Source organism: Haliotis rufescens, unplaced genomic scaffold, assembly GCF_023055435.1.
Source record: "Haliotis rufescens isolate VD_foot unplaced genomic scaffold, xgHalRufe1.0.p SCAF_1, whole genome shotgun sequence".
In the NCBI taxonomy this organism is placed as follows: Eukaryota; Metazoa; Mollusca; class Gastropoda; order Lepetellida; family Haliotidae; genus Haliotis; species Haliotis rufescens.
The window spans coordinates 87,958,367-88,215,455 of record NW_025963779.1 but is presented as its reverse complement, the minus strand read 5'-3'; the positions used below and the strand labels follow the sequence as shown (position 1 = coordinate 88,215,455).

The window sequence follows — 257,089 nt, the reverse complement described above, 5'->3', positions numbered from 1 at the left end:
TGAACATGCCAATATGTCAATTTACAAATCAATAGGGTGTGTGTCCACCTTTGGTTGCGATACAAGCAACATATCTTCGTCTCATGGAATGGACCAGGCGTCGCACAAAGTCTTGTGGGATATCTGTCCATATCTGCTGGAGCATGTTTCGTAGTTCCTGGAGTGTCTGTGGAACACGTGGTTGACGTCGAAGGCGCCGATCCATCTCATCCCACATGTGCTCGATTGGTGAGAGATCAGGGGAACAAGCCGGCCAGGGGATGACATTCACGCTGTTTTGTTGAAGAGAATCCTGAACAAGTCGAGCAATATGAGGCCGGGCGTTGTCATGTTGAAAGGTAATGCCTGGGCTATGACGACGTAAAAACGGTAGAACAACAGGGCTGTCGCGGTAGCGCTGTCCATTGAGATTTCCCTCTACCACTATCAAACGGGTCCTCTGTCTTGCTGTAATCCCACCCCATACCATAACGCTGGCGCCCCCAAACCGTTCTTCTTCCATGACACAATGATTGACGTAACGTTCACCTCGACGTCGGTACACACGAATCCGTCCATCGCTGTGGCTGAGGTGAAAACGAGACTCGTCAGTGAGTAGAACTTGTCCCCACTGCATGGCCGTCCAGCGTAGACGCCGTCTGTACACTGTAGACGTGCTTGACGGTGGTTTCCTGTCAAAATGGGACGTCTGGCCGGTCTTCTGGTGACAATCCCTGCACATCTGAGGCGACGACGTACGGTTTGTGAAGATATTCGTCGAAGGCCAGGGATGTTTCCTGCAGTCACTGTTGCTGGCTGGAATTGATATCGTGGGTGTGTTGTTCGAATCCAGTTGTCTTGTCGATTATTGGTTACGCGTGGCCTGCCACTCCGAGGATGGTCTCTGACTGCATTCGTCTGTTGCCAACGTTGCCATAAACACCAAATGGTGTTTCTGTGGACGTTAAATTGTCTTGCAACATCAGGACCGCCTCCGTGGTCTTGTGGTAGAGCGTCCGCCCGGAGAGCGGAAGGTCCAGGGTTCGATCCCGGGCCGCGTCATACAAAAAGACGTTAAAAGATTGTACTTGTTGTTACCCTGTCTGGCGCTCGGCATTAAGGGGCTAAAACAAGGACTGGTCGGCTCGGAGTCAGTATACTGTGTCTGAGTGGGGTATTCATGTTAAACTGCGGCATGGTATCTCAGTGAGCTAGCACTATAAATCGGCATCAGTCCGGACTAGTACAAGCAGCCACACACACACATACACGTGCATGCACGTCGCTATATAAGTGCAATAATCTTGGACGCGACGTTAAACCCAATTTCACCTCACCTCACCTTGCAACATCACGTTGACTCTATCCTGCTTCAAGCATACCAATGGCTCGCAGACGCTCATTTTCGGACAGGCGTGGCATTTCGGAATGTTGAATAATTGCGTAATGTTGTTGTTTTTCTGAGTGGTTGTTGTCAGCACGATGCTAAACAGTGCATATGGAATCCCGTTAACGCACATGTTTTTATACCCATTCTCGGGTAGTGAAATGCATGGGGCTTGCATAAAAGTCAACTTTTGCATGGAATGCATGCTTTTCTGTAGCAGTTTCGTTTTTGTGACTTGACTCCATACATGTACTACAATATTGAAAACCAAACTTTACTTGTTTGAAATATACTCTAAAATATTGGTGTCACAGGAACTTCTGTTGTTGAGTATACTTAAAGGTGACCGTAATTAAATCACGGGGAATAATGAGGTAAGGTTGGAACAATGAAACGTACATGGAAACAAGCGTAACATGCAGTAAATCTGGAACACAACATGTGACCAAATGTCAGTATCTGGTGTGTCCCGCATGCCTCGGGGAAGATAGCCTCGTGACACTGCGTGATGCAATCTGGATTCGGTTACGAATGACATCCAGCGTTACAACGAACCAGGAACACCTAGTATAGTCTGTCTCACAGTCTGAACCATATTTTCTCTCCCATCCAGTCCTTTCTGTAATGTAAAAGCTCTAAATGAAGCAAGTCTAGATTTTCCTCAGGTTCTGAATCTCCCATCTGACTGGTGCCCCTTTTCACTTTAGATGGAATATTTTTTTTCTGTCAAAAATATATGTCTTCAGAGACAAAGCGTTAGTCTACAACAATGGGCCGAATGTCTGGACTCGGGTAAAGGGAGGACCGTGACGTTGTTTCCGATAGAGCGTCTGCCCTCGGGTAAAGGGAGGACCGTGACGTTGTGTCCGATAGAGCGTCTGCCCTCGGGTAAAGGGAGGACCGTGACGTTGTGTCCGATAGAGCGTCTGCCCTCGGGTAAAGCGAGGACCCTGACGTTGTGTCCGATAGAGCGTCTGCCCTCGGGTAAAGGGAGGACCGTGACGTTGTGTCCGATAGAGCGTCTGCCCTCGGGTAAAGGGAGGACCGTGACGTTGCGTCCGATAGAGCGTCTGCCCTCGGGTAAAGGGAGGACCGTGACGTTGCGTCCGATAGAGCGTCTGCCCGAAGCAGAATGGTTCGATCCCCATGTCGCTTCATACTAAAACACGTTGAAAGAAATAGATATTTCAGTTAGCTACAACTATAGATATGTCTTCAGAGACAAAGCGTTAGTCTACAACAATGGGCCGAATGTCTGGACTCGGGTAAAGGGAGGACCGTGACGTTGTTTCCGATAGAGCGTCTGCCCTCGGGTAAAGGGAGGACCGTGACGCTGTGTCCGATAGAGCGTCTGCCCTCGGGTAAAGGGAGGACCGTGACGCTGTGTCCGATAGAGCGTCTGCCCTCGGGTAAAGGGAGGACCGTGACGTTGTGTCCGATAGAGCGTCTGCCCTCGGGTAAAGGGAGGACCGTGACGTTGTGTCCGATAGAGCGTCTGCCCGAAGCAGAATGGTTCGATCCCCATGTCGCTTCATACTAAAACACGTTGAAAGAAATAGATATTTCAGTTAGCTACAACTATAGATCGGCATAAGTCCGGACTAGTGCAAGCAGCCACACACATGCACGTCGCTATATAAGTGCAATAATTTTGAACGCGATGTTGAACCCCAATCTCTCCTCGCCATCTAAAGGGTGGACCATTTGATTTCTTGGGGGTGGTGGTTGAATAATTCTCATAATTTTGGGTAAATAAGAAACTCAGTCTCCATCTGCTTGAAAAAAATAACTCAGGCCTCAATAAAAAGTCCCGACCACAATATGGCCATCCTCATCAATACAGAATATTTCGTGAGCAAAGCCATTATCATTGACAGGGAGACATGAACATGAGAGACAGTATTCCTGAAACCCTTATTTATTAAAAATCATCCATTCAAGAGGTCGTAACAGTTGTTGAATGTGATGGGAAATAATGACCATTAAGCATCATATACCTTTACTTGGAAAAATATACAATATAAACATATTTATTAATAAAAATAGTTTATGGCAATAACCTAAACTGACGAGCAAAATGAATGTTCCCAATCAACTTTCTTTGTTTCTAAAAGCAGAACAAGAAGATACTTTTATGGCCAAAAGACATGAAATAACAACATCATTACAAGCCAAGTTAGGTTATGAGAATTAAGTTGGTCTAAAATGTACCCTATTGCAGTTTGAGATGCATCATTTGTGAGAATGAAGAGTTTGTTTTGGTCAGGATATGCAAGGATGGTTGCTGTTGAAAAGGCTTGTTTCAGCTTTTCGAATGCCTGTTGGCATTTGTTGGACCATTCGAAAGACGCATCTTTTTCGGAAGATTATATTCAGAGGAGGTGATGCCAGAAAGGTTTGCTATAAATTTGCGATAATACGAGGCCAAACTTAGAAATGACACATGTCATTGACAATTTAATGGGGTTGGATCTGTGTGACTGAATCTATTTTCAAAGGATCGACACGGATGCCATCTGGGCTTGTTTTGTCGCAAATTTCCAGTTGCTTGGAGCCTGGCGTCACCTGTTTCTATTGTGTGATGATGTAAGTGAGTATGTCCTAATCCTTACCTATCTGAGGAAAAAACCTATCTTTGTGTTTGGAGAAATGCATTTTCCTGTTAATTTGTACTTTAAATATTGTCACTATTTTTGAAACGCTTTTGAGGACAATAGCTCCATGACGTTCAAGGGTATTGTTATAGTGTAAACCAGTTAAAGAGGTTTCTTTAAAACTTCAATTATCCAAAATACCTAGTTGTTTTAATGTTTCCAAAGTTCACTGAAATTCTATCTTCTTTTTCTGTTTATGTACACAGCAAACATTCAGTATCCCCTCTAATCATAAGCCTCTCCGAGTGGGACCCTTAATCCCCAGCGTTATATTTAATGTCAATTAACACCTTACGTCCCTGGATCTTACGTACGGTCTTTTATTACATACAAATGCTTTATTATACTGCTATTTCATTGATCTGTTTAAAAATCACCTACATATGTACACTTATTATGTTTTAGTGAACAGTAAGAAACGTTTAACATTCTTTCCATAGGTTGAATTTAAAATTCGCCGTAAAAAAACAGTCTCAGCTCTCTTTTCAGTAGAAAAAACAAATAATCTCAGCCCCTAAAAATGAAAAAAAGCATGACTCTACCCCCCCAAAAAACCCAACAAAAACAACAACCAAACAACAAACAAAACAAAAACAAAACAACAACAACAACCAAACAACCCCCCCCCCCCCCCCCCCCCCCCCCCTAAATATCAAATGGCCCGACCCTTATCATGGTAAATTAGTTTGTTGGTTTGTTTGTTGTTTAACGCCGCACTCAGCAATATTCCAGCTATATGACGGCGGTCTGTAAATAATCGAGTCTGGACCAGACAATCCATTGATTGACATCATGAGCATCGATCCACGTAATTGGGATACGATGACATGCATCAACCAAGTCAGCGAGCCTGATCACCCAATCCCGTTAGTCGCCTCTTACGACAAGCATAGTCACCTTTTTCGGCAAGCATGGGTAGCTTAAGACCTATTCTACCCGGATCTTCACGTGTTGGTAAAATAGTGAATACCTGTCAGTCGACCATCTGTACGGAGAGTTTGAAGCTGCGTTCTGCGAACGTTTATATCCCTCCTCAGACCATTACTGACCCACCACCATACGGCCATGCTGCCAAACAGAACATGGATAAAGTCGTTCCTGAAGTCTCCACATACGGTTTCAATCATCTGCAAAGTCGAGCATGATGGGGCCTTTCCTATGCCACCGATGTCGTTACTGCCGTCCACCATGACGTCTAGCAAATGCCAGTCGTAACTCTCGCGTTATCTTTAGTGAACAAACCATTGATCGGCGTGAGTTTGTAACTTTTAACTATGCCTTATTATTCGGCCTCTGACTCGCAAACCAGTACCAGCAGCCATGCAGTCACGGTTTGTTATGTATGAGGACTTATATCGGCCCTGAACTTCAATAAGCTGGTGATGCCGGGCATGCCTGCCCTGTTTCAGGATGCCCGCCATGAGCAGGCCACATCTCCTGTCTCCTGTCTCTCGATGCAGGTTCACCAATCTCATTAAAACCGCTCAACAAAGATCTGAGAACATCCCATTACGGGTACACGTCTCGCGAACTTTGACTGATAAATGAAATGACTGACAAGAAATCGACATTAGCCAATCAGAAGGCAGCTTTCTCGAGCTTTACGATACTAGTTTCAAACTGGCGACTACGCTTCGAAACATATTTTGTCGTATTCTCGGTTTAAAAAAAATAAAACTGATAAAAAGAACATTCTGGAATGGCTTCCAGATGGTCTAGATTGTATGGATATAATCATAAAACCCGTAACTGTCGTTCGGAATACCCCGTTTTAAATATTTCGAGGTTGCATGATTAGAAAACACATTCCGTCTGTCACTTTCATGATCTGGTAAGCGACGGTCTGATTGGTTGGATGAAAGGTCGTTCTGACGTGACCCTTAATGGGATGTCCCCAGATCTTTGTTTAGTGATAGCGAGAACTAAGATCTGATTTTAATGATATTGCAGGTTCACACTCGAGAAACCGCACTTTCTGTCTCCAGCTGGCAGATTGACATCTCACACTTTATCTATCCAATTGCTTTCCATTTTCGTCCAAACTTCATGTCCAGCCTTGGCATTGCACTGGTATGTGTAGTATTTTGTTCTCTCACGGTTTCCGTAAAATTGTTCAAAGAGAAAATTCGCCTCATAGTACTTTCATCGGTGTACGATACAAAGTGGAGAAATGTGTTTGTTTTTTTGTCGCATAATAAAATCTCGGGGGCACTTAGCGTCTTTACACCAGTTTAATATTTGCAGACTAGTTTACATCATCAATTAGGAAATTGTTGTGGGATGAGGTGAAATGGGGTCCCCAGGTTCAGCCACGTGTTCCAGGTTGTAACTTAATTGTCAGGACACAAGCAACAGTTCAGAGGCTCCAAATGACCCGGATGCCCGCACACACGTGATGTAAATCACATCAACGTCACCATCAGGAGTATTAGTCTATCCCCTCAACTCGTACGCTACAACGACAGCATTACACCTCGACAACGCCAATCAACGGGACAACATTTATCCACGCATATATCACATTTGGATAACACTTATCAACGCATACATCACACTAGGGAAACACTTGTCCACGCATAGATAACATCTGACAACACATTTCCACACATGTATCACATCTGACAACACCTATCCACGCATATATCACATCTGACAACACCTATCCACGCATATATCACATCTGACAACATCTATCCACGCATATATCACATCTGACAACACCTATCCACGCATACATCACCTATCCACGCATACATCACATCTGACAACACCTATCCACGCATACATCACCTATCCACGCATACATCACATCTGACAACACCTATCCACGCATGTATCACATCTGGGAAAGACCTATCCACGTATACGTCATATCTGACAACTATCCACGCATATATCACATCTGGTAAAAAAACCTATCCACGCATATATCCATCTGACAACACCTATCCACGCATGTATCACATCTGACAACATCTATCCACGCATATATCACATCTGACAACACCTATCCACGCATACATCACCTATCCACGCATACATCACATCTGACAACACCTATCCACGCATACATCACCTATCCACGCATACATCTCATCTGACAACACCTATCCACGCATGTATCACATCTGGGAAAGACCTATCCACGTATACGTCATATCTGACAACAACTTTTCACGCATATATCACATCTGGTAAAAAAACCTAACCACGCATATATCACATCTGACAACACCTATCCACGCATGTATCACATCTGGAAACACCTAGCCACGTATACGTAATATCTGACAACACCTATCCACGCATATATCACATCTGACAACATCTATCCACGCATATATCACATCTGACAACACCTATCCACGCATACATCACCTATCCACGCATACATCACATCTGACAACACCTATCCACGCATACATCACATCTGACAACACCTATCCACGCATGTATCACATCTGGGAAAGACCTATCCACGTATACGTCATATCTGACAACAACTATCCACGCATATATCACATCTGAGAAAGACCTATCCACGTATACGTCATATCTGACAACAACTATCCACGCATATATCACATCTGAGAAAGACCTATCCACGCATACATCACATCTGAGAAACACGACACATGAACAACACTCATGCACCAGCATCTATATCGTACATGAACAACGCTGATGCATTAGCGTTTATATGGCACAAGAACAAAATCCATGCACCAGCGTTTATATAGTACATGAACAACACCCATTCATCAGCGTTTATATCAAACAAGAACAACACCCATTCATCAGCGTTTATAGCACACAAGAACAACACCCATTCATCAGCGTTTATATCGTACACGAACAACACCCATGCATTAGCGTTTATATCGCACGAGAACATCACCCATGCATCAACATTTATATCGCACAAGAACAACATCCATGCATCAGCGTTTATATCGTACATGAACAACACCCATGCATCAGCGTTTATATTGTACATGAACAACACTCATGCATCAGCGTTTATATCGCTCAAGAGCAACATCCATGCATCAACATTTATATCGCACAAGAACAACACCCATGCATCAGCGTTTATATCGTACATGAACAACACCCATGCATCAGCGTTTATATCGCTTAAGAACAACAACCATGCATCAACATTTATATCGCACATGAACAACACCCATGCATCAGCGTTTATATCGTACATGAACAACACCCATGCATCAGCGTTTATATCCCACAAGAGCAACACTCATGCATCAACATTTATATAGCACAAGAACAACACTCATGCTTCAACATTTATATAGCACAAGAACAACACTCATGCTTCAACATTTATAGTGCACGAGAACAACACCCATGCATCAACATTAATATCGCACAAGAACAACACCCATGCATGAGCGTTTATATCGCTCAAGAGCAACACCCATGCATCAACATTTATATCGTACATAAACAACACCCATGCATCAACATTTATATCGCACAAGAACAACACCCATGCATCAGCGTTTATATCCCACAAGAGCAACACTCATGCATCAACATTTATATCCCACAAGAGCAACACTCATGCATCAACATTTATATCGCACAAGAACAACGCTGATGCATCAGCGTTTATATCCCAAAAGAACAACACTCATGCATCAGCGTTTATATTGCACGAGAAGAACACCCATGCATCTGCGTTTATATCGCACAAGAACAACACTCATGCATCAGCGTTTATATCCCACAAGAGCAACACTCATGCATCAACATTTATATCGCACAAGAACAACACCCATGCATCAACATTTATATCGCACAAGAACAACACCCATGCATCAGCGTTTATATCCCACAAGAACAACACCCATGCATCAACATTTATATCGCACAAGAACAACACCCATGCATCAGCGTTTATATTGTACATGAACAACACCCATGCATCAGCGTTTATATCGTACATGAACAACACCCATGCATCAGCGTTTATATTGTACATGAACAACACTCATGCATCAGCGTTTATATTGCACGAGAACAACACCCTTGCATCTGCGTTTGTATCGCACAAGAACAACACCCATGCATCAGCGTTTATATTCCACAAGAGCAACACTCATGCATCAACATTTATATCGCACAAGAACAACACCAATGCATCAACATTTATATCGTACGAGAACAACACCCATGCATCAACATTTATATCGCACAAGAACAACGCTCATGCATCAGCGTTTATATCCCAAAAGAACAACACTAGTAGTAACTAGCATCGGTCCAGGACCGCTCGGGATTCTGGGACCGCTCCAGATTCTGGGACCAAGATGGCGGCACATCCGTTTCCGGTCACGTGACCTGCGCAGTGCATGATGGGATACCTGCGCGCGCATCCAAGATGGCGTCGCATCCGTGTCCGGTGGCGCACGCATGCAAGATGGCGGAACATCCGTGTCCGGGGAGGAGGGGGAAAACCCGGAGAAGCGCACGTACGAGGGGGAACAAGATCGACAGGGTTGTTGTTGTGGTGTGGTTCTAAAAATAGAAATAGGCGTGGGGGTGGTGGTGGGGGTGGTGAAGGGAGGGAGGGAGGGAGGGGGAGGGGAGAAGGGGTGGGAGGGTCGTCAAAGCAAAGGAGGAAAAGCTGTCTTTCGGGAGAGATGGGTGGCCCTGAAAAGGGCCGTTGGAAAACAAACTGGAAACTGGAAACTGGAAACGGCAGGAACACTGGAACACTGGAAAAACTGCAAACGATGGGAAACGGGTAAAAACAGTGGGGCAGCATGACCCATGCGTTAGTCACTTTGTTCAGAGGATCTCACTTCTCCATCCTCTACTTCCATCTCATCCTCGGACGGAAGGTGTCGTCGGCGCTTTGAAACGTGTTTTCGTGAGGGGGACCTGTTCCGTTTTCTTTTCTCTAGACGAGGTGTGATGCCTACCCGGAGTTGTGTGAGACATTCTTTTAGGTCGAGGACATCGGAATGCATGTCTTCGATGAGATGAAGCACTTGTGCCACGGGTGTCACGGGTGTCACGGGGGCCACGGGGGCCACGGGGGCCACGGGGGTCACGGTTGCCACGGATGCCACGGGTGTCGACGTGGACGGTGTTGCTAACGTTTTCTTTCGACTGGGTTCTGGGCAATCTGCAGCGAAATGACCCAGGGCTCCACAGTTGTAACAGCGGTCCAGGCGATGGGGAGTCTTCTTTCGACGGGGTTCTGGACAATCTGCAGCGAAATGACCCAGGGCTTCACAGTTGTAACAGGGGCCCTGGTACTGCTTCTCCTGCTTCTCTTGACTGTTCAGCTTCGGACAGACATAGTGACGGTGACCTTGAGTGTGGCACTCGGTACATGTCACTTCAGGGCAGTACAGGTAACTGTGACTGTCGGTCTGGCACATCCTACATCTGTATCGAGCTGACATGATGGGTTTCATAGAATGCAGTGTGTGTGAGTGGCTTCGCTCTTGTTTTGTTTTTATAGGAGAGACACTGACACCCTACTTCCTGATTGGTTCCCCAGGCAGCGCCCCCGATTGGTTCGTTCCGGGGCCTGGCCCGCACCTCGGTTTTCCAAAACGGACCGACCCCTGTGTTTCTTTTCCATAGGAAATGGATTTTACCATGGGAGAGAAAGCACAACCCCGGTTCGGCCAATCAGAGCCCCGCCTGGTCCGAGCGCCGCTTCTGATTGGTCGACCACCCAGGCTTCGGATTGGTCCGATTTCGATCCGGTTTTTTATCGGGATGTGCATTTCGATCCTGTTTTGTTTTTTCTTCATCCTACAGACAACATAACACGACTATGCGTTTTTAACAAAAAATTTAATCCCCCTGATCACATGAACCAACACCACAAAACAAAAGTCACAGGATGAGGGGGGACATCCCTGTGATTTTTGTGAACACGAGGGATGGGGTGACCGCGAGGGTAGGAACGTCTGACCACTTTGAAAAAAACAACAAAACGTTGTCACTTGGGGTGAACAAGACACTCGACTCTTCGTTTCCGTGCTTCTTGGGACACCAAACGTCTGTATTTTTCGTTCACTTCTCCATCAGGACAAAACACACACAAGTATTCGCAGGGGACTTTGGCATGCTTCAGATGTTCTTTCCAGGGTTGGTCTGTGGCTTCCCATTGGCGGAGTGCCACACCGCAGCAATAACAGGTCACACAGTCCCCTCGTCCTGGATAGAAATAGCCAGCCATGACCATGTCATAAGGGGTCTGGGTCATCTGTTGAGGCCACGTTTTAAAAGACCTCAGACGTTCTTGAAATGAATCATAGTGGGGATGAGAAGGTTGACACAAGGTGTAAGAAGGAAAAGGTCTCTCCAGAACGTCACCGAGTCGACACCTGTCGTCCATCAAGAGTGTGTCGTCCATCAAGAGTGAACGTTTTCTCGCTTCTTGTTCTCTCGCCTTTTCAGACACCCACTCGGAATCGGTGACGACATCTCGGGAGGATGACATGGCATTCATAGAACGTCTTTGCTCCATGATGACGGTGACTTCACTGAAAGAAGGTCTGAGGGTTCGCCTGCTTTTATGAAACTCTCCACCCTACACCCTTCAACGGAAGGTCATGACTTTAGCTTTTATGAAACTCTCCACCCTACACCCTTCAACGGAAGGTCATAGCTTTTATGAAACTCTCCATCTCCTCCACCTCATCACGTGACGTCATCCTGTGTTTGGGTTGACGGACACACGGCATGATCCATGACATGATCCATGACATGACATGGCACACGGGGAGGGGTGTAGGGATCGATGTGTCCTGGAATGACTGACACCAGGCAGCTGATCTTTCAAGCATGGCCTTTCTCTTTTATCTATTTTTAATTTTATTTCTTCACTTTGTTGTGCACTGACATGACAGAGGCACAGACAGACAGACGGACAGACAGACGACGTCAACGACATCTCAACTCAACCTCTACCCTCGGTTCGGCACTCTATTGGAGTTGAGATCAATCAAGACACAAAGAGCCAGTTCAATCAATCACTGTTTAATCATGAAAAAACCAATCACAACCCGATACAATGGAAATACGAAAAGTCAATGGAGGAGGGAGTGCTTTGCATGTCCCTACAACCACCGCCACAACAACAACAACAACAATAACGCGACCACGTTTTCCTCTTCCATCTTCAAGCTCTTCCATCTTCAAGTCCCTAAGAGGGGGTCCTCCCTCAAACCTGTGAGAGGCCCAACCGTTCAACACGTACAGTCTATGGCCTCCCTGAAACAGACATGACACATTACTTGATCACGGTTGCAGCTGCCGTGTTGACAAAGTTCTTCGAGTGAAGAGGAGGATCACCATAAGATGTGATCCTCAGATGCGATAGGCATGTCATCATGTGTCACTATGCTGTCATAGGTCAACATACTACAAGTACAGTCTATGAGCTCCAGCTCACAGGCATGACACATCACTTGCCCGCTGTTGCAACTGATGTATCTTAACATGTTGTTGTGTCGGCAAACACGACATTCGCGTTGTAGGGGAGTGAGTTGAGCTTCTCCATAAGGATCCAGGTCAACGTTGTCATCATCATCATCATCGTCGCAAACCATGGGCGTACCTGAGGAGTAGACATGAACCTCTTCCGGGGATGCTGGTGACCAAGAAGCCTCGAGCAGGGGGAGCGTATCCAGATCCATGGAAGGGAGAGTGGCCATCTTGAGCGCTTCATGATCATCGAGGTCACCCGTCGCCATCGTCACAGGGGCATTCGGTGAATAGGTGGGCTCCCGAGGGGTTTGTTCCCACCACTGTTCTAGCACGGACTGGGCTGAACTGACATCAGGGGTCCTGTCAATCATAAGGACAGAGTCCATTTAGGATAGGCATAGGTCATGCATATGAATCACATCAAGAATGACTGAGACAAAGAAGAGCAGGGTACTTACAGTTGTTCTTGAGGAGAGATCTTCAGAGATAATTTCTTCCGTGATCGTCTTTTTGCAGGCGTTGCAGGTGTGGTGGCAGGTTTCAAAAAGGATGTCCCCCTCGTGTCGATGTCTGTTGTCGCCGCAGTCGTGGTTGCTGTGGCTGCTGTGGCTGCTGTGGCTGCTGTGGTGGTGGTGGTGGTGGTGGGGACTGGCGCTGTGGGGGTGGGGGTGGGGGTGGGGGTGGGGGTGGGGGGTGTTGCCATTGCTGTGGGGGTCACCACGGCTGTGGGTTTGCGTGTCTTTTTCTTCTGGATCTTCTTGATCGTCTTCTTCGATGTGACTTTCTCGGGTTCAGTCAGCTTCCTCATCTTTGAACGTATCTGGTCGCACATCAGGTTGTCGCCCTTCGCACGTAACTTGGCGTACGCGTCGTCGGTCTTCATCTTTAAACACAGCAAGTCGTACACTTCACCCCACAGTTCAGCAGTCATGTTACCGTTCCCCTCTCCACTGCTTCCTTGGCCACTCATGTCGCTTCGTGTCTTGTCATTCAACCGTCTCGACATGTTGTTCGACATGATGTTGTCCGGATGTTCTGTTCGTTGTTGTTGTTGTTTCTTTCCAAGTCTTCACGGAGGTACGTCAACACTTGATGGTACTCTCTCCAAACACGCGTTTCTTCCAGATAAAACGCCAACAACCAACACAACGTGAGGAACATCAATCAGAGGGGACGATGTTGTTGCTTGGTCCGTTCAGTGAAAAGTGATGACCGGAGAGCGTCGGTCGTATTAAAAGCCACGGAGGTCCTGCTTTCTGATTGGACCGTTCCGGGGCCTGACTTTCACCTTGGTTTTCCAAACTGGACCGACCCTTGTGTTTCTTTTCCATAGGGTTAGGCTTGTAGCGTGAGAGAGAAAGCACAACCTCGGTTCGACCAATCAGAGGCCACCCTGGCCCGAGCGCGGCCTCTGATTGGTCGATCATCCAGGCTTCGGATTGGGCCGATTTCGATCCGTTTTTTTCTGTAGGGGTCCATGTCGATTCAGTTTCGATACGCTGTCATGAAAAATTTTAGTGAAAGTCGTCTCTGTACCCAAAGGGGAGCGTGTCTACAGGTAGCCCTGTGATGTCGTCGTAGACGATGCGTCGCTTGTCGTACACGGTACGATAGTCTTTTCGGGTGGGTCGGGTCACGAGTGCGTTTTCGTGCCGAGGGCCTTTTCGAATGATCTGATGAGGGTAATCCAAACTGATTTTCTCCTCCTCTTTCCCAGGCCGTTGTCCCAGTATCAGTCCTTTCATGGTGTCAAAGTTGAGATGGCGTTGGTTTCGGTAATTCAAAGTGAACCCTCGCACTTTGCAGGTCGTGCGCGTTCCATCGGGTCTGGGGTTCATTAACTCGTAGCCATAGTTTTTGGGGCCTCCCGACACAAACGTCTTGATGGTGTTTCCGTCCAGTTCATCCGTAAACTCACCCAACGAATGACCCAGCTCTGGATTCGCGTCGTGGGGTCGATGAATGTAAATGACGCTGTCCGTGTCAAAGTAGAACACCCTGCGGTCCACCAGGGCAAGGGTCTCGTACAGCTTGAGACGTGCTTGGGCGGTGACCCAAGCAGCGATGGCAACGTTGAAATGAGAATGAGGGGTTTGGAATTCTTTCTGCTGGGTGTAGGTCACTTCCACCATGTGTTCGTTGACAACGACCACATCCTCGATGGTATTGCGTTCATCCCTCCACAAGGCAAAGTACTGTACAGGATCGTTCATATACACGTTCTGACTGTAGTCTACCCGTTGCCCAAACTTGCCCCAGAGCGAATTCAGTTGCATCTTGGCAATCGTGCGACGTCCTGGATTTTTTTCGATGCGGTCCTTGTCCAACCCAATGCCTTCTTTGTCGTAGATCTCCTGGATGTACGCGTCGTGATCCGTACATCCTTCGGGGTATCCGCTGGCTTCGAGCTTCTCCTTGAAATGTCGACCGATGTAAGTGTCAAAGAGTCCCACTTGCTGGGTGTCGGGGTCATGCTGTGCAAAGGTGTCAAAATGCCAAACGTCGTAGATCTGAAGCACCCGGTAGTCATACTTCTTCACGGCTTCCTGTAGTTCTACGGTGGCGTACGTCCCCACCCATGACCTCTCTTCGTCCGTGTGCTCGCAGGGGGAGTCTGACCGGGTGTCGGCACACGTGCGGCACAAAGGACAGAGCAGTTTGCCACCCGATCTGTAAGGCAGTAGCGGATGGTAAAGTCGTTTCGGGGGTAAGACACGGCATTGGATCAGACCTTTCAGTTCAAACAACGTGTCCACAGGGGGTTGATGGAGAAGGGTCGGGTGTCCCGTGGGAAACGCTCCGGTCTTACAAATGTAGGGGTAAAGGGAACAAATATCGATGTACTTGATGGTTTCACCTTCTTGGGCTTCGTAGCATAATCGCGTCGCATTGGTGCGTCCTCCATAGAAGGCGTCGCGAGGGTTGAGCGGCCCGGGGACGTGGATACAGCGGGGTCCCTGCAAGAAAGCACGCAGTGCGGAGTCCTCCCGTTGCATTTTCGTAAACTCGTGCTCCCACAGGGTGACGATCCGTTTCACCTCAGGGTGTTGACTCAAGAGACTCAAGCGGTAGTGGGTGTCGGTGTAACGGGCTCCCAACGACGAGCCCAGGACGGGATGCGGTTCTCCACGTCGGGTCTTGTGACAGGCCTGGCACCCATGCCAGAAACAGCCCAGGAATTCGTAGACGGTGCCTGTCGCTGGATCGTAGCCATCCACGGTGTACCGATGTTGACCCTCTCCACACGTGAACTCTTTTTCACCGCCATTCCTGGCGTGCTGGAGGTGCAGATGGGGGTCTGTTTCCATCAGATAGTGGAGCCAGTGCATACAGGCCTGGGAATAGTTTCTCTTGGGTTGGTAACCTTGAGGGGGGAGAATGGCGATGGTATTGGGTTTCAGGTCGTGTTTTCGGAAGGATTTGATGGTGAACGCTGCAGCTGTCATCACTTCCACAAAGGGATCCATGCCCACCGAGTGAATGGCGTTCTGTCGGAAGTCGGCGCATCCCCGTCTCAAAATGTCCACATCGCTTTGGCAGTAGGTTAAAAGTTCTCCTTGTAAGTCGAACAAGGCTCCTTCTTGCACTTTTTGGGTATGCCACTGGAGGAAGGCTGTGCGTTCTGTGGGAGACATGCCATCGGGATCGTACGTGACGGCTGGTGGATAGGGACCTCTGTAGGTCTGGTTGACTCTCGTATTGAAAAAATGTGGAAAGTACCCTTTCTTCATTTCTTTCAGCCCAAAGCTCTTGGGAAAGGCTTTCAGGGGGTAAGGGATGAAATTTAAGCTGTCTTCGAAACATAACCGTCCCAGGGTCATCTGCAAAATTTGTTGGCCATGCCGGATCTTGGTGGGGAGTGTCACCAGGAGGGGGGACAGACCCTTCAGGACTAAGTGTAAATCATAGGATCGTGCATTATGGGCCATCACATAAATGCGATCCTCCTTCGGGACTGTATGACAGGAGGTGTTCTTGTTCTTTGGCTTCTTTGTTTTCTCCACTTCCATGGCCTCTTCCCCCTCTTCCATCTCCTCCCCCTCTTCCCCCAACTCCTCCCCCTCCTGCTGGGGTGATGCCTGTCGTTTGGAAGCGTGCTTTCTTGAGGGGGTGTCATCCCGTTTTCTTTTTTTCCCCAGGTGAGCTGTCGTCCCCTTGCGTGTGCTGCCCTCCTCTTCCTCTGGGTGGGGCTTCTTCTTGGGTATTTCAGACAACGTGGTCAACCACACACACACATCATGTCGCGTGGTGGGGCCTCGAAACACGATCTCACGGCTGGGACCATACCCTTCTTCTCTCCATGGACAGTGTTCGCACAAGTTCTTGCTCACTTCACTGATGCATCGTCCACATCCTAGTTGCACCACGCACAAATTTGGAATGTGTTCCCCCGTGTCTTGCATGCATTCAAAATCGTAGAAGGCGTATTGAACATGGTCTCGTAGGGGATGTTGTTCCTCTTCCCCCTCCTCCTCCTTCTCCGCTTCCTCCCCCTCCCCCTCCTCCTCCTCCTCGTTTCCTTCACGGAGAGGCGTCATGTAACAGCGATGATCTGGGGTCATGGGTTCTCGGCACACCAAGCAGGGATGGTCTTCATCGAAGCACTTGTGGTGAGCCATGGGGGTCTCCAAGACGCGGACCAGCTGAAAACAGTTCGGGCACCTGTGAATCGATTGACAGGCACTGGGTTTTCCCTCTGACGGTGACTGGAGATGTCGGGTGTAACACGTTGGATTGGGGAACCAACCTTGACATGTCAAGCAAGGGATCCCGTGCTCTTCCTGGGGTCCGCAATAACTAGAGTAGAAGCAGCGGGGACAGCGTATTCCTTGGTGCAGGGATGTTTTTCGGGATGGTCGTAACGTTTGTCACAGCGTTCGCAATAATGGTTAGAGCCATAAAAAGCGGGCATGGAAGTGATGACATCGTAGTGCTGATCATGATGGTAGAGATGCAGCACGGTGGCGTGGGGTGGAGTCTCATCACACTTGTACAACAGTCTCTGACCCACCTCTTGACTGTAGACTTTCAGTTGATAATGCAGACGGGTCAAGGCGCGTCCCACGCGTGCGAGGTCATCCAGACCCCGACAGGGGCCTTCGGGCAGGCCAAGGCTTCGAAACAAGGCCAGTGCCCGTATGCCTTGAACGTCGACGCGATCCGTTCTCGTCAGTCTCTTTCGCTGGGCGGTCCATGCTGGGGTCAGAGGGTGAGGCTTGTGGGCATAATGCTATGCCACCACCAGGGCCCGTGCCAAACAGGATTGATCTTCGTTCTTGATCCGTACGATGCACTGTTTGCGTGTTAAAAAAGCTTCGAGTCCAATCACGTTTTTCAGCCGGAGATGGCCACTGCCCGATCCTAGCCTGTTGGGATCTGCGACGTGTACTAAAGTCACATCCATGGTGGCATCGATGTTCAGGTCTTTGTTGGACTGTTGGACTTTTTCCACGGCTTGCAAAATAGTTAGCCCATGGAGATCTTCAAAACGTCGAAAGGGAATCCGTATGGGAGTGTTCAAAGCGGGATGATCGATACCTAGACCAATACGATCTCCCTTCTGACCTGATATCTGTTCATAAAAGTCATCGATCACCCTGTCAAATAAAGCTGGCAGTTCCATGGGGACGCGTTCCGGTGGTACGGTGTCCAAGTAGTCTGGGTTGAAAGTCAAACGATAGGTATGATTAGCAGTTCTTAACCGTCTGGAGCGGGTGATATCTTTCCTCTCCAAACGATAGGGCGTACTTTGGTTGCTCGTCATGATAGCGATGTGTATCTGATGAACGTCTGTACTCTAAGAGGTGCTGAACGTCTGAGGGATGGACAACCCTTCCCCAAAACAGGATCGAAATCGGACCAATCCGAAGCCTGGATGGCCGACCAATCAGAAGACAGCAACAACCAATCAGAAGACAGCACCCGAACCGAGTTGTGCTTTCTCTCCCATGGTAAAATCCATTTCCTATGGAAAAGAAACACAGGGGTCGGGTCGTTTTAGAAAACCGAGGTGCGGACCAGGCCCCGGAACGAACCAATCGGTGCGCTGCGTTTTGGACCAACCAGAAAGCAGTGAGTTTCGATCCGGTTCTTCCCCTATAAAACAAGCGTGGATTCGAGTGGGTCAGTGTATGTTACATAAAATCATCTAGAATGGCTGAAACAAAGAAGAGTGGTACGACGACGACGACAACGCGTGGCGAAGATGCGGTGATGGATAGTGCAGAACCTCATGGATACTGGAGTAAGAGTCATGCCGAGGAGGCGGTGTCACTGCTCAGTCAAACACCATCGCACTATTATCTACGCTTTGAAAGAAGGCTCGCTTCGTTTGAGACGTGGCCCACGCAAATGTATCAGACTGCTGAAGAGATGGCCCATGCAGGCTTTGTCTACACTCAGGGTGCCGATGGGGTGTGCTGTTTCCAATGTGGGGTGCGGCTGAGACAATAGGCACCCCACGACGATCCTTGGGCGGCACATCACAAGTGGTCCCCAGACTGCGACTACCTCAAGCTAACCGGGCTGGTGAAACACCAGAAGAAGCTACAACTGCACTATCTCTGCGAAGAGAAACAGAGGTACACGAATGACGTAGCACGGCCGGCTGCCTAGGAGGACGTTTCCCGTGTCCTGCGTTCCCGTTCAAGTTCCCGTTCAAGTTCCCGTTCAAATGTTTTTCTTTTCTTGGTTGGAACCCCCAAGTGGACAGCAGCAGCAGAAAAGTGTTTCTTCCCCAAAACGGCCCTTTTCAGGGCCACCCATCTCACCCAAAAGACAACTTTCCTCCTTTGCTTTGCTAAACCCCAACCCTCCAAAACAAAGAACCCACATCCTCCCCCTAGACCTCTTGGAGGCACACGTCTAAAATACAATACATAGATATAAATAGATATAAATAGAGTTAGATCCATAGATCCATAGAGACACGTAGTACACCGCGTCAAACATCACGTGTGCATGAACACACGCGTCACAGTACGCCTGTCGACCTACACGAGTGCCAACACCTCGGTATCCTTAAATAATAATAATAATAATTTGAAAACACGTACAGGGTACGACGTTTGCATGACAACACACAAAGTACAACCATGACGTTCACATCGCGACACGAAGTTCATGACGCGTGCAAACGTCACGCAGGTGTATCGATTTTTCTCTATTCATCTCACTACGACACGACTCGATACACACACAGGACACCACATTTTGACTGACCACACGCTATTCTATGCATCAACGTCAACGTCTGTTTGAAGACATACACACACACACACACACACACATACATGACATTCCGATTGGCATGGGAGTGACACCACGTACATCGCGTAGGCATTCCAACGTTCATGTCTACTTATGAAGGTTCACCTTCCTTTAGCATTCAGACGACCGTCTACCTCAAAAAATACCAAGGCTACCCAAGAAGAAAAAAAAACCGGATCGAAATCGGACCAATCCGAAGCCTGGATGATCGGCCAATCAGAAGCGGCGCTCGGACCAGGCGGGGCTCTGATTGGTCGAACCGGGGTTGTGCTTTCTCTCCCATGGTAAAATCCATTTCCTATGGAAAAGAAACACAGGGGTCGGTCCGTTTTGGAAAACCGAGGTGCGGACCAGGCCCCGGAACGAACCAATCGGTGCTGCGGCCTGGCGAACCAACCGGGAGGCAGGGTGTCAGTGCCTCTCCTATAAAACAAGCGTGGATTCGAGTGGGTCAGTGTCACTTGTAAAATTGATGTGATAAAATCAAGAATGTCTGAAAACTGGGATCTGGAACTCGCCTCAGTGGTGCACCCTTTGCCACTGTGCAAAGGGTGTCGCTCGGAGTTGGAGAAGAAAGAAGAAGTACCACCATTGCCATCGCTACCTCCATGGCAATGCGGTAAATGCCAAGGGTGCTTACCTGTGTACGCCCTTGGCACAAGGGCATGGGATGGAACTTTCGAATGTGTGTACTGTAAGACCATCCTCAAGGACACCTACGTGCGGCGGTTAACGCACACCAGTAGGTGTCCTGTGAGGAGACAGATGAAAGTCCACCCGTGCCTTTGCACCGTGGGATGTACAACCATGTAAACATCAAAACGGTCCTTTTCAGGACCACCCATCTCTCCCGAAAGACAGCTTTTCCTCCTTTGCTTTGACGACCCTCCCACCCCTTCTCCCCTCCCCCTCCCTCCCTCCCTCCCTCCCTTCACCACCCCCACCACCACCCCCACGCCTATTTCTATTTTTAGAACCACACCACAACAACAACCCTGTCGATCTTGTTCCCCCTCGTACGTGCGCTTCTCCGGGTTTTCCCCCTCCTCCCCGGACACGGATGTTCCGCCATCTTGCATGCGTGCGCCACCGGACACGGATGCGACGCCATCTTGCAGGCGCGCGCCACCAGAAACGGAAGTGACGCCATCTTGGATGCGCGCGCAGGTATCCCATCATGCACTGCGCAGGTCACGTGACCGGAAACGGATGTGCCGCCATCTTGGTCCCAGAATCTGGAGCGGTCCCAGAATCCCGAGCGGTCCTGGACCGATGCTAGTTACTACTAACACTCATGCATCAGTATTTATATCGCACATGACCAACGCCTATCAGCGTTTTATTCAAGGGTGGTCAACCGTACAATGGTGTTCAGTGACACCGGTCAGCAAACCGAGGTGTGCAGTTTGTCCAAGGGACTGGTCAATCAGGTCAGTTTGACCGATTGAGATCCCTCGCCATCGCAAGGAGTCATTGACCTGGTATAGGTCATATATGTCCTGCTGTACTCGCACCCTGTCTTTCCTTTCAGCGCGACGTCAGAAAGAAAGCTAATCGGAGGAAGCCATTGCGCAGGTATGGAATACTGTAAGGGACATTCTCACGATCTCGCATTCTCGCGATCTCGACCTTTGGAGACGAGGTAAATATGCCCAAAACACGAGAATGCGAGATCGCGAGAACGCGAGAATGCGACATTTCATTTTCTCACGATCTCGCGTCCCGTGTTCTCGCGTTTTAGGCGCTGTCCGTGCGCATGCGTAATATCATAAGGTCAAGCGGATGCGCACGTTAGTAGTCCTTTGGTCATGCTTCTTCCATGCTCTTCATTCTCCATGTAGCATTTAGCAAACTTATGACTTGAGCTTGAAAATGCTTTGTAATTTACAAACTCAAAGTCTGAGTCATCTCCCGTTATTACAGTTTCCTATGTACTTTATAATAAAACCCTCAACATGCTCAATATAATTTAACAAAAGAAATTGTGTATATGAATGTCCAATGTAGGTGAAAACATTAATGTTTCCGAAAGCTGGAAACAAAACTATTACCGTCAGTGAGTGAGTGAGTAATATTGCTTAAAGCCGCATCAGCAGTATTGCAGCTAGTCGCGGCTACACTGTCAGTTACAGAAATAATCACAAGCCAGTGAGTTTCTCAATGAGGCAATTTTATACACGGCTAGAATATTCATTAAAATAAAATTCTCACAGACCAATTTGTAGCAATCGGATAAAATGATATTGTCCGATGTTTTTTTGTCTTTTTATACGATACCATATTCGCTACTTTATTTAATAGATTTTCATCCGCTCCCGCCTGACAACAAAACATCCTGCCTTACATTATTCTAATGCCCTCTAATTCCTAGAAATAGAAGTATCGTTAATATGAGTGTTTCTACTTTCTTTACCTGATAAAATACTCCGTACACGTAGCCCTACTGAACACACATGATGCATGCGAATCGCATCCGTCGACAGCAATTGTACACATATGCCTAAAGTAGGTCGATAAGAGCAAAATAAAAACGTTAAAAATAAAATGCCTCCTGTCTCCCATGTTTTTAAAAAATCAATCAAACTGTAACTATTAATTTATTGCGGCCTTAACATCCAAATGACAGGCATGCTTATATTGGAAAAGTACCCCCAATATCCAGCCTCGGGGACAAGCATGGCTCTGAATAAGTGAGTGAGTTTGGCTTAACACTGCTTTGAACAGTATTTATATTTTGGTTATATCCCGGCTTGTCGGTTTAAAGGGGCACTAATCTTCTTCTCGGCTGTCTAACACTGCCAGCTGGGGCTCACCATCTGCCGATTTGCTCGCTGACGCAACTGAGCGTGACAAGAGACTGGACTACCGTGTTCAAGAACACTGATTGGTTACCTGTAATCTCTGAATCTCAGACAAAGGGCGCATGTTAATTAATTTCTTCAGCCTAAACAAACGGACAAAAAGAACGATGGAAGCTCATCGGATGTCGTTTTTTGGAAATACCCCAGATGGTTATAAACTGAGGGCCAAAAGAAACGTTACCAACATTAACTGATTTGCCACTTTGAAACAAAGATGCCAACCTGTTCAAAAACAGTAAAGAACACATTTCACGAATACAGCCTTCATGTTCTCTGTCGTTCTTTGCACGTGCTTTGCGCATTTTGGGAAATATTTGTGTTTTTCAGCAATTATTTAAAACATTCTTTCCCAAATTATCGTGCAATTTCCGGGTATAAATTACGCAGGGATCTGTTCCCTATCAATGGTTGCGATGATTAACACCAAAGAACATGCCAAGACTGACCGCTGTCCAGAGGGAGAGAGCCCTGCTGCAGATGGGAGCGACACAGAGAGCGGTTGCCATTAACATGAACTGCTCCAAGATGACCATTACCAGACTGGTCGCACGTCTCCGACAGACTGGCAGAACCGCAGACAGACCACGGAGTGGCAGACCAAAGGTCACGACCCCGCAGGATGACCGCTTTTTACGGGTACTTCATCTGAGGAACAGATTTCTTACTGTGACGTCATCAGCTGCCAACAGCTTAGGCCATCCGGTCAGCAGACAAACAGTGACCAGACGACTACGACATTATGGTCTCCGGGCTTAGCGCCCTTTCAAGGGCATGACCTTCACCCGTCAACATCGACGTGCCAGATTGACGCGGTGCAGGCAAACTCAGCGATGGCAACAAAGGGAAAGGCGGCGAGTGCTGTTTAGTGACGAGAGCAGGTTCCAACTCTTCAAACCTGATGGGCGGACGCGAGTTTATCAACGACGTGGTGAACGTACGGCTCCTTGTTGTGTCCAGGAGGTGGAACCTTACGGGGACGGAAGTGTGATGGTCTGGGGCGACATTTGCGGGAACGAGAAGACGGAACTTGTCATCATCGAAGGCAATCTGACAGCACAACGCTACATTGACAATATCTTACGGCCAGTGGTTCTTCCTTTCATCCAGCGTCAACAACGGACGGTGTTCCAACAAGAAAACGCCACACCCCATAAAGCCCGTATTACTAGAGACTTCCTCAACGCTAACAACGTGACTGTCCTGCCGTGGCCAGCTCGATCACCAGATCTGTCACCCACAGAACATCTCTGGGACCAGCTGGGGCGTCGTCTTCGGAAACGTCAACATCCTCCCTTCACGAGACAAGCGTTGATCGTTGCCCTCCCTGAGGAATAGAATCGGATACCTGCAGTCGATGTGAGGACGCTTGTCTACTCAGTGCGACGCCGCATTCGAAGATGCATTGCCGCTCATTGAGGTCATATCCCGTATTGAACGGTCTGGGCCGTCGTCACCTTAAAGTTGTAACCAATGTTGTTGATCGGATACTGGACGAATGACCCCTTGTCAAGAAATGTCTCTGTTGGAGCTCAAGGACTTTATTGTTGAATTAGTTAATTCGCATTTTACTGTTCTGAATGATGAATTTCTACAATACAATTGTTATTGCTGCTTCAATTTGTGTTGGTCATATTTTATCCTAGAAATATCGTTGGTAACGTTTCTTTTGGCTGTCAGTTTATTTTTATAGTATCCCAGCAGTGAAAGCATTTTCGGATTTTGGATTGCGCGGATAATACGATTGCTATCTCTTGTTGTCATCCACGTTTTTTGGCATAACCCTACACCAGTGTCTTTGTTGCCATTCACCAGAAGCTCAGTTAATGAACATATTACAGGTACAGTTAGTGGTAGCACTACTCAGATTACCTGACAACGGTTCCCATTTTGCATGATTTGTGTCTGGGGTAATTATTTCATTGGAATCCAGGTTTGAAGTGAGGTGAAATGTATGTTATGTAATATTCACGTCGCAGCCCAGCTAGAGGAGTGATCAGTTCATTTACTTTTTGTAAACGGATCATTCCTCGCCATCAAAGTTCCACAGAAAATACGTTCATTGATAAATCACTGTTATCTTGCACAGTGGATTTGTAAGTGTTTACATGTGTAGGTTTACTAAAGCAGACGGAATACACTCATATCATGGCGTGAAGTGCCGATGTAAAAGCAACATACTTGGTTCAAAGGATTAGCCGATACTTCGTTTATTGATTGTTCATTGCTTTCTAACTCCATGGATATTTTTAAAGCACCATGGACATCACGAACATAATTGTCACACGTGCTGACCGATGAGACTTGACACCTTTGTGAAACATCTGAAACAAACTTAGTGATCAGTTGAGAAACGAACACGGGTTATAATATCCAGAAACGCTATATGTATATATTTTAACATTTGAATGTAACAGAGCCATGTGACGTCGAATAAGTTTATTTGTACAGCTGCAGACGTATGGGATATTGTTCCTATATGTGAATATTCACGGATACATTCCTCGAACAAGGAAGCTGCCCAGATGTATACATAAAACTTCGGTGGGTCGTAATTATGATATTTGCATTTTGTTTTCATTCATTTGCTGTTGCATTGGATAGAATCAGTTTTGTTCCTCTTGTACCTGTAGGCGTGTATACATGAATATTACACTCAATGTGTAAAAAGTGATTCACTCAGGCAATTTATAAAATGTCTAAATATTTCAGTAATTTAGAAATTGACTGAATCCAAGTCCAGATTGACTAACAATTTTTAGGAGGTTCAAAAGGGCTTAAAAATAGACTATTTATCCTAGTATTAGAGTGAGTGAGAGTGTTTGTTTTTACCCCGCTTTTAGCACTATTTCAGCAATAACCACTAGGCTACCCGACCACCCGCTAGTATTAGAAGCCAAAACTATAGAAACGTACTTTGAATTTTGTTTTCTTTTAATCCTATCATTTTCAGTCACTGGGTGATGAAATTTAAACATAAAAATGTTTGGAATTCGTAAAAACAATAACAAAAATTGACCGATTTTCAGTCAATTTGTAAAATAACTGAATATTTAGGCGTTGCAAAAATTGCCTTCGTGAAACTTTATACATTTTGGCTAAACAATATACCCACAATAAAATACAAACAATAAAAGCGATACATGCGCTTACGAATGGCGCAGCACAGGTCGCGAACTAGTCTTGATATCTGCTATATCATCCGGATACCCACGGGGGGAAACAATAACTAAGGCAACAACCAGTCTCGGGGCATTGCTGTAGATCAGTGCCCCTTTAAAATGGGAGGAAACCTACCATTGTAGGTTTCTGGCACATCCAAGGGACGCAACTCTACACAACGAATTGCGACAACTCAGACGACTGAGCCACAAGATGACTGTATAGGCAATCAGCACAAAAATACGAGAACGCGAGATCGCAACACTTGACCAATGTCGCAATCTCGCGTTCTCGTGTTTTTGAAAATAGTTACATATAACTGTATAGGCAATAAGCACAAAAACGCGAGAACGCGAGAACGCGAAATTGCGACATTTATCGAGTGTCGCGATCTCGCGTTCTCGTGTTTTTGAAAATAGTTACATATAACTGTATCGGCAATCAGCACAAAAACACGAGAACGCGAGATCGCGACACTTGACCAATGTCGCAATCTCGCGTTCTCGCGTTCTCGTGTTTTTGAAAAAAGTTACATATAACTGTATAGGCAATTAGCACATAAACGCGAGAACGCGAGAACGCGAGATTGCGACATTGGTCAAGTGTCGCGTTCTCGTGTTTTTAAATAAAGTACATATTACTGTATAGGAAAATTAGCACAAAAACACGAGAACGCGAGATCGCGACACTTGACCAATGTCGCAATCTCGCGTTCTCGCGTTCTCGTGTTTTTGAAAATAGTTACATATAACTGTATGGGCAATTAGCACAAAAACACGAGAACGCGAGAACGCGACACTTGACCAATGTCGCAATCTCGCGTTCTCGTGTTTTTGAAAATAGTTACATATAACTGTATAGGCAATTAGCACAAAAACGCGAGAACGCGAGATTGCGACATTGGTCAAGTGTCGTGATCTCGCGTTCTCGCATTCTCGTGTTTTTTGAAAATAGTACATATAACTGTATAGGCAATTAGCACAAAAACGCGAGAACGCGAGAACGCGAGATTGCGACATTGGTCAAGTGTCGCGTTCTCGTGTTTTTAAATAAAGTACATATTACTGTATAGGAAAATTAGCACAAAAACACGAGAACGCGAGATCGCGACACTTGACCAATGTCGCAATCTCGCGTTCTCGCATTCTCGTGTTTTTTGAAAATAGTACATATAACTGTATAGGCAATTAGCACAAAAACACGAGAACGCGAGAACGCGACACTTGACCAATGTCGCAATCTCGCGTTCTCGTGTTTTTGAAAATAGTTACATATAACTGTATAGGCAATTAGCACAAAAACGCGAGAACGCGAGATTGCGACATTGGTCAAGTGTCGTGATCTCGCGTTCTCGCATTCTCGTGTTTTTTGAAAATAGTACATATAACTGTATAGGCAATTAGCACAAAAACACGAGAACGCGAGATCGCGACACTTGACCAATGTCGCAATCTCGCGTTCTCGTGTTTTTGAAAATAGTTACATACAGTCAAGTCTCGTTAATCCGACAATCGGCTTTATCCGACACTAATGATGGGAACCGATTAAATCAGTGCTATTTAGTCCCGTTAATCCGACAATCTCGCACTCCGACTCCGACACACCTAATTTGCAACAAATTACCGAAATCACTCATTAATCAGTCTCGTTAATCCGACACAGTGATCAGCGTACTCCGTGGTCATCTGCCCGCGAGTACACAGCCCGTGTTTTGATGCGAGACGAATCGGCTGGTATCTGCATATTACAACGGCTGCAGAGATAAACTTGCTTAACAATCAACAATTACTGCTTTAAATAAAGAAAACAGGATAATTCACATGCTTAGATTACCTCAATCTTATTCAAATCAGATACAAGTTCTCGCTCTCGACGAGGACATCCCATTACAGGTCACGTCAGAACAACCTTTCGCGAACTATGACCTACCAATGAAATGACCAACAGGAAGTCGACGTTAGCCACTTAGAAAGCAGCTTTCTTAAGCTTTGGGTACCAGTTTCAAAGTTGCGACTTCCATTCCAGACTATGCTTTTTAAAGTATTTTGAATTGGTCATACTGTCCGTAACCGTTGTTTTGTGTTAAACTTTAGAGGTTGCATGATTAGAAAACATATTCCGCTAACAATGTAACATAACAATATGAATATTTATTTTATATTTTTTATTACGTGTTTGAATCCTTATCTATCGTGTAGTTGTCCAATTTTCGATCACGAACGTTGATACTACTAAATTTCGTTTATCCGACATACTCGTTAATCCGACATAATCATATGCAACCATCGATGTCGGATTAACGGGACTTGACTGTATAACTGTATAGGCAATTAACACAAAAACACGAGAACGCGAGATTGCGACATTGGTCAAGTGTCGCGATCTCGCGTTCTCGTGTTTTTGTGCTAATTGCCTATACAGTTATATGTAACTATTTTGTAAGGTAATTCGTCACGGTAAACACGCGTGCAACGACGTGAACTGAGGTGCGCACGAACCATTGTATCCAACATCTTTAAGACACTACACTTTCATTTAGATATAAACGTTTATTTAAACGGCAAATTGAAAACTGAATCTAAAGACAGTATGTATACACAATGCACATATGTTGTCCTAACGTCCGAAAAAGACACGTATAAATGCATCAAAGAAAGCATGTTCATTACATGTTTTAGTGCACATGCATATAAATATATGTACATATATGTAAATATACACACGTGAGTATTCTGGCATACGAATACGTTTACTCGTGTATATTTACACCAGGGGCAAATTTGTCTGGAGCAGGTGGAAATGTAAATGTACGCAAGTACAAATTTACACTGTATGAATTCGTTTCATGTGAGCGTTGATGCTTACTCCGGGGGATGATCTAATTAATATATCTGTTGATTTACAAACACCAAACAAATTGGCAACAGTTCTGTATTCTGATTTGGTTTGGTTTGGTTTGTTGTTTAACGCCGCACCCAGCCATATTCCATCTATATGACGGCGGTCTGTAAATAGTCGAGTCTGGACCAGACAATCAAGTGATTAATATCATGAGCATCGATCCACGCAATTGGGATTGATGACATGCATCAACCAAGTCAGCGAGCCTGACCACCCGATCCCGTTAGTCGCCTTGTACGACTGTATTCTAAAGTTATTCTAAGGTATTCAGTATACAGCAATACCAACTTTTATGCGGACATCCATAGCTGGGCGGATTTCTTTGGGTTTCTGGGAGTCAGAAGGTTGTGTTCAGTTTAAATTATGTTGGTTCATGCGAAGAATTTGTATGCAAACTCTGTTCTCGTTCGACTTTCATTAGAAAACAACCCTTTTCACGTTGAAAGTCGGGAACACATTTATGAAGGTGAGCCTGACACCATTTACATACTTTACTTACACACCTCAGTTAATTTCAGGTGAACGCATAGTGAGGTTACATATACATACATATGTATAGTTACACATTTGCAAAAGTACTTACTTGAGTAGATGTTGTACAAGTGAACGGGATATTAGATAAAAAAAGTGACTTCGTTATACACGTCTCCTTGGGCAATGGGATGTGTCTAGGGGGGTAGGGCGAGAAGGGGAGTAGGAGAGAGTGAGTGTGTGTAAAGTCGCTGACGCATGGCGGTATATTGCCTGCGACGCTGCAATGTCATGCTGTCTCAGGACCTTTGATATAGGAGAGATAGCGTATTTGTTCATCTCGCTGATAACACTGTAGGTGTGTCATGTGTTACCAATCACAGGACAAACTGTCGCTGTAATTCACATGTGGGCTTGCAGTCACTACGAAGAACGTCTTTAGATTTATTTCGAGTGCACGCGAAAGTCTGGTAAGTTGTTGTGGTATGTCTCTAAACACACTTGCTTGATAAAGGTACAGCACCTGTATCGAAACGTCGCAATCTGCATCTCATATTTTAAACTCTCTCCTCATTGATACTACGCCTTTTGAAGGCCACTTTAGATAAAGCGTGATATGTATAAACAACGACTTTACATTTGCCGCGCCGGTACATGTGGGACAGCTGTGTTATATACATCCTTCAGAAGGATATATAAGAAACTATTGTCCCACATAAAAATGTTCGACAACTTCAATAACGAATGTGATTTTGAAGTATATCTATCTATCTATCTATCTATCTATCTATCTATCAAGAGAGAGAGAGAGAGAGAGAGAGAGAGAGAGGGGGGGATGTACACTGTGTATTAAATGGCAATATTTTGCTAAACCTACAGCCTACATGGCGATTCAGGGCCAAAGATCATTAAAGCGATCTTAGTGCTGGGGCGTTCTTAACTGCCTTTCTCTAACATAGGCTTACGATCATTGTAGTTGTAAGATCGTTTTGTGGGGCCGTCCACAAGTGGGCTGAAACGGGGGACCCTAGGTCCTAGCATAGGTCATGATTGTCATAAGAACCGCATAAAATACACATGATGGTCAATGCTTGATTAATTATACCTCGACGGCCATTGCTCGTGTCAATGATATATATATTATATATGCGTCTTATCTAGATTCTGATTGTGTAATCAGGATTGCCTTGAACTGATAGATTGATTGAGATAATCAAATTTGAAGCTGTGTTTTAAATGGTAAATGGAACTAGTTATAGGACGGTTAATTGCATATGTTTTCTTTAAGTGAATGAATTTTACCTCCGGTTATACACAACACAAAAATGTTTGCTAGATGTCCTGAAAGAAACTGTGTTGTGGGTCACAAACGATATATTATGTGGCTCCTCTTCTCATAGAGAAATAAATTCCTGCATTGAATGTCAGCCAGGGTGGGGTATAAAGTAATTTCCCAATGAAACTACGTCTGTAGCTTCCACACATTTAATGTTCTTCTTTTGTCGTACCTCATCCTGAAACGCTTTCGGTGGTATTTTCACGTGCACAATTACCTTTTGTTTGTTTGTTGTTTATCGCCTCACTCACCAATATTCCAACTATATGACGGCGGTCTGTAAATAATCGAGTCTGGACCAGACAATCCAGTGAGTGACATCATGAGCATCGATCCACGCATTTGGGATACGATGGCATGGATCAACCAAGACAGCGATTCTGAACACCCAATCCCGTTAGTCGCCTCTTATAACAAGGACAGCCGCCTTTTACCGCAAGTATGGGTTGCTGAAGACCTATGCTACCCCGGATCTTCACGGGTCCACAACTACCCGACTTGCACATACCCAGCTAACACGTAGATGTTATATAAACATCCCTAAAGCATTTTACGAAACGTTCAGGAAATGTTGTCCTCGCGTTATTATGTATGGTTTCAGAAACATTTTCTGTGAACATTTGATTATAACGTTTCTGAAATATTTCTGTAAAATATTCCAGAAATGCTTTTATTCACGTGAATTTGTATGGTCCCGGAAACGTTTAAGGAACGGCATATACTGCAGAAAACACAATACCAATGACCGACATGGTAATCCATGCCAATGACCGACATGGTAATCCATGCCAAGGACCGACATGGTAATCCATGCCATGACTTCAACATCCAGTCAACAAAGAACTTCAAGACTCAGTTCTAGGGAGATTTTGATATTTTGATATACAGGCTGACATGCGCTATGAATACTAAAGTGCCCGCTTGCAAACATCCTTCGTGAATGTTTGAAGGTCTTCATTGAGGAAATGAATTTAATTACGAGTTACCGGTCGTCGTATGATCTCATTCTCTTCTTTAGTCCCGTCACATCAATCTTTAACTGTTGTGCGTGTGGGTGACAGGTGCAGTTGGTAAGACATAAGAAATGTCTGTAAAGAATTCAAATATCAAGTGTTGTGCGAGTCCATGCGCAGCTGCATGTATTTATATTGTGCAGCTGAAGAATACAACGGAAATTTTAATGTGATATGTGAAGAATAGAAATTTATTTACTTAACGAATTCAAACTTTTGACCAAAATTGCTTGTCGCAACGCTTTTTAAAATGTTAAGAGACGACAGTCGTCTCCCTATATATATATCCTTTCTTTTTCTTTCGTTGTTGAATCGAGGAGATTGTTATTGTTTCATGTGAGTCTCCCGATTTCGTAGCTAAATTTCCCACCTCTCACATTATATAAATTATGTATATTTTGTTTATATTGTATATAGTGTCTCATAAGCCAATGTCTGGCTGGACGAACTCCATACATCTTTTGTCTTACGTGCATCGATTTAATATTGTACATGTTGTGCGTGTTTTACATTTTACTACTACTGTATTTTCAAAGTTGTTTACACCTTTATGCTTTGTGAACTTCATTTCAATGCCACATTTAATAATGCGACTATTACTAACAATGAGTTGCAACGACAGAAAAGGTTTTAAAAGAACTTGGTACCAAACAAACCGTCACATTAACATTATGAGGCCGTGAGAAACATCTTGTTGTATTAGCCAACTTAAGTACAACAGTGTCCCTCTGTATTTCTACACGATATGATATGCCACAAGCTGACCTCTGGAATACGCTATAGACACAAATTACACATTAAAGTTTTCGCCTCGATCACTACGTTTTGTGTAGGCTGGTGACTGGTGCAGTTATTAGGCTTTCAGGAATATTATTGCCTACCCCCATCAGCCACCGAGGCTCCCACAAAAATGAAAATCCGACAACTGGTAGTATAGGGGCGCGTTGCAAGCCACGAATCGCTTAAGAAAGCAAATTTATCGCCGAAAGCTATGACTACTCAATGCCGGGTCAACTGCAGTACTTGGGTCCCCACTTCGGGGGATTCCGTAAGGAAATCGCTGCCTTCAGCAAGCGGATACTGCTTTTGAAAATGAGCTTACCCCCTAAGAAATCAGAGTTCGACGATCCAGCTCTTGCTGCACAATGTCACTTGGATGTAGAGTAAACTTGAACTGATGATGGCGGGTGCAAGATATGACCTAATAGTGTGGCGTCATTCCGACGTCATTTCACGAAATGTTCGTGTGATATCAGTTTTTACAAACGTTTCAAGAACATGTTAAAAACATTTAGTTTTGTGATAAATTTTCAAAAACGTTTTAAGACGTTTTAATAACTAGTCATGAAAAGTAATTAAATGTGAGAGAATGAGTCGATCTTTTACCAGAGAGATATATATATATATATATATATATATATATATATATATATATATATATATATATATATATATTCACTTCTCAACGGTCTCTCTCACGTCCCCGCAAAATATGCACGACTAAATGTAACTGACTGTGACACTATCTGTGATCAGCAACAAACAAATCATGTGAAGTTTTGTCTTACTCGTATCTGCTATACTTTCTTTAGACTTTTAGTCTACAGATTAAACTGTAAATGTTGTGGAAATGTTCTATTACTGCATTACCAATCCACAACATTATGAAAACGGAGTGTCCTAGCTGGTGAACTCGTAGTCGTAATCGGTACTCACTTTAATACATGGCGATAACATTTCATGAAAATATGTTCTAGCAATAACATTTTGAATAGTTGTAAAACCTTTCTATATCGTTAATAAAATGTTTTGACGAAAATGTTTTGAAAAACTACAATGAAACCTTTTGAAAATATTATGTGTTAGCTATGTAGTGAGTGTGTGATTAGGCATATTATTAATTAATTAAGTTTCAGCTCTCAAAATTGTTGGGTAGATAGACTGATGTAGGCCCACAAAGGTAACTAACTGTGTATTGGTTGGAGTTCGAGACGCATGGCACACTTTGTCTTACATGCATATACCTGTAACAATGTACGTAGCTAAATGATCAACACGTGCAGTGAAAATATTCGTAGAAGAGATACTGACTGGTTTGAAACCCTTGAGCTGGTGAACCGTTATTTGTTTCATATCAAATACTTTAGCCTACAAATATATTTCTGTTATCACCATATGTCTGTTGGTTATCTCGGTAAATGAAACCTGGTTTTCACGGGAAGACAGAAGTCAGCATGACAGATATGCTTTGTTGACGTTTGGGCTTTATCACGTGACAAGTCACATGACCTGGTCATATGACTTTGTTGTTAGAGTCCGCCCCGTGACTGATGACTGTCACTTGAGAAGAACACAGCTTTCCACGTGACAGGTACACATGGCCGAGGTATTTGACAGGGATAGGATTATAACAACAGCTAGCTACCCTCAGTATGTGAATCCTTATTTCACGTAAGTACGAGCATGGCTATAGACTCTTTATGCGTAACATCTTGTTAGTCTGACAGGTCTGTTTCTCAGGCATCAGTAGTATTTGTTTACATCCACCGTATATTGAGTTGATTTAAAGTAAGGGACTGGTCAGTTATTATGGGGTGTGATTGGGGTCATTTATTATTGGGGGGTGATTGGGTGGGGTGGCAGTGAGATTGGTCTTAGGACTGTATCGTATTTTGTGGACACTCCCACACCCCCACCCCCATTTTATGTAACCTATTATTTTCATGCACCACCACTTGGGTCGTGTAATAGTGGGGTAGGTACCCGGGTAGTAGCCCCAGACTCCAGCTAAGGTTAGGACTAGTCAGTCCAGTGACATAATGTGCAATGCCCAGAATACCGCCCAAGAAAAACTTATATCCTGTATTATTGAACAAACTGTATCCTGTCCGCATCAGTCGGAGAGCGCACGTTATATCTCCAAAGTAAGTAAGTAACAAACTGTAAATACCAACTTCCTGAACTTCTTTAAGTTGCATTTAGAAGTTTGAATGATTAAAGATGGAGATAGTTCGATGGACATACAACTTCTTTATTACAATGAATATGACGTTTCAGTGTAGATATTAACACCGTTATCAAGCAAGTGATGTGATAACATAATTGCTTGATAACAGTGTTAGTATCTACACTGAAACGTAGCATTCATTGTAATAGAGAACTTGTATGTCCACAGAAGTACATGTATCTCCCTTGTCTACCAACTTCTTGGTTCTTGGTATCTTTGTAATCAGGTACATCATAGGATACTATATATAGGCTTAATCCACACCATGTGCTAAAAGTGCTTAAATATACATAATTACTTTGCTAATCTAAAATATCTACTATGTAAAGATTCTAAAAGATTTCTGACATTAAGGTCTGTGTGGGGTATAATATACTGTTAATGTGGTATACAGATTTGTTACTTGTGTGATTTGTATATGATAATATTTATATAGAGTTGGGACTTTTGACATATTTTGTTATATCCATAAGTACATTATGTTTATGTTTGTTTATGACATGTTCTACTGTAGTTGCATGTATACTTACACATAATCGGCCAGGTGTATCAACAGCGATTGAAATTACCCATAAAAGTCAAGGGGTCCTTGTCATAACCCTAATGTAAAAGGGGGGCACGGGTGGCCCAGTTGTCTAAGGCGCAGCAGTTCGCTTGCGTCCCTTGGGCACGACAGAAACCTATGATTGTGGGTTCGAATCCTGGTAACCCTGATTATGTTTGTAGGTTTGTCAGCACCATACCAGTGCTCGTTGGTTTCACCGAAGTGGTTAATGTCTGAGACCTGCATCACTTCAGGCTTTCCTCCCACATTAAGCTGACATGCAGCGGTATAACTGGAATTCTGTTAAAAGTGGCGTTAAACCCAACTCACTCACTCACCTAATGTAAAGTGCTAGAGACTAAGGGGACCCTTGATATAAATACACTAGGAACAAACCTTCATTGCAAATACTGATCATAGAATAACAGAAAGATCCCTATCAAAAGTTGTGTAGTTTTGATAGACTAAAGACAGGGTACTATTCGGTGACAAGGAAAGTTGTGATTTATTTTATCAAGGGGAAGTTTTGTAGATTTAAGCAGTCGTTGGTATTGATAGATACTGATACTAATGTTGTATGTCATGTGCCTTTGATAACACAGCTGTACCGACCTGGTCTATGTGTAGTGTCTTCCTAGTGTGTCTACAGTCCCATTGTGCCTTGAATAAAATCATGAAATGCATGAGTGAACATGACTGACCTGTTTTACCGGTAACCTCCCAAAACCCCTACATCCCATTTCCCCTACAGCTTAAGACAACAAAGTTCACGGTCCATGGCACTGCTAATCCATAGTCTGTTACCTATTTCATACAATGGAACAACCCAAGAAACACAAAAAGATTGAGATAAATATTTAATTACGATTACGATATTATTCAAAATTCATTATACATTATAATAATATGTTCATTTTTCCAAATTTATAATACATTATAATAATATGTTCATTTTTCAAAATTCATAATACATTATAACAAAATGTTCATAATATATTATAATAAATTTCAGTCTTCCTCTACATGTGGACTTGACACACTTCCAGTGTACGCAAGTCAGTCTCTCGATGTTCTTAGTGAGAAGATAACCATCAAATATGACTTAGGGCTTTCCTCTCTGTGACATAACAAACTCAACATTGCGGAAGTTAGTTACTTACTTACTTACTTTGGAGATTTAACGTGCGCTTTTCGATTGATGCGTATTTCGCACACGGATAATGTTAGTCTTACTGATATAGAAGTTTTAACGTGCGCTTTCCAACTGTAGCATATTTCGCACATGTTAGTTACTTACTTTGGAGATTTAACGTGCGCTTTCCGACTGATGCGTATTTCGCACACGGGCCTGGCCAGGCCATTTAATGTGTTTCCGAAAGGGTTGATAGTGGTGTGTGCAACCCAAGAGGGGGCTTTAGGGGTTGCTTATATAGAATTTGGGAATTTTGAGATTTGGAATAGATGCCGATGGGGTTGGGGAGTAGAACTAAGGGAGCTGGGTATGGTGGATGTTTGTTTGTTTGTTTATGTGAGTTTATGGACTCCGAAACCTGTGTGTTTGGAGGTCGGATCTGAAGATCCGTCCGTGTAAATGTGACACCAATTTGGCCAATTTTCGTGTATGTATGCTAGTGTGGTAGTTTTAGCTATGTTTGGGTCGGTTTGTTTATTTATTTGGCTAGCTAGTGTTGTGTCTATTTTGGGTATTTTAAGTTTAGGGGTGAAGATATTTGATTGTTTGCAGTTTTGTTTAAGATTTTTAGTTTGGTGTTCATTTAGGTAGTTTGTTATTCACATGTTAGTCAGTTTCAAGTATCAATATACTAAACCTAGCCATCTCTACTGTAAATCGTCTCATCTCAGTTTAAAAATTGTCTTCTCATCATACAGGCATCTTTCATTACACTTACATTAATTATTTTTTTTTTTTTAAACTTTCCTTTTAGTCCCCTAATCCCCTAAAGCTCTACCCCTTTCATTTCTACTACCTCAACTCCAGACCTTAATCTCTCCTTTAGGTGAGTTCATAATGCCAGACAGGTAAATGCCACGTGTTGTTTTAACTAATTGTAGGGGAACTGGGTTGTAGGGGAAATGGGATGTTTTACCTATGAGATAAACTTGTCCATACTGTGTCATCACCCTGGTGGCCGTGTGGGGTGGTGTGGTGGTGGTAGGATGGAGTGACATTGCCCCATGCTTGTCACCCTGTTAATGAAAAATTTGAAATGCTGTTCCATTTAAAATATATATTTGTGTGGTATGTGTTTGTATTCTTTTTAGCTTTTTTAGCATGCAGAAAAGGAAAGTCAAATAAAGTGATTTGGCCTTAAGTTACAAATCTAAAAAATGTGTTTGATCATATAGTTCATCTGCACCCAGTACTTTTATAAGTCAAACTAAGTTTGCAACATGAATGCAATTTAGGACAGAAATCAGAAAGTGAAATCCTACTTTAACAACTTGGTTGAACAGAAGCAGCATAAGTGATGTCTGTGTTTCCACATTATGACCCAGCTTGGTCTTGTCCCACTTCTTGACTGTCCGGTTTGTGATGTGTGTGTCTGTGATGTATAACTGCAGACTATTATTGGCCAACAAGCACACGACACCCATCAGCAGATTCACGTCTACTTTAGTCAGAAATAGGTTTTGTGAAATGTATTACTAAGACAACTTCAAATGTACTTTGATAATTTTTCAATTAACCTGACAAATTTATCTTTTATGGTAGGAATTTAAACTTTGTATTCAGTGGTGAGAGGCTGTTAAAAAAATAATGATGTATTACGAAACTTGCTCCAGTGAGAGTCACTTGACGACACTTTAAGTGTCCTTTACCAAGATAATTAGTACATATTTCATTCCCACTTCAGGGTGTTATTACTGGTATGGATATAACGGAAGGACATTGAAATATTCAGAAGCTTACCATATTTCCTCAATTATGCCCGGTAGTATTAATGCACAGATTTCTCCCTATTACAATCTTTTCATTTAACTGTTGGCGATAGAGAGTATCTGAAAGGAAAAAACACTTGGGTGTTTAATCGAGGAAATGGCTATCCTGCAAAAACAACTTTCAAATAGTAGTTAGAATTTTGAATTCACTCCTTGTGAATACCTGACACTTTTGTATGATAACAACTTCTTTATTCTTTGTACGACGTTTCAGAGCTACTTCTTGCTCCTTCATCAGGTGAATGCTTAGTAAGTGCAAAGAGGACTATATATATATATAAGTCATTATGTTTACACAACACAAGGTGGATGAATGTACAAAGATAACAACATAAAGACAAAGACATAGGATGAATGTACAATGATAACACATAATGACAATGACATAGGATTCATGTACAAAGATAACAACATAATGACAATGACATAGGATTCATGTACAAAGATAACAACATAATGACAATGACATAGGATTAATGAACAAAGATAACAACATAATGACAATGACATAGGATTCATGTACAAAGATAACAACATAATGAAAATGACATAGGATTCATGTACAAATATAACAACATTATGACAATGACATAGGATTAATGAACAAAGATAACAACATAATGACAATGACAGGATTCATGTACAAAGATAACATAATGACAATGACATAGGATTAATGAACAAAGATAACAACATAATGACAATGACAGGATTCATGTACAAAGATAACAACATAATGTCAATGACATAGGATTCATGTACAAAAAAAACATAATGACAATGACATAGGATTAATGAACAAAGATAAAAACATAATGACAATGACATAGGATGAATGTACAAAGTTACATAATGACAATGACATGGGATTAATGTACAAAGATAACAACATAATGACAATGACATAGGATTAATGAACAAAGATAACACCATAATGACAATGACATAGGATTAATGTACAAAGATAACAACATAATGACAATGACATAGGATTAATGTACAAAGATAACAACATAATGTCAATGACATAGGATGAATGTACAAAGATAACAACATAATGACAATGACATAGGATTAATGAACAAAGATAACATAATGACAATGACATAGGATGAATGTACAAAGATAACAACATAATGACAATGACATAGGATTAATGAACAAAGATAACAACATAATGTCAATGACATAGGATTCATGTACAAAGATAAAAACATAATGACAATGACATAGGATGAATGTACAAAGATAACAACATAATGACAATGACATAGGATAAATGAACAAAGATAACATAATGACAATGACATAGGATTAATGTACAAAGATAACAACATAATGACAATGACATAGGATTAATGAACAAAGATAACAACATAATGACAATGACATAGGATTAATGTACAAAGATAACATAATGACAATGACATAGGATTAATGTACAAAGATAACAACATAATGACAATGACATAGGATTAATGTACAAAGATAACAACATAATGACAATGACATAGGATTAATGAACAAAGATAACACCATAATGACAATGACATAGGATTAATGTACAAAGATAACATTATGACAATGACATAGGATTCATGTACAAAGATAACAACATAATGACAATGACATAGGATTAATGTACAAAGATAACAACATAATGACAATGACATAGGATTAATGAACAAAGATAACACCATAATGACAATGACATAGGATTAATGTACAAAGATAACATAATGACAATGACATAGGATTAATGTACAAAGATAACACATAATGACAATGACATAGGATTAATGAAGAAAGATAACATTATGACAATGACATAGGATTAATGTACAAAGATAACAACATAATGACAATGACATAGGATTAATGTACAAAGATAACAACATAATGACAATGACATAGGATTAATAAACAAAGATAACATAATAATAACAATGACAGGATTCATGTACAAAGATAACAACATAATGTCAATGACATAGGATTAATGTACAAAGATAACATAATAATGAGAAAGCCAATGACATAGGATTCATGAACAAAGATAACAACATAATGTCAATGACATAGGATTCATGTACAAAGATAAAAACATAATGACAATGACATAGGATGAATGTACAAAGATAACAACATAATGACAATGACATAGGATAAATGAACAAAGATAACATAATGACAATGACATAGGATTAATGTACAAAGATAACAACATAATGACAATGACATAGGATTAATGAACAAAGATAACACCATAATGACAATGACATAGGATTAATGTACAAAGATAACATAATGACAATGACATAGGATTAATGTACAAAGATAACATAATGACAATGACATAGGATTAATGTACAAAGATAACAACATAATGACAATGACATAGGATTAATGTACAAAGATAACAACATAATGTCAATGACATAGGATTAATGTACAAAGATAACATAATAATGACAAAGCCAATGACATAGGATTCATGTACAAAGATAACATAATAATGACAATGACATAGGATTCATGTACAAAGATAACAACATAATGTCAATGACATAGGATTCATGTACAAAGATAAAAACATAATGACAATGACATAGGATGAATGTACAAAGATAACAACATAATGACAATGACATAGGATTAATGAACAAAGATAACATAATGACAATGACATAGGATTAATGTACAAAGATAACAACATAATGACAATGACATAGGATTAATGTACAAAGATAACAACATAATGACAAAGCCAATGACATAGGATTAATGTACAAAGATAACAACATAATGACAATGACATAGGATTAATGTACAAAGATAACAACATAATGACAATGACATAGGATTAATGTACAAAGATAACATAATAATGACAAAGCCAATGACATAGGAGTAATGTACAAAGATAACAATTTTGTTTTCTTTTGTACCAGTTGTCAGACAGTTGTTGACGACAGGACTAGTCTATTAGGAATTAAGGTGATATATCACACACAAGATGTGCCCTTAACCATAAAAGTTTTTGTTTTAAGCTGTCTGACAAATGGGTTGGCTGACAGATGGGCGATGACCGTTTCAACACTTGCTTTGTTGGGTGCTATAGTAACAGATTCCATTATACAATGAATCATAATATCTCAAAGTGCGAGACAGGCCGACTACTTGTTGATGTTTGCAAGGCCGACTACTTGTTGATGTTTGCAAGGCCGACTACTTGTTGATGTTTGCAAGGCCGACTACTTGTTGATGTTTGCAAGGCCGACTACTTGTTGATGTTTGCAAGGCCGACTACTTGTTGATGTTTGCAAGGCCGACTACTTGTTGATGTTTGCACGGCCGACTTCTTGTTGATGTTTGCAAGGCCGACTACTTGTTGATGTTTGCAAGGCCGACTACTTGTTGATGTTTGCAAGGCCGACTACTTGTTGATGTTTGCAAGGCCGACTACTTGTTGATGTTTGCAAGGCCGACTACTTGTTGATGTTTGCAAGGCCGACTACTTGTTGATGTTTGCACGGCCGACTTCTTGTTGATGTTTGCAAGGCCGACTACTTGTTGATATTTGCAAGGCCGACTACTTGTTGATGTTTGCAAGTCAACTGAATTTGTTCTTGTTCCAGATTATGCTTTGTGGTTAAAAAATAAATCCCGATAATTTAGTGTTTACAGTACTAACAGTCTGTGTGGCGAGTCGCATGCGAAGATTATGTTCTTATATAGCAGTTGCTTATTTAGTCTATATCAATCTACAACATAAATAATAAGTACTGGACATTATGACTTAGTTAGATGAACTACTGTGTAGATAGTAGATAAGTACCTAACATATGATTTATAAGCAGGATTACGGTACGATATTAAGATAACAAATACTTTTCAGATTAAAAATTACAAAACCTGACATCAATTAATATTTTGAAAAAATGACTGCCCTACAATAGATCTATGACTCCCTGTAGTCCAGCTATGGAGTCATGACGACCACAGTTTTTTAGAGGCTTGGGCAAACTCTTCACATCTGTCATCCAGAACATTGTCTCAAGTTATTTGTGGTGGATTGTAGGGTCTGCAAATATCCTTGTATAACATAGGTATGGATTTATGGATTTCGAGGGTTAATTGAGAGGGTTGTCTAATATCTCATGTCGGCCAGTTTGTCCTTAGGCAGATCCAGAGTGGGGTCCTCCTTTTTGAAAACTAAATGTAGTACGAGTGTTGTATTTTGGAGCCCTCTCTTTTAAAAATGCTTTATCCGCCCTTGTTGTCAGCACCATACCTGTGCGTATGGGTTTCACAAATGTGGTCCCCACCTGAGACTTGAGTCACTTAGGGTATCCCTACCACGTGAAGCTGACACGCCATGACACTTAAAAAACTGGTCAAAGCAGTGTTAAACCTAACTCACCGTTGTTGGCCATGATGTACAGTCATCACAAATGTGACAGACTTTTGTTTTGAAGATGAATTAAATTTCAGTGCATTATTTTTCAGAGGGAATATTCCCAGGCCAAAGAAGAAATAGAAGTTTACAGCAAAAGGACCTTCAATCTCCTTTTTGTGCAGTGTGCCAAAAGTCAAGATGGATGACAAAGAGGCGCCCAAGATGTCCTTCATGTCCCGCCTTTCGTATGGCGTGGGTCATGTGCTGAATGACTTGACAGCCTCAATGTGGTTCAGCTACCTACTAATCTACCTCCACCAAGTGAAGAACTTCAACAATAAGCTGGCAGGAGACCTGATGCTGATAGGTCAGGTCAGCGATGCCATGGCGACGCCATTCATAGGCTATGAATCTGATAGAACAAATGGGATCTGCAAAATGGGGAAGAGGAAATCCTGGCACTTCATTGGTGATTGTTTTATTTTATACTTGCTATTTTCAGTGTAGGCACACACTCTGAAAGTGTGGAAATACTTGTGACTAATTTGTCTACCGCTAAGGTCAGACATTTTAAACACTTGGTTTATGAATCCACCGACTCCCAAAACTTTACTTGTAAACAAAACTAAAAAAAAATAAAAAGCAGTATTTTTTTATGGTGCCAACCAGAAATATAAAATGTTAAAAAACTCTCTTTTACTGTCGCTATAAAAATACATAAATTGTTTAAAATACTATGATTAAGACCTGTTGAAATTTAATCTTACAATTTTCAAAACACGACAAATATGACAAAGAGGAAATCTAAAGAAATAGATTTGAAATTTTATTTTTTAATATTTCCTTTTTTATCTACTGACTTGAATTTAAGTGCCACCTCCCCTCAGCCTCCCCTTAAGTTTCAATTTTCCTATGTATCTATGACAAGACAGGCAACCCTTTGTATTTTCATCAATATTCCAACTGTATGGAGGTGGCCTGTAATTAATCAAGTCTGGACCAGACAATCCAGTGATTTGATATTATGAGCAATGACCATGTCTATGGATAAAGTGACGTGCAGTGAGGCTTGTTACATTGCCTGATCCCCGGGTCTCATAACCTCTAGCCTGCTGAATTGTTTGCTCACCTCTTAGCCCCACCTGCTGAATATATATTTTAGCTTAAGGCGCTGTAAGGGGGGTGGGTAGTTTCAAACTTATTTTTTTTATTTCTCTCAACCAGCTTGAATAGAATGTGGAATGATTTCAAAAATAATATATCCGATGTCATAAATTTAACTAAAGTTTAATTCCTTTATAGGACAAACATAGAGAAGCAAAATATAACATACATAACAGCAGAATTAATGTTTTTGCATCCAGTTGATTCTAAACTCTTGGCAAAACCCTTGAAATATTAATTACCTTCCTAACAATATGTACTATAAAGTTCATGAAAAATATGATTTGACAGTAATATATTATTAAAGTGAGCCAATGACTACGCTCTGTCTGGTCTCAGATTAGAGTTCACCGTGCTTTCTGCTAAGTCAAGCCCTGTGCGATAGTTGTTTTGAAAATCCTTATTATTATTTACTTGTTAAGCCAAGTGATTACAGTTCATTGCGGAACGTTGAGCAGTTCAGCCAGGTGAGACACTCACTCACTCACTCACTCACTCACTCACTCACTCGCAGAGGAGGATACTGGTAGTATACATGGTTTATGATGAGAATACTGCTATGCTAATATAATACCAACATATTCTACCGAGACATGTAGAAATATAGTATACTAGTACTATTACTAGACAAATAAAACATGTACTAATCACAATCAATGAATATGACTTTTTATTTTTTGTGTGATAAATGTTATTTTTTTATTACTTTTGTTATTGTTATCATCAGTAGGGTTATTAAACTGATACATATATTATCCCACTTCTCTCTCACTGATACATATATTATCCCACTTCTCTCTCACTGATACATATATGGTCCCACTTGATAGATTGATTGTCTTCAAATGGAATAGGGGCGGTCCGGTAGCCTACTGGTTAAAGCGTTCACATGTCATGTGAAGCCCATTTCTGGTGTCCCCAGTAATGATATTGCTGGAATATTGCTAAAAGCAGCGTAAAACCATACTCACTCACTCACTCAATAATAGTTTGACTAGTCCTCTGTTTCCCTGCAGGTACGCTGTGTGTGATTGCCAGTTTCCCCTTCCTGTTCATCGGCTGTATCACCTGTGACCACGCACCGGACTGGGCCCAGTTTGTTTATTTCATTCCCTTTGTGGTCATCTTCCAGTTCGGATGGGCGTCGACACAGATCTCTCATCTATCTCTCATTCCTGATCTAACACCCAATGAACACGAAAGAGTGGGTCTTAATGGCCTACGGTAAGTATCTCCCAGTGACTGAGGCCGAAAAAATTTGGTCTGAAATGGAAAGAAAAAATTCTCAAACATTCGCAAAGTGAAGATTATTGAAACCCTCCTATCAGAGTTCCCCTCTGGACCGCCATGTCAACTCTTCTTTTCGTAAGAAATGTTACCAATAGAAATAAAAAATATGTAATAATCAATTTACCGGGGTATACAAGTATATTCCCCACTTACCACTGTGTGGCAATGAGCACAACACCAGGTTCGCAGTCAATTTCAAGGATAAAGGTCACAAAGTTGAAATAAGACCTTGACAATACTGATAATGGCCATATACAATATTTGAAATGCAAAATCACACAAACTAACCTGGATAATGAAATCCTCAAAACACAAACACTGAGCTCCAAGAATATACACAATATTTCAATGTAACTTACCTCAAACAAGTGTTAGACCGCCAACAAGATGCACCTGACAGAAACCTGAATACACAATAGATAGTAAGCTGAAGTTAAAAGCTGAAATTAAACATATAAAATATCATCCTAATATATACAAATACTTAAAACTTGACTAGGCCACACTCTGCACCTCTGAAACACCGTACTCCTGTGTGCATCTCTAACCCCATGTTAATGAAAGAATGAACCTCTGGTACTTCTGTGTGCATCTCTAACCCCATGTTAATGAAAGACTGAACCTCTGGTACTTCTGTGTGCATCTCTAACCCCATGTTAATGAAAGACTGAACCTCTGGTACTTCTGTGTGCATCTCTAACCCCATGTTAATGAAAGACTGAACCTCTGGTACTTCTGTGTGCATCTCTAACCTCTGGTACTTCTGTGTGCATCTCTAACCCCATGTTAATGAAAAACTGAACCTCTGGTACCGTATTTTCTTGAGTATAGTGCGCACCCATGTATAATGCGCACCCCCCTTTAGCGGATTCAATATTTTGAAGAAAAAAAAAATTCGAATACCAAGCGCAGAAAAAAAATTACACCGTACCCCTTTAGCGAAGTCCGGCAAACGAACGGGTTATGAGAAACTTGGTCAGTACTAATTCGTAATTTGAGATAAAAAATCACACGACATGTTGATTTACCGTTTAAATTGTATTTTTTGTCCGCGAGAATTACATGTTGACATAGAATCGTCCAACAAAAACAAATATGACTTTAAACGAGTCACAGTATGGCATATATGATATATGTATCCATTCTCTGTCAACTTAAGTTCGTTTCAAAGCGTCAATAGCGGTAATCTGACCGTGGTTGCTGTTAATAACGGTGAGTTGTGCGATCTTCCGATCGCTTCACACACGATTTCGCCGAAATTAATTAAAACAATATTAAAAGGGATTTTGAATAAAATTAATAAACTTAGTTACAAACATAAGTCCAGATATACAAAGAACACTTTTTATAGCCAGACAGTGTAATTACATGACTAATTTGCGTACTTCAGTATGGATTTGTTAACATGGTATTTCAGGTGTTACGTGCTCGCGGTAATGTCTTTCCATGGGGGGAAAAACATTAGAACTCGTTAATTTGTGTATAGTGCGCACCCCCTTCTACACAGCTGTGTTTTTTAAAAAAAAGTGCGCACTATACTCAAGAAAATACGGTACTTCTGTGTGCATCACTAACCTCTGATACTTCTGTGTGCATCTCTAACCACTGGTACTTCTGTGTGCATCTCTAACCCCATGTTAATGAAAGACTCTGGCTCCATTCCTTGTTTCCAGGTATGGCTTCACCGTCTTGTCCAACCTGACTGTGTTCGGCATCGCGTGGCTGCTCCTGGCTCTCGGCTCGGATTCAGACACAACCAATCTATCCGCAGAGGATGCACCCAAATTTAGGGTAAGGTCTAGAACCTTTTACAATGCAATATTCTAGTGAGTGAGTGAGTGAGTGAGTGAGCTGGATTCAATAATTACGCTTTGAACAGTATTCCAATTATATCACAGCGAGACTTGACATGGAAGGAACACCTGACATGATGCATGACTCAGACGTTTACCACTTTGGTGAAACTGACAAGTAGGGATATGGTCCTGACAAACCTAGAAACATAATCTGGGTGAACCAGGATTTGAATAGCGATATAGATGACCAAGGGACACAACTCTGCACAGCGACTTGCGGCACCTTAGACCACTAGATGCAGGCATATATATATGTTATACATCAACTAGATGGCCCATATTGGTTCTGAATTTCAGTCATTATGTTCCAGGTTGCATGTGATCTTCAAGACCATGTTAAGGTTCAAAAGCAGAAAGTTATAAGGGACTGGTCATTTATTATTAGGGAAGGGTGGGGTGAGATTAAGAAATGAAAAAAGACAGTGAAAGGAGATGGTCGCGACAGTCACAATTATGTTGGGGTGGGGGCATGAAGAGATGTTACATAAAATTGGAGGGGTGTGTGTGACAGCAAAATACACATCAGTCCTTAGACCAATCTCCTGGACACGTATAAAGCCCATTATAAACACACATCATTATTTTACACATCATGATAAACTTTTCTGTTACAGTTAAAAAAAAAAGTACATACAATTATTTTTTAAAAATGTGCATATTTCCAGTTGAAAACTAACATTACTAAATCCCTTCATTACAGGCTCAGTAGCGTAGCGAGACTGCCTCCGTGGTCTAGTGGTAGAGCGTCCGCCTGGAGAGCGGAAGGCCCGGGGTTCGATCCCCGGCCACGTCATACCAAAAGACGTTAAAAGATGATACTTGTTGTTACCCTGTCTGGCGCTCGGCATTAAGGGGCTAAAGCAAGGACTGGTCGGCTCGGAGTCAGTATACTGTGTCTGAGTGGGGTATTCATGTTAAACTGCGGCATGGTATCTCAGTGAGCTAGCACTATAAATCGGCATCAGTCCGGACTAGTACAAGCAGCCACACAAACACATGCACGTACATGCACGTCGCTATATAAGTGCAATAATCTTGGACGCGACGTTAAACCTAATATCACCTCACCTCACCTCAGTAGTGTAGCTTGATGGAGGAGAAAACACCAAATAATGCAGATCTTAGATGTTTACCAGTTTGGTGAAACCCACAACATGATCTTGCAAACCTGGGATTTGAACCTACAAGCATAGGTTTCTTGCACACCTAAGTAGTAGAACTCTGCCAGGAAGAATTGGGAAACTTTCGACCACAGGCTTACCCATGAAACTTGTAATGGTTATCCCTGTTTTGTATTTTCAGAATCTGGTGTTTATTGTGATTGGTATTGGAGTGGTGTTCAGCTTTATTTTCCACATTGGGACCAAGGAAAACCGTGTGAACACAGTAGGCTTGGACCCGGAATTCTCACAAGGCCGAGATGCCCTTGATTCTGGCAGCTCCAAATACGCCGGATCCCTACAGAGGTCGTCAAAATCTAACAAGATGAAGACCACAGACTGGTTGAAAGAACCACAGTTTTTTCAGGTGTGTGTTGAATTTGTTAATGGCAGTGTTCTGTCGAGTAGTAGGATCTAAATTTAGTAACAGAGAAGTTATGTCCATTATCATGCTTTTGACTAAAATGTTTTTTTTTGTATTTATTGTAACAACCCATGATGTAGGGGTACCATTACATACAATCAACCAAGACCTTGACCCCTACCACCTGGTCCATAAGGCTGTGTTGTATGAGAAACAGGTTGCTGAGGACACGTTGAATGGCTTTGAAGGCACTGAGGATAAGGATGAACTAATGTAGTTTGTTAACTGCACTTACTGTCTGTAAGATGTTTCGAGTATGTGAGTGAGTGAGTTGGGTTTGAATCTCCCTTTTAACAGCATTCCAGTTATATCACAGCATGTCAGATTAATGTGGGAAGAAAGCCCCAAGTGATGCAGGTCTCAGACGTTTACCCCATTGGTTTAAACCCATGTGCACGGGTATGGTGTTGACAAAACTAGAAACATAATCGGGGGTACCGGGATTCAAACTAATAATACGTTTTTGGCATGCCCAAGGGACGCAACTCTGCACAGTGAATTGCCCACGCCTTATACAACGTGGCCAGCCATGCACAAGCAAGGTTTCTTGATTAGCAGAAATAATTAACTTGATCATATTTACAGTGTATGGAAATATGTGGTAGGTTCTTCAAGTGATGGTTTTGTTCATATTGATGTATTGTTTTTCAGGTTGGGGTGTTATACATGTGTACCAGACTGTATGTGAACCTGTCACAGGTCTATCTGCCTATGTATCTAGTGGAGACACTGCATCTCAACAAGGTATGTTGGTTGTATACATGGGTACCAGACTGTATGTGAACCTGTCACAGGTCTATCTACCTATGTATGTATGTAGTGGAGACACTGCAACTCAACAAGGTATGTTGGTTGTATACATGGGTACCAGACTGTATGTGAACCTGTCACAGGTCTATCTGCCTATGTATCTAGTGGAGACACTGCAACTCAACAAGGTATGTTGGTTGTATACATGGGTACCAGACTGTATGTGAACCTGTCACAGGTCTATCTACCTATGTATGTATGTAGTGGAGACACTGCAACTCAACAAGGTATGTTGGTTGTATACATGGGTACCAGACTGTATGTGAACCTGTCACAGGTCTATCTGCCTATGTATCTAGTGGAGACACTGCAACTCAACAAGGTATGTTGGTTGTATACATGTGTACCAGACTGTATGTGAACCTGTCACAGGTCTATCTACCTATGTATCTAGTGGAGACACTGCATCTCAACAAGGTATGTTGGTTGTATACATGTGTACCAGACTGTATGTGAACCTGTCACAGGTCTATCTACCTATGTATGTATCTAGTGGAGACACTGCATCTCAACAAGGTATGTTGGTTGTATACATGGGTACCAGACTGTATGTGAACCTGTCACAGGTCTATCTACCTATGTATGTATCTAGTGGAGACACTGCATCTCAACAAGGTATGTTGGTTGTATACATGTGTACCAGACTGTATGTGAACCTGTCACAGGTCTATCTACCTATGTATGTATCTAGTGGAGACACTGCATCTCAACAAGGTATGTTGGTTGTATACATGTGTACCAGACTGTATGTGAACCTGTCACAGGTCTATCTACCTATGTATGTATCTAGTGGAGACACTGCATCTCAACAAGGTATGTTGGTTGTATACATGGGTACCAGACTGTATGTGAACCTGTCACAGGTCTATCTACCTATGTATCTAGTGGAGACACTGCATCTCAACAAGGTATGTTGGTTGTATACATGTGTACCAGACTGTATGTGAACCTGTCACAGGTCTTTCTGCCTATGTATCTAGTGGAGAGACTGCAACTCAACAAGGTATGTTGGTTGTATACATGGGTACCAGACTGTATGTGAACCTGTCACAGGTCTATCTACCTATGTATCTAGTGGAGACACTGCATCTCAACAAGGTATGTTGGTTGTATACATGTGTACCAGACTGTATGTGAACCTGTCACAGGTCTTTCTGCCTATGTATCTAGTGGAGAGACTGCAACTCAACAAGGTATGTTGGTTGTATACATGGGTACCAGACTGTATGTGAACCTGTCACAGGTCTATCTACCTATGTATCTAGTGGAGACACTGCATCTCAACAAGGTATGTTGGTTGTATACATGTGTACCAGACTGTATGTGAACCTGTCACAGGTCTATCTACCTATGTATGTATCTAGTGGAGACACTGCATCTCAACAAGGTATGTTGGTTGTATACATGGGTACCAGACTGTATGTGAACCTGTCACAGGTCTATCTACCTATGTATCTAGTGGAGACACTGCATCTCAACAAGGTATGTTGGTTGTATACATGTGTACCAGACTGTATGTGAACCTGTCACAGGTCTTTCTGCCTATGTATCTAGTGGAGAGACTGCAACTCAACAAGGTATGTTGGTTGTATACATGGGTACCAGACTGTATGTGAACCTGTCACAGGTCTATCTACCTATGTATCTAGTGGAGACACTGCATCTCAACAAGGTATGTTGGTTGTATACATGTGTACCAGACTGTATGTGAACCTGTCACAGGTCTATCTACCTATGTATGTATCTAGTGGAGACACTGCATCTCAACAAGGTATGTTGGTTGTATACATGGGTACCAGACTGTATGTGAACCTGTCACAGGTCTATCTACCTATGTATCTAGTGGAGACACTGCATCTCAACAAGGTATGTTGGTTGTATACATGTGTACCAGACTGTATGTGAACCTGTCACAGGTCTTTCTGCCTATGTATCTAGTGGAGAGACTGCAACTCAACAAGGTATGTTGGTTGTATACATGTGTACCAGACTGTATGTGAACCTGTCACAGGTCTATCTACCTATGTATGTATCTAGTGGAGACACTGCATCTCAACAAGGTATGTTGGTTGTATACATGTGTACCAGACTGTATGTGAACCTGTCACAGGTCTATCTACCTATGTATGTATGTAGTGGAGACACTGCGTCTCAACAAGGTATGTTGGTTGTATACATGGGTACCAGACTGTATGTGAACCTGTCACAGGTCTATCTACCTATGTATCTAGTGGAGACACTGCATCTCAACAAGGTATGTTGGTTGTATACATGTGTACCAGACTGTATGTGAACCTGTCACAGGTCTATCTACCTATGTATCTAGTGGAGACACTGCAACTCAACAAGGTATGTGGGTTGTATACATGGGTACCAGAGAGTATGTGAACCTGTCACAGGTCTCTCTACCTATGTATGTATCTAGTGGAGACACTGCCTTTAGACAAGGTATGTTGGTTGTATACATGGGTACCAGAGGGTATGTGAACCTGTCACAGGTCTCTCTACCTATGTATGTATCTAGTGGAGACACTGCCTTTAGACAAGGTATGTTGGTTGTATACATGGGTACCAGATAGTATGTGAACCTGTCACAGGTCTATCTACCTATGTATGTATCTAGTGGAGACACTGCCTTTAGACAAGGTATGTTGGTTGTATACATGGGTACCAGATAGTATGTGAACCTGTCACAGGTCTTTCTACCACTCCAGTATATAATCAGGACTGCAAGAATTTTGTTTCTGCCTAAATTTATGATACAGTGATAGATGAATGCTTTTACGTCTTCACACATTTGCAACATGTTCTGCTTTATGTACAAATCATTCTTGTATGATTAGACATTGACGGATATTTGATATTTGTTTACCTTTCTTCAGACCAACATTGCCATTGTGCCTCTGATCGTGTATGTGTGTGGGTTCTTCACCTCACTCGTCATGAAGCCAGTCAACAAGCTGTTCGGGAGGAAGGTGAGTGCGGGCACAGCATACAGGATTGCAAGGCAATAGGTTACCATAGGTGAAACTGCAAGGCAATAGGTTACCATAGGTGAAACTGCAAGGCAATAGGTTACCATAGGTGAAACTGCAAGGCAATAGGTTACCATAGGTGCAACTGCAAGGCAATAGGTAACAAAAGGGTAAACTGCAAGACAATAGGTAACAAAAGGTTAAACAGCAAGACAATAGGCTACAAAAGGTTAAACAGCAAGACAATAGGTTACAAAAGGTGAAACTGTAAGACAATAGGTAACAAAAGGTGAAACAGCAAGACAATAGGTTACAAAAGGTGAAACAGCAAGGCAATAGGTAACAAAAGGTTAAACAGCAAGACAATAGGTAACAAAAGGTGAAACAGCAAGACAATAGGTTACAATAGGTGAAACTGTAAGACAATAGGTTACAATAGGTGAAACAGCAAGGCAGTAGGTTACAATAGGTGAAACAGCAAGACAATAGGTTACAAAAGGTGAAACAGCAAGGTAATAGGTTACAAAAGGTTAAACAGCAAGACAATAGGTTACAAAAGGTTAAACAGCAAGACAATAGGTTACAATAGGTGAAACTGTAAGACAAAAGGTTACAAAAGGTGAAACTGCAAGACAATAGGTTACAAAAGGTGAAACAGCAAGACAATAGGTTACAAAAGGTTAAACAGCAAGACAATAGGCTATAACAGGTGAAACTTTAAGACAATAGGTTACAGAAGGTTAAACAGCAAGACAATAGGCTATAACAGGTGAAACTGCAAGACAATAGGCTATAACAGGTGAAACTTTAAGACAATAGGTCACAATAGGTGAAACAGCAAGACAATAGGTTACAAAAGGTTAAACAGCAAGACAATAGGCTATAACGGGTGAAACTGTAAGACAATAGGCTATAACAGGTGAAACTGTAAGACAATAGGTTACAAAAGGTTAAACAGTAAGACAATAGGCTATAACAGGTGAAACTGTAAGACATTAGGCTATAACAGGTAAAACTGTAAGACAATAGGTTGCAATAGGTTAAACAGCAAGACAATAGGCTATAACAGGTGAAACTGTAAGACAATAGGCTATAACAGGTGAAACTGTAAGACAATAGGCTATAACAGGTGAAACTGTAAGACAATAGGTTGCAATAGGTTAAACTGCAAGACAATAGGTTACAAAAGGTTAAACTGCAAGACAATAGGTTACAAAAGGTTAAACAGCAAGACAATAGGCTATAACAGGTGAAACTGTAAGACAATAGGTTGCAATAGGTGAAACAGCAAGACAATAGGTTACAATAGGTTAAACTGTAAGACAGTAGGTTACCATAGGTTAAACTGCATGACAATAGGTTGCAATAGGTGAAACTGCAAAAGGTTAAACTGTAAGACAATAGGTTGCAATAGGTGAAACAGCAAGACAATTGGTTACAATAGGTTAAACTGTAAGACAATAGGTTACAATAGGTTAAACTGCATGACAATAGGTTGCAATAGGTGAAACTGCAATAGGTGAAACAGCAAGACAATAGGTTACAAAAGTTGAAACTGCAAGGCAGTAGGTTGCAATAGGTGAAACAGCAAGACAATAGGTTACAAAAGGTGAAACTGCAAGGCAATAGGTTACAATAGGTGAAACTGCAAGACAATAGGTGACAATAGGTTAAAAAGCAAGACAATAGGTTACCATAGGTGAAACTGCAAGACAATAGGCTATAACAGGTGAAACAGCAAGACAATAGGTTACAATAGGCGAAACAGCAAGACAATAGGTTACAAAAGGTGAAACTGCAAAACAATAGGTTACAAAAGGTTAAACTGCAAGGCAGTAGGTTACAATAGGTGAAACTTCAAGACAATAGGTTACAATAGGTGAAACTGCAAGGCAATAGGTTACAAAAGGTGAAACTGCAAGACAATAGGTTACAAAAGGTTAAACTGCAAGGCAATAGGTTACAATAGGTGAAACTTCAAGACAATAGGTTACAATAGGTGAAACTGCAAGGCAATAGGTTACAAAAGGTGAAACTGCAGGCAATAGGTTATGTGTATGTTAAAGCATGTCTGAAGGTTTTTGTAATGTCTGAAACCCACATCCACAGGAAAAACCTGAGAGGAAGTCTTTTATCTAACTTATGAAATGAAAAAAGATACTTAAGACAGTCTAAAGCAATGCCCACAACCGCGTGCGACATACGCTTGCAGTCGGAAAGCGCACGTTAAATCTCCAATATAAGTAAGTAAGTAAGTAACGCCTGCAAAATATATCCGGCCAGATTGTTCCCTTGCTGGGTTTGATGCTGACGAACCTAGCAACATAATCTGGGTGAACTGGGATTTGTACCCAGGATCACAGGTTGCTGGCTTGATTATAGGATAAAACTCCATCAAATTGTGCTGCCTTAGACCACTGGGTTACCCATGTCATCTAGTGGCTTCTGCTCTGACCTTCATTGTCATGAAGTGACTGTGGTTATGCCATGAAGTGACTTCATCCCTTTTCTGTGCAGGTGACTTACATCATCGGGGTCGTGTTTGCTGTGGGGTCATGTGTGTGGATCCACTTCATCACCAGCACCAGCACCATGCAGGTGTTTGGAGCCGCTGTCCTCATGGGAATTGGAGGCACAACTATGCTGATTACCTCCCTTGCAATGACCGCTGACCTCATTGGAGACAACACTGTAAGATTTACCAACACTTGCCTTAAACAGAGATTTCAGATTTCTTATGTTATGGAAAGGGTTTCTTGCTTTTCATTTAACTTGTAATATATTACGTAATCATACATTGACATTTTTCTATAGTATTGGTTGAATTAAGTATTGATTAAAATATTAATTGAAATATAACTGAGACACTTGAAGTATCAAAACTTGACTTCTGGTTTCACGTTGAGTATCATGCATATATTAAAGGATTCATTAAAGTCATACAGAAAGAATTCAGTGGGTCAAAGGTCAACTGAACTAGCTAAGACTCACAGAACTCGGTGAATACCAGTGAATGGATTTGAACGAAAATATTTTGAAGGAAACCCATTGTTAGATGCAGGTCAAGTTCAAGGTCATTGGTCAATATTGGGGTGGTCAAAAATGATTACTTGATAGGTGTTTGTGCCACAGGAAGAATGTAAAGATCTGTAAAACCGGTTCATTTGTTTGTCCAGCTATGTTTGGTAGCCCGATCACATAATTTTGCTTCCTTATACAGTTAGTTATGTGACACACATTTCAAGATCATGACAGCGATATATGTCTAGGATTTATGCAGACTTCACTGAAGTAGAGTTTGTATGTGTGATACCTGCATTAGGCCAGTAAATAGGGATCTGTAAAGAAAAAAAGGTACGGAAGCTGAAAAAGCTATATGGGGTAGTTTTGCATAGTGATGTTATTCTATCAGGATTTTGAAATGTTTCATGCATATTTGTCCGAAACCAACTCAAAATCAATTAGGTTATGGTGATTTATTTGGGGTATTTTATACAGATATTCAGCCGATCCTGAACACTGGGCTTTGTAAATAGTTGTTTTGCTGTTTGTCCTGCAGCATGTTTACAAACACGTCGTGTTGACGTGAGAGTATTGTAACAACTGACTGGTATCATGGGTAAAGTTCTACGTCGAACAATCTCCAGAATGATTTGGGTAAAGTAATAGCTGTGATGTTGTCATGTTTACAGGAGAGTGGAGCGTTCGTGTACGGTGCTATGAGTTTTACTGACAAGTTGTCCAATGGGGTTGCCGTGGAGATTATACAGCTGTTGCATCCTTGTGTGTAAGTACTTCATAAAGGATTACAGCATGTACACACTTATACAATGTGTGTAGATTGTAGTGACCCTGTTTGTGTTTTGCTGTCCTTTTTTGGAAGAGTGTGGCCTTGTTATATTGTAATGTAAAGCCTACAGACTTTAGCTCACCGGGGAAATGTCCACGTAAGCTTGTCTCCTGGGTTTATGTGTGTCCATCCACGGGTCTGGTAGCACTCATCTTCTCAACTGTTTTAAGTCTCCTGTTCACGCAGCATGCTATACAAATCACTGGTGATTTTTTTAAAAGAAATTCAAAATTGCTAACAAAACAGTGAGTTTTAGTTAAAAATACAAATTTCATGACCTCTTACACTCCCTAATAAATGGACATTCATTGTGAGAAGATGTAGACAAGACACATTTCTACATCAAGGCTGGATTTATATTCAAAGATCTTGACAATTATGAACATACCGTTAGGTTAAGTGATAAAGCTCGTGGGGGATTCTGGGTGAGCATCGTATGCTGGTTCTAAGAGGCAACTTCTGGATTACGTGGGCAGGTTCAGTGACTTTGCTGGAAGCGTTCACTGTACTTTCACGATGTGCAGCATTGATAATGATAGCAACCACTGGATTGTCTCGTCCATACTTGTTTATTTACAGACCATAAACATATAGCTGGAATATCGCTGAGTGTGGCATCAAACAAACAAACAAACCAACAAACAATCCAACATAATGATGAAGTTGTCTTTGCATTCTTTAGTTTCCATGCACCATGTATGCTAAAATTGTAAGTATGTCTCTGGATGGTGGCAATTTTAAGCCTTTGTATAGTATGTGGAACGGTACTCTATATCATAGGAGTGTTGCCTGTACAAGCATCTTGCTATCTTTCCCTGCTTCACATTCATGAAACTCTTATTCTCCTATTTGAATAGCCTGTTTTAACTCTCTATCATTTTAAGTGTCTCGAAAACAGTTAAATGATTTAGGGTACTGTACAGGATTACCTATAGAATTCCTGAAAGTATAAATGTTAAAAGTATTTTGAAGTGGGTGTGCGCACCATCGCATCGATGGATCTGCCACATATTACCATGCAAAGATGTGTCTCTGCATCTGGCCTCAAGGGATGGCTGCATCAAGAGAGAAGTACCCACATTGAACGTCATGTCAGTGCTGCTGGCTTTGCACTGTTTCAACAAGTGTTTTGTTAGCATTGAATTCAGAAATATACTGGTTACAAACAATATTCGGGGCGGTCTGGTAGCCTAGTGGTTAAAGCGTTTGCTTGTCACGCCGAAGACCCGGGTTCGATTCCCCACATGGGTACAATGTGTGAAGCCTGTTTGTGGTGTCCCCCGCCGTGATATTGCTGGAATATTGCTAAAAGCGGCGTGAAACCATACTTACTCACTTACAAACAATATTCAAGAAAAAGATATCGAGTTGAAATATTTTCCATCAGAATACCTGCAAAAGTAAGATGTATGCTGTGCCTTCCTATCTCCCACCTCAGAAACTTCGTCTTATTGATGAGATCACTCCGATACAGCTATGTTTTCTTTCATGAACTTACGGAGATGATTATTCCATATATGATACATGTTCAGCTCAAATATAATAAAAATCTTTGGGGAAACTTTTGTCTATCACTCTGAATGCTGTACATCGCCGTGAATAGCTGGAAAATTGCTGATGCGGCGTAAAACAATATTCATTCATTCATCCATTCATTGAATGCTGTACTAATGGTTCGCTCTGTTGTCTGGCCACTTGAATATCCGTCTTCTGCATTGGTTCTTGTCAAAGCTTTCTCTTTTCTCTTGCTTTCTGCTTATTATCACAATCTGGTATTGGTTTCTTCTTTTAATCGCAATCACATTTTATCTAAATTTGTATAGAAAAACCTAGAGTTCCCCAAACAATGATTTAGGGTTACACTTCCCACACACATATTGCTTGTTTGCCCCATTGGGTAGGAAGGCTAGGTATTGTGGGGTGAGGTGGTGTAGTGATTAGGGTGAGGTAGGGCAGTGATGGGGTGCGGTGGTGTAGTGATTAGGGTGAGGTGGTGTAGTGATTGGGTTGAGGTGAGGTAGTTGTAGGGGTGAGGTGGGGCAGTGACTTGGGTGAGGTGATGTAGTGATTGGGGTGAGGTGGTGCTGTGATGGGGTGCTGTGATGGGGTGAGATCGGGCAGTGACTGGGGTGAGATGGGGCAGTGATAGGGTGCGGTGGTGTAGTGATTGGGGTGAGGTGGTGTAGTGATTAGGGTGAGGTAGGGCAGTGATGGGGTGAGGTGGGGCAGTGACTGGGGTGAGGTGGTGTAGTGACTGGGGTGAGGTGGTGCTGTGATGGGGTGCTGTGATGGGGTGAGATCGGGCAGTGACTGGGGTGAGATGGGGCAGTGATAGGGTGCGGTGGTGTAGTGATTGGGGTGAGGTGGTGTAGTGATTGGGTTGAGGTGAGGTAGTTGTTTGGGTGAGGTGGGGCAGTGACTTGGGTGAGGTGATGTAGTGATTGGGGTGAGGTGGGGCAGTGACTTGGGTGAGGTGATGTAGTGATTGGGGTGAGGAGGGGTAGTGACTATGATGAGATGGTGCAGTGATGGGGTGAGGTGGTGTAGTGTTTTTGGTGAGGTGAGGCAGTGATTAGGGTGAGGTGGGGTAGTGACTCTGATGAGGTGGTGCTGTGATGGGGTGAGATCGGGCAGTGACTGGGGTGAGATGGGGCAGTGATAGGGTGCGGTGGTGTAGTGATTGGGGTGAGGTGGTGTAGTGATTGGGTTGAGGTGAGGTAGTTGTTGGGGTGAGGTGGGGCAGTGACTTGGGTGAGGTGTTGTAGTGATTGGGGTGAGGTGGGGTAGTGACTATGATGAGATGGTGCAGTGATGGGGTGAGGTGGTGTAGTGTTTTTGGTGAGGTGAGGTAGTGATTAGGGTGAGGTGGGGTAGTGACTCTGATGAGGTGGTGCAGTGATGGGGTGAGGTGGTGTAGTGATTGGGGTGAGATGGGGCAGTGACTGGGATGAGGTGAGGCAGTGTCTGGGGTGAGGTGGTGCAGTGACTGGGGTGAGGTGGTGTAGTGATTGGGGTAAGGTGGGGCAGTGACTGGGATGAGGTGAGGCAGTGTCTGGGGTGAGGTGGTGCAGTGATTGGGGTGAGGTGGGGCAGTGACTTTGATGAGGTGAGGCAGTGTCTGGGGTGAAGTCATGCAGTGATTGGGGTGAGGTGGGGCAGTGACTTTGATGAGGTGGTGTAGTGTCTGGGGTGAGGTGGTGTTGTAATTGGTTGAGGTGGGGCAGTGATGATGGGGTGAGGTGGCGTAGTGATTGGGGTGAGGTGGTGAATTGATGGGTTAAGGTGGTGTAGTGTCTGGGGTTAGATGGGGCAGTGACTGGGGTGAGGTGAGGCAGTGTCTGGGGTGAGGTGATGTAGTGATTGGGGTAAGGTGGGGCAGTGACTGGGATGAGGTGAGGCAGTGTCTGGGTTGAGGTGATGTAGTGATTGGGGTAAGGTGGGGCAGTGACTGGGATGAGGTGAGGCAGTGTCTGGGGTGAGGTGGTGCAGTGATTGGGTTGAGGTGGGGCAGTGACTTTGATGAGGTGAGGCAGTGTCTGGGGTGAAGTCATGCAGTGATTGGGGTGAGGTGGGGCAGTGACTTTGATGAGGTGGTGTAGTGTCTGGGGTGAGGTGGTGTAGTAATTGGTTGAGGTGGGGCAGTGATGATGGGGTGAGGTGGCGTAGTGATTGGGGTGAGGTGGTGAATTGATGGGTTGAGGTGGTGTAGTGATTGGGGTTAGGTGGGGCAGTGATCGGGTAAGGTGGTGCAGTGATTTGGGTGAGGTGGTATAGTGATTGGGGTGAGGTGGTGTAGTGATTGGGTTGAGGTGAGGTAGTTGTTGGGGTGAGGTGGGGCAGTGACTTGGGTGAGGTGATGTAGTGATTGGGGTGAGATGGGGTAGTGACTATGATGAGATGGTGCAGTGATGGGGTGAGGTGGTGTAGTGTTTTTGGTGAGGTGAGGCGGTGATTTGGGTGAGGTGGGGTATTGATGGGGTGAGGTGGTGTAGTGATTGGGGTTAGGTGGGGCAGTGATGGGGTGAGATGGGGCAGTGACTGGGGTGAGGTGGTGTAGTAATGAGTTGAGGTGGGGCAGTGTCTGGGGTGAGGTGGTGTAGTGATTGGGGTGAGGTGGTGTATTGATTGGGTGAGGTGGTGTAGTGATTGGGGTTAGGTGGGGCAGTGATGGGGTAAGGTGGTGCAGTGATTTGGGTGAGGTGGTGTAGTGATTGCGGTGAGGTGGTGTAGTGATTGGGGAGAGGTGGTGTAGTGATTCGGGTGAGGTGGTGCTGTGATTGGGTTGAGGTGAGGTAGTTGTTGGGGTGAGGTGGGGCAGTGACTAGGGTGAGGTGATGTAGTGATTGGGGTGAGGTGGGGTAGTGACTATGATGAGATGGTGCAGTGATGGGGTGAGGTGATGTAGTGTTTTTGGTGAGGTGAGGCATTGATTGGGGTGAGGTGGGGTAGTGACTCTGATGAGGTGGTGCAGTGATGGGGTGAGGTGGTGTAGTGATTGGGGTTTTGGTGAGGTAGTTGTTGGGATGAGGTGGGGCAGTGACTGGGATGAGGTGAGGCAGTGTCTGGGGTGAGGTGGTGCAATGTCTGGGGTGAGATGGGGCAGTGACTGGGAAGAGGTGAGGCAGTGTCTGGGGTGAGGTGGTGCAGTGATTGGGGTGAGGTGGGGCAGTGACTTTGATGAGGTGGTGTAGTGTCTGGGGTGAGATGGGGCAGTGACTTTGATGAGATGGTGTAGTGTCTGGGGTGAGGTGGTGTAGTGATGGGGTGAGGTGGTGTAGTAATGGGTTGAGGTGGGGCAGTGATGGGGTAAGGTTGTGTAGTGATTGGGGTGAGGTGGTGTAGTGATGGGATGAGGTGGTGTAGTGATTGGGGTGAGGTGGTGAATTGAGGGGGTCAGGTGGTGTAGTGATTGGGGTTAGGTGGTGCAGTGATGGGGTAAGGTGGGGCAGTGATTTGGGTGAGGTGGTGTAGTGATTTGGGTGAGGTGGTGTAGTGATTGGGGAGAGGTGGTGTAGTGATTTGGGTGAGGTGGTGTAGTGATTGGGTTGAGGTGAGGTAGTTGTCGGGGTGAGGTGGGGCAGTGACTTGGGTGAGGTGGTGTAGTGATTGGGGTGAGGTGGGGTAGTGACTATGAAGAGATGGTGCAGTGATGGGGTGAGTAGGTGTAGTGTTTTTGGTGATGTGAGGCAGTGATTGGGGTGAGGTGGGGTAGTGACTCTGATGAGGTGGTGTAGTGATGGGGTGAGGTGGTGTAGTGATTGGGGTTTTGGTGAGGTAGTTGTTTGGATGAGGTGGGGCAGTGACTGGGGTAAGGTGATGTTGTGATTGGGGTAAGGTGGGGCAGTGACTGGGATGAGGTGAGGCAGTGTCTGGGGTGAGGTGATGTTGTGATTGGGGTAAGGTGGGGCAGTGACTGGGATGAGGTGAGGCAGTGTCTGGGGTGAGGTGATGTAGTGATTGGGGTAAGGTGGGGCAGTGACTGGGATGAGGTGGGGCAGTGACTGGGATGAGGTGGTGTAGTGTCTGGGGTGAGATGGGGCAGTGACTGGGGTGAGATGGGGCAGTGATTGGGGTAAGGTGGGGCAGTGTCTGGGGTGAGGTGATGTTTTGATTGGGGTAAGGTGGGGCAGTGGCTGGGATGAGGTGAGGCAGTGTCTGGGGTGAGGTGGTGCAGTGATTGAGGTGAGGTGGGGCAGTGACTTTGATGAGGTGGTGTAGTGTCTGGGGTGAGGTGGGGCAGTGACTGGGGTGAGATGGGGCAGTGTCTGGGGTGAGGTGATGTAGTGATTGGGGTAAGGTGGGGCAGTGACTGGGGTAAGGTGGGGCAGTGACTGGGATGAGGTGAGGCAGTGTCTGGGGTGAGGTGGGGCAGTGACTTTGATGAGGTGGTGTAGTGTCTGGGGTGAGATGGGGCAGTGACTGGGGTGAGATGGGGCAGTGATTGGGGTAAGGTGGGGCAGTGACTGGGGTAAGGTGGGGCAGTGACTGGGATGAGGTGAGGCAGTGTCTGGGGTGAGGTGGGGCAGTGACTTTGATGAGGTGGTGTAGTGTCTGGGGTGAGGTGGGGCAGTGACTGGCGGGGAACGAATGTGTTTGATGGGACACGATTGGATAGAGAGTGACGGAAAAGGAAAAATGGTCAAACTTGTAAAAAGAGCAACCCCAATAGTACTTTAAGTAGAGTCATATATATACTCTTAATAAAAGTGGGGGATACTCCACAAAAAGTAACTTAAAATTTTCAAAATTGTAAGAGATATTAGTTTCTAGTTATAGTTGTATGATAATAATGAATGAATTGGAAATACAATACAACCCATAGTGCAGTATGACCTTAGATGACGATCTTGAAGGACGATAGGGGTTAAAGATAGGAACTTTCAAGGTTGACGTTTGTTGTGATGGGAAGCACTTGGCATGTAGCCAGACTACATCCTGAATAGGATGCTTGTCAAATCTCATGCATGATAAAGGTGTATTAACTTGACTGCTCCACATATGGTTATCTCTTTAGGTCACCGGGATCAATAGTCTGTGTGACGCCGCATCATCTTATCATACACGTTGTTTGTTGTTACTTATAGTTTCCACAATATGTCTGTCGCTAAAGGACGTGGTGACTCGGCATGATTGACATCTGTAAATGTGTCATGAAAACGTCCTCAGATATCAATTTTTTTGTTTGATATTCTAAATACCGGTATTATGTGTAAAGATGTTATGAGTTAAGCATATGATGATGATGATGATGATGATGATGATGATGATTTATTATGATAGGTGACTCCACACCATGAAGGTGTTTGCTCAAGTCACTGAAAGTACCCCAAGGTCAGGAATCAAACCAGGGTCTTCAGCGTGACGAGTGAATGCTTTAACCACTAGGCTACTGAATCTGTTATTAGGTTGATAGTATTATACATGTATGCAATACCATCAGGCCAGCTATTGGTCACTTTACATGTCAGCAGTGAATAATGAATTAAACAGTCCTAGTACAATGTTAATTTGGTTCATTATCCTGCAATGAACATGCAATGAACCTTTTCTCAGTTGAATCATTATGCCCTTTCAAATCTACCCTCAATAAACAGGATTTTACATTGGTCTAAGATCCAAGCAAATGTTCACATGTAGTGTCCTAATTGGATCTCATATAAAACAATATTGAAAATCTCGCCTTTGCTCATTGCTCAGTCCTGTTGAATGTCAGGTTGTGTAAGTGTTGACCTATGTATCATTGTGTGAGTGAGTGAGTGAGTGAGTTGGGTTTTACGCCGCTTTTAACAGTATTCCAGTTATATCACGGCGTGTCAGCTTAATGTGGGAGGAAAGCCCGAAGTGATGCAGGTCTCAGACGTTTACCACTTCGGTGAAACCCACGAGCACGGGTATGGTGCTGACAAACCTAGAAACATAATCGGGGTGAACCGGGATTCGAACCCACAATCATAGGTTTCTGGCGTGCCCAAGGGACGCAACTCTGCACAGCGAATCGCGGTGCCTTAGACGACTGGGCCACCCGTGCCCCCTATCATTGTGTGAATAAAGACAAGTGTCTCTGCTTATATGTTACAATGGTTTTAGTTGTCACCATGTGTAACAATGTGTTTGACTGTCAACATATGTTACAATGGTTTTAGATGTTACAATGGTTTTAGTTGTCACCATGTGTAACAATGTGTTTGACTGTCAACATATGTTACAATGGTTTTAGATGTTACAATGGTTTTAGTTGTCACCATGTGTAACAATGTGTTTGACTGTCAACATATGTTACAATGGTTTTAGATGTTACAATGGTTTTAGTTGTCACCATGTGTAACAATGTGTTTGACTGTCAACATATGTTACAATGGTTTTAGTAGTCACCATGTGTAACAATGTGTTTGACTGTCAACATATGTTACAATGGTTTTAGTTGTCAGCGTGTAACAATGTGTTTGACTGTCAAGACATCTTACAATGTTTTTAATTGTCAACATGTGTAACAATGTGTTTGATTATCAACATAGTTATTATGTTGCAGTGTGTTTCACTGCCAACATGTGTGATAAAGAGACTGCACAAGACATGTTGTTGATCCTTGCAGAGACTGCTGCCCACTGTGTGTACCTTTCTACCGCCTGGTCCAGTCCATCGTGCCAGGCGGCTTCGCCATACTAGGATTTGTGACTTTATTGACGCTCCTACCCCAAACACTTGGCTCTCGGTGGAGAGATAAAGGTATGAGGCATTCTAACCTTGAATCTATTGCAGGAACCCTGTATACACCTACTGTAACCCTATTCCTTGGCCAGTCCGAAGCGCCTACCCATAGGCCCGTGGCAGGTAGATCTCTTGTCGGGTCCATAGTTTCAAATTTCTACAGGTCCTTTTGGCCTGCAGTTTTCGTGTTTGTATGAATAAGCTGCAGTTTTTTTAAAATGAGGTCCCAAAGAGTTAAGTAAGAGCCTGCATCTTCTAAAATCTTCGGGTCCTGATGACAGCCTGGCAGTTTTTTATTTCTGAATAAAACACTGGGCTGGTGAGAGTCTCCTAGGCCAGTCACAGAGGCTGATGAGATCTAGGAATCCGATGGGCAGATATATTTACCTTGTATAGAGCTCTTATGTCATGTTCCTCTGTACATGAAAGGTTTTTGTCTTGTAATATTCACTTATTGAATCCATATGTTTCTGATTTTTACTGAAGTGATTACTTATTTTATTACTAATGTAGTACATATACTACTAAAAAGAAATTAAGGACCACCCCATTCTTTCATATTACTATAGCCTATCTGTCTGTCATGACAGATTAGCTATACTAATATGAAAGATCCTTAACTTCTTTTGAGTAGTATATATGTAGCGTAAGCTGATGTGCAGGAATCGTTTCATAGATGATTGAATGCTTATATGTATATATTTATCCAACCTTTTTTCCAGTGGACATAACGGTATCCTCAGGTTTGCAAAATGGAACAATTCCTGCTTCTTATGATGATGACGATGAAAAGTCCCCCCTTCTCAGGAAGAGCATCAATCCACCGTCAGGAGTTACAGGGAGACCTACGTCCAACTCACCCCACACAACTGCCGCACTTCACACGTCCATGAACTCGCCGCCGGTAGACGTGGATCCCATTTGGTAGATTTCTTTCTTCTAGCTCAGACACTGCTGTGACAACATATGTCTCAGGTGTAGGCTTACATGACTACAGTCAGTGGTAGGCTTCAAACAACATCACATTACCTTGTTCATCCTTGCCCACGTGGTATCTAGTTATTTTGATGTTCCACAACATCCCATCACTGTATGTAAGGGGAACAACTCTTTGTGATTCAAGTGAACCTGTGACTTCCTGAAGGGGAAACAACTCTTGTTTCCCATACAAGTAAACCTGTGGCTTCCTGTTGGGGGAACAACTCTTGTTAAACATACAAGTGAACCTGTGACTTCCTGAAGGGGAAACAACTCTTGTTTCCCATACAAGTAAACCTGTGACTTCCTGTTGGGGGAACAACTCTTGTTTTACATACAAGTGAACCTATGACTTCTTGTAGGGGGAAAAACTCTTGTTTTACTTACAACTGAACCTGTGACTTTCTATAGGGGTGAACATCTCTTGTTTTACATACAAGTGAACCTATGACTTCTTGTAGGGGGAAAAACTCTTGTTTTACATACAACTGAACCTGTGACTTTCTATAGGGGTGAACATCTCTTGTTTTACATACAAGTGAACCTGTGACTTCCTGTAGGGGAAACAACTCTTGTTTTACATACAAGTGAACCTGTGACTTCTTGTAGGGGAAACAACTCTTGTTTAACATACAAGTGAACCTGTGACTTCCTGTAAGGGGAACAACTCTTGTTTTACATACAAGTGAACCTATGGCTTCCTGTAGGGGAAACAACTCAGGCTACTTATATCATAAATGTGAAATGCATTTCATTATTATGTGAAACATTTGAAGCAACTTTTACATGTACATATTGAAGGAGTTTGATGTGAGTTAGCCACGTTGGTCTGCTGTACTTCTGATAGTGCCAATAGTCTCCTGCATGTATAGCTGGTCTGAACAATGCAATTATATACTGGTGATAAGTGGAACACAAACTACAAACAGGGGTTGACACGTCAACACAACTTGGTACTTAAACTATTTGTGTGTGAATTATGAATATGAATTGACTTTGATGTTTATAAAACGTTAATTGTTATGCTTACTGTTTAACAGAGCTTGCGGTGCATTTTGCTCATGTCAGGAAGTGTTGTTCAAAAGATTTATCCCTTTTGTCAAGTTTTCCTAAAATAAGAATCGAGACTCAAGTAATGTACAAGAACATATATGCATGTATTGATTTCAATGTATGCCCCTATATGCTTCATTTGTTAAGTATGATTATAACCAAGGGCCTGTCTTGGACTAGATTGACGGCCTCAAAAATGGTGAACATATCAACAATTTACTGGCGAGTCTTCCAGGGTTTAGCTCATCAGACTGAAACCAAAGTGAGTTTATGTTGTGGCTTGTTGTCACTTTTCAGTCCGTCCGGTTCTTCATTTGGTTAACCGTGGTTAATTTTTTAATTTTGACCACTCCTCTGAAACTACAAGGCCTTAGTGGGCTGATTCTCATGTAATTGATCCAAGCTATGGTGTCTCCAAAACCTGCACACATAATTCTAATCAGATTTTAAATATCAGATTCTAATGTAATTTCGGGCCATAACTCGGAATAACTCTGGTTTTCGGAATAACATAAGATATCTTTTGGGGCATTTTTCTATTTATTATCCAGCTATGATCCAGCTGCAACCCTACGCTTCTGCCTCTGGCTTCTGTTACTGCATCTCACTATTAATCTGACATCGCTTTTTTTCAAATTGTAAATGACATTTGGCCCAGGTGTGGTTAGTTGTGGGGCCAACATGTTTGTTCCATTATTGGCAATGTTATGAACTTTGACCTTGATTATAAACTTTGCAGCACAGTGAAATTTCTGTCATGGGCAACAAACATCAAATAGGTGCAAAACTGGAAAACCATCCCTTCAGACCGAACTGCACACTTGCCTACTACCATGTTTTATGAAACCAGCTTCATACATTGTCAGTTACCTCTTGGCTGGTCAAGACCGTCTCCGTTTTATGCATCCGTTTACTACATCTATGTACCCCAATAAAGGTCCAGGTTAGAATTGCCGATAACAGGAGAGGCGGCTAACAGGATCGGGTGATCAGACTTGCTGACATGGTTGATGCAGGTCATCATATCCAAGTCACTTGGTTGTGTCTGGTCTGGACTCGAATATTTACAGGCTGCCGTAGACCTGGAATATTGCTTATTATGGCATTAAACAGGTTTGCTTGTAACACATTTGCCTGCAGAATCTTACAGTTACCCCCTGTGTTTGACTGTTATTAAGATATATCGCATTTATTAGTGCTGTAACAATTCACTGATACCTACGATATCATTGATACTTAGGTTCACACGATACTTGAATCCTCAGTTTGTGATGTCATGATATGCTATGAATAGAACAGGAACTAATAGAGTTACCACCCATAATGGCAGAAGTAGCATAGCACCACCTTTAAACATGGCAGATCACAAGGACAAGGTAGCTGAGGACACGCCCACTAACTGTTACATTTAATAACAATCCCTTCATTTAAATCTGTTTTGTTCTTGTGGTTTTCTTTGTTAAAGTTTTTGAGATAACAATAATTGAATGTATGAAGAAAGAGGTTTTAGAGCTGTATTTCAGTGATTTCATCATTCTTATATTTGATGTGGTGTATTGTGATACCAGTAGTATCATCAGTCTGTATCGTGATACGAATCGTATTGAAGATACCAGGCAATACTCAGTTCTAGCATTCATACATCATGGTGATCATAGAGCCCCGTGTTCATAGAACTGCACATTTGATTAGGTTCCCATGTATATTCATTCCTTTTGTTATCCCCCGCCCAACGAAGTTGGCGGGGGATATAGAAATGGGCTCCGTCCGTCCGTCCGTCACATTTCGTTTCCGGAGCAATATTCTGAAACCGTTCAATATTTTTTCATGAAACTTTGCAGGTCTGTTGAGTACATGCTGAACTGGTGCCTTTTGCTATTTAGAAATTTTAGAAATTTATATTTTTTATGTTTTGATGGCAACAAGATGGATGTAGGTTCTGTGAGGGTAGGGTTGGTTTCCGGAGCATAACTCATAAAACGTTCAATATTTTTTCATGAAACTTTGCAGGTAAGTCAGGTACATGCTGAACTGGTGCCTTTCGCTATTTAAAATTTTTGGAATTTTAATTTTTTTATTTTTCCATTGCAACAAGTTGAACTTTTAGAAATTTATCAATTCTTTTTTTAGATGCTAAAAACTCAATCAGTATAGGATTGTTATCACTGGGGACTTCAATATGACCCAGTCTGTCCGTGACAACAATGGAGTAGTTTACATTCACCCAGTATATGAGCAAACCAACCCGCACCCTTGGGGGTACACTAGACTTGATCTTCTGTAATGAGCCCATCTCAACTAGAGTCTTTCCAGTTCCATACACTGACCATCATCTTGTGTGGGGTGTGACGGAATAGGTGCAGTATATGGAAGTGACTATCATTATTTCTTTGCATGTTATTCAATGTGGTAATGAACTGAACTTTTTTAATCTTAATATTTTGCATTTAATCTACTATGTCCAAAGAAACATCTTGGGTTTGACCATAGTCACATATCACAAACTAATACCACTTATGTTTCTTAACAAATATTCCATGTAGATATTATTATGAGTCAAAATGTGACTTGTAATGTTTTTTCTTTCTCCCACCCTCATGAATTCAGTAGTAAATGCAGTAACTGGTTTTGTCAGTTTGTACTTCCATCATGTTTTTGTGGAGAAGTTTCATTTGTTTCTTGAACTTCATAGAAATTGTGTTTTGCAGCATTATGTTTTGTTTCTTCAGGTTATTTTGCATTTACATCAAGTAGATGCTCCCCTTCTGCCTTTAAATCCTTACAAAATTTGAATATTTTCAAATGTATGTATTTGTGTGATCAAATTTCACTGTTGTTGACATGATATATACACTTCATTTGCTGGGCAGGAGACTTGGCCACGATAGTGGCAAACTCTTCTTTTTTTTACAATTTCCATGACAAGTTCCACCTCGGTTAAAAAAGGTTAGGGTTTGTTTAGATTTAATTATGTCATAAATTCTGCAATAGGGGTGGGGATATAGCCACTTAGTGGCAAAATCTTGTTATAAATGAAGCCCTTTTTATTGCATGAGACCCACATACAGCCGAAGCAGCAGCAGGCTGAGTGATGCATGAGTATCTCAATGTTCATTTCAGACAAATGAAAACTGTAAGTGATTCATCATATACAGGACTATTGCAAATAATTTATGTGGATCCATTGTTTGTACTCTCAGCCAATTGGAGAATGTTTGCTGTAAAAGGCGACTATGCTTGTCGTAAGAGGCCACTATCGGGATCGGGTGGTCGGCTCGCTGACTTGGTTGAGGCATGTCATTGTATCCCAATTGCGAGGATCGATGCTCATGATGTCAATTACTGGATTGTCTGGTCCAGACTCCATTATTTACAGACCGCGGTCATATAGTTGGAATATTGCTAAGTGCGGCGTTAAACAACAAACCAAACCAAACCAATTGAAGCAACAATAAAAGAAATGAATGTATTTTTCTGAACATTTCGTTGCTTGCTAGTGTCAGCATACCTGGAAACTACAGTAACATAGGGTTAGGAACATGTCAACTCCTTTATCATGAGGAACACAACGTGTCCGAGTATATTCTTACTCCTTCATCAGGTGAGAAAATGCTATGAAGCAGGGAACATAAATATTAAATATGTGTAGAAAAAACCTCATTTAGATATAAAATACTCAATGACAACCTTAGCAATTCTACCTTACTTTATTGAGCAGATTTACTTTGTCCACAGCAGTGTTGAATGTTTTATGTAATCTTGTTGTTGTGAAAATTCTTGATCATATCAGTCAGTATTTCTGTGATACATCTGACTTGGTGATATTTATTATAGTGATATCAGCCTTTAACTGTGATCGACCACACTATGTATACCACTCAAAACAAGTTAAAGAACGCACACAATTGGAGTGAGTGAGTGAGTGAGTATGGTTTTATGCCGCTTTTAGCAATATTCCAGCAATATCATGGCGGGGGACACCAGAAATGGGCTTCACACATTGTACCAATGTGGGGAATCGAACCCGGGTCTTTGGCATGACGAGCGGAAGCTTTAACCACTGGGCTGCCCAACCACGCGCCCCCCCCCCCCCCCCCCCCCACACACACACACACACAATTTGAAGTCTGTGTTGCAATACCTGTCAGCCATGACAGATTAACTAAAGTCATATGAAACAAATCAGTTGTTCTTTAACTTCTTTTGAGTAGTATTTATATGTGCTTTGGCCATGAAACAAATATCTTCATGTTTATTTATTGTTACAATGTTACAATGTCATTTTAGAATTTGTTCTTTTAAAATACATTAAATTTGAATATGTTGATTTGTTGCTCAATCTAAGATTGTGTATTCAAGTTTCAACTATTATATGACAACAGGTGAGGTTGGATACATACCACTTGATGATACACAGTGCAATATCATATCGCCTTCAGGCCACAATATAAGAATTATTAGTATTTCAGGCAATTAGAACAATTAGAGGAATTAAATTAGTTGTACAGTTTTATTTTTGTATTTATTTTCTTTAAATGAACTCTTAAGGCATTTCTACATGTACATTAACTTCTGATGGATGTGCTTCACCTGCAGCCGGAGTGTTTGGTTGGACTGTATATGCTGTTGTGAGTTCTGTCTCATGACCAATCCATGGCTCCCCTGTGGTTGTTGTGGTGCTGTTTGACTGAAGGGTTATTTCCTCCCGTGAAGATCCGGGTTAGAACTGGTCTTCACCAACCCATGCCTCGTAAGAGGCAACGAATGGGGTCAGGTGGTCAGGCTCGCTGACTTGGTTGATGCATGTCATTGTATCCCAATTGAGTAGATCGATGCTCATGATGTCAATTACTGGATTGTCTGGTCCAGACTTGATTATATACAAACCGCCATCACAAAGCTGAGATATTGCTGAGTGCGGCATTAAACAAGAAACAAACAACAACCATCAGTCAACACTGACAACATATTCTTCATCTCAAGAGTACCATTTATAAGGGTCATTGGAAGGTCAGGTGTATTTTTCCATGTAATTTCATTACATTACGCACAATTTTTCCTTGATGTATCAGGATACCTGAGTTTCACATTGCACATTGTATTGTATCTTCTACTGTGTATTAAGTTTTAAACCGTTAAAATTGTTGATCTGGTTTTGTCAATCAACCTGAAGGGTTACATGTACCTTTTAATGAGACAGTGACTGAATATCTTTTTGGTCCCACTATACGGTACCGAGTACTTAAAAGGATACTTTTAGCAGCTGATGAAAAGCATGCAATGTACTGTCATCTACTACTATGTCCTGGGGTTGGCTACACGTGGCTCAGTCGACTAGGGGCTGCAATTTGCTGTGGAGTTGTGTACCTTAGGCATGCCAGAATCCTATGACTATGATACCAGATTTGTGCTGATAAAGTTTCTGGTTATGTCAGCACCATACCCATGCTCGTGGGTTTCACCACTTTTCTCCCACATGATAACATACCATGATGAAACTGAAATACTGTTCAAAGGTAACATTAAATCAAACTCACTCACTCACTCACTCACTCACTCACCCACAACAACGATGTCGTCACATATTCTTCAGAACAGTTGAAGACCTGTCTTTAGCAACCCATGCTTGTCGTAACAGGCGACTAACGAGTTCGAGTGGTCAGACTCGCTGACTTGGTTGACACATGTCATCATATCCAAATTGTTTGGATCGATGCTCATGATATCAATCACTGGATTGTCTGGTCGAGATTTGATTATTTACAGACCGCCGTCATATAGCTGGGAAATTGCTGAGTGTGGCATTAAAACAACAAAAACAAACAAACAAACCAGTGAACCCAGCGAAAACATATTCTTCTAAAAGATATATGCCTTGTCCTTGTCATGTGAGAAGCTGACGAGAGAGAGGGTACACAGAAGGATGGTCGGGTGGTGCCAGGTGTGGTGTTTGTTTGGGGCCAGGTGTGGTGTTTGTTTGGTAACCAGTTACTAAAGGGGAGGAAAAAGGGACAGGACTACGGGAATTGGGGTTGTCAAAAATGAACGTGTGCAGATTAAAGGTGATGTGGAAGGCTGAAGAGTTTCAGGCAATAGATGACTTGGTGCCTGCTGGTCGGTGATGGAGTGTCGTGTATTCGGGTACAATACGGATGTCAACTCAAGAATGCTTGTTTTTTTTAATGTCATAAATTCCGTTTGTATTTAAGGGTCCAAAGGAGCTGATCTTGCTATATATAAACTGCTTATGTGTCTAACATATGCTCTCTTATCACTGATGTTAATTTCTTCTGATATCTTTATTGGTGCATTTCAATATGTGTTATATTGTATATAAAGAACTGTTTGCCGAACTGAATAAAATCATATATTTTTATGTTGATTTTAATAGTTTTGTATGTGTGGATCAAGGATGTTCTTATAGGTTTGGTTTGTTTGTTGTTTAACGCTGCACCCAGCAACATTCCAGCTACCGTATTTTCTTGAGTATAGTGCGCACTTTTTATGAGTTTGGATGTTTTTTCCCCCATGGAAAGACATTACTGTGAGCACCGGAAATACCATGTCAACAAATCCATACTGAAGTTCGCAAATTATTATATGACGGAGGTTCGTAAATAATTGAGTCAGGACCAAGAATGTGATTAATGTCATGAGCGACGATCCACGCAATTGGGATACAATGACATGCATCAACCAAGTCAGCGAGCCTGACCACCCTATTCCGTTAGTCGCCTCTTATAACAAGCATAGTCGCCTCTTATAACAAGCATGGGTTGCTGAAGACCTATTCTCTATCCGGATCTTCACAGGGCTCTTATAGGTGCACACACTGACATCTGTTGACAGAAATGTAAAGTAATCATAAAAAGCAGCCTCTACATATGGATTTAGGCAAAAGGCATTTGTGTGCCATAAAGGCATGTTGTCTCGCTTAAAGGCAAGTTGTCTCGCTTAAAGGCATATTGTCTCGCTTAAAGGCATGTTGTCTCGCTTAAAGGCATATTGTCTCGCTTAAAGGCATGTTGTCTCGCTTAAAGGCATATTGTCTCGCTTAAAGGCATGTTGTCTCGCTTAAAGGCATGTTGTCTCGCTTAAAGGCAAGTTGTCTCGCTTAAAGGCATATTGTCTCGCTTAAAGGCATGTTGTCTCGCTTAAAGGCATATTGTCTCGCTTAAAGACATGTTGTCTCGCTTAAAGGCATATTGTCTCGCTTAAAGGCATGTTGTCTCGCTTAAAGGCATATTGTCTCGCTTAAAGGCATGTTGTCTCGCTTAAAGGCATATTGTCTCGCTTAAAGGCATATTGTCTCGCTTAAAGGCATATTGTCTCGCTTAAAGGCATATTGTCTCGCTTAAAGGCATGTTGTCTCGCTTAAAGGCATGTTGTCTCGCTTAAAGGCATATTGTCTCGCTTAAAGGCATATTGTCTCGCTTAAAGGCATGTTGTCTCGCTTAAAGGCATGTTGTCTCGCTTAAAGGCATATTGTCTCGCTTAAAGGCATATTGTCTCGCTTAAAGGCATGTTGTCTCGCTTAAAGGCATATTGTCTCGCTTAAAGGCATATTGTCTCGCTAAAAGGCATATTGTCTCGCTTAAAGGCATGTTGTCTCGCTTAAAGACATATTGTCTCGCTTAAAGGCATGTTGTCTCGCTTAAAGGCATATTGTCTCGCTTAAAGGCATGTTGTCTCGCTTAAAGGCATATTGTCTCACTTAAAGGCATATTGTCTCGCTTAAAGGCATATTGTCTCGCTTAAAGGCATGTTGTCTCGCTTAAAGGCATGTTGTCTCGCTTAAAGGCATATTGTCTCGCTTAAAGGCATGTTGTCTCGCTTGAAGGCATGTTGTCTCGCTTAAAGGCATGTTGTCTCGCTTAAAGGCATATTGTCTCGCTTAAAGGCATATTGTCTCGCTTAAAGGCATGTTGTCTCGCTTAAAGGCATATTGTCTCGCTTAAAGGCATATTGTCTCGCTTAAAGGCATGTTGTCTCGCTTAAAGGCATGTTGTCTCGCTTAAAGGCATATTGTCTCGCTTAAAGGCATGTTGTCTCGCTTGAAGGCATGTTGTCTCGCTTAAAGGCATGTTGTCTCGCTTAAAGGCATATTGTCTCGCTTAAAGGCATATTGTCTCGCTTAAAGGCATATTGTCTCGCTTAAAGGCATATTGTCTCGCTTAAAGGCATACTGTGTCACGTAAAGGCATATCATCTCCAACAAAGGCATATTGTCTCGCATAATGGCATATTGTCTCCCACAAAGGCATATAATTGTCTCGCATAAAGGCATACGGAAAAACAAAATCAAGAGTGAAAAAAATGAAACCTATTCCTAAGAGAAATAAGCACAACGTCTTTTTGAACAAAAACAACAAAAAGAATATTACATCCATATAATTTCATTGTATTTATTTACAATTTGATCTAACATTTACATGAGCAGGATCTATAGCTTCACAGGTATACTAATATACCAGGTGTTGTGTGCCGAGGGGTTCACGTGGGGACTTATTTACAGGTATCTATGGCACCGTGCCAGGTGATGCATAGAAGTAGGCCAGTCTCCTCTCAGAAGCCATATTTGGCCTGTGTCTGTCGCTTGGTCATCCGACTCTGGGCCCACGAGTTCTTCAGCTCCAACTCTCTCTCTTTGGCCTGAAAAAGGAAGAAATGTGGTCAAATCATTATCATTGGTTCTTTGTAAGGGATATCTACATGTAGCAACATACCAAGCCAGGGATATCTACGTGTAGCAACATACCCAGCCAGGGATATCAACATGTAGCAACATACCCAGCCAGGGATATCTACATGTAGCAACATACCCAGCCAGGGATATCAACATGTAGCAACATACCCAGCCAGGGATATCAACATGGAGCAACATACCCAGCCAGAGATATCAACATGTAGCAACATACCCAGCCAGGGATATAAACATGTAGCAACATACCCAGCCAGAGATATCAACCTGTAGCAACATACCCAGCCAGAGATATCAACATGTAGCAACATACCCAGCCAGGGATATCAACATGTAGCAACATACCCAGCCAGGGATATCAACATGCAGCAACATACCCAGCCAGGGATATCAACATGTAGCAACATACCCAGCCAGGGATATAAACATGTAGCAACATACCCAGCCAGAGATATCAACATGTAGCAACATACCCAGCCAGAGATATCAACATGCAGCAACATACCCAGCCAGGGATATCAACATAGAGCAACATACCCAGCCAGAGATATCAACATGTAGCAACATACCCAGCCAGAGATATCAACATGCAGCAACATACCCAGCCAGGGATATCAACATAGAGCAACATACCCAGCCAGAGATATCAACATGTAGCAACATACCCAGCCAGAGATATCTACGTGTAGCAACATACCCAGCCAGGGATATCAACATGTAGCAACATACCCAGCCAGGGATATCTACATGTAGCAACATACCCAGCCAGGGATATCAACATGTAGCAACATACCCAGCCAGGGATATCAACATGGAGCAACATACCCAGCCAGAGATATCAACATGTAGCAACATACCCAGCCAGAGATATAAACCTGTAGCAACATACCCAGCCAGGGATATAAACATGTAGCAACATACCCAGCCAGAGATATCAACCTGTAGCAACATACCCAGCCAGAGATATCAACATGTAGCAACATACCCAGCCAGGGATATCAACATGTAGCAACATACCCAGCCAGGGATATCAACATGCAGCAACATACCCAGCCAGGGATATCAACATGTAGCAACATACCCAGCCAGGGATATAAACATGTAGCAACATACCCAGCCAGGGATATAAACATGTAGCAACATACCCAGCCAGGGATATAAACATGTAGCAACATACCCAGCCAGGGATATCAACATGTAGCAACATACCCATTAAGAGATATCAACATGCAGCAACATACCCAGCCAGGGATATCAACCTGTAGCAACATACCCAGCCAGGGATATCAACATGCAGCAACATACCCAGCCAGGGATATCAACATGCAGCAACATACCCAGCCAGAGATATCTACATGTAGCAACATACCCAGCCAGCAACATACCCATGTAGCAACATACCCAGCCAGAGATATCTACATGTAGCAACATACCCAGCCAGGGATATCAACATGCAGGAACATACCCAGCCAGAGATATCAACATGTAGCAACATACCCAGCCAGGGATATCTACATGTAGCAACATACCCAGCCAGGGATATCAACCTGTATCCACATACCCAGCCAGGGATATCAACATGCAGGAACATACCCAGCCAGAGATATCAACATGTAGCAACATACCCAGCCAGGGATATCTACATGTAGCAACATACCCAGCCAGAGATATCTACATGTAGCAACATACCCAGCCAGGGATATCAACATGCAGGAACATACCCAGCCAGGGATATCAACATGTAGCAACATACCCAGCCAGAGATATCAACATGTAGCAACATACCCAGCCAGGGATATCAACATAGAGCAACATACCCAGCCAGAGATATCAACATGTAGCAACATACCAAGCCAGAGATATCTACGTGTAGCAACATACCCAGCCAGGGATATCAACATGTAGCAACATACCCAGCCAGGGATATCTACATGTAGCAACATACCCAGCCAGGGATATCAACATGTAGCAACATACCCAGCCAGGGATATCAACATGGAGCAACATACCCAGCCAGAGATATAAACCTGTAGCAACATACCCAGCCAGGGATATAAACATGTAGCAACATACCCAGCCAGAGATATCAACCTGTAGCAACATACCCAGCCAGAGATATCAACATGTAGCAACATACCCAGCCAGGGATATCAACATGCAGCAACATACCCATTAAGAGATATCAACATGCAGCAACATACCCAGCCAGGGATATCAACCTGTAGCAACATACCCAGCCAGGGATATCAACATGCAGCAACATACCCAGCCAGGGATATCAACATGCAGCAACATACCCAGCCAGAGATATCTACGTGTAGCAACATACCCAGCCAGCAACATACCCAGCCAGCAACATACCCATGTAGCAACATACCCAGCCAGAGATATCTACATGTAGCAACATACCCAGCCAGGGATATCAACATGCAGGAACATACCCAGCCAGAGATATCAACATGTAGCAACATACCCAGCCAGGGATATCTACATGTAGCAACATACCCAGCCAGGGATATCAACCTGTATCCACATACCCAGCCAGGGATATCAACATGCAGCAACATACCCAGCCAGAGATATCAACATGCAGCAACATACCCAGCCAGAGATATCAACATGTAGCAACATACCCAGCCAGGGATATCAACCTGTAACAACATACCCAGCCAGGGATATCAACATGTAGCAACATACCCAGCCAGAGATATCAACATGTAGCAACATACCCAGCCAGGGATATCAACATAGAGCAACATACCCAGCCAGAGATATCAACATGTAGCAACATACCCAGCCAGAGATATCAACATGTAGCAACATACCCAGCCAGAGATATCAACATGTAGCAACATACCCAGCCAGGGATATCAACATGCAGCAACATACCCAGCCAGGGATATCAACATGTAGCAACATACCCAGACAGGGATATCAACATACCCAGCCAGGGATATCAACATGCAGCAACATACCCAGCCAGAGATATCAACCTGTAGCAACATACCCAGCCAGAGATATCAACATGTAGCAACATACCCAGCAAGAGATATCAACATGTAGCAACATACCCAGCCAGGGATATCAACATGTAGCAACATACCCAGCCAGAGATATCAACATGTAGCAACATACCCAGCCAGAGATATCAACATGTAGCAACATACCCAGCCAGAAATATCAACATGTAGCAACATACCTAGGCAGAGATATCTACATGTAGCAACATACCAAGCCAGAGATATCAACATGTAGCAACATACCCAGCCAGGGATATCAACATGTAGCAACATACCCAGCCAGGGATATCTACGTGTAGCAACATACCCAGCCAGGGATATCAACATGGAGCAACATACCCAGCCAGGGATATCAACATACCCAGCCAGAGAAATCAACATGCAGCAACATACCCAGCCAGAGATGTCAACTCCAGCAACATACCCAGCCAGAGATATCAACCTGTAGCAACATACCCAGCCAGAGATATCAACCTGTAGCAACATACCCAGCCAGAGATATCAACCTGTAGCAACATACCCAGCCAGGGATGTAGCAACATACCCAGCCAGAGATATCAACATGGAGCAACATACCCAGCCAGGGATATCAACATGTAGCAACATACCCAGCCAGAGATATCAACATGTAGCAACATACCCAGCCAGGGATATAAACATGTAGCAACATACCCAGCCAGAGATATCAACATGTAGCAACATACCAAGCCAGAGATATCAACATGTAGCAACATACCCAGCCAGAGATATCAACATGTAGCAACATACCCAGCCAGGGATATAAACATGTAGCAACATACCCAGCCAGAGATATCAACATGTAGCAACATACCCAGCCAGAGATATCAACATGTAGCAACATACCCAGCCAGGGATATAAACATGTAGCAACATACCCAGCCAGAGATATCAACATGTAGCAACATACCCAGCCAGAGATATCAACATGTAGCAACATACCCAGCCAGAGATATCAACATGTAGCAACATACCCAGCCAGGGATATAAACATGTAGCAACATACCCAGCCAGGGATATAAACATGTAGCAACATACCCAGCCAGAGATATCAACATGTAGCAACATACCCAGCCAGAGATATTAACATGTAGCAACATACCCAGCCAGAGATATCAACATGTAGCAACATACCCAGCCAGGGATATAAACATGTAGCAACATACCCAGCCAGGGATATCAACATGTAGCAACATACCCAGCCAGAGATATCTACATGTAGCATTATACCCAGCCAGGGATATCAACATATAGCAACATACCCAGCCAGAGATATCTACATGCAGCAACATACCCAGCCAGGGATATCAACATGTAGCAACATACCCAGCCAGAGATATCTACATTATTACATACCTGGAAGGCCAGGTAGGTGATCTGCTTCTTGCGGCGCTGTTGCTGGGTGGGGTTGTTGTCCTTCTTGTGCGACTGATACGAAGACTCTTCCGTCAGGTTCTTGGCAACATCAACAGAGCTGACGAAGTCATCCATGTTGGCATCGATGATGTTAATCTCCTCCTTCCCACGATGCTTCTTGCCTTGGAGTCGGAGGAACTGCAACACAACACGACATGATAACCTTTGAGTGAGTGAGTGAATGATGGAAAGTCCACTTCACCCACAGAGGGGGCTTACTGCATGATATTATTTGCGATATTATTTGCTTGATCCCTTTCGTTCAAAAGAAACGTTGACCTTGGCACGTTCTTGTGCTGGAGACACACAAAAACAGTGGACATAGTGCACCCTAATGAATAACATTTTTGGACCACATAATCATGTGATTAACAGCATGAGCAACAATTTAGTGTCAGGTACAGTGTCAATGTACTAACCTGATTCATACATCAGTGAGGTCTTAATGGGGACCTCATGTCTACAAGGGCCAGTATCAGGGCTGAGTACATGTGACTGCCTAGGATGCCCTATCTGCCATTATCCAGATCCATTCTATTATGCCTATGATAGCCTGTACCCATTTTCTACTATAACTTCTTTCTTAACAAGATGTTAAAAACAGCCATCCACTCAAATTACACTGTGTATGAGGGCAATTCTGTGCTAAGTTATTGACAAGCGAAATAGACATGGTGAAACCACTTCTGAAATGGAGTTGGGTAACTAATGGGTCCAGGGTATTTATTGTGATAGAATGGCAATATAATCCCCTGGATACAGGAGGATGAGGAGGATACCCGAGTAGACTGACCTGCTCATCTTGCATGTACTGGCTGAAGTCCTCCTGCTGGGGTGCCATGTCTTCCCCCTCGTATTGCCCTGCAGGTTCCAAGTACTGAAACGAACAAGCACAGGTTATCTCCCTTGTCAAACATATGGACATGCCAAACAAAAGGGACAAAGCATGATCAGTGGACTACGCAAACAACTTAAACATCAGTCATATCCTGAACAAATTGGCCTAACACTTACTGATTCAACCACTGACCTGTATGTGTAGGGTATGACTAAGATTCAACCACTGACCTGTATGTGTAGGGTATGACTGGAAGATTCAACCACTGACCTGTATGTGTAGGGTACCGTATATCGCTGTGTATAAGGCGAGTTTTTCGTACCTAAAATGAGGGGGTTAAGCAGGGGGTTCTCTTATACACGGAGTCGAAGATCTCACATTTTTTACCACTGGCGATGCAACCGCCGTCCGATAGCCAGCCCAGCATTTGACAATAAAACTTCGCATTTTGTCCTAAATAACTGTTCCAATAACTATTTCCATACATAAACATGATTTGTATCTCTTTTCCTTGAATAAAGTTTAATAATTTCTGCAAATAAAGTTGGAATGACCCTCGCCTCGATGCAGATTGTCAAACCAGCTGATACAGTAAAACAACCAACATCCGTGAGTAGAGAGCCGGAAGTACCGGTAAGCATTTGCATATTGCACATGTGACCTAAAATGTGATAACCGGTGAAGCTGAAATCAATTCCCGCTGTTTTTACAGTTGTATTAACAACTGTTGGAGACAGTGTGTATAAGTGATTGTGGAATAAACACGCTGAATGTGTAGCAAACATAAGCATGGTTAGTTACAACATAGTTAATTGGCGATTAAATTACTCACCATGGTCTCTTATATGTTATTACTTCATATATGAATTTTATTTTACGGGCACCAATTTGGTGTCGTACCGTGTAAACACAAAATGGAAACGTGCTGAGGTTACACACGCAACCAATCATCGTAGAAAAAACAACGCAAGATAAACATATTTTTATTGCATATATAAGGTTTGTGTGCGCACTTGTGATGTGCTTCATTCCAGGTCGCCTTATACACGGAGTATAGGATTTTGGGTTGATTTTGAAGGCATGTACAGGGGGGTCGTCTTATACGTGGAATCGCCTTATACACAGCGATATACGGTATGACTGTAAGATTCAACCACTGACATGTGGGTGTAGGGTATGACAGTAAGATTCAACCACTGACCTGTGGGTGTAGGGTATGACAGTAAGATTCAACCACTGACCTGTGGGTGTAGGGTATGACTGTAAGATTCAACCACTGACCTGTGGGTGTAGGGTATGACTGTAAGATTCAACCACTGACATGTGGGTGTAGGGTATGACTGTAAGATTCAACCACTGACCTGTGTGTAGGGTATGACTGTTTGATTCAACCACTGACCTGTGTGTAGGGTATGACTGTTTGATTCAACCACTGACCTGTGTGTAGGGTATGACTGTTAGATTCAACCACTGACATGTGTGTAGGGTATGACTGTAAGATTCAACCACTGACCTGTGTGTGTAGGGTATGACTGTTAGATTCAACCACTGACCTGTGTGTGTAGGGTATGACTGTTAGATTCAACCACTGACCTGTGTGTGTAGGGTATGACTGTTAGATTCAACCACTGACCTGTGTGTGTAGGGTATGACTGTTAGATTCAACCACTGACCTGTGGGTGTAGGGTATGACTGTAAGATTCAACCACTGACCTGTGTGTGTAGGGTATGACTGTAAGATTCAACCACTGACCTGTGTGTGTAGGGTATGACTGTTAGATTCAACCACTGACCTGTGTGTGTAGGGTATGACTGTTAGATTCAACCACTGACCTGTGTGTGTAGGGAATAACTGTTAGATTCAACCACTGACATGTGGGTGTAGGGTATGACTGTAAGATTCAACCCCTGACCTGTGTGTAGGGTATGACTGTAAGATTCAACCACTGACCTGTGTGTAGGGTATGACTGTAAGATTCAACCACTGACCTGAGGGTATGAAGAGTATGCAGGGTATGACTGCTGCTCCTGTGGTGCAGTCCCGGCGGTATGCATGTACTGGTAGCGAGTCCCCATGGATGCAGCAGAGAGAAGATTCTGTTGAGGCACAGTCGGCCTGAACGCCAAGGGAGCATCCTGATCTACAGACTGACCTACAGCGTCCGATGACACACTGTCACTACCTGTCTCTGTTTGAGGGATATGACTCACCACTACTGGTAGCACTGACTCATCCACTGCCTTCACAGTTACTGTTCTTGAGGAACTCTCCTGTTTAGGAGACACCTTCACGACACTGTCACTCAAAAGTGGTTTGGGATTTGAAACAGGTTCCTCAATGTCTGGATTTGCTATCACTTCTGAAGAATTCTGTTTAACAGTTTCAGAATCTAATGAGAAGAAGTTTGATTTCACTGTTGTTTCATCATCACTGTCAGAATCATAGCCCGTTAAACCACTGAAGGCAGTATACCGCTTTGAGAAACCCGATTCATCAGCCTCCTGCTCCACCTTGGGTTTGGGTTTTGCAGGTGGGGGCTTTGGCGATGGTTTCTGCGGCCTCTTGGTGAGGGTGTGGGGGATGAGGATTCGGTTGGATTCTTTCTTGGCCACATGAACTGGAGCAGGCAGCAAGGCAAACAGACCAACTTTTCCCTGGCAAGAGGATATGAACATTAAGCTTTGCATGTGACACAGATAGAGCCACAAGGCTTGGAGCTTACCTGACTTTCTGGGCTATTTGCTACATGAAAGTGTAAGGGCATGACAAAACAGTGACAGGAATAAGCAAACACAAACAAGTGCAGCTGATGCTTTACTGCACTGCCAGAAGGCCCCATAAACAAGTATTCGGACATCACATGTTTTCAGACAGCTATGTTTATTGCGATTACTCACGCTATAACAAGGAGTGTGGCGTCATGTAGACATTGTAAATACTCAGATGATGGCCTGTCTTTAAGATAAAGTCGTTTTTGATAAGTGAGTGAGATTTTTACATTGTTCTAGTGATTAACGAGAAAATTACTAATGTTTCTTAAGAGTCTGAAAACCCATAACATAGGGATACATATCACCGTGCACTTCCAGTCCAATACCAAGCTTACTCCAACCCCAGTCTAAAGTACCCTGCCTTTAGCTCTAACCAACATAAGGAGGAACCCAAAGTCCTGTCTGGTCTCATCAAGATATTACCATGATGACTTGTGGTCTGAGAAAGCACATGGCCTAAAAGCCAAACAGCATCTTTGTTACATTGATAAGAAAGTTATGGGCACTTCCTGTTTCATATGTGCTACTCATTTAAGTACATCAATGGACCTACTTCTGTTATCATAAGATAACACAAGTATTCAGATTCCTCACCATTTAAGGGAAGAGAGTATGTCATGGTCAGAGCCCAGAGCAGTCTAAAAGTCCAAATATGGTCCACCCCAAAACCCTTTCATATTTTATTCTGCATACCATATACTTAGTGCATGTGAACATTCATAATACATACAGTAATGACTAGAGAAATACAGAAGATAAGCTATTCATATTTAACTTCAGTGTGAAAGACTGAATTTTCTGAAGTTTGAAAAAATAATATTTTCATTGCAGTGAATATTACACTTGATATTTCACTGCAGTGAACACTTTGATGGATCTACTGTCGTACCAGAGTTACCTCCCCATTAATTACCTCCCCTTACCGTAAGTGTCTAGCCTGTAAACTGTTGAGTGAGTGAGTGAGTATGGTTTTACGCCGCTTTTAGCAATATTCCAGCAATATCACGGCGGGGGACACCAGAAATGGGCTTCACACATTGTACCCATGTCGGGAATCGAACCAGGGTCTTCAGCGTGACGAGCGAATGCTTTAACCACTAGGCTACCCGAACGCCCCCATAAACTGTTCACTTCCTTTTAATATTAGTTTGAAATTGACAAGGCAAATAATCACAGATGGTCATTTCTGGAGATAAGATCGCTTCTGGCAATTTGTTATTTTCTTGAAAATGTTTTGGTATAAACTGTAAATTTCTCATTTAACTCGTCAATCAAGACGGTTTGTTTCACAAAGCACCATTCTGTTGCTTGTCCACTGTATATTCTTTCGCTTCCAACAGAGGTATCGTAGATGTCAAGAATATATTTTGTTGAAGTTTTATTTTGTATATAATCATATCAAATTGTATGATAAAGAATTGTATTGACCTCTGAAGTTTTTTGTTACTTTTGTTAACATTTTTTAAGATTTAGCAAACACAGAACAACAATTACAAGGGGTGGTGAAACAAATGCTATATTCTTTGTGTCAAGTGAAATATCATGTTTCTCGAGACAGGGGAAAGGAGATATTTTCACGAGTGGCGCAATCCTCTATATATTTCTGTAAATGATCTCGTAAGATGGACACCACCTCTAGACATCCTCCTTACCTTTGTGTCAGTGGTTTTTGCTTTCTTTGAAACCGGTTCCTCTTCATCCGAATCCTGAAAATATGAAACATTCCAGTGAGTTAGTTGGGTATAATACTGCCCAGCATATTACTTCAGTTATATCATGGCATATCAGCTTAATGTAGTTTTAGTCATTTACCAGCTTGGTGAAATCCAAGAGCATGGACATAGTGCCGACAAACCAAGAATCACATTCAAGACAAAACTTTGGATTCAAACCCATGGTCAGCGGATCCTTGCACAACTAAGGGATGGAACTCTGAACACTTGCTCAGTTGTATGCTTTCACACGTTGTAGTGACCACTACACAGTGCATTGCATTACACAACATGATACAGTTTACATTGTACAGTCCCTGTAAAAATGAGCATCACCTGTTTCTAGTGCTGAGTTTGAGAGCATGTGATAGACGAGCAGTAACCATGGAAAGAGCTTCTAATTAGGAGATAACCATTGTTTTCGGATTTCCAGGTTAAGTGAGTATTTGTCACCAATAAACATTATTTGGAATGAGATAAAAAATTATTTTTTTACATGAACCAAGGCTAAGTAACCATGGTTACGGTGTAACAGTAACTCTGTACATGCTGGACTCACATTATCAAGTTTAGGAATGCTGATTTTGACAGGCATCTTGGCTTTCTTTGGAGGTTTGGGGGCATCAGATATCTGGGTACTTTTGGGTTTGACCTCTTCCTCCAGCTCATCTTCTTGGACACCATCCTCTCCCCCAACCTTCGGTGCAGGCAAACCTGTATATCAGTAAGCTGATTGTAACTGTAGATCGCCTTCAGGGACATGGAATAATGTAGAACTGATTTTTGTTTGTTTGTTTGTTGCTTAACACCACACTCAGCAATATTCCAGCTATATGACAGTTATCTGTAAATAACCGAGTCTGGACCAGACAATCCAGTGATTGACATCATGAGCATTGAACTATACAATTGGGATACGACGACATGTAACAACCAAGTTGGCGAGTCTGACCACCCGATCCCGTTAGTCGCCTCTTACAACAAGCATGGGTTGCTGAAGACCTATTCTACCCCATGTAGAGAATGAGGAAAAGTAGGGAAGTAACATTCACTGAGAAATACAAATTGTGCTTTAAGTCACTTGCCCAAATTCACTCCTATAATTTGTTTGTTTTGAAATTAACCTTAGCAGTTAACTTAAAGTTGGGACATACTGTTGAAATTGTCCATTGTATATGCTGACAGGATTAGCATTCCCTGGGGAGGGGGTCCTCCAAGAATCCATTGAATCTACAGCATATGTTTATTGTGTTACACAAAGATTTCTCCTAGGCAGACAATCAAAGTACTTGAAATTACATAGAATTTATTCTTTAAGACTATAATATTGTTGATGACAATAGGGCTGGGATGAGTCCAAATTTACTACCTGGTTACCCAACCCCCTAATTCCCTATCTGGGTACCCATTGTAGTTCTCAAGAGACGGGTACAAAATGTCCGATTGGGATTAGTTTGACCGTAGCCCTGGCAATATGTATTTAGATACACGTATGACACGATCTGGTCATGAGTGAGTAAATGTTGCTTTAAGCCGCATCAGCAATATTCCAGCTATTCGCGGCTACGATCTGGTCATGCATACACTGAAGTAAACTGAAGCTTTATCTTTACTCAAATATATGAAAGTTAGAAGGAATGCGTGGATAGTCAGAAAGAATTTCGAACATTAGTGACTTGTTGTGTAACCGTGGAGTTCTAGATAATTTTGGTCATTAAACAATATATTATGTTGCTAACCACAGGTCCGGGTAGTCCTGTGGGTACCCGGGTGATACTCAGTACCCACCCGAGTACCAGAGTTACCTGTCCCTGCCCTATAAGGCAAAGGAAGAAAATACTTATTTCATTTTGTACCCAGAGAACATTTTGTTACATCTACAGGAACCAAATAAGCTGCTTATCTCACCTATAAAAAATGGGCCTACCTTTTGAATACAGTACCACAACCTTTTTAAACACGTGACAATACCCTATAACATAATTTGTAGTATTTTGTTGCCAGTCACACCGGCGAAGCAATACCCTGTGACGTCAGGGGTCTTCGAGTGTGCATAAGCTCCTCCCAGTGATCTATCACCCCTACACGCAATGTCAATGAAAACGCCCAGCGGTGTTGAGAGTTTGAATATTTGTTATCTAAATATAGACTGCGGCGGCGCATTTTAGAGGAAGTGCTAGTTTTTGTAATTCAAGTGGCTAAAATGGTTATAAATGGGAACTAATATACATATATTATTTTTTAGGTTCATTACTTTTCATTATTATGCACACCCCCGTGAAGATTCCGGGGTAGAATAGGTCTTCAGCAACCCATGCTTGCCATAAAAGGTGACTATGCTTGTCATAAAAGGCGACTAACGGGATCGGGTGGTCAGGCTCGCTGACTTGGTTGATGCATGTCATTGATCCCAATTGCGTGGATCGATGCTCATGATATTAATCACTGGATTGTCTAGTCCAGACTCCATTATTTACAGACCGCCTTTATATAGTTGGAATATTGCTGAGTGCGGTGTTAAACAACAAACCAAACCAAACCAAACCAAACCACAAGAATGCAGTTTATTAGGGATATTATTTTGGTGCTGAACACATCCAAATGTCGCCAGTGTCTCTACCCTTAGCCCTCGGATCCCCTTTACGATCAATCACCCCTTTACGATTAGGGTTTGGTACCTGTTTAGTGGCTATTATAGCTTTCTATAGCGGCTCCTAATATTCTTCACACAAAAAATGTCACGTAAAAAGGATGACATGGTTTTGTGTCGAATATTTTGGCTATGGGAAACAGTCCTGGAACATTCACACAAGCCACTTTCACCGGTTACACTTTTTCAGTACTGATTTGAAAGCGAAGTCACCGTTGTGTCGTCACTAGCCACGCCCATGCCTCCCTCGTTCCTTACTGTTATCCACATCATCCTTACAGTGTTCCCTACCACACTTTTCTGTCACAAAAATCACCCAACAAATGATTAAATACCATATCATTCAAGTGTACTCGCGAGTTCGACGTGGACGCCTGGAGCTGTTTTCAGTTTGCGCCATATCGGCTCATTCCTCACCACTCGGTATCTTGTAGATTACAGAATGGGATGAGTGCACCAAATGGCATCGGGATCATTTGTAAGTGTCCGTAGACTCAAGTCACGAGACACCATGCCTGCCCGTAACTTTCGTAAGTGTCCGTCACCTATTTGACCCTTTTCGTTCAGTTCCGTAACGTCATAGGGATGATTAGGTAAATTTGCACTTTGTTTCACAGTGTGGACGTAGCTCAGTCGGTTAGCTCTCGGGCTAACAATCCAAAGGTCGCGAGTTCATGTCCGTCGGATTCTCACCAAATCTGGTTGCTTGTCTTTGAGACATGTGACCTACGGCAGAGAATGTTCTCACGGGAAGTTATGGTACTGTATTCTAAGGTGCTCCAAAAAATGTACTACAACCTTTTCTTTTGTGGCCATGTAGAACTTTCATGCAGTCATGCTTTGCTGAAACCTGCATGGATTTAATTTGATGAAAATTTAAAAAAATATATAAAAAAGGAATCTTTGGTAGGCATTTAGAAGTTGGAAGTTGGCAATAAGGGCAAACATGCTTATAGGCTATATCAAAATGTACCCTGTTCAAAAACAATACGCAGCCCATAAACAGGTCGAGCATGACCACAGTCAAGACAGCAACTCGACATATATCGCTGCAAGACAATCTAACGTCTAACTCTTACTTACTTAAGTGATTAGGTTTGCACTTACTAATAATATCTTAGCTTTTGGACATCGTCTAAATGGGCCCGTCTAAATCCCTACAATATCAGGTGGTCAGGTTAGAGTTGCTCGAGTTGTTTTAGCGTTAGGTAGATCATGGACATAGAAACAAATGCATTAAGTGTCACTGCCCGCATCTCTACCATCATCACAAACAGGTACCTTTCAGTAAGCTGGTAACAGTGTCGTCAATGTCCACTGTCCCAGCTGTTGCAGGTGCTTGGCCTGTTGTACTCGCTGGGACGTAGTCTTCCTCGTCGCTAATATTGTCATCTGTTGGTGCGACAGACTTATCATTTTTGACATTGTTCATTTGAACATCATCTTCTGCATCGCTGCCACCACTTTCGTCACTGGAATTGTACGCAACAAGCGACATTTTCGTGATAATTTGTCACGACAATGTCAAACCTCTTTTCAAAGGGACGCAACTCTAATACCAGTATTGTCTTTTCTTCCTCACAAAAGAAGAGTTTGTTTGCGAATGGAAGTAGTTGAAGCTGCGGTAAAATATCTATTGGAAACTCATTAATAGCTTTGAACAGAATGTTAACGGCGTGTCAGACGGAAAGTCTAAAGCGATACAGGACGTCTACCGCACTGGTGAATCACTGGCAGGGTGCTGACCAAGGAACATAAACAGAATTGATTATAGATACGGTCTTCCTTCTTATTGGTCAATAACGACAAGCGGATCCTTCAACAGGTAAGGTGCGCAACTCTGCACAGAGAATAACGGCGACTACAAAAAGGGACCTACCTGTGCCCCCACGTTATAAATGAAAGGACGATGTTTGAGTTAGGCCACAGTTAGCAAACTAATATTTGCAATATAGATTGGGAAAATTATAAAAGCTATACAAAATTATTGCCTGTCGCGTAAAACACTTATGATTATACTTGGCGATTTCCCAATATATATCGTTATAAAGCTACCTATGTTTGTCGTATTTACAGGTCGCCTTCATATAGCTGGACTATTACTGAGTGCGGCGTAAAACACCAAACACAAACACATTGTAGTTATACTTACCTATATATTGATAATATAATAATGATAATTTCGCCTCCAAAATAACTCCCCACTATAAACATTGTATTCCGTGAATGAATTATTGCTGTTATGTGAAATACAGAGACTTAAATATGTTTCATTGAAAATACAAGAGGATATCAATCCATATACAGTAGTCTAACAAGACCGTATTTTGATCCATCAGTGATATTTATCTACTATTTTGCTTTATAGGTTTTTACTTACTGTATAATATGCTCCCGTGGCTGTATGGCCATATATAGGTCAGATATTGACGAGTTTGACTCACAACACTGATCTTCAATACATGTTGGAAGTAACGTTGTCACGAACTTGCGTCATCGGGGAAAATTGGTTGCACTGGTTCAGTATACAATGCGACAACTCCACATGATGGTAAATGGAGATTAACCAGACCCGCCCGCCCCCATGCGTTGATGTCCGCAAGCTTACACCTACACTGATATATCTAATTTCCCTACAATATTACGTCGGTCGAAATCTAAAGAATATTTGGTTTTTGAAAATATCTAAACTATACGGTTCGAGTATGCGAGAACGAGTCTTGTTTTTAGTTCATGTATCTTTTTTATGTCGGATTCCCAATCAACGTCGTAAAGTCAGGCCACAAATGAACCAAATCGCCGCAGTTTTCCGGTAGTCCCAACAAAGAACGATAACTCTTTGTGGCCTATCGAACAAGAAAGTCGCTATTATCCACACACAACTGACACGCGAATGAAAAATTGTCGAACATACAAATATGATGACCCAGCTGATCTTTTGTAAATTAACAAACTTGGATGTGGTGAGTCAAAATGACCCGTTAATGGATAAGTATGCTGTAGCTACTTTGAGACGTCGATTTAAATTCCAGGTGTGTGTAGAAAGACGGGGATGTTGTGCTGGGCGGAGTGAGGTTGCTGTCACTGGGAACTGGTTTGGACGAGTGATCCTATGCAGGCCGCGTCAATAGTTTTGCAGGTAAATGCAGTTTGAGATTCAGTTGTGAGACAATATCAAATATTTACGGAACCGACCATTTGGTATTTGAAGGGGTGGACAAAAATAATCTATTCAAGAAAAAAAAGGTCCTTATGTTTTACACACTTTCTCCTCATTCACCCCTCCCTCCACACACGCCCCTCCTTCTCTCCACGCCCCTCCCTCCACACTCGCTCCTCCCTCCACACACGCTCCTCCCTCCCTCCACACACGCCCCTCCTTCTCGCCACGCCCCTCCCTCCACACTCGCTCCTCCCTCCATCCCTCCCTCCACACACGCCCCTCCCTCCACACTCGCTCCTCCCTCCCTCCCTCCACACACGCCCCTCCCTCCACACTCGCTCCTCCCTCCCTCCCTCCACACACGCTCCTCCCTCCCTCCACCCTCCCTCCACACACGCTCCTCCCTCCCTCCACACATGCTCCTCCCCCCCCCCTCCACACACGCTCCTCCCTCCCTCCACACACGCTCCTCCCTCCATCCCTCCACACACGCCCCCGCCCCCCCCCCCCCCCCCCCCTCTCCACACACGCTCCTCCCTCCCTCCACATACGTCCTGTACAAAAGAAAATTAATTGTTCGGCTCCCCTTTCACAAACTTGCATGTTTTAAAGCAGTGACGGAATAAAATATCCTGTCTCTGACAGTCTAACAATGAAGCTGTCAGTTGTCTTTTACAACGGTCATCAACAGAACTGCCAACTGTACAATACACGAACGGAACTCTCAGTTGTCTTAGAATGGCATAATACGTCCATCTAGGTAACTGTACATTAGTCATGATCAGCCGATCACCGGAACTGTCAACTGTTCTTTAAACAATCATCAGCGGAACTTTCAGCAAGACTTTACAGCGCTAGATTCGAATCTATATTAATGCGTTGATAGTTGAAATATGTCAGTCGGGAACCAAGAAAATACTGGAATCTATATTAATGCGTTGATAGTTGAGGTATTTGAGACGGGAATCAAGAAATTACTTAAAGCATTGCACTCTATATCAACTACGATATGATCCCAGGCAGTGCGTCGAAGGTGCGACACGACTGTTCTACAGATTAAGGCAGTCATCGAACACTCTTTCCAAGATCTGTTAATCCAAGAACGAGATCATGCTAGTTTAAGCGCCTCGGAGTTTTCTACTCAAAAGCCGGTTAATTATACCACAGTGTCAGGCACAGACGGGAAATTCCAATAGGTCATATAAAGACATGTATAAATTTAGGACTCCCAGTCTAAGGGTTTGCTCGATTGCTTCAGTCAAACATTTACACAATTATGTACAGTTTGGTCTTTTCAGACTTCCTTGTCAGGTCCTCTTGTAAGTGCACATGAGTGTGTACCACAGACTAGCCGTAACATCGCAACCAGGACATAGTATCCGTATTGGTCCGTAAACTTTTAACCTAGATTATTAGAGTCCGTGGTCCGCCGCCATGGCCTAGTGGATAGAGCGTCGGCCCGGGGAGCAGAAGGTCCGGGTTCGATTCCCTGGCCGGTCATACCAAAAGACGTTAAAACATTATACTTGTTGTTACCCTACCTGACGTTCGGCATTAATGGGATAAAACAAGGACTGTCTGAATAGGGTATCCATCCATGTTAGCTGCGGAATGGTATCTCAGTGGGCCAGTACTATAAAACCGTCTTTACACACACACGTACGCACGTACGCACGCACGCACGCACGCACGCACGCACGCAATAATTCTTAACGCGACGTTAAAACCTAATTTACCACGCCTCACCTGTTGGCGCCCACTCGCTTGTTTTCAACTAACCAATGACACTCGGTTTGTGTCAATACTAGGGCTGGGGCGATACTATGGCAAGCCTTTTTCACATTTATTACTGGGCGGTCGGGTAGCCCAGTGGTTAAAGCGTTCGCTCGTCACGCTGAAGACCCGTGTTCGATTCCCGACATGGGTATAATGTGTAAAGCCCATTTCTGGTGCCCCCCGCCGTGATATTGCTGGAATATTGCTAAAAGCGGCGTAAAACCATACACACACACAGAGTCTGCAGGTATGAAACTGTATCTTAATGTGCATGTATCGTTCCATTCCTACGACATTTAGTGTTGGTGCTGTGTGTGGGGGGAATTGCATCTGCATCTGGCCTCAAGGGATGGCTGGCATCAAGAGAGAAGTACCCACATTGAACGTCATGTCAGTGCTGCTGGCTTTGCACTGTTTCAACAAGTGTTTTGTTAGCATTGAATTCAGAAATATACTGGTTACAAACAATATTCGGGGCGGTCTGGTAGCCTAGTGGTTAAAGCGTTTGCTTGTCACGCCGAAGACCCGGGTTCGATTCCCCACATGGGTACAATGTGTGAAGCCTGTTTGTGGTGTCCCCCGCCGTGATATTGCTAGAATATTGCTAAAAGCGGCATAAAACCAAACTCACTCACTCACTCACTGACATTTATTACGGAATTATTGATATCTTCAATTGTTTTAAAGATATCGGTATTTTATTTAAAGATATCAATAATGTTTTCAAGATATCAAAACTAATTAAAGATATCTTAAATTCATTTCCGATATCCATAATACAATTACTGATATCTTAAAATGTTACGGTGATATCAACAAAGTAGTTTGTGATATATCTAAATGTTTTTAAGATATCATTAAACATTTACCATCCTACTGTACATATAAATATATTAGAAATAAATTCAAGATATCTTAAATTCAATTCAAGATCTCTATAAACAATTGAACATATCTGTAATTCCGTAATAAACGTGAAAACGGCTTTGCCATACATCAACTGTGCGATCCGATATTCGTGCTCGTATCTGTAGTGCGTAACCCATATTTTTCATAGACAGGATATTCAAATACCTGGCACGCTGATGATTTACAGTTGGCAGTGTCAAGTATGGCGCAATGGATGAAACTATTTACTTTTTCACCACTAATTTTCACTACTCATTAGTGTTTGGTGTAACATGTATTATCGAATCCTTTTAAGGTAAGAATCGATACTTTTTACTTAGTGTGCAACTGTGATCGATACTTGTATCGGGAAGTAAAATATCGCGATCCACCGATGCATCGGTGTATCGTCCCACCACTAGTCTATACCTAGCATCTTGTGACTGGACACCTCATTCTTAATGAATAACATCAGTCTGACAGTGTACTGTATTAACTGATAGTTGCCGATTGCACTGACAGTGCGAGATTCCAAACTTATAGATACAGTACGGCATGACTATTGATAGTGACAGTCCACAATATGTCAGGCCGAAAAGTCCAACCAAATTATTACATACACGCCATAACGCCCCCACACAACCCCTGCTGCCACATAGCAGGAATTCCTGGTGTTTTACTGCAATGTGTATTTATAAATGTTGTTCCTTATTTAAACGAATGTGTCCTCGTTCACAGCCACGACTGTGAAGTGACCCAGGGGAAACATTCCCACGACAGCTGGGTAGGGGCAATCATCTTGAAAATTACTTTCACGATCTTTCAACGTATCGAAAATTAAGTAGTGGTTAAAAGACTAGCCTCTGAAAGGGAGCAGTCGCATTCTTTACCAAATCCAATTTTTCTGCCTGATTAGACATTTCGATTTAGATCCCTACACGTACGGAGTTATTTTGTGAAAGAGGGGATTTACGATGTCAGTGGCAGCATAATTACCCACACTTGAGGACAAGGTTGAACACGCTTTCTAGAAATCCAATTAACATCTGCTCTAGGTCACAATTTGTTTATCATATGTCGCTTTAGTTGTTTCTTCATAAGGGCTTATGTTCTATGTATAAATACTCGCTCAACACAGTTTAAATTTCGTACCCGTTAGCGTCAAAAATAGGATAATTTCCGCTAAATATATTTAAATGGCATTTGAAAACAAGGCATGGAAAGGACGTGACGTTACCATGGAGATGTTCAACTTTTGTTTTAATGCATTGCACGTTACTACATGTAGTTATCAGTCTAAGGATAAAATTCCATTGGCTGATATCATCTTGACAGCTAACATACACACCGGTTATTGATAAACCGCCTTAAACCCTCAACGCAAGTAATTATGTAATAGATAGCAACGCAGGTTCTACAAGTTCTGTTACTTGATATCTTTCAAAATTTATCTCCCAATCCCTGAAACGTTTCTCGACACTTCGTCTATTTTATTGCCATCAACAACTTTAATTTATCGCATTGAAGTTGTAAAACCAGAGTTAGTCATATTCCCCCCTGTGTCGACTGATTGTCGTAAAACTCCACTAAACGAGGGATCGGAGAGTCTGAATGCGTGATTAATCAGGACTCATATATAACGACCATTTGATATTCTGGGGGTGGGTAGTGGGAGTGGAGTGGGGTTTGGGTGGTGGATCCTGGAGGGGACAATGTCGCGTTGTCGCCCTTACTTTAACAAGCCCAAAGTGCCAACATTAACCAAAATGCCACAATGCAAGAAAGCGACATTTTAGCAATTATCTCACAGTCGCTCTGTACATTAAAAGTTAGTCTTTAGTTAATTTGGATACTTTTTATTGCTTTTTGTCAGGGCGACAAGGTGACACTAATGCGACATCGTGACAATGTCCCTTATAGGATTCCATACTTATGTGGAAACACTGGGTTTTGATCATTCATAGATGTTTACATAGTGGTAACATTCACTGAAATGTGTGAGGGTATGGGAAGAGTGAGTGAGTGAGTGAGTAAGTGAGTGAGTTTTACGCCGCTTTTAGCAACAGTCCAGCAATATCACGGCGGGGAACACCAGAAATTGGCCCATGTGGGGAATTCAACCTGGGTCCTCGGTGTGACGAGCGAACACTTTAACCACAAGGCTACCCCACCGCCCCTGGGTATTGGAAGAATGAATGGAATCATTAACACCACCTAACTTAATTAACATTGTAGTTTAACGATGCAGTTTTTTTTCTAAAACTACCTTAACATAGACTTGCAACATACGTCAGTGCTGTATCCGGCGTGATTGATCTCAGATAGTGCAGACTACAATGTATATATGACATATCTCACGAAAACAAGGGAAACAGGGAACGCCAACGCATACAAACAGTGGCCTTATTCAGTACACACGATTCGCCAATACGAACGTGTTAATGTGGACGATGTCATCGGGAAGCGGGGGAACGGGTGGTGAATAGGGTATCCATCCATGTTAGCTGCGGAATGGTATCTCAGTGGGCCAGTACTATAAAACCGTCTTTACACACACACGCACGCACGTACGCACGCACGCACGCACGCACGCTAGACGCGCGCAATAATACTTAACGCGACGTTAAAACCTAATTTACCACGCCCCACCTGTTGGCGCCCACTCGCTTGTTTTCAACTAACCAATGACACTCGGTTTGTGTCAATACTAGGGCTGGGACGATACTATGGCAAGCCTTTTTCACATTTATTAGTATACGGGGCGGTCGGGTAGCCCAGTGGTTAAAGCGTTCGCTCGTCACGCTGAAGACCCGTGTTCGATTCCCGACATGGGTACAATGTGTGAAGCCCATTTCTGGTGTGCCCCGACGTGATATTGCTGGAATATTGCTAAAAGCGGCATAAAACCAAACTCACTCACTCACTCACTGACATTTATTGATATCTTCAATTGTTTTAAAGATATCGGTATTTTATTTAAAGATATCAATAATGTTTTTAAGATATCAAAAATAATTAAAGATATCTTAAATTCATTTCCGATATCCATAATACAATTAATGATATCTTAAAATGTTACGGTGATATCAACAAATTAGTTTGTGATATATCTAAATGTTTTTAAGATATCATTAAACATTTACCATCCTACTGTACATATAAATATATTAGAAATAAATTCAAGATATCTTAAATTCAATTCAAGATATCTATAAACAATTGAACATATCTGTAATTCCGTAATAAACGTGAAAACGGCTTTGCCATACATCAACTGTGCGATCCGACATTCGTGCTCGTATCTGTAGTGCGTAACCCATATTTTTCATAGACAGGATATTCAAATACCTGGCACGCTGATGATTTACAGTTGGCAGTTTTACGATGCAGTTTTTTTTCTAAAACTACCTTAACATAGACTTGCAACATACGTCAGTGCAGTATCCGGCGTGATTGATCTCAGATAGTGCAGACTACAATGTATATATGACATATCTCACGAAAACAAGGGAAACAGGGAACGCCAACGCATACAAACAGTGGCCTTATTCAGTACACACGATTCGCCAATACGAACATGTGTTAATGTGGACGATGTCATCGGGAAGCGGGGGAACGGGTGGCCCAGTCGTCTAAGGCGCCGCTGTTCGCTGTGCAGAGTTGTGTCCCTTGGTCACGCCAGAAACCCTCGATTGTTGGTTCGAATCCCGTTTCGCCCCGATTATGTTTCTAGGTTTGTTAGTGGTTTCACCGAAGTGGTAAACGTCTCAGACCTGCATCACTTCGGGCTTTCGTCCCACATTAAACTGACACGCCGCGATATAACTGTTCAAAGTGGCATCAAACTCAACTCACTCTCTCACTCACTCATCGGGAAGAGTGACTTTCACTCTATATCGTGGGGTAAAATGTTTTTGCGAAAGGTTAGAGAGGTAAAGGTAAAACAGCGCACACAGCTCTAGCCTAAAGATGATATATAGCTACATGGCGATATTACCTACATCCATATATCAAACTTGACACTTCTACTACACACGCTGTAGAATAGCCTAAGTAAGTACAACAGAGAGGAGATAATCGGTTGATATGTGATTAATAGTTTCTGGAGAGACAACGTGTGTATGGAGGATCACTCTCTTATTTGCGTGGTCTTAAAGGCGGAGTGTCAGTTATACATCTGACAGTGGTGAGCACAGCACCCGACAGCTTCTACCAGGCATTGCTGAATAAATCGTGGCAATCATTGATGAGTGAATCATTCGCGTGTATGTTTGACCCGATTTAGGTAATACGACTGAATGTCATCTCAGATCTGAGTACAGTCAGATTGCCGTTATATTCGGAAGTTTTACCAAACCCCAGTCCGTGCGTCTAGGGCTCTGTTTCTGCCTTAGTGTTGTTGACCCAATTACAGTCCGTTCAAGTCTAGGCATCGGTATCTGCCTTAGTGTTGTTGACCCAATTACAGTCCGTTCAAGTCTAGGCATCGGTTTCTGCCTTAGTGTTGTTGACCCAATTACAGTCCGTTCAAGTCTAGGCATCGGTTTCTGCCTTAGTGTTGTTGACCCAATTACAGTCTGTGAAAGTCTAGGCATCGGTTTCTGCCTTAGTGTTGTTGACCCAATTACAGTCTGTGAAAGTCTAGGCATCGGTTTCTGCCTTAGTGTTGTTGACCCAATTACAGTCTGTGAAAGTCTAGGCATCGGTTTCTGCCTTAGTGTTGTCTAATGTAGAAACTAAAACATTTGCTATCTTAGTTAAATCACGCCGACTGATTTGTATGTAAAACGCATGTACCTTCTTATCAGTGTAATAAGGTATCTGTTGAAGGATGACTGGGAGTGAAGTACGAACTCCCGACCAGTTTATTTACTACTGTGTAATCAGAAGCGTGCCATGGCAATGCTAGACTGTGAGTTGATCTGGTGGTTAAAGCGTTGTTTCATCACGCCGAGGAGCCTCATGTGTACAGCGTGTGACGCCCATGTGCTGTGGCCCTGACCCTTCTACTCTTCATGCTCCACATGTACATCCTGTCCAAAACATTACTTCCAGACCGCGACCTCAATCAATACAACGTCTTAACATCCACCAAATACCCGAGTCTCAGGACTGTACAAGTAAAACTGCAACAGTAACTGACAATGAATAATACAACAATGGTTCACAATAACCTCAGAGATGACCTTGACCTTGACACTATTAGTGGTGGTAGAAAACTGTTGTACATTTATTAATAGTAATTGTCAGCGGCAGAAAATATTGAACAACTGGTAAAAAATATCAATTGCCGTCGTGGCCTGACTTGGATCGCAGTCGACAGCAGCAAGTGGACCTTCTAGAAAGGTTTTGTACTATAACTAGAGTTATCCGCCCTTGTTGTACGCATGAATATCGAAAGCTTAATCCTTCGAGAGGCATCGGGAAGAGACAGTTTCTAGAAGGCTGGCTGTACCTATTTAAGACCTGGGCCTCGTTCCTCAAAGCGATCTTAGCGCTTCAATTATCGTATATCTATGTTAAAGTATTGGACTTAGATCACCTTAGCGCTAAGATTGCTTTGAGGAACGGGGCCCTCACTTGTTTCTAGTCAAGTGCGGCTTGGATACCTAACTAGAAACATCGGATTCCTGCCAGATCCCAACACGAAGGAAGACCACTTTCAAGACTTACAACAGTGACAATATTCTAGACATTCTTGAGTGCTCTAACACTAATTATGAGTTTCTTCTAATTGCTGTCGCCACTTATTAAACCCTCTGTATTGCCTCCTTCATTGTGAACCTAAAACCGCGTGTTTAAAAATGATCTATTCATTAGTCATTGAATCTTGTCATTATGTCATTCACTGATTTCACAATTCAGCTGTGAGCGTACAGATTCCTGGGTTAACCTCTGTTTTAGCTTTGGAACTCACCTCGTAACAGAAATAGAGGGTTCGCCTGGGAGTTGTTTCATTATTAAATGTGCCAGTGTTCATTCTACCCTCATTATTGTACAATCAATATCGGTAATATGGAGTTTATGGTCGAGTCACTTGTTTCATTTGTTTTGTAGACATCCGATGTGAGCTTTAGCTAAGAAGCCTTCAATCACAAAAAAGTGATATTTTGAGGAGGAAAGTTTGACTGATTCGGCTTTGGCTTTGCTTAGTGAAGAAAAAAAAAGATCCTGTGCAAACCTTTTCCTGGGTTAACCCCAGGCGTTTCAATTTGGAATTCCCCCCACACACAGCACCAACACTAAATGTCGTAGGAATGGAACGATACATGCACATTAAGATACAGTTTCATACCTGCAGACTCTGTGTGTGTGTATGGTTTTACGCCGCTTTTAGCAATATTCCAGCAATATCACGGCGGGGGGCACCAGAAATGGGCTTTACACATTATACCCATGTCGGGAATCGAACCCGGGTCTTGGGCGTGACGAGCGAACGCTTTAACCACTAGGCTACCCGACCGCCCCTCATACCTGCAGAGAGTTACCTCTGCCTCAGAAACCGACAATGGCCTAATGATGTCAATTTGTCAAAAATGAAAGCAACTGACATCTGACGTTTACTGAGAACACAATATGTGAAATGCTGGACTTCCTCCTTGATAACACTATGTAACATGAGGGGGTGAGACATTTAGGCAAGAAGTAGGCATCCCCTTGGGCATCAATAGGGCCCCCCTTCTTGCTGATATGTTTCTTTATGCATATGAATCGGAGTTTCAGCTCGGATTGTTAAAGTCCAAACAAGGGAATTTAACTTAAGAAGTTTAACTTAAGCTTCAGTTATATCGATGATCTGATATCGTTCAATTGCCATCAAATAGCCAATTCCCTTCCAGCGATGTACCCACCTGAATTAGAAATAAAGGAGACCAGTCAGACCACCTCATCGGTTTCATATTTAGATCTATGCATAAAAATACGGAGTGACAAAACACTCTCCACAAGACAGTGTGACAAAAGGGAAGACTTCAACTTTCCACAAGTCAACTTTCCCTTTATGTCGAGCAATGTTCCTGCAGCTCCAGGGAGGCAACACTCACCCAGCATGCACCTGTAGGCCGAGCTCCGTCTGGGATGTGACACCACGCCCTGTTAGTAACAAAGCCATCAGCAACCTTGTCTCGTGCAGTTATGTAAACGTGTAAGTGTCATGTATTTATATTAGAAAGTTATAGGAGACGCACATGTAAGAATTAGAACTGTGCAGACCCATTAAGAACAGAGGTAAATGATGCGTATATGCGAATTAGGGTTGTGCAGTTGTGGGGGCATGAAGAAAACACCTTGATCAAATTACCGAAGAAACCAATAAATGTCCATTTGATATATCACAAAAGAAAGACGACCAATACACAAATTAAAAGTATTCTGACATCCAGTGGTTTACCTGGGGTGAAATTCCCCGGCTTCAACGCGAGGGCAGGCATTGTGGGACCCAAATTTTTGGTGTGAATTGTTGAAAGTATGCAGCAACTCACTCACTACAAATCACAAGCACGGGTATTGTGCTGACAAACCTAGAAACATAATCAGCCATGGCGAATATGAGATTTCAACCCACAATCATAGCTTATTGCCACTCCTAATGAACGTACAGTAAACTACGGTTATAACGAACACGCTTATAACGAACTTACGGATATAACGAAGTTACTTTTTTGGTCCCGACTATTTGCTGTAGTTATGCTGTATATATGCTTATAACGAACTACAGTTATAACGAACTAAAATTAGTAGTCCCTTTGAGTTCGTTATAACCGTACTTTACTGTAACTCTGCACAGCGGCGCATTATAGACATCTGGGTCACCCGTGCCCCTCTTTAAATAAAAGCAATTGCGACGTGGTTTATACGTTGGTGAACCTATATTAAGCGTGGTATGACGTGAAGCCTTTAGGTAAGCCCCGCGTCTTGTAAATGTTACAGTCAAACTGTGAAATCGGTAATTTCATGAAATGACTAAATCTTTCAGCTGAGCGCTGATTGGTCGGCGCTGCTTTTCCCCTAGACCAGGCCTCTGTATGATTCGTTGGTTAGAAATGGCGACTGCACAGTAAAGCGCCCTCTATATTCACGGGTGATGGAGCGATGACGTGTACCCATGACGTACTTACGATGGGGAAAAAAGATAACACAAATCGAACTAAATGAAAATTATTATTTATTCCAGGGGAATATTGTTGACATAAATTAAAAGCTGTGCCTTTTTACAATTTGGTTTATCAAATTCTAAATTGTTCAGTATCACAAAACAAATTGTAACATACAATCCATCTACTGTACACTAGACACATTCTGCTTGTCTACGTCTACTGACTACTCTCTGTTCCGGGACAACATGGATGTGGACACAATGTTGTACAGAGGCCAAATGAACGTAGTACAGAGAATATATTGTTAGAAACAGAAAGATGATCTGTCGACATACTTTATTTCGTCAGGTGTTGCAGCTTATTTCATAAATAAATATAAAAAAGACAGCGGCCGTTTCAAAGTAAACACAAATCAAGCTTAAATAACCAGTCTCAAATAAGGTCTAAAACAAACAAATATAAAAAAATGATTTATCTCTGAAAACATTAAATGATAAAATGTAAAAGAACCGAGGAAAACATTTTGCAATATATGCATAAATTGACATGAGAGTAACATTATGACGACAAAAGACCTGACTCTAGTGATTGATCGCCAGACTTGTCAGTGAGGGAGGTGTTTTCTCTCTAGTCATGATGAGACGACTGGAACCTGAATGAACCACTTTGACAGAAAGCAGATTACAACATCTGATATATAAAGCTAGTTAAACGGAATATGAAAGATAAAATTACACGACATGATAAGATAAAATACTCCCGAACGCTACACGAACACTCACACCTGAACGCAATTACAATATGAGTTAGAAAACATTGAAATACTATCTATGCGATATCTATTAAAGTCTTGTGGTGGTAATAAATAAACAAAAGGGCCAAAACATTTTAAAGAAGATCAACATCCAAGTTAAAATTCCGACACTAATCCCGACAATAATCTTTTGACCGTACTCTATACGAAGTCGTTCCAGAATAATGTTGTTGTATCGTGTGTTTAAACCAATTACACATAATACTAATACACAAGAGGTAGTGGGTTGGTTTATTATAATATCAAAGGTGATAAAATAACTTAAAAAAACTCTAGTTGAATTATGTCAGATTCTAGTAGAGTACCTTGACGTTACACAATACAGCACAACACCTGGTGCTCTATACCTTGACGTTACACGATACAGCACGACACCTGATGCTCAATATCTTGACGTTGCACGATACAGCACGACACCTGGTGCTCTATACCTTGACGTTACACGATACAGCACGACACCTGGTGCTCAATATCTTGACGTTACACGATACAGCACAACGCCTGTGCTCAATATCTTGACGTTGCACGATACAGCACGACACCTGGTGCTCTATACCTTGACGTTACACGATACAGCACGACACCTGGTGCTCAATATCTTGACGTTACACGATACAGCACAACGCCTGTGCTCAATATCTTGACGTTGCACGATACAGCACAGCACCTGGTGCTGAATAAACCTTGACGCTAGACGATACAGCACAACACCTTGTGCTGAATAAACCTTGACGTTAGACGATACAGCACAACACCTGGTGCTGAATAAACCTTGACGTTACACGATACAGCACAACACCTGGTGCTCAATATACGGTTACTGATTGCCAGTAAACACCTATATCAGTTTTAACGTGACATCCTTCAATACTAAAACTATTCTCAACATAACTGAAGCTTTAGTCCATACACATGTGTCAATCTGAACGGCTCACAAGACTAAATGCAAGGCTGGAAACGATTTGTCAAATACATCTTTGACAACTAGCATATTGATAGTATAATGCTGTACCCGGCATCTCAGTGCACAATGGTATAAACGTATACTCCACCAGTTTTCATGTTAGCGTCATAATCCTCCATTGTTTACCTCTGGTGCACGCACGTTTTCCAGTCGGTAAATAGTCTCCAGAAACGAACCCAATTAATTACGATTAATAACTAAAAGTGAGAAACATGTCTGGCATAAAGTCTTCTAGTTTTTTTCATTTCTGTGCCAGACTTGGACTATTATTATCTCCATCTATTTTAGTCTTAATGCACCGAGACCTGAGAGCAATTGAACGAGTATTTCAAGATAATTAGTTCGTCTGTGTTCGTGTGTTTCGATACAGAGTCATACGTTCGCCACCCTGAAGAGTCACAGCAGACCAGGTCTAGCCATAGTGACGTTTTGGCGTTGTCCAGGTCATCCCGTGGTCACATCTTACATTAACTGACCATGGATATCTCTTTAAACGCTGACCAGATCAGGTATATGTTAAATGACAGTCCATTCTGACACCACTGTCAAGAAGACTTGACCATTCACGTGTGAGCACGAACAGTCTGTGATTATCTAAATATGAGCATTATTTTAATATCGGATTCAAGCTGACCAGTGTTATCACCAAGTTATTTTACCAGGCGATGTTGATCCCTTATCAAACGTAAAAAAGGTTATTCGATGTCATTAGGAAAGGTGCAGGCAATGACAACCAAGCTGTAAGGTCATATCAACCGTGCAGCTTTATTTTGATGCAACAGAAGGGCTACCAGACCGAGTGTCGGATCAAATGTGACCACGTGTTGTCATTCTACTGTCACATTGTGACATTGTATTCCTGCGCACTCTTCCAAAATGGCGGCGCGACTTGCGTCTGGTGCCTCGCCCAAACGAAGAACGTAATCGATGAGGCTCGGTGACGTGCCGATGAATTTATGACTATTGATGACTACTTTTATAATGTGGAGCAGTGAGGAATTTCTTGTTCCGCTGTCAAACTCAAATTTCATTAAGCCGCCATTTGGGTTTGTACATCGCGATTGGCTGTTTGCAACGCACCCCTGTTATGACAGTCAAGACAGTCTAGTGCAGTGGAGCCCACAGGAATCATGTCTCACTCTGGTCGGCTGTTCGTTGATCCCAGCAAAACACACACACACACACACACACACACACACACACACACACACACACACACACACACACACACACACACACAATAATATCTATATGATAAACTACATAACGATACACGTGAACGGTTTGAACTACATCAAACCACCATTAAACATACCAATATCATTGTCACCACCAGTGACGATAGAAAACATTCGCTCACAACACACATAAAGAATATACATAATAATGAATAACTTACAGTATACGGAGTTTGACGTCATAGTGGCATCAATGACGTCATAACGTGCTGGTGTTTGGTATTTGCGTATGTTCTCAAGGTACTCATCTTAGCACCTATAATTGTATATACAACGCCGTACCAACAGATATTTCTTACAGTCGATGTCAGACATGTTGAATATAGTGCAGTAATCTGCACTAACTGTTGTCAGCCAATACACAGTGACATAACAAAGAGAGAGTACATAGTAAATGGATGTTCGTGACATGGCACAGAAACCACAAGGTTGGTCTCACTGTCAACAAGGACATTAAGTACGTGACCAAAAACAAGGACAACGAACACATGTGTGCACAAAAACCCCAATGAAATGTAAAATGAGGTAATATACGGAAAAGGTATTATCATTTAACATGGAAATTACTATGCATCTCAGACTGTATAACCCCAAGTGTCAGGTATGGCGGAGGGAAGATATGGACTGCACTCGCTGTTGTACCCATGTTAATTAACCTGTCTCCTCTAATGGTGGTTCCTGTGATGTTTGGATCATCAACGTTGTACAAGATAATCATGATTTTGCATTCGTGCCGTTGTCATGGAAACACGGATCTTCTGCGACAATGGCTTCTGCTACTTCCATCTCACGAAGGTTCATGTCCTGTTGAACCCACACGTTTACTTGTTAGTAACGCCGCCCATCGTCAAATCTCGCGAGATTAAACCATCTTAGGTCACGTAGTCCCCACGTCGAACTACTTCCGTTATGTCATGATGTCATTTCATCTTTGCAGCTTGCACAGCACTTTTGTCTAAAGTTTATAAAGCGGCATAACCTCATCAGCTTTACGATACTACAGTAGTCTGACTCGTCATTACAGCCTGAAAGAGAAAAAAACATCAACATTACTATAACTGTATGCCTTATTCCGCGATCCACGCCATTTGTGTTCGGACGTAGAGTTTTGGCCTGACTAAAAGGTCCCTTGTTCTGTACAGGTCTAGACGTTTTAAATAGTGTCTCGGTGTGTGTAGTAAGGGTATCCCTACCATGTCAGACTACCATACACCATAAGACAAGAGGACAGATCTGAATCAGACTGACTGGAACTGGTAATGAGTCGCGTCCAGTTCCCATCAAGTTCCGTGCTCTCGGTGCGGTTTTTAGTTCTGCTTGTGCTAAAACAGTACCGCATTAATTCGTCAACAATTAAGCTGATGAATCGTTCGCCTTTTGTAAAATCAATTTTTTTCACACGTTGCTCTGACATTACGGATCTCACTCTCAGAACGACACAAATCTACACAATCATATTTGTTGAGTGTCTGCAACTTGTTGCAACAAATAATACAAGTTATGTCTTTACACTCGACAGCAACTAGTTGCATGCGATGGAAAATCATTACGAAAAGAGTGTAGAGGTTGCAACTAGCTTTCATGCCACGCGCTGTTACCACAAATTGCACTGGAGAACGCACCAGTAGTTCAGAGCTATCTGAGCTGAGGTCAACACCAGTAAGTGTTGGTACAGAGCCTTTGTTTCCTCGTGGCGTTCAGTCTCCCTCAGCCTGTCAGGAATGCCTGCTATTACTACAGTGCACATACATCACGAGATGATCCGTGTAAAGGGACGTAATATGACACGAGCTATGTACAGCTGTACAAGAGAAACAACTGTAGCGAGCCTTTCTGGTAGCTGTCGAGGATTCTTCGTGTAAAAGAAGGTAACAATACAATTAGACTAACTTTGTCCCAGATCAAACAGTTTTCATGGTTGAAGATATATATCGTCAAAATAAAAACTTTTTAAAAGTAAAATCAAAATGGAGCGTGAACTGGGGAGCAAATAATTCCCCTCCTGACGTGATTCCTGTTCTAATGTATTCTCTAGTGTCCCGGTGACCTTGCTCCAAGGCTGTACTGAAAGAAAAGTCCTTCGTTGTGTAGTTATTCTATGCTCCTAATAGGCAAGTCTAGATATGTGGACAGTACACCTAAGGACTCCAGTCTCTTATAGGGACAACTTGTTCTTGTTATTTACATAATCTAGAATTTATGATTTAAACTAATAACTATTGCCTAATAGATTTGCGCAAGTCTAGTTCCCGGAGACATATTATGATACAATGTGAGTTTTAATATATTAAATGTTTGTTAACAACGTAAAATCGTGTTTTATGACACAACTTTTCATGATATTCATTCCCATGCGTTCTGTTGGTAGATTGAGTTAACACGGTAATTCTTGTAGTTGTCGTAATCAAGCGTGTTGCTACATGTATTGTTATGACAATCAGTACAATCTGTTTATACAACTGCACCACAGGTAAATCAGCGGCTACAACCACGCTAGGATCCACGGTGGAATAAGTCTCAGTCCTCTACACCCGTGATTCAGCTCGGATGTCGATGACGCGGCGCAAAACATCACTCACTCAAACACCAACTGGACAACTCCACACGACGTCCTACAAATGTCACTGGAGACTGGTTGGTCGTTGTAGCGAATTGGTGGTTGAAATACGCTGTGCAGGCCCTTAGAGGTACCAGGATCCTCTGATCTTGGGTTCGAATCCCAGTTTCCCTGATTATGGCATTAAGTGTATGAGCATCATACCCATGCTCGTGTGTTTCACTGAAGTGATAAATGTCTACGATTTGAAATTTCTCCTTCCCTCTCACATTAAGCTGCCACACAAACTGTTCAAAGCAGCGTTTATAAATCCAGCTTACTCTGTTAATCACAACAACACCAGTACGAGTATCACGGTAATACTCCACATGTGTTGATGCCAAGAGCTCAGCTTGATGTATAAAACCCACCCTTATAGCAAGTTTGTTTGTTGTTTAACACCACACTCAGCAATATTCCAGCTATATGACTGTGTTCTGAAAGTAATCGAATCTGGACAGTCCAGTGATTGACATCATCAGCATCGATTCACGTAATTGGGACATGAAATTCAGAGAACCTGACTCCGTTAGTCGCCTCTTACGACAAGCATAGTCGCCTCTTTACGGCAAGCATGGGTTGCTGAAGACCTATTCTAACCCAGATCTTCACGGGTCCTTAAAGCGTGTACTTACTGTCGGAACATGCTCTGGCATTGCAGGTCTGTGTGACTATTGGCCGCTTGAGTCGCTCACAGCTCCGTCCCGCTGGTCGTCCCGTGAAGTCCCAGATACACGTGAGACTGCGGCTCTGGAAACCTGTCTCGCCACACTCAGCCAGGCACTGCAACATGCACGACAGACAACCACATCATCAGTCATAGCAAGGATGAACATTTCTCTTAGGAGGATTTAAACTTGTTACAGCACACACACGTGCAAACATATACATGTGGAAGGAAGAGAAGTGTGCTTAAACGAGCAAACGCTACACGTAAAGAGTTGCGTCCCTTAGTTGTGCCAGGAACGTATGATCGTTCAAATCCATATGTGATAACAACAGTATTTTGTCATATGCAAACTATTGTGTGTACTAGGTATGGATAACGAATTCTGATATATGTACACTACATTTTGTACAGAGTTGCGATAACCTGGTTCCATCGTAAAAGGGGGCGGTCGGGTAGCCTAGAGGTTAAAGCGTTCGCTCGTCACGCCGAAGACCCGGGTTTGATTCCCGACATGGGTACAATGTGTGAAGCCCATTTCTGGTGTCCCCCGCCGTGATATTGCTGGAATATTGCTAAAAGCGGCGTAAAACCATACTCACTCACTCACTCACTCCATCGTAAAAGAGGGATATCATTGATTAACTGGATTATGTATCGAAAGGAGTGTCGAGCCAGGTGCATCATACTTACACATAGGACATAAAGTTCAAACAGTAATGCAAGTGGACTACTTGCAATGTCATTAGTGTATCACCCTTAAAGTTAACCCATATATGAAGTGACCGTTAAATGTGATCCTAGTTCTGTTCTACTCCATTAGATACAGTAATAGTCAATACATTCTTGATGAAGAGATGTCGACTTATGTCTTCTAGGTATTCTGTTGAATATCTCACAGTCTACAGAGAACGTCACTAGACGTTGCGCAAACATTCCTGTAACGTCATCATGGCGCCAGAAGGATTTCACAAGGGCAGAGCAAATGTTTCAGGTAGTTGTTATTGTATTCTCTGGATGGCCTGGTCGTATCAGTTGGATGGTCGGATGTTATCAGTTTGAAGGTCTGTTGGTATTGGGATGGTTAGATGTCGGTAGGCGTCGTTGCATGATACGGCCCCAGATGTCTAGACCAGATCACATGCAGCATGTGAGTGTAGCACTCTCTTCCACGCATGGTGTTCCTGGTATTGAATGTACCATCTCATATATAGACAAACCAGTACTCTCGATGTAAACCAGTACTTTCAGTACGATTAAGTATGAACCAGCTAGAACCAGGAGTATCACTCACAACCAGTAGTGAGTGAGTGAGTGAGTGAGTATGGTTTTATGCCGCTTTCAGCAATATTCCAGCAATGTCGCGTCGAGGGACACCGGAGTTAGAGCCAATACTCTAGGTATGAACCAGTACTGTCAGTACGGGCAAGTTTTTTAGTATTTTGAGCATGAGGTGCTACTCACGTGGGACCACTCGGAGACATTCCACATGGACTTGCAGTGTATGTTGGGGCACTCGCTGAGGGCGAGGGGCTTCAGGGTGACGTTACAGTACCGCTCCTCCACCGCCGAGCTGTTGTCCAGGCGGACACACTTCACCCGCCGTCGGTGGATGGCGTAACTCTCCCGAACACAGCTGTCTATGCCGCACTGAAACATGTAGCATACGTCAGTCTATACCGCACTGAAACATGGAGACATACAGTTGTCTTAACCGCACTGAAACATGTAGCATACGTCAGTCTATACCGCACTGAAACATGGAGACATACAGTTGTCTTTACCGCACTGAAACATGGAGACATACAGTTGTCTTTACCGCACTGAAACATGGAGGCATATGTCAGTCTATGCCCAACTGAAACATGGAAACATAAAGCTGTTCATACCGCACTGAAACATGGAAACATACGTCAATCTATGCCGCCCTGAAACATGTAACATACGTTAGTCTATACCGTACTGAAATTTGGAAACATTCGTATGTCTATACCGCACTGAAAGATGTCAATACTGTACTGAAACATAAAGGCACACACGTATTGATACCCCCTGAAACTTGGAGACACACACCTATCTATACTCAACTTTAAGACATGGGTACACCATTTCACTGAAACTCATTTCCGGTACACAACTAAAACCACGTGATACTGTTGAACTTACGTCTGACCAGTTGCCCGATGTCCATGTCACGCAGGGATCAACGTTGCACTCCTCCTTGCCCGGAGGCACGTGCAGGGTGGCGCCCCGGCACACCTTGAGGGGGAACTCCTCGAAATAGTCATTGGTGATGATCTCACAGCTGACGTTACGTTCCCTTATTCCGCCATTGCACCTGGCGGAACACCGTGTCCATTCGCTCACTACGATCTGCAAAGCCTTCTGCTTCCTATCAAAAGGGTCTTTATATAATGCTGAATTAACGGCCTGGGAGCCATCTGACAGGTATCCGAGAAGATACTTCTCTCTAACTACCGTCTGTCTTAAAAGGTCAAGGACGTTGCTAAACACTATTGTCAGGTTAGAGATGGCGTGGTTTGCTCTGCACGTGTAAACACCAGCATCCCTTTCTGGACGACCTTTACGAATTCTAAGATTTCCTTTTTTGGAAACGTTCACCCGTCGGCCATTTCGAATGCGTCGCCCGTTTCTATACCACTCCAACTTACGCTTGTTGAAGCCTTTCACTGGGCACTTGGCTATAACAGACGTTCCAGGCAAGATGGCGGCATTTGATCCGATGAGAAGACGCACCTTCTTCATTTTATTAAGCTGAAAGAATCTGAGCTGTTGCTCCTTGATTCTTATTTCAGGACAGACGCTCAGGTTGCAGGGTTTCTCGGAGTGAGGCCGGTCACTGGGCCGACATTCCATGTAGGTGACGAGGGTGGTCCTCTCTTCGGCCGACTTCCGCTGACACGTCACCTTCCGGCTGATGATGCCCGCGCCGCACGTCACTGAACACTGCAGGAGGAGATGCATCATACAAATTATCGTCAGCGCATTGATGATTTGTTTGTTTGTTGTTTAGCAATATTCCAGCTATATTCCAGTATGTACATAATCGAGTCTGGGCCAGACGATCCAGTGATTTACATCATGAGCATCGATCTACTCAATTGGGATACCATGACATGCACCAACCGAGCCTGACCACCCGATCCCGTTAGTCGCCTCTTATGGCAAGAATGGGTTGCTGAAGACCTATTCTACCCCGGATCTTTACGGGTCAATATCGTTTAGATACATCAGGTGTGGACACTCCAAGGAGGCACTTAAAAACCTGTTTTCTACGTCACATATATTTACGGACAGGTTCAACGAACTGGTTTAACTTGTAAATATTTATGCCATTATTTTCCGTACCCAAATCCGAAAAGCCCACTCAACAACCAGTATATCGAACGTTTTTTTCCTATATGTTACTATGTTTCAATGACTAGTCCTAGTCTATATAATGACATTATTAACACCCTCGTGACATCGAGCTATTTAACAACTGTAACTATGTGTTGCGAGAGAGATGTTCAAACATCATAAAGTGCTCACTGTCGTGGGAAAACCCAGCCCAACAATAACGCATTGTCAGCCCCAGTCTCGCAGTTTGGGCGAGGTCTGACATAAGAAGTGTCCTTTATAATACAAAACCATCCCAAACCGTATTGACATCGTGAATACAAAGGAGTCCGACGTTCTCATTCAAATACTTAAGGTATATACTTGAGTATTGTTGTGCGGCGCCAGGCAACAAACAAACACGTACTTTTTTATGCAAATTATGTGAGTGGTGGGTGCTAAATTATGTAGGTGGTAGAACAGGACATGCTTACCCTTCTCGTGAACACCGGGTGTCATCACTCATTTTCAGTGATCCATTCATATCAATTTCATCGTTATTTTGCCTTTTACTCTCAATGGAATCTGTTTCAGCAGATAAATCAAGACTGATTTCAATCTGGCGCTGACGTTTTGCCCTTTGACTACCAAACGCCCAAAGTTCATTATTTGATCAGAATTCAATAGTGTCTGTAACATCAGGTGTGATTGGTTCTACAGAGAGCGGGCGACGGGATAGCCTAGTGGTTAAAGCGTTCGCTCGTCACGCCGAAGACCCGGGTTCGATTCCCCACATGGGTACAATGTATGAAGCCCATTTTTGGTGTCCCTCGCCGTGATATTTCTGGAATATAGCGGCGAAAAACTATACTCACTCACTCACTAATCTACAGAGAGCTGCCTGTGTACCCACCCTCTCCCAGTCTCCCACGACCCAGTCGGCGGGACAGTCCTGGTTGTTACACCCCCGCTCTCTCTCCGGGACAGGCTGCTGACACATGACGTCAGGGAGGCGGAGGACCTTCTCCGGCCCCAGGGCGACCACCTGTATACACGTGACACTCCGGTTCATGACCCCGCCGCCGCACGTGCTGGAACACATGCTGAAGTCGCCGATGCGCCACCTGTCAACAGAATAAGTTGAGTTGAAGACTGTACCAAATGAACTGAATAAAAAAAAAATGAGATGAAGAGTGGGAAGAGACCCAAACGTGAAGCATATTGCAACCAGGGCCGGTGGGGTAGCCTAGTGGTTAAAGTGATCGCTCGTCACGCCGAAGACCCGGGTTCGATTCCCCACATGGGTTGAATGTGTGAAGCCCATTTCTGGTGTTTCCCGCCGTGATATTGCTAGAATATTGCTTGAAGCGGCGTAAAAAATAATCACTCATATTGCAGCCAATAACTATTTAGGTGAAAGTCACTCGGTAGCGACTGGATGCCATGGGTCGCAATCAGGGGGAACAGTAGCGGATCCTGGCACGGATAAGTAACGCAACTCACAGATCTCTGGACAACACTGACACCACAATAATTTCAATTGTACGCTGCTTTAAAACCATTCCAGAAATACCACGGTATACTATGAATGAGCTTACCATTTCACCATTTTGGGGATTCGAACAGAACTTCGGCGTCATAAACAAACGTGTTAACCAGTAGACTACCTAACGCCATATCTAAGACGGAGATGAATAGAGGTTATTCCTTTAGTGGGCGCGACGGTGGTGACAGATGGGTCTGGGTTAGAAGATGGGTGGCCCCGACAGGTGGGAATCCGTGTTAATGGGGGACAGGGTTAAGTGTCGGGACTATAAGAGGCGATCTATTATCAGTTGATTATCTTTCACAATGAAAGTTTCATTATCTACGAGACCACAATCCCCGAGACGACCCACGTAAGCCGTGTAGTTATTACTCATATTACAGATGGCTGAAACAGATAACCCCTGTCTCCTCCCACTGCAGCATAGATGGGTCACTGTCGAGGCCGGTCATGGCCAGGAGCTATATGAGACCCAGTGTGCCTGTCATGTGGAAATATGGTGTTGAACAAAATGCCAAAATGGAATGTCATAAACTGGTGAGTTGAAACATTCCATATCGGGGAATATGAATGTCAAAATTATTTTTTTCAACAATGTATATACTTTATGATAAGTATGAAAAGTGATTGATGCATAGCCAGCGTGCAGTTTGTCAACATACGGACCCATTGTCCACTTAACGAACGTGAGGGTAATTCTATGGAATTCTAGAAGGGACATTGTCGCGTTGTCGCCCTTGCAAAACCAAGCAAAAAGTAACTAAGTATTAACCAAAACGCGACAATGCGACAATTTTGACAATTTGAGTGATATTTTTGGTTTTTATCAAAGGGCGACAATGCGTTATTTTTCAAGGTCTGTCGCGTTGTCGCATCATCTAACTTATGTATAGACGGCGTGATCGGCCTTTCATAAGTAAGGTAGCGGTCGGGTAGCCTAGTGATTAAAGCGTTTGCTCGTCACGCCGAAGACCCGGGTTCGATTCCCGACATGGGTACAATGTGTGAAGCCCCTTCTGGTGTCCCCCGCCGTGATATTGCTGGAAAAATACTATAAGCGGCGTAAAATCATACTCACTCACTTCATAAGTAAGAATAGTCCATTGGATATATCTATGTTTCCATTTCTGACACGCGCACGTCAGAGACAGACTATGCCCAAATCACAAAGTAAACATAAACAAAATAACAATAACAATAATAATAATAAATCATTTTTATGATTGAATTTACTCTCCCTTTTGACACCAATGTGATTGACAAGATTCAGGAAAACCATGGCAAAAATGCGGACCACGCTTGCATCCCAAGTATCAAATTCTTCGACTCCCCATTGTTTTCGGTGCCTTAGGTTTGGTACCTCCCAATCTGTTGACTGACATTGGGAGAGTACCCGGGTTTGCTGCCAGAAGTACAGTACAGCCCTTCCGACACTCTGTGTAATGCAGAAGGCTGCAGTATTGGGTAGTCGTCACATTCTCCGAAAAGTTCTGGGTGGGTTTGACTAGAGAGCGCTTCCTGGGAGAAGTCACACTCGTTGTCTGGGCTGCGTGTAGAGGGGGCAAGGGCCTTGAGCTGAAGATGAGCCTAACCAGCCTGACTGTGCCAAGATCCCCCAAACCCTCTGCTGTAAATGCCATGTATGATCAAATATGTCTTGAATCTGGATCGGGACAAACGGTGTGCCACCACATTTTTTTATTGGTTCCATCCGGCTCCATTGCTAAGTTTAGAGCATGAATGGCGCCTCGCCGTGGCCTACAATGAACCGTGGGAGTGCTGATTGGGACCAGTGTACCAACATCCATCAGTCATTGTGTTTTATACTAAATGCACCTCATACATTATATATACACCCATATGTTAAATATCCATGATAATTTCTATTATTTGCCGCGGCTATTAACACGGAGGTAAGATCTACCTATAGGAAAGACCGAGATTTAAGCCACAATACAAAACACAACAGATGCTCGTTTCCATTAACACAACGCGGTGTAGACCGATTTTCCCAGAACAATAAAACAAATACCTTTGCAGGGCAATAATTGACACTTTTCACGACATTTATTTCAAAAATATATTTAACAATAGCCGTGGTATTTGGAAGACGCGCACCGTGGTCGCACGTGTGTTTTTAATTCCCCTTGTCAACATTGAAGCGAGGTGCGGTAATGACTTCCATGGTAAGGGTCTGAGGCTGGATTCTTCTCAACGGCTAACACGTGGGCTCTGATGTTAGAGACTTGAAAGTGAGGGAACGGCATCATAGCACAGATGGAAGGAGTTTCTTGTCATACCAAACACTGCTGAGAACCAATTGTCCTTTCTACTTGGGATCACGCTCGCGGTTTTAACATCATTAGACGACTGTACTGGGTGATACACAGCAGTTTAACAGTGCGATACACTGATGTTACAGTTACACCTTCACAGCCCACCTGTAGCTGTTGATGCAAGAAAACAAAGACTACACCAATATCAATCTCATTAAAATCAGATCTTAATGCTCGCTACCGCTTCACATAGATCTGAGGACATTCCCATTCCGTCAGAAAACCCTTCGCGATCTTTCACATATTAATAAAATGACATAAGCCAAAGCAGCTTTCTGGTACTCTACGGAAACTGTTTAAAACTGACGATTTCCATTCTAGATTAGCTTTGAAAAAAGATTCAAAATATGAAATTGAAAAAAAGAAAATTCTGGAATGTCTGGATTGTGTACTTCTCACATGCTGTGGAACGTCTCTTTGCGTTTCAAATGTTGATCCCATTGAAGCGAGCGATAGACGATGTTTTTGACGGACTCAGTCGTAGAGTCCACTACTTTCGTTCGGAATACCCCTTGTTAGCCTTTTCGAGGTTGCATGATTAGAAAACACACTCCGACTGTCACTTTTCTGATCTGGTAAGCGACGTCCTGATTGATCGGGTGAAAGGTCGTTATGACGTGAACGTAGATATATCCTCAAAACTTTGTTTAGCGGTAGCGAGAACTAAGATCTGATTTTAATGAGCTTGCACCAACATCAATCCTGAGGAGAGCAGTTTCAGTATCTGGGAGAGATGATATATGCCTTCTAGATTACCCTGGCCAAAATATATAGCCAGATATATCCCCCAACATCTGCCCCACTACATGCTATGAGACTTACGCTGCCTATCGGACATGGGGGGCATATGCCTCAATGTTTTCTGATGTCTTCATGAGTGGACATTGGTCGCCTCATGATTTCCATCCGTAAGGGGGTTGGTGAGGTTACCTAGTAGTTACAAGCGTTGGTTCGTTACGTAGGGGACCGGGTTCGACTCCCACAAGGGTACACTGAATGAAGGCCTGAGCTCCGTTTCACAAAACGATCTTAGCTCTACTACAGTGGAAGGTCCATAATAGAGTAGAGGAGGTGAGTGAGTGAGTGAGTGAATATTGTTTTACGCCGCTTTTAGCAATATTTCACTAATATCACGGCGGGGGACACCAAAAATGGGCTTCACACATTGTACCCATGTCGGGAATCGAACCCGGGTCTTCGGCGTGACGAGCGAACGCTTTAACCACTAGGCTACCCGACCGCCCCAGTAGAGGAGGTAGGTCGTCCTAGCGCTAAGATCGCTTTGTGGAACGTACCTCTTGTGTCCATATGCCATCATATGTCTTGGATATTACCAAAAGAGGCGTAACCTCACTCACTCATTCCGGAAGGGCCAACAATGTGCTGGACGTCGTCTTCGCTAGGCAAGGGAATTAACTGGCTATAAAAGTCAGTTTCCACCCTTGCCGAACTTGACTGGAATTATAGAGTCATATAATTGGCTGGACTAACGAGTCTATGCCTAGCCCAATTAAAATCGCGTAATGACATCGACATCCGGATTGAAAACTGCTGTGCGTATTTCGGCCGATTACAGAATTTGCCAAGCATGTGTACCGCCAACTCGGCGTCGACAGATATTTTCCAAATCTTTTCATGTTTTTAATTAAGGTGCTCACGTGAGTGGATGCACTTCACGAAGTGAGACCCTTTATGTTACAAAAAACCGAGTGGATCGTCTTAATTGGGCGCCGCCATTATGTTTGATGCAAATGCAATGATATGAGAGGTGGAATCTGGTTGGTCAATTGGAGGGACCTCGAAGGCACATAACTCGTAATAACCACTGGTGGTGCTACAATCGAGCCCATAAATTCCAACCACGTTCGGCAAGGGTGGAAACCGGACTTTTACAGTCAGTTATTGGCAAGGGTGGAAACTGGACTTTTACAGTCAGTTAATGGCAAGGGTGGAAACCGGACTTTTACAGTCAGTTATTGGCAAGGATGGAAACTGGACTTTTACAGTCAGTTTATGGCAAGGATGGAAACTTGACTTTTACAGTCAGTTAACTCTCTTGCCTCTGGACGATGGGGCAACGTACGTCATTGCATACTTTCCCTCGTGTGCCTGTTATTTATTACTTGACATTCTGCTACTATTGAGTCCTCCTTACCTTTGAGGGCACGGCACATCATTACACACTCTCCGTGTGATGGGGACCTGGGCGGCCCTCTCGCAGTACTCCTGTCCTACAACACTGCCGTTCTCCTTGTGGATACACTGCAGCATCGTCTCTTGGGTACCTGCAGCAGATCAGGGTCACGTGGTCCTACAGAGGGGTCAACTAGGGGACTACACCAGTCCCATAATACATCGTGAGTGAGTGAAAGCTGAATTATGCTGCAGTCAGCAATATTTCAGCTATGTCCCATTGGTCACTGAACAATCGAGTGTGGGCTTGGCAAAACGGTTGTTGATAGAATGAGAAATGACCCACGTTGGGACACGATGACTCACAACCAGACAGGTCACACACTGAACCCGTTCGAACCTCATTGGTCTCCTGTTATGACTTTTATAGAGTACCGCGGACACTGCTCGAGCATCGCCACTGGGATATGAAACACCGCGTATGTATATAATATCATTTGTGAAAACATACATTTGCCTCATCACGGCATAACAGTAACAGAATACGTGAAGTGTTCCAAAAGTGGACTGTAACCTGCGTCAGGATGATTTATTTGTTTGTTTGTTTGCTGTTTAACGCCACACTCTAATATTCCAGCTATATGACGGCAGTCTGTAAATAATCATTTCTGGACCAGACAATCCAGTGATTGATATCCTGAGCATCGATCCACGCAATTGGGATACGAAAATCAGCGAGTCTGACCACCCGATCCCGTTAGTCGCCTCTTACGACAAGCATAGCCGTCAGTATGAGATACTGCATGCTACAGAGTACTGTACCTCCCAGACAGCTCCTGCTACAGAGTACTGTACCTCCCAGACAGCTCATACTACAGAGTACTGTACCTCCCAGACAGCTCCTGCTACAGAGTACTGTACCTCCCAGGCAGCTCAGACTACAGAGTACTGTACCTCCCAGACAGCTCCTGCTACAGAGTACTGTACCTCCCAGGCAGCTCAGACTACAGAGTACTGTACCTCCCAGACAGCTCCTGCTACAGAGTACTGTACCTCCCAGGCAGCTCATACTACAGAGTACTGTACCTCCCAGACAGCTCCTGCTACAGAGTACTGTACCTCCCAGGCAGCTCAGACTACAGTGTACTGTACCTCCCAGACAGCTCCTGCTACAGAGTACTGTACCTCCCAGGCAGCTCAGACTACAGAGTACTGTACCTCCCAGACAGCTCCTGCTACAGAGTACTGTACCTCCCAGGCAGCTCATGCTACAGAGTACTGTACCTCCCAGACAGCTCCTGCTACAGAGTACTGTACCTCCCAGGCAGCTCATACTACAGAGTACTGTACCTCCCAGACAGCTCCTGCTACAGAGTACTGTACCTCCCAGGCAGCTCATACTACAGAGTACTGTACCTCCCAGACAGCTCCTGCTACAGAGTACTGTACCTCCCAGGCAGCTCATACAACAGGGTACTGTACCTCCCAGACAGCTCCTGCTACACGTGGTTAGCCCTACTGCTCTCAGCTCGTAGTTGTCATAGCACGGCTCCAGCATGCATGGCTCCTCGGCTGGCGGCTTGGGATCTGGAAACAAAGGACAACATCTTAAAACGCAGCAAACAATGGAGCCAAAAGACCAACGCCCATCAACTGATATTCAAAGTCTCTGTATCTTTAAAATGGCATCGTGCTTAAACGCGGAATTACCAGATGCCCTGATCCCAGACATTGGCTCTTCGACTGACGCAACTCGTTCACATACGACTTGTCTCGCTTCGTGAGCGTCATACGACGCTTGCTCAAAAGGTGTTTGATCAGGGTTAATTACATCATTCAAGGGAGTAAAACTTCCAAAAACATTTTATGGTAGACGCCATGTTTACCATGTGGAGGACGTTTTCAAATATGACCCATCAGTGACCATAATATTTCCGTGTTTTTTTCGGTGAAAACTTGCCTTGCATGTGTTTGTAACGGTAACGTGTGCCACCGGTGGGTCAGGATATGCTGATCTTTTCCCCAATATCTGGTATCATCACTATTTGATAGTGATTCATAACACATTTCTTATAATACAGTAGAATCGGATAGGACTGCGGTAGAGATTCCTGATGATAATTTATGACAACGAATTAACCGTTACAACACCTAGTTTTGTAAATAACCCATATGAAAAAAATAAGAAAATAAATATATTTAGGAGCCAGTAGCAAAAAATAATAAAAAAGTAAATATATTTATTTATAGATAGTACTACAGAAGCATAATGACCAATTTTCGTCATCCAGGCAGCATAAGTGTTACTTTTCTATTAGATACCACGACACATTTTAGAGCGTAGGGTAGAACGTGAACGGAAGGCAGCGTGCATGAACGCAGGGGATTCGTCTAGTCGTCTGGTGTTAATGTTTGAAATATTATTTTCTAATCTAGAAGCCCATATTTGGTCAATACGAGACACTGGAGGTAATGAGTCATGTTTAATGCTGCTTTGAACAGTAGGCCAGTTAAATCACGACGTGGCAGAAAAGTGTTTAGGGAAGTCGGAAGTGACGTAGACGTTTACCCCTATGGCGAGGGGGCTGATATACCAAGGGCAACTCTAGATCATATAATCCTGGCATGACTAAGGGACGCAACTCTGTATCGCGGCGCAAAGAACCACTGGGGTGCCCTGTGCTTCCGACACAATACCTATGGCATGTAACGATGCAGCATAGCCAGCGAACGTGACACGTGTCCCTCACTCACTCGTCTACAAGGTATCTATATTTTCTAAGGCATGTATGACAGTGAGACTGCACGTGAGCAATCCCGCTGCCAGCGTGAGATGGCGAGATCTATGCAGCATCTGACCTATATATGCTCGACATTCAACAATGAGAAACCTGATACGTACAACAGATGCCTGTCAAGAATGTTGTGATCTCCACAGACATTGCAGTGGAGTCGGACAGCTTCGTCCCAGAAAGGCGTGTGACCGTGGCCGCGAGTCTTTGTGAGACGTACCTCACGCGGAAAATCTCCCCTGACATCACATAGAGAGTTCACGATTTAACTTGAATTCTTAGCTTCAAATCGAGGTGACAGAGAAAATTCCCAGAAGTTTATTAAATTACACTTAATCAGCCATACTCGGAGTTATGTGGAAGAAAAACATGACCTTGGTAATCCGACACCTTCTCTTATGTGGTCTGATTGACTCAAGTTTGGTATTTCCAGCCTATACAAGACACGAGCTGATCGCCGCGGGAGAGTCTTGTATGGCTTGGGGTTCGGCATGTGGAAAATTTACCTGCCTTGGGTTTAAAATCACATTCAGTGGTAATGATAGGATTTCGTTGGTTGGTTTGTTGTTTAACGCCGCACTCAGCAATATTCCAGCTATATGACGGCAGTCTGTAAATAATCGAGTCTGGACCAGACAATCCAGTGATTAATATCATGAGCATCGATCCACGCAATTGGAATCGATGACATGCATCAACCAAGTCAGCGAGCCTGACCACCCGATCCCGTTAGTCGCCTTTTACGACAAGCATAGTCACCTTTTACGGCAAGCATGGGTTGCTGAAGACCTATTCTACCCCGGAATCTTCACGGGTCGGTAATGATAGGAAACGAATCAGACATGAAATATGTTGATGCGATTTTAAATAAGAGTCATTAGGAGATGACATATCCCCCGATCTGGTGCATTTCAGTTTGGCTACTTGCATCCCACATTTCGTTCATTGCCATTGGATACCTTTAGTTCAGTAAAGAAAAATATAAAAGTGTTCATTATTTTTCAATATTCCAAATTATCAAAAGATACCAGTTCACCGTCAGACTGATCTGTTTAGCAAGTTTCATCAAGAAATAGTCAACGGTTTTGGAGTTCTGCACCGGAAACGAGTACTACCCTCTTTTTCAGTGAGGTCCAATTCTCGTTATGGAAGAAAAACAACCCAAATCATCAAAAGGTACCATTTCACGACTAGACTGATCTGTACGGCAAGTTTCAACAAGAAATATTTAACGGTTTAGGAGTTATGGAAACGGAAAACAGACGGACGGACATGTTGATCGCTATAATCCCCGTTTTTCAAAATGGGGAAAAAATGATTATACTTATGATGTATTTAGTGTTGAAATACTGCAATACTATATTTGAATTATTTCACATTTTCGTAATGATAAACACTAATGAGTCGCAGTAATATGTAGACAAACCTTATCTGGAGGTGCCACATGTAGTCATCACATTTGTTTGGAGATAGACATAATTAATATACTCTCACAAATTTCATACTAACCCTTTTTGTTGACAAACATCTACTTGACAATCCCGATTTACCGTAAACATCGCAGTGCAGATGTATTAATGACTTTTTATTAGATATTCGCAATTTTTAAAACGTTAAATAAATAAATAAATAAATATATAAATAAATGTTATTAACAGATATTCGCAATTTCTGAAACGTTAATTAAATAAATAATTAAATTAATTTTAGTAACATATACTCGCAATTCTTAAAACGATAATTAAATATATGATCAGATTAGTTTAAGTAACAGTTTACAAAACGTCTTCTTTACATAACTGCAATAATTATACATTTACGTTAAAATACTATGAAAAGTAATAACAGTAAAATTATTTTTTACATAGATCTAGCAATCAAGGTCACAGTCTACAGAGTCGATCTCCTTGTGTTAAACGGTTGCCTCTGAATCACAAGGGATACAGACTACACTATTTGACCCGCCTCTGTGGGTGGTGTACATTTCTGTCCATACTATCAGTATTTTATTCATATCATTGTCTGAATAAACCAAGAAAACATAAGCTTCCCCGTCCCATCATCGCAAGCAGCCGATACCTGTAATCATAGCCGGCTGGGTCATTTAACGTGGCCATTCTCACGTTTCGATGTTTATGTTACCCCTACAAACCGAGTATCCCCGAGCATCGTTTAAAACATGATAGAGCCATAGGAAAATAGTTAGTGGGTAAATGCTCACTGGTCACATTGTATAGACCCCTGCTCCCCTGGGCTGGGTCTCGTATGACGGGTTAGAGAGTCAGCTCTCAGCGAGAAGGGCACGGTATGTTTAGGTAACCCTTCATACCGCCATGGCTCGTAATCGTTTAGTTTTTTTGGCCGGAGGTGTGTACTAACAAGTCTGACATTGCCCAACTTCAGAGAGGAACTCATCCTGTGTTGCTTGAGGACAAAGGCAAAGGTGGTAATTGTGTTGTGTAAACGCGCCAAGGAAATCTGAAAATATTTAGGGATGAAACAGCAAGGAGCCAAAACAGATTCTGAACAGCTTTCATGACACTGGTTTGACGAGTCATTGAACGAACGACTTCGATGGGCGAAATGGTATTTGCTTCACTGGAACGCTCTGTCATGCCATTAGTTCAAACACGTGAATACTTTGATGGAACTCTGGGTATGCAGAGGGAATTCCCTCCTATATTTGGCAAGGCTGTGTTATGTGCTGGTTCATATCACATAACTCTCTTCCGTGTCTACCTTGTACCCTTGGAACACAGGCATATTAGAGTCAGATTCTGAGACATCGAGATTTAGGCGATGCCAAAGAAAGGTGAAGTATGCCTACTTTTCTGGTTCGATGATAGTGTGATTGTCAAAGAACTCTAATAACACGGGAATCCGACAGCTGAACTTGAACCAAAGCTGTTCGAGTCGTAGTAGTACACCTCATTATTTGACCTACAGTTAGGGGTGTGCTTTAGTAGATTTATTTCTGACTCGCTGAATGGAGTGGAACAGTGTGTGGAACTGTCTCAGTGTGCCCTCCCAGCACCGCCCACAAGCAATGGCCCACACAAAAACGTACCATAATCTTGTGTAGGTCCTTGTTGGTTGACCAACATCCGTACCCTAACCATCTTCCCGAGGCAAGCGAGTTAACTGACTTTAAAAGTCCAGTTTCCACCCTTGCCGAATAAGGCAGGAATTCCTGGGCTAGATCGTAGCGCCACCGGTGGCTGTGACGAGTTATGTCCCTTCTATGCCTCTCCTATGGACCAATTAGATTCCACCTCTCGTATCACTTGCATTTGCTTCAAACAAAATGGCGGCGCCCAGTCAAGACGATCTGATCGACAATCAAGATCTATGTTGTCATAAAACGGCTCTTACATCGCGAAGTGCATCAAATCACGTGAGCACCTTGATTAAAAACTTGAAACGATTTGGACAATATCTGTTGACATATCCTGTAATCGACCGAACTCTGCATGACAGTTTACGAACCGGTGCGGGATTTTGATTGGACTATGCATAGATTCGTTAGTCCAGCTAAAATCTTACTCCATAATACCAGTCTTGTTCGGCAAAGGGGGAAACTGGACTTTCATAGTCAATTAACTCTCCTGCCTCGGGAAGATGACCCTAAACGTGCGATACAGGGATCTAGTTAATGGTCAAGTCACAAACAAAGGCTGGTCAGATCTGCGACTACTTTTTACAAACAGTGTGTGGTTTTAACAGATATTAACCCTTGCACATGGAGTGGGGATCTGGTAAGATCTCTTAGTATCGTGTTTCTTGCTACATCTATGACCATCCTTGACCAATAGGGCGTGGTTATAACCGGATCTATGGCTACCCGCTGACACACGGGGCGTGGTTCTAGCAAGACCTGTGACTATCCCTGACCCATAGAGCGTGGTTCTACCCAGATCTATGACTGTCCTTGACCAATAGGGCGTGGTTATAACTGAATCTATGGCTACCCCCTGACACATGGGGCGTGGTTCTAGCCAGACCTGTGACTATCCCTGACCCATAGAGCGTGGTTCTACCCAGATCTATGACTGTCCTTGACCAATAGGGCGTGGCTCTAACCCGACCTATAGCTGCCCCCTGACACACGGGCGTAGTTCTAGCCAGATCTGTGACTATCCCTGACCCATAGAGCGTGGTTCTACCCAGATCTATAACTGTCCTTGACCAATAGGGCGTGGTTCTAACCAGATCTATGGCTGCCCCCTGACAGAGGGGCGGGGTTCTAGCCAGACCTGTGACTTTCTCCGACACACGGGGCGTGGTTCTACCCAGATCTATAACTGTCCTTGACCAATAGGGCTTGGTTCTAACCAGATCTATGGCTGCCCCCTGACACAGGGGCGTGGTTCTAGCCAGATCTGTGACTATCCCCGACACATGGGGCGTGGTTCAACCCAGATCTATGACTGTCCTTGACCAATAGGGCGTAGTTCTAGCCAGATCTGTGACTATCCCTGACCCATAGACGTGGTTCTAGCCAAATCCATGACTATCCGCGACACATAGGGCGTGGTTCTAGCCAGATCTGTGACTATCCCTGTAACTTTGCGCCTACCTAGGTATGCCACATACACACATGGCCGTAGAGCTCTAATCATCTACAGTAGGTGAGCGGTGTCAGGGTCCGGCATTGTGGCCACCAGTGTGGGGGGGTTGGTGGAACACACAGATGCGATGCCACGGTCCACACACGACTCCCCCTCTCTATTGTTGGCCGACTGACAGCCGATACCTGCCACAAACAGGGACAGATTCTTCTGCTTCCCGGGAATAACGCCCCTGCTTTGGGAGATGATCGACAGCATTACAAAAATGACACAGCAGAATCCTCTTCAATTGGTAGGATCATAGCATTTCCATCACAACACAGTCTTAATAGCTACGCGCTTGAACTAAAACACCGTCTGTATAATATATATTTCAAAATCGGTTTTGTTATAATACCTGGATATGATTTACTAGGGCGCGTGTGGGGCTGTTGGCGTCCTCTTTCACAGAGACATATTATTACACTCGTTATTCAATTTAAATCTTCAGTCTGAGGAGGGTTGTTGCATTATGAAGTTTAATCTTCAGCATGGGTGTGGGCGTGGTTGTGGTGCCACTTCACACTATACACGAGTAATTCAATAACAAAAACTCATTGTCAATGGGGGTCAACATGCCACTTCCCATACCTTTGAGGGGGTCGAATCCCATGCCCTGCCCCCCTCAACCTCTGCCGCTTTAAACACATATCAACGACAGCGGTTTTTTTATGTTGCTTTCCTTATGATTTACCCTTACTTCAAATAATAACTTAAATACTTCGGCAACCATTATGACCTAAGCCCAAAACGATCATGCTGTCCGACTCTAAACGCCCTTATAACGCTCATTAGGACGTCTCCAAACTCGATTACTTCGGTCACTAAAAACACTTGCTTGTCATTCACAAAGTGCTCTCAAGGCACAGGACAGGCTCAGTTCCAACAAGGATTTTGTCGGTAATACATTTCATGATTGTATTTCATTTTACATTTGTAGACAATCGTTGCCGTCAAAGTACTGATTTTACAAAATTGACGTACATGTTTAAAGCGAACTGAACCCCCGCACGATACAACTCCAGTCAATCTCTAGTTCGGTCTGGTAAAGGTCTAGAATTTAGTCACTATATGTTCACACAAAGATAGCAAGGTTAATATAAAGTGGCAAGGAATCTCGTGTCATGGAATTTCCATGGCTCGTATTTTAAATATTTCACAATTTGGGATACGCTCGTGTCAGACGCGTCAAGACACATAAATCTCGCGGTTAGAGGAGTCGTGTTTTCCTTCTCGTGATGCACGTGCAGGCATGTGACACGTGATGCCATGATTGTTGATTTATCGTGTATATCTTTGCCAAACTGAAGTTCTCACATACATAACTTGCCACTTTGTTTTAAAAATGAAATGCAAGTGCTCTGAAGCTGATAGCGTGTGAAGTATTTCACGTAAAGGAAAAGGTGCCATTAATTATTGAACAGTTAGCTATGGATCATTTATAATTGTGGCGTGGTTCTGGAGGGGGGAGCGGGTGATGTATCACATTTTTGTGACCCCCAGTTTTATATATATATATATATATATATATATATATATATATATATATATATATATATATATACATATATATATATATATATATATATATAACTCCTGGAATTTATTTTATCCGCCGTCCAATGTGCGCATTTATTCTCTTTTGAGCGAGTGAGTGGGTGAGTGAGTGAGCGAGCGAGCGAGTGAGTGAGTGGGTGAGTGAGTGAGTGAGCAACTTATCGGCTGTATCATAGCGACCTTGATAATCAAGACAACAAGTGGAAAGGGGGGTGGGGGCACTGCATCTTGATTCCAAACTTTACCAAGACACGGATTTAAAAGATGTATCTTCATCAGTATGAAAGGTTAATGTTATTTCTTAGACAAACATAAAGTCCCGGAAATTTAATAACGTAGAAGGTTTAAATATAAATAATTGTATAAAGGATGGCTAAAGTATTTAGGAACATGAAGTCTCTCATTTTCTAGATCTCCAAGAGTCGAAATTAGGGTAGACTGATGGAGCTGAGAAGGGGATGAGTGAGTGAGGATGTGGATGAATCAGAATGAATAATAGAGATGAGCTACCTCCATTGGTTACAACAACTAATATAGTGATATTCCATGACCAGTGGCCAACTTTCATCTAGATTGGCTCTCCCTGGCCATTGCGCCAGAGCTTTAGTTATGATCTCACACACCTTGATAACCCAGTCCAAATTGTCCAAAACACACGCCTTCACTGATAAAACAGTTCCCCGTGCCACACCTGGCACTAATACATGGGTCTAGACAGACATTGTGAGAAGTAGCCAGACCATGGAGAAGACATCTAAATACAGAAACTTACAACATTAAACTCACTTGGACAGTTGCTTGCCAAATTTACCACACGCCTCTAATGTTTTCGTGTTCTTTGTTTCATGTTTGGCAAGAGAAGGAATAGTGTGAATATTTCATAATGTCATGACGTTTCTGTTCGTTTGAAGTAATTTTTCACGAAACTAGAAGAAAATGGCAACAGAAATATTACATACAACAATGCATATCCAGTCTGATAACATCACCTAATGATCGGGGACTGCGTGCTTACTACAACCTCAAAACAAATAAAGTACTTGCCTCTAACTAACATATAGATAAGGTTTTAAACTTTAATGGGCGAGTGTTGATAAATCGTTATTATGAATAAAAGTTGTCCAAGCTTTTCAGTTTGTAAACAGGCATAAAGAGTGACTCGGAGTGTAAAAAGAATAGCTTCAGTGGCAAAGAGATTAGTGATGACATTTAACCGATGGTCCGTAAATCAATGATGTTTGTTGTTTAACGCCGCGCTCAGCAATATTCTAGCTAAAAGACGGCGGTCTGTAAAAAATCGAGTCTGGACCAGACAATCCAGTGATTGACATCATGAACATCGATCCACGCAATTGAGATACGATGACATGCATCAACCAGGTCAGCGAGTCTGACTACCCGATCCCGTTTGTCACCTTTTACGACAAGCATGCGTTGCTGAAGACCTATTCTACCCCTGATCTTCACGGGTCTGTAAAGCAACGCGCTGTAAGGTCATGGTAGTGTTATCGTCTTGGAGATACCGCTTGAACTTACCATGCGATTTTTCCCGTGGAAGCCAGTCTTAGAAGGAAAAATAAACAATCTGAATGCATTTCCGGTTTGATGACATACTTGTGGTCCGCGAAAACACAGGACCTGGAACCTGAGCTACCCCCATACGAACAGTTTTCGCGCTACCGACACTTCCAGCCAAATGCCATCATTCGGTTTGTGCAAACACATGCACATGAACACACAAGGAAATCCCATGCATCCTGCTACCTGAGCGATATATGCACTTCCGGTTTAATTATTGATCGATTGACATACAAATAAAAAGTGCCTGTCGATATTTTCTTTCACCTTGTTTCAATTTTAAGATAAAATATCAACATGATTTCAAATTTCAACTTTTTTAAAGGCGATTGATGCTCCAAAATGAAATTGGATAATAAATATTGTGTCTTTGATATCAATAATACTGTTACCAAGACTCTGATACGTTAATCAAATCGTATTGTTATATTTGATTCACTGTACCCCCAGGTGGAAAATGGACTCGTCCAGTGCCTACCTTCACATTCGCTGTCGGCCAGGTCTGTGATGTCCTGGAGGTACACCAGGTAGACCTGACACCGCACGTACCTCCTCCTTGTCCCGGGGCCACAGGTGCTGCTGCAGGGCCCCCAGCTCGACACCACGAACCTGGCGATACAAAACAGAGTGAGTGAGGTACAACACAGTGATCCCGTTAGACACCACGAACCTGGCGATACAACACAGTCATCCCCTTAACTTCAAGTCCCACCAGCAAAACTAAACGTGAGGTACGTAACAAGCGGGTGGGTGGGGTGGGTGAGTTCGGTTTTACGCAGCTTTTAGCAATATTCTAGCAATATCACGGCGGGGGACACCAGGAATGGGCTTCACACATTGTACCCATGTCGGGAATCGAACCCGGGTCTTCGGCGTGACGAGCTAACGCTTTAACCACTAGGCTACCCGACCGCCCCCGAAACAAGCGGAGTGCTCTGTACTAGAGTGAGTGAGGTACAACACAGTAATCCCCGTTATTATTATTCAGGTCCTTTGGACCATCGAACATAAAATCCGTTGGACGAAACAAGCGGGGTACTTTGGATTAGTGTGAGTGAGTGAGTGAATGAGTGAGGTGGGTTTTTATGCATCTTTTAGCAATATTTAAGGTATATCACGGCGTTTTAGCTTGGAAAGCCCAACAGGGAAGGAAAGCCTTAGTGTTGCTGGTCGTAGATGTTTACCACTATGGTAAAAACCACGGGCACAGAAGATTCTGGGATTCGAACCCACTATTATCTGTTTCATCCAAGGAGGGACAATCCACACAGCGTTCAGCAAATTGATCTACTAGACCATACTGCCCCTAGTTGGGTCCGCATAGGCTCAACTACCTCGTGCTTGTGGTAAAACACTTAATTCGGGTGGTCTGGTCCTGTGTCTTGGTTTATTGGGTGTCATCGTATCCCTTGCCCAGGGCGCTGTCCGTGTTAACTGTTCTCTAGTGTATTGTACAGGTCCTGTTCTCCAGTGTAGTGTAGAGGTCCTGTTCTCCAGTGTATTGTACAGGTTCTGTTCTCCAGTGTATTGTACAGGTCCTGTTCTCCAGTGTAGTGTAGAGGTTCTGTTCTCCAGTGTATTGTACAGGTTCTGTTCTCCAGTGTATTGTACAGGTCCTGTTCTCCAGTGTAGTGTAGAGGTTCTGTTCTCCAGTGTATTGTACAGGTTCTGTTCTCCAGTGTATTGTAGAGGTTCTGTTCTCCAGTGTATTGTACAGGTCCTGTTCTCCAGTGTAGTGTAGAGGTTCTGTTCTCCAGTGTAGTGTAGAGGTTCTGTTCTCCAGTGTATTGTACAGGTTCTGTTCTCCAGTGTAGTGTAGAGGTTCTGTTCTCCAGTGTATTGTAGAGGTTCTGTTCTCCAGTGTATTGTACAGGTTCTGTTCTCCAGTGTATTGTACAGGTCCTGTTCTTCAGTGTATTGTACAGGTTCTGTTCTCCAGTGTATTGTACAGGTTCTGTTCTCCAGTGTATTGTAGAGGTTCTGATCTCCAGTGTATTGTAGAGGTTCTGATCTCCAGTGTATTGTAGAGGTTCTGTTCTCCAGTGTATTGTACAGCTTCTGTTCTCCAGTGTATTGTAGAGGTTCTGTTCGCCAGTGTATTGTACAGGTTCTGTTCTCCAGTGTATTGTACAGGTCCTGTTCTCCAGTGTATTGTACAGGTTCTGTTCTCCAGTGTATTGTACAGGTTCTGTTCTCCAGTGTATTGTACAGGTTCTGTTCTCCAGTGTATTGTACAGGTCCTGTTCTCCAGTGTATTGTAGAGGTCCTGTTCTCCAGTGTATTGTAGAGGTTCTGTTCTCCAGTGTATTGTACAGGTTCTGTTCTCCAGTGTATTGTACAGGTTCTGTTCTCCAGTGTATTGTACAGGTTCTGTTCTCCAGTGTATTGTACAGGTCCTGTTCTCCAGTGTATTGTACAGGTCCTGTTCTCCAGTGTATTGTACAGGTCCTGTTCTCCAGTGTATTGAACAGGTCCTGTTCTCCAGTGTATTGTAGAGGTTCTGTTCTCCAGTGTATTTTACAGGTCCTGTTCTAATAGCCACATGTTCGACTGTCTCAGACTCGATTATCCAGCCGTAGTATTGCTGGAATATTGCCGATGGATAAAACATGAAGACCACAGTGCCTGCTGGAATCCTCCCAGAACATAATGTTACGTCTTCCCAGCGATCTGTCGAGATTACCGAGTCGGAGTCTTCATAGTACATGGAAGCTGTGTGTGGCTTTGTTGATGGCGTGACTGCCATTCCGGCAAGATCCAGGCTCTGAGTTTCCTTTCTCTTCATTCCACGAAATATGTCTCATCTTGAGTAGCATTTATTGTCAGTTTGCTTGTTTTTTAACGGCTCACTCAGCAATATATTCAATCCATATGACGGTGGTCTACATAATGGTGTCTGGACCAAATAATCAACCGTTGATGGGAAGACACGCAATCACCAAGCAAGAGTCGCCTTACGACAAGCATGGAGACCCAACGAGGTTTTCGTTTGCGAAAAATTAACTTGGTAGATGACGGACATGTAGTTTTCAGACTATACCTAAAATGACTCTGGATGCAAATAAAACGCTTTTGGTGTCCACGTTTCACAACTTTTGAGGTACGATGGAGCGTGCTATTTCTACGCTTTTCAAAGAGCGCTGCACGAATCTTGCTCAATGGTTGTTCGATCAGGGTTTTAATATTCAAGGCCTTAGTAAAGCTTTCATTAATGGTAGATCGGTGAGGCATATTTCCAAACTTAACACATCAGTGACAAAAATGTTTGATGCAATTCCTTATTTTGATGTGTGTTCCATGGTGAACACTAATCTAACCTTTTAATGTGTTTGTGACTGGTGTCCCGTATGGGCAGGATACACTGACGAACACCTATCATCACTATTTGGCCGTACAATAAAGACAGGCTTATGATTCAATCTGGATTCTGCCTTTAGCAGAGTGAGTGAGTGAGTATGGTTTTACGCCGCTTTTAGCAATATTCCAGCAATATCACGGCGGGGGACACCAGAAATGGGCTTCACACATTGTACCCATGTCGGGAATCGAACCCGGGTCTTCGGCGTGACGAGCGAACGCTTAAATCACCAGGCTACCCGACCGCCCCCTTTAGCAGAGACTTGTTATGATTATGTTGTTTGTTTGTTTGTTGTTTAACGCCGCACTCAACAATATTCCGGCTATATGAAGGCGGTCTGTAAATAATCGAGTCTGGACCAGACATCCAGTGATTGACAACATGAGCATCGATCCAAGCAATAGGAATACGATGACATGCATCAACCAAGTCAGCGAACCTGACCACCTGATCCCGTTAGTCGCCTCTTACGATAAGCATTGTCGCTTTTCACAGCATGCACGGGTTGCCGAAGACCTATGATACCCCGGATCTTCACGGGTGTGTCATGATCATGGAATTTCCATTTTCTTACTGCCTTTCATTCCAGAACAAACAACCCCAGATGGTAATGTTTAGTCCTGCACCATGACTGTGGAATACATGTATAGTATAAACAAACCAATCTAGATATATGTAAAACAAGTCCAGCCAGCTCTATGAAATCAGCATCAGGACTTCAAATATATTTAAATTTTTAGATGAAATAAATGTTTTGTGTAATATAAGAGTTCAAAGAGTATATGCTAGTCTTGGTAATATTCTCCAACAACTGTACACCGAAATGTTCTAATATCGTCTCCTTCATATACAAAGCAGATCACAACCCTAAGAAGTCTGCCGCACCGTGTCAACAGAATATTTCCATCGCTGGTCAACAAAATAATGTGTATTTTTTCCAAGACGTAATTGAGATGGAAGTCTACCCCTGAACTATCAAATCAACACAAGAAAACGACCCCAAGAAGCGAAAAGCTCCATCAATCAAGTCAGGGAGAACAGCTTCTTCCGGCAACAAGTTTTCGGTCCAAGCAGCGTTTTTCATCTCAGGTACGTCGTCACCTGCCAGGTGTGATAACGGCCAGACTACACGTGACTGCAGCGAGCAACGCCGTTATCTGACGGGGCAACTACAGATTCTTCTCAGGTAAGAAACAGATGATTTAAAGGCTTAAGTGGACCTTGTGAAAAAACGGTTTGAATATCGTGTGAGATGAAACCTCTGACAAGTTACACGCAACAAAGACATAAACTAGCATCATCTGCTGTGTCTGTGTGTTAATCATTGATGATAGTCAACAGAGCGCACATGTTTATTTATATCGACCAATAACACCACTTAACCCCCAATTACAGCAGTAAATTGTCTTGATAAACAGAATAAGCTCATCTGTTTTAAGTGATATGTTTGAAAACAGAACGTATCATAACTTCATGGGGTGATTTTCGACAGATATGTTCATTATTCTGTATCATAAAGCATTCTGGAATTGGACCTAATGTGGAAATCTCAGGAAAGTATTTGAAACAGGAGACGGAAGGAACGGGAGGAATTCACAGCAGCATGTTAACAGATCCTCGTACCATCAGACAAACTACACTGTTATTCATGTAATTACCTACATCGTGTAGGAATGCCGGTCTAAAGGGGTAATTAGGTTGATCAGGAGAGGCAGAGTGTTGTCCCTACCTCAGGACGCCATCACGGCATCCTTGCAATGAGTACAAAGCTATAGGAAACACCCCAACAGGTTCAACAACACTGACAGGATTGCTGACATTATGAAAACAGGTACCTTCAAACTATCCTCAAGTCAAAGATAATTATTGCATTGAAGGCATCCGGCCCATATACCAATGCGTTGCATTTAATTAGTTTTACATATTTTGATATTTACTGATGTTTAACAATTCGTTTCTGGGGAAATTACATTTTTAACATATAAAGCCTGTTTTAATATGACAGTATCATCTTTTGAAAAGAGAAGAGAAATAAAAGCAGGTACAGGATAATTTGACAGACAGCGTTCTGGCATAAATTTGTTTCCTAGATCACATTATAATAAGGGCATACAAAAGTAAAATGAATTTCATTTTCTATTGCAGAATGCCATAATAGGCATAACCTCTTCGCCTTTTCAGTGGATATGTTTCTTCCTTTATCAATCATGAGATCTAACAATCCAAGCATGAACTGAATTAATGGACGTCAAAGGGTCTTTGGTGTTAATGTAAAAAAGTATTTTTCTAATTGAATAAGACTCTTAAAAGTTGTATACAAGTCATACCTTGGACTGTTTTCTAGAATGGAATGCCATTCTTGGTAAAACATATTTATAGATCTTTCACGAAATTGTTTCAAAACGAGTTTAACATCACCAACTGTTTGGTTTAACCATACAAAGCCGTGGCCATGAGAAAACAAATGGTTTCTAATATGTGATGCCCATGTTACTTTGCCCATGTTGGCTTTATGTACAAGCATGTTAAAAGAAATCCTTTGACATTCACATTTGCAGGGCGTACAAAAGGTGAAAGTTAACTTGTGGTACAGTACATTTACGTGAATATATATCCAGGTGACCTTGACATTGTAAGTCGCTTACCTTGGTGAACTCATATCATGGTCCTTGACCTCATCTTCATGTATGACCATGAACTCTGCATCCGGGTTCCTATCCTTGGTCTTGGCCTGTCTGAGCTCTCCAAGCGACGACTCCTGCACCCCGCCTACAACACACACGACCAGCAGCCTCACTACGACGACCATACAGACTATACACGACATCACTGTACGGCAACAACTGCCCAGGTTTAGATACTAGTAGTCACACAGTACAACGCTTGTAAACTATTCGGTTCAACACAGATCCAACACAGTGGCCATGTTTAAAAGTAACAATGCGAACTTCCGCAAATATGTCCGTCCTGTGTGCAGCAGAAATAGCCAGCGTACAGCATGCTTTAAACCGTATCCACTGTATAAAGAGATATGTTGACTGTCAAGGTAAATACAACGACAATGGCCTGCATCTGATGTCTCGCCTGAGGATGAGGCAGTTTGTGGAACCAGGGCGCATGTTCCTCTCTGAACGCATAGCAACCATTACACCATGACAGATGACCGGTCTAGTCCAACAGTGAACATATGAGGGTCATTGTACTCTTCATGACTGAACGCTTGGGGACAATGCGTAAACAATATGCGCAATGCAACATGATCTGTTTGGCTGAAGGATGCGGACAGAAGTTTTCTCGGATACAAGCCACAGACAACAAACTCGGTCTGAATCCACCACCTTGCATCAGAATACTTGGTCCCGAATGATAAAATCCAAGATGGATGCACCAATGAAACTTGCATACGCAACTGGTTGAAAGCAAGGTTGTTTTCGGCAGCTGAATGCCGTCTAACTTTGTTTGATAGACTTACTGTTTATTATTATGCATTAACAATTTATAACTGCCTGACGTTTTTGTACAATAATTCCTCATCACATTCCGTGCCGTAACGTCGTGACCGGGAGCTAATGTAAACAGGTTACACGTGGAGATGTTAGATACTGAAGATGTTGCCTTAATAAATAACAGCCCATTTAGCGTTTATCAAGCATACGGGAGTGTTTGTTAGAGGGGTGAGTCCCCCCGCTGTCACCAACCCTTGTCGTCAATGCTAGCAAATGGAAATTCCTGTACCTTGTTTTATTACAACACCGTCTAAGCAAACATGCGATTTTAATATATTGCATGACACTCGTGTGCACGTTATTGACACGAGGAGAACACTGTTGTATGTCATTCTCAACACGTTTGTTTAGCCTTGTCATAAATCATACGCTATTTATACGTGTAGGGATATTTAGTTTGTACTGTGTATCTCTGTTGGTTTGACAAAAAATATAGGACTTGTAGCCAACATACCGTGTTCATCATGCTCTGCAACATAGTGGCGATCTGAAATGTAAAAATAGACAGTTGTACCAACATGAAACGACAGTCGATGTTTTAGAAATCTTTGACTGACTGATTGACTGAGTATGGTTTTACGCCGCTGTTAGCAATATTCCAGCAATATCACGGCGGGGGACACCAGAAATTGGCTTCACACATTGTACCCATGTCGGGAATCGAACCCGGGTCTTCGGCGTGACGAGCGAACGCTTTAACCACTAGGCTACCCGACCGCCCCTATAAATCTTTGAACAGCCGCCAGCTCTATATATTCAACCCGAGTACTGAGAGAATTGTTTCTGTTGTCAGTGGAGGAAGGTTGCTTTTTGATAACAGAAATCCCCGAAAAATATCCCCCTTCCACAAAATCCATCTTAATTCGTCCTATCTTTTCCTTCCACAAATTCATCTCCCACACTCACAGCACCCACAACTATCGTCTCCAGCAACCTTCCCTCCCTACCGACCGATCTGCCCTCACCCACAAATATCGTCTCCAAATAACGTTCCCTCCCCACCGCACGATCTACCCTCACCCACAATTATCGTCTCCAAATAACGTTCCCTACCCACTCACGACCGACCTGCCCTCACCCACAACTAATGTCTCCAAATAACGTTTCCTCCCCACTCATGACCTCACCCACAACTTACCACTTGAATCGAAGCATGGGAAGTTGGTTGTGCAGTTTTTCCTTGTGAGTGGTCTGTTGGAATGGTTGCAGAAGGTGTCCCCCTCGTGACGGCAGACCACCTCCCTGTACTGGTAGCCCCACCCACACGTCACACTGCACTGCAACAGACACCAGGACATACATTAGTCTCTAGCCGGGCTGGGTCGGTTACATGACGTCATGACGACGTCAACAGTCAATGCTAGTATCGCCAACATCATTTCATATAAAACAGTGTTAGGTTGAATGTCACAGCAAGTCTGCGAGAGATCTCTTTACAGTACACGTACATGTATAGTCAGTATACTACGTTGTTCGCTGACCTAAGCCTGTGAGAGATCCCCATAGAGGATATATACAAGTATATCAGGTGTGTGGTGACGTGAGCCTGTGAGAGATCCCCATAGAGGATATATACATCAAGTATATCAGGTGTGTGGTGATGTTAGCCTGTGAGAGATCCCCATAGAGGATATATACAAGTATATCAGGTGTGTGGTGACGTTAACCTGTGAGAGGTCCCCATAGAGGATATATACATCAAGTATATCAGGTGTGTGGTGACGTTAACCTGTGAGAGGTCCCCATAGAGGATATATACATCAAGTATATCAGGTGTGTGGTGACGTTAACCTGCGAGAGATCCCCCATAGAGGATATATACAAGTATATCAGTTGTGTGGTGACCTGAGCCCGCGAGAGATCCCCATAGAGGATATATACAAGTATACTCAGTAGTGTGGTGACGTTAACCTGCGAGAGATCCCCATAGAGGATATATACAAGTATACTCAGTAGTGTGGGGACGTTAGCCTGCGAGAGATCCCCATAGAGGATATATACAAGTATATCAGATGTGTGGTGACATAAGCCTGCGAGAGATCCCCATAGAGGATATATACAAGTATATCAGTTGTGTGGTGAACTGAGCCTGTGAGAGATTCCCAAAGAGGACACATACAAGTATATCAGGTGTGTGGTGACATAAGCCTGCGAGAGATCCCCATAGAGGATATATACAAGTATATCAGTAGTGTGGTGACCTGAGCCTGCGAGAGATCCCCATAGAGGATATATACAAGTATATCAGGTGTGTGGTGACGTTAACCTGCGAGAGATCCCCATAGAGGATATATACAAGTATATCAGGTGTGTGGTGACGTTAACCTGCGAGAGATCCCCATAGAGGATATATACAAGTATATCAGGTGTGTGTTGACGTTAACCTGTGAGAGATCCCCATAGAGGATATATACAAGTATATCAGTTGTGTGGTGACGTTAACCTGCGAGAGATCCCCATAGAGGATATATACAAGTATATCAGTTGTGTGGTGACCTGAGCCTGTGAGAGATTCCAATAGAGGATATATACAAGTAAATCAGGTGTGTGGTGACGTTAGCCTGTGAGAGATCCCCATAGAGGATATATACAAGTATATCGGTTGCGGGGAGCTACCTACCGGAGACCACTCACCCGCATACCACTTGGGGCAGATGAAGGTATTGCAAGGCTTGGACGTGGATGGCTTGGGTCCAGGACAGAAGCGGTCCTCAACGCGCTCCAGCTGACCACTGGTCATCATGTCCATGCACCGGACATCTCGGAACTCAAACCCGCCTCCGCACGTGTGACTGCACGTGCTCCAAGGGGGAATCTTCCACCTGGAAAGGGCAGAAAATATGCTATATACACTTAACTGAGAGAGGTCGGTTTTACGCCGCTCTTAAGGGCCCGTCTCACCTAGCCGATTTGGGTCGCCGGATCCATACCGAAGCACAAATTTGGCGATTTTCGGGGATCTGTACTAGTACGGCAGCGCAACTGTATCTCATCGCTAAGAACGGTAGTACATCGTCAGGACATCGTCCAAACATCGGCGAAAACTTTGGCAACGGCAGGCGACGGTAGAAGTTTTTTTAACATGCTCACAAATTTCCGCCGTTGCGCTGCCGGAGCGAGCAACCGGACTACAACGGCAGTACAACGGCAGTACAACGGCAGTACAACAGCAGTACTCCGGTAAGGCTTCGTTAATGTCGGTAGAGCATCGGTAGCGCCCCGTAATGGATCGGCGGCTCCCCGGTGGCCTCAATGTGTACCGTACTGGTACCGATGTGTTACCGTAGTACTACCGAATACCACCGAAGTAGTACTGATGCGCCGCCGATGTGATACCGGAGCTCCACCGTCACATCGGCAGCGCAACGGTATTACTCCGCTACAGCTCCGGTCAACGGTGGTACATCTGTATAACATCGGCGGGGCATCGATAACTCCAAGGTGACAGAAAAGTGGTATTCGTTAGCACATCAGCTCTTACATCGGAAGGACAACGGCTGAACAACGGTATCACAATGGGAACGCCGGTACTACATCGGTATTGCAGCGGTCAATTTTGATTTTTCAAGTGCTTTCTCGCCGGAGCTCCGCCGATTTTCTCGCTGTTGTTAAGTTTTTGCTCCGGTTTAGTCCCGGCGAGGTACATCGGTAGGGTGTGAAGGCCCTTCAGCAATAGTTCAGCAGTGTCACGACAGGGGACAGCAGAAATGGGCTTCACGACTCCCTCCACCCTACATTTATATACCCGTAATAGGTGAAAATGGAATTTTGGTGAATGAGATACTTTTTAGCTACGTCTTACATTTACTCAACCCATTACATTCGGGCATCAGCTTAAGACCCGGTTTTGCTCTTCAAAATATAACTTGACCTGTACTCCGTAAGTTCAAAAACAAATATATTTCCATGTGCTTCGTTATTTCGAAAACAAATTAGTTTAGCGTGTGATTTCGGAAACATGTTACGGACAATCTGTTTCTACGAAGTAACATCATTGAATGCAAAATGTTTACCCAAAGTGACACCTACGAATGAAAACTGTTTACCCAAAGTAACATCTACGAATGTAAACTGTTTCCACGAAGTAACATCTACGAATGTAAACTGTTTACCCGAAGTAACATCTACGAATGTAAACTGTTTACTCGAAGTAACATCTACGAACGTAAACTGTTTCCACGAAGTAACATATACGAATGTAAACTGTTTACCCGAAGTAACACCTACGAATGTAAACTGTTAACTCGAAGTAACATCAACGAATGCAAACTGTTTACTCGAAGTAACATCTACGAATGTAAACTGTTTCCACGAAGTAACATCTACGAATGCAAACTGTTTACCCGAAGTAACACCTACGAATGTTAACTTTTTAGTCGAAGTTACATCTACGAATATAAACTTTACCCGAAGTAACACCTACGAATGTAAACTGTTTCCACGAAGTAACACCTACGAATGTAAACTGTTTACCCGAAGTAACATCTACGAGTGTAAACTGTCAACTCGAAGTAACATCAACGAATGCAAACTGTTTACTCGAAGTAACATCTACGAATGTCAACTGTTTCCACGAAGTAACATCTACGAATGCAAACTGTTTACCCGAAGTAACACCTTCGAATGTAAACTGTTTCCACGAAGTAACACCTACGAATGTAAACTGTTTCCACGAAGTAACATCTACGAATGCAAACTGTTTACCCGAAGTAACACCTACAAATGTAAACTTTTTAGTCGAAGTTACATCTACGAATATAAACTTTACCCGAAGTAACACCTACGAATGTAAACTGTTTACCCGAAGTAACACCTACGAATGTAAACTGTTTACCCGAAGTAACACCTACGAATGTAAACTGTTTACCCGAAGTAACATCTACGAATGTAAACTGTTTACCCGAAGTAACACCTACTAATGTAAACTGTTTACTCGAAATAACACCTACTAATGTAAACTGTTTACACGAAGTAACATCTACGGATGTAAACTGTTTACCCGAAGTAACAACTACGAATGTAACATCTACGAATGTAAACTGTTTACCCGAAGTAACATCTACGAATGTAAACTGTTTACCCGAAGTAACATCTACGAATGTAACATCTACGAATGTAAACTGTTTACCCGAAGTAACATCTACGAATGTAAACTGTTTACCCGAAGTAACACCTACTAATGTTAACTGTTTACCCGAAGTAACATCTACGAATGTAAACTGTTTACCCGAAGTAACATCTACGAATGTAAACTGTTTACTCGAAGTAACATCTACGAATGTAACATCAACGAATGTAAACTGTTTACCCGAAGTAACACCTACTAATGTAAACTGTTTACCCGAAGTAACATCTACAAATGTAAACTGTTTACCCGAAGTAACATCTACGAATGTAAACTGTTTACTCGAAGTAACATCTACGAATGTAACATCTACGAGTGTAAACTGTTAACCCGAAGTAACAACTACGAATGCAAACTGTTTACCCGAAGTAACAACTACGAATGCAAACTGTTTACTCGAAGTAACAACTACGAATGTAAACTGTTTCCACGAAGTAACATCCACGAATGTAACATCTACGAATGTAAACTGTTTCACGCACTATAACGCACTAACTTACGATGGGGGACATTTTCTGATAAAGCACTGCTTCATCCTTCCAGCGGGCTTGTTTCTGTGGAGGCACTTGTAATCCTTGACGTTCTTATGCGTGTTTCGATCCCGGCACTTGAACACAGAGCTCACGATACCTGCACAAACACACAACATACAATCAGTCACCGAACGAAACCAGTTAAATAGTTTGTTTGTTGTGTAACGCCACACTCCATATTTCAAGCTATATGACGATTGATATTGTGAGCAACGAACCACGCCGTCGGGGTACGGTGACACCCAATCAATCGCGTCACCGAACCTGCCCACCCGATTGATTAAGTCAGGTGAGGTGAAATGGGGTTTAACGTCGCTTCCAAGATTATTGCACTTATGTAGCGACGTAGGTGCACATCTGTGCGTGTGTGCGGCTGCTTGTACTAGTCCGGACTGATGCCGATTTATAGTGCTAGCCAACTGAGATACCATGAGATAACATGAATAACCCACCAAGGCACAGTATACTGACACTGAGCCGACCAGTCCTTGTTTTACCCTTAATGCCAAATGCCAGACAGGGTAACAACAAGTACCATCTTTTAACGTCTTTTGGTATGACGCGATCGGGGATCGAACCCCGGACCTTCCGCTCTCCGGGCAGACGCCCTACCACTAGACCACGGAGGCGGTCAGATTCATTAAGTCGCCTCTTAGGACCAGCATAGGTTGGTGGGACCAACTCTAACGAGGAATCCGCGGGTTTAAAACATAATATAGGCTGAAGAGTGTGCAACAACTGGACCCGCTCCACAAAGCGATCGTAGCGCTAAGTGATCATAACTCCCATATTTTATTATAGACTAAGACAGACTAAGCCCCACGATCGCTTTGGGGAACGGGGCCAGGTGTTGTCTAGGGTTGTTTGAAGCTACAACCCATTTTATGTAGAAAATGTAAACATTCCAGTTCGTAATACAGATCGGTAGTCCTCACACACAGGATCAAGGTGGATGAGCTCAAGGCGTGTGCCTGATGTCACTCATGTTTATTAATCACACGAAGTCGTGCATCTCAAACGACAGCGCTGTGTGATGCTGTGTGACGGGAAAGGGGAAGTACACCTACATATCTACAGTAGAGAGGGTTTGCGGAGAGCCTGGCATGGTGCTGCAGAAACAGGGCAACGAGTGTAACAGGTCTCTGGATAAACATATGCTTTGTTCGTATGATTTCTTCAGGTGGGGTGAATATTGGAGACTGTGAAGCACCCAGTGGAGTTCTGTGTCCCCGAGTGAGCGAATAATGTACCCTAGCGTAATTCCCGAGTTTCAACAGACTATTCTAATTATTACACAGCGTCATAGAAGGAAGAAAATTAAGATAAATGAAGAAAAACAACAGTCGATTTTTTTTCTCATTACGTGACATCATTTTGCTTTAACTGAGCAATCAGTTTTTCAACCCTTTTATTGGTAAAATAATGATATTCCTGGTGATGTAATGTTCTGTTAAAGCTAGAAAGATTGTTCAGCATATTGTATTCGTATACATGTTTAACCCCATTTTGGATTACCGTGTACATTCAAAACAGATTATTAAAACCCCGCCCCAGTTTATATACCACTCAAAATAAGTTAAGGACCATCCGATGTTTTCGTATTACATGACATGACAGGCTAACTATGGAATTATAAAAGAATCGGATGGTCCTTAACCTATTATGAGAGGTATACATCCACAACAGCTGCTTCCGATGGTGATTCGGTGCCAACGACATTAACACCATTAGTAATTCAGAGAAACTAAAGTAAAAGGATACTCTAGATGGCTATGTAGGTTAATTAGGGTTAAAGTCATCACTCGTCACAATTAACCTGCTAAGCCTCCGGCGAATATATCTACCATACTCAAAACAGACACGGCATATCCAGGTTGAAAATAAGCAGGCATTGATTAGTTGTGCAGATAATATCACCACAAACCATGGTCCGTAAGATCAATTCAACAGACCATTGGCTCTCGAACATATGAGACTTACATTGATAATATCTTCCTACTGACATTCTCAAGAGCTTCAATGGGGTGGTGGACGCCCTAATGATATCTGAACCGCAACAAAACGATTGATCTTGTGTGGGATTGAGGCAACAGCACAGGAACTGACTTTGATTTATCAGAGGTGCATACTTATATCACGAGTGTTTAAACCGTTATGCCCTATCCAATAAAAACAAAACAAAAACAAACAAGTAACGAAATAAACAAACAAATAAATAAATAAATGTTGGACTTAGATATTAAATATATACTTCCTTCCGCTTTAGGACATTTAAACAACGATGTTTTATTTACACTGCATTCGACTGTAACCAGTGGCGGACAGTAAGAACAACCATTGACATAATCAAGGGAATCTGGGTGTGCTGGGACCAGAAGGATGTGTGTGTGTGTGTGTGTGTGTGTGTGTGTGTGTGTGTGTGTGTGTGTGTGTGAGTGAGTGTGCGTGCGCGAGTGAGTTCGTGTGTGTGTGTGTGTGCGTGCGTTGTTGTGTGTGTTTGGGTGTGCGCGTGCAGTGCATAAACGTATGGGTTGATGGATGGGTGGATGGGTGGATGGGTGGATGAAAGAATGTCACTAGTATGTGAGACTTGTAGTCTTTTCAGCCTTCCAGTGACTATTTGCTTCTCGGTTAGTCGTAATAACACAGTTGTGACTTCATAAGCCCTTCATAGCCTTGTATCATGGATGTGAACGGTGCACCCCACATCAATCTTCCTGTACACATGCAGTTTCAGTTTAAACATAACCAGATAGGCAGAGATAATTCCTGGTTGACGTGGTCACAGAAATAGAATGCTACATGTCGCAGCCTTGAGGCCGCAAGAAAAGAAATATTTGTTTTTCCAAAGTCATTATACAATGGACGAAAAGGTAATTTTTGAAATAAGCTTTTCTCGTTTTCAAAGACTCACATATATTCATATTTGTTCTTGAATTTGCTTAACTGCGAGTTTGATACATGTTTGTGTTCAAGTACCAGTTCATGGTAAGGGTGATTATGCGAAGATTCACTCCGCTCTCAACATTTAACCTATATGGGGATGTCGGGTTGGGGGATGTAAATCACCACAGGAAACCACAATCATATATTGTTATTGGTTAAAAATAAAGGAGGATGAGTACCGAAAAACAAATAATTCGTTATGTCCCGAGACAGCTGTTTCTGTGGCTGAAGTGCTTGAAATTCAGAGATCAGTGTTAATTAACCAGGTAGAATTCCAACCAGGTATAAAAGTTTGTACAACTTTTGAACTCGGATTTCTACTTAATTTACCTACACGTAAACTTCACTGCGAACATATTTATTACATTTGCGTGCACATGTTAAAAACAAGAATAGCGTCCTCTCAATACACGCCAAGACGGAAAGCTACAAACTTTACGTATACCTGTAAAGACGGCGGTCTGCAGTGCGGAGCCCCGTGTTTGCATATGCGCTGTGGAACACCGGTGGTATGCACTAAATGCAATTAAGGTCAAAGGTCGTGTGAACGCCTTCACAAGAGCGCACATTCATCATCCAAGTACAAAGATTGTGACACGGCTGTCGACAGTGTTAACACCTTGAGCTGCAGCAGGTGAACATATTCCTCACTATTACAGTAATGTATATTGAATAAAAAGGTTTATAGTACCCTCGATGTAAGAATATAATGATTGCAAAGCACACATATCGCGCCGTAAAGTACCGAGATATCACATAAGGTCTTGATACTTCAAGCATAAGCAAATATTGCCGACAACGAAGCATTCAGTCGCTAAACCCTTAAGGCTCCTAAACTGTACCTATAATTCTGATTTAATGGGCTGTAAACACGCATCATAAACTCGTGTTTTGGTCCAGTCTATACATAAAACATTTCGCCAAAAGTCCCTGACCCCGGTTTTCTATTCTGATCTACATGCCTGCATATCCCATACTTATAGCCAGGCTCTCTCGACAACTTAACACTGATCTCAATACTTCAACCCAGGTTTGCACTGAGCTTATGGGCAATCTATGCCAGATGTAGCCGTCTTTAAAGGGGTTAAACATTATCTTTGGCAGGGCCGGATTTCCAAGATAACGTTAAATGAATGTTCAAAGCTTATTTGAAACCGTAAGTTAACCACAAGCTGCCAGTTTCGAATAGACCATTCATTGACTCCTACTTCAGTTGAAAGAACATTTTACTATGTAGTTTCTAAGATATAATTTCTGAAATTAAATATTTGCATACATACTAAATAAAAATTATACTAAAAATACTAAGATACTAAAAATTATATTTAATTTCATTCACAAAATGTTCAGGCAAAGAAAATCTGCATCTCCTCCCTAACAATATAACCATAGCAATATTTGTATTCTCTTTTGTATGTCAATGTTTTAAATAGTCATGTTCATGTTTTGTACCCTGCCTCCGTGGGTGTCTTGTACAATAAATATTCTTCTTCTTCTTCTTCTTACATATACTGTTATGCTACAACGTGGCTTTATTTCCCCAAACCTACCATTGATAGTAATGTGTACCGTGTGTGAAACAAGAGCAATCCTCACTAAGGCCCTCGGGGATTCAAGCGTCATACGTAGAGCGAACTAAATGGGGATCGGATGGACAGAGTGTGACGGCCTGGGTCGGTGAGCATGCAAGTGGCTTGCTTGGTTCAGGCTCAGTGTTACAGAATTGATAGTCCTACACCACACGAGGAAGACTTGCGGAAGGTACCATGATGTAGAAGGTACCATGCAGTTTAGAAGGGCGGGTGTTACTTTTGTTTGCTTGTTGTTTAACGCCGCACTAAGCAATATTCCAGTTATATGACAGCAGTCTGTAAATAGTCTGGGCCAGAAGATACAGTGATTGATATCACGAGCATCGGTCCATGCAATTGGGGTGTTACTACATCACATGTGATGGAATAAGGAGACACGCCTCAAGGGTGTTTCTACCAATCAGTGATAAAATTGTATAATGACATATAAGACGAGAGGAGAGCGTTACCTACACAATAGGAGGGGAAACAATGAGAGACTCTCCCCAAAATTGTTTCTACCAATCAGTGACAAGGATATGTAATGGAATATAAGACGAGAAGGGTTGTGTTACCTACACAATGGGAGGGGAAAAAATGAGAGACTCACCCCAACATTGTTTCAACCAATCAGTGATAAGAATATAAGACGAGAGGAGTGTGTTACCTACACCACAGGAGGCGGAGCAATGAGCGAGACCCTCCCCCACACATTGATTCTACCAATCAGTGATAAGGATATATAATGGAATATAAGACGAGAGGAGTGTGTTACCTACACCACAGGAGGCGGAGCAATGAGAGAGACCCGCCTCCACCCAGTGGAACACCCCTTTAGTTTTCAGGCACGCATTACTGCCGCCGCACAGACCGCACAAGTCAAAATGCTTGTTCGAGCCAAGTCTGTGGTCGCATCCAACTGACTGAAACAGAAAATGATGGTTATTGAACATGTGGCGTTATCCCAGAGCCGGGCATTCAATAAAGGGTCAGTGTTGACCATTTTACGACCAGGCCAAAATGATACACATGCATAATCGAACACTTCTTTTTGGCGACATTCATCTTGATATCTCTGAACCATGCATCCTCTATTACAAATTAACAAAATTTCAATACTGCATATCGGTATATACGCACAGATATCGAACTATGTGAGCGAGTGAGTGAGTTTGGTTTTACGCCGCTTTGAACAGTATTTCAGTCACGGCGTGTCCGCTTGATGTGAGATAAAACATTAAAGTGATGGATGTCTTGGACGCTTACTATTTTGGTGAATCCTACAAGCACTAGTATGCTTAAGGCCAAGAAAAAAAATCAAAACCTAGGGCACAATCTGGGATTCGAACCCACGATCACAGGTTTGTAGCACGCCCAAGGCCCACTTGGACGCCCGTGTACGTACACCGAGAGGCGTTACTATGGTGACTGCCTAAAACAAATGTGTAAATTGTTAAATTTGAAGGTGGATGTGACCAAACGTTCCTTTTGAGAGAATATTTATCCGCCAACCTACCATGCACGTGCCATTGATGCACATGTCCAATGCTTTGTCTCTGCATCTCGTCCCGTCTAAAACTTTAGGTGCAAGGAGGGCGAGAGTTCTCGGCCCTGACGCTACGCAGTAGAGGGCGCATGGGTTCTTCCTGTCTGTATAGGGATGCCAGCGGTAGAACTTGCCTCCGTAACTTTCGTCGTTATATGCCGCGCATTGTTGTTCTCTAAAGTCAAGGGAGCCTGGTGCACAGGGCTGAAAAAGTCAATTTCAATGGAATAATACTTATATTGTATCTTTAATATTCTTATAAAGAAATTGTATATTATATATTTGTTGGAAATTATGCAAAGTCAGAACCCAAATTATATACGTTGTACACACCCTTGTGTTACCAGTCGTGACGTCACACTTTTGTGTGTACACTATTTTATTTATGAAGTCTCCATTAACACTGAAGCATCTCGGACTAACTGCTTCTGGACTGTTTTTGTCCTTGCATTGCGTTAGACTCTTTTCGCGATATGGTACAGGAATCTATGCTTAGTTCATAACCATGTTGGGAGTGCCCTTTTGATTTTTATTCGATATCTTGCAGGGTAATATATGTCATATATTCGGCAGTTTACTCTCAACCACACAGAACTCTGTTCATAAGAAACTGTCCCGTGTTCTAGCCATATGCTTCTATTGTCCATAGACGGTAAACTGAATACACTGAGGCAACTTGTTCGATCAGAACACCATAACTGTGGAACTATCATCTTTGGAGAGAGAATTAGGTTAAAAGAACCCAAACAGCTATTCCTTTCATATCAGAAGTCAATATTCTAGTGAAGTTAATTTTCTCAAAGTCCATGTGGCTTGGTGATATCGACTGAAAAAACTGCTACATCGTTTACGATCTCTGCAAATCTTTCGTGTCAAGATATACATGTTTGATCGACTCGATCAGCGAAATCAGATAATTTTATACTCCTTAGGATGAAATTGGGCATCGTCACCTGGTGTCTGGCTCCTCGACAACCCAGTTCTCAAGCATAGTGATTCCGTTCATGACTGTATATCAACGGTCTCATTTGTTGAACATCTTGCAAATCGTCTCCAGATCACGTTATAATTTGCATCCCATTAAAATACAGTATGCAGCTTACATTGCCTTTAGAATTGAACCGAGTGATTGAGTCAAGATTGTAGCAGTTGACAAATTGTCTGGTTGATGGGGTGAGGTCAGTTGGTGCTGATGAAGAGCATGACCAGCTGATAGCCAGGATAAGAGGGGAGGGATTACTTGCATCGTCACCACGGCGCCAGCACAGCGGAGATAGTACATCTTATACAAGGTGCTCGTTTGTCGGCTAAATGGTATATGAAATGAGTGGACCTGATTAGTCTTTAATGACGAAGAATATTGAGAACGTTGGAATTCTGTCTCTGACAGAGACTCTACTCTAATGCCACAGCAAGTCACTCGATCCTCGATGATGGTCAGGCATGAAACGTTACACTTTACAAGTGAGTGTGAGTGAATTGGGTTTAACGCCGCTTTATATCACGGAATGCAAGTGTGTCATCACTGATTTTCAGTAGTCCATTCATATAATTTACATCACTATTTGACTTTTACGCCCTATCGAATTTGTTTCAGCGATAATTGAGACTGGTTATTCTCTGGCATTGACGTTTTGAACTAAATGTGGACAACACAAAGTGAAGCAGGTCACAAAGTGAAGCAGGTCACAAAGTGAAGCAGGTCACAAAGTGATGCAGGTCTTCAACAACCTCAGTGACAAATACAGGTGACAGCGTCCATAATCAGAGGAAATGTCATGCGTTGGTGTGTCTGCTTGTACTAGTCCGAACTATTGCCGGTTTTATAGTGAAAGCCATGAATACCAATCTCAGACACAGTATACTGTCTCCGAGCCGAACATTCTTTGCTTTATTCCCTTGATGGCGAGCGCCAGACAAGGTAATAACAAGTACTATCTATAAATGCCATTTGGTATGACGCGGCCGGGGATCGAACTACCGACCTTCCGCTCTCCGGGCGCTCAATCACACAATAATACCATGTGTTTCAACGAGGCGACATGTTGATTTTCCATTAATATTCAGCTCGCTAACTGCGTCATGACCTCAGTTAAGAGCTGTAGTAGCGAAACGTGTTTTTTGTGGCAGATTTGGTATCAAGTACCCCTGATCAGATCGGAGGAGACGGCAGTAAGGTAGGTTTGACTCGACATTACATTCAGACTTACTTCGTTGTTGCAGGTGGCGTATCTGATGCTTTTCCCGGTACAATCATATTGGACGGACCGATAACTCCTCATGCACTTTCTCATCTGGTAGGTGGCGCCACCATCGCACGTGCGCGAGCACGCGCTCCACTTTGACCATTTGCCCCAGTGATCGCCGCTCGCCACACACACCATCTGAAAGAAACAAGGAATAGGTATACGTTCCTTGTAGTAAGATAGATATTGTTAACTCAGTGTAAAAACGTTTTTAAGGTGAAAGATGAAATTTGCTTCCTTCACTATGGCCTATGCTTCCAACCCAGAGACCATACCGGAATATGGTCTCTATTCCTATCGCAAAGCATGCGTAACGCGCTGCTATGGACGGCCGCTGACAATGTGTAAGTGTATTTCGTTTTACGACGCTTTTAACAGTATTTCAGTTATATCACAGTGAGTGAGTGAGTGAGTGAGTATGGTTTTACGCCGCTTTTAGCAATATTCCAGCAATATCACGGCGGGGGACACCAGAGATAGTTATATCACAGCGCGTTTGTTTGTTTGTGGTTAAACGCCGCACACAGCAATATTCCAGCTATATGACGGCCGCCAGTAAATATATAATCGATTCTGGGCCAGACAATCCAGTGGATTGACATAATAGGAATCGATCCGAGCAATTGGGATACGATGACATGCATCAACCAAGTCAACGAGCCTGACCACCCGATCCCGTTAGTTGCCTCTTACAAGCATAGTCACTTTTTACAGCAAGCATGGGTTGCTGAAGACCTATTCTACCCCGGATGTTCACGTCGCGTCGGGAGGAGAGCACGAGGGGATGCAGGTATAAGATGGATGCCGCTGTGGTACACCCCCAAACATGCTACTGAGTGTAAAGGATATTTACAACGACGTCGATTTCCATCAAGGAATGCATAAATGAGGTTTTATGCCATGTAATAATAGCTGCAAAGTGGCAACCTCTATAATGTAATCGCTTCTGACATTTGTGTCCATCAACAAGTTAGACTGTCGGTCATGCGACAGTCGATAGTGTCACCACACGCCAACGAGTGAGTGAATGAATGAAGATCATGTATTATGGCCCACTACAACATGGCATCGAACACATCGTCAATATACACTCAAGTACACGTTATCAAATCCAGAGTGAGTGCAATATGGTTTTCGCCGTTAGCAATTTGTCATCAATATCACGGCGGGAAACACCATTGAACACATGAGGAGTCGAACCCGGGCCTTGGGCGTGACGGACGGACGCTGTAACCACTAGGCTACTCCATCGCAAGTCCGTCTTACAGACCCTGATACAAATATATCAAATACAGCCCATGCAAGTCTATAGTGTTTGGCAAGTCTAGATTACTGCAGTATCAGTGTCTGAAATGAAGAGAGTCTCTGGGCTCCCTTATATTTTATTTTTATTAAGATAATTGGACAACTGTTTTTTTTCTGTACGATATGTTCATTTCAGATACTAGATGTTAGCCTACTCCATCACCGCCCATAACAGATTTAAACTGTGATCCATCCAAATACTACAGATCGAAACCATCCGGGTTTTTTCATAAATAATATATTTAATACTGTCTACCGCGGCAATTATACTTGGCTATACTTGGATTCTACAGATGAATGAACGCGGGAATAGTGCAACTTGATACTGCCCGGTACTGTAGCGAGGTCACTGACCTCATCTGAGCTGAACAGATCACGTTTAACCATAATGAAAACGCTTTTCGTGTTTAGGATTTTTCTGTTTCGTGGAGGACCCCCTGGATGCGGAGGGACCTGAGGTCAGAACGCATGCATAACAATAAGTGATTGGGAAAGCTATGGACCTAAATCTATGTGAGCCTTGCCATGTCCCTCGGATCAGCCACGGGGTAGGCTTGTGACACCCCTCTGTTGACTCTGGGTCGTGATAAAACCACTTATCTGGTCGCACGAATTAGGAGATGATATTTTGACTTGGTAGGAGATTGCCAAACAATCTCTGACATTTAACACGGACATGGTGGGAAATGTAACTAAATTCCAGAACAAATAGTTACTCTAGATTGACGTCTCGGAACTGCCATACGGGTGAACCTAGGAAAACATTAACTCTCTGACACGAAAATAGCACTTGCAAGTTCTATTGCGTATCATATTCTAGAGAGAGCACTTATTCCAACATAAGAAATGTTATTCTGTTCGTTCATCTTTGATGCATGTACGTGGAACATATATAGTCTCGGCGCCAGAATGTAAAATAATATGCGCAATTTGTAGAGTCACGTTTACGTAAAATTACGTTGAGTTGGGTACAATGTTATGTGGGCTTGATCCCTACACGACCCCTTAATCCTTGCTGTATAGTTTATGCCTAAACGACCCCTATTCCCGCTGCATAGTCCGACCTTACGCGACCCCTAATCCCACTGTATAGTCAAACCTTACACGAACCTTAATCCCACTGTATAATCCAACCCAACACGACCCCTAATCCCACTGCATAGTCCAACCTTACGCGACCCCTAATCCCACTGTATAATCCAATCCAACACGACCCCTAATCCCATTGTAAAGTCCAACCCTACACGACCCCTAATCCCGTTGCATAGTCCGACCCTACACGACCCCTAATCCCGCTGTATCGTCCAACCCTACACGACCCCTAATCCCGCTGTATAGTCCAACCCAACACGACCCCTAATCCCACTGTATAGTCCAACCCTACACGACCCCTAATCCCACTCTATAGTCCAACCCTGCATGACCCCTAATCCCGATGTATAGTCCAACCCTAAACGACCCCTAATCCCGATGTATAGTCCAACCCTACACGACCCCTAATCCCGCTGTAAAGTCCAACCCTACACGACCCCTAATCCCGTTGCATAGTCCGACCCTACACGACCCCTAATCCCGCTGTATAGTCCAGCCCTACACTACCCCTAATCCCGCTGTATAGTCCGACCTTACGCGACCTCTAATCCCACTGTATAGTCCAACCCTACACGACCCCTAATCCCACTCTATTGTCCAACCCTAACGACCCCTAATCCAGCTGTATAGGTCGACCCTACACGACCCCTAATCCCGATGTATAGTCCAACCCTACACGACCCCTAATCCCGCTGCATAGTCCGACCCTACACGACCCCTAATCCAGCTGTATAGTCCAACCCTAAACGACCCCTAATCCCAATGTATAGTCCCACCCAACACGACCCCTAATCCCATTGTATAGTCCAACCCAACACGACCCCTAATCCCGCTGTATCGTCCAACCCTACACGACCCCTAATCCCGCTGTATAGTCCAACCCAACACGACCCCTAATCCCACTGTATAGTCCAACCCTACACGACCCCTAATCCCACTCTATAGTCCAACCTTGCATGACCCCTAATCCCGATGTATAGTCCAACCCTAAACGACCCCTAATCCCGATGTATAGTCCGACCCTACACGACCCCTAATCCCGCTGTATAGTCCAACCCTACACGACCCCTAATCCCGATGTATAGTCCAACCCTACACGACCCCTAATCCCGCTGTATAGTCCAACCCTACACGACCCCTAATCCCGATGTATAGTCCAACCCTACACGACCCCTAATCCCGTTGCATAGTCCGACCCTACACGACCCCTAATCCCGCTGTATAGTCCAGCCCTACACTACCCCTAATCCCGCTGTATAGTCCGACCTTACGCGACCTCTAATCCCACTGTATAGTCCAACCCTACACGACCCCTAATCCCACTCTATTGTCCAACCCTAACGACCCCTAATCCAGCTGTATAGGTCGACCCTACACGACCCCTAATCCCGATGTATAGTCCAACCCTACACGACCCCTAATCCCGCTGCATAGTCCGACCCTACACGACCCCTAATCCAGCTGTATAGTCCAACCCTAAACGACCCCTAATCCCAATGTATAGTCCCACCCAACACGACCCCTAATCCCATTGTATAGTCCAACCCAACACGACCCCTAATCCCGCTGTATCGTCCAACCCTACACGACCCCTAATCCCGCTGTATAGTCCAACCCAACACGACCCCTAATCCCACTGTATAGTCCAACCCTACACGACCCCTAATCCCACTCTATAGTCCAACCTTGCATGACCCCTAATCCCGATGTATAGTCCAACCCTAAACGACCCCTAATCCCGATGTATAGTCCGACCCTACACGACCCCTAATCCCGCTGTATAGTCCAACCCTACACGACCCCTAATCCCGATGTATAGTCCAACCCTAAACGACCCCTAATCCCGCTGTATAGTCCAACCCTACACGACCCCTAATCCCGATGTATAGTCCAACCCTACACGACCCCTAATCCCGATGTATAGTCCAACCCAACACGACCCCTAATCCCGATGTATAGTCCAACCCAACACGACCCCTAATCCCATTGTATAGTTCAACCCAACATGACCCCTAATCCCGCTGTATCGTCCAACCCTACACGACCCCTAATCCAGCTGTATAGTCCAACCTTACACGACCCCTAATCCAGCTGTATAGTCCAACCCTACACGACCCCTAATCCCGATGTATAGTCCAACCCTACACGACCCCTAATCCCGCTGTATAGTCCAACCCCACACGACCCCTAATCCCACTCTATAGTCCAACCCAACGTGACCCCTAATCCCGCTGTATCGTCCAACCCTACACGACCCCTAATCCCGCTGTATAGTCCATCCCTACACGACCCCTTATCCCGCTGTATAGTCCAACCCTACACGACCCCTAATCCCGTTGCATAGTCCGACCCTACACGACCCCTAATCCCGCTGTATAGTCCAGCCCTACACTACCCCTAATCCCGCTGTATAGTCCGACCTTACGCGACCTCTAATCCCACTGTTTAGTCCAACCCTACACGACCCCTAATCCCACTCTATTGTCCAACCCTAACGACCCCTAATCCAGCTGTATAGGTCGACCCTACACGACCCCTAATCCCGATGTATAGTCCAACCCTACACGACCCCTAATCCCGCTGCATAGTCCGACCCTACACGACCCCTAATCCAGCTGTATAGTCCAACCCTAAACGACCCCTAATCCCAATGTATAGTCCCACCCAACACGACCCCTAATCCCATTGTATAGTCCAACCCAACACGACCCCTAATCCCGCTGTATCGTCCAACCCTACACGACCCCTAATCCCGCTTATAAACCAACCCAACACGACCCCTAATCCCACTGTATAGTCCAACCCTACACGACCCCTAATCCCACTCTATAGTCCAACCTTGCATGACCCCTAATCCCGATGTATAGTCCAACCCTAAACGACCCCTAATCCCGATGTATAGTCCGACCCTACACGACCCCTAATCCCGCTGTATAGTCCAACCCTACACGACCCCTAATCCCGATGTATAGTCCAACCCTAAACGACCCCTAATCCCGCTGTATAGTCCAACCCTACACGACCCCTAATCCCGATGTATAGTCCAACCCTACACGACCCCTAATCCCGATGTATAGTCCAACCCAACACGACCCCTAATCCCGATGTATAGTCCAACCCAACACGACCCCTAATCCCATTGTATAGTTCAACCCAACATGACCCCTAATCCCGCTGTATCGTCCAACCCTACACGACCCCTAATCCAGCTGTATAGTCCAACCTTACACGACCCCTAATCCAGCTGTATAGTCCAACCCTACACGACCCCTAATCCCGATGTATAGTCCAACCCTACACGACCCCTAATCCCGCTGTATAGTCCAACCCTACACGACCCCTAATCCCACTCTATAGTCCAACCCAACGTGACCCCTAATCCCGCTGTATCGTCCAACCCTACACGACCCCTAATCCCGCTGTATAGTCCATCCCTACACGACCCCTTATCCCGCTGTATAGTCCAACCCTACACGACCCCTAATCCCGCAGTATAGCCTATCCCTACACGACCGCTAATCCCGCTGTATATTCGTGTGCGTATGTGCGTGTGTGCGTGTGTGCGTATGTGCGTGCGTGTCCGACCTGCTGTACGCGCCTGAAAGTACATATGCACCTGGAAAGGGAAGAGTAAGAAGAAGCACGTAACAAGCGTCCTCCATGGGTTCTAATTATACAGGTATTTTAAGCGTCCCACACTATCTATCAGAATGTCGAATGTCGGTATCAATTCAGTTAATACCTGAGTGATGGTCTCCACGGTGTGTTTCTACCCGCATAGCTACCCCCATTCCTCACATATATAGTATATGTATATTCAGGATATGTATCTACAGTTTTATCGGCCACCTCTCCGAAATGAGTCAAAACAAACAAGATGAATTTGTTTCATTAGTCCGTTCAGAGTCACATTCTGCTACACAAGGATTCACATCGGCTGTGGCACCCAATGAAAGCCCACTGATATTAAGATGTGGAGTTTACACAGGTAAGGAAACATTTACTTATCCCGGTAGCGTCCACCTGTAACGACCCTTGACCCATGTAAGTAGACATTCCTGCCATGCCTTCCTCTACACCACTGGGAAGAGTAATCAACGATATGCACAACACGTCACGGGCAGGTTCCGCAAGTCACGGGGAGATGCCTGCAAACTAAGTATACTCTCTCCAGAACACGCTCCTAACAAGTCGCATCAGGTGTTAATACAGAGGTGTCCAGGTGGCTTCGTACCCTGATAGTGGTTCATGTTGTGCGCGTTTGGACTATGGGTGGATATAGGCGACCAATACCACATACCATGACGGCAGACAAAGAGAGAATGGGGTGGATATAGGCGACCAATACCACATGCCATGAGAGAAGACAAAGAGAGAATCGGGTGGATACAGGCGACCAATACCACGAAGAGAGAATCGGGTAGATACGGGCAACTTATACTACATACCACGAGAGAAGACAAAGAGAGAATGGGGTGGATATAGGCGACCAATACCACATGCCATGAGAGAAGACAAAGAGAGAATCGGGTGGATATAGGCGACCAATACCACATGCCATGAGAGAAGACAAAGAGAGAATCGGGTGGATACAGGCGACCAATACCACGAAGAGAGAATCGGGTAGATACGGGCAACTTATACTACATACCACGAGAGAAGACAAAGAGAGAATGGGGTGGATATAGGCGACCAATACCACATGCCATGAGAGAAGACAAAGAGAGAATCGGGTGGATATAGGCGACCAATACCACATGCCATGAGAGAAGACAAAGAGAGAATCGGGTGGATATAGGCGACCAATACCACAAAGAGAGAATCGGGTAGATACTGGCGACCAATAACACATACCATGACGGCAGACAAAGGGAGAATCGAGTGGATATAGGCGACCAATACCACATGCCATGAGAGAAGAGAAAGAGAGAATCGGGTGGATATAGGCGACCAATACCACATACTATGAGAGACGACAAAGAGAGAATGGGTTGGATATAGGCGACCAATACCACATACTAGGAGAGAAGAGAAAGAGAGAATCGGGTGGATATAGGCGACCAATACCACATACTATGAGAGAAGACAAAGAGAGAATGGGTTGGATATAGGCGACCAATACCACATACTATGAGAGAAGAGAAAGAGAGAATCGGGTGGATATAGGCGACCAATACCACATACTATGAGAGACGACAAAGAGAGAATCGGGTGGATATAGGCGACCAATACCACATACCACGGGAGGCTCACTCATCCTGATGACGACAAACTAAATATACTCTCTCCGGAACAAGCTCCTGAAAAGTCGCATCGGGTGTTCAGTGCTTCATATTGTTAGCCTTTGGATTACGGGTGGATATAGGAGACCAATACCCCTTACCATAAGAGCAGACAAAGAGAGAATATGGTGGATATAGGAGACAAATACCCCGTACCTTGAGAACAGACTAAGAGAGAATCCCGCCATCTATCTACCTGAAGAGTCAGCAATGTAAAAGCAGTTGTCAGAATACCGCCCCTGTTCCTTATAATATCAAGCCGTGTTTTTTTTTTCGCTTTCACCTGGCCATAGTTACGAATCAATTTCACTTCCATTTGAATAAATTCTTAATTCTATTTTTTAAGATGCCAGCGTATGCATTTTTTGCCATTCTCACGTCAGTGAGAGGTTTAAAGAAAAGGCGTCGACCTGTAGAAATTGTTTGAATGATTTGAGTTATTGAAAAGTACAACGGGTTTCATTTATAGCATGTTGCCTGCGTGTGAAACCGCCAGGGGCTCAAAGGCAGCAAGTTCTAGCCAAGGGGTCATTTCAGTACTTCGCCCTCCTTCAAATTGATGTCAGGTGGTGTTGATATGAACATAATGAAATCAACCACCGTCACCTATGCAGCAATATTATCAAACACTGAACTAATCTAAAGCAGTGCAACATTTGTGCAATAAATGAAACTGTGCATCGTGCTCAGTGCTGTCCTGTAATGTCACGTGGTGTCTGGGGGGGGGGGGGGGGGGGGGGTAATTAGGGATGGCTGGTAATAGTTCAGACTTTAACTGAACGTACAGTCGGTGAAACGTCTCTGCAATGCGAGCTCGGGTCGGGTATTTGCAAAGACACACATATCCCGGTACTTCATGGAGTCAGCAATTCGGTGTGTTTGACTGAACTAGGGTAGAAATGTGTTTATCTCACCCCTGGGTCACTTCCCCGGGGACACTCACACTTGGACAGACCCCACCCACATTCCGACACAGATAGACTCCCTGGGGTGAGGTATGTCTGGCATCACTGTGGGGTGGGTTGCGTGGTGGGGTGCTTGGTTTATAATCTGTTTCGAGGCCATGTGCATATCTGGTCTTGGGGGTGAAGCTGGAGAGGGTCCTGGACTGACGCACATGTCATCACTGGTAAACTGTTGGAGACAGGCTGGGGAAACTGAAGACGTTTCAGGGATGAGACACACATGTCATCACTGGTAGACTAGGGTGTGCTAAGGACAAGCCCCTGCTACCATACAGTGGAACTTGCATATATATCATGAGTCGAGATAACTCTGGCGAGACCCCGTCATACGCTATAAATATACAAACTCTATATCATTTCATGTTATCAAATTAAATTGGTAATATATCTGGCGTGACTCTTGACTTTTATAGGCAGTGCAGTAAATGTGTAACACCAGAGATGAGAGATGAGGCTTAAACTGGCTGACGCCTCAATTTTAATTTGACAGGCACAGATAAAAAAAATCATGAGAACTGAAGAAGACATGAACCATGCAGGATGGGTGAACAACGGCCAGTGAATAATCGAGTCTGGTCGGCAAAGTAGACAAAATTTATGGATAACATCTTCTTTATTTTCTATAAAGGCGACGTTTCTGTATAGATCCTTGCTTGACCCCTCGCTTGACAACGGTATAAAGATCTATACCGAAACGCCGCCTTTACAGAAAATAAAGAAGTTGTTATCCATAAATTGTGTCAACTTTGTCATCCGTCAACTTCTAAGTAATGCCTATCAAACAATTCGAGTCAGGACGGGCACAGCGGATAGTTTATAGCATTAGACATTTGGTCTTCATACACAATCAGCACTACACAGTATGACCACCTAATTCTACAAGCATTGTGCACTGGGGGGTATAAACTGGGGTGGGGTGAGTGGATATTCTGTCCCCAAGGGGGTAAGCGAAACAATACATTCCCACGGAGGAAACCATAAAGAGGTGGCCACGATACAGCTCGTCAGAAAAAAACAGAATCCCCAATACCATTCCTCAGACCAAGATGTTCAAAAAATTAACATTTAAAACGCGACCGCCTTTCCCACCAAAGAACAATAAACTGCGCCTCCAAGCAAAAACAATACCTCAAGACAAAAATGTAGTCTATGTTTATGCTGTTCGTATTTGTGATGAACGTGATGTACTGCTCCAAAATGACCAGCATCGGAGTAATTCCTTATGTGACAGCCCCACACTCGTCATATGGGTTGAGTTTACAGTAAATACACTACAGTTGTCGCTATTGTTGTTCCAGGCCTCGAGTGTTGTTTAAGATGTTTATCTTTCTGTTTTGCATTCGTAACATGATGCTAAACTAGCGCTGTGACAGCAATGGTTGTACAATTACGAGGCGGGGGTAAATGTTTCCAGTCGGTGTGGTCAGCTGTCCATGGGTCATTCGGTCGCAACATTGAGGGAAAGAGAGGAAATATCCTTTTTTAAACTGAAGAGGGAAAAACAACTTTGTAGTTCTAAAGACAGGTCTGCAGATCCGTGGAATTACCTCACGCGGTATTCAAACAATTGAATTTGCACCTTTATTAACATGTATATGTTGGGGCACAGGTCCTCCCTACGTTGCACTTGTGCACATTCTACGGGAGAAAAATCTTTAGTTTCAGATCTTTAGTTTATGAGATACATGTTTGCAACATGTTTAACACAAATAGGAATCTCCGCATTGTCATAGAGAACGACACAACCTGTCGTAGTCATGCGGTTATCTTAGTAATTGAAATACACACTTACGACACTTGTCGCACAGGTTACCACAAGACAAGCTGGTATGGTTCAAATATTTTCCACATAAATCGTATTCTAAGACGCTGTCGTCATGACCTATAAAAGATATATGTGAGCGGAAAAGTTGAAGGATATACACAGTGTTCCATTAAAAACTGCAAATGCCGAACACGAAAGCTACTTTATGTCTCATTGCATAGACATTCACAAAATGAGTATGTGAGGCTAGCTTTCCCAAACACACACACACACACACAAACACACACACACACAAACACACACACATTCTCTCTCACACACACGGGCATAACATCACACTCACATACACGCACACACCCTCACACACACACTCTCTCTCTCTCACACACACATGCACTCACACACACACACACAAACACACACTCACACTCACACTCACACACACACGCGCATTCCCTCTTCATTTCACCTTTAGCTTTATTTGTACCCAGACCCCTGATTTACATTTACCCAAGTCTCTACCCCCCTCAGTTACTGTGGGTCTGGTCCACCTTCTGACGCTCACTTGTCACACCCTTAAGCAGCAGCCTACCTCCTGTGTCATGAGAACACACGCCGTGAATCCCAATTCCGTGTCCTGCCTCACGCGGCACCGACGCTCACCTGTGAATCGCAGAGTAACCCCCACGGGTGTAAATCTTTCTTAATTACAAACAACACGTGCCGCGTCGACGCAAATAAACATTAACACACATCCAGCATTCGATCTTGCCAAGTAGACCATAGTTTTATCTACCCCAGACTTGTAGCAACCACAGAACTATTGACTGTCGTTCACGGGTAGCCCATATAGGCCATTAACCTTAGAACATAATCGCCAGGGACATTGTTCATTTCGTGCCAGATTAGAGTAAAATATTGCTCTTGATAACGCTCAAGAATAAGACAGTAACGACATTTCGACGTCAAATCCATTCCTAATTTTGTATCATTTTACTGAAAGAACAGATAACAAGCGTTCCTTCTAGACAGCAATAAATAACATTTGACGAAGTGGGTTAAAGATACAGTTGTGAAGGGAAATGGGGCGAGCCAACCCTGTGTTTACTTATGTAAGTTGAATGTCTTGAAGGAACAATGCGACCCGTCAAGCTTAATAACCACCATGTCTGTTGGTTTTGTCATCAATCACTACCGGCAATTGCTACAGACAACCAACCGAGTCCAACGTTTTTTCCCCCTTTGCTTCAGCTTGTATCACGTAAGAGTTCCGCCAACGGAATATACATTCTAGAAATTGTTTCCCAGATCATTTGAGAGATGGGTGACAGGCTTGATCCTTGGGGCAATTTTCATTGCGACGCTGACTCTGCACTTCCAATACAAACTGCCTGTATTTCTGGGAGAGTGGCACACTGCACAAGCTTCGTGTACACAGTAAACTCTTCTTTTAGAGTTGAATGGAAACACTTCCGACGTGACGTTCGGCCACATTCAGAGCATGGAGAGACCAGGTGAAACACTGGGATTGCGTAACGCGTTGGCGGGACTATAAGGTCGTGAACGCCGTTAGGGATGGAGTTTCTTTCTAGGGGCGGGGACAGCAATATATTACAGAGTTAACCAATCAAAGAAACACAAATCTAGGAATGACCGATCTAAGAAACACCAATCTTGAAACCACCAATCAAATATACACCAATCCAGGAAACACCAATCTAGGAATGACCAATCTAAGAAACACCAATCTTGAAACCACCAATCAAATATACACCAATCAAGGAAACACCAATCTAGGAATGACCAATCTAAGAAACACCAATCTTGAAAACGCCAATCAAATAAACACCAATTTAGGAATTACCAATCTAAGAAACACCAATCTTGAAAACGCCAATCAAATAAACACCAATTTAGGACTGACCAATCTAAGAAACACCAATCTTGAAACCACCAATCAAATTTACACCAATCCTGGAAACACCAATCGAGCAATAACCAATCTGAGAAACACCAATCTTGAAAACACCAATCCAAGCAACACCAATCTAGGAATGACCAATCTAGTAAACAGCAATCCAGGAATCACCAATCTTGAAAACACCAAATTGAATAAAAAAACACCAACTCAGTAAACACCAATCAAAGAAACACAAAATTATAAAAACACATCAATCTAGTAAACACCAATCCATAAAGAAACACAAATCTAAGAAACAGTAACCGAGGAAACACCCTTCAAACAAAGCTCTAATCTAGGAAACATCACCATTGGGTGAAAGAACAATCTACGAAACACCAAGCCGCCATGACCGACTGACACGGAGACCACATGAATTACCTCCAAGACAGATGTGTCTGAGGTGAGATAAAGCGTGCTGGACAACATATTTATTACCTGATGTGCGATAACAGACACAGCTGTACTACTGTACAATCAGGAAGGTCTGTCTGGTGAGGTGTGTATACATTCTCATAACACACGAGGGGCGGTGGGGTAGCCTAGTGGTTAAAGCATTAGCTCGTCACAACGAAAACCCGGGGTCGATTTCCTTCATGGGTACATTGTGTGAAGCTTATTTCTGGTGTCCCTCGCCGTGATATGACTGGAATATTGCTAAAAGCGTCGTAAAATCATACTCTCTCACTCACTAATAACACAAGAACTACCAGCTGTCTTCGGGCGGGCTATATACCATGTGGATATGGTGATGTGATGTAAAGACGAGGGACATGTAGGGTGTTCCAAGGAAATGTGCAGGAAACAAATGCAAGGTATATTTCGGCAGTATTATATCTTTGAACGTGTAACATGAACTGGTCTTATAAACACAAAAATGACAAATTTGGCTAACATGTATACATAAATGATACTGTAACACGATTGTGAGTGAGTGTGTCTTTACGTCGCTTTTAGCAATAATCCAACAATCGCGGCGAGAAACACCAAGCTGGGCTTCCTACATAGTTTACCAACGCGTGATTCAAGATTAAGTCGGAATTACGAGCGAAAAGTTAAAAACCTGGCTACCCCATTGGCCCGTAAACAGCGAGAGTGGATCTAATGAAAGATAAAGCTATGCAGTAAAAAGAACATATACGAACGGATACCATGCAGTATGTTTGTTTGTTTGTTGTTTAACGCCACACTCAGCAATATTTCAGCTATATGACGGCGGTCTGTAAATGATCGAGTCTGGACTAGACAATCCAGTGATTGATATCACGAGCATCGATCCACGCAATTAGGATACGATGACATGCTTCAACCAAGTCAGCGAGCCTGACCACCTGATCCCGTTTGTCGCCTCTTATGACAAGCATAGCCGCCTTTTACGGCAAACAAGGGTTGCTGAAGATCTATTCTACCCCGGATCTTCACGGATACTATGGAGTATGAGATGATCGTATACGACCAGGGATCTATTCCACAAAATATTGTTTGAAGCTAAGTTCGCATGTCGCATGTAAAGTCATCGGAGAAACAGAGTGATTGTTGTTTTGTGCCGCTGTTGACACTAGCGATATTCAAGCTGGAAATAATCGAGTCTGGGCCAGACAGACAGGAAGCTGATATCATCTTCAACGACTCCTGCCATTTGAGGAGGACGGTGCACAATCTGTCCGGTCAAGCAACTTGATCCCAAACATCATCCCGGGTCCATCCCATTCGGGGCCACTCGTGTCATTCCGGGACAAGCCGAATGGTGACTCGTGCCCCTCCCGCAGCCATTGTATCAACTTGGCCCCGTCTTCGCGCAAACGGGTATTGCGAAAAGCAAAGTTTATCACATTACACATCACTTGCTTTCATTCGTGACCAACTCGTGTTATTCCGGGACAAGCCGAATAGCGACTCGTGCCCTTCTCGTGGCCATTTTTGCGACCGGGTTCCGTCTTAGCGTAAACGGGCATACCTAAAACAATTGTCAACTCGTTGCGTAATGGTTCACACATTTTCCCCATATATTATATACATTTTGGATGCAATTTAAAGCACACCAGGACGTGCGGAATTATGCAGTATGATTGAACACATTTAACTGTGTCTTTGGTTTAGTTTTAGATGCAAGACATATGTAAAATCAAAAATTATTTCTGAGGGATTCTTTGACGAAGAACTTGAAATCATACATGCATTCTGATTGGTTTGACGTATATTCGCACATAACATCCATCGATAGGGGGACGAGTCTTCTTGCAGGTTACGGAAAGGGGCGAGTGGTGGCGAATGCACTTGCTTTGTGAGTTTTCATGGGCATTTTATAAACATAACGCGATGGCCACTTATGACCACATGTCATAAATAAAAACTACACTTACACATGAAATCAATGATAAGGAGTGATTCTTTGACCAAAATACAGAGTCAATCGATTGGCCTTCTGATTGGCCTTGTGTTTTAGCACATTATATTTCGTCTCGAGTCTTCAGGTTACACACAAGGTCCAATGGTGACGAATCGGATCTACCCCAATGAGTTGAGACACATTTTTAAAGATTATACAAGATTTACAATAATCTTCCCACGAAGATTTCATAGAGCGTCATACAACTCTTGCTCAGAAGGTGCTTACTCGGGGTTACAACATTCAAGGCCGTTGAAAAGCTTTTATAACGTTTTTTGGTGGACATAGGAATAACAAATTTGGCGCATAACTGACCAAAATGATGTTCGATGCAGTTCCCTATTTTGACTTGTACCGTATGCGCGGGTTTTTTTTCAGTTGAACAATTGACTTGCCTTTGCATGCATTCGTAACAAGTGGGTCAGAATACGTTCACATTTTTTCCAGCTGTTATCGTCACGTTTTGAATGCAGTTAAAAGAACATATACGAACGGATACCATGCAGTATGTTTGTTTGTTTGTTGTTTAACGCCAAACTCAGCAATATTTCAGCTAGTCTGGACTAGACAATCCAGTGATTGATATCATGAGCACCGATCCACGCAATTGGTCATGCTTATGATACAGTCGGCATCGCATAATGCACTCTGCTTTAGCAGATTTTTCATGTTTAGGAAAAGAGTTTTGTCGCTTAGATTTACAATAACGAAGGTGGAATATATGACATAAGCAAAGATGGAAGCGATGGCGTTCGGGAAAGATGAGTGCTTTACTGGTTGTAAAAGACAAACGTCAATGGAAAACGAAAACCGAGAAAATGACGAATCCCAGTTCCTCCTCCTCAACAGTTGGACGCTCTTCATCACGTGACAGCATCAGCCTCCCAGGTGATGGAGTGCCGCCTTATCAGTGCATGCATACAGAGCCAGGATAAAGGTACATTATTAGTCAAAGTTTGTCATGTCAGAGAGACTTAAAGGCGATGTATGTATCATTAAACATAGAAACCTCTTGGAATCGCCATATCAAAGGATTGGAAAGGGATTTGTCACTTTGGGTGTTCTTGAGTGTACCAGTGCATATAATACTCTCCTTACAAATCACTTAGATCTCATCCGTGTATAGATACATATCGGGTGTGGAGTCAGCCTGTGTACACCGTATATATACGCACGAGCAAATAGTCCCAATATTTCTTACACCTTTGTTGCGGATTAAGACCGCTTCATCCCCAGGCTTTACTTTATTGCCACAAAAGTCCAGAGTTATTAATGTACACACACATCACAGGAGTATTCACCTCACCTGGCCACCGGACGCTGTCATTGGAAGCGCAGGTATTCAGGGAACATCTCAAAACCGCATTTGTAAATATTTTTTTCAACATATTATGCTGCATTGTAACGATCAGACACATTTGGATTGCTTTCCAATGCTTGGAGTTTCGGTAAAGTTAATGTAGAATAATCAGGTTTACGTTTACAATTGCGTGGATCGATGTCTAAAAAGTGTATGTGAGAAGTTTAAGTTTGTAATTAAATATTTCCCGTAATTTGATATTATCAATTCCTAAGCAAGCGTTTCCTGATAGATGTTTAAGCTTGATAGTCAGCAGCGCAAAACATATTTCTCAGATAAAGAAATTTAACATATTTTTGACACGGCCCCTCTTTGATCGTATGCGATAAAAGATGACGATGACATATAAAACGAGGGGAGGGCACATGTTGACACTCAGTTAAGGGGCAAATATCAAAACAGTTTTTATTAATGTTTGAACACAAGTGGCGGATAATATAATTGTGATTCGACACCGTACAACGTACAATTATTGGAACGAGATGTTTAACGATTTAAGTGGAAGTATAAAGAAAGCAAACCGCCAGGCTCTTGTGGTCGTTCAGTTGTCACTTGTGTAAAATGCACCATTAAGAAGGTCTGTAATTTTGATGTCAGGATATTAGGAGCGACAACGTCTGACCACTGACTGGGCACATTCTTGACCGGGGTGACAACACGTCTTTAATGGTCATTCCTAATCTGAATAGGGACGACACAGATTGAGTGAAAACTTAAACCTCCTTCCCCGTAAATACTGGCTCAGGGCCGGGGATTAGGAGTTTTATGTTGATTGAATGAAATTTGAGATGGTAGAAATAATTAACATCTGTGCCATTTAATAGCATTTGGAATATTCAAATAGCTGGCGTGTGTGTGGCGTTGTTGATTGACCCGCTTTTCAGCTTAGGTTGGTTGCTGACGCTGAGATGCCAGAGTTATAGGGAAATAAGTCAAAGAGTTACATTCACCTGCCTGTAGGCGTGATGTTTACTAGCTGTCATCTGTTACCAGGACGGCATCAGCCCTTTAATACCACACGCCGACCCATGTTACACATAACGTAAGGCATTACACCAAACATTACACACCACTTAAAATATTACACTCAATGTTACACATTACTTAGAATATTACACTCATTGAGACACACTACTTAAAATATTACACTCAATGTTACACATTACTTAGAATATTACACTCAATGTTACACATTACTTAGAATATTACACTCAATGTTACACACCACTTAGAATATTACACTCAATGTTACACATTACTTAAAATATTACACTCAATGTTACACATCACTTAGAATATTACACTCAATGTTACACATCACTTAAAATATTACACTCAATGTTACACATTACTCAATGTTACACATCACTTAGAATATTACACTCAATGTTACACATCACTTAGAATATTACACTCAATGTTACACATCACTTAGAATATTACACTCAATGTTACACACCACTAAAACCATTACACCTCAGCTTACACGTCACATAAAATAGGGCGTCTCTAGTTACACATCACCTTAGACAAGGCGTCCATTATAAACATTACTTTATATATGACGCCTTTTGTGACATATCAACTAAAGCATGAGACCCGTGAAGATCCGGGGTAGAATTGGTTTTTAGAAACCCATCCTTGTTGTAAGAGAAGACTAACGGGATCGGTTGGTCAGGTTCGCTGACGTGGCGTCATATAGCTGGAATATTGCTGAATGCGGCGTTAACAAACAAACATACAAACAACTAAAGTATGACGTTTTACTCCAACCTAGAAGCCCATAATATACAATCATTGATTAAACACGACGGTCCACACCACTTTACGATAACGCGCCAAGTTGCACACCACTTTACCACGAGACCCCAAACCGCACACCACTGTACCACGAGACACCACTTTATCATGACACCCCAAATTGCACACTACTTTACAACGACGCCCCAAGTTGCACAAACCTTTACAACGACGCCCCAGGCTGCACACCACTTTATCATGTACCTCAAGTTTCACACCGCTTAACAATGACGCCCCAAGTTCACGCCACTTTATCATGACACCCCAAGTTGCAGAAACCTTAACAGCGGCGCCCCAGGTTGCACACCACTTTACAATGACGCCCCAAGTCGCACACCACTTAACCACGACGCCCCAAGTTGTACACCACTTCACCACGACGCCCCAAGTTTCACACCAATTTATTATGACGCCCTAGTTACACAAAACTTTACAATGACGCCTTAAGTAATACACCACTTTACCACGACGCCCCAAGTTGCACACCACTTTAACATGTACCTCAAGTTTCACACCGCTTAACAATGACGCCCCAAGTTCACGCCACTTTATCATGACACCCCAAGTTGCAGAAACCTTTACAGCGGCGCCCCAGGTTGCACACCACTTTACAATGACGCCCCAAGTCGCACACCACTTAACCACGACGCCCCAAGTTGTACACCACTTCACCACGACGCCCCAAGTTTCACACCAATTTATTATGACGCCCTAGTTGCACAAAACTTTACAATGACGCCTTAAGTAGTACACCACTTTACCACGACGCCCCAAGTTGCACAAAACTTTACAATGACGCCTTAAGTAGCACACCACTTTACCACGACGCCCCAAGTTGGACAAAACTTTACAATGACGTCTCAAGAACATAATACAAATCATTAAAACCATGACGCCCCGTATTACACAATATTATATAAAGGCGTCCCAGATGTCCCTTATAGCATGGTCCTGCTATACTGGTATTTTAAAAACAAATCTCTCACATGAATGTATCACTTAATATACCACAGCAAACATTTGCTTGATAAGACGGCCCCTCTTGTTATCGGGCATAATGGAAGTATCCAGCTGATACACTTATGGACTGGGACTAGTTGTATGGAAACGTCCAAGACATTCAACTTTGAGGCCATTAATCCGCTAATCCGACTAGCTCCCTACTGTCAGGAGCCGTATGATTATTGATATCATTTATCTTGAGAAACGGTTGAAGATAGGCTTAGAAGCGTCTCCTCAACTTATAAATTTCTTCTGTGTGGCCGGAGTCGGATTTGGCCAGTGTTTGTCCGTGGTCACTCCGCGGCATAATATTACCGAGGCTTGGACAACGTTTATCGTAAATTTGAAACTCGGTTTCCCTGTTGTTCCAAGGTTCAGGGAAAGGTCAGCAGAATACGTTAAGAAATTCAGTTGTCCCTCCAAACATTGTACCCAGTATAAGTCGAGGCAATTCAAGGTGATCCCATTCAAAGAGTTTGGGCAGCCGTTTGTCTTTGTTATAAGATAAAAACATTGGGTTAGTATATGGTCTAGATTAATATGCTGAAGTAGATATGATGTATAGTAAGACCTACTATACCAGAGAGAAGGCAGAGCGCCAGCTTGTATACATATGACACTCACAAGTCTACATTTATACAAGGGGCATACATATAGACTGCCGGGCTAAATGAAGTATACACTTGAAAATTTGATTAGGCGAAAACATTACAAACTTTATCGAAACGTTTCCAGGCTGAAAACGGTCGCCGGACCACTGCAAACTTAATGTTAAAGTTTAAAATACATCTATGATACTCGTATCAAATACATCATCATCGAATAACCAATTTTTTTTGTTTATTCCATGTAGTGCCACCTTTTTAGTGCCCCCTTTTGTAATGTGGGATCTCGAACAAAGAATAATATTTTTTGTGGGACAAAGCAAACATGTGATGATTGTATTGAAAAGATTTTTTTGTTTTGTTTGTTTATTTGTTTGTTTGTTTGTTGTTTAACGCCGCACTCAGCAAAATTCCAGCTATATGACAGCGGTCTGTAAATAAAAGAGTCTGGACCAGACAATCCAGTGATTGATATCATGAGCATCGATCCACGCAATTGGGATGCGATTACATGCATCAACCAAGTCAGCGAGCCTGACCACCCGACCCCGTTAGTCGCCTCTTACGACAAGCATCGTCGCCTTTTACAGCAAGAATGGGTTGCTGAAGACCTATTCTACCCGGATCTTCAAGGGTCGGATTTCTTTGTAAAACGGATGTTGTTCTTTCTGAAACTTATTAACATGCTGTCTGGTAGAAATAGTAGAATACAGGTGTTGACATCTGACACCTTCGCACTTTGTCACAGTATGACGTCACAGCGTGTCATTACGCGAAGCGCCACGTAGTGGGGGTTCTGTGAAGTTGATGTCATGCATCATGGACATGCTCTTTCAATCTCTCCACATTCACGAGGAGCATGTAGAAATATATGTCATTCTGACAATGAAATGACGCCAACAGGGAACTATGAAATGAATATACCCTCCCCAAGGGGCCAATTTGCAATGAGAAAATACCTGCCTGTTTTTGTTCTAGGTGTGTTCGATAAAGAAAGGAATGACGACAGCGTCTCCCCAGAGACATCAGGTATGGTTCTGGCGTCTTTCTTTCCGACGAGTAGACACCACCGCAAGGTGAGCTAATTAAGGATGGGAGGTTATCTTGTAGATTTCATGCTAGGATAACAATCTTGTAAAGCCTAGTTATTACAGCATACGATGGGAATTATCAGATACCTGCTGGGAATTAACGTTGAATACATGCCATGACAAGACAGAACCTTGCAGCGTGCCTGTTGTCTGCAGCCGGTGTACAGGTCAAATTGCGCCTGAAATTCGTTGTGTACATTTGAGATAGGATTAAACTGGTTCTACTGTTCACATGCGCTGTTAGCTGGCGTATCTTGCCATCAAATTCAAGTTTTGGATTCAATGTACAGTTGACGGACATAACACAATGGCTCGAGTTTGGTGGAGCGTTAAAACATTAACCTCATTTATTTTAGATCTTAAACTACGCACTTCTAACAGGGACATGGTATCCAATTTCAAAGAAATATTAGTTTTAGAAGAATAATTTAAGACCATCATATTTAACTTGAAATGTAATGTAGAACGCATTTATGTCACAAGGCAGCTTCATTGAAAGAAGAAGGTGGAAATCAAAAACCCAGAATACGACATATGGGGGTGAATAATATTTAGCTAAGTTTATATCATATCGTCATTGGTGAATGTAATGATGAAAATATGGAAGTAATGTACCCAGTGCTTTATCAATTTCGGAATATTACCATACCCTGTTAGAACGCACGAGTGAGTGAGTGAATACGACTTTATGCCGCGTTTAGCAATATTCTAGCAATATCACGCCAGAAATGGGCTTCACACATTGTACCCATGTGGAAAATCGAACTCTGGTATTCGTCGTGACGAGCGAACGCTTTAACCACTAACCCCTGTAATAAAATGAACTGACCCATAATACTAAGGAATGTGGCGGATTCCAATTAATGCATAATGTGAAATATGTAGTAATTTTGAACCTGATGACAATGTAGAACGTAAGAAAATCAATCAGTAATACTTCATCTGTCACTTTGACGCTCAATCCATTACGTCATCGACGCATCCTACCGGGTACCCGGCCTAAGACGTAGTAAGAACTGGCTACAATTGGATGTGGTGTTTGCAATGATTGATCTCGCTGATTGTGCGTCATCCTACCACGAAAGCCGGAATCGTTGCTGATGATATCAATCACTGATTTGCCCCGATTTGTTTCCATACAGGTCGTTGTACAATTTGCTGATTCTGGTGTTAAAAACTAACTTCCAACTCACACGTTCCCCCGGGTTACCATTTACAGACGATTGTACTGGGACAATGCAGACTTGTCAAGAATAGGGTACAACGCGGTCAAGTCCTTTTTCGAACCTTGTCATTCAGTTTCAAACGACGTCGGTAATGGTTAAATGCTAAAAAACGCTTTGAGAATCTCCCCACTACAGAGAAACTGGGATTACAACACGATGACAGCAATTACCATCACTTGTCTTATGTAAGACGAGAAAGTTGCCAGGCCTTTCTGTTGTATCGATGTCAGTGGACAAACTTGCTTTGTGCGCCCGACCTTGGTGATTTGTCCTACTTGAAGACAGAACGTTAAACGTGCTACGTGGAGGTGGGGATGGGGAAGGGGGCAGGATGACATGTGATACAGTCACGCATTCCTTTACCTGGATTGCTACCTGGGGATACAATTTACACCGTGTATAGCTAAGACGGGTCAGCTGTGGAATGGGTTATATAAAAAACCTTCAACCGATTAATTCCGAATTATTTTCCGCGAGGTTCTGAGTTTGTGTAGGGAGGTGGAGTGAGTGAGTGAGTGAGTATGGTTTTACGCCGCTTTTAGCAATATTCCAGCAATATCACGGCGGGGGACACCAGAAATTGGCTTCACACATTGTACCCATGTCGGGAATCGAACCCGGGTCTTGGGCGTGACGAGCGAACGCTTTAACCACTAGGCTACCCGACCGCCCCGTAGGGAGGTGGAGTGGTGGGGTGGCACTTAGATATATAGGCTTTTTAATCGTTTATTTTTATTGTTTTATTATTTTAGTGGGTTTTTTTTAACGCTAACGTTATTCGAAATACACATAATTCACACAATTATCTTTATTTCATTGGGTTTCCGCGCACAATGCATTTACCACATGTAGATTAAATGTAAACGGTATATGCTTTCGCACGTGAAAGCAGATAAAGAGGGCTTAAAAACGAAACAAATATAAACAATTTTAGATATACACCATATCATGTCTGTACATACAAAACCAAACAATTGCGCCTCTAGCCCAACATAGCCCTTATTGTTAGAAAACTTCAGTGTCAGCAAGTTTACCGTCATCCAGATAATCCCTACGAACAGTTTAAGCCAAGATGAGTTTCGGAAATAAACAAAGGCTTAATTGTGACTGACGTCTGTCAGTGTGAAAATGACTTATTATCTCACAACACGAACCGTGATATGTACAAAATAAACAAAGAAGTGACGTTTTTGTCATTCTAGTCAAAATCGTGCATGTCAGATTGGTGACAACGCCTCGTCGTGTAGTTAAACCAGTGTTGCCAATGTCAGCTTCAATGGTTCAGTCACTAAGAAGGGGTAAATATTGACACTGGCCACCATGCCGCGTTAAAACAGAATTCCGACTGCATACTTTGACGACGTCCCAGGAAAAACTACACGAGGTATGGGTACACGTCCGTCTTTCGGCAAAATGCGCTCAAGTTGCCCCCGTTACAAAAGCAAAGCCTACAGTTAGCTCAGGTTAACTACGTTAATTTTACAAGCTTGTATCGTGTGCGAGGCTAACCTTGACGGCTATGATCGATGCTCACGATATCGACCACATGTTTGATTGTGGCTAAGATTGAAACAAATAAGAAATGGTTATTCTCTCTCTCTCTCACACACACGCACGCACGCGCGCAAGACAGAAAAAGAACCCCCAAAATCTAAAAAGTCGAGATGGTGCATGCACTTGATACGGGTACCATTGTTCTGTCTTTGCTCAAAACTTTGTTGTTTCGGGTCATTATTTTCATCCTAGCAACGTTTTGATAACGTTTTTGATACTTTTTTTTATAAAAAACAAATGTATACTCACGTTTCGCCGGCAGTTTACTATTACTGACGGTCGTGTCCCGCCACCCCACCCCCACACCCCTTCTCTCTCTCTCTCGTGGCGTGCATTCTTCTTTGGACATGATTCATTTTAAGTAGAAACTTTCTTTTTTATTGCATACTCCAGGGACGTTATGCAGACGTAATGGCAATTTGCTATTTTGGAAACCACAGGGTGCATGCTTTGAATGATACGAGATAAGGTAACTCCGCATTTGTTGACTTTCTCGTAATGATAGCACACTTTTTGTGGCCCATAAATTAAAATGGTCTGGATACCATTAAGTCATTGTCCTTGTTGTATGACTGGCACTGTTCCCTTAACCTTGATAGACACAGTGCAGGAACGTAGACCGCCCTTCACAGAGCCCCATAGGACGGCGTCACTCGACGTTACGGCTCCGGCCCCACAAAGCGAACTTAGCGTTATGACTGATTTACGGCGTGTTGGCCCAAAGACCATACAATAATGATTATTTTATGTTCTCTGGTTAGACTGTTGATGTCGGTCGCGTTGTGCCAGGCAGTCCGTGTAATAATGTTTACACTTACGTATTAAAACACACCACGAGGTATTACATATTTACGTTAGTTGCAGACCATTCGGTATGAAAACGTAGTAGAAACCATGCATTTATCTACAATAGAACATGGATATAACGAACACGGATAAAGCGAATAAACTAATACAACGAACTGTTACAAAGTCTCGGATGTATCTCCTCTATATTATCATATAAAATGTACAAACATAACGAACTCTCTAAAGCAAACTTACGTATATAGCAAACTGATTTCTCCGTCCGAGCAACAACGTCTAAAACGAACAACGTATACAACGAATTGATTTCTCCAGTCCCTTGTCGTTCGTTATATCCTTGGGGGCAAGGGTGGCCCAGTCGTCTAAGGCGCCGCGATTCGCTGTGCAGAGTTGCGTCCCTTGGGCACGCCAGAAACCTATGATTGTTGGTTCGAATCCGATAGTGTTTCTAGGTTTGTCAGCACCATACCCGTGCTCGTTGGTTTCACCGAAATGGTAAACGTCTGAGACCTGCATCACTTCGGGATTTCCTTCCACATTAAGCCGACACGTCGTGATCTTACTGGAATAAGGTTAAAAGCGACGTTAAACCCAACTCACTCACTCGTTATATTCGTGTCAGTAACGCAACCCCGAGAGTCCTATGCCAAGACTACAAACCATACGCTGTGACGCCATTTTTCAGAGTAACGAACACCAGGGCCCACTTGCACAAAGCGCTCTTAGCGCTAAGACTATTGTAAGCCTATGTTAAAGTATGGGAGTTGCGATCATCTTCGCGCTAAGAGCGCTTTGTGCAAGTGGGCCCAGGACAGCCCGCTGTTCTCATTAGTCCTGTTGGGTCTCATCACAGACTTGGATCACCCAACACGTCAGATCCCTGGAGCCATGCTAACTGAAACTGATCGTCCAATTCACCTAATGACAGTGATAGTAAAGCCATTCCCTATTAGCAACAGGTATTACTTACATTGTCCTCAGCTGAAAAATGACTACATATTTCACCTTATGTATTCATGGGAATCCGCCATATCCCTTAGTTTTATGGGTCAGTTCATTTTATTAGAAGGGCGGTTGGGTAGCCTAGTGGTCAGAACGTTCGCTCGTCATGCCGAAAACCCGGGTTCGATTCCCCACATGGGTACAATGTGTGAAACCAATTTCGTGTGTCCACCTCCGTGGTATTTTCTTCTTTGAGTGGCATTTAGAAGTTGGAGTGATGAAGTAAGACGAGTTCTATGGATGAACAACTTCTTTATTACAATTAGTGCGACGTTTCGGTGTAGATCCTAACACCTTTATCAAGCAAGTGATGTCATCACTAATTGTAATAAAGAAGTTGTTCATCCATAGAACTCGTCTTACTTCTCCGTGATATTGCTGGAATATTGCTAAAAGCGGCGTAAAACCATACTCACTTACTCATTTTGTTACAGCTTCAAAGTACCTCGGTGTAATCGATTCTGTAAATAGGAAACTCGCCTGCGAGTGAGTAACTGTTTCATATATAATTACTTCATATTCCAATGGTTAAATAGGACACCTTAAACAACTGTAGGGGTGTAGTTCAAACATCACAGGTATCAAAGTATATTTGAAAACATATGACAGGTATCAAAGTATGTTTGAAAACATCACAGGTATCAAAGTATATTTGAAAACATATGACAGGTATGAAAGTATGTTTGAAAACATCACAGGTATCAAAGTATATTTGAAAACATCACAAGTATCAAAGTATATTTGAAAACATCACAAGTATCAAAGTATATTTGAAAACATCACAGGTATCAAAGTATATTTGAACTGCAGTTACTCGAGTGTCTCTTGAAGATTCATATGGAGTATGAAACCCCGTCTTTGACATTTCTATTAGTAATGCATATTAATGCTTACCGATCGACCCCCGAGTTACATATTGATAGTATTATTGCGGTATTATTCGACATTTGGATATGATGATGGCCTCAATGGGTCTCCATACATTGCTGAGCCGTATTTGTTAACTTCAGACATATATCTCTTTCAAGGGTGCTCTTTCATCTAGAGTGCTTCGCGGTGATATGACATACCCCATAGCTTACCACAGATCTTCAAATAGTTTATACTACCTTCGACAGGTGATGATAATTGCCCGGGGTAGTAACTCAACACTTGATAAATGTGCAGGTAAATGAGTCGAGGTATATTAAGTATACAAACAAATAGTTCGTCAAATAGATTGGCAATTTGATTGTTGAAGAGTTGCCTGTTGAACAATAGTGTTTAGTATCATATGACTTCAATATATATCATTTTTTTGTTCTTATTTCGCAGTTTATATTTTACGTTTTTCAAAAAAAATTTCAAATTGCAAGTCTTAAATTTCGTTTTACTGACATTTGACAAAACAAACCAAAGTGAAAAAACTAGTCAGTTATCTCTGTGAGCAATCTTCATAAGCAGAACATTGTTTGATACGATAATTATCTGTTATATACCAGCCCCAGGTGCGGATCATTTGAGATTTAACTCCGCTCAGTATTTAGTCATACATCAGGTGTCAGCAGTGACGCGTTAATCGCTGTGACGATACCCACTGACACAGGCATACTCTGAGAAATCACAACCCATCGGGAGACTGATTCGAACCTACTTGAGCGGATACTGGCAGCATAAGGGATGTAACTCTGCACAATTGTGACGCTTTTGACAGTGGCCTATTTGCGGGGGAGTGAGTGTTTGTATTTCGTATACGGAGTTGTATCACCCGGGTAATTTCACTAGGCGATAGCAATGTGTTCTATGCGAAATAAGTACCCATAAAACAACCTTACTTTGCTAACTAATCGAAACAGCCACGTTTATTACCTTATACAAACGCTAGGATTTTACATATCCACTTGTTAGTGTTACGCACGGTGGCATGAATGCAATCTAACGGTACATACGTAGATCAAATACAGGACTTCAAGCACCTCTCGTATACAACACGCTTGTCAGATTTCAGTAAATCACACGGACAAGTCAACGACATGTACTACACACATATTTACTTATATATGGATGACGAAACAGTTTTGGGCACAATTATGAGATAATAACAATCTTAAATATATATTTTTAGGATTCCATATAAAGGAAACGTGCACTTTTGCAACTTTCCTGATTTTAGCGCTGCACTGAGGTGCTGTCGAAGTGGTTCACATGAAACCCAGCTTCGCAAGCACGTGCTTCAGCTGATAGGGGCATGTTTACATTGGGGGGTCGGGAAAAAACAGAACAGCACGTAAATAAAGAAAGCGTTCCCCAAACACCACCAGGTAACGCTGGGAAATGGGGTCCAGCGTTTGTGAACTACGTGAATTGAGGATAACCCGTGTGCGATACAAACACGACAGTTAGGACTCTGTTCCCCATAGCGTCATCTGATGAAACTATTACAACAAAGAAGACAAAAACTACAACATCGTATCGTAAATATCATATTGCAGAAGACGATTGTTTTATGTACGCCTTTTCGAGAATAATGCATATTTCTTATTCCTACTGAAACGCTTTAGGGTGTGATACTATCTTATAATATAATGTCAATCTTTAAATAATTGAAGTTTAATATATAAATTCATATGTTCGTGTAACTTTCGAAAATGATAAATACCGTGTTATAACTGAAATAATGTTGAAATCATCATTAATATCACCTCATCCACTCACACTGCTGATTTAGCTATCATTTGAGAATTACAACCCGGAAGTAGTTGTGTGAGTGAGTTGATATCATTCTACGTCGCTTTAAGACATATATATATATATATATATATATATATATATATATATATATATATATATATATATATATCAAAGCGAGCGACACCAATGACGGCTTAACATAATGAACCGATGTGAAGAATCGAACCCGAGTCTCTGGTGTGACAAGCGAACACTTTAACTACTAGGCCACCAGCACATTACATCGCGGTTGAACAACAACTAAGAACAAAGATACAGCACTAAGATCCTTGCTAAGATCAACTCGCATGGTCGCAAAAACACATAAATTCTGTTAATCATGGAACCCAGTGCGATATGAGAACCGACAGCCGAGCTCCCAAAATCACTGACTTGGGGCTTACTAGGTGGGAAAACTGTTCCCAAAATATTGATTTAGTGTTGGAGTTATCTATACAATTAGGCGCAAATGATACGAAACATATGCCCTGATAAGCTTGCGCATGCGTGGAGTAACGACCATTAACCAACATATGAGAGTGATGAACATCTGCTCTCGGTATTTGATATAGTCATAATAATAGCTGAGTGGGTTCAATCCCAGATATCAACACTATTAGGTATACGGGCCGCGGCAGGAGTTCCCAGGATTAAGGCAACTGGCTTATACCAAGCCGTGTGAACTCCCACACAGCGACAATGCGCCCGAACAGACAGGCAATGAGCTACGTTAATGAATACATGATGTCGTATAAATGGTCTTATCAAATATTTCATTAGTTATTTAAGACATTTCAAGAGGAATGCTGTTGCGGGAATTTCAGACAGTTTCGTGTCATTATTAAAACCCCTCACTGGGACCGAGACTGGTAAATGTAAGCGGGCAAAGACGGCCACTAAACTGTGACACATAAACACTCCCAGACTGTCGCGTAATGTGCTGTTACGTCACACTACGACAAGTAGAGTGATGAAATACGACGCTAGATTACACTAAATGCTCCTATTAGAGTGATAAATGTTTGTTACAGGTGCTCGAATTAGTTTAAAAACTATTGTTTATTGTCGTGTCGAATTAACCATAGACATAAACATACCTATCCATTGTCCGTAAAATATCCTCAATCACCAATTTTGGGGCCATTTAATGACTAATATTTTCAAAGTTTTCAAACAGAACTGAAATTATCACTTGTAAAGGAATTTATCGTTGAATAGCCAATGTGTTGTCCTTTTTCAGACCGGGACATATGCTGTAACCTAACACTTCTAATTCATATAACAAAGGCAAAGGTCTTTTCGAGAATAATATTTATAAGAGTGAGTGAGTGAGTGTGTGCGTGAATGAATGAATGAATGAATGATTAGGTTTACTGATGCCTCTCATTAGTTCATTCATTCATTCTGTTGTAAGAAGACCTTTCATTCGGCATCCGAACCGTGAAGATACGGGGTAGAACAGGTCTTCAGCAACACATGCTTGCTGTGAAAGGCGACTATACTTGTCGTAAGAGGCGACTAACGGGATCGGGTGGTCAGGCTCGCAGATTTGGTTGATGCATGTCATCGTACCCCCATTGCGTGGATCGATGCTCATGATATCAATCACTGGATTGTCTGGTCCAGACTCGATTATTTACACACCGCCGTCATATAGCTGGAATATTACTGAGTGCGACGTTAAACAACAAACAAACAAAATCTTTTGGCATCCGGTTCACAAGCATCTCAAATCAATGGATTGTCTGGACTAGACTCGACTATTTACAGACTGCCGTCGTATAGCTTGGAAGCGGCGTTAAACAACAAACGAGCAAACACAGCATCTGAAGCCTGAGTGTACCAGGATTGGATCAAGATGAGATGAGATGAAATTGGGTTTAACGTCGCGTCCAAGATTATTGCACTTATATAGCGACGTGCATGCACGTGTATGTGTGTGTGTGGCTGCTTGTACTAGTCCGGACTGATGCCGATTTATAGTGCTAGCTCACTGAGATACCATGCCGCAGTTAAACATGAATACCCCACTCAGACACAGTATACTGACTCCGAGCCGACCAGTCCTTGTTTTAGCCCCTTAATGCCGAGCGCCAGACAGGGTAACAACAAGTACAATCTTTTAACGTCTTTTTGTATGACGCGGCCCGGGATCGAACCCTGGACCTTCCGCTCTCCGGGCGGACGCTCTACCACAAGACCACGGAGGCGGTCCGGATTGGATGAAGAGCAAGTCGCCAGTCCCTCCCCATGGGTACTCCTCTGGCTCGTTGTTTCCCCAACACGTTTTGGTACCTTCTAGTTATGGACCACCCAACTTCAGTGGATTACAATGAATAGTACATGGATGGGTAAATGCATGAAAAGACAAACCTAGAGCTCTGGAGCTGGCCGATGTAGTGTGTCATCGAACCCCGACCTTGGATAACCCCAACACTATCGACCTGGAATCTGCATCGGGTCTGTTGCACTCTGGAGAAGCTAGAGTGAGTGAGTGAGTTTGGTTTAACACCGCTTTTAGCAATATTCCAGCAATATCAAGGCAGGGGATACCAGAAATGGGCTTCAAACATTGTACCTATGTCGGGAATCGAACCCGGGTCTTCAGCGTGACGAGCTCTCGCTTTAACCACTAGGCTACCCCACCGCCCCTGGGGAAACTAGACCTACCTCTTACACATACACCTATTACATTGACGTCAGTAAAGACGGGTCTCTGTTACGTCAGTTAACTTTATACATAGAATTTTGAACGACGTCGGCAGCGACAGCAACAGCATATGACATTGTCGGTCATTCACCTGGTAGAGACGACGTGAGCGTGTTTACCTTTGGGGGAGGCGTGTAGATTCGAGTGTACATACATTGCCCCTCTCACACCTACACGCTGCAGTGTTCATGGTGTGTCGGCCGTGTGTTTACATATGCCCAACTAACGACACGAAATCCATCATTCTTATTTACGACAGTGTTCGTTGCTTCAGCGAGTTGCAAAGTAGTTGTCAGAATGACATTCTTAAATCCACGACTCGACTCCTTGCTCATCGGACACGGTGGTTAAGGGTCTTCAATCACATTGCCCTCCACCCACCTGTACGTTGACCCGGGTACCAGGGTGGTGATATATTGTGTAGACCCTTGGACAGGGTGGGAGGGTACTGGTCATAAACCATTAGCTATTGTAGTGGACATTGTGCTGCTGTAGACGCTGATGGTCAATGGGGGTAAATGACGTCACGGTACAACCTCCCGCCCATTACTAGGCATCTCGCTTGGTCGGATTCCACCCAACTAGCTCCCTGTCCGCTCTGATTGTGTAGCTGACTATAGTTAATAGGTGTGGTTTTATCACAAGGAGATATATTTACTGTTGACATTTGAGAGTGAGCGAGACTTGTAAGTTATTAGTAGGGATCCAACATCTGCGATTAAAGGCTCTATAGACACCCATCCCACCCGGCTTCCAATCCATCCCGTCATAAATCCTCCCTCCCTCCTCCGTTCCGTCATCATGTACCCGTATACATGGCGATGTCTGTTGTCTGGCGGCTTTATCGGTTTGCTACAACAGTATAGATTTAATCAACAGAAACATTAAGTGGTGTATGCGATACTTTAAGCGCTGCCGTGAACACAGGACAATAGAAAATAGTACTTAGGGGCTGATATTAGGTTGACACGGGCTTGAATAAAAGGTTATGGTGGTTTTATTCATGTAGTTGCGGCAATTTGATATGGAGGGAAGGTAAATACCAGCCAGTCACATCGGACGTTGATGACCACCCCAGCGAGCAGTGGGATGAACCTCAGAGTAGCATCATGTATAATGGAATCCCTGTCTCCATCATGTCAAGGCGCATATCAAGAGGGTGGGGTACTGTTGGGGTGTGGGGTAGATACTATCCCAAAGTTATCCAGATACACATGAAGCAACAAACAGAAAAAATGGACGTAAAATTAACTGTTTTTTGGAAAATCTAAATACGAACTATTTAAATTGTGTGATATGGAGAGAAAAATCAGATTTAGACCTAAATCCACTGGATGAATTGCTGAAATCTCTCAACTGTGTAGTTGAAAGGAAAATATATAATATAATAATTCAACTTTTGTTAATACGGTCTAACAAACCCAAGTTCTTCACCCCAGTCCATTCAGCGTCCACTCGGCGGCTACTATAGACTACCGCAACCAGTACAAGTTCACCGACTTCTTGGTTGTAGAGTTTTGTATCACAGCAGCTAGCGCCTTTAACAGGGTTGAGCTCCACAAGCAGATATCACCACCTCAGCATTACACCACATCACGCACCTCTCCCCGCATTGAATAGAGCACGCGACAGCTTAAAAAAACCAATACTGTCTTTATCTGAGTGGCGGAGGTCAAACCTGAAAATATGTACCGACTTTGAAACGGCGTGGGGTTTGCTCTCGAGGATGGAGAGACGCTAGCAGAGAGGCCGAAACAGTACATAGCGTCCGACTAACGTTGTGATGCCGCTTGTGTGCTGACAAACAGGGAATGTATTATATATTTAGAGATTCAGAGGGTGCTACTACCATAGCCTTATCATCTATTTTATCATCTATTTAACAAATTCTTCGAAACGCGAAATGGTCCAAATGCAAGTAGATTTCACCACGGTAACATTAATAATTCCATTTGTATATTCTATTGTCATATTAAATTTATTTCTTAGGTCTTAAATGTTTGTACTCGGACCCTAGTGGGTGTTTATGTACCATATATTAATCTTGCCATATTTTGCCATGGAGGAGGGTGTCATGTCGATCTTAAATCGCTATACGTGACATAATGATCGTTAATTTTAAAACATTTACATAGTCAAAAGAACAGGAAGATATTTCTTCTTGTTATTGAGTCTGAATAGTGCATTAGACCGTTTCTATCTTTAATCAGCACTGAATGACATATATTACTTTTATTATCTAAACACAATCTTACACCTGTAGTAAACAAACGCTTCACTACAATTCTACACTTCTCAACAGGTGACTTTGGTTTGTAACCGTTCGCCTTGAGGTTTAAAACGGTTAAAAACCTGATCTCAGATCTTATCAAACAATCCTAAATGGATGTGGTGAATCTATTTGCCCCGAGACGAATTTTGGCGTAACCTTCCCTTTAACTAGCGTCTCGTACGTTCCAAGCCAAGCTCAGCCCATTGACACCACGTCTGTCGACAGAACACACACGTTACGGAAGCCAGTTGGACTAATGAGACTTGTGAAGCCATAATAACACACTTACAATCACAGGTAAACACTTGATAGCGCGAGAAATACAATCAACGCTAGCCAAGGATTCATAAACTTCAGAAGGTCGACAACACAGCGCTGCGCTTATTAGAACATTAGGTTACGCTGAACATATGAACGTTGTAATCTCGGGAAACACGAGACCCAATAACGAGAACTCAACAATCCTGCTTATTACGTTTTAACACGGTAATACATTGCACACAACATATTTATTTCACTTAGGAAGAGTTCTTCCACCGTGTACGTTACATAACGTGTTGAGGAACTGACAGCGAGCATCCATCATTCGGCAACCTTGGAGGTAATGGATCACATATTAAATCCCGTGTGACCTTCAGACGGAGACAACACACATAGGACACATGAAAACATTAAAATATTACGGTGGCATTAATAGTTTTCATGTTCACAATAGTTTCAATCCAGAGAGAATAAATTATATTTTTTTCATAAAACAATATATACTTTGTTAATCGTGTCATGGGATATACCCTATTCACGAACACCTGGTGCCATCCCTATTTTCAGTGATCCATTCGCATAATTGTCACCGCACTTTTATGTCCAATGGAATCTGTTCGGCAGATAATGGAAACTGATTATTCTCTGGCCTTGGCGTCTTATGTTTATCATGATGATAGAGATGGTGAGTTATCAACATTACCTAAGTCCTATTGCTTTCCGGGGTATAATAGGTCTTCAGCAACCGATGCTTGCCGTAAAAGGTGACTATGCTTGTCGTAAAAGGCGACTAATGGGATCGGGTGGTCAGGCTCGCTGACTTGGTTGATGATTGTCATTGATCCCAATTGCGTGGATCGATATGCTCATGATATTAATCACTGGATTGTCTGGTCCAGACTCGATTATTTACAGACCGCCGTCATAAAGCTGGAATATTGCGGCGTTAAAAAACCAACCAACCAACCTATTACGGCGTTGGTCTTTGACAAAGGAAGGTCCAAACTCAATAGTTACCCACCCGCGGGGATTTGTAACTGATAAACCAAAACTACTAATCGTAGTGAAGCTGGGATTCGAACCCGTTACCGCAACATTCTGACAGCTGAGAAATCTAATACGACAGTGGTGTAACGCTGAGGTAGAGACATATTTAGACAGAACCACCAGAATAGCTTCGCCACCCGAGATTCCAACAGGAACGGGGGCGGTCGGGTAGCCTAGTGGTATAAGCGTTCGCTCGTCACGCCGAAGACCCGGGTTCGAATCCCGACATGGGTACAATGCGTGAAGCCCATTTCTGGTGTCCCCCGCCGTGATATTGCTGGAATATTGCTTAAAGCGGCGTAAAACCAAACTCACTCACTCACTCCAACAGGAACGTCGGACAAGTGATCGCACTTACCACCGGACTACCCCTATCATACACAAAACAAAACATCTAAACAGTGGGCTTATACTGACGAAATGTTCACATTTAGTCCCAGTACCCGGGTAGAAGCACCCTCTGCTCTATTTATTAACTGTAGTAACGTGAAAGAATCGGGTGTTCCGTAACTTCTTTTGAGTGGTATAGATAGGAAGGTAAGCCACACTCGTGCTCGGAAAACGGAACCACGTGTTTCGTCGCATGCACACAATTGCCTTTCTCCTAAAGGTTCCTGGAGGACCATTCTGCCTCCTGGTTCCAGCGGGAGAAAGGTTGATGGCACCTTCTAGACAAACGATACAACACATCACAGCAAATTACACCTCTGCCCTTCAAACCAAACTGCACATAACCTTTTAAATGAAAGGGTATTATTTGGTAACTATATACATAATAGCCTAGCGGCATGTGCACCAGAAAGATATCTCTCCCAAAAGACATATCAGGGCTTTGTGTAGATTGATAAATGAAATGACGTTGTTTAAGAAGAACTACAGGGTGAAATTTATTTTTCTTTCCGAAACATCAGTGACTGCATAGATCGATGCTATCTGTTACGAACTCTGTTTTATTTTACAAATAATTCAAATCCACAAACTTAAACTTCCAATTTTTGCGATATAATCGAAAAAAGACATTTAATTAACAGTTTAAGGAATATAAAATGGTATATGATAATTCCCCATGGCGAAATGTCCAATAAGAAATACACCTTGTCTGTCTGAACGTGGGTCTACCGACTTCCCCTTGATGCGCTCATTCAGTGGGCGATGTTTAACGTCTACATCAACCTACTGAGATGATGTAGACAAACCAAGGTCCTGTAACCACACCGCAGCTGTCAGCCGAAACCCTGTTACGAGTTCCCTGTGTAAACTCATTATATATTGCATCACAATGGTGTGTGGGGTTCCGATGATCTAGAGCAGGCTACTTAAATCAAGGAGTATACCTTTCTGTCAACAAGGAGACGTCATTTAAGTTTTCCGTCAGTAAATACTGTCAAGCTGAGGTAGCGTGGTTACATGTATGAATGAGAGTCCATCATGCCTCTCACGACGGCTACTGCAGCTGACGACACACCAGAGCGTTAGAGTTTTAATCTTCTAATACTACTGCCGCGAGAAAAACGCGAAACCACAAAAAGCTGTTCCCTTTATCTCCGCAAAGAGGGTCGCTGACATATACGAGATTCAACGAATTTTTTCTAACACAGATTCAACACAACATCTCCAGTAGTAATCGGTGTTCATGACCTCTGATAAACCATATCACTCAGCTTATGTGCAATATATATTTCTTACACACCCTTATCCATTCTGAGATGCCTTTTTCTAATGCTTCCCAGCTGGTTAAGGTAAAACCCACGAGGGCGACCGCTTGAATCATCCGGTGGTACAATAAAAGTTTAAAATAGAATGTATAGAAAGTACTCACCAAGATGACGAAGAGTAGGTGAAACATCACATGCATGTTGGTGTCGTAGCTTCAGTATAGCGTCCTCTCCTCGGTGGATGAAGATGGAATAGGCTGAAGACACATACCAGTGTGGGATGGAAGCGTTAAATACTCAACACTGGTATTGTCCAAATTAATTTCAACTTTTTTTTCAGAAGCTGACTGAAAAGATGCGTGCAGTGTCCTCCCCGAAGCTTCTGAGTAGGTATGGCAATCCGCTGTGAAGTGATTATATCCGTGCGCTCAGGCCATGGGCATCAGCGCAGCAATAGGCCGTGTAATTTGACATGACCAGTGTTTGAATACAGCCACGAAATAAATGTCACACTTTACAGTACCTACACACGGCTAATAGATGTGTTATCTGCGGCCTGTATTAACTGCCGTACGCTCTTATACATACAACTAACTCCCTGCAGTCTCACTCGGACGCCCGATGGAGGGGTGCTTCCACCGACCGTCACAAGAGTTGATACACGACTTTCTACACTCCGGAATCACCCTGAAATCTATAGGGTAAATCCAATAGAGAGCCTGGTTGAAAAAGTTTGTTATCCTGTAGTAGCGGATAGGTTACAAGTCACAAAAACTGGTGGTAGTTGTTTGCCTAGCCTGAGGCAGGAGGGGAAACAGATGGTTATAATCCGCAATATCAGCAAATTCGGGGGTGCAGATCACAGAGAAAGAAAAACAAATGCTTAAGCGTCTTTGATCCAGGCAAGCCAGAGATTGTCAGTGTCTTTCTCCAATGCAATATTGGCAGAAGACGAGCTGCATTATTTAGACGGCTGTGCATATATATCACTTCATAAGATTCAATTGTCTACCTGTATTCCAGATAAATCACCCCTCACGTCAATCATAAAACACGGCAAAATCCAATCACGAAACGACAAAGCTTGATCCCGTGGCTGGTTGTGTTTGTAAACAGGACATACTAGTCACAAAGCTGCTTATTGCCCTGACTGTGGGTTGAAAGACTGTCCCAAGTGTGCTCAGGAGTCAATGAAAACATCCCGCGAATGGTATCGTCTGCTCACACGTGTCGTCTGCGGCCAGGTATCGTCTGCTTGTCCACTAGCACAGCAAGAGCCACGAGACTGGACAGGGGAGATCACTGAGCCCTAGCCGGTGCCACCAATTAAGACGTGCGTCGGAGACAATTTGTCGTCTGCTGTCAAGGATAACAAACGAGGATTGCTCCCTCGGGGCTTGACCGCTGGTTATCCCTCGGGATTGTCACTGGGAGTTTGTTGAATTCGCACAGGCGGGCCCAGGTAGTCACCGAAAGAACATTCTCCGCCAGGTTTAGAAAGAAATGCTTGCTGTCTTATCAACCGTCCCGTAGCCTGTATGTGACCAGAGCGATTTATAACTGCCCTATCTCGGTATTGGGTATTTTAGACACAGTCCTGGTGTGTGTATCCCTGCTCCGCGAGACAGACCTCGCTCTAACCACAGGTGACCGTTTGCCACAAAACCGACCCGGCACTAGTCCCCTACTCCCCATCCCCAGCCAAAGGGAAACGCGACAGCTCTCAGTCCGAGTCTCTCTGGGATCCGCGTCCCGAATACTATCCGAGTGCCGTCCTCCACAACTTAGCCCTGCGTGGCGGCAGTTCGCACTGGAAGTGACATCTTTTTTAAGGGCTACACCACTCTGATAGACTGTTATGTTACGCAAAATGCTATGAAAAGAATCGCATTTTGTACATACCTTCTATGTATAAAGAATCGTATTAACGTGTCCCGAGTGTCCTTTCCACCTGTGTTTCTTCTTTGTTAAGTCGTCAGGCTTGGTTGGAAATCTTTAATGCTGTCTCACACCACCGCTGTCATACTCGGTCTGCCCCGACTGTAGCAACGCAATACTTACAGGCTGTGTATGTTTCCTGCTGAATGAAAAGACGAGATCTCCCTCCAAACACGGTATGCTTGGTATGCGGAGACGATCACTGGTTTATCCCCCAGCTCTCCGCCTCATGGCTTCTTAATGGATATCTACACTAATTGTTTTGTTCGCAAGACGTCCTTTAATTTTTCTCAAATGTCGCTTTCATAGCACCACACGATATATCAGATTGATAAGGACTGATTGAATAGTGTAGCTTAGGGTCATGCATGTGGACGTTTGTTTGTGTAAATATAATCGCCGGATAGGTTTATATTCTCTGAATGTAGATACTGGTGCGGCTAATTTAGAAATGTCTGTAATCTCGCTGGGAGGGTATACATGTATTGCGAGTCTGCTATACACGTCAGTACAATTACAGTTTATACAACAGGGTCCGGGCGCTATGAGTAACTAAACCTTTTGCATTCTACAAAAGATATTTCCCATTGAAAGACACATTCACGTGAGGTTTAATATCTGGCTGAACAAAATATTATTGTTGAGCAACTGCGGGAGAGGTTTGAGTTAAACATTGACTAATGTAACCCTGGGTGTTGGCGTCAATTTGTTTTCTGTGGAACACGTAATAAGCATATTGAACATGGTTGTCTAGGTTCTTGGTGACAATATTTTGTGTATGGAAGCTTAAACTGAACGTGGATTAAATAAGACACTCAGATTGGACATGTTATATTTTGTAATTGTTATACTCAAGGAGGAAAACGTGGAATTGAAAGTAAGACATAACGTTGTGATTATATTACCCTGGCTTCATACATCTTAGTTAACTGAAGGAAGACGCCATGCCATCCCCCGATATACAGAGATACTACCTACTGCACTGACTGGAGGCTACCCTGCCGTCCCTCGATATATACAGCTACTCCTGCCTTGGCCACAGGCTACCCTGCCGTCCCTCGATATATACAGCTACTCCTGCCTTGACCACAGGCTACCCTGCCGTCCCTCGATATATACCGCTACTCCTGCCTTGACCGCAGGCTACCCTGCCGTCCCTCGATATATACAGCTACTCCTGCCTTGACCACAGGCTACCCTGCCGTCCCTCGATATATACAGCTACTCCTGCCTTGACCACAGGCTACCCTGCCGTCCCTCGATATCTACAGCTACTCCTGCCTTCGCAACAGGCTACCCTGCCGTCCCTCGATATATACAGCTACTCCTGCCTTGACCACAGGCTACCCTGCCGTCCCTCGATATATACAGCTACTCCTGCCTTGACCACAGGCTACCCTGCCGTCCCTCGATATATACAGCTACAACTGCCTTGACCACAGGCTACCCTAACGTCCCTCGATATATACAGCTACAACTGCCTTGGCCCTGCCTTGACCACAGGCTACCCTGCCGCCCCTCGATATATACAGCTACTCCTGCCTTAACCACAGGCTACCCTGCCGTCCCTCGATATATACAGCTACTCCTGCCTTGACCACAGGCTACCCTGCCGTCCCTCGATATATACAGCTACAACTGCCTCGACCACAGGCTACCCTACCGTCCCTCGATATATACAGCTACAACTGCCTTGACCACAGGCTACCCTAACGTCCCTCGATATATACAGCTACAACTGCCTTAACCACAGGCTACCTGCCGTCCCTCGATATATACAGCTACAACTGCCTTGACCACAGGCTACCCTACCGTCCCTCGATATATACAGCTACAACTGCTTTAACCACAGGCTACCTGCCGTCCCTCGATATATACAGCTACAACTGCCTTGACCACAGGCTACCCTACCGTCCCTCGATATATATAGCTACTACTGCCTTGACCACAGGCTACCCTACCGTCCCTCGATATATACAGCTACTCCTGCCTTGACCACAGGCTACCCTACCGTCCCTCGATAGGTATAACTACTACTTCTACTACTACTACTACTACTACTACTACTACTACTGTAAGAACAGATACAGTCGTTTGACTATTAGCCATGTCACATGCATGGATTTCGATTTCGAAAAGAAATTACGGAGATCCAAAACTCCAAATGTCTCTCATCCCCCATCCTATCATTTCAAGCCTTGCACTTGTTTATATTTGTTTGATTTAGAAAAGTTTAAAGTTATTAAAATACATAAATTACAAGTTTTTACAACCTTTTTTTCAAAACGCAGTTTGCAAACTTACACGTTGAACATATGATAACATATTCAACATATAAACATTTTGTCTGTGATCATATCGTTCTGTTTAGACTACTCCTAAACGTAATTATAATAAATTGGATTCCATCAAATACAGGGTTGACTCGGTATGGCTACATAACTTATTCCCGGCCGCATAATGTGACTCACGAACAGCTTTGATATGTGGGAATCTCAGGTTCCAAATGAGCCGGGAACGAGTCATGGCGGGTTTAATTTTATTTCATTTTAAGGACAACTGGGTTCAATTAAAGTAAACTGATCTCCCCCGACATGGAATGGTATTGTTCGCTGCCTCCACAGCTGTGCTTGTAGCCGCTTGACTCATAGCCAGGGTGTATGAAGCCACCTTGACATGGCCCGACGGGTCATACCTAGATAAGTTTAAAGCGTTACCATGGTAAAAGCCCCGTCACGTGCCTCCTAGCACGGGTGCAGATGACTAATCACACCACGTGCATGGCTTCACACTGATTCGTGTGGTCATTGCAAATAGATTTGCAACTTCATCTGATTAGAAATGTAATACCGTTAAAGGATTTTCTTGATAACTGTAAGTCATGTGACTGACGTGCCGAGGGATGTTTGTTACTTGTATGCATCACTAGCTGGCTTGTTTGCTGCTTGAAAACAAATGTGACCTCCAATGATGAAAGTTACATGCATCGTTTTCCTATCAAATCCCAACGCTCATCGTTCGTTTTCCTTTGATGGTATTATCTCTAAAAACAGGGAGAACTCACTGGATCGTCTTTGGCTGCAGGTTCTCGGGTGGTTGTACAAGCGTGAACCGACGGTAGTGTAGCCTTGCTCCAAGGCTGTACTGAATTAAAAGTCCATGAATTTTTAGTAATTATATCCTTCTTATGGGCAAGTCTAGGTATGTGGACTCCAGTCTCCTATAGGGACAACCTGTTCTTATTTGCATAATATAGAAATTTTGATTTAAAGTAATAATTATTGCCTTAGAGACTTGTGCAAGTCTAAGGGTAGGGCTACTGAAGTTGTGTTGGGGCGGTGGGGCGATGGGGCGATGGGGCGGTGGGGCGGTGGGGCGGTGGGGCGGTGGGGCACTGGGATATACTTCATATATACAGTAATGGTAACAGTGAAACTATAAAATGTCCAGTTTAATTCTATTTGTAATCGATCAGCCTGATACATTGACATCAACAGAGAAACTGCTACCCAATTATCCAATGTCCTTATCATCTCAGTCTCAACGACGTATAGCCTCGAACTCCAAGCAACGCTTGTACATCGAGATAGTGCTCGGACATTACATCGCATTCGCCAATGAAATCCCATCATCTCGCTGTTGTACCCTACGTGCACGTGTGAGGTCGAACATATAAGTGAACCAGAAGTGCCGCAAAAAATTAGCGGAGTATAAGCTCTGGCTCACTGGATGACAACTTAACTCCAATGTGAATTACTACATCAGACAAACGAAACCTCTCCGGACAGTGTTAGAAGTGCTCTATCTAACCCCGGTGATGTAAAACACTTCCCCAAACACCCCCCGCCCCTTCATTTATATCTCACCCTTACATCTTCTCAAACCCCATACCCACTACCCAGCCTCCCCTGTTGAAAACCTATACCCACTACCCAGTCTCCCCCCTTCCCCTCGTCTGATCGTCTAAACCAATACCCACTACCCAGCGTCCCCTGGTCTAAGACTATAACCACTACCCAGCCTCCCCTGGTCTAAACCCATACCCACTACCCAGCTTCTCCTGGCCTACAGCCATACCCACTACCCAGCCTCCCCTGGTCTAAGCCCATACCCACTACCCAGCCTCCCCTGGTCTAAGACCATACCCACTATCCAGCCTCCCCTGGTCTACACCCATACCCACTACCCAGCCTCTCCTGGTCTACGCCAATACCCACTACCTAGCCTCCCCTGGTCTAAGACCATACCCACTACCCAGCCTCCCCTGGTCTACACCCATACCCACAACCCGGCCTCTCCTGGTCTACACACATACCCACAACCCAGCCTCTCCTGGTCTAAGCCCATACCCACTACCCAGCCTCCCCTGGTCTAAGACCATACCCACTACCCAGCCTCTCCTGGTCTACACCCATACCCACAACCCAGCCTCCCCTGGTCTAAGACCATACCCACTACCCAGCCTCCCCTGGTCTAAATCAATACCCACTACCCAGCCTCCCCTGGCCTACACCCATACCAACTAACCAGCCTCCCCCAATACCTAATACCCAGCCTCCCCTGGTCTACGGCCATACCCACTACCCAGCCTCCCCTGGTCTAAACCAATACCCACAACCCACCCTCCCCTGGCCTACAACCATACCCACAACCCAGCCTCCCCTGGCCTACACTCATACCCACTACCCAGCCTCCCCCCATACCTAATACCCAGCCTCCCCTGGTCTACGGCCATACCCACTAACCAGCCTCCCCTGGTCTAAACCAATACCCACAACCAACCCTCCCCTGGCCTACACCCATACCCACTGCCCCGGCCTTCTCCTTGCCCCACTACCAGCCTCCCCCTTCCCGGACGACCCCGGACGTATCCTGCCAGGCACACATACACGGATCAGTACCACTTGTAGTCCACTTTGAATATATCTTTACTGCATGGTTGAAACGATGTAGCCTTCCCAAGTGACATCCTATGTTGGTTGTTCATGGTCTTCAACCAATTACCCCCAGTTCAAGTGTTTCTAAAGTGGAGGGGGAGCGACGGGGGTCACCGCTGATGGGCTCTAAATTTGCAGCTGCGATTAAAATGCTTTGATAGAAAATTAGCATTTATCGGTTCGTTAATGGCGTGGCACTTGACGGTGTCACCATGGCCGAGATTGTGGGTGATACCTACAACAGGTGGCTGACCCAGCCGTATCTACCCGACGACGGACAACGGCAGATTATTTGGCCTGACGCTTTGTGCTGCAAAGGCATGTTTGAGAGACATATAGTAGATCCGATAGACATATGCAAAATTATGAACTGATTTTCTCTCCATCCTTTGTGAACTGGCCCTATCACAAGCCTACTTTAGCTCAAATGAATATTGCAGAGAATGGACAGCTTCATAGATCGCTTGCGGTCAATATAACTATATTCTGAAAACGTCCATTTATAACATAAGCTAATATATGCTCACCGATACTTTTTCTCAAACGTGTCCATAACGTATTCGTGTCCACCCTTGCCCGGTTTCATGAAGCGGTCGTAAGGCCTTAGGCTAATTCCCATTGGCAAATACGGTCATTTTGTGACCAAATTCGTGAGGCCACTGTAGGAATTGCTCTCCCTTATCCCGTCATTACTGATGGCGTGGTGTGTTGTTTTACAACCCAACAATTAAATAATTGATTGCGCCTCACTCAGCAATATTCGGACTCTATGACGACACGTGTACACAGTCTGGTCCGGAACACACTAACGTCCATATCAACATGACAGTAATTCGTGAGAGTATAGTTCATAAAAGTGTTACTTCAATTCGTCTTGGCCTCTGTTCTTTTCTTGTAAAATAAATGTAATATCTTAAGCATTAGCATCTTAAACTGAATGTTTAATTCATCAAGTTAGTGAATTAAAGATAAAAAAACGGACACGCATTTGTTTAGTTATAGAGCGAACAAAACCACCCTCAACGAGAATTTAACATAGAACATGTTATATAAACTGCCGGGCAAAAGAAAGTATACACCAATGTTCGATGGAGTCTGAAAAGGAAATAAAAAAAAGAAGGTAATTCTGTGATGTATTTGATACGGGTGTCATAGTTGTGTCTTAGACTTTAAGTTTGCAGTGTATCGGCGACTGTGTTCAGCCCAATGACGCTTTAATATCGGATTTTGGTAAAATCAATTTAAAGTGTATACTTTCTTTGCCTGGCATTTAGAAGTGTTGTTACATTCAGGTCAACATGCACACGTAACCAGTTAGCTCCTGGGGGTCCGTATCTAATGTTGATATTCTCAAGAGTACTTCACGTGCGGTGCACGCATAACCTTCCAAATCTAACAGTCATGGTTCATTTGAAAATGATAATGTTGATATTGTAACGTATTTATTCAGACTCTTTGACTGTAAACACATAAACAGAGCAATAGGTCCGAGATCTATCTTCACCCCAACTCAAACCTTTCATTCATGTATCAAACACCGGCTTGTGTTAAGACATCGGGTATATTTACTCTCGGGTACAACGAGGATGAAATGAGCTGGAGATATGCACGAACGCCTTACACATGTAAATACGGGAGAACCAAATCACTTTAATCTGTCATGTCTCCGTAGCGCCCTTGTATGGGTGAGGATTGTGTCACAGCACTTAACGAGGAAGCTAAGGACCCTTCACTTGAGAGGAGGGGTTGTAGCGTTCAACGGGGAAAAGGCGGGCCCAAAGTAGGGATAGACACAAGGGCACTTTTCATTGCCCTATAGATCAAACATTCATTATCGAAATTCTCTGGAAGCGTGGCATTTGACTCTTATAGATTGCTTTAAATGATATGGACACAAACCTTTCAAAGCAAGCCTCTCCATTTTGTACAATGTTTACGTGGTGCGCTGATAACAAATTGTTTATTACAGTAAACTTTGACAATAACAATAAAACCGAACGCATATACATTGCCGTCGGTAGGTTGTACCCCCTGTCACTGACTGTAATGTATCATGTTATTGAACCAGCATCAAATGTCAAGAACGATTTGAACAACAATCAGCTGTTGGAGATTCATTAAGGAAGGAGATGCGGTCCAGTCGACAGCATTAACACATCTGACTATTGTCCGGGGAACCAGGTACTTATGTCCGAATCATTCAATCACCTGAACAATCGACAGGTACTTAGGCATACAGCGTACAATTCATCAAGAATGAATAAATTACGCCATAATGACGACACAAGGACATCATAAGGAACATAAAAGTAATATAACCTGTGAAAGCCGTTCCCGTGAACAACGTTCATGAATGTCACGTAGTGTCCGGACAAGCGTAACCACAGCCATATGATGTCTCAAGCAACCATCCCTCAGGCATTCATGTCATCATAAACGTCCAGTTGTAATGTTAGAGCCATCAAAGTGTCCCGGCTCTGTGTCCTACAAGAACAACCCCCCCCCCCCCCCCCACCACACACACACACACACACACACTTGGCTATGGCCTTGTCGTGTCCCCATGCCCATGCTCGTAATATGTTACCAGCCGTAGGCCAGACACACGTCCCTTATCGGACAAATCTGAGATGCTTTGTGAACCGCTTATCGTTCGCTAATTCTGTTACTGGATCAAGTGGCTGTGAGATGCTCACAGATAGTCATTGTAAGATGCCAGTGATGGAATTGGGGTCCCAGGGTCGTATCAATAGATGGATGCTATGGCGTGAGGTCTCTCGCTAAGATCTTAGCGCCGTAAAGTGATATCCTCTTACGTTTGACAATAGCGGTCTGTTTATAATGACAGAACACCATACTGCTCCTACAGACTCACTTCTAGACACTAAAAAACAGTTAATATCACAATCTAGATATGTTTTCATATTTCTTGACAGTTTTTGTCACGGTCTGTGTAAACGATTGTCACTGAAGTACTTAAAGACATATCCATATTTCCAAATAATACAAAGTAGATCATTGGATATTATATGACAGCACATAAGTGTACCATAAAGACTTTTAATTCAAAGGAAATGGAGTGTTAATATCTTTTCTAACCATCGCGTTTGCATATGATAATGGCAACATGCAATATATGCCAGCAACGTTGGTACGTTTGTAGAGATAACGTGTATTTGATAATGTAGAGAAAAACGTGTGTCCTATGCGTTAGGCAGCAGAGAAGTACAGGTGTCCTATGTGTGAGATATTAGAGAAACACGTGCGTCCTGTGTGTGAGATAGTGGATCGACACGTGTGTCATATGTGTGTGATTGTAGAGAAACACATGTATCCTATGTGTGAGATAGTAAAGAAACACATGTGTCCTATGTGTGAGATAGCAGAGAAACACACGTGTTCTATGTGTGAGATAGTAGAGAAGAACGTGTGCCCTGTGTCTGAGATAGTAGAGAAACACACGTGTCCTATGTGTGAGATAGTGGATAGACACGTGTGTCCTATGTGTGAGCACGGACCTGTATAACCATTATACAAGTCCGTGGTGTGAGATAGTAGAGAAGCACGTGTGCCCTGTGTCTGAGATAGTAGAGAAACACACGTGTCCTATGTGTGAGATAGTGGATAGACACGTGTGTCATATGTGTAAGATAGTAGAGAAGTACATGTGTCCTAAATGTGAGATAGTAGAGAAACACGTGTGTCCTATGTGTGTGATATTAGAGAAACGCGTGCTTTGTGTGAGAAAGCATGTGTGTCTTATTTGTGAGATAGTAGAGAAGTACATGTGTCCCAAATGTGAGATAGTAGAGAAACACGTGTGTCCTAAGTGTGAGATAGTAGAGAAACATGCGTGTCCTATATAAGGAATAATGTCTACCTCCACCCGTTTTTAAACGTCTACCAGCTACGTTTGATTGGAGATTGCACTGACGGATGGTTGTAACGGGCTCAGTAGTGGATTATAAAGTTTCACAAGTAATTAAATAACAACAGCTCAGTGAACTCCTCCCAAGAGAAGCCGTCTGAGGCAGACTTAGTGTGCTGTCGCCCGAGGCGTGTGTCAGAAATAGACGGGGTCTCTCCACCCTGGTACGTCTTGTCGCCCTTACCGCCTGCACCTCACATAGTTGCTGTTTCGCCATCCAAACCATATCGGCGGCTTTGTATTGAAATTCTCAGTCTGCGTTGTATCACATACCCAAAACACACTGCATCGCCACGCTTGTGAGGCAGCACATTCCACATGCCTGGCCAGTCTGTGGGATGAGGAGGGGTGGGGTTGGGGGTGGTTAATACACTCGTGTGCCCGAGGGGAAGGGTGGGGGTGACGGTGGGGGTGTACTCCCGATGTGATCCACTGATCCATACTTCACCCATATTGTTTCATGCGGCCTAAATTGCCTCATCCCATCTAAGTCCTATACATCACTGTATCCGTGACACAAGTCACAGTGCGGTAATAGTCCCTTCGCACCCACAGTAGGTGAAGGTCCAGATCTGGTGCAGTGACGTCGCCTCAATGGCGGACCAACAAACTCAGGCCACAGTAGGTGAAGGTCCAGATCTGGTGCAGTGACGTCGCCTCAATGGCGGAACAACAAACTCAGGCCACAGTAGGTGAAGGTCCAGATCTGTTGCAGTGACGTCGCCTCAATGGCGGACCAACAAACAAACTCAGGCCACAGTAGGTGAAGGTCCAGATCTGTTGCAGTGACGTCGCCTAAATGGCGGAACAACAAACTCAGGCCACAGTAGATGAAGGCCTAGATCTGTTGCAGTGACGTCGCCTCAATGGCGGACCAACAAACAAACTCAGGCCACAATAGGTGAATGTCCAGATCTGTTGCAGTGACGTCGCCTCAATGGCGGACCAACGAACTCAGGCCACAGTAGGGTAAGGTCCAGATCTGTCGCAGTGAAGTCGCCTCAATGGCGGACTAACAAGCAAACACAGGCCACAGTAGGTGAAAGTCCAGATTTGGTGCAGTGAAGTCGCATCAATGGCGGACTAACAAGCAAACACAAGCCGCAGTAGGTGAAGGTCCAGATCTGGTGCAGTGACGTCGCCTCAACATCGGCCCCCGATGCAAACACAAGCCACAGTAGGCGAAGTTCAAGATATGATGCAGTGACGTCGCCCCAACATCGGACCAACAAGCAAACTCAGGCCGCAGTTGGCGAAGGTCAAGATTTGGTGCAGTGAAGTCGCTTCAACAGAAACTCAGTAGAGCATTCAGTTTGCATATTTGACAAGTTTGAACCATTATTTTAAGACAACGAATACAAGCAGAACCAGTAGATCTTAAGCCTTCCTGATAATTTTACACATGTTAAATTAGAAAGCACACTATCGCTATATCGCTAGAGTGGTCTAAAACGATATCACCAAGACAGCACCCGTGTCAGTGGTCAAACGTAAACGTTTAGGAATCTAAGCGTTAATGAGTAAAACATATCAGCGTTATGAGCAACCAAGCAGCGAGATCGGTATATGCTGACCACCCTGTCTCCCCCGTGAAGGGCAGGTGTACAGGGCCGACCGATAACCCCAGCCCACTTACCCTCCCAGATGACCCCAGCCCACTTACCCTACCAGATAACCCACCACACGTCGGCACACTGGATTAGCTGTTGACGTACACACACTATTTATAACGATATTTCATGTCTTAGAAAAAAGCCGACCTGTTGATACCATCTGATGTATCTAGCAAGTGATAAATGTGTTAAGATTGCTTACAAAATGTGTCTAACTAACTGCTCCGGATAGACAGGAAATGTAGGACACACAATTCATCAAAAGACTATTTGTTATAAAAGCTATTTGTTATAATCCCTGATCAATCTCAGGAAGCATGTCACAAAACCTTTGCGTTTCATATGAGTTTAAAAAACATTAACAGATTAAAACATGAACATATCATAAAGGGTTTTTCGTTGAGATGAATCATGATTAATTCGCAGTGCGATGTCACCGGACCATGACCTTTACAGGGTCAAGATGGCAGCCAATCAAGCGTGCACGTTCCCAGCAGGTAAGGATCCAGAATCAATTATATACGCATATCTTGCTTATATCAACTGACATGTTATCCCTCGGCTAAGCCAGTGATCCGAAGCTCACCGGTGTCTGTAATACCTCCTAAACTATCACTGTGGGAGACTGTAATCACTGGCTTCAACGGCCACGGTAGCCCTGACGTGGTCACTGTATGGGATATGTGAGAGGGAACTGTGTTGGGATCATGACATCTACTAATGCAGGCTAGTTCTCAACATCGTTGTACTCCAAAGTTATACTGATGCCGTATGCGACTTTTGAGGCGATAGTGACAACAACAGACCAATCTCTGACAGTGACAACAGACCAATCTCTGACAGTAACAACAGACCAATCTCTGACAGTAACAACAGACCAATCTCTGACAGTGACAACAAACCAATCTCTGACAGTGACAGCAGACCAATCTCTGACAGTGACAACAGCAGACCAATCTCTGACAGTGACAACAACAGACCAATCTCTGACAGTGACAACAACAGACCAATCTCTGACAGTAACTACAGACCAATCTCTGATAGTAACAACAGACCAATCTCTTACAGTGACAACAGGCCAACCTCTGACAGTGACAAAAAACAGTCCACTCTCTGACACTGACAACAACAGACCAATCTCTGACAGACCAATTCCTACTGACTGTGATCTAGTTATCACACAAAGTCCCACTTGTCTCGTACATCTTGTTGTATAGTAAAACGAGACACCATATCAACAGCTAGGACTTCATGGTCTATCGCCTTGCAGCGCAATGTCGAGGTTATTTCTGCAGGACACGACTGATTGGCATGATAAGAATCTTCCCGAAGTGTGATCGATACTGTGAAGCGATGCAAGACACCAATGTGTTGAAGACGAAGGTGTTTCACCCCATGTGTCTATATGACATCACTCCAGAACTATGACACGACTTGTCGGTGTTAAAGTATAAAAGCGTTGTAAAATTTAGCATAATCAAACACAACACGTTGTAAGTGACATCAGGCCAAGCCATTCCACATCCAAGAACCATCTTCTAGCAAATTTGCCGTTTGTTCCAAATATTGCCCTCTAAGAATAATCTTTTCACAAATGACCCCATTCGTGTTTGCACTTGTCTACATTTAAAGCTAAACATAACAATACTATGTTTATCAGAATAACACTGTTTGGTAATGAGATATGGAGAAGATTGGTCCTGCTACATTAGCTATTTTCTTGGTTAATCATGCCCCGCCTTTGTGTGTGACTGGCCTTGTTAGCCTCTCTACACAACCCCGTGAACATTCAATGTTGTGCAGTGCCTAGATCAAATAGTAAACCGTGCTTCTATGAAATAATGTTGAAGTGACGTTGTGTAATGTTCTCTCAGTGTGTCGTGTCCGACATGGGCTATCATGTTACATGTCAGATACAGTATCGTTTGAAAGGTGTGCACAAGGTGCCCTTCTGTCATGTAAAGTAGCGACGCCGGTGGGGGCGGTGGCTGATAGGGTGGATGTCGTCCTGTCGTATATATGGTTAAAAAGTAGATACCTTTAGAGTAGAGTATGTAGAGTGTCCGTGTACCCGTGTTAACTGGTACATGACACGTGTGTTGTTATGCGTTTATTGTGTGAATGTATCCATATACTAACTGAAGGACACGTGTGCAGATGTCGATGTCGGCGTACTCATATCTTCTGATAAACGACATGTGTGTAGAGTGTTTATGCGTGCCACCTGATCGATATATATTTAGGACACAGTATGCGTTTACCTGTACAGTAAACTATATTTATAACGGACACGCTTATAACCTACTGACCCGTATAACAATCCTATTTGTTAGTCCCGGCCATTTGTTGTATATATGCTGTATATGTGTTTATAACGAACTTCGGTTATTACGAACTAAAATTAGTGGTCCATTTGAGTGAACTGAAACATGACGTGTGTGTTGTTATGCGTTTATTGTGTGAATGTATCCATGTAATAACTGAAGGACACGTGTGCAGATGTCGATGTCGGCGTACTCATATCTTCTGATAAACGACATGCGTGTAGAGTGTTTATGGGTAACACCTGATCGATATATATTTAGGACACAGTATGCGTTTACCTGTACAGTAAACTATATTTATAACGGACACGCTTATAACCTACTGACCCGTATAACAATCCTATTTGTTAGTCCCGGCCATTTGTTGTATATATGCTGTATATGTGTTTATAACGAACTTCGGTTATTACGAACTAAAATTAGTGGTCCATTTGAGTGAACTGAAACATGACGTGTGTCGGGCGTCCGTGTAATGTGTGTCGTTAAGAGATATATCATACGTGAATATGGTACCTATCGCCTTGAACGTTAATATGATACATGGATACTCCAAATGGATAAGGATATAGGTCACGTGTCATGTGATAGGTGTCACTTTGAATTGATGTAGGACATGTCAAGATATGATGTATACTTTCCCAAAAAATGCAGAGGATCATGAAATATAAATGTTATGATTGACCGTCAGAAACAAATACTAGCTTTGAAAACTGACTACCAGAGACAGAACGGTCTCGGACGTGCATGGACGTGTCTGGAGGCGTCCTGAAGAACGTCATGCGAAAGTCAACGTAAGGGGAGGTTCTGAAATAATATGGAGCGTCATCACTATGCCTGTCAAAACGCAGCTGCATATTGTCCATGCACGGTCACTGGACAGAATTACGTAAAGAGACAACATACTGGCGCCTGTCATTGTGCCGTATGCGTGCCATACTGATCCACGTTTGGTCTTTCAACGTCCGTGTCCACGTGCATGTATCGTAACTGACCACCTACAGCAGCAAGCCATCACCAGAATGTAATGGCCAGCCATGAGTCCTGACCTTTCCCCCACAGAACACGTTTGGCAGATGACTGGGAGACGTGTACGTCGACGTCAAAGTCCACCCGCTACGTTAACCGATCTGGGTTAGGCGCTGTAAGCGGAGTGGCGACTCCTTCAAATTGTCACTGGGAGATTGATTCGGACCATGCCTCGTCGTATTAACGAATGTTTGACATCCGTGGCTGCATTACCCCTTATTAATGAAGTCATCTTAACCGTCCATTTGGTGACTACACGCCCCTGTCGTCTTGGTTGTTTGCAAACTCACACTACCCCGCCAACATGTTCTGTTGATTTCCATGTTACTCCTGGTCCCTTCCCTGTCTGTCCATCCATTACCATCACTCGATACCTCACACGATACATCACACGATACATCACACGATACATCACTCGATACATCACTCGATACATCACACGATACATCACACGATACATCACTCGATACATCACTCGATACATCACTCGATACATCACACGATACATCACACGATACATCACTCGATACATCACTCGATACATCACACGATACATCGCTCGATACATCACTCGAGACATCACTCGATACATCACACGATACATCACTCGATACATCACTCGATACAGCAAACGATACATCACACGATACATCGCTCGATAGATCACTCGAGACATCACTCGATACATCACTCGATACATCACTCGATACATCACACGATACATCACACGATACATCGCTCGATACATCACTCGAGACATCACTCGATACATCACACGATACATCACTCGATACATCAATCGATACATCACACGATACATCACTCGATACAGCACACGATACATCACACGATACATCAGACGATACATCACTCGATACATCACTCGATACATCACACGATACATCACTCGATACATCACACGATACAGCACTCGATACATCACTCGATACAGCACTCGATACATCACTCGATACATCACTCGATACATTACTCGGTACAGCACACGATACAGCACTCGATACATCACTCGATACAGCACTCGATACAGCACTCGATATTTCAATCGATACAGCACTCGATACATCACTCGATACATCACTTGATACAGCACACGATACAGCACTCCCGTTAGTCGCCTCTTACGTTATGCATAGTCGCCTTTTAGGGCAAGTATGGGTTGCTGAAGACCTATTCTAGCCCGGATCTTCACGGGTCTCAAAGGGACTGCAGATACAGGTCGCTTGTGAACATAATATATATCGCCGTGCATGCAGATATGGGACTCGTGTGTGCAGGGCATATGTCTACTAGAACACTGATATAAGAACAAGCATGGACAGGACGTATGTATCCTTGCATACCGAAAAAAGAACGCGTAGAGGGCGTATGTACCTTATTAGTTATCCGTATGTCACATGTGTAAAATCCATTAAACACAGTCAACACATAGTTTGTAAATCACTGTACAGCCAAGGCTGTAATAGGATCTTACCACCATGACGACCAAAGGAATTGTCACCTGACCGGTTGATCCATGGCTCCTGGAACCTGGTAATGAGGAAGCGCAGAGCTCAGGACAGACCAGTCATAAATCAGGGCAATATTTCAGTGTGAGACTCGCTGATGAAGTGTATCGGTGTAGTAGCGTGGACATAACGTGTTTGTACACTGTCCCCTCTGATAACATTGTCCCATGCCCCCTAGTGCCGTGACTTATTAGCCATATGTACATATACAGGTGTCAAGTTGTAGACAAGGCATATAGTGACCGCCAGGTCGCGTGGGGTCTCGGTGGACCCGACAGACGCTGAAATGAGTGCAGGTGTTTGATCTTGTTACGGATGAGATTAGACCATGTCCCTGTCTGGGTTGGTCTGACTTACAGATGAGTAAAAGCGATAAAACCCTTTTCAATATCGATCAGTCCATTGCAAGACTCTGACTATATCATAAGTATGCTTTTATGATCCATTTAAGACCCACTGCTATTGACCTCGCTGTTGGCCCTGCTATTGACCTTGCTGTTGGCACTGCTATTGACCTTGCTGTTGGCACTGTTATTGACCTTGCTGTTGGCACTGCTATTGACCTTGCTGTTGGCACTGTTATTGACCTTGCTGTTGGCACTGTTATTGACCTTGCTTTTGGCATTGCTATTGACCTCGCTGTTGGCACTGCTAGTGACCTCGCTGTTGGCACTGCTATTGACCTTGCTGTTGGCACTGATATTGACCTTGCTGTTGGCACTGCTATTAACCTTGCTGTTGGCACTGCTATTGACCTTACTGTTGACACTGTTATTGACCTTGCTGTTGGCACTGCTATTGACCTTGCTTTTGGCACTGATATTGACCTTGCAACTGATGTTTTACTTGTCTATCTGGTTGAATTGAATCATGAGAAACGTGAAATTGTGAAGGGCATGATAAGTGTTAGGCTCACGAGATCTGCGTTATTTTAGAATCGTTATGAAAGTTATCAGAAAGCGTTTTCTAATTAAACTACGTATATGTTTGGTCATTAACGTTTTTGTAACGCTAATAAAGATGGGGGTATTATGGAAGCTTTTATCTAATATTTTTTCATAACCTATGAACTCAATGACACATGCCAGAAGGAATAGAAAAGCTGGGATTCGAGCCTACGTCCTTCAGGTCTTTGTAACAAAGGGACACAACTCTGCATAGCGAAGTATGCCGAATAAGACCACTGTGCCATCCTTGCTTCTTTAATAAGAGGAAACCTTTGTCTCCTTCCACGCGTCTCAGAACCATCTACTTACAAGTACTTATGATGGTGTAACATGATTCCTGTTCCCTTTGATATAAACTCCGGAAACCCTCATTCAAGAGCTTTCACCAACACTAAATGTGATTACCAACATGTAAAACCTTCAAAGCAATGTTTCTCCATGAAAAATAAAATACGTGTCAGTTTCAACCTGTGTATAAAATTGTTAAATGGTAAATTGTTTTTTGTACTGCATAATGTATATGGTAAATTCCTCCGCACATCTGTTCAAACAAATACTGATATGACTTATAGTTAAAATCCTAATACCCTCTCTCATCTGATTATGAGAAAATCCCCTCTGGTAGAGGGAGTAACTGCCGAACTGTAGGCCTCCGCCAAAGAAAATAAACCCCACCGCGGACACATTCGCCATGTCCTTACGTAACGTCATAACATAATAGTTGCTATTTATCATATACGTTTTGGTGCACATCTACTCCCTGGTTAGACTTAAGTTGTTATGGGATACGGAAGCCACTCTTATCCTCCTCATATTGCCAGTCCCTGTTTAGGATGTACCACTTACATTACAAGGACCACAAGAAGTTTTTATACAGATATATCCGCAATTATCATTCCATAGATAAACTCTAAATATTTTGGCTTGGCCTTTATACCAGGTGATGAGGGTATCGGTTTCAAGATGGGTAGGCATGTTTAACTCATAACAAACAAACACCGACGACGGTATGCCGGGTCAGGCACCCTTCCACTCAACCGATTTAGCCCAAAACATGACTTCTTTTATCTTGCAAAGTGTTGCTTGTATCTAGGGGTCAAGTGTGGAATATGAGAATGCTATACACCTTGCGTAATACCAAGAACACGGCATGATTCACGTATGAGTTGTAGAAATGGTTTTATATATTTGATGGATGTCTTTGAAATGCATACTGTTGGAGCGGACTGTATGGAGTGGTTTGTATAATGACAGCGTGCAACCGGTGTGACACGCCAGCGTTTCGGGCTTGCGATTTTGTTACAGAAAAGCAATATGGGTTCACATTCACGTGCATTCCGTAGCTGAGTAGGATATGCTAGTTCACCTTCACGTGCATTCTGAAGCCGAGTAGGGTATGCTTGTTCACATTCACGTGCATTCTGTAGCCGAATATGATATGCTAGTTCACCTTCACATGCATTCTGTAGCCGAGTAGGGTAGGCTAGTTCACCTTCACGTGCATTCTGTAGGCGAGTAGGGTAAGCTAGTTCACCTTCACGTACATTCTGTAGCTGAGTCGGATTCTACTAATTCACTTTCACGTGCATTCTGCAGCCGAATATGATATACTAGTTCACCTTCACGTGCATTCTGTAGCTAACTAAGATATGCGATTTTGCAGGTAGGGTATGCTAGTTCACCTTCACATGCATTCTGTAGGAGAGTAGGGTAAGCTAGTTCACCTTCACGTACATTCTGTAGGCGAGTAGGTATGCTAGTACACTTTCAAGTACATTCTGTAGCTGAGTGGGATTCTGCTAATTCACTTTCACGTGCATTCTGTAGCCAAGTAGGGTATGCTAGTTCACCTTCACGTGCATTCTGTAGCCGAGTAGGATATGCTAGTTCACCTTCACGTGCATTCTGTAGCTAACTGAGATATGCGATTTTGCCTTCACGTGCATTTCAGTAGTCAGGTAGGGTAGGCTAGTTCACCTTCACGTGCATTCTGTAGCCGAGTAGGATATGCTAGTTCACCTTCACGTGCATTCTTTAGCCGACAGGGATTATGCTAGTTCACCTTCACGTGCATTCTGTAGCTGACCAAGTTATGCGATTTTGCCTTCACGTGCATTCTGCAGCCGAGTAGGGTATGCTAGTTCACCTTGGCGTGCATTCTGTGGCCGAGAAGGAAATGCTAGTTCACCTTGGCGTGCAATCTGTAGCCGTGTAGGACATGCGAGTTTGCCTTCACGTACATTACGTAGCCGAAGGATGATATATGCCAGTTCATTTTCACTATCATTCTATAGCCAAGGAGGAAATGCTAATTTATCTTCACGAACATTCTTTAGCCGAGTAGGGTATGCTAGTTCACTTTCACGAGCGTTTTATAGCAGAAAAGGGTATGTAGTTCACCTTCACGTGCATTCTGTAAGCTGAGTAAGAAATTCTGATCCAATCTCATGTGCAAAATAAGCACCAAGTGACTCGGTCACATTCCTGCGTGGAAAATCCCTAATGGTCATCACGCATTGTGTGTGTATGTCATTGTTACGTCACGCAAACGCTTTGTCATTGTTACGTCAAGCGAACGCTTTAACTATTAGACTCCCTCACCCATAGGACTCTTTTGTGTGTTGAAATAATAAATAATTCCAACGAAGCATTATCCCGTGTGCAATATGAAGTTTTTTCCCAAAGGGAGATGGACGCCATACATACCCTAACTACAGCAATATGGCAACAAATTAGGGTATATGATCTTTCCCAGCATACCACCTGCTGATAGTTATGGTAGACTGATAGTTAATGCATCTCCTGATTCTCTTGGCCAGGGTACATAAGTAGACCTGGTCTGCGTGTAAGTGCTCTAATTAACTTCTGGGAAAGGAAGTCGCGTATCTGGAAAACAAAGAGTAATGTGTATTTAGATACCGAAGATGTATTTTGCTCCTGGCAACACGTCCGTCGTTACAACCATGCTGATGAAAGAACTATTTACATGTCAGCCATACAGAACTGTTTGACATCGTCGTGTTAGTGGTGTATATTTCTTTGACCGTATCTTTAGCTTATTTTCCGGAACGTTTACAGAATGGCAGCCTGTAAAGGAACATTTTCACATCAGTGGTATTTATGTATATGTGCGAGGCACTAATTGATGGTTCCCTTAGAGTGCAACTGAATAAATCTTGAAACACCCTACCATAACGCCGATCGCGAACACTTGGACTAGGCTATGATGTAGTGCCCCTGTAGGGATTCCGGGGCAGAATTGTGCCAGTGTTGCTGGTCGTGAGAGTCATCTGGTGAGAAACGGGTTATTTCCGTGTGTATCGTGACTGAACTTGTATCAATGTACCCCGACGGCGTGAATAGTTGATCATGACATCATACCCCGACGGCGTGAATAGTTGATCATGACATCGTACCCCGACGGCGTGGATCGTTGATCATGACATCGTACCCCAACGGAGTGAATAGTCGATCATGTTAACGTACACCGACGGTGTGCCTACTTGATCATGACATCATACCCCGACGGTGTGCATAGTTGATCATGACATCATACCCCGACGGTGTGAATAGTTGATCATGTTAACGTACACCGGCGGTGTGCATAGTTGATCATGACATCATACCCCGACGGTGTGCATAGTTGATCATGACATCGTACCCCGACGGTGTGAATAGTTGATCATGTTAACGTACACCGACGGTGTGCATAGTTGAGCATGACATCATACCCCGACGGTGTGCATAGTTGATCATGACATCGTACCCCAACGGCTTGGCTCGTTGATCATATTAACGTCCCCCGACGGCTTGAATAGTTGATCATGACATCATACCCCGACGGTGTGAATAGTTGATCATGCGAACGTACACCGACGACGTGAGTAATTGATCATGACATCATACCCTAACGGTGTGAATAGTTGACCATGACATCGTACCCCGGCGGTGTGAATAGTAGACCATCACACTCGGGTCTGCCAAACTCAGATTCAATTATTTACTATTTTTTAACTTGACAAGTGTCGACTAGCGTAAAACAGAATACATGCTTACTTTCAGTTCGATTGTACATGTACACAATGATCGACACTCTCAGGGTCATCGTAAATACACCTTTTTTATATTAAGCAATATTGCAGCCTCGATTATCTGGTCACATGTAAACCAATATACTGTCGTGATCATCATATTACACACGTTAAATAAATACAGTCGCGATTATCGGGAATACGTGACGCATATTCAGATGTAAGCAATGGTGCTTACAATATGTGACCTGCTGATGTATCATGAGATATACCAACATGATGCTCATGCTATCAACCACAGGTTTCTCAAGCTCGATTATCGACAGGCTTTCTCAATAACAGTAATCTCTCACTTATTGTAAATGTACGACATGATGAACCACGACACACCCGGCGTCTGACCCTCATATCCTTACACCCACAATGCATCTGTAGTACAATAGGGGCGTCTTGTATTAGCTGCAGCCATAAAGTCCCCCGAATTAAATTATACAATATCAGCTTCGCACTCTTAATGAATTTAAATTCAATTTGCAACATTTACAGAATACTGTCGCCCCCACATGTGGATGTAGCGAAGTAACACGTGGCATAATATTTGTTTAAGTAATTACTCTAGCTATAAATACATTATAATTCCCTATTGTTGGCGGACTGAGGATAAGGTCTTGGGTTCTTGGTACAGTTCCTCTAAATATAAACTCTCGGTAATGAGGGCATACAAGTTTATATTTCTCCAATTCAATAGCTGTCACACTCATTGTTAGCAAAATGTTAATATGGGTGAGTGAGTGCTTTGGATTTAACGCCGCTTTGAACACAATTCACGTAATATCCCCCGTGTCAGTTTAATCACGGACGTATATACAATATATACGTCTTTGGTTTAATGATGGAAGGACCGTTCGATGTGATGCAGGTCTGACATTTACAACTTTGTTGACACCCACGAGCATGGGTATGGTGCAGGCAAACCTAGACACAGAATCAGGGTGAATCTGGGAATCGAACCTTCGATAATTGATTCCAGGGATGCCTAAGGGACGCAAATATTCACAGCGAACTGCTGCGCATGAAGCGACCGGGCCACCCCTGCTGTTAATATGGACGTTAAAGTAGAGCCTCGGTATTTCGGACTCATTAACCCAATATATGGTACTGTGTAACTCCGTAGGAACGACAGAATCCGTATTACCGTTTGTCTCGAACTACGGATATCTCGATATGTCTTCGATGGTTCTCGGAATTTCGGGATAATCAACTTTCACGATATGTTTATGGAGTTGTCATTTAAATTGTGAAGACAGCTCTCACGTGATATCACTTAAAGTCTTCTTCTTGATGTTCAGACTGAGTGTACTCTACTCTACGTTGACAGGTTCTACTTTGTACAGTTTGTTCAAGAACTTAGTACACAGGACACGTTATGAGTAGCATTCTTTGTGTATCAGGAAACAGGATAATCATCCATCTGGAGTTGTGTTTGATATAAGCATGTGGGTAAAAAAGAATAATTTCGTTATAATTCCACTTTGATAAGGTAAATGAAAGTTCTGGATCATCTGTGAAGTCGGGAGAATGTGGATTGTAACCGCGTGATTAGCTAGCTCAAATGAAATATGTTTGAATTATACCACGTCAGTTTAAACCTATTTAAACTTCATTCAAGCGCATCACTTGTAGACCTACACGAATGCACAAGCTCATTCCCTCTAGAACCAATCACACGGGTGGTACATTCAATTTGATACCCAGGAAGGTCATCCAGTTGAACCGAAACTTTTGTTTTCAAAGGTAGTCATCGAACGCTTATTCTAAACGCTGCTTACGAGGCCTACGTTATGTGCTACGTCTGGCGCAGGTTTGTTTCTACACTTAAATCCTCTCTAGCTGATAGTCATAACACTGCCGAAAGAAAATTCCATTGGGACGTATTTATGTCACGTGTTACATTAGGTCTTCCAGTCTTTGTGTATCGTTCGATGGCTTCCTTTAAATCACCACAAACTGTTTTCTCATGTGTTGCCCCTCCGGTTCATTGTTCCAGTTTATCAGTACGTCGGGTGCACGTTACAGCTAATAGTCCAATCTCATCGTCAAATCGTATACAGTTTCAGTTAAACACAATACGCTATCATTCCACATAAGACACTGAGATAAGAAACTTGTTAAACAGATTGTGAAATACTTGATAATGCAAACTGGGAATACAGTAATCTCAGCTTTCTCTTTGTTTCATCATGGGCGGCGGTTGATGGACAGGAGTGAAAAGCACTGATGAGAATCCTGATGATTTACGTGGAATCGTGGACAGCTAGTGAGAGACCCCACTGGAAACCCACTCTCTGAAATCATGATCATCTCTCACTCGACAAACACATACATAATGCCCTGCAAGTAATCTCTCATATCTACAGAAGTTTACGAGAAATTACAGGAATTTCGGCATGGCTAGCGGAAGGCTGTATATTGCTGAGATAGCCCTGAGGGTGACAGGCGTTTGTGGGATTGGTGGCATGGCACTGAGGGTCTGGTCTTTGATATAACTGTCAATCATGACAAGGGTGATACCGCACAAGTTTAGAAGTCGTACGTGATCAGTAAAACAAAATAAACCGGCAAAGTGCGTGAATGAGTAAGTTAGGTTTGACGCTTCTTTGAACAGTATTGCGGATATTGTAGCATGACAGCTTGATCTGGGAGGTTGCGGGTCTTTGTTGTTTCTCATCTTTGGTGAAACCAGCAATCATGTGGTGTAGTTCTGTGTGGTGTGGGTATGGCGCTGACGAACCTAGAAACAGGACGAATCTGGGATTCGAACCCACGATCACAGCTAGGTGTCTGGCACGTCTTAGGGACGCAACTTCGCACATCGAATTGCGGCGCCTTAGATGACTGGGCCTACCTGTGTCCAACGCCGACTTAACCCTCTACAGTGAATGCACAACTGTTAAATTTCGTTTCCTTTAAACCTTACACGTGAGATGAAAAATAAACCGGAACGAGAAACTCGACTCTGGTTTGATGAACATGTCCTGCGTGGGATAGGGAAACGTCCCACAATCAAAAATTATAAAAAATGAGCAAAAACTATAACGAAAATGTAAACATTACTTTAAAATATAAATTTCCTAAAGTCGACTTTTCTGTCACTTTGTGTCGACAGATACAATAGAATCTTCACGGGTGGTGCCGTTGATCAAACTTATCCACTGTCAGCTAGCTCATGATAAAATGCACCCGCAACACGTGTGGACGTGTGGTTCTCATTGATGTCCTGAGTGTAGTTCAGGCTTCTTGATAGGTTCGTACTCCCAAAAGGTTGCAAGAGCAGAGCATCAAGTCTTCACAATACAACCATGGCACAGTAGTATTTACTCCCAGCTGGATGGTACGGAAATAACATGACACATGCCGCTTTTTATAAGACGTCTGTCGACATGTTTGGATAGCGGTAGGAACGTAATACGCGCGCTGTATTCGTGTAACCCTTTGCAACACTCGCAACCTTTTTTAAAACTGATTTATCACGTACGGGATCAAACAGAAAACAGGCCTTTCATCCTTGTCTATGTCGACCACGGGAATTCGTCACGACCAACTTGACACCCACGCATTGTGTCCTTCGAATTCGAACAAACTGTAGTTTAAAAGATGCCGTAGATTGACAGAGACCTTTATGCTTAACGGGTTCACGTGATAGCTCAACGAGATCTCGTGTTCCCACGCGCGTAATGGAGAGGAACATGTTCACCTGTACAACCAATGCAGTAAGTGTGGTAGGTGTGTGTAAGCGACAGTCCTGCATAATTGGTTTTTGTCTCATTATTTTCATCTGTTGTGTTTGACAGTTCTGTCTACGTAATTATTTTTTCGAAAATACCTTAGACTATAAGAGATCATATTGAGCTGGACACGTGAATATCCGGGTTAGAATAGGTCTTCAGCAACCCATGCTTGCCGTAAGAGGCGACTAACGGAATCGGGTGGTCAGGTTCGTTGACTTGGTTGATGCATGTTATTGTATCCCAATTGTGTGAATCGATGCTCATGATATCAATCACTGGATCGTCTGGTCCAGACTCGATTATTTACACGTTATTTACCGCCGTCATATAACTGGGATATTCCGGCGTTAAACAACAAACAAACAATCATTATGAGCTGAAGGTCCAGTATAACGTTCTATATAATTACATATTTCATCTCACTACATTATATTGTATTCCAGTGACCAATTCTAAAAGGGCTTATCAAGGTCAAGGTCAAGGTCAATTATTGCTTGCGTGAAAAGGAGGGTTTGTGTTACGGTGAGATCAATACACAAAAAGTAATTTGAGTTTACAGGCAAACAGAATGAGTTTTGAATGACTTCAAACTTGCAGTTGCTGACGTCAGTTGCCCCAAGCCCTCATTGTGGTTATGGATATGTATATACCAGGGTAAAAGACCGGCGCCTTTTCATAATAGATCATCCATTAGTTTCCGTTCAAACCCATTCCAAGACACATGATATCCCGTGTCAGTCGATGGTGCATGGATGTTTTGTTTTGGTTGAATGAGGGTGTCAGGAGCCGTCATCTGTGATGTATGGCTGTAACCGAATCTCCCATCACACCGCATCCGACTCACCGTACTCTCAGAAGTAAGTGAGTGAGTATTGTTTTACGCCGCTTTTAGCAATTCCCAGGATTATCACGGCGGGAGGCACCAGAAATTGGCTTCACACGTGTCTTCCGGGTCTTCCGCGTGACGAGCGAACATTTTAACCACTAGGATACCCCACCACCCTCTCAGAAGTATATTTCTCAGTACGCAGTACAGCGTACAGGCCAAACATCCATTGACTAGACTCGTCACGATATGGCTGAAACATTGCCGATGTGACGTTAAATGTTAACTCACTCACTCACCATTGACTAGAAAATGCATGCAGGGGTAACGTGGCGTTTCCAACAGGAGGGTTCTCACTCACTCACTCACTCACCATTGACTAGAAAATGCATGCAGGGCTAACGTGGCGTTTCCAACAGGAGGGTTCTCACTCACTCACTCACTCACTCACTTACTCACTCACTCACTCACTCACTCACCATTGACTAGAAAATGCATGCAGGGCTAACGTGGCGTTTCCAACAGGAGGGTTCTCACTCACTCACTCACTCACTCACTCACTCACTCACTCACTCACCATTGACTAGAAAATGCATGCAGGGCTAACGTGGCGTTTCCAACAGGAGGGTTCTCACTCACTCACTCACTCACTCACTCACTCACTCACTCACTCACTCTCTCACTCACTCACTCACTCACTCACTCACTCACTCATCCACTCACTCATCCACTCACTTCACATATAAGGATTAGATCAACTCTAATGCGTTAAACGGCGCAGATAGTTCTTTCCAGGAAAATGTCGAGATATGATCAGTTCTAATGCACTTAACTGTGTAAATATTGCTTCCATGGCCGTGTCGCGATAACACGCGTGGTCGTGACGTAAGCCTACTTATTTAGTAACATAAACAAACAATAGACATCATTGAAGAGCACTTCTTAAGAGGGGTGTTGGACCCTGGTGTGAATTTACTTCAGAATATATCGAGGCAGTGTGTTTAGTGCTATCCGGTTCCTCTTTTTACCGATTTGTTGTCACTAGTATAACAGACTTGATGACACCTTGTTATGTAATACCAAAAAGATAATGGGATATTTATCTTGGTATGTGTGTGGTTCATCGCAAAACCATGCACAAGGAATAAGTACTACAAAGACAACAGTACGAATCTAATGCTGGACACGCGTATCATTCAATTGACAACAACGAGCGTCTGTTGTTTAACGCCGCAATATCCCAGCTGAATGACGGCGACCTCTACACCATTTAGTATGAACCAGACAAACAAATGACTTAAACGAAGGCTGGTCATAAAGTTCTAAGCCAAACAAACAAAATCAAGTGTTTTTAATTTTATTTTTCAACATCATCTCCCCGCATTTCAATCCACTTCTCATAACGATAGTGGAGCTTTTCAATTCCAGTCAGGAAGAAGCCATCCCTGAAAACCCAATTCACGGCAGCTTTGAGGTCATCGTCGTCAGAGCGCTTTCCACGAAGGTGCTCTTTCAGTTGAGGAAGCAGGTGGAAATCATTTGCTGCCAGGTATGTCGATTATGGAGGTGAGGAAGCTCTTCGAACCGACATTGTCGCACAGCAGCCTTTGCAAGTCGAGAGGTGTTGAGAAGAGGCATTGTCGTGAACTCCAGCAGTCAGCATTCCTCCGCGCTTATCTTTAATAGAATCTCTCAGGCGATGAAGCAAATCAGCATAGTAGACACCGGTAATAGTCTTTCTAAGTAATCAACAAGGATCGCACACTTTGCAGAATACAGTGGCCATAACATTCTTAACGGATGTTGAAGACTTGAATTTATTTGGTGCCGGAGAAGTGGACTGGTGCCATTCCATGGATTGACGTTTGACTCGGATCATAGTGGTAGACCCAGGTTTCATCACCCGTTACCGATCATTTTGAATTTGACGAAATCCTCCTCCATTAGCTCTAGAGTTTATATGGCAATGTCAGTTCTTTATTCCTTAAGATCAGAATTTAGAAATATTGGCACTCAACGAGCAGATATGTTATTCATCTGTAAATGTTAATGAATAATTGTTTCAAGGGATCCATGGCTTAGACCTGTGTCTTCCTCAAGTTCGGCAATGGTAATAGATCTGTCTGACAGTATAAGTATTTCTATCATCTTGATTGAACCTTCATTGATAGACGTTGAGGGACGTTCAGACCTAGGACCATCATCAATGCTTGTTCTCCCAGCCTTAAACATAGCTGCCCGACGTATAACAGTGGAACAGCCAGGGATCTTATCCACCTTACACTTGCGACATGTGGTCATGGATTTCTTGGAGAGTACGTTTCTCTAATGTTAAAACCTTGATGACTGTTCGGTACTTGTTCTTTTCCATTTCTGTGTCCATTTGGACCCCTATCACATTCAACTGGATGTCACTAATATACAAACGGCCTCTTCAGACCAAATACACTTGCAATGAACTACTCAAACAATGTACTACATTGACTAGTTCACTTTGTTATGGCCCATGGTCGAAAGTTAGTCAGGCTTAGAACTTTTTGACCAGCCCTCGTATTATGAGCAACGATGGCATCACCCTCTTGTCACTTAGCCTGACCTGTTCAGACGGCTCGTATGACAAGCATAGGTTGTTGGATACCACATATAACCCGGAGCCCCTATGAGGAACCAGGTTAAGATAGGTGATACACGACTAAAGATGATTTCAGTGTGTAAATCTGCGAGTTGGGTTTCGCGATGCTTTTTTAACAGTTTTCCAGCCATACAACGGTGGGAACAACAAGGCTTGCTTCATACTTTGTGCATATGCGGGGAATCGAACCCGGATCTTCGCCACAACAAGCGAACGCTTTAACCACTAGACTACTAACCGTTCTAATACACTTATAAAGGAGTGGGTGAGTTGGGTTTAACGCCGCTTTTAACAGTATTCCAGTCATATCACGGCATGTCAGCTTAATGCGGGAGGAAAGCCCGAAGTGACGCAGGTCTCAGACGTTAACCACTTCGGTGAAACCCACGAGCACGGATATGGTGCTGACAAACCTAGAAACATAATTGGGGCGAACCGGGATTCGAACCCACAAGCATAGGTTTCTGGCGTGCCTAAGGGACGCAACTCTGCACAGCGAATCGTACACGTTAACATTCGTAAACTATACCATACGTACACGTTAACATACGTACACTGTACCATACGTACACGTTAACATACGTACACTGTACCATACGAACACGTTAACATGCGCACACCGCACCAAACGTACACGTTAACATTCGTACACTGTACCATACGTACACGTTAACATACGTACACTGTACCATACGTACATGTTAACATGCGCACACCGTACCAAACGTACACGTTAACATTCGTACACTATACCATACGTACACGTTCACATACGTACACTGTACCATACGTACATGTTAACATGCGCACACCGCACCAAACGTACACGTTAACATTCGTACACTATACCATACGTACACGTTAACATACGTACACTGTACCATACGTACACGTTAACATGCGCATATCGCACCATACGTACACGTTAACATACGTACACTATACCATACGTACACGTTAACATACGTACACTGTACCATACGTACACGTTAACATGCGCACACCGCACCATACGTACACGTTAACATGCGCACACCGCACCAAACGTACACGTTAACATTCGTTCTCTATACCATACGTACACGTTAACATACGTACACTGTACCATACGTACACGTTAACATACGTACACTGTACCATACGAACACGTTAACATGCGCACACCGCACCAAACGTACACGTTAACATTCGTACACTGTACCATACGTACACGTTAACATACGTACACTGTACCATACGTACATGTTAACATGCGCACACCGCACCAAACGTACACGTTAACATTCGTACACTATACCATACGTACACGTTAACATACGTACACTGTACCATACGTACACGTTAACATGCGCATACCGCACCAAACGTACACGTTAACATTCGTACACTATACCATACGTACACGTTAACATACGTACACTGTACCATACGTACACGTTAACATGCGCACACCGCACCATACGTACACGTTAACATTCGTACATGTCAACATACGTACACGTTAACATACGTACACGTTAACATTCGTACATGTCAACATACGTACCTTGTAAAATGTTTGCACTGTAACATGCGAACTACAGCATATTTAAGTACGATGTAGCATATACACTGTAACACGTTACAGACACTGTACCATATGTACATTGTATCGTACATACTGTAACATAGTCACATACACTGTAACATGCGTACACTGTAACACACGAGTCAAACATAAGTTTCACAGCTTACTGTGTACTGCTTTTCTGGGAAACTTTGGAAAATCTTGGCACGGCAGTTCTGACCCTAAAGGCTCTTGACACACATTCCTATTGACACACATTCCCATTGACACACATTCCTGTTGACATTTAATCCAACTCTGTCTTAAAATAAATCTGTCAGATCTTTAGCATACAACGTCGAGTTGGGCCGCCTTCAGCGTCGGCACCACGCTGGTGTACATGGCCGGTGTGAAACTGTCGACATGGGAGGAAGATGGGGGCAATCACAGTATAATAACAGCCCAAGTAGGCCCATATGCAGACACTCGTAGGTCGGCAGCAGTCAAGGATACATGCTTCAACAGCCACTCCACTGAATAGTAAAACCCGTTATATAACTTTCTGTTGGAGAGACAGAGACACAGAGAGTCAGAGAGAAAATCAGAGAGAATGATTGTGAAAATATAAATATACTCAATGAGAGCGTGAGAGAGCGTGAACATTTTGCAAGTTCCATCTACATGCACCAAAACGAATGACGATCGCTCTTTCGAAAGGACAGGACCCCACCCCTGGAACAAGCTCCCTCGAGAGGGAGGGAAGGAGGGAGTCCGGATTAGTGAGGTGACACTCTACACATTTTTTGATGGACAGTAGGAACATGATAGTCACAGTTAGTGTTACGGCCGCATTAATTAAGCCTATGTTGGAATACGGATGTAAAGCATTCACTTACGGTCACTTAAAAAAACTAGCACAAAGTAAACAACAGAGAGTAGCGAGGTGCGGATTAACGAGATGAAACTGTTCGTTGTAAGAAGATTACAACTATGGCCATGACACCATGCAAAGTTAGAGTTTCTACTGTCTCGAGCTAAGCCTAAGCCAAAGTATATAGCACTACTATCACTTCAGACAGGAGGTGTCGACAAGGTGCGGATTGGCGAGGTGCAACTGTACACATGTTCTTCAACGGCAGGAGGAGCATCAGGGCCTCAGTTAGTGTTGACATGATTGTACACAGGTCATGGACTTAATTTGTTTTTCTGCCCCAACATCAATCGGCGTGATTACTTAAAGCACTGTTGTCAGTTTTGTGAGGTCTAGAACACGGTGCTACTTGATCAACAAACCTCAGCTCTCTAGCTAACTGAAAAGCACATCGCATCGGGAAACTGTCAACAAAACAATTTGCCAAAGAATTTCGAAACTAATTCTAAAATCTTTAAAGTTACCTAGAGTCATCAAGGTTTAATCTAAAGTCCGGAATGACTAAATGTTAACATGCCATTACGAAGCGCAAACATATATTGAGCAGGTCTACTTGAAACACAGCTCCAACAGACTTGTACGCTTCTTTGTTTCAAGTTAAGCCCATAATTTAAGGTGCCAAGAGCCTTTTGACTTCGATGTCGGTCAGAAAGAGAGGTTATCTTATATGTCTGGCACACAAAGGTGGCTCATTATCATCAACTATGTGAGAAAGGTCAGATGACAGAGGTCAAGTTCCGCAGGGCACTAACGGGAGATAAGCAGAGTACCTGCAGGTGACGCACGGTGCACCAATAGGGGTTTGTTTATAAAAACCGAAACATGAAGGGAAACGTTATGCTGGGCATGCTTGGGTCTATTTTCACTTTTTCGAGTTATACAGTATCACGTGCATTCTGATTGATAACCATAGTCCAGTTGACATGTTAGAATGTAGCTACTATCGTGTCGTATACTTCTCCTAAAATGGTTCAGCTATCATTTCAACGGTCTTTCACACAGAGCATTTCACATTTCAACAGTCTTTCACACAGAACATTTCACATTTCAGTGGTCTTTCACACAAAGCATTTCCCATTTCAGTGGTCTTTCACACAAAGCATTTCACATTTCAACAGTCTTTCACACAGAGCATTTCACATTAACACGGTCTTTCACACAAAGCATTTCACATTTCAACAGTCTTTCACACAGGGCATTTCACATTAACACGGCCTTTCACACAAAGCATTTCCCATTTCAACAGTCTTTCACACAGAGCATTTCACATAATGTTCTTTCACATAAAAGAATTTCTCATTTCAACGTCCTTTCACCACACAAGCATTTCCAATTCCAACAGTCTTTGGCACAGAGCTTTCACATTTCCACGGTCTTTCACATAGAGCATTTCACATTAACACGGTCTTTCACATAGAGCATTTCACATTAACACGGTCTTTCACATAGAGCTTTACACATTAACACGGTCTTTCACATAGAGCTTTACACATTCACTAATCTTTCACACAGAGCTTTTCACATTTCAGTGGTCTTTCACACAGAGCATTGCACATTTCAACAGTCTTTCACACAGAGCTTTACACATTCACTATTCTTTCACACAGAGCTTTTCACATTTCAGTGGTCTTTCACACAGAGCATTTCACATTTCAACTGTCTTTCACACAGAGCATTGCACATAATGTTCTTTCACATAAAATAATTTCTCATTTCAACGGTCTTTCACACAGAGCATTGCACATTTCAACGGTCTTTCACACAGAACTTTACACATTCACTATTCTTTCAAACAGAGCATTTCACATTAACACGTCTTTCACACAGAGCATTTCAAATTTCAGTGGTCTTTCGCACAAAGCATTTCTCTTTTAAACGACCTTTCACGTGGAGCATTTCCTGTTAAAAAGGCCTTTCATACAGAGCATTTCTCATTTCAACGGTCTTTCATACAAAATATTTCTCATCTCAACAGTCTTTTCCCTAAAGCATTTCCCATTTCAACAGTCTTTCACACAGTATTTCATACTTCAACGTTCTTTCACACAAAGCATTTCACATTTCAACAGACTTTCACACAGAGCAATTCACATTTCAACAGTCTTTCACACAAAGCATTTCTCATTTGAACAGTCTTTTCCACATAGAACATTTTCTATGTCAATGTTAGCCGATATCAGCAAGATTCTTATATCCCCAATGATTGTCAGCATTGATACGTTAATGAAATATCGCAGAATCTCTTGTACGACCACCTGTAAGCATCTTTTGTTCCGCCTAAATATAAATCCGACGCGGACAAAAATACCAGGATCAAATACATAAAATTGCAGTGAAAATGTTCCTACCCTGCAATGAAAATCCCGGTTGGCAGGTACAAATGGAATATTGCTAAATGCGGCGTTTAACAAACAAACAAATAAACATTTGGGTGTGTTTATGAGCGATGTTCCTGTATATTGTTAATTACAACATGACAACTTATGAAACTAAGGCAATACAAATAAACATAATCTAAAAGAAAAACAAAACAATATGATGAAAAATGAAAGCCCAAAACAAATAATGATAGTTAATTACTGATAAAAGCCAATGTGAAAACATCTAATTATGACAGAAACGGATAGAATGCAGAGCCCAAAACGCAACCGAAATCCGAAGTACTGCTGCACCAGTTTTGTGAAATGACTGTGTTCATGTCAAGTAAATGAGACAAAATGTACCTGACAGTGAATACTACGGATGTAGTATCCCGAAGACTTAACAGAAAATGAGACAAGGATATTCTTTTACTATGGTAACAAAGGTATATAAAAAAATGTTTCAATGAATGTTTTTTCATAAAGTTAGCGTAAATGTCAAATAGGAATTTTCACAAATAGAGCATTTTTTAATATAGCCCCATCACAAAATCCCTTTTTTAGCCACTTGACAGTTTCACAAGGTAGAACATGTGTGTGGAAGTTCCTGTATGACCAGAACAAATTTCAGCGTGATTGGAACCAAAACTTGACGCAGTATGCACCTCCAAAGGAACAAAGGTTGGTAGTAAAAGTTCAGCCGGAACTTATAAAACGAATGGAACCATATTTTGTTTACACACCAACACAGACACCATAAAGTTTGAAGACAAGTCACGATTCAGCCGCGACAAAACAACTCCCCTTACACAATACCAAAGACAAGCATCATGCGCTCAGCACAGACCCAGGTGTTTATGACTACACGGGTAACCAACAAATCTGACAGTGAGCTGCTCGCAGGGAAATCTCGGAGCTGACGTCTCGTGTTAAAGGCGCTGAAGTCACGCCAAACCACGTGAGTACATCAAAAGACGAGAGGATGACAGCCCGCGGGGATAGCGGCTTTGTGTGGCGGGGTCAGCACCCCTCACCTCACCCACACTAAGGGTTTACGCAAGTCGTCGTCAGTCTTAGACTGGATCACGATGAACATGCTGCCCATGCTGAAGCACACAGAGGAGGATGCCCAGTTCATCCCGGACTTAGCTGAGGTATTCACTGCGGCATTTGTAGTTGATGAAAAGGGGCTGAGCGAGGGAAGCCATATGCTTTGTCATAGATGAAGAGGGTGGACTTTTAAAGTCCGAGGATTTGTTGCTACGTGAATCGTGTAACACCACTTATATTCCACGTCCCAGTCTCACCAATGTTTTGAACTGTGCTTATCGTTGGATGCTTGGAGGTAGCTACAGAATTAACCTTTTGAATGGGTCGGACGGGAGTTTGTGAATATTAATATCTATGTATGCCAGATATCTCGTACAATTACAGATCTGATATCACTAATGTGTTACAGTGTATACACCGATGTCACCAAAATCTTACAGTGTATACATCGATGTCACCAATATATTACAGTATATACACCGATCGATGTCACAAATATCTTGCAGTGTATACACCGATGTCACCAATATCTTACAGTGTATACACCGATGTCACCAATATCTTGCAGTGTATACACCGATGTCACAAATATCTTACAGTGTATACACCGATGTCACCAATATCCTACAGTGTATACACCGATGTCACCAATATCTTACAGTGTATACACCGATGTCACCAATATCTTACAGTGTATACACCGATGTCACCAATATCTTACAGTGTATACACCGATGTCACCAATATCTTGCAGCGTATACACCGATGTCACCAATATCTTGCAGTGTATACACCGATTTCACCAATATATTACAGTATATACACCGATCGATGTCACAAATATCTTGCAGTGTATACACCGATGTCACCAATATCTTACAGTGTATACACCGATGTCACCAATATCTTGCAGTGTATACAAAACGATGTCACCAATATCTTACAGTGTATACACCGATGTCACCAATATCTTTTAGTGCATACACCGATGTCACCAATATCTTGCAGTGTATACACCGATGTCGCCAATATCTTGCAGTGTATACACCGATGTCGCCAATATCTTAGTGTCTACACCGATGTCACCAATATTTTATACTCAGTATACACCGATGTCGCCAAAATATTACAGCGTATACACCGATGTCACCAAAATCTTACAGTATACACCGATGTCACCAATATCTTACAGTGTATACACCGATGTCGCCAATATCTTGCAGTGTATACACCTTTGTCACCAATATGTTACAGTGTATACACCGATGTCGCCAATATATTAGTGTATACACCGATGTCACCAATATTTTACACTCAGTATACACCGATGTCACCAATATCTTACAGTGTATGCACCGATGTCACCAATATCTTACAGTGTATACACCGATGTCACCAATATATTACAGTATATACACCGATCGATGTCACAAATATCTTGCAGTGTATACACCGATGTCACCAATATCCTACAGTGTATACACCGATGTCACCAATATTTTACACTCAGTATACACCGATGTCACCAATATCTTACAGTGTATACACTGACGTCACAATATGACATAAGGAGGAAAATATGGCAGTTAGTCATCGAGTAAGCAGCACGGACAGACGGTCAGCACCACCACGACACCGTTCTTCACGTTTTCCACATATTGAAACAATAACTCACAAGAATACCATTCCAATTCCACGTCTATCTAAACATATCACATATGTCAATTTTTTAAAGGAAATTGTTGACAAGATTGCGTGGTCTCTGCTCAGTGTTATCCCTGTTCTAGGCGTTAGTAAAGTGGGCGTGTAACAAATGGGTATCGGGGATGCCATGTGGCGCTAACATGCCATCACAAAAAGGCAATTCTGTTCCGGATACGCAAAAACTGTCGAAAACATCATATTTATTATTTTGCATCACTCTTTTGCTGTTAGAGTACTTGTTTATTTGGTTGAGTAAAGCAAACATGATCTAGCAATAGTTTAGATCCGTAGTTCCATAGAAGGACCGTACCTCATCCTTGGAAAAGATCGTCCTCCGTGACATGACATAGATCATTCTCCATGATATGATATAGCTTATCCTGCGTGACATGACATGGATCGTCCTCCATGACATGGTATAGCTCATCCAGCGTGACATGACATTGATCGTCCTCCGTGACATGACATAGATCGTCCTCCGTGACATGACATAGATCATCCTCCGTGACATGACATAGATCGTCCTCCGTGACATGATATAGATCGTCCTCCGTGACATGACATAGATCATCCTCCGTGACATGACATAGATCGTCCTCCGTGACATGACATAGATCGTCCTCCGTGACATGACATAGATCGTCCTCCGTGACATGACATAGATCGTCCTCCCTGACATGACATAGATCGTCCTCCGTGATATGATATAGCTCATCCAGCGTGACATGACATTAATCGTCCTCCGTGATATGACATAGATCGTCCTCCGTGACATGGTATAGCTCATCCTGCGTGACATGATATAGATCGTCCTCTGTCACGTCATAGATCGTCCTCAGTTATTTGATATAGTTCATCTTCCGTCGCAAGGCATAGATCGTCCTCCTTGACCTGACATAGATCGTTTTCCTTGATTTGATATAGATCGTCTTCTGTCATATGGCTTAGATCGATTTCCGTCACACTGCACAGATCGTTTTCCGTCACATTTATTGATTGTCCTCCGTTACATGTCATAAATCGTCCTCTTTGAGGCATAGATCTCTCTCCTTTATCACATGGAATAGATCCCCATCCGCGACATGTTATAGATCGTCCTCCGTAATATGGCATAGTGTTAGGTGTTGATTCCCAAATTGAAACTATATGCAAAGACGTATATACGCCCTTGCTATATGTTAACCCAGAAATCTGTACGTAAAATAATTAAGTGTGAAACCAATAAACAACCAGCAAATGGTACACAATTAACAATCCATTGCGAAAAGTGACCTTCACACGAAAGCTGGTTTGATGAGACAGGCAAACGCCCGCTCCACTTATATAGTCCAATAGCTTACAGAACTTTCCACACAGTGCCAGACCAGTCTACTGTCATAAGAACATCACAGGATATTCCACTTGTTTCTATAACACTTGACATTCATCCATGCTATTTTGCACATCACACTAGCATCTAAATATAGTAACTTCCTCACCACTGCTTAAAGTAAATCGTATAACATTCCTGATAACTAATCATTGTCCAAATACAATGCAATGACCTTCTACCGAATCTCAACCGAAACAATATAATAAAATTACAATTATTGTTTAACAATAAAATACACTGCCATATGACAATAGTTCGTCCTCAGTCACATAGCATAGATCGTCTTGGTACACATGGTATTGACTATAGTTTTGAAGGATGCATCTTGCCATTCAATGAGTGTAACGGTGTGAAAATGGCGTTCTATAGGGACGGGGTAGGGACGGAGAAACGAAGCAATACTTTTTGAACATACACAACCGAGCTGGTGCAACAACAAGAGTGATCAATATATGTCCCGCAGTAGGACGGCAGCTGTATGCACTGAAAAATACACGTATCTCGCAAACAAGTTACAGGGAGCTTACGTATTGCAGCAGCAGAACGCCAGTAAGAGAACAAATTTCAATATTCACTAAACAGTGAGATAATATCCTGCAATAATGACAATGCAGATGGATATTAACCTATTATAACCCAAACGATGAGATAACATATTTCACGCCGACAGGACAGCGAGATAACATATTTAGACACTAACAGAAGGATCTGATTATTCAGTAACACACATTTAGAAGAGAGGCTGACAGAACAACGAGGGAACATGTCATAACCTTGTCAAAACTAGGAGATAAAACAGAAAGCAGAGAGAGAGAACGTAATGCGACGCCGAGAGTCAATGAGCTTATTTAAACGCGTAAGAGATGACATCCTGCAGGTGTGAGTCAAAGTTTCATATTGTCTGTAACAGAGTCAATGCTACATTATATGCTACAGAGTCAATGCTACATTATCTGCAACAGAGTCAATGCTACATCATCTGCCACAGAGTCAATGCTACATCATCTGCCACAGAGTCAATGCTACATTATCTGTCACAGTGTCAACACTACATTATCTGCCACAGAATCAATGCTACATTATCTGTCACAGAGTCAATGCTACATTATTTGTCACAGAATCAATGCTACATTATCTGCCACAGAGTCAATGCTACAGTATTTGTCACAGAATCAATGCTACATTATCTGCCACAGAATCAATGCTACATTATCTGTCACAGTGTCAATGCTACATTATTTGTCACAGAATCAATGCTACATTTTCTGCCACAGAGTCAATGCTACAATATCTGTTACAGAATCAATGCTACAATATCTGTCACAGAATCAATGCTACATTTTCTATTACAGTCAGTGCTACATTATCTGTTACAGGGTCAATGCTGCATTATCTGCTACATATTTGTTACAGAGTCACTACTGCATGGTATATGTTACAGAGTCACTACTGCATAGTATATGTTACAAAGTCAACACTGCACAGTGTCTTAGAAAGTGAGAGCTACACTGCATATACTACGTGGTCCATCTGTCTGCCACATTCAGCCAACTCCAGCACCAGTGTCAGAGCTATCAAGAGATGTACTGTTATCGTGTGTTCTTGAACCCAGGCAACGTCATCCAGGAGCATCTCACAAAAGGAGCAATCAGCTGTGTAACAACTACATCACTCATTATCTGGTAGGACTCGTGCATAGATTACTCCCAGAGCATACGCGGAATACCTGAGCGAGCGGACCTGTGGCATGTTTGCGATTCTGTCATGAAGTGATGGCTAATGTTTTCACCACAGTGGCCCTTCCCGAAAACACCTGCTTGTGACACCACAAGCCCTACCCCTGTGTCTTAAACGAGCACCTGTTCCATACGTAGTGACGACAGAAAAACGGTACGTGTCAGGTGACGTCACGTCATATCCAGTGATTATATACTCGTAAGTCTACAGGCTGTTGTTACCTTCTCACTTCCTGTATCGCTGTTCCACCTGTCTGTGGGCGATTCCCAGCGCCTGCGTCTAAACTGTTATTCAACTATCAACAGAATTATCACCTGTCGGTTTGTCTTCAAGACAGGGTTTGTGTTGAACTGATCATAGAATGCTACAAGTGCCCCACGATTACTGCTGAGTGTAATGTGAGATGTGACGTCGTGAAAGCTGTGTCAATCAGTTAGTTTGTGAGGGGGTAGGGCAGTCTCTATTACATAACCAAGGGCATATATTTAATAAATCATCCCCTTCAGAACTCTAGCAGCCAATATTATCCCCCTTTCACCCCTGGAATTCAAAGAATTCCGGGTTCCTTAATACTCGAGGGTTCCTGTATAGAATTTTTAATAATTTAAACGTCTACTTGACTTTATTTCGATGACTATATGTTAGTCTAAGGGTTATGTTGATTATGAAGGTATATTCCAGCCATACCACGGGTGGTGCATAAGGTATCAATGCCGGGAAAGAATCAACATAAACTACCACTACCATGCTTGACACCCAAGCATGTCAAATAGTTTCACAAAGTCAAAAATTAAGATTTTCAGTATACAATATTTATTTTGTTATTCTTGATTCCAATTATTGTTTCTAATATTGCATGTATTCATTATTTTATCAGAAGTATCGTCAGTTTAATGTGTAAAATATGTTAAGAATAGGCCACGATCTATTCTGGGCTTCCATGTCTTAAAACTTTTAAGCTCTGTCTTCTGCGGCCAATCACCATAAAACGTGCCTGTACGTAAAAAAAGTGCCTATGCATATAAAAAGTGTCTGTGCGTATAAAAAGTGCCTGTGCGTATCTTATTTTAAACATCTATTTTCGGACCTAACATCGATGTGTCCAACACAATGCATTTACAACAAAGTGTCTGCAACAAGAAATAGATGCTTTGTTTAGCTGACAATGTCATAATCCGACAACGTGGTGCACATGGTAGATATTTCTGTAGATGACTGGAGATACACCTAAATGAGTGTTTTAAAGAGAACATCCCAGAATAAACAATGAAAGGCTCTGCTCAGCCCACCTCTCCCAGATTACAAGCAGGTGCTTACTACAACTGCATAAAGTCTAGCCCCGTCCAGGCTCTGTTTGTGATCTCATGATGTGTACGGCATGTTGTCTGCAGCATGTTGGCTCTTATAAAGCATCGTATTATAGTTTTGTGGCAGAAGCGGTTTGGTGGAATTGATTCAGTATTTCATGGCCAAGGTTGAAGCGGCATCTACTTTTCTTATTGAAATATTGCATTACGTGTATTTGATTTTTCACTCATTCCATAGCTTATGAATCTCCCTTTTAGAGGTCTAAAATTATTAAGAGGCGGATATTGCTGATTGTGTGTTCCCGTTGCTCATAGTATCAACCTCTGGTTTGTCTTTTCCAGACTATTTCCAGTTTAGGTTTTGAAATGTTCACCAATCACTTAGTGAAATGATCTGTTCTTAAAATTGTCCTGATCAGCGGGAATATTTATGTTAGAATAACCCCAGGCTTATTCAAGAGTTTCTCTAAATGTCTCTTCATTTATTTTATTATTTCTTGTGCATGTTGTTTTCAATGATATTGAATATGATACGCTGTTCGATGGGCTAGACTTGCGGTTTGTAAGTCTTGACGGAAACGTAAAAGTCTGTTAAAGTTTCAATTAAATTTTCCATTATTGATATGTGATAAAATAAACAGGATCCGACCGCATATTCAAAGGTTCACTGTAATTACCCCCCGTAGTGATGGCGTTACGGGATCGCACGAGGAGAGCTGAGTGGAAACGAAGCAGCTACTTCCGGAACACACAGTCAGCCACGTGCATACTTCCCCTTCCTGCGCGCGACACTACGGACTCCAAGTGCACGTGCTAACAAGCCAGATTCACATGTGTGCTCGAGTGATGTGAATGACCACATTTTTGTTTGTGTTTGCTTGAGTGATTACACAAACCATCCTAGGTTCACTGCGAGGATTGCAGCACAGCCGAAAACGACACACACGCCATCAGCAACCAAACAGAAAAAAATGACGGAAACATCCAGCTGCAAGATTTTAAGCAAGAAAAGAAAGTAACGCATTATGTTTTTTCAGCTAATTTCTTCCCTTAAATTCCTGATTAACTTTCGTCATACAATGCCTTGTTAATTACGTCTTTTGTTAAGCAATGTGTTCCAGATGCCGTAATATAGAAGTCGTTGTTGTATTCGTCTTCTGTTAAAGAATATGAACCAGATGCCGTATACAATGCCTTCTTATATACGTCTTCTGTTATGTCATGTATTCCGGATGCCGTTTTATATAATTCCCTGTTACGCTTGTCTTCTGTTATAGAATATGTTCCAGATTCAGTATTATATAATTCCCTGTTACGTTCGTCTTCTGTTATAGAATATGTTCCAGATTCAGTATTATATAATTCCCTGTTACGTTCGTCTTCTGTTATAGAATATGTTCCAGATTCAGTATTATATAATTCCCTGTTACGTTCGTCTTCTGTTATAGAATATGTTCCAGATTCAGTATTATATAATTCCCTGTTACGCTTGTCTTCTGTTATAGAATATGTTCCAGATTCAGTATTATATAATTCCCTGTTACGTTCGTCTTCTGTTATAGAATATGTTCCAGATTCAGTATTATATAATTTCTGTTACATTTGTCTTCTGTTATAGAATATGTTCCAGGTTCCGTATTATATTATATCCTGTTACATTCGTCTTCTGTTTAAGAATATGTTCCAGGTTCCGTATTATATAATTTCCTGTTACATTCGTCTTCTGTTAAAGAATATGTTCCAGATTCAGTATTATACAATTCTCTGTTACATTCGTCTTCTGTTAAAGAATATGTTCCAGGTTCCGTACTATACAATTTCCTGTTACATTCGTCTTCTGTTAAGAATGTATGTTCCAGGTTCAGTATCATACAACTTCCTGTTACGTTCCTCTTCTGTTAAAAATGAGTTCCAGATGCACATATGTACACTCGTATTATATACAACTAAAAAACAAAAAGGACTATCCTATTCTTTAATATTACTCTTGGTTAAATTGGCATGACAGCATACAGGAAGTAGCATATTTCAGTAAGTGTAACCGCGATAGCTGGGATGGGAAGTTGATTTTGACAACGAGAGACAGGTGCGAGTACATTTACTGACGTATTGATTCACGTTAGGTTCCTCAAAGCATATGTTATGACATAAAGGGTCCAAGTCACACCAAGCAAAACAAAATGATCGGATTTGTCTTTCTGGCTTACAGCAAGGGAGGACTCGTCTACACGGGATATTCATATTCCGACTGTTCTTTTCGTTCATTTATTGGGAAATGTGTAGTAACCAGTTGGTAAACTCGTGATTCACCTTAACCGGTTAATCGACCCGTGGAGATCCGGGGTAGAATAAATCTTCAGCAACCTATGCTTGTCATAAATGGCGACTAGGCTTGTCGTAAGAGGCGACTAACGGGATCGGGTGGTCAGGCTCGCTGACTTGGTTGATGCATGTCATCGATCCCAATTGGTTGGATCGATGCTCATGATGTCAATCACTGGATTGTCTGGTCCAGACTCGATTATTTACAGACCACCGTCATATAGCTGGAACATTGCTGAATGCGGCGTTAAACAACAAACAAACAATAACCGGTTAATCTCGCGAAGGGTACCAGTAATATGTGTTCCAAAATTGCTACATCGGTGTAAAAAGCGCACATCTCAAGATAAATTTCATCCTCAGATTCGATCTGTTGCTGTGTTTCTTAAACGCGTCGGTTATGTTGAAACGTTAAAGACGTCAGGTTGAAATATGTATGTCATGTTCACAACGTCAAGAGCTGGGACCCGTTCCACAAGGCGATCTTAGCGCTACGACTGTCATAAGCCCATGTTTTAGTATGTAAGTTACGATCATCTTACCGCTAAGATTACTTTGTGGAACCAGGCCCTGGTCTATAACTCCGAATATCATGAAGGCACAGCCAGGGACCCCGTGTAACGTTTTTCATGTAGACACCGTGTAGACCAAGTCTATAACCCTAATAACGTATGTCATGAAGTCATCGTACACACCCAGTGTATAACCTACAGTAACGTGTCATGTAGACACCGTGTAGACCAAGTCTATAACCCTAATAACGTATGTCATGAAGTCATCGTACACACACAGTGTATAACCTACAGTAACGTGTCATGTAGACACCGTGTAGACCCAGTCTGTAACCCTAATAACGTATGTCATGAAGTCATCGTACACACCCAGTGTATAACCTACAGTAACGTGTCATGTAGACACCGTGTAGACCCAGTCTATAACCCTAATAACGTATGTCATGAAGTCATCGTACACACCCAGTGTATAACCTACAGTAACGTGTCATGTAGGCACCGTGTAGACCCAGTCTATAACCCTAATAACGTATGTCATGAAGTCATCGTACACACCCAGTGCATAACCTACAGTAACGTATGTTATGTCCACATCGTGAAGACCCAGTGTATAACCTACAGGAACGTATGTCATGTCCACATCGTGAAGACCCAGTGTATAACCTACAGTAACGTATGGCATGTCCACATCGTGAAGACCCAGTGTATAACCTACAGTAACGTATGTCATGTCAACATCGTGAAGACCCAGTGTATAACCTACAGTACCGTATGTCATGTCCACATCGTGAAGACCCAGTGTATGACCTACAGTAACGTATGTCATGTCCACATCGTGAAGACCCAGTGTATGACCTACAGTAACGTATGTCATGTCCACATCGTGAAGACCCAGTGTATAACCTACAGTAACGTATGGCATGTCCACATCGTGAAGACCCAGTGTATAACCTACAGTAACGTATGTCATGTCCACATCGTGAAGACCCAGTGTATAACCTACAGTAACGTATGGCATGTCCACATCGTGAAGACCCAGTGTATGACCTACAGTAACGTATGGCATGTCCACATCGTGAAGACCCAGTGTATGACCTACAGTAACGTATGTCATGTCCACATCGTACACACCCAGTGCATAACCTACAGTAACGTATGTCATGTCCACATCGTGAAGACCCAGTGTATAACCTACAGTAACGTATGGCATGTCCACATCGTGAACAACAAGCCTATAACCGTTCACGCACTGATACGTCTCGCCTGATTTCCCGACATGAAGTGGCGATATCTACCAGATGGCACTCTCAATCCAACAATAACATCTTAGTCACTACAATATTCAAAAATGCCCCAAACACGTATTTGTCTGTGACCTATGTGACCTTTGTGTGGTTATGTTTATACACAAAGACCTAATCTGTTAGGGCTGCTCTTATTGGCAGGTAGAAATATTTTCCTATATTTAAAAATGTTTCTATTTCCTAAACTTGAAAGAAGAGAACTGAATGTTCACTATTTTTCTACCAATTTTAATTCCTTGCAAATGCTGCACAAAGGAAGCACCCCCCTTGAAGTTAATACACGGAGTATTTTCCCAGAGCCACAGACATATTTCAGATGATGCGGACTAACATTTGGATGCAATACGCTACGTATTATTGCTGCACACGGCTCCCTACCGGGGCAAAGGGGCTTACGTACAGCGCAACAATGGCTACCAGACTTCGTATGGCGTCTGTTTGAGATTTATTATTCATATCCATTACGCGTGTATTTATGCGATAATATTCGTGTTGGTCAAATGCAAATCGCATTGTGCAAAGGCCATGTACTTTGTTTTAAAAAACGTCAAAACCCAAGGAGTGTTTATATTCTTATTGTTGCTGCGACAAGAAAAAGAGAGAGCAGAGCTTAAACAAAATGGAAGTCACACAATCAAGTGATTATATTCATGAATAGGTGTGAAAGTGTCAGTGATGACACCAGATGTTCTGTTTATATGAAACTAAAGGACCAATGAATTTCAGCAACTCATAAAGTATGATTTGTATTGAATTATTGTATGATTATTGTTTTGCTTATTTACCGTCAATAAATATATTTTTGGCTTTTCTTGCCCATTAATTTATAAGAAGTTTATCTCATGTGTTTATCTCTCGTGTGACATGACACTATTGATGCGTACAGTAGTGCAAATGTCAACGTGTGACATGATACTATTGATGTGCACAGTAGGGCAAATTGCAACGTGTGACATGACACTATTGATGTGTACAGTAGTGCAAATGTCAACGTGTGACATGATAATATTAATGTGTACAGTAGTGCAAATGTCAACGTGTGACATGACACTATTGATGTGTACAGTAGTGCAAATGTCAACGTGTGACATGACACTATTGATGTGTACAGTAGTGAAAATGTCAACGTGTGACATGACACTATTGATGTGTACAGTAGTGAAAATGTCAACGTGTGACATGACACTATTGATGTGTACAGCAGTGCAAATGGCAACGTGTGACATAACACTATTGATGTGTACAGCAGTGCAAATGTCAACGTGTGACATGATACGATGGATGTGTACAGTAGTGCAAATGTCAACGTGTGACATGATATGATGGATGTGTACAGTAGCGCAAATGTCAACGTGTGACATGATACGTTGGATGTGTACAGTAGTGCGAATGTCAACGTGTGACACGACACTATTGATGTGTACAGCAGTGCAAATGTCAACGTGTGACATGATACGATGGATGTGTACAGTAGTGCAAATGTCAACGTGTGACCTGATACGATGGATGTGTACAGTAGCGCAAATGTCAACGTGTGACACGACACTATTGATGTATACACTAGTGCAAATGTCAACGTGTGCCATGACACTACTGATGTGTACAATAGTGCAAATGTCAACGTGTGACATGACACTACTGATGTGTACAGTAGTGCAAATGTCAACGTGTGACATGACACTATTGATGTGTACAATAGTGCAAATGTCAACGTGTGACATGACACTACTGATGTGTACAGTAGTGCAAATGTCAAAGTGTGACATGACACTATTGATGTGTACAGTAGTGCAAATGTCAACGTGTGACATGACACTATTGATGTGTATAGTAGGGCAAATGTCAACGTGTGACATGACACTATTGATGTGTACAGTAGTGCAAATGGCAACGTGTGACATGACACTATTGATGTGTACAGCAGTGCAAATGGCAACGTGTGACATGATACGATGGATGTGTACAGTAGTGCAAATGTCAACGTGTGACATGATATGATGGATGTGTACAGTAGCGCAAATGTCAACGTGTGACATGATACGTTGGATGTGTACAGTAGTGCAAATGTCAACGTGTGACACGACACTATTGATGTGTACAGCAGTGCAAATGTCAACGTGTGACATGATACGATGGATGTGTACAGTAGTGCAAATGTCAACGTGTGACCTGATACGATGGATGTGTACAGTAGCGCAAATGTCAACGTGTGACACGACACTATTGATGTATACACTAGTGCAAATGTCAACGTGTGCCATGACACTACTGATGTGTACAATAGTGCAAATGTCAACGTGTGACATGACACTATTGATGTGTACAGTAGTGCAAATGTCAACGTGTGACATGACACTATTGATGTGTACAATAGTGCAAATGTCAACGTGTGACATGACACTACTGATGTGTACAATAGTGCAAATGTCAAAGTGTGACATGACACTATTGATGTGTACAATAGTGCAAATGTCAACGTGTGACATGACACTATTGATGTGTATAGTAGGGCAAATGTCAACGTGTGACATGACACTATTGATGTGTACAGTAGTGCAAATGTCAACGTGTGACATGACACTATTGATGTGTACAGTAGTGCAAATGTCAACGTGTGATGTGATAAAAAAACATCTGTGCTTCATGTAAAGTAGAGTACAGGTAAATGTTATGTTATTGAAAATAACAACATAATATTTGGTCTTTCGTCTGATCAATTTTCTGAGTGTGATGTTACATAACAAACAATCGTATTGTCATACGCCTCTATAGACGATGTTAATAACCAACTGAAATTAGTAACATCATGCTATGGATAACACCATGCAATATGAAAATCAGATGTACGAATTCCCGTGTTTATTATGTATAAAACATATTTAAGAAATAAACGACGAGTGGGAGGATGTTGATAAAATGTACAATCTTTAAAAGCTTTACCCAAATATTAATAATAATAACTCCCTGAATAAAATCCATTTTATGAACAGGTGGGTCAAGTTTGGTATTTCCCGTATATTCTAACAATCCTCACATCGATCATCTGTACCTTTTCTCCTTAAACCGACTGTCATCTCTCTCCCACATTGGGATGCTAGCGTTCGGCCACTGCATCTATTTACGTAACCCAGCTACATCTATGGGGAACAACTCTCAGACACTTCCCTCTCAAAAATAAAGTCGTCCAATATATAGCGTCATCAAGTTGCGAGCGCATATTCGAAGACGTCATGATAGAACAATGTTTTATAGTGAAATAAATCACGCTTCGTTCTACATTGTTCTTTGCGATTTATCGCGTTGCTATCTTATATATCAAAATTATAATCAGCGAGCAATTTGGAGATGATTATTGAGATACATATCAAGCTGCCCCGTACATAGCGTACAGACTGTACAGCCTTCTCTAACACCAATCTGTACGTCGACCCCGCCGACATGACGGGAAAATTGGCTTAGTTTGGGTATAAGTATCCCCCACTGTGTCGGTACGGCTTCCTAAACAAATATAGCGACGAATGTTAAACATATTTCATGTTTGCGTTAATGTTAAATGACACAAGTCTTGTAAACAAATCAAGGGTTAATTTTGAAAGCATTAAATTCTGCTAAATTATTTGATCCGTCCCACCTCTCTGCGTGGCATTCACAACACTTGCCCTTTGCTAATTCGTTCTGCATATTTGAAACTGAGAAATATTCCCCACCGTTTCAACTTTTTGCCACCCGGGTCTGTTTATCTCCTTCTCGCATTTCAAACGAATTATGCCCTAATACCTTTTGAAGCAAAACACATGCATGATTGATGCGGAATACGCAACACGCGACATTATCGCTTGACTTTCACTGACTTATCTAATGGCTTACGCCCTAAAGAAAAGATTTCATTTTGTTAAAGATCAAGATAAAGTTATTGCTTCTCAGGAAGTTAGGTGACATCGCGTTTTAATCTTGGGAATGTCGTTCCTTGCAAAAGTCGCAGGAGTGTGAAGACAATTTGTTTGTCCTTCAGTCCTTCGCAAAGCAAAACTAGTATATGTGTTTACAAAACAATGTACTACATATTAATACATTATGTTCAAGGTAACAAGGCCACAGCCGTTTAGTATTTATTGTTCGGATTTGTATCTAGGCTGACAACGTAGACTACGGGGATTTTACCATGACAAAGTCTACTGTTTTCGGATATATCTTTTCTTGGGCAATTATTTTATGCCATTCATTTAACATTTTTTTATATCCTTCAAGAGAGATTAAAATTTATGAGCCTTAACCATTTTTGTTAGCTGTTTTAGTGAGAATAGTAAGTACAATTATGCATTAACCTGTTCTTGATCAGAAAATCACTTATCAAATATGTATTTTTACGGAATGAAAGCAAATGTGACCCAATCAGTTAAACCTTAGATTATTGTCAATAACTTGGAACCAAGGCAACAAGATTAACAGGAATAATTGCAGGCACCTTGCGGCCCAACAACTGGCTGCAAGAGTGTTACATCTAGAAGACGACATCTGAACAGTTACATCTGTAACTACACAGCAGGCAGCGCCGCCATCGTCACAGCGTTCCCACAACTGCAACACGGGCCCATGTTGTAACAAGCCGCGGCAGCTGGCACGACTCATGTAACGGGAGCTCCACGATACGGCAAAAAACATCGTGAACATTCATGAAGAAGCTAATGAGGAACCAGTGGCCAGGATGTGGTTCTCATGAATGGGGGAGTCGTCCACTGAATTCGACAGCCTCTTTGCAAAGCCAATGTCTAATTTGGAAGTGGACAAATTGGGGAGTCACCCACTGAATTCAACCGCCAGCTTGCAAGCCAATCTCTAATTTGGAAGCGGTCAGGGTACAGCATATGTGTGATAAAATTCGTTGGCCCATTACGATTTAATTTCGTTTTAACGATATTATATATTCATTTGTTAAATTATAACATTAAAATAACAGTTTTAACTTAATTTAAAGTGACACTGAGTTTTTTATACCGTAAAACTGAAAACAACGCAGAACAGATCATTGTCAGTGATCGAATGAGTGAATAAGTTGAATGTACTTAATCGCTCTTTGAACACTGTTCGGTTATATCGCAGTATGGCAACTTGATGATTAGTGTTGGAGAAAAGCCAACAATAATACCAGTCGTAGACGTTTACCTCTTTGGTGAAAACCAGAACCAGTGGAATAGTGCTAGCAGACCAAGGAACCTCATCTAGGGGAGAATCTGGGATTCGAACCCAGGACAAACAGATCGTGGCTCGGCAAAGTAATGAGTAACACCACCTAGACCACAGAAGCGCCCTGACTCACTCCCCACTGGATAATGATATTGTATTCCCTCGGTGCATGATAACATGCCGAGAAGGTTAGAATCTATCATAAATAGTTTACATTCCACGCGATAGTGTGTGATGATATAATATTACGTTTTCGAAAAGCGCGTAACTATATCCAAGCTATTTCCTTTAATTATTATCTTGGGTGAGGGTAGTATATATAGTGCTTGTGTGACACATCTTTCACAAGTGTATTAAACACACATGTGTATGTCCCTTCCAAGTCGCTACAGAACGCCGTTTGTCCTCCAAGATAATACTGTTTGGGTAGGCACTCCCCCGGTCACAAACCAGAAGGTTTGCAAATTATGTTTAAGTACTGTAGTTATTGAAATCAGAGATTTAAACATAATCTTCTTGACATCTTGGGTTGCAGAAAATAGTGCACTTTACGTATAAACACACAGGCCAAGGAAAACAAAGATATCTCAAAATCAACATAGAGTCATCTATACATTAAGATCTGACCCATTTGAGTATATACAAGCCGTACTGCCTCCCACAGACAAGTGCAAACTGCTTGACTTCAGTAAAGGCGAGGGTTGCACGACTCAACAGTAGAGGTTTTGACGCCCAAAGCTAAATTCATTCACGTTCTCGACATGTCGGAAATAATAATAATTCCATCTCCGTTCTGACATAGCAATTCTTGTGTTTTGTGGGTCGCTCATGACGTTTCCCTATAGGGGTGTACGCTTTGTCATACACGGTCTCTCGTCAGCAGTGTTTCAGTGCACGAAATTCTCACACATCGCTGAAAAATGCTACAGAATTGTTTTGAAGGAATGGTGAAACAACTCCCTGTTATGCGTTGCACATACGTTGACTTTTTGTGTGATTGAACAAATACATTGAATATCTTTGCAGGGGATTCATATATACGCTGATAGGAATGGACGATACAAAACTCGTCTATACTTTGAAGCAAAATAATAATGATTGACAGATGGACAAATAACTCAATAATTAATGGCTTAAAAACAAAAAATGAAAAGCTTTATAAACAAAAGAATATATGAATGAATGAATGAAGAAATAAATAACGAAGAAACTTACTAGCTGGATAAACAAACAAACACACAAACAAACAAACAAACAATAAATAAATAAAAAAATAAAAAAACCTAAATAAATATAATATAAAATAAACAAAATAAATAAATAAATAAATAAATAAATAAATAAATAAATAAATAAATAAATAAATAACACATTATCAATCAAGTCATGGCCATCCTCGTCAATTCCTCCCCCAGGTCGAGAATTTGGGTTGTAGAGTTTCCTTCAATGTAACGCCAGGGAGAACCTCGTGTCTGAGAACGTTGGGAAACTGAGTTGAACTGTTTCAGATGTTGCATCACAGATGTTTGGCCCCATGCTAGCCTGTGTGTTGAACATGTCGCTACAGCCCCACACAATACATACACCATGCTATGGAACTATTAGACAAGTACTCACCCACGCGGCGATGATGACGTCTACGAGTGTCACTGTCATCGTGGTTGGTTAATGTGACGATCTTGTAAACTCCTATCTGCACACATTCACGTATGTATATAGTGACCAATATGAATGAGTTAAACACTTGGCATCCTTCTTGCTTCACGTCCAAGTTCAACTGGATACTTCTCCTGCACGTCTAAACCAACATTAATAAGACTGACAAGCATCGCCATGGTTGCTGCTGCAGTGTTTGGGAGGACATCCCCTCCTCCGACACTCCTCACGCTGCTACAGACGCCGTCTCAACCCTCCCACTCGTCCGCGTTCAGGGGGTCCCCCTTTCTCGGCTTGCAAACGCCAGACCATAAGCCATTTGTACTCCGAGCTCTGCCTCACGTTGCCTCCTCTCATCACATAATGCTTCGTTGTGTAATTGTAAAACCTGGAAAAACATTTTACTTACACAAACCATTATTCTCTTGAAAATAAAGGGAACAGAAAGTTTTAATCAAGGGAAGCTTGTAGGCTTCTCCGTTAATGCGATAGTATATTTTTCAATCCCGATTGAAAATAATATTTCGTTTTAAATAAACAACATCAGAAGAAAAGAATTCTACGACGTGGTCGTTTTGGGATTAATTGAATAGTCATGGAGGAAATATCATAATGATATGATTAAATCAAGAATGCCAATTAGCATTGCACAGTAATATGGCATGTGGAAGATGTCATACTTTGCTGCATTAGAGATACAATGTCCTTCCTTGGACCACCTCTGAATCAGGTTTTTACATAATTTTCTAAACCATTCGCATAGTATCGTGTACATTGGGTAGTGAAAGTTATTCTTTGGGTATTCAGTATACTTTTGGGTACTCGGGTATTTTAAACCAATGAGTTTTTAAAAAAAATGCTGATTCGGGATATTTCTAACTTGCATCTGTTCATTTTGCTGCCCTAAGTGTGTCACATGTCGCATTCAATCAGTAAATATAGAACTGTACATACAAGTACGCAAGCGGAAACGGAAACATTAGGCAATTACGTACAGTCTTGTTTTACGATTGAGTTCATGCGAATTTCTACGTAACTCAAAATTATATGGGGTAATGTGATATTCTTTGCGCATATTACGCAATAACGCAGCTTATCTGGAACTCTGGTCTGTAGTTCCTGATCTGGACACCTATCATCCTCCCTAACAAGAACGTACCATGCCTTGTGTACCAATGTGTTATCGGTGAAACATAAGATGCTTCAGACCCAAAGTATCCAGGAACAAGCATTAGTCAGTGTGTGCCCCATCAGCTCAAACAACATACTCAACCAGCTAGATAAAATGATAAATCGTGGTCAACATGTCCTGCTCGCTATGTACATGTTCATTAATGGGTCAAAGGTCAGATTGTGAGGCTTTTAGTAGCTACCTTTCACTCTGAAAAAACACTTTATAGTTTCAAAGGATTAACATTGTAAGCTTACTGGATTTTGCCATGTGTGCGGTTGTATGATAAATTGGTATCTGTTGTTACGAAACGATGACCATGGCTTGCAGAATGCTAAAGCAGGAATATGTCGTCCATTTCTTCTCACTTGTGCAGCATATCATACGTGTGGCAGTCGTCACTAGTGCACAGTGACATACACGCACAGGGTGGTAGCAGTCACGAGTGCAAAAGGACACACGCTCACTAGGGGTGGCAGTCACTGTAGGCTCAAGGCAGTAGAAATATGGACGTAGGTGCGTGAATGATTGAAACATTGCTGTAGGTGCGTGAATGTATGTAAATTGCTGTAGGTGCGTGAATGTATGTACATTGCTGTAGGTGCGTGAATGTATGTACATTGCTGTAGGTGCGTGAATGTATGTACATTGCTGTAGGTGTGTGAATGTATGTACATTGCTGTAGGTGCGTGAATGTATGTACATTGCTGTAGGTGTGTGAATGTATGTACATTGCTGTAGGTGCGTGAATGTATGTACATTGCTGTAGGTGTGTGAATGTATGTACATTGCTGTAGGTGCGTGAATGTATGTACATTGCTGTAGGTGTGTGAATGTATGTACATTGCTGTAGGTGCGTGAATGTATGTACATTGATGTATGTGTGTGAATGTATGTACATTGCTGTAGGTGTGTGAATGTATGTACATTGCTGTAGGTGCGTGAATGTATGTACATTGCTGTAGGTGCGTGAATGTATGTACATTGCTGTAGGTGCGTGAATGTATGTACATTGCTGTAGGTGCGTGAATGTATGTACATTGCTGTAGGTGTGTGAATGATTGAAACATTGCTGTAGGTGCGTGAATGATTGAAACATTGCTGTAGGCGCGTGTATGTATGTACATTGCTGAAGGTTCGTTAATGAATGAACACTTGTAGGTGTGTGTATGTATGAACATTGCTGTAGGTGTGTGAATGTATGAACTGTGTTGCAGGTGCGTGAATGTGTGAACATTGCTGTATGTGCGTGAATGATTGAAACATTTCTGTAGGTGCGTGTATGATCAAAGGATGATTGAATAGTACGTGGATGATCAAAGGGTGATTGAAGAGTACGTGGACGATCAAAGGATGATTGAAGAGTACGTGAATGATCAAAGGATGATTGAAGGGTACGTGGATGATCAAAGGATGATTGAAGGGTACGTGGACGATCAAAGGATGATTGAAGAGTACGTGAATTATCAAAGGATGATTGAATGGTACGTGGACGATCAACGGATGATTGAAGGGTACGTGGACGATCAAAGGATGATTGAAGAGTACGTGGACGATCAACGGATGATTGAAGGGTACGTGAATGATCAACGGATGATTGAATGGTACGTGAATGATCAACGGATGATTGAAGGGTACGTGAATGATCAACGGATGATTGAAGAGTACGTGGGTGATCAAAGGATGATTGAAGAGTACGTGGATAATTGAAGTTTAGAACATTTGCTGTTATTTTGCGAAAGATCGAACAATTGATGTAGGTGAATAGTTAAAATGTTTCCTGCAATTGCAGAACGGTGAAAACAGTGTTGGGTCATGCGAAAAACAGAGTGCAAAAAACATTCGAAAGTGATAGATAATTGATTGCCAAATAACCATTTTCATCTACCAGTATTTTGGTTACAAGAAAAACCCAGTATAATGTGGTGTTTAATTGTGACATCGCCTGAACTACAGGCAAAGGCAGCACAACAGACCACATACGGCTGCTCCACAGCTGTCAGAGGAGCTGTCTGCAACAGATGCACATATGCACTATTCTTAAAACACAGGATGCAGAGGTGCAGAAGGTATTGTTACAAGCCAGCCTTCAATATATCTCGCCCGTAAGAACAAGGATAACACAAAGCGTTCTGTGAAAACATCACTTCTAACCGCAGACCTCGTGCATCTATTTTAGAGAAAATCGCACAATAAAGTAAACAGCGATGGGGAATTTTTTTATCCAAGCTGTCATCGACGATTTTGCAAGAGTGAGAAATATATCTTATCCTGATAAAAACATGATTACGTAAATCAGCAATCTAATAAAAAACACATTATAAGCATATGTTCAGACATGTGCTTGGTGATGGACAGTGACCAATACACCAACTAGTTCAAAGGTATACTTTTCCCTTATCATTACCTATCGTTAGATCTTATCTTGAGTTCAAAAACAAGGCAAGAACAGGGGAAATCATAAATATGATCAAGATGTGAGGTGAGGTGGGGTGAGTGAGTAAGTGAGTGAGTGAGTGATGCTTGGCGGAAGTAGTTTGTTTCTCGTTAACACCGTACTCAGAGATAGTTCAGCTGTGTAGTATGGACCAGACAAACCAGTGATTGATATCATGAGCAGCGTCCATGCGGTCGGGATACGATGCTACGCAATCAACCGACCCTGATCATCTGATCCATTAACGCGCTTGTACAATAGATCTCAACTCGCACACGGGACAGGGATTGCAGAGCATTTAACGAAGTGGACATCCGTGTTCCCTCGAGTTGAGTTTCAGTTTTCATAACCCACGACCTCATTTAAAATATGGACAGAAACTAGTTGGAGACTCTAGCCCCCGATCAGATGACACAAAATGGGCATTTCAGATAAAAAACGTGAATTCTGCTTATTGACAGGGTATAGACTCGTAATATTTCCTGCTTTACCAGCACTTGCAGAGAGGAATGAGTGGCTAGCCACATATCAGAATGGACTCCGTAACACAATCATTCATTTGTTATGACTCTATGTTCGTGTAGAGTTATATACGACTGTATCGTGTATATTATAATTAAAGGCCCGTGGCCCTGCAGTACTGAAAGGAACCATTCCTCAATACGGTGTATATTTGAATATGAATAATGTTAATTTTAGATGCCTAGAACATATCAAAATCAGCAAGACACATCGGCTACTGACATTACCTATGTGCAATGTCATGTCCATGTTCTTGGTTTGTTGGCCTAGCAATACGGAGCGAGTGAGTGAGATTTTACGCCTCTTTAGCAATATTAAAGCGATATTACGACGTTGGACACATAACAAAAAATGCCTTCACACATTGTTTCCACATGGGAAAACGAAGCCTTGGTGGGCGAGTGTTAGAGCCATTAGGCTACCTCATCGACCGGAAGTGGCTAGAAGCAAGGTATCAGATGCCATGATGGCCGCACAGCTTGCTCTTCTGAAACAGCCATTGCTTGAAGGTATACTGGGGGATCTGCCGACCAGATACGGACAAGAGACAAGCGAAGAAACGTCATCCCAAGAAACGACGGATATGTATCATACATCAGATGCAAACAGTGCTTGAACTGAGTCAGTGTTGGTTGATATATAATTGTTGCGATTTCCTTCCTTTATACATCGTTCGTAAACTTTCATGACTCGTCGATGGTTGCTGTGGAGTCCATCTGAAGCGAAGACGGCATCAGGGCTGATCATCTCCTGCAAACAGCCTGAATCTCTGTGCAAACAGCGGAGGTGCCGTTCCTCAGTCGCGCTGTGCTTCTATATGCTTTACCAACACTAGACAAACACACCAACCCAAGACAACAAATACCTTAAGCCGTGACTGCTGAGAAAAACAGACGTTATCATTACTGACACACTTTGTGGTGAACTCAAATAGGTTGAAGCGTATGTTGAAGGAATTGCTGAATGTTGGTGCTGCGTTGTGAAACACCTGCACGGACAGGTGCGGGGACGGACGGACAAAGGGAATGGTCAGCTGGCCACACAAACATATCGGACAGGTGCCTGTTTTCATATGTGTCTGTCAACTGCCGAGGAATCATTGCACAACAATACTATATACACTTGGACTGTTCAGTGAGTGGATAGTGTTTTACGCCGCGATAATACAATAAATAAATAATCGAGACTGGACGAGCCAATCCAGGGACTGATATTATGAGCATCGATCTACGCAAATGGGATACGATGACATGCATCAACCAACTCAGCGAGTCTGACCACCCGATTCCGTTTGTCGTCGCTTCTTGCGACAAGCACTGTCATGCTCACTTTTACTTATTTTGTAATTTGTTCAAGGTATTGTGGAACACACGTGGAGATCTGGTCCAGACTTGATAATTTACAGGCCACCGTCATATAACTGGAACATTGCCGAGTGCGGCGTTTAATAACCAACACACCAGGATAAATATTATCCGCGCTGTCATAATAGCAACGTTGTAACTAACCTGGGCCAGTGAGACAGGCGCGACCCATCTGGCACAGGGAGACATAGTTTAGCCACAGTGACTCGTCTGTTCCAGGGAGACAGGATTTCACCACAGCGAGACATAATTTAGGGACAGATGGGTCGCCGTGGCTAAATCCTGTCTCCACATAGACCCGTATCGGTCCCAATGAGACAGGATTCAGCCACTGGTGTTTTGTCAGGTTCTAGATCGACGGATTTATGTGTTGTGCTGTTGACAGAAAAATGAATAATTGAAAAAAAAATAGTTTCAGTGGAATTTGTTTTAATCGTTTGTAATTCATCCGTTCTTATCAAATTTAGCTCCTAATTACAAGGAAGCATTCAGCAAACTTCTAAAACGACTTACATAAGTAAGTAAGTAGTTTGGAGGGTGTGTTAATTGCTTTGCTTATGTTTCCTCCGCTTCAAGTGGCTATCGACGCCTTAAGTGTCGGTATCGCATGCACACTAAGGGCCACTTCCTGCCTTATCTGACACCATTACAACTCTCTGGTTTGTGCATGTCTCAGACAGTAAACATAAGGTAAATCTCAGATTCTGAAATTCCAATCCACATTGATGATGAAATGACATTTCTCGACGTCATTACCCCAGTTACGGATTGGTATACATGGAGAATGCATTTTCAGCCTCCTGGGGAGTATGCTTTACTATGACTAGCAACATAAACAGTTTTGCCGTAACGCACAAATATATTCTTTAACGGCGAGCACATGTCTACAGCGATATAAGGTCTTGAAAGTCTCTCTCCCAACATAATAGTTTTAGTGTTAGCATTTTTGTCTATCGCTACCATGTAATTTAAAAAAAATAATTATCGCGAACATTGCAAGAGACATCGTACTGTCGGTACTGCCCCTAGTCGGCAGTGTGGGGGCCGATCCCGATCACACGGAATAAAGTGGTCACATATGGACAGTTTACTGGACAATCGCTGACAGTTTCACTTTTACTCAATGCAAATATGAATAAACAAGACAATTACCAAACAGGTAAGACACTAATTGTTTATTTGAAATTATCTTTTACCTGAACTGTCTCATCCATTGCTTGAGGCGAATATAATTCGCTGTGTCTAAATACGTAATGGGATATTATACAAAACAATCATAGCAAACAATAAAGACAGTAACAAAATAATGAAACGATCATTGTTTTATTGACGACAACAGTTACTCGTGGCTTGGCTACTGTCTTGTCTGGTCCAGGGATCTGTGCAAATAAGGTGGGCTACAAACCGTAAGACTGTTTTAATCAACCAGCTGAAGATGAGGATGGCCTTATCCTCGAAGATGACCCTATGCCTGCAACACTACGGTATACTATATAGGTTCACCATTAAGTATGTTTTCGTATATCCCTCTCTCGTTTATTATTTCGTCAACGTGTAGCGGCCAGAAAACGTCTGAGTCCCGTAAGTGGATTCGAACCACAGACCTTCTGATCTGAGGTCGGACGCCTTATCCACATAGCCCAAGAGGTTAACTCCGCAAAGGGTGTTATCTGTAGGGTGACTAATCACCCTGCTAGAAACGTTGCCTTCAAATTAGTCAATGAACAGCAGAACAGCATACATGTCGATATATGTAGTGTAAGTGAATGGTGAGGCTGCTTACAGAATTATTAGACGCGTGTCTAGGCGGGGAATTACTGGTCTGTTTCTTCGGGCCAAATAGCATCCCAAATTGGGAGACCTTAAGAATACAGTACCACAACCTCTCGTAAGGACGATCTCAGCCGTAGGTCACATGTCTCAAAGACAAGCAACCAGTTTTTGTGAGAATCCGTCGGACACGAACTCGCGACCTTCCGACACCTAACCGACTGAGCTACGTCCACACTGTGAAACTAAGTGCACATTTACCTAGTCATGCCTACGACGTTACGGAACTGAACGAAAAGGGTCGAATAGGTGGCGGACACTTACGAAGGTTACGGGTAGGCATGGTATCTCGTGACTTTAGTCTACGAACGTTTACGAATGATCCCGATGCCTTTTGGCGCACTCATCCCATTCCTTAATCTACAAGATACCAAGTGGTGAGGAATGAGCCAATATGGCGCGAACGGAAAACGGCACCAGGCGTCAGACGTCAGACGTCGAACTCGCGAATACGCATGAAATTACATGGTATTTAATAATTCGTCGGGTGATTTTTGTAACAGAAAAGTGTGGTAGGGAACACTGTAAGGATGATGTGGATAAAAGTAAGGAACGAGGGAGGCATGAACATGGCTAGTGACGACACAACAGTGAGTGGCTTGTGTGAATGTTCCAGGACAGTTTCCAGCAGCCAAATTATTCGACACAAAACCATTTCAACCTTTTCAATCGTTTTTGTGTGAAGAATATTATAATTAGGAGCCGCTATAGAATCTATAATAGCCCCTAGACGGGTACCTAACCCTAATGATCGTAAAGGGGTGAGGATCCAAGGGCTGAGGATCCAAGGGCTGAGGATAGAGTTCGGGGTAACCAACCCTAACACTGGCGACATTTGGATGTGTTCTGCGCCAATATAATATCCCTAATAAACTGCATTCTTGTGCATAATAATGAAACTTGATGAACCGAAAAAATAATATATGTATATTAGTTCCCATTTATATCCATTTTAGTCACTTGAATTACAAGAAAAACAAGAAATAAAAAATAAAAATAAAATAAAAGTGCTTTCGTATACTGGCGCTTGCTATAAAATGCGCCGCCGCGGGCTATATTCAGTAAACAAATATTTAAAACTCTCAACACCGCTGGGCGTATTCAATGACATTGCGTGTAGAGATGATAGATCACTGGGAGGAGCTTATACACACTCGATGACCCCTGACGTCACAGGGCATTGTTTCGCCGGTGTGTGACTGGCAATACAATTATACAAATTATGTCATAGGGTATTGTCACATGTTTGAAAAGTTTGTGGTACTGTATTCTAAAGGTAGGCCCGAAATTGTTGTTATTTCAAACTTGAGTGAGTAAACCAATTTGCATCGGGAACTTGTAAACACAACATTATGAAATGCGTTGGCACTTGGGAATTGACCAATTGTATAATCATGGGGTGCAATTAACTGTGTTACAACTCGTGAACAGATACGACTAAGTAAGCTAGTCCTCTCAAGAGTCGCAAGCACTAGGTTTTCCAGGATCGCCTGTGTTTCGGTCGGTTCACCTGTATCGTCGCGTGAACTTGGTCATCTGGTTGTCAAGGATCGCCTGTGTTTCGGTGGGTTCTACTGTGTCGTACCGTGAACTTGGTCATCTGGTTGTCAAGGATCGCCTGTGTATCGGTGGGTTCTACTGTGTCGTACCGTGAACTTGGTCATCTGGTTGTCAAGGATCGCCTGTGTATCGGTGGGTTCTACTGTGTCGTACCGTGAACTTGGTCATCTGGTTGTCAAGGATCGCCTGTGTTTCGGTGGGTTCTACTGTGTCGTACCGTGAACTTGGTCATCTGGTTGTCAAGGATCGCCTGTGTATCGGTGGGTTCTACTGTGTCGTACCGTGAACTTGGTCATCTGGTTGTCAAGGATCGCCTGTGTATCGGTGGGTTCTACTGTGTCGTACCGTGAACTTGGTCATCTGATTGTCAAGGATCGCTTGTGTATCGGTGGGTTCTACTGTGTCGTACCGTGAACTTGGTCATCTGATTGTCAAGGATCGCTTGTGTATCGGTGGGTTCTACTGTGTCGTACCGTGAACTTGGTCATCTGATTGTCAAGGATCGCTTGTGTATCGGTGGGTTCTACTGTGTCGTACCGTGAACTTGGTCATCTGATTGTCAAGGATCGCTTGTGTATCGGTGGGTTCTACTGTGTCGTACCGTGAACTTGGTCATCTGATTGTCAAGGATCGCTTGTGTATCGGTGGGTTCTACTGTGTCGTACCGTGAACTTGGTCATCTGGTTGTCAAGGATCGCCTGTGTATCGGTGGGTTCTACTGTGTCGTACCGTGAACTTGGTCATCTGGTTGTCAAGGATCGCCTGTGTTTCGGTGGGTTCTACTGTGTCGTACCGTGAACTTGGTCATCTGGTTGTCAAGGATCGCCTGTGTATCGGTGGGTTCTACTGTGTCGTACCGTGAACTTGGTCATCTGGTTGTCAAGGATCGCCTGTGTATCGGTGGGTTCTACTGTGTCGTACCGTGAACTTGGTCATCTGATTGTCAAGGATCGCTTGTGTATCGGTGGGTTCTACTGTGTCGTACCGTGAACTTGGTCATCTGGTTGTCAAGGATCGCCTGTGTTTCGGTGGGTTCTACTGTGTCGTACCGTGAACTTGGTCATCTGGTTGTCAAGGATCGCCTGTGTTTCGGTGGGTTCTACTGTGTCGTACCATGAACTTGGTCATCTGGTTGTCAAGGATCGCCTGTGTATCGGTGGGTTCTACTGTGTCGTACCGTAAACTTGGTCATCTGGTTGTCAAGGATCGCCTGTGTATCGGTGGGTTCTACTGTGTCGTACCGTGAACTTGGTCATCTGATTGTCAAGGATCGCCTGTGTTTCGACGGGTTCTCCATTGACAACACAAATGATCCATCAATGAATATGCCCCCATACTTAACACATTTCCTTCCTTGCGTTAGTTTGCCTGTAACTTTTATCCCCCGCAAAAAATAGACTTGAAACAGGAAATAGTAGGCACGTTGAGAGGGTCGCGGAAGAAGGAAGTTAGGAACTTCAAAGGAAGGTCTTTGATTCATGCTGCACATATCTGTGTAATCGACGTCTAGTAGCGACACAGGGGGAGGAGGAATGAATGAAAGGGAGGGGCCTTTAAGAGGCTTGCAGCACAGGTCAACTATTGAGACTTAAAACTCTGCCAATTACAGTTTTTTTCATGTCAACATGCAACATATAATTAGACTCTGAAGTTTCGAATAGAAACAGGAAATGAGCTGTTCTTACAATCCGCAAGTAGATGCCGGACTTGATATCTCACGTAATTCCCCTCGCAGAACGGGATGTTTCACAGCAACACGAGATCTGAGATTATCCTTTAACGTGTTCTTTGTGCCGATACAACAGGTTTACAGCCTGTCATAATAATTGGAAAAGTGTATTCTCAGGCATGCGAGCTGTATTACTAGATTAACTCTAAGGATATGTAAAACACGAACACATGCTTTTGTTTAAGGGTTCTTGTTGGTGTAAGCTGTGCCTGTATGTTCGGACCAAGGTTCAGATGTGATTGTAACCAGTTCCAGTAGGGATGCTCCTCCTCCCAGAGGAGGGGTTATATTCCTTCCTCCAAGACATCACCTCCACACACTCGTCCCATTACAAGGTTTTCTCACTTAATAAAACAGAAGAAACAAACCTTGTTTTCTTACAAGCACTCACGTGGTGGCCATTACACGAGAGAGTAGGAGGGAACCGGTTGATGCTGGTCATTGCTTCTGAAGTCTGGACAGGTTCAGGGATCAGCTCGTGCCATTTCTCGTATTATGGACAACACAGGGTCGAGTTACTGATGATTGATACTTTATGATGAGGATAACTCGCATGCGTTGAGTTCCACGATTACTTTAACTTATATTGCTTGTTATCTATTTAGCGCAGGTCTAGCGAAACGGACACGGCAATCTGTATTTGATGAAGGGACTTACATGTGTGTATACAGATGCCTCGGTAATGATCCATGATGTATCTGTTATTCCGGAGGTGTGTGTTTTAGTGTCAGTGCGTTCTTACTGGGATATGGGTTCCCATCTCATATTCCACCGATTATTATTCATATCCGTTCTCGTTTTCACAAAGGTGGTAGACGATCAAAATATATGACCACTCCGTAGCAAGTCTTCAATACTTTGTAAACACATCTTCAGTTTCTATAAATGAATATGAAATGAGATTCTCCGGGCTCCTCTATTGTACATTCAAAGGTAAATAAACAAAACAAAATATCTCATTTGAGAGACTTAATGTTTGTCACGTATTAGACCTATGGGCAGGGACTGTGAATAACATGAACTTGAAAGAAAAGCCTCACTTGATTCCGGGGAGGGTTCAATCTTGTATCTATTGTTTAACTTTTTCAAGGTTCATTAATTGTAATTTATTGTAGTTATTGTACTGGAAAAGATCCATGAAACAAAGGCATCACATACCAAGCAGTGACAGTGGCATACCATGCCATGTGGCGGCAGAACAAGGCATCACATACCAAGCAGTGACAGTGGCATACCATGCCATGTGGCGGCAGAACAAGGCATCACATACCAAGCAGTGACAGTGGCATACCATGCCATGTGGCGGCAGAACAAGGCATCACATACCAAGCAGTGACAGTGGCATACCATGCCATGTGGCGGCAGAACTAGGCATCACATACCAAGCAGTGACGGTGGCATACCATGCCATGTGGCGGCAGAACAAGGCATCACATACCAAGCAGTGACAGTGGCATACCATGCCATGTGGCGGCAGAACAAGGCATCACATACCAAGCAGTGACAGTGGCATACCATGCCATGTGGCGGCAGAACAAGGCATCACATACCAAGCAGTGACAGTGGCATACCATGCCATGTGGCGGCAGAACAAGGCATCACATACCAAGCAGTGACAGTGGCATACCATGCCATGTGGCGGCAGAACAAGGCATCACATACCAAGCAGTGACAGTGGCATACCATGCCATGTGGCGGCAGAACAAGGCATCACATACCAAGCAGTGACAGTGGCATACCATGCCATGTGGCGGCAGAACAAGGCATCACATACCAAGCAGTGACAGTGGCATACCATGCCATGTGGAAGCAGAACGAGGCATCACATACCAAGCAGTGACAGTGGCATACCATGTGGAAGCAGAACTAGGCATCATATACCAAGCAGTGACAGTGGCATACTATGTGGAAGCAGAACTAGGCATCACATACCAAGCAGTGACAATGGCATACCATGTGGAAGCAGAACTAGGCATCACATACCAAGCAGTGACAATGGCATACCATGTGGAAGCAGAACTAGGCATCACATACCAAGCAGTGACAATGGCATACCATGTGGAAGCAGAACTAGGCATCACATACCAAGCAGTGACAGTAGCATACCATGCCATGTGGCGGCAGAACAAGGCATCACATACCAAGCAGTGACAGTGGCATACCATGCCATGTGGAAGCAGAACAAGTGATCACATACCAAGCAGTGACAGTGGCATAACATGTGGAAGCAGAACTAGGCATCACATACCAAGCAGTGACAATGGCATACCATGTGGAAGCAGAAATAGGCATCACATACAAAGTAGTGACAATGGCATACCATGCCATGTGGAGGCAGAACAAGGCATCACATACCAAGCAGCGACAATGGCATACCATGTGGCGGCAGAACAAGGCATCACATACAAAGCAGCGACAATGGCATACCATGCCATGTGGAAGCAGAACAAGGCATCACATACCAAACAGCGACAGTGGCATACCATGCCATGTGGAAGCAGAACAAGGCATCATATACCAAACAGCGACAATGGCATACCATGTGGAAGCAGAACAAGGCATCACATACCAAGCAGCGACAGTGGCATACCATAGCGCATACCATGTGGAGGCAGAACAAGGCATCACATACCAAGCAGCGACAATGGCATACTATGCCATGTGGAAGCAGAACAAGGCATCACATACCAAGCAGCGACAATGGCATACCATGTGGAAGCAGAACAAGGCATCACATACCAAGCAGTGACAGAATATGTGAAAGGATTCGTGGAAATACTTTCATGGGTGTGTATGTAGAACAAGGCATCATATACCTTGAATTTGTGGACATATTGAGAGAACATGTTGAAGCAGAACAAGGCATGCATACACCTGGCAGTCACGGATGTATTGACAAAACACGTGGAAGCAATACAAGGCATCATAGACCTTGAATTCGTGGACATATTGAGAGAACATGAGGGAGCAGGACAAGACATCACACACCTGGCAGATTATCAGTGATATCGTCCAGGTACAAGTTGCCCCGATTAACATACATGCAAGCGGGAAACAATGATCCTATGTGTGAGTGTAGCGTTTCTCAAGTACTCGCTCCGTATGAGGGTTGGCGGGCTAAAATGGGCTCCGGAATTGAGGGGTTTCACTGTAATCGACTATGTAGGGACTCTCGACTATCTAGGGAACATGGGTCACGGTGGCATATAGATATGGCCCATGTTCCCTACATAGCCGATATATAAATATATATTTATACATATAATAAATAAATATGTATTTATTCTTCAAATATTTATTGTTATTGTCACAGACATCAGTATCGTTGGTGGCAAATGTTATGCTGCTACTTGATTTTATGCTATCAAGAAATTATAAATTTATCTATAAATGCCTTCATAAAAGTACACGAGCTTCCGATGTTCCAAGCTTAATTATACCAGACACCATCTACCAGGGCAATGGCAAGAACCAAGCAACAGGCTTACATTCACACCCCTTATATGTGATGACAGTAAGACCGGTCGAATCATAATCATTGATGTCTACGATCTTACAAAACATATATGTAATCGTCTCCCGGAAAGATGCTGCAAGCCAGTAGATTGTCAAGAACCTTGAAACATGCTCCCGTCAAACTTTGTGAAATGAGGCGTAACAAGTAACTTTATTTTCCACGAGCACTGATGTAAACAATCTCAAGTGGCGTTTGAAATGAAAATATTTTGCCTCCATTAAATAGTAATTCTGCCATCTTCCATGAATGGTATCCTGTATCTCCCATTGACAAGACAGTGCAGTATTATAGGTGTACTGTCAATGTACCATTCATGCCTCATCTTGAAGGGCGGGGATGTCCAGGCTCCTCACTGATTCATGTGATGCATTCACCATCAGTGACCTTGCCTGTACACGGCGGTAATCACAATGGTGTGAGAAAGTTGAGATAACGGCTTCATCGAATTTGTGAAACATGGCACTGTGTCATCAATTTGTTTGAGGATTTGATATTTGAGAGAGGTGAGTAAGTTTGGTTACCGTCGCTTTTTACAGTTCATTTACTCAAAAGCGTGGACAGACAAACAGGGTCGTAATCGGAGAAAATCTGGAATTGAAATCCACGAACAGCGGATTCTGACACGTCTAAGGGACGCAACTGTGCATATTGTTTTTTAGCGACTTAATTAGCTTGGCAATAAACAGGTAAAGTTATGTTGTCCTTATTTCATAAACTCGATGATATGGACTTTTAACTTCTCTCCGGCTACGCCTGACGTGATCTTCTACGGGAATGTATCAAATCTTGACGCAGAGGGACATCGTATAGGAGTAAAAAAATGATATTTGTGAGATTCCTTTGTATGGTATCTAACGAAAATGAGTGTAGTATTCTCTATGCACTTCTATGTGAATCTCAGACTCCTGCGTCACTGACACACACACCTTATAGTACGTTTTACTGAATTGATAGAAACAGTATTAGAGTTATATCACGACGTGTCTGCTTGACGTGGGAGGAAAGACCGTAGTAATGCAGGGCTCAGATTTTTACCTTCTTGGTTACGATTACGAGCACAGAAAACCAAATAATAATCAGGGCGATTCTAAGAGTCGACCATATTTTTTCTGGTACGCTAAAGGGACGCAGCGAATTGCGGCTCAGGATACGGTCAGTCTGAACTCATGTGACTGAATTTTTCTGGTGACGACAATACCGGAGAACACATTGAGACACTTGCGAACCTTGACAAGCAGATTGCCCAGTGCTGGTGAAACCTTGAACCAAATTAAAAGCAAAAGCTAACCTTCACACTGCATCAGTTTGAGGGTCGCAACTCTGCACAGCGTATTGCGCAATTTTAACCGCCTGGGCTACCCGTGTGGCCTGATGAGTTTGTGAGTTAAGGTGAAATGGGATTTAACGTCGCGTCTAAGATTATTGCACTTATATAGCGACGTGCATGCACGTGTGTGTGTGGCTGATTGTACTAGATCGGGCTACTGCCGATTTTATAGTGCCTGCCCCTCTGAGATATCATGCTGCAGTTTAACATGAATACCACACTCAGACACAGTATACTGACTCCGAGCAGACCAGTCTTTGTTTTATCCCCTTAATGCCGAGCGCCAGGCAAGGTAACACCAAGTTCCATCTTTAAGGTATTTTGGTATGATGCGACCGGGTATTGAACTCCAATCTTCCGATCTCCGGGCGGACGCTCTACCATTAGACCATGGAGGCGGTCCTCTGGTGTGTATGTAGGATTTCTGATTATTACTCTCAAGTATATCTTTCATCTTACTTTTCCGGTTGCGTCAGATGTGTGTGGTATAACTGTGTCTGTGTCCAGAGACGGTTGGCATCTGCAATAGGAAGACGCCCGAAGTACATTCACTTGGGAGGCTTGCCACTAGAGCTGGACCACACTCTGTCGATGTACATATTGTCATGTAGTATCAGGAAGATATTTCACAGCTACCTTCCGTCTGAAAGTTCACAATATTAACTGCTACTGATACGAGGCAGATTAAAAGCGCTGACACTCAGGCGATAACGTATTTGTTTAAATGTGTTTGGGTGAGTTGTGCCTCTAAAACCATCGTATCCCACTGTCTAAATACACTTACTGGAGGAGAAAGGGTTATAAACTGTGAAGATAAGCACACTTTATAAATGATTCATAGTGTCTAGCCTTAAAGAGAATAATGGTAAAAACGTGCTCCGAAGAAATTTGGGTGGAGTTTCACATCACGTTCAAGATTGCACTAATATAGCGACATGCGAGTGTGTTTGTGTGTGGCTGCTTGTTCTAGTCCGCACTAGTGCCGGTTATAGTGCTAGCCCTCGAAAATATAATGCTGCAGTTTAACATAAATACCCTAAGCGAAATCCAGTCAGGGCAACAACGAGTACCGTCTTTTCATATATTTTGGTATGACACTGCTGGGGATCGCAGCGTCGACCTTCAGCTTTCCGGGCAGACAACGCTATGTCCACTAGACCACGCAGGCTTTCGTATTAGTATGAAAAAAACAAGTGTGTTGTTTTAACTAGGGATTGGTAGCCACCATTAGCGATACACAATAAGTCAGATCATTTGTTGAAATCACATTTTGGCCTGCTTGTAAACACGCATAAAGCATTAGGGATCTTTTCTACCCCGGAATGTCTACGGGGAAAACAAAGAGAAAGCAGAGAAACGAAAGAAAATATGCTTTTGTATACCAACATGTAACACGTTCTAAATCATAGCTGTGACAAAATAGTGTTATATGGCAGTGTATTTTATCGTTTAACAACGATCCTAACTGTGTTACATTGTTTCTGTTGAGATTCGGTAGACGCTCGTTACATTGTGTTTGGACCGTGATCAGTCGTCAGGAAGTTACTAGTACTATTCAGATGCTGGTGTTGTGTGTAAACTTCCGGTAGGCCGTGGGCCGTGGAAGTTCTAGAGCCGCTAGACTGGTGAGGGCACTGTGAAGAAATGTCCAGTAGCTAGTGAGGCTGTATATAAAGGGACAAGAGCGTGTTTACGTATCTCTCTCACGCATTTCATAGCATCGGAACCAGCTTGCATGTGAGGATCGTTCATCATCCCTGATTCTCAGCCTAACTCATCAAGGAAGCTTGACCACTGTCGCCGCTGGGTGTATATATATTATCATCTCTGGGTGAATATATATTATTGACTTTTGCTGTCATCACTGTATTTTTGTATTATATATTGCCATTGAATATTGTACTGCCGTTCTATTGTTTACTGCCATTGTGATTGATGTGCGTAAAATTGTGTTGATTTGAAAACCTAGTTAATTTGGTAATACAATTGTTAATTGTACAGCATATGTTGGTTTGTTGGTTTCACACTAAGTTCTTTTGCGTACAGATTTCTGGGTTAACATATTGTTTCAATTTGGGAATCGACACGTAACAATAGATAAAAACGGTTGGCATTTCTGTGTTTTATTATGTCAGCGATACGCTAGACTAGTGATATTTACCGCCGTATTAGAGACAGCTAACACCTCCCTCTAATGTATTGGTTACATGGATGTGAGACGACCTGCGCATGCGCCTGTGGGAATACAGTCATGCGATATCGCATCAAGGAGTCTGAGCATTCAATTTAGTTCAAACAGATATCACTAAAGACACATTTTGAATGGTTTTTTTCATGTTTGATATTGCAACTTGGTAATATCGTGGCGATTACTCGTTTGAGAGCTGAAACCACTGGCATGTTTATTGCTCGGTGAGAACTGTATGAAGATAATCCATTAAAAACACTAAACAGTATCTCTAAACATGGACCTGACACATTCACTTTGATATATATAAGGTGAATGCTATTTTAAGAAATAATGATGCTATTTTTTTAAGGTGATATCTGTAAAATGGCAACAGGTCAAATGAAAGAAACCACGTGATCAGAACTTGAAGATGATGTGTCATGAATCAAGGATTATTCTTGAAACAGCATTTCTCAATTAAATTCATGTGAGTAATGGTGTACGTGCATGCACGTGCGAGTGTCCTCTGAGCAAGTAGGTCCCTTAGATCGCAATAAAACCAGCCATTGTCAACCGTGAATTTGAACAATGTGACCTTATATGAAACAAATAGGTCTCCTATACACACGGAATAAAACCACCCATTGTCAGTTCTGTGCAGCGTGTCCTTAAATGTAGCAAGTAGGTCTCTTATACACACGGAATAAAACCACCCATTGTCAACTCTGAGCAGCCTGTACTTAAATGTAGCAAGTAGGTCTCTTATACACACGGAGTAAAACCACCCGTTGTCAACTCTGTGCAGCCTGCCCTTAAATGTAGCAAATAGGTCTCTTATACACACGGAGTAAAACCACCCGTTGTCAACTCTGTGCAGCGTGTCCTTGAATGTAGCAAGTAGGTCTCTTATACACACGGAGTAAAACCACCCGTTGTCAACTCTGTGCAGCCTGTCCTTAAATGTAGCAAATAGGTCTCTTATACACACGGAGTAAAACCACCCGTTGTCAACTCTGTGCAGCCTGTCCTTAAATGTAGCAAGTAGGTCTCTTATACACACGGAGTAAAACCACCCGTTGTCAACTCTGTGCAGCCTGTCCTTAAATGTAGCAAGTAGGTCTCTTATACACACGGAGTAAAACCACCCGTTGTCAACTCTGAGCAGCCTGTCCTTAAATGTAGCAAGTAGGTCTCTTATACACACGGAGTAAAACCACCCGTTGTCAACTCTGTGCAGCCTGTCCTTAAATGTAGCAAATAGGTCTCTTATACACACGGAGTAAAACCACCCGTTGTCAACTCTGTGCAGCGTGTCCTTGAATGTAGCAAGTAGGTCTCTTATACACACGGAGTAAAACCACCCGTTGTCAACTCTGTGCAGCCTGTCCTTAAATGTAGCAAGTAGGTCTCTTATACACACGGAGTAAAACCACCCGTTGTCAACTCTGAGCAGCCTGTCCTTAAATGTAGCAAATAGGTCTCTTATACACACGGAGTAAAACCACCCGTTGTCAACTCTGTGCAGCCTGTCCTTAAATGTAGCAAATAGGTCTCTTATACACACGGAGTAAAACCACCCGTTGTCAACTCTGTGCAGCGTGTCCTTGAATGTAGCAAGTAGGTCTCTTATACACACGGAGTAAAACCACCCGTTGTCAACTCTGAGCAGCCTGTCCTTAAATGTAGCAAATAGGTCTCTTATACACACGGAGTAAAACCACCCGTTGTCAACTCTGAGCAGCCTGTCCTTAAATGTAGCAAATAGGTCTCTTATACACACGGAGTAAAACCACCCGTTGTCAACTCTGAGCAGCCTGTCCTTAAATGTAGCAAATAGGTCTCTTATACACACGGAGTAAAACCACCCGTTGTCAACTCTGAGCAGCCTGTCCTTAAATGTAGCAAATAGGTCTCTTATACACACGGAATAAAACCACCCATTGTCAACTCTGAGCAGCCTGTCCTTAAATGTAGCAAATAGGTCTCCTATACACACGGAGTAAAACCACCCGTTGTCAACTCTGTGCAGCGTGTCCTTGAATGTAGCAAGTAGGTCTCTTATACACACGGAATAAAACCACCCATTGTCAACTCTGAGCAGCCTGTCCTTAAATGTAGCAAATAGGTCTCTTATACACACGGAGTAAAACCACCCGTTGTCAACTCTGTGCAGCGTGTCCTTGAATGTAGCAAGTAGGTCTCTTATACACACGGAATAAAACCACCCGTTGTCAACTCTGACCAAATATTACCTTATATGAATTAAGTAGGTCCCTTATACACACGGAATAAAACCACCCATGTTCAACTCTGACCAGTGTGTAAAATATATATACGCTGCTTTTATCAACACCTCCTTAGAAAATCAGCTTCAATTTCTCACACATCGGTTTTCCGACAAAGTTTAGCATTACCCATCTATTATGCCAGTATAAGTATGCCCAATTCTAATAATATAACTTCTATGCTGTTTTCAGCACGAAAACCTACAAGAAAATACTGCCATCCTACAACTGTCCCCACCGTCCCCCGCACAGTTTCCATTAATATGCAAAAATTCGAGGAATTCCGGCATCCATCGTCTTACACCAGACCACACTGATTCACTAACTGTGTGGTCCGGAGCATGGCCATTAGCGTTTGTCCCTGATCCGTCGGTCAAAAACATCGGCGTTGTATTAGTTCCTCCACCTCCAAATGCGAATTAATTAAAAGGGACCACACTGTTCTCATTATGCTCGATAATTCCGTCCAAATCAAGCTATTTATTCCATGTCCGTGTAAATGGGGATCCCGTTTTTGCACTATCCCCCGCGCATGTCGATTGTATGAGACCTTTGTTTATGTTGGTGATGGCTAGTTAGACA

General features: G+C 42.9%; 6 protein-coding genes across 10 annotated transcripts; 1 reads left to right on the top strand and 5 right to left on the bottom strand.

Annotated features, from left to right (window-relative positions):
• Nucleotides 1-11,005: 11,005 nt before the first annotated feature.
• LOC125372194 (E3 ubiquitin-protein ligase XIAP-like) lies at nt 11,006-11,536 on the bottom strand. The gene has a single exon (XM_048381390.1). The coding sequence runs from the start codon at nt 11,534-11,536 to the stop codon at nt 11,006-11,008; it is 531 nt and encodes a 176-aa protein (XP_048237347.1).
• A 770-nt stretch (nt 11,537-12,306) lies between these two features.
• LOC124113500 lies at nt 12,307-13,504 on the bottom strand. Its single transcript, XM_048381377.1, has 3 exons — nt 13,234-13,504; nt 12,957-13,119; nt 12,307-12,858 (listed from the first exon to the last, which is right to left on the bottom strand). The coding sequence occupies exons 1-3, from the start codon at nt 13,502-13,504 to the stop codon at nt 12,360-12,362; spliced, it is 933 nt and encodes a 310-aa protein (XP_048237334.1). The 3' UTR covers nt 12,307-12,359.
• A 508-nt stretch (nt 13,505-14,012) lies between these two features.
• On the bottom strand, nt 14,013-16,901 carry LOC125372187. Its single transcript, XM_048381371.1, has one exon. The coding sequence runs from the start codon at nt 16,899-16,901 to the stop codon at nt 14,013-14,015; it is 2,889 nt and encodes a 962-aa protein (XP_048237328.1).
• Nucleotides 16,902-29,470: 12,569 nt separating this feature from the next.
• Nucleotides 29,471-68,026, top strand: LOC124119724 (major facilitator superfamily domain-containing protein 12-like). 3 transcript variants are annotated; one of them, XM_046482355.2, is made up of 12 exons: nt 29,471-29,629; nt 42,530-42,888; nt 44,600-44,807; nt 46,547-46,664; nt 48,032-48,256; nt 48,965-49,057; nt 52,006-52,098; nt 54,616-54,789; nt 55,791-55,885; nt 56,631-56,657; nt 64,041-64,174; nt 64,879-68,026. In XM_046482355.2, exons 2-12 carry the CDS (start codon nt 42,618-42,620, stop codon nt 65,082-65,084), a joined length of 1,644 nt encoding a protein of 547 aa, XP_046338311.2. In that variant the 5' UTR covers nt 29,471-29,629; nt 42,530-42,617; the 3' UTR covers nt 65,085-68,026. The 3 variants fall into 3 exon arrangements, with proteins under 3 accessions (XP_046338311.2, XP_046338310.2, XP_046338312.2); XM_046482354.2 differs by lacking the exon at nt 29,471-29,629 and adding an exon at nt 33,812-33,959; XM_046482356.2 differs by lacking the exons at nt 29,471-29,629; nt 56,631-56,657 and adding an exon at nt 33,812-33,959.
• Nucleotides 68,027-74,578: 6,552 nt separating this feature from the next.
• On the bottom strand, nt 74,579-88,870 carry LOC124119723 (proline-rich protein PRCC-like). Its single transcript, XM_046482353.2, has 7 exons — nt 88,596-88,870; nt 85,224-85,378; nt 84,605-84,658; nt 82,170-82,835; nt 80,136-80,219; nt 79,283-79,480; nt 74,579-74,839 (listed from the first exon to the last, which is right to left on the bottom strand). The coding sequence occupies exons 1-7, from the start codon at nt 88,810-88,812 to the stop codon at nt 74,753-74,755; spliced, it is 1,461 nt and encodes a 486-aa protein (XP_046338309.2). The 5' UTR covers nt 88,813-88,870; the 3' UTR covers nt 74,579-74,752.
• A 12,422-nt stretch (nt 88,871-101,292) lies between these two features.
• On the bottom strand, nt 101,293-236,884 carry LOC124119732 (ADAMTS-like protein 3). Of its 3 annotated transcripts, none has more exons than XM_046482362.2 (17): nt 236,557-236,884; nt 148,200-148,373; nt 145,960-146,193; nt 145,219-145,366; nt 139,894-140,023; nt 136,889-137,090; nt 135,407-135,545; nt 134,723-134,755; nt 133,408-133,531; nt 127,883-128,013; nt 118,353-118,457; nt 116,893-117,022; nt 111,769-111,979; nt 109,683-110,483; nt 108,981-109,166; nt 107,485-107,632; nt 101,293-105,278 (listed from the first exon to the last, which is right to left on the bottom strand). In XM_046482362.2, exons 1-17 carry the CDS (start codon nt 236,593-236,595, stop codon nt 105,166-105,168), a joined length of 3,048 nt encoding a protein of 1,015 aa, XP_046338318.1. In that variant the 5' UTR covers nt 236,596-236,884; the 3' UTR covers nt 101,293-105,165. The 3 variants fall into 3 exon arrangements, with proteins under 3 accessions (XP_046338318.1, XP_046338319.1, XP_048258934.1); XM_046482363.2 differs by lacking the exon at nt 236,557-236,884 and adding an exon at nt 184,259-186,224; XM_048402977.1 differs by lacking the exons at nt 145,219-145,366; nt 145,960-146,193; nt 148,200-148,373; nt 236,557-236,884 and adding an exon at nt 145,115-145,172.
• Between the last annotated feature and the right edge of the window lie 20,205 nt (nt 236,885-257,089).

Coding starts and splice junctions, on each gene's coding strand:
- LOC124119724 (XM_046482355.2), top strand. CDS start 42,618: ATGGATGACAAAGAGGCGCCCAAGATGTCCTTCATGTCCCGCCTTTCG. Junction 44,808..46,546: donor GTGGGTCTTAATGGCCTACG/GTAAGTATCTCC, acceptor CCTTGTTTCCAG/GTATGGCTTCACCGTCTTGT. Junction 46,665..48,031: donor AGGATGCACCCAAATTTAGG/GTAAGGTCTAGA, acceptor TTGTATTTTCAG/AATCTGGTGTTTATTGTGAT.
- LOC124119732 (XM_046482362.2), bottom strand. CDS start 236,595: ATGACAGTGACACTCGTAGACGTCATCATCGCCGCGTGG. Junction 117,023..118,352: donor TAGCAGGAGCTGTCTGGGAG/GTACAGTACCCT, acceptor GATCTGCTGCAG/GTACCCAAGAGACGATGCTG. Junction 110,484..111,768: donor TCGTGGGAGACTGGGAGAGG/GTGGGTACACAG, acceptor CTCCTCCTGCAG/TGTTCAGTGACGTGCGGCGC.
- LOC124113500 (XM_048381377.1), bottom strand. CDS start 13,504: ATGTCGAGACGGTTGAATGACAAGACACGAAGCGACATGAGTGGCCAA. Junction 13,120..13,233: donor GATCCAGAAGAAAAAGACAC/GCAAACCCACAG, acceptor CCACCACCACAG/CAGCCACAGCAGCCACAGCA. Junction 12,859..12,956: donor ATCTCTCCTCAAGAACAACT/GTAAGTACCCTG, acceptor TATGATTGACAG/GACCCCTGATGTCAGTTCAG.
- LOC124119723 (XM_046482353.2), bottom strand. CDS start 88,812: ATGTCGCTTGTTGCGTACAATTCCAGTGACGAAAGTGGTGGCAGCGAT. Junction 79,481..80,135: donor AGTACATGCAAGATGAGCAG/GTCAGTCTACTC, acceptor GTTGTGTTGCAG/TTCCTCCGACTCCAAGGCAA. Junction 74,840..79,282: donor TCACCTACCTGGCCTTCCAG/GTATGTAATAAT, acceptor TTCCTTTTTCAG/GCCAAAGAGAGAGAGTTGGA.
- LOC125372194 (XM_048381390.1), bottom strand. CDS start 11,536: ATGGAGCAAAGACGTTCTATGAATGCCATGTCATCCTCCCGAGATGTC.
- LOC125372187 (XM_048381371.1), bottom strand. CDS start 16,901: ATGCAAGACACGGGGGAACACATTCCAAATTTGTGCGTGGTGCAACTA.